The 288,358-nt window shown below is 41.1% G+C and overlaps 1 protein-coding gene across 4 annotated transcripts; it reads left to right on the top strand.

The window, feature by feature from the left end:
- The first annotated feature begins 66,884 nt into the window (after positions 1 to 66,884).
- On the top strand, positions 66,885 to 184,743 carry TOX3 (TOX high mobility group box family member 3). Of its 4 annotated transcripts, none has more exons than XM_043898452.1 (8): positions 66,885 to 67,486; positions 152,357 to 152,422; positions 156,603 to 156,854; positions 172,288 to 172,557; positions 176,657 to 176,884; positions 178,494 to 178,574; positions 182,970 to 183,560; positions 183,835 to 184,743. In XM_043898452.1, the coding sequence occupies exons 1-8, from the start codon at positions 67,400 to 67,402 to the stop codon at positions 183,886 to 183,888; spliced, it is 1,629 nt and encodes a 542-aa protein (XP_043754387.1). In that variant the 5' UTR covers positions 66,885 to 67,399; the 3' UTR covers positions 183,889 to 184,743. The 4 variants fall into 4 exon arrangements, with proteins under 4 accessions (XP_043754387.1, XP_043754386.1, XP_043754390.1 ...); XM_043898451.1 differs by having other exon boundaries at positions 66,886 to 67,486; positions 156,600 to 156,854; XM_043898455.1 differs by having other exon boundaries at positions 66,886 to 67,486; positions 182,970 to 184,743.
- The last annotated feature ends 103,615 nt before the right edge of the window (positions 184,744 to 288,358 follow it).

The raw sequence follows: 288,358 nt of genomic DNA, 5'->3' as shown, positions 1-288,358 counted from the left end.
GCTGTGTAATACAGGGAGCTCAGCTTGGTGCTCTGTTGCTGACCGAGACAGGTGGGATGGCAGGGAGAGGGGACGGGGGCCCGAGAGGGAGGGGATATATGTATACATATAGCTGATTTCGCTTCATTGTACAGCAGAAACTAACGCAGCATAATAAAGCAATTACACTCCAATTAAAAATATATAAGTCCTTTCATGCATAATTATCTAAATATGTGCAAATGAGAATAGTTACAAGTGGTTGCAAAGACTGAATCTCTTCGTTCTTCCATAATTTTTCTCCCCAAACCTCCCCTTGATCATAATCAGACTATATTAGTTTCCCAGGCTGCTAGAACAAAATACCACAAACTTGGATGACTTCAAACAAGAAAAATGTATTCTCTCCACAGTTCTAGGGGCCAAAGTCTGAAAACAAGGTGTTGGCAGGGCCATGATCTCACTGAAGAATCTAAGTGGAAATATGCCTGAGTCTTTTTCTTAACTTCGGATATTTGCCTGCAGTCCTTGGCATTCCTTGGTTTGAAGATACACCACTCTGCTCTCTGCCTCCATGAGCAGACGACATTTTCCCAGAGTGTTTGTGTCTTTTTTCTTCCTATAAGGACACAAGTTATATTGGATGAGGGGCCAAGTTCAGTACGACCTCATCCTAACCTGATTATATGTACCCCATTTCCAAATAAGGTCATAGTCACAGGTACTGAGGGTAAGGATTTCAATGTCTCTTTTGGGGGGACACATTTCAACTCATAGCAGAGACACTGATGGCAATTCTCGGAAAAATTTCTTAATGAAGATCTAATGCCGCTTTGATAACATGGAGGTCAAACTATCCTACCCCCAGATAGGTCTCCCATATTTTGCCTACAAAGGGCAGAAACCTTGACTCCACCTTTAGGATGTAAGACTCCAAGGCCTGGCTTCCCTATGGACCTTTACTTATTTGTCTTTTAACCCAAGTGATTTTGAAACTTTATTTTGGTGGAAGCAGCTTACCGTCATCCACACCTCTAAATTGAATCATTGATTTAAAATTAACGTTACCACCATTGGAGGGTGTGAATGGCAGAAACAGCAAATTGAGAAGTTTCAAATAACTTAGTGACTGGTTGTCATCAGTCATTTTGGCATAAAAATAGGTAGTTAATTCCTCAGTCTATTCCCTTTACTATCCATTGCCACCTTTGAAAGTCATCATAAAATAAGAACAGTGAACATTTACTGAGTGCGTACCATGTGTTAGGTATTATGCCACTCGGTTTAAGTGGACTGGGAGCCCATTTAATTCTTGCAGTAACCCCAGGAGGGAGGTACTGTTATCCTACCTTTACTTCGGGGAACATGAAGCTTATGAGAACGTATGTGTCTCATACAGGGTCACGAGACTGGTGAGCCCCAGAGACGAGATTGTCACTTAGAAGCCCTGCCTCTAAGGCCCATGGATGCAAACACTCCACTTCTTCTCTTCAACAGGCAGCCCCCTCATCTCACAGCAGAAAGGAGAAGTATCATTCCCAATGTCACACAACTAAGAGATACCAGAATGGGGAGAAGAGCTAGTGCTTGCTCTTCTGCCCCTTGCTTTCTCAACACTGTGTCAACATCCAGAGCCCAGGGGGACTTCCCTGGCTGTCTAGTGGTTAAGACTCCAATGGGAGCTTCCAACGCAAAGGGCGTGGGTGTGATCCCTAGTCAACGAGCTACAATCCCACACGCTGCACAGTTCAAACCAAACCAAACCATAACAACCAAAAACCCCAAAGCCCAGTGCAATGTTCCAGCTGGGCATCTGACCCTCATCCCCGAGAGAAGGACGCAGATAGTCCATGAGACGATCTAGTCGGCAAAGACTCGCCCAGCGGTATTGTTCCTGCTCAATGGCTCTCAGCTTCTGGGAAGCCCAGACTCTCTCCTCAGGGTGCTGTGGGCGCAGAGATGCCCATCTAAAACTGTTATCATGAATCTAATCTAATCAGAGCCAGGTCTTTCCTGTCCCAGATGACCACTGGGTGACAGAGACTAGAACTAGAAAAATGTAGCTGGGCCACTTTTCTGAGATTGAAAGACTAGATTTTAAATGGGAAATCAGTTTCATCTCCTGGTCCCCATCCTTTCAAAACTATTGGTTGCCTTGAATATAGTCTCATAAAAGATTCTGAGTCTGAGCAGGGAACTGGGTGGTTGGGGACCAGGGGTGGGAGGAACATTTCTCAAGTCTATACTTCTGTAATTTTCCCCTGTGAATGTACTAGAGAATACATTTTAAAAGATCTGAAGCCCTACCTTGGGATCATGAGAAAATATTAAATACATTGTAATCAATTCATGGGGTCTCCCATGGACACAAGATAAGGCAATGTCTGTATCTGAGTGGTATATTTCTTATCTGTGGACCCTAGTCATGATTTCCATAATTTATACCTTGTGAAGTTAGAGCTTCTTACTTCCCAGGGAGAAGATTCTAGGGCAGTTGCCAATGTTTTACACATTTCTCATTCTTCCTCCAAGCTCATCATGACTACCTGAGTGGCAAAAACGGGTTTCGCAAATTCTCAGCTATAAGAATGGATATGTAGACAAATCCCTGGGGGGTCTTCTTTGTGTCAGACCTCGCTCCCTCCTGTTGCCTTCATTGGGAATACGAGTTGGCATCGTTTTAACCCCTGGGGGCATCCTTCCCTCATGCTCCTGGGAGCCACTCCTTCCTCATGCCTGCAGGAATTAGATAGCAGTCCCTGCTGTTTGGGTCATCAGCCTCTATCAGATTTTTAAACAGAAGAGGAGCCCAGGTGTGGAGACTCAGGATGAGCCTGTTTCGATGCTCCTGCCTGGGGAAACTGCCCTTGACAAACACATTTGTTGCTCATACATTATCTGTTGGCTGTCTCCCCTCGTGTCTATCTGTTGAAAAGGCAGCGTGCCTGAACCCAGGTCCCAAAGCCAGTTCCCTGAAACCTAGGTGCTCATTACACATGATCCGGGTGCAGGAGACAGATCACCCTCTGGGGACCCTTCTCCTCACCTCCCCTTAAGAATACTGAGAGCACCCCCCCCCCCCAGCATATTTCCTACTTCCTCACCTGTGCCTGGCTGAAGGTATAGCCCCCTTTGGAAAGCCCAGCTCAGGATGAGAAATGTTTGTTCTCTGGAGTACAAGGTTCCGTGTAAGCTGAGACCCTGTGTTGGGGAAGGTGGAGAGATGGTGACATTGAGACTTATTAAAAGTTGGATGGGATCCTGCCTGTCTGCCTGCCTTGGAACACATAGGAACATACATGTAGAGTAGTTAAAACCACATGCCTAAAAAAAAACCACATGCCTTCCACTAAATCTCATTTGTGTGAGTGTGTGTAGGTTTTGCCTGCCTGCCTCTCAGTCTCTAAGATGTATCTGACTCTTGCAACTCCGTGGGCTGTAGCCCACCAGGCTCCTCTGTCCATGGGCTTTTCCAGGCAACAATACTGGAGTGGGTTGCCATTTCCCTACTCCAGGGGATCTTCCCAATCAAGGGAACGAACCTGTGTCTCCTGCATTGGCAAGTAGATTCTTTACCACTGAGACACCTGGGAAGGCATGTATGTTTGGGGAGGACCAAATTCATCTACATCATCAGTAATACACCAAAGTAATACACCAAATGAAGAGAAAATGTCTTCATTCCTCTCCCTTGTTCCAAAATGGATTTGAAAGGACAGAAAACATGCCAACGATCTGTGCAACCTGCTAACAAGGGCTAATTCTCATCTCCTGTGAACATGTTTAAGCCCCAGGAGGGTACCTGGCAGGGAAGAAAAAGCTGATGAACTATGGCTTGTGTCTGGCATGATGTCAGGCACAGTGTAGACACTCAAGCAAAACTGTTGAACAACTGAATGGATAACAGAAATTTTCTCATAGTGTGGTTGTGTGAATGAAATGTGATGATGCATTTGTTTACATTGACTTTTGAGAACCTTCTATATGCTGAGCACCATTCTAGGCGATTGGGAGTAGTGGCACACAGGATAGACAAGATCCCTGCTCCCATCAAGCTTATCTTCCATCAGGGAACAGACCAAAATGAACAAATAAATGCACAATGAAAGCTGAGAAACTCGATTAACTTGAGATCTCTTTCTTTTGCTCCTGTGGAAAGAAGTGAAAAGGAGGAGACTTGTAAGCACATATACGGTCAGGCCCATTCATCTGTGTTTGTTGGGTGGTTTTCAGAGAACATCCCCCTCCACGGGACACATGCTAATATGTATAAACATACACATGCACACTGACACACACCAACTTCTTGGACTTGTAATGCTCTGGAAATACACATGATAGTCTTCTGAAAAAAATCTGCAAGAGACAGACATATGTAACCTTCCTGAGAATCTAGTCAAGGACCCAGCGAGACCCTGGTTTGTTTGGAGCTGTGGTCAGATGGCTCAGTTGCTCAGTTGTGTCCGACTCTCTGTGACTCCATGGACTATGGCCAGCCAGGCTCTTCTGTCCACGGAATTCTCTAGGCAAAAATGCTGGAGTGGGTGCCATTCCCTTCTCCAGGGAATCTTCCCGACCCAGGGGATCAGACCCAGGTCTCCTGCATTGCAGGCAGATTCTTTACTGTCTGAGCTACCAGGGAAGCCCATATTCTCAGATCACCGTCCTTCAAATCAAAATGTTTAGACAAATATTTTTTTGTTTTCTTGGCCATGCAGCAGGGTATGTGGGATCTTAGTTCCTTGACCAAGGATGGAACCTGTGCCCCTTGCATTGGAAGCATGGAGTTTTAACCACTGGACCACCAGGGAAGTCCCCATTTCTCTCTCTTTTTTTAAGTTTTAAAAACTTTTATACAATTTTTAAAGGTTTCTTTCCATTTTCAGTCATTACAAAATGTTCCATGTGTTGTGCCATACATCCTTAAGCCTATCTTGCACCTAATAGCTTGTGTCTCCCACTCTTCTCTCACCAACACTGGGACCCCCTAGCTTGTTCCTTATATCTATGAGTCTGTTTCTTTTTTGTTGTTTTATCCACTACTTTGTTGTATTTTTTAGATTCCACATATAAGTGTTATCAGACAGTATTTGACTTTCTCTGACAGAATTTTTTAAGATTTTTTTTTGAAGTGGATCATTTTTAAAGTCTTTATTGAATTTGTTATAATATTGCTGCTTCTTTTTTTTTTTTAGGCTTCTCTGGTAGCTCAGAAGGTAAAGCGTCTGCCTACAATGTGGGAGACCCAGGTTCAATCCCTGGGTCGGGAAGATCCCCTGGAGAAGGAAATGACAGCCCACTCCAGTATTCATGCCTGGAAAATCCCATGGACCAAGGAGCCTGGTGGGCTATGGTCCATGGGATCACAAAGAGTCGGACACAACTGAGTGACTTCACGTTTTGTTTTTGGCTTTTTTTTTTTTTTTTTCATGTTTGTGGAATCTTAACTTCCTAACCAGGGACTGAACCCACAACCCTTGCACTGGAAGGTGAAGTCTTAACCACTGAACCACTGTAGCTTGTTTCACTTAGTATATTTCTTTGAAGTCCGCAAACCTGTGTCTGACTCTGGCTGTATCTGGGAAAGGGTCACGGCTCCTTGGTCCTGTACCCTATATGTCTATCCTAGAAAGCTGAGGAGCTAGAAGATGAAGGAATGTGAAAGGTGGAGAGATTCCTAAATAGGTGGCGGGGTGTGCTTCCCTTTGGAAGCAGGTTTGGAATTCCTAAAGATTTGGAATTCCAGTGATTCCTGGAATATTCCAAAGCATTGACCTCTTTGGGCTGCTTAGATGCTCCGGAATTGCAAGGTGGTGGGATCTATGGTTTTTTCATGTGGTTGAACTCAGTTGGATGTCATAGAGAATACCACCCACATTTGAGAGACCGCACTCAGGAAAACAACCTTTTAAGAGATCAAGGTTGAGTTTCCTCTTCAGCATATCTGGACCACTCTGATGTGTCTAATATGTGAATTACTCACGAGTTGCCCATTATAGTGTTGTCATGGTTACGGTCTCCAATTATGACCAGCAGGATTAAGAAGATGAGAAGATGTCTGTGAAGCTCTCCAAGGCTGATGAGTGAGTACCATGGGAGAGAGAGAGAGGAGGATTGGGGATGATGGGTCCTGCTTCCGGTGTGCTGAGATGGGAACAGATTGTGAGCCCCCGGGCAGTCTGCTATGTTGGTAGCAGGGGCCATCTGCTCCCTGAAGATAGGCATCTTGTCAGTCTCGTTCATCACTATATCGTCAGCACCTACCACAATGCTGGTACAATCCACGTACTCAGTTATGTTCAATGAAGGAATAAATGGTTACAAATTTTTTCTTTCCCCAAATCAAGTAAACATGGTAGAAGTATAACTGATGCAGGTACCCCAAGTGCAAAGAAACGAGTAGTGTTGTTGGTGGTGATAGAGAGGAGAAAGCTACTATTAGACCAAGAGATGATGCACGACCCTGACTCTGGCTGCAAGAGCCCAGAGTAAATCAAATGGTCAATGAAATAAAAAAGAGGGACGTCCCTGGTGATCCAGTGGTTAAGACTTCACCTTTCAATGCAAGGGGTGCAGGTCCGATCCCTGGTTGAGGAGCTAAGACCTCACATGGCCCATGACCAGAAAAACCCAAAACATAAAACAGAAGCAATATGATAACAAATTCAATAGAAATTTAAAAATTCATTTAAAAAATATGATCCACACTCAAAAATCTAAAAAAAAAAAAGATAAAAATTAATAATCATCAGTGTGTTGAGTCAATAAACAGACAACTTCTTGCAACTTTTGTAGAAGCATAATTTGATATCATCTCTCTGGAGAAGAATGTTGGCAATAAGCTTCAAAATTTTTAAATATGTTCAATAGCTTGTACCTATTGTATCCAGGTACAAAACTGGCTACAAAAATAGTACTCAGATAAGCTGGTGTACATAAACTTACTCAGGAGTTTACCCTTAGGAGAGATTTGAGGATATGTCATGGATGTTTAACTACTAGGATGTTCACTGATGCTTCATTTAAAATAGAAAAATATCGGAAATAGCTTAAACATTCCATGATAGTAAATTGTGGTCTTTCCTGGGATACCATGCTGCCATTTATTTTTTTCCCTTTTTTAGTTTTTTAAATTATGTAAGTATGATAGCACATTTATAGGAGACCTGGAAAATACAGAACAAAGTTACATATGGCTCCACTATATACTACAATTATTTTTTAAGTAGATAAATTAGGATTTTTAGTTGGAGTTTCAAAATCAAGCTCTCAAAAATTAATAGAATGAATATACAGAAAATTAGGAGGTACAGTAGGCCTAAAAAGCACCAGGAGCCAATTAAACATAATTAAGATTTATAAAATTTTCACACAACAGTCCATGCGGCCATTTAAATGATGCTGTAGACATATATTTGTCAGCACAGAACTTTGTGTGTTCATGAGGATCAGGTCAGGCTCAGGTAAAAGAGAAGAAAAAACGTGTTTTTTTAGTGTCTTCTGTGAAAATTTAAGGCTTTGATGGGACTCCCCAGACTTCTAGAATTGAGCTTCCAGAAGGTTGTTCTGTTAGGAATGGTCAAAACCCTAAGCGCCGGGTAACCATCGAAGAGTTGTAAGAAGCACGTGGCTTTCCCTTGCACTGTTCCTTCTTTGTAAAGAGGTCCTTATTCTTCTCAATGAAGTTTGGAGCTGTTTCTGTTTGCATGACTTGTGCAAACTTAGGCAGGGCTTACGAAGACTCTATAAATGACAGGGTTGGAAACATGGGACTCCAGATGGTCATGACTCTGTCTCCCTGATTAAGCTGCTTTTAATTTTTGTTGGCTCTTTCACTTCCATTATATTCTAAATTAATAAACAAAGTTTGGAGAAACACATTTTTTTTCAAATATGATGCTACAATAATAAAAGGCGAATGTGGAGGGTAAATTAGGTTTCGTTTAGTCTTTCCCAGTGTAGCCCCATGTGTAATTGTGTTGGGTGATCCCTGAGACACCAAGAAGCATTTATAAAGATTTTCTTTACAAGCCCCACATTTGCAGCCTTCTATGAAAAGGAGGCAGCATTTGTTCATTAGGATGGACCCTGAAGCAAGGAAAACATCACTAGTCTTACTGGAACACTCGATTCAATCAAATTAGAGAGGAGATCATCACCTCATTTCCAGCACTGCAAGGCTGTGGCCCCAAGCCAAAATAACTGACACCCAGTGTTGACTATGATTACTTCTGAGAGGCAATAGAGTTCTGGGAATCTGGATGAGGTCTGAGAATGAGGGGGTTTCAGAGGACTAAAGTCAGCAGTGAAATGTCAGTGGTGACATGTTCATGGCAGGAAGAGCTCTGATTTCCCTGGTGGAAAAGAAACGCAACATGGGTCCTGATTGTGGAACAGTGCTTCAGTTTATACATTTACCCCAGTTTCATTGAGATACAATTAACATAATAGAATTGAATTCATTTAAGGTCTATAATGGCTTCCCTGGTGGCTCAGACTATAAAGAATCTGTCTGAAATGCAGAAGACCCCAGTTCGATCCCTGGGTTGGGAAGATCCTCTGGAGAAGGGAATGGCTACTCACTCCAGTATTTTTGCCTGGAGAATTCCATGGACAGAGGAGCCTGGCAGGCTATAGCCAATGGGGTCTCAAAGAGTCAGACACGAGTGAGGAACTAACACACACACACACACACACACACACACACACAAGGTGTATAACATAATGATTCAATATGTGTATATATATATATGTTGCAAAATGATTACTGTGGTGTGCTTACTTAACATCCATCACCTCACAGAGTTACAATTTTTTTTCTTGGGATGTGAATTTTTAAGATCTACTCTCTTATTTCAAATATTCAATACAGTGTCGTTAACTATAGTCATCATGCTGTACATTATATCCTTAGAACATTATCTCCTTATCTTATACCTGGAACTTTCTTTTTGACTACCTTCACCCATTTCTCCTACCCCCACCTCTGGCCTCTGCACTGATCTGTTCTCAGTTTATACATTATTGATGCAACTTCCATTTTACTGATGGTTTGTGGTTCATTAAATGTGCCTTTTCAGTAGAGGCATTTAACAATAAAATGGAGAGAAGTCCATGGTAGAAGTGCTCTATGAGGGGCTCATTGGGTTGCAAAAAATGGCAACCAGTTTGAGTGCGCTTATGTACAAGAAAACTTTTGTAAAAGAACTGGAGGTATCCTGTAAGTTCCTGAGTAAGAAGCATGGCTGGGAGTGGGGGTGGGGGTGGGGTGGAAATTTAGAACCAGGAATTGTAAAGCTTTAAGGGGTCTGGTAAGCTTAACTGACCAGCTCTTTCTAATTGTTAGTGGGAGTACAAGGTTCAAAATGGCTGCTTCAGATACAAACTAATATATATAAAATAGACAAACAGCAACAAGGTTCTACTTTATAGCACAGGGAATTATATTCAATATTCTACAATAAACCATAATGGAAAAAAATATGAAAAAGAATATGTACATAACTGAATCACTTTGTTGTATACCGGAAACTAACACAACATTGTAAATCAATGATGTGTGCATGCTAAGTCACTTCAGTCATGTCCAACTCTTTGTGACCCTATGGACTGTAGCCTGCCAGGCTCCTCTGTCCATTGGATTCTCTAGGCAAGGATTCTGGAGTGAGTAGCCATGCCCTCCTCCAGGGGATCTTCCTGACTCAGGGATCAAACTCGAATCTCTTATGTCTTCTGCATTGGCAGGTGGGTTCTTTACCACTAATGCCACCTGGGAAGCCCAGATCAACTATATTTCAATTAAAAAAAAAAAAAAAAAAGATGGCTGCTACAAAAAAAATGGCTGCCCTGGCCACCCTCCAAGTCTACATAATCCTACAGTTTCAACACCCAAAATTACCTGACACTGTTTCTTCATGTTACAAAAATCTGAAAAAATAGAACATGATTGGTTCACCTTAGGTTATATGTTTATCCATTGTCCAACCAGCTGTGATTGAGGGGTAGGACCATGTTTGCACATGGAAGCAGAATCTTTGAGAAAATACCAATAAAAGGGCAGATCTTCTAAGGACTATGGAGCAAGTTGAAATTATCAGCCTAGAAATAATTTGCATCTGTAATGTATTAGTCCAGAAGGAGAAGCAAAAGCATTGAGCTCAAAGACCAGAGGGTAGATTCCTGGGAGACAGGAATGCATGCTCTGTTTTTCCTTTTTGTGGATTCTCCATTTACATCTCAACCACTTTTCTAATTACTACCAGCAGAGCAATCAATACAAGGTTATCAACAATAGGGACAAGTTAATTAAGATGAGCAAATTAATCAGATAATTAAGTGGCCTTCCCTAAGAAGGTGAGCCTGTTGAAGTGCTAGTGATATTAGGTCACATCAAATTTGTCTTTATGGAGGCTCTTAGGAATCATGGTAACTATGGATCTTGTCAGCTGGATCTAGAAGTTTATCCTCCTCATTAATGGGCACACGATTTCTCTTGATCTTATCTATAATAAGTCCATATTCCAATACACTTCCAGAGCATTGATCTCATCTCCCTGTATAAGCCCTTTGTTTCAATGGCAGATATGGTTAGTTAATATCCCAATACTTACTCTTTGCTTTTACCCAGTAAACAAAACTCTATCTCTGGTAGTCCAGCTGAAAGACTACATCTCCCAACCTCCCTTGTAGCTAGAAAGTAGCCAATGAGATTAAGTGGTAATCCTTGAGTTGTTCTTCTGGGTTTCCTTGAAGAGGCTGACCCAGCTGGAAGATATACTCTTTCTGTTATTATATTTTTCAGTCTATAATTTCCATTTGGTTCTTTAAAAAAACAAACAAAGACAAACTTCTATCTCTGCTGAGATTTTCCACTTTTTTCACTTGTTTCAGAGGAACTGTGTTGATGGTTAGGACATTTTTGTGATGGCTGCTGCAAAGTCCTTGTCAGATGACCCCACGTGTGATTCATTTCAGTCCTGGTATCAGCTGATTGTCTCTCATTCATTTTCTTGTGTGATTTCCCTGGTTCTTGACATGATGGTTTTCAACTGTATCCTGGACATTTGGGCTATTATTTTGAGGAGACGCTGGGTCCTATTTAAATCTCTTATTTCAGCAAGCAAATGAGGCTCAGTACCCAGTCCCTGACATGCTTTTGTGGGCTGGCGAGAGATAAAGCTGAGTTACATCTCATAAGATGAGAACTCGTAGGATGAGTTCATAGAACAAACATATCCAATGACCATTTAATTTTCAGAGCTATTCCAGTACAATTTTGGTCAGCTGGTACCACTGAGGCTCCCACCAGTCTCTAGTCAAGCCACCTGAGGGGACAGAGGGGTCTCCCCCAGCCAGCAGGATGCACTCGGTGGGGCAGGAGAGATTCAAATCCCCAAGACATAGAGGGTTTCTGGGCTGGTCTGCTTCTTGGGGCTGGAATTCTCTCAGTGGAGTCGAGGAGTTTCTGAACGTATGAGGAGTTATGAGGAAGGGGGCACTTCTTTCAGCTGCTTCTTTTGTGGGGCAGAAAGGTAGAAGAACCCTGGTTCTGCTGATTGAAACCCACCATATAAGCTTTAGAGAAAATATCCCTGTCCTTTTCTTACATAAGAGAAAACAATGCTATCATATTTTAGCCACTGTTATCCATATTGTCTATAATATGCTATAGAACTTAATCTTAATTGACATGGTATCTAAAGGAGGGAAGGATAGAACTTCAAAGCTGGCTGTCTCCTGCTCTTCTGAACTGAGTGGTCAAACAACCGCATGTCTATAACTCAATCTCTCCTCCTTGGCTACAAGTATATCCTCTCTTCTGCATCAGAGAACACCTTCTTATATGAAGGGACGGAGTGATTGTTTTCAAAGAGTCTGATAAGCTTGAATCTGAATTCCAGTTTCATCACTGACTACCTTTGTGACCTTGTGCAGTTATTTCAGTGATAGCCATTAATATAAAACAGCGATGAGGGACTTCTCTGGTGCTCCAGTGGTTAAGAATCCGCCTTGCAAGGGACTTGGGTTTGATCCCTGGTTGGGGAACTAAGATACCACATGCCATGGGGCAATTAATCCCATGGGTTACAACTAGAGAGCCCAAGCATTGCAACAAAAGATCCCATGTGATGCAACTAAGTGATGCAAATAAATTAAAATTAATTAATTAAAAAATAAAACAGTGATGAAATAACTGTGATTCAAATCTGTGTTGTAAAGATGAAAAAATACAATGCATATAAGGCACCTGGTCTGATAGTTATTTTGTCATTATCACCATTACCATCATCTTCTACTCATAGAAAACAGTAAGAGTAATTTTATAAGAAATGACTCACATAAAATACTGCATATAAATAATCACTTTAAAAGCACTTACTATGAGCCAGGCACTGAGTTACACAACTTGTGTATAGTTATTTAATTCATACAGGACTAATGAGGTGGTTTATGCAATAACCATCATTCTCCTTAGGTAAGTTGAAGAGACTGAGGCTCAAAGACTGAGAACGTTGACTCAAGGATAAGAGTTGGAGCTGAGGCATGATTCTGGGTCAGTCCACCTCTAGAACCAGAGCTTTTAGCAAGTAGAATATAGATCAGGAAGAGGTCTCTCAGAGGTTTGGACAGTATCTGCCAAACTCTTATTCTGTGCCAGGTCACACATACAAAGATGGACAAATCATGGCCATGCCGACAAGAGGCTTCCTGTGTGATCAAAGGAGATAAGACACCTAAAGAAATGTGCACCCTAAAAACCTTGCCTTTTGTGAGATATGTGAGCATGGGCTTCATTTGGGGCAGGCAGCAGAAAGCAGGCAATTCTAGGGAACTGGAGAAATGAGTTAACCCTACCAGTCAGAGAGCCTGATTCTACATCTCCTGAAAGGTCTATTTTCTAATAGAATTTTGAAGGGTCTCTGTTTTCTTGTTCTGCTTTTAGCAGAACAGCGTGGCAGCACTAACCAAATCATACCTTTAAAAAAATTGTATAATCGTGAATGAAGGAAATGTTGGCTGTCAGTTTAAAGCCAGGAAATACTAGAAGACTTCAGCAAGCATGGCACCTTCCTTCCCAGCAGTCCGAGGAAGCACCAGGGCGGGTTACGCTTTGCTCCTGTTTTTGTTATGCCTTCCCTGACATGTCTTGTACCTTTGTTGCTTGCAGCTTCCACCAATATGGGGCTTCCCTAGTGGCTCAGCTGGTGAAGAATCTGCCTGCAAAGTGGGAGACCTGGGTTCGTTCTCTGGGTTGGGAAGATCCTCTGGAGAAGGGAAAGGCTCCACACGCCAGTATTCTGGCCTGGACAATTCCCATGGACTAGTTCATGGGGTTGCAAAGAGTCAGACACAACCGAGTGAGTAGGTGCCAGTTGGTTGGATTAACAAGGCAAAGCCCATGCGGCAAGGGAGACAGAAGTCAAGTAGGAAACCAGAGGCTCAGCTGAGACAGAAAAGCAGGTGCTCTTGAATTCACATGAGGCACCACTGGTCATTTCTTTTTCTCAAAAGCAAAATAAATTAAAAACTTCTGATTTTTGAAAAAATATCATGATTAAAATATAAAGAGAAGCCACACAGAAGAACTGAATAGACATTTTTCCAAGGAGGAAATGCAGATGGCCAACAGGCACATGGAAAGATGCTCAATGTTGCTAATCTTTGGGGAAGTACAAATCAAAACCACAATGAGATATCACCACACACCTGTCAGGATGGTAATCATCAGTAAGAACACAAATAACAAATGTTGGCAAGGATGTGGAGAAAAGGGAACCCTCATACATTTTTGGCACCACTGTAAATTGGTACAGCCACTGTGGAAAACAGAATGGAGATTTCTAAAAAAACAAACAAACAAACAAAGATAGAACCACCCTATGATCCAGAAATTCCACTCCTGAATAGATAACCCCCCAAAACCAAAAACATTAATGCAAAAAGACACATGCACCCCAATGTTCATAGAAGCATTGTTTATAATTGCCAAGATATGGAAGCAACCTATGTATCAACAGATGAATGGATAAAGATGTGGCATACATATACATACAATGGAATATTACTCAACCTTAAAAGAGTGAAATTTTGCCATTTGCAGCAACATGGATAGACTTGGAAGACATTACACAAAGTGAAAGAAGAAAGAAAAAGGCAAATACTGTATAATATCACTTTTATGTGGAATCTAAAAATTACAATAAACTAGTAAATATAACAAAAAAAGAAGCAGACTCTCAGGTATAGAGAACAAGCCCGTAGATAGCAGTGGCGGGGGCGGGGAGAGGCAATACATGAGTGAAGAAGTGGAAGGTTCAAACCACTGAGTATAAGATAGGCTACAAGGATGTATTGTACATCATGGGAATGTAGTTAATATTTTGTAGTAACTGGAAATATAATGTAACCTTTAAAATTGTATAAAAAAATAAAAAATGTGAAAAGGGAGAAAAAAAGAAAAGTCACAGCCTAGGAGAAAATGTTGTGATACATGTAACTCACAAAGACTTGTGTCTAGAATATATAAAGAACTCCTAGTAAAAGACAAATTGCCCCCCCCACAAATGGACAAAAAGTTTGAACAGACAGCTTACAAAATAAAATATACAAATGACCAATAGGCACATGAAAAGATGCTCATATTCTTAGTCATTAGGGAAATGCAAATTAATGTTAAAGTGATATACCACTACATGTCCACTAGAATCGCTATAGTACTGCGAAACCAAGTTTGGGGAAGGATGTGGAATAACCAGGATTTTCATACATTGCTGGCAGGGCTGTAAAATGGTATAACCATTTTGGAAACCAGTTTGGCAGTTTCTTAAAGTTAATCATTCACTTTCCTGATGATCCAGCTATTCCACTTATGAATATTTAGCCAAGACAAATGAAAATACTTGTCTGCAAAAAAACTTGTCCAAGAATTTCACAGTAGCTTTATTCATAATAGTCCAAAACTAGAGACAGCCTAAATATCCATTATCTCGTGAATGAATAAACAAAAATGTGGTACAGCCAAACAATGAAATACTACACAGCAACAAAAAGGAATCATCAACTGATTGAATAACCTACTGAGCTACAGGTAACACACAAGGGGGATGAATCTCAAAAACACCCAGGCTGTGTTTGGCAGAAGCCAATACAATATTGTAAAGCAATTATCCTTCAATTAAAAATAAATAAATTTAATTATTAAAAAGAAACACAAAACATCCAAGCTGAACCTGAGCCACAGAAATCTGACACATATACTATACAGTTCCATCATATGAAACTTTAAAAAGAAATCATAGTGACCATATTCATTTTCTACAGTGGCTGTGGAGATGGGTGGCTTAAAAAACTGAAATTTATTTTCTCACGATTCTAGAAACTAGAAGTCCAAGTTCAAGGTGCCAGCAGGGTTGGTATCTTCTGAGGCCTCTCTCTTTTTTTTTTGGTGTGCTGGGTCTTCACTGTGGTGCACATGTTTCTCTAGTCGGCGTGCACAGGCTCAGTCTTTGTGGCACATAGGTTTAGTTCCCTTAAGGCTTGTGGGATCTTAGTTCCCCGACCAGGAATTGAACCTGCATTGGAAGGCAGATTCATTACCACTGGACTACCGGGGAAGTCCTTGACGCCTCTCTCCTTGGCTTATCATTGGCTGTCTTCTCCGTGTCCTCACGCTCTTCCCTCTGTGCATGTCTGGGTCCTGATCCCCTCTTCTCATGATAACAACAGTCATACTGAAGTACAGTCCACTCATATGACCTCACAACACCTTAATTGCCTCTTCAAAGGCTCTATGTCCACATACAGTCACATTCTTAGATACTGAAGCGTAGGACTTCAGCATGTACATTTTGTGTGCGCATGCTCAGTTGCTCGGTTATGTCTGACTCTTTATGATGCTATGGACTGTAGCCTGCCAGGCTCCTCTGTCCATGGGATTTCTCAGGCAAGAATATTGGAGTCGAGCTCCCCCATTTCCTCCTCCAGAGGATCTTCCTGACCCAGGGATTGAACCCATGTCTCCTGCAGCTCCTGCCTTGGCAGGTGGGTTCTTTACTACCACGCCACCCAGGAAGCAGGGAAGGACACATTTCAGCCCATAACAGTGACAGAGAGTTGCTTTGAAGCCAGAGGTGGAAAAGGAGTTGGCTACAAAGGGGCATGAAGAAATTTTTTAGGGTAGTAGAAGAATACTGGAGTGGGTTACCACTCCTTTCTTCAGAGGTCTTCCCTATCCAGAGATCGAACCCAGGCCTTCCACACTGCAAGCAGATTCTTTACCATCTTAGCAAACAGGGAAGTCCAGAAGTTAAATTATAATTCTGTAATTTAATTTTTCTGTATCTTAATTAGTTGGTGATAATGCAGCATATACATTTGTCAAAACTCACTGAAATGAATATGTAAATGAGTACATCTTATTATATGTAAATTATACCCTTATATAATTGAGTTAAAATCAAAACCTTCACAAAATGTTCAGAATTTTTGGTAATAAAAGTAATACTATTGATCACTTATATTATAAAAATTGGCAAAAACAAGCTGTAACTATGCATGATTGTACCACTGTTATAATTTTGTTCTGTGTCATTAAGACATATTCATATTACATATTTGTACATGCATAACTTGTAATGGCAAGAGGCAATACATATTTTTATTTTTAGCAATGTCTTTTCCCCCACTCAGTAATAGAGTGCAAGCATCATTCATCGTCATTAAATTTTATTCCATTACTTCAATTTTGAATAATTTCATAAATTGTGCATCATCCTTTAATTAGCTTGTCTCAATTGTTTAACATTTAGGTCATTCGTAATATTTTTTTTCCTTATCATAAGCAAAGTCGTACATTCTCGTAGTTAAATCTGTGTACAAATCCCTAATTATTTTCTTAAGATGTGTTCTAGAAGTAGAATTTCTGGGTCAAAGATTAGACTAATTTTAAGACTTTTGATATCTATATTTCATACATAGGTAATTCATCTACATATCACCTCTATTTGGGAAAATCTGAGCTATGACAGTGGAGTGTTTATGAATGTATTTGCCAGTAGAGGGAAAGAATATGGTATATCATTACTGTTTTAGTTTCCTTTTCTTTGGTCACTTTCACCAACCTAGTCTTCCTGGTTTGGCTGTGATGAGATTGGACCGGAGTTTTAACACAACTTGGTCCAGAGAATGGAGGGGCAGCAAAGATGGATGGCTTCTGACTGTCTAAGTTCCTCCACACCAGGGTCAAGCAGCTGATATTGGCCCTGACGCTGAACAGACCCCTAGGCAAAGTGAATTTCTGAAGCCGATCCCTAGTTCAATTATAGCCCTGGCCTGTGGGTTGTATGCAAAAAAGCTTCTCTGCCCAACAATTCTGTTTCAGTTTTAGGCAGTTAGTATGGAGGGTGAACTATTTCACATTTACAGAACAAGAACGATCAGGGCCAACACCCATTCTGTTATCTCCCTCACAGGCTCAGAGATCTATTAACACTTTGACCTATTAACACTTTGTTCAGTTACTGAGCTCGCCTTTGGGGAATCATCATCATCAACAACAACAAAAATGAAAATGTTGGTATGCAAAGAGGATCACTATTCCTACCACCTCCTTCTGAAAGGAAGGGAGAGTGAGATGCCAAGTAAATGCTCCTTAGTGACTATGGAAAAACAAAGAATTTCCTGGTTGGTAGAGGGGCACGTTTTTCTTTTCTACAACATTCTGAGCTCTCGCTCCTGCCCCTGACTTTTGCTCGACTTTCCTGATGAGGGAGAAAGTCTGTTCGTCCTTGAGACTGGAATGTTCCATAAAGGCAGAGTTGTTGATGCCAGTAAAAGAACAATGTTGTGTATTGTGAACAGGGGAATTGATGAGGTCAGAACCACCCCAGGGACATGAAAATATATATTTATATAAGAGGCAGTAAAATTTGTCTGCAATTAAGTTTTACCCAAACCCTCAAATCTGTTGTTTGGTTTTAAGCAGATGTTGAAAAGGTTTATCCTGGATTCTGTCTTTATTGATAGGATGTCTTTTGATCTGCAGCCAAATAAGAAATCTGGATGTTATTTTGGATTTGGAAATTTCCTTTAAATAAACATATTAGTTAAGTATGTAAATCTGCTTATCATCACTTTGGGCATATTGCCAGAGTGGGAAACATCTGGGACCTAGTGTCAGCCGACTTATTAATTCACACTTAGAGTATGTTTCACCCAGGTTATTGCTGAATAATATTATCTTGATTGCCTAAGTCAGCTGTGTCTCAACAACAGTTCATTATGAGTTTGAGGTTTAAATTTTGACTCATGAGAAATCCAGTGAGCAAGGCCTGTCTGGGTCTAGGGATTTGGGCTTCCAGTCCTCTTCAGGATTGATTTCGGAAATTAATTGTTAACATTTTGGATTATGAATGGTGGAGATCTGTGTTATTTATCTGAACTGGCCAGCATGTAATTCCGGGAAGGGATTATATGACCTCCTCCTGATAAGCACTGAAGTGGGGTCATTAATACAACTTTCTGCCATAAAGCTCTCTCCACTTGATGGAAGTGCCTCTCCCTCCAGTTAAGATGATACCTAATTGACTTCAACCTCTAAGTCTATAGTGAATCACTGTGTCTGGTGGGCTGGCCAATGATGAATGGCTGCAGCCTGGGGTTCTCACTAATAAAGGTAATAGAGCATATAAATCCAGGGAGCTTCTGTCCCTCACTTGCTTGTAGGCCAGGAAAGCAGTAGCAGGGGATGAATGTGTTTGGAGGCACCCAGTGAAAGAAGACTTTATGCTCAACAGAGAAAACAGCTCTAGTCATTGGTTGATGGAGCAGCCAGAATCCGTATTGCAAAGCCCAGGAGACTTGAATCATGGGAAAGAGGAACTTCAGAGAAGCTGTGTTTATGTGGGTCTTCTTACAACACGTCTGCAGGACTTTGTTGGTGGAACAGCTAGTGTAAGAAGCACTAGCTGCTGTAACAAAGATCCCTAATTTCCACAACAGAAGAGAATGAGAGTGTATTCCTAATTCACATACCTGTGCAATGTGGGTCAGCAGGAGTGGAAATGGGAACTCTGTCCCACAAGTCATTTCTGGATCAGGTGCTTTCCATCCAGTGGCCTGTCACCCCTAGGACTTTGGCATTCCCCATAAGGCTGGAAGATGAGAGAGATGAGAGGGTGGGGAGAGATTTTTTAAACCAGGCTGGGAAGTGGTCCTTGTCCAGAAACCAGTTGCATGGTTATATCTACTGGGTTGGTACAAAAATGGTTACATCTATGATAACTTTCAGGTAAGCTAAAAATGTCATGCCCTGAGGCCAGAGGGAAAATATTTAATACACACTTCATCTTGCAATGGGGCCTCCCAGGTGGTACAGTGGTAAAGAATCTGCCTGCCAGTGCAGGAGACACAAGAGGCGCAGGCTCAATCCCTGGGTCAGAAAGATCCCCTGAAGTAGAAAATGGCAACCACTCCTATATTCTTGCCTGGAAAATCCCATGGACAGAGGAGCCTTGCAGGCTACAGCCCTTGGGGTTGCAAAGATTGGACACAACTGAGAGACTAACTCTTTAAAGTGGGATAGAGAAGAAGAGAGATCAAGAATGGAATTAAGGAGGAGATAGCACCTAGAGTAGGTCTTTGTTGTGACCAAGACACCCTACTGGGGTTGGGGCATAAAGTGTCCAATGGCAAGAAGGTAAGATAGTAGGTCATTCCGTTCAACACTAGTCCTGATGGCCATACTTTGCTGAATGTGGAAAGGGCTAGAAGAGAGATGAGAAGTAAGTATCACTAAACTTAGGTCTCTTGTCATGGTTTTCCTATTCCCAGGATAGACCAGCTCTCCTTTTCCCCACACCTGACCCCATCTGCATCTTTGTCTATGTAGCCCTAATGGAGAAGAAGAGGCCATGAATCATTGGTTAGCATGGCTCATGGACTTGGTTAAATAGAGCTCTTCCTGTCCTCCAGAGTGGGGCTGGAATGAGAGATTGAGTTTCTGCCTGGGCAGGAGGAGATAGAGTTAGCAGGCAAAAAATCTATTATCTAGAGGTTTTAGTGGCCTGAGAGCAAGGATGCCCAGTAGCCAGGGTAAAGATTCTAATCTTTACCATGTTCACTTACATGTGTGTTTGTGAAGACATGGGTGTTATCATGGAACAAGCTCTCCAGGCTGACTTCAAGGACAACTGCTCTCTCTGTAAACATGCTCAGACAAGAACAGAGGAAAAAAAAACAAGTGATGTGCCAAGGTAAGGATGGGGTGAAGTTGGGAGCAGTGCACCCAGGGTTCGGGAAAGTTTAAAAAATTAAATTTAAAGTATTTAATTCTGTCAAGAATTAGAAACAATGATAAAATTGACTTAAATTTTTTTACTTTTAATTGTCAACATTGAAAGTGTTAGTTGCTCAGTCATGTCCAACTCTTTGCAACCCCATGGACTATAGCCCACCAGGCTCCTCTGTCCGTGGGATTCTCCAGGCAAGAATACTGTAGTGGGTAGCCATTCCCTTCTCCAGGGCATCATCCTGACCCAGGGATCGATCCCGGGTCTCCTGTATTGCAGGCAGATTCTTTACCATCTGACCTATCATCTGAGGGTATCATGATACTCCAGCAATTCTAAATGGTTTTCCCCGCCCTTCATGCTATGCCCTGAACAGCATATTTGAAGCCTGCAGGGAATATTGGGGAAGTTAACTCCCATGGTTAGGGTTGGTTTCCTGTCCCATTTTTTCACACTGCCCCCTCCTGTCCTCACCCATCCGTAGCCCTGTGGGATGTGAAGATTCAACTGGCACAAACTCCAAAGACTGAGTAAGGACACATCTGGGTTTTTTTTTTTTAATATTTTATTGGACTATATATATTCTAAAAATATATGTTGAACATGAGTTTGAGCAAGCTCCAGGAGTTGGTGATGGACAGGGAAGCCTGGCATGCTGCTGTCCATGGGGTTGGAAAGAATGGGACACGACTGAGTGACTGAACTGATGGACTGATAGTTTCTTTACAATGTTACGTTAGTTGCTACTATACGGCAAAGTGAATCCGCTCTATGTACACATACATTCACTCGTTTTTGGATTTCCTTCCCATTTAGATCACCACAGAGCCCTGAGCAGAGTTCCCTGTGTTATGTAGTAGGTTCTCATTTGTTGTTAGTCACTCAGTCATGTCTGACTCTTTGTGACCCCATGGGCTGTAGCCTGCCAGGCTCCTATGTCCATGGGCTTTTTCAGGCAAGAATACTGGAGTGGGTTACCATTTCCTTCTCCAAGGGAACTTCCCAACCAAGGGACTGAACCCACATCTCCTGCATTGGCAGATGGATTCTTTACAGCTGAGCCGCCTGGGAAGACCAGGTTCTCATTAGTTATCTATTGGCTTTCCTGGCGGCTCAGACAGTAATAGTATCAATATTGTATGTATGTTAATCCCTATCTCCCAGTTCATCCCATCCTCCCTTCCCCCCTTGGTAACCACACGTTCGTTCTCTACCTCAGGACACATTTGTTTTAAAAATGGCATTTTGGAGAAAGCATCTGTCTTGCCTCGGCTGCACTGAACTACTCTGAGCCTCTGATTCCTAGTTTCACATCCTCCAAACCATTCAGAAACAGCAGCTTGAAAAAGTCACAAGACTTAGACTGGTTCAACAACTATTTTATAGCCTTCAGAGTTTGTATTGGCCCAGTCATGCCCAGTGAGCACCATGGGAAGAGGCTGAATGAGTCTGGATCCAGGACGAGTGAAAAGAACGTGATCATCAGAAAGAGGATTGGTCTATCTTGGACACCAATAAATGAAGATCTAGGTCTGAATGAGACCAAGGACTCTGAACACTCAATCTTGATGGCTCATATATCCTTGAGAAGTGAAGAACTGCTTGCTGGTGTGCTGGACTCGAGGACTGTTTGGAGGTATGCTCTACCTGGCTGGAGGAAACAAAAAGTGCACATTCTTCCCAGCTCCATGTTTCATAACAACCTGTTGGTAGCATGAAATAGGTCAGGATTGCGATGGAGCTGGCATGATAATATGATCAGCACAACCCAAGAAAATTGACTCCAGTTAAACCAGCACAGCTGGACAGAGGCTACTGGTTTCCCAGAGGCCTCAAAGATTTGAGGAAACCTGGGTTCAATCCCTGGGTTGGGAAGATCATCTGGAGAAGGGCATGGTGGCCCACATCAGTATTCTTGCCTGGATAATCCCGCGGACAGAGGAGCCTGGGAGGCTACAGTATATGGGGCTGCAAAGAGACAGACACAACTGAGTGACTAATAATATAATACAATACAATATAGTTTCTCTAAAAGTTACCAGACTCACACCAGATTTTCCAACCTGGGGATCTGGCAAAGGGACTGAGAATCCCCAGGGAATTTGACTTTAGAGGCCAGTGGGATTTGATTACAGAACTTCCATAGGACTGGGGAAACAGACTCTTGGAGGGCACAAACAAAGCCTTGTGTGCACAAGGACCCAGGAGAAAGGAGCAGTGACCCCACAAGAGACCGACCCAGACTTGTTTGTGAGTATCCAGGAGTCTCCAGTGGAGGTCATCAGTGGACTTCAGTAGGGTCTCTGGCACTGATGCGGCAGTGCCTGCATGGGACTTTCTGAAGGAGGTGGCAATTATCTTCATTACCCCCTCCACAGTTTGGTCTCAGGTCAAATAACAGGGAGGGAAAACAGGCCCAATTTCCTATCATAGGAAACTGGATTAAAATTTTGCTGACCATGCCCCACCCATCAGAACAAGACCCTTGAATGTTCGGTCCATGAATCAAGAAGATGGCAAGAGTGAACATGGACATTTTAGGAATCAGGGAGATAAAATGGACTGGAATGGGCAAATTTAATTGAGATGATCATTCTATCTACTAGTTAATCAACATTAAAAAAAAAATGGCATTTTGTTTTGTTCAATACTTACTGAATGATTGTGTTCTTGGAACAAGGGGAAGCCTTATTAGGGAAGAGGCTGATGAGATGGGGGAGGGTCAATCATGTAGGGTCATAAGACTATGATATGGAATTTGTACTTTATAATACAAGAAAGGGGGTGAGTGATGAGAATTAAATTAAAGCTCTTTCCTGCTTCCCCTCTTGTCTACTGCTGTTACTCTGTTGCTCTTCTGTTTACTAGTTTCAACAGAGTGTTCTCTGTCACATGCCAGCTTCCCTGTCTCCTCGGAGTTTCCCTACCCCACCTCTACCCTGTTCATTTATTTATCTTCTGAATATCTTCTCACTGAGATCCAATTTCTCAATCTGGTGTTTTTGCTAGCCTGCAGACTTGCAATCTGATGAGGAAGGAAAGTTTGAATGGTTCTGGACCACATTACGATCACTGGCAATTGTCAGACCTCACATCAGTTATCTAGGTTGGAAGAGATCAGCCAGATGAAGCCATATCTTCCTTTTCTCATGAATGGCATTTATTACCTTGGACTTTTCTTTGAGTCTTTTGGGGAAAAGAGATGAGCCTATAAGTATGGAGGATTGAGAAGGAAGGAAAGAAAGATTAGGAGCTGTTGAAGCCTGGGAGAGTTTTAAGAGAAGGGTGAATGTCAGTCAGTGATTCCCTCACCTGACCTCTGGACTGAGAGACGTTATCTTCATGAATAGAGTACATTTCTCTTTTCAGTTTTCAACAAGGCCTTCTTTCTCCTGAACACTGGCTGTGAACTTGAGAAAAAAACAACCATTTAAGAACCTAAAATGTAAACTTACTGGTTATCCTCTGATTAAAGAATAAAAATAACAGTGTTTTTTTTCCTCCCCTTCTCTTTACACACACATACACACAAACACACACACACGAATGCTCACAATTTGTCAACTGTTGGTGAGAATTTGTTGCTGGATTCCTCTCTGACATAGATCAAATGGATTTATCTTTTACTGGGGTGGAGTATGATTTCTATGGAGTCCCTGCTTTAGTTTCTTTCTTTAAAAAAAAAAAAAGGAAAAGAAAAGAAATTATAGGAATAATGTGGCAAGTTATAGCAATGAATGGATGAAGGCCTAGAGGAGAGGAAGGGCAGGTGGATCTGGGCTTCTTGCCTAAAAACAGTACATGCCTTTTATTTTACAAAAAGAAAAAGGTGATACTTAATTTCAGGTTTCTATAGCAAGGAGAGTGGAACTGAGCCCTGGACTTATCTGGATTCCCTTGAGGAAGATGACTCAGTGTGGTTCCTTAAACCCTTGAGCTTACCTGTTTTCACCTATTGTAATGGTTGAAAAAAACCATTATATCTTCCAAATTCCTGTAGAGGAGTTAGGCTGAGTAAACTCTGACCCCTGTAGAGATTATTTTGGAGATTCAAGAGCAAATATATCCAAATGTGATTTGAGAACCTGCCAAATATTACGCAACCATTAAAATCTATTGATTACTCACTCACCCTTGGATCCCAATCAGACAAACAAAATCAGATAGGATCTCTATTTGGCTGGAGAATGAAGGCACCCATTCTTTCCATTTCAAGGGACAGAAAACCCAATCCTTAACTGACTCAAACAAAAGGATAAACTATTGGTTCATATAAGTGAAAAATTGAGGGGTGTAGCTCTGTGTGAGTTAGTTATTGATGAGCAATATATAATGAGATTCCCTCAATATACAGTAGCTAAAACAACTACTTTCAGACTTCTTTGGTGATCCAGTGGTTTAAGATTCCACGATCCCACTGCAAGGAGTGTGGTTTCGATCCCTGGTCAGGAACTAAGATCCTGCATGCCATGCAGTGTGGCCAAAAATTTAAAAAAACAACAATAACAAAACCCAGCTCCTTACTTAGTTCAAATCCTGTGTGTCAGCAGCATAAGCTGGGCTCAGCTGGATGGTTCTGGTCTCCACTGACTTCCCTCATTCATCTGTAATTGCTGTGGATGGGGTAGGTAGCACTGCTGCTGCCAGTTGACTGGAATGTTTGGCTCACCCTACCTCCTCTCTCCTCCTGCAGTAGGCTAGCCCAAGCTGCGCTGCATCCTGGGCAGATTCTGAGGGAAAGAGAAAGTGCACACCACCACCTCCACTGACACTACATTGGCCAAAAAAGTCACAGGACCAGTCCATATTTATGGGGTAGAAAAGTTCCCATCTCTCAAGGATCCCAGTGAGAGAATCTATAGACTCATTCCAAAGGGTTTGGATGCAGTAAAGGGTAAAAACTTGCTTACGTTTTTCTCCAGTTGATTTCCTTAAGATTAGCTTTAGGCAAAGCTGTAACGGGGACTTGAACAGTGTCATCATTCTATTCAGTTGACTTCAGCCTCCAGCTCCACATGTTGGCACAATGGCTGCAGCAGTTCCAGCCCTCATGTTCAAGTCTAGTGGGAAAGAACAGCCCATCAGATCACTTACTGCTTTCAGTCTCATTGGTTAACCGGGTCATGTGTGCCCATAACTAAGTCAGTCTTTGTGACCAGAGGATGCAGCACACTGATCAGCCCAGGTCTGACTACGTGCTCCACCCATGCACCACAGACGAAACCCCAGTAGAAATCTGAAGGCTTTGAGTAAGGGAGTGGTTGAATCTCAAGTAAAAATTGTTGGCTCTTGCCAAGAGGAGTGATGGATGCTGCTGGTGACAGTGCAGAATGTTGGTGACAGACAACCATAAGGTACTCATAATAGAATGCAGCACATTTGCTGAGTCTCAGTTTGTTGGGTTTGTAGACCAACACAGAAGGTTAGGAGAAGAGCCATGCATCCAAGATTTGAGCTCAGATCTTCAGATCCCAAATTCTACACTTTAGTTTGAATTATTTTTTTCTCCTTACGACTGAGCATAACTCTACATGATATGAGGAATATATGTCCTGCCTGCAGGGACTTTTACTTTGTAATAGAAATATCACCCTGATGGCAGCTTCAGTTTTTCACGATCATCTTCTCCGTGTTGTGGGATCAATACACTTTCAAATACTTTTCCATTCACCAAGGCATTATCTCCCCAAACTTCTTTGTCCCTGCTTATATTTGTCAACTTTACAATCCTTTTATTACCAGAAAAAGCTTTGGGAAGCAACAAATAAAAGCAGGGATTATAAAAGGATTCTTATTAAAGCACGCTTTCTTTGAGCACAGAGTACAATGCCCTCCGTTCTCCCCTTGTGAAAAGATGTGTTTTCTTGTTTAATTAGAACAGACCTCCATTCCATTAGAAGAGGACAAGCAGGGCAGCCGGATTGAGACTCCAAGCCCCAAGGAAAAAAAAATTATTTATTTAAGCTCCAGCCAACTTTAAGAGCATATTGCAACTTTGTGAAATGTTCGATCATATTCTGAGATGGATGAATGCATGTAAAGCATTGTGTCCCCACTGTATGGTAACTGGTCATAGTCTCCATTTTTGTTGTTTATTTTGTTGTTGTTGTTACTTTGCAATTAAAGCCTGTGTTGGAGAAACGCAAAGCCAAGTGCATCAATTAGGGTCCTAGCAGGAAACAGATGGCACACTCAATTTGGATAATTCGAGGGAAGCTTAGTAAAGGATTGTTTGCAAAGATGTGAGCAGGGTTAAAGGAAACCATAAGGGACAGTGTTGTACACTAGAGTTAGTAGACATGGGAACTATCTCACGTAGAGCAGGGGTTGGCTCTATGTGAGACATGGTCCGTGGTCCAGATCTGACTTGCTGCCTGTTTATGAAACTAAAGTTTTATTTAACCAAACTTGAGCCCATTTGTTTTGGGCTTCCCTGGTGGCTCAGCAGTAAAGAATCCACCTGCAATGCAGGAGACACAAGAGATGCGAGTTTGATCCCTGGGTCTGGAAGATCCCCTGGAGAAGGAAATGGCAACCCACTCCAGTATTCTTGCCTGGAAAATTCCATGGACAGAGGAGCCTGGTGGGCTACAGTCCTTGAGGTCTCGAAGAGTCAGACACGGCTGAGCACACACGCAGGAGCCGGTTTGTTTACTGTTGTCTGTGGCTGTCACATTTCAAAGGCAGAGTTCAGTAGCTGCATCAGAGACTGGATGGTCTGCAGTACCTAAAGTATTTACTCTCTGGCGCTTGACAGAAAAAAACGTACATCAGTGCCAGGACAAGGCAAGGGTCTTAAGAGTCAGTACTTCCTTAAATTTTGCACCCTCGCCACCACACTTGGCTAGCCTAGTCTCAGCTTGATTTGCTGATTTCAGCCTCCTGACAGGAGCTGTGACTTTCTGAGCAGAGATTCAATCAGGGCATGGCAACCCTGCAGATGGGCATGGGGCACATGCACCACCATCTCCTCCTGCCTTCCAAACCCTCATATGGCCCTATCCACTTGGAAGGTGCAGAGTCAGGGGGCTGGTGTACAGGGTTCATAAAAATTAGCCTCCTGGGGAACAGAGTTGGGTGAAGATGGGTGTAGAGAGAGTCTACAGGGCAAACCAGAGGACACGATAGTTGTTACGAGAGATTTGCTCCTCTCTCCAGGAAAGGCACCGTGGTATCCAGCAGTACCTGCCAGCACTTCTCACAATTTTCTGTGTATCTGAATCACCAGGGGATCTTGTAAGACGTAGATTCTGATTCTTTAGGTCTAAGGTGGGGCCCAAGATTCTGTACTTCTGACAAGCTCTGAGATGATGCCAAAGATACTGGTCCCTGAACCAGACTGAAGTCCCAGGGTAAAGAAATGAAGATTTAGGGGTGGTTATTCTAACTTAGGATCCTGGATCTGCTGTGGGTGAACGTCAAGGTTTGGGCAAAACATTTTCTTATTTAAAAACTCATGTCCCGGGGACTTCTCTGATGGTTCAGTGGATAAGAGTCCTCTTGCTAATGGAGGGGCCACGGGTTTGATCCCCGGTCTGGGAAGATTCCACATGCTGCAGAGTAACTAAACCGGTGCACCACAGCTACTAAAGCCCACATGCCCTGGAGCCTGGGCTCTGCAACAAGAGAAATCACTGCAATGAGAAGAAGCCCGTGCAATGCAATGAAGACTATCCCCTGCTTGCCACAACTAGAGAAAGCCTGCTTGCAGCAATGAAGACCCAGAGCAGCCAACAAATTTTATTTTATTTTTTAAAAAAGCATGAAAGGGTACAAAACTCCAGGGCTTGTCGACAAAGCAGGCAATAATAATCATACCACCTCAAGGTGTGGCTGTGAGGCTTACATGAGATCATACACATGAAAACCATTGTCTCCCGGAAAGTGCTGTGAAGTGTGAACTCTCAGTTTCTTCTCAGGCTGAAAGGACCAGGCTGTCTCTCAACCTGAGGGATCCTGTCCTCTCTCTGGCTCTGCAATGCCTTACACAGCAGATATGTAAGAAGCCTCTTCCTTGTGCTGTGGTAAGCACATCTCAGCTTCTAGAGAAATTTACCTTGGGCAACTGACAAGTGTCAGGAAAATGCGGATGGGGAGGGTTCGATCTAAGCCACATACATGTCCCTGTGGGTGGGGAGCTTGATGGGAGGATTGAGGGGTGGCCCCCAAGCTAAGGAAAGTTGGTCTGAATTGTCCACGCAAAGGCATCTTTGGCAAATAGAACCTGTTAACCAGGCCACAAGCAGTGAGACCCTACTTTTTCTTATGGGATGCGGTGATAAAGAAATTACATAGTTATTTGAGAGGAACATAAATAAAGATTAATAGGTTAATGAGTTATTTTCCTTTCATTACTACACTATTGTACTTTATTATAATTGCTTTGCACTCATTTAATTAAATTTGAACTGGGGCCAACACAAGATAATTTGTTTTCCCTGTACTGAACAATGAGTATGCAGATTGGATGTACTGAAGCAGTAATCAGCCCTCTGTTTGCAACACTTTTCTACTCTGAGTAGACATTATAATTGATAATTTGATTGTTGCAGCACTCTGCGCAATATATTTTAAAGCAACATTAACATAATGGAAATTATGTTGTGAGCTTAATCTCAGCTTTTCACTGAGAGGCTATCTGGCTCCTCGGTGTAAACCAGTGAGGATCTGACAGCCGCAGAGCTAGTCCTGTCTCTCTCTGCTTCTCTATCTCTTTGTCTATCTCTCTGTCTCTCTCTCAAGCTTTCCTCTCTCTCTCCCTCTCTCCCTCCTTCCTCTCTTCATTCCCTTCCTTCCTGTTCCTTTCTCCATCCCTCTCCAACCTTTTCTGTAATTTTTCCTCCCTCCTTCTCTCCCTTTCTTCTCCTATCTTCCGTCTCTGTCTCACCCTCCCATCTTCCCTCTTTTTCTCTTTCCTTTCTCCCCTCCTTCCACAACCACATTCGCTTTCTTGTCTTGCCTGGTTCTCCAGAACCATCGAAGAAGGAAAAGGAGAAATGGAGAGTGTGGACAGCAGCCCGCCCGGGCTGCATCTCTTTATTTTGAGACCCATTCACGTCCCTGGGACGTTCGGGAAAAGCAAGCGAAGGCCTTTCCCGCAAACAACCAAATGAGATATTATTCAAGGTGGTTAGAGCGACAGCCAGCTCCACACTTTGTGTTCTTGCTGATCTGATGATCATAATGGATTGATTTGCAAAGCGGTCATGAACTCTTTGAGGGCAGAATCTGCCAAGGTTGGCAGATGAGGAAAAAGCCCCTGGCATCACTTTGTCTAAAATCCTTTCTTCTCTTGGAACTGCAAACACTTTCTTGAAAAGATGCAGCCCTTATCCTTATGAATACACTCTCAGAACCAATTCTTTTCGACCCAAGGATTTCCTTGTCCCATAGTAGAAACTCACGAGGTTCTGCTTAATGATTCCAGGCCCGAGATCTTGGGCACAAGTAGGGGAACCTCATGCCCAGGTGACTTGTGTTGAATTTTCACAACTCTGTAAATATTTGCTTTGGGAGGAAAACCACCTGTGAGTGACTGAAAATGACTGTTTTGGAAGAGCCTGCGGAGGGGTTCGAGTGTTCTTTGTCCTCCTCTACATTGTCTGGGCCCTGATTTTTTTTTTGCAAAAATCTAATTTCTTTGAAGAAAAGCCTGTCCTTTCATCTCTGCTCTTTCTGAGGCCTGGGCACCCACATTCTAGTCTCCTGTAAGATTTTCAAATGATCTGTCAGTGTGGTGAAGCATGTTCCTACAAACTCCATGTGCCTTTGGATCAGGCAGGAGGAAAAGGGGGCGATAGAGTATGAGATGGTTGGATAGCATCATCAACTCAATGGACATGAGTTTGAGCAAACTCCAGGAGATGGTAAGGATGGGGAAGCCTGGCGTGCTGCAGTCCATGGGGTTGCAAAGGGTCAGACACGACTCAGTGACTAAACAACTTGAATCAGGCAACTTTGAACAGAAGGTAGATTTGTCTCATAAATTTATCAATTTTCTCCAGTGAACACTTTAGTGTCAGAGCTGGTTCTGAGTATCTTGTTTTGTTTTTCTCTTCTGTGTTTTTATTTTTCACAGAAAATTGAGCTAGAACTTGACTTGCTTACACACCAGTTACCCAGTGGAGAAGTAGCTCTAACTGAGTTTTACTTTTTCTCTCACTGTCTCCTTTTTTTTAAAAAAAATCTTTTGGCCATGCCACACGGCATGTGGGATCTTACCCCTGACCAGGGATGGAACCCATGCCCTCTGCATCGGCAGCATGGAGTCTTAACTACTGGGCCACCAGGGAAGTCCTCACTGTCTCCCTTTTTGTTTAGGGAATGCATCTTTCAATCTCATTGTCATGAGATAGATCCTTCTCAGCTGGGTTTCCTGTTCTAATTCTTTTTTTTTTTAATAGAAAGAGGGCCCAGAGACATAACTATTTTTATATTTTACCCTGTTTTTGTTTTTCTTTTTTTTTTTTTAAGAAAAAGAATGAAGAGAGAACTCCAATTTGTCTGGCTGGACTGTGCTTCCTCTTGTCCACAGAGGCTGTGTTTGAGTTGAGAAGCCCACAGCTGGGATGTGATCCCAGCCTAGTGACACAATCCCAGCTTCTTGCATCAGCCCACCCATGGCTCCCTGCCTCCGGGGACATCTCTAAGGAAGCCTGCTCCCAAACAGGGACCTGAGGGTAGATTTGCGGAGCTCAGGTACCAGGTCTTCAGGCCTACAGCAGTTTCAGACCAACGGAAAACCACAGCAAAGATCATCTCTCCAGGTCCCATCTGTGGAATCCTGCCACCTGTGGCTTATACAAACATCATAGCACTTTGAGATATTCAGTGAGACTCCTCAGTTTGTATGTGCCATAATATGGTTCCTAAGACAAAGATTCAAGTGCACATAACTTATTTGGAGATGATCTCAGTAAACACCAGGAGAGGAAGGAGGGAATGGGGCAAGGTAGGAAGATAGCCAATAAATGTCATCAAGCCAGTGGGCAACGGGGGCTCAATCCTGCCGTGGGAACTTGGGGATCCAACACAGAACATGCACACAGAACTGTCTCACTGAGGCATGAGAAAGCTGGGGAGGGGGGTGTCTATACCAGCTGTCCCCAAACTTTTTGGCATCAGGGATTGGTTTCGTAGAAGACAATTTTTCCATGGATCCCAGGGGGTGAGAGTGGGTGAAGCAGAGGGTTGGTTTCAGGATGATTCTCCTAAAGGAGTGCAATATAGATCCCTTACACGCGTAGTTCACAGTAGGGCTTGTGCTCCTATGAGACTCTAATGCTGATCTGACAGGAGGCTGAGCTCAGGCAGTAATGCAAGCAGTGGGGAGCAACTGAAAATACAGATGAAGCTTCGCTCGTACACCCAGTGCTCACCTCCTGTGGTGTGGCCTGGTTCCCAACAGGCCGTGGGCTGGTACCAGTTTGCGGCCTGGGGACCGGGGACTCCTAATTGATACAGCCGTTCCCATTAATCATTTCTTGAGGATGGCTCCCTGCAGTGCAGGGTGAATTTGGCGGCATTAATTCTCAGGGATTTTGGCTCTGCTGAACATGTGAACAGAGCAGGCTCTGTATGCCAGAGAAGGATCTCAGGTGAGATGCCAAGGCTGGCGATTGGAAGGTGGGCCCCTGCAATGCACGTGATGTAATATAATGCATGCATGCTCCGTCATGACCCACTCTTTGCAACCCCATGGACTGTAGCCCCCGAGGCTCCTCTGTCCATGGGATTCTCCAGGCAAGAATACTGGCGTGGTTGCCATTTCGTACTCCAGGGGAGCTTCCTGATCCAGGGATCGAACCTGGGCCTCTTGTGTCTCCTACGTTGGCAGGCAGATTCTTTACCACTGTCACCTGGGAAGCAATGCACGTGACGCTTGTGTATTTAGTCACTCAGTCATGTCTGACTTTCTGCGACCTTTCAGACTGTGGCCCGCCAGGCTCCTCTGTCCGTGGGATTCCACAAAGAATTCCTGAGAGGACGTGAATGGACAGCAGGAGACATATTCTGTCTTTCCCTAGATGATAAGCTCTGTAATAACATGGGTGAACTCATGCACTGTTCTGTGTTCCATAATGCTCGCCTGGGTAATCATATTTCTCATCCATTTGGCACTCACGATAGGTGTACTGCTAAGCGCATCCCAGGATGGCGTTACCAAGCCTAAAAAGAGCCCCCTAAGGTAGGTCATTATTAGCTCCATCTCAGGTGAGGCTACGGAAGCGCAGTGAGTTAAAGTTGTCAGGGTTTCCCCGTTGGCTCAACAGTAAAGAACCCACCTGCCAATGCAGGAGTCACAGGAGACGTGGGTTTGATCCCAGGGTTAGGAAGATCCCCTGGAGAAGGGAATGGTAACCCACTCCAGTATTCTTGCCTAAAGAATCCCGTGGACAGAGGAGCCTGGCTGACTACAGTCCATGGAGTCATAAAAAGTCAGAAACAACTGAAGCAATTTGGCACACACAGACATACAAAGTGCTGTCAGGTGGTCAAACACTCTGGGATACTCTGCTGGATTGCTTCTCCAGCTTTCTAGCTGGACTCTGAGTCTAGAAGTTGCAGAGATCACCACTTCTCCAGCTATGAAAGTGAAAATATTAATCATTCAGTCGTGTCCAGCTCTTTGTGATCCCACGGACTGTAGCCCACCAGGCTCCTCTGTCCATGGGATTCTCCAGGCAAGAATACTGAAGTGGGTTGCTATTTTCTTCTTCAGGGGATCTTTCCAACCTAGGGATTGAACCCTGGTCTCCTGCATTGCAGGCAGATTCTTTACTGTCTGAGCCCTCAGGGAAGGTCCTCCCCAGCTCTAGCTGTCACTTGATAACGGCTCACGTGTCTCATCCTAAGGGAACTGCTTTACATTCGTTGCTTTGTTTGAATTTTCTCATTCCCATTTTGGAGCTAAGGGTGGCAAGGTTCCGAGAGATTAATTCATGCACCTGTGAGTGAAAGACTCAGGCTTCAGACAGAAAGACCTGCACGCCAGACACCAAAGCTCCTGATTTCAAGACACTGACTTTCCTACCTGGCCCACCAACCCCCAACCCCCCACTCCCCACCGTAGGGAGCGGGCCAGGGATGAAGGAGAGGAAGAAAGCAAGTTACCTCCCCTGGTTTGACCCAGAGAAAGCAGGTGGGTCAAAGGTCAGGCCAGAAAAGAGGGTCATTAAGAACATCAAAGACCCCCCTCCCCCGCTCTGCTTCCTATCAGGAACGTGGCACAATCAGCTCTGGTGGTTGCTGTTTCTTTTGAATAACCTGTGATAATGCCCAGAGTGTTTTATGATCTGCTTCCCCTTCACCTGGCGCAGTGGCAGGCTTCCCAGAATGGAGCCAACCCCCAAGTCTGTCAGCAGCCACGCCTACACCACTTGGGAAAACTCTTGGTCAGACCTTAAGACCAAGCACCCCACACAGCAGCAGGTCCCACAAGGCGGACGTGAGTGCTTTCTGCTCCGTGCATGGGGACAACAGCCAAACCTGCCCAGGGTGCACGGCCATTCTGGGGGGCTAGAGCATGCGGGAAGAAGGGGGACCCGTCTCGGCTCCTCTGCAGGGCATGCTGGACCCTCGCTAGGGGGCGCCAGGCAGGGCCTTCCTCTCTCTCTTCTTCACTGGCTCCTTCTACCCTTTCTCTTTCGCGTGTCTCTCGCTCCTGCAGAATCCTTTCCAGAAAACTAAGCCCGTGTGGTCGAGCAAGCCCTACCCAGGAAATCAGGAGACCTGGTTCTAACTAGCAAAAAACGAAGGATGCTGATCACAGGTACGAGGTCCCAGCTCATTGCTTCCATTGCCCGCCAGCCAAACATCCCTCCTCTGCTCTGGATTGCAGCTCACAATCTGCAGCACGGGCTAGGTGAACTACTTTATGGTTTTTCAGCTCTTTTTGAAAAGACAAGAAAATTTTTCTTATGCCACTTACAGTTATTTTTGAGCCTTAAAAAAAAAAAAAAAGAGTCAGTTACCTATGTTTCCCCTGGAGAAAGGGAATGGCTCCCCACTCCAGTATTCTGGCCTGGAGAATTCCATGGACTGCGTAGTCCATGGGGTCGCAAAGAGTCAGACTTTCACTCACCCAGTCACACCTATGCTTAGTTTTATTTTTTAAATGTTTTTATTTTTATACAGTTTATTTTTAAATGGTAGATTTCATACTTAAGAAAATTCAAGATCATGGTCATTCCTTGAAAAGTCAGATCTGGCCACCCTGGACCTCTGCTCGTCTGTGCCAACTGTTTGCTGGGGCTGAGTTCTGCCGTCTCTTCTAGGTGGGGCACGCACAGCCCAGCAGAGCCCCTGCTCACTCTGTTTTATGCCGCCCTCCTTCTGCCTTTCCTCCTTCCGGGCTTCCCTGGTGGCTCAGTGGTAAAGAACCCACCTGCCAATGCACCAGATGCATGCAGGAGACCGGGGTTCGAACCCTGGGTTGGGAAGTTCCCCTAGAGGAGGAAATGGCAACCTGCTCCAGTATTCTTGCCTAGAGAATCTTGTGGACAGAGGAACCTAGTGGGCTATAGTCCACAGAGTTGCAGAGAGTCAGACACGACTAAGCAACTAAACAACCACCACCACCTTCTGGGTTTATATGAGTCTGTGGAAAGATAGAACCCCAAAGGGACCTCAGATGCAACAAAAAATGCACACAGATAAGGAGTTTACATGTCTGTGGTTTTACTGTGTGAGGGAAGATTGAAGACAAAGGCCAGCAACAACCTGAGATGGATCTTAGATCAGGCAGAAATGAAGTGCCCTGAATGCACCATTTTCAAGGTATCCTGACACGTAGGGGATCATAGATTCTCCAGGCCAGAGAGACATGGCCACCAGGTTCTGCTCTGCTCATCGAGAGATAAGTAAGCCGAAGCCCAGAGTGGGGAAGTGACTTGCCCAGTCACAAAGCTGCTGATTGTCAACACCCAAGTTCTAACTCAGGTTTGCTCACTCCTGGCCCAGTGCTCCTTCTCCACCAGGAGGTCTCTCCACCTTGATTTGAATACTGCCTAATGTTTCCCCATCACTTGCTTCATTAGGCTCCTGTGATGATGTGGCTGGTGTGCAGGGCAGCTCCCACTAAACACATTTCAGTAAATGAGGAAACTGAGGCAGTGAGCTCAGCTGGCATAAAAGCAGAGTAGGTAGCTTTCTGGTGACGTAATGTCAAGGATAACTAGAAGCGTGTAAGTGTGTGTGTGTGCGTCAGTGCTTCTGTCTCTCTTGGTGTGTGTGTGTTTGTGTGTGCTCAGTCACTCAGCCGTGTCCAACTCTTTGCAACCCCACAGGCTGTAGCCCACCAGGCTCCTCTGTCCAGAGAATTTTCCAGGCAAGAATACTGGAGTGGGTTGCCATTTCCTCCTCCATGGGATCTTCCCAACACAGGGATCAAACCTGTGTCTCCTGCATTGGCAGGCAGATTTTTTACCACTGAGTCGCCTAAAAAGCCCCCTGTCTCTGGATGGGGGAAGTCCTAATACATTCCTCCAGCCCTTTTATAAGAGAGGTCAAAAGGGACAGGGAAACAAGAGATCAAAAACTACCAAACACCAATCTTGCTCCCTTTGCAAATCTGGAAACATTGGTTTTGGATTTTTCCTCCTTTTTGCCTCTCTCTTTCTTCCTTTCTTTTTACTAGGCAAACAAAAGAATGGAGATTTCTTAAAAAACAAGAATGACCTAACAGTATTTTAAATTTTCAAATTGCTCCACGGACTTCTCAAATCCTTTCAAAATCCATAAAGGTAGAGTGGATGATGAGATCTATTTTTTGAGCAGGATACTGAGTCAGCAATGGGATGAACAACCCCAGGTTCATTCAGTGGCTTAGAGACAAGGTTTAGTTTGAACCCAGGATCACTTGGGACTTCAGCGTGAGCGAAGCTGAGTCTCTCAGAAGAATTGTTGTTTAGTCGCTAAGTTGGGTCCAACTCTTGGTGACCCCATGGACTGTAGCTCACCAGACTCCTCTGTCCGTGGGATTCTCCAGACAAGAATACTGGAGTGGGTTGCCATTTCCTTCTCCACTCAGAAGAATTATCACTTCGGTTTTGGGAGCATCTGCAATGTGCCGGGTATGTGCTGGGTACTTTATAGACAAAATCTCATAAATCCACAAGATGCTTCGAGGCAAGCATATGGCCGGCTCCATTTTACCACTAAGGAAGCCGAGGCGGGCCCCAAAATGCTCAGAATAGTGCCCAAGATCATCCCGCAGGCCTGGAACTGATCCCAAAGCCCACATTCCCTCCACCACACTGATTCTGCAATAGAAAATAAAAACTGTCCACAACGCTCTCCTCTCCACCAATAATCTTGTGTTGGGGTCTTCCTTAATCTCTGCCTTCCCAGTAACTTCTCCTGGGTGTTTTGGGGGTGTCCTCCAGGTCCTCTTGGGTTGTCTGAAGGCAAGATAATGTTTGGGTCATGTTGCCACTAAAGAAAAATAAATCCTACATGATAGCTCATGGTGCACTGATTCTCCATTCAGCTTAGGGCTGTCACTTTTAATGTTTCTTTGGAAGGGAGTAGCGCTGGTTTAAGCTGAGTAACGAACATTTATTCAGGAAGCAGAAAGGCCATGCCACACCCTTGACATGGTATACTAGAAAAGCGAGACTAAACATTAACCAGAAGGCAAATACGGAAACACAGGAGAGTTGGTGCACAGGGTGAAAAGCAAGGGATGCTCGATAGCAGGAGCTAAGTCGTGGCCCCAGAAATCAGGCAAGACCTGCGTTCAGATCCCTCTTCTGATGCTCACTAGCTGCATGTGTGTGTGTATTAGTCGCTTGGTCATGTCTGACTCCTTGTGACGCTATGGACTGTAGCCCACCAGGCTCCTCTGTCCACAGGAGTCTCCAGGCAAGAATACTGGAGTAGGTTGCCATTCTCTTCTCCAGGGGTCTTGGGCAAATGACTGAACCCTTTTTAACCTTCATTCTCTCTGTGAATCTGGGGGTGCTAATAACATATTCCTCTGAGACTTATGATATAGATTAAATGATACGATGTACGGAACATATTTGGAGACTGCCCGGCATTCTTATGGGCTCCATCCATGAGAGCTCTTGTTAGATACAGTCAAACTGCAATTAACCTATTTTCAGGCTGTCTTCTCTCAAGTTTTTGTGCTTTGCTCATATTTCAAGAAAAAGGTCATATCGGGTTTTTTTTTTTTTAAAATTATATTATCCTTTTAAATTTTCAAAAGCATGTTCTGTGGCCACGACAGATTCAGGCTAAATTGCCTACAATGGGACTCAGTCCTTGCAATAAGAATGGCTCTTTTATGGTGACAGGTGAGGCTACACAGGCAGCCAAGAGAGTGGTGTGTCCACTCTATTTACGGAGGAAAGATGGTAGACAGGAAAGCAGCAGGTTATTTGAAATCTATGCAGAGCAGCCCTTGGGGAGAACGCCAAGTGTTGATTAACCCAAGTTCCAGTCCTGGGTAGGGGCACCCTGGTCCACTGATGTCATGCAGAAATGAAAACTGGCAGAGGGTGGAAAACAGCAGCTATGAGACTTAGGGGAAAAGAAGCTCCCAGTTTGCAAGAGGCAGAATGAAAGCCGACACCAGTCCTTCCTGAAAGAAGAAAAGGAGCGTATTCGATAGAACAGGGCGCAGTATCTGTGATGAATGCGGCGACTCTGGCCCCATACAAAAGTCTACTGTGCCATTTTGGATACCGTCTGATGAAAAGGATATGGTGCCATTAGTGAGGTCCAGTGCAACACAGGTGAGGTGATCCGGGGCACACAGAGCCGTGGGTATTTTCAGAGGGAAGTGAAACCAGACTGGCATCCTCCAGGAAAAGGGTGAGCGAGAGGAGGGCATCACGGAAGGACACAGCATTCTGAAGTGAAAACAGCAAATAAAAGCTACAAGGGCTATTGGAGTTCATAGGTCTTTCTCTTTGCCTCCGCATCCACTCCCCCTCTAATTCAAACAAGGCAGGTAGTTTAAAAGAATTGTATGTTAACAAGGTGTTTAATATACAGGCATTTAAAAAAAATGCTAAATATTTACCTGAGAACCAAGCAGAGACAAAAAGAGAATGATGCATTACAGAATTAAGGCAAGGATCTTCCCAGGTGGCACTAGTGGTAAAGAACCCGCCTGCCAATGCAGGAGACAGACATGAATTGGATCCCTGTGGCGGGAAGATCCCCGGGAGGAGGGCGCGGCAACCCACCGCAGTATTCTCGCCTGGAGAATCCCATGGACAGAGGAGCCTGGTGGGCTATGGTCCACAGTGTCATAGAGTCGGACATGACCGAAGAGACTTAGCGCAGCATAGCACTTCAAATAATTGGAGAAAAGGGGGAAAGGAAATCAAGAAATACTGAGCAGTTGATACGTTCTAGAACTGCCTTTGAAGTCCAACATCTGAGTTCAACCCTCATCCTTGAACTGTGTAACTTTGGGTAAGTTCCTTAACTTCTCTGAGCCACAGGAGCAATACAAGCCCCTACCTCATTGTGCTTCAGTGACGATTAAAAATAATAGTGTATGTAAAATACCTAGAAGAGGGCCAGCCATGGAATGGGCATGCATAGTGATAGTTACTATTATTGCAGATTTTGTCAGTGTTGCTCCGCTGAGCATCCCTGGAAGAGCGTTCATGTTTTACATGCAAGGACACTGAGGCTCAGAGAGGTTAAATCTTTTGCCCAAGGTCACATAGGCAGTAAATGTAGCTTGTATTTGGCTCCAGGTTTGCCTGACACATTCACTCCCCGTCCTGCCTCATGGCAGGGAGGTGATAAGTGGACACACAAAATCCTACAGCCTTGTTATGCTTAATCCATGCTTCCTTCATAGATACGCTTTGTCTAGGAACCTAAATCATTAGCACATATATATGCTTTCTATACCTACGAGGGCTCTGCAGCCTTCAGTGAAAACCTGACTTATATTTGGAGATCCTAGGGAAATGAACATTCTCAGAAGTCAAAATAAGTGGGGCACACGACTGCCTGCCTTACAATCAGGTAAAAATAGCATTCAAGACAATGGCTTGGGGAGAGAGGGTTCAGTTTTGTAGTAAGTGAGTATGGAGCATCTCTGATGATTCCTAAAGCTTCTGCTTGCATGAACATAGTCCTGCCCTCAGCAAGCTTACTGTCCCAGAGAGGCATCTGTGGATAGAAGCAGCTCTTCTTACTTGCCATTATCCCTTTGTAACTTTCAGATCAGAGGTCGGATTTTTCTCAGGACTGTCTAACCACAATGATGGATTGTGCTTAACCTAATTTGTACAACATATTCTCTTTTCCCAGTAATAGGTCCAGTATAGGTATGTGGCCCAGTTCTAGGCAATGAGATGTAAGGAAATGTCTGCAGGAAACTTCTGGGCTCTCTTTCTCTGGTAAAAGAGATGTGAGAAGAACACTTTTTCTCCTGCTTGCTTTGTTCCTGCTTGGTATGCTGGTGTGAGGATGTGATGCCTGGAGCCACAGCAGCTGTCTTGCAACCATGAGGGAAGACATTACTGATTCATTGAATGGTAAATCAGAGAGGCAGAAAGAGTTTAAGTTCTTGGTGACATTATTAAAGTACTGGGCTAATACTGAAACCACTTACTTCCCCTACCCTTGCTGTGTCAGTTAACTATTTTTATGAATGTTTTACTGAAACCACTATTACTTGGAGTTTCTCTTAACAGGTAAATAATATGAGATGACTTTGGGATGGGACCTGGATATGAATGTTTCAAATACTCTCAAACCACACTAATATGGTTAGAGCTGAGAACCACTTTTCTACCCCATGAAAATCTATAAAGTTTCACAGAAAAGGTTAGGGTGTTCAAAATAGTAAGAAACTTCTTTATGGATGGAGTATCAGTGGGAAAATATCTTGGAGAACATAGTGTATGATTTTCCCTGGGTGAGATGGTAGGATCTGGGCCTGTGAGGATAAGAGAGAATGGTGTTTGAGTGAGCAAAATCCCGAGAAGCAGAGGCTATGTACGAGGAAGGGCAAGTAGTTCAAGTTGGATGGAGCACAGTGTGTGGAAAGTAGGAGATGAAGCTGGAAAGATGGCCTGGGGCCAGGCTGGCTGTTGGATAGTTGTTCAATGCCATGCTAAGAACCTGATGCCTGACACTGAGAAAGTTCCTATAGACAGTGGAAGAGAAGTTTAAGACCCAGTCCGTGCCACTGAAATGCTTCCACAGCAATTGGAAAGACAAGGGATGCTCATGTGAAACTCTCAGGGACACAAAAAAGCCATATATAAACTTCCCAGCAGATGGCTTGGGGGAGAAATAGCCTCAGGACAGCAGAGTCTGGAAAGAAGGGTGTGGGGTAGAATAGGATCAAGAATAGTAGGATGTTAGAGGTGGAAAGATACCAGTTGCCTCAGTGTCTGAATTCCTAAATGATGCTGGAGTTCCATTTATGATGCTCTCAGAAAATGAATAATCAGACTCTAACCTCATCTGGGACAAGGGTTTTGCTAGTTTACACCTATCACTGGACAATTTCAATGATCATTCAGTTTTTATTACATTATAGCAGAATCAGTGTTCTTTAGCCCACTGAACTTAGTTTTGCCCTATTAGTCTGGGGGGTGGGTTGTGTTGAATTATTGGTTTTACTACTCCATAACACTGGTACATCCAGTTTCCTTCCCATGGCCTCAGAGTAATTTCTTGACCCTTGACTTTGAGATGGCTTGATTTGGGCAATTGGAGTATTGGTGGATGTGATACCAGAGGAGGCTTTGATTTTTGTGTCCCTTTTTGTGCTTCTTCCATCACTATGAAAAAATTATTCCCCAGGGCACCTACTCATTCTCAAAGAAAAAGGAACATAGAGAACAAAACTGAACCCAGACCATGACCTGAAGCCAAGCCCAGGCAAGCCTGTATCAGATCAGACAAACTCCAGTTCTCCTGCAGATACCTAAGAGGTAAATAAATGTAGTAATAAGCCGTAGCATTAATGTGGCAATAGCAGACTAAAACATAGAGCAACAAAGATTAGGTTTACTCCCTTTTACACCTGAACGCTCTTCAAATAGATCGAGGTCATTATTATTCCCTGAAAATATTATCATTTTGTTCTCATTTGTCCCCAGCACTGATAACCATTTCTTGTGTGACATGCATTGCAAATCCCTGCTGTATATAATTGCTCACTCTTTCACCCAGAACTGAGCAAACAATACTCCAGATGTAATATGCCCCTCACAGATTCTATTAGGATCATCATTGCCCTTCAACTGAAAATAATACTTTGTTACTGCTTAAAATTGCATTAAATGAAAAAGCAGTTCTGTTGTTGGATCGTATTGAGCTTTGGGTTAATTAAAACCCTCCGATCTTTTCTTACTCAATTGCTGTCAATCTAGCTCTCTGACCCTGTATTTACATCGTTGACTTCTTGGATGTTAAAAACAAGATTCTATTACATTTAAATTGTATATAGTTGGTTTTGACCTAACAACCTGAACTGCCAATACAATTTAAATCCTTATTCTGTCATCCAACACACCAACTACTCCTCCTTTATATATGCCATCCGTAAATTGGGTGAGTATGCCTGCTATGTCTTTATCTGAATCACTGAAGAAAGAATATTGAACATAAAAGGTGTAAAGACAATAACCTTATGGCATATCTCTAGAGAGAATGTCTTCCAGGTTGAAGATATTCTTCCAGAGCATATCTTCCAAGTTAAATATAAATATGGTTAGTTGACTGATTTCAAGAAATCAGCCCTAAATATTTATTGGAAGGACTGATGCTGAAGGACTGATACTTTGGCTACCTGATGCAAAGAACTGATTCATTGGAAAAGACTCTGATGGTGGGAAAGTTGAAGGCAGGAGGAGAAGGGGATGTCAGAAGATGAGATGGTTGAATGGCATCACCAACTCGATGGACATGAATTTGAGCAAGCTCTGGGAGTTGGTGATGGACACGGAAGCCTGGCAGGCTGCAGTCCATGGGGTCACAAAGAGTTGGACACAACTGAGCAACTGAACTGAACTGATGGTTGGGTGAAATCAGCAACAAATTCCCTTTTAACCTCACAGTCATCCTACCTGTGTTTTGGCATATCCACGAGTATTGCGAGTGACATGATCAGAAGCCTTGCTTGGAACAATGTTTAGCAGTGGAGACATTTTATAAAGAATCGAAATTGGTGGGTACACTATGATCTGCTCTTGGAGAACTGATGTTGAGTCTTAATAATGATTCTTTCCTATGTGTGATATTGTTTAGGAATCTCTCCCATATAACTGTCAGGAAACCACACTGAAATAATGTTTCTAGTCTTGAGGATCTACCTTTACAACTTTTAAGGAAATTTCTCATTGATATAGTAGCATAATTTGGTACAATGCGCTCTAAGATGATGTGTCTTAGGACATACCCCCCTGCACTTGGCCCAGTTTCCCACATGGCCTCCTGGACCAGAGGCATTTGTGCACCATCCCAAATCCATCCTGGCCCCAGCATGGGCATACATTTCTCCCACAGTCATGAAGCTGGATTACCACAGCATCTGCCCATGTTACAGATGGAATGGCCCGCTAAGGACCCACACTTCTCATGTCCTGCCCCAGGGGTTGCCTACGCCCCTGAGGTGCAAGGTGCTATCGGACATCTACTAGGCACCTCCATGCCTCTGATCCAGAAGTGCAGAGAAACTGAAGTCCCTTGGACATCCTTCTTCCTTCCTCCTCGCAGATGGATGAGACTGAGATGAGGCAGTTTCCTATGGTCTTCAAGAAGACATCTGTTTTTATTTTTAAATAAAAATAAAATGAATAGCACAAAAATATTTTCTCACTATAATTTACATTATTAATAACATTCTAGGTCCTTAGTTGCTGACAGTGATGCTTCTGAACATTATTCATTAATATCCTAAGTCATTTTATGTTTTTAGTACAACTTTCAATTTTAACAAGAGTGCTCTGAAGTTGTGGTTTCAAATACTGTCTAAAAATCCCAAGAAACTTCTGGAGATATATGTGTGTATATATATATATACACACATGCTAAGTCACTTCAGTCATGTCTGACTCTGTGCGACCCCATGGACTGTAGCCTGCCAGGTTCCTCTGTCCATGGGATTCTCCAGGCAAGAATACTGGAGTGGGTTGCCATGCCTTCCTCCAGGGGATCTTCCCGACCCCAGGGACTGAACCCACGTCTCAGGTCTTCTGCACTGGCAGGCAGGTTCTTTACCACTAGCGCCACTTGGAAGGCCCATATATGTGTGTGTGTGTGTGTGTGTGTGTGTGTGTGTACATGCACACACATATATAAAATAAAATTCTAAAAAAGAAGACATCCAGTAAAACTAAGCAATCAGCATGTTATCAAGCAACACACTTCCCTGTGTGGCTCCGTCTCCTTCCCTGCTTCCTACGTACAAAAGTTCTTACCACAAGCTTTCCCTCCAAGTTTGCCAATGCCCACAGTGCGCTTCCCTCTAACCCCTTGGCACTCATGTCCTCTGCTCATGGATGACTTCCTGTCACCAGCACCCTCTCTGGCATCTCAGCCTGCAGTGGGGAGAATTGATGCCACCAGGCGCAGAGGACCAATAACTCATATTCCTTCTTTTTTGGGTGGGACAACTCAGCAAGTTCTACTCTGTCTCTCAGAGGTCCCCCGGGGGACTGAACCCCAGCTACCCACAATGCCAACCATTGACACGTTCCTTATTGACTTTTTTCCTTTCTTGTTTCATATCCCTACTCCTATTTTGGTGCTTCTCAGGATCACCTCCTGAATAAATGACTTCTAAAATCCTTGATTCTGCATCTGTTTCTTGGAAAACTGACCCTAAGGCACTAGAGAACTTGAGACTTTTCCCATGATAAGAGCCCCCTCCTCGTGAGCGGCTCCCAATCTGATGGAAAGAGTGACAAGGGAATCTGTTGACCAGATGAGCTTTTAATTATTTCCTCTATTTCTGTATACCGTTTCTGGGTAACATTTACTCAAAGACCTGAATCATCAAGGTTAGTGTAATAGCCTGTTCCCATAGTGTTGTAGCTTGTCATCTGCAACATTATGTTAGTCGAGTTTGCTTTTTCTGCTTCGTTTTTGTCAAAATGTTATTTCTGTCATTTGAATGGGTAATAAATGGGGACATGGTAAAAAAAAAATATGTGCAAAATGATAGATAATGAAAGTAAGCCCCCTCCCCAACCTAAGTCTATCATTCCGTTACAAATATCTTTCCAGAAATACTGTATGCCTTAATAGTCACACATACACACTATACATACAACACACACGTCCTTGCACAGACACACATGCTTATGTCCCTAGAGGACTGGTGGAACCCTGCCCTGTACTCTTCAGACTCTTCTGAATACTGCTGTCTCATGTGAGAGTAGATCATTTTTTAAAAAACTTTTTATTTTATACTGGAGTGCAATTGATTAGCAATGTTGTGTTAGTTCCGGTAGTACAACAAAGTGATTCAGTTGTACATATACATGTATCTATTCTTTTTCCAAATTCTTTCCCCAATCAGGTTGTTATATAATATGGAGCAGAGTTCCCTGTGCTATACAGTAGGTCTTTGTTGGTAATTCATTTTAAACAGCAGTGTGTACATGTCAACCCCAAACTCAAGTGAGAGTAAATCTTGGTGATCGTTTCACGCCAATAAACCTATACCTGCCTTCTCCTTTTAATAACTGTGAAGTTCTCCATGATATGGATCAATTTTGCATTGATGGCTGTTGAGGTAATCATGGGTCTTTAACATAATCTAAACTATAACAATACAACCTTAAAACAATAGCTGTTTTCTTTGTGATCTGAACTGGGCTTGGTTGGGCAATTCTGCTGGTGCTGTCTACGGTCATGCACAGAAATGTGTTCCATTGGCAGGTGGACTTGGGGTTGGCACACGGGGATGGCTGGGTCTCTTGCTGTCACTCCATTAAGTCTCAAGGCCTCTCTCTTTCCCCATGAGCCCTCCATGGCCTCTCTATGTGGGCTCCCCAGCAGGGTATCTGGACCTGTTATGTAGTGGTTCAGGGTTCTGGCCTGGTTTGATTCCTGGGTTGGGAAGATCCCCTGGAGAAGGGATAGGCTACCAACTACAGTATCCTTGGGCTTTCCTGGTGGCTCAGATGGTAAAGAATCTGCCTAGAATGCAGAAGACCTGGGTTCGATCCCTGGGTTTGGAAGATCCCCTGGAGAAGGGCATGGCAACACACTCCAGTATTCTTGCCTGGAGAATCCCCATGGACAGAGGAACCTGGCAGCTACAGTCCATGAGGTTGCACAGAGTCAAACATGACTGAAGCAACAAAGCCACAGGGTTCTGGAATCTTCCAGGCCTTCTTAGAGTTAGGCCAGAAACTGGCTTATCTTTACCTCTCTGTCTTCTATAGGGCTTCCCAGGTGGCTCAGTGGTAAAGAATCCACCTGCCAAAGCAGGACCCGTAGGAGACACAGCTTTGATCCCTGGTTTGGGAAAGTTCCCTGGAGGAGGCAATGGCAACACACTCCAGTATTCTTGCCTGGAGAATCCCATGGAGAGAGGAGCCTGGCAGTCCATGGGGTTGCAAAGAGTTGGACATGACTGAGATTGAGGCACACTATCTTCTATTGGTTGGACCAGGTCATGGGCTCCACACGGATTCAAGGAGAACAGACATCATGGGGGTGTGGATACAGGGAGCTAGGGTTCATTGGAGGTCACCAATCTGCTAGACCAATATGGGACACTTCAGGGGAAACTAACTAGTTAGAGGATCAGGGCTCCCAGCAGATGTATAGCTCTTTTTTTTTTTTTTTTAATCAGATTTGTGATATTTTATTTGAAAAGATAATTATGCTTTTTAATAATGGCTGAAAATCACTAATTTACATCATGGAGTTTTAAGAGGATTTAGGGAGATCATCCAACTCTTCCCCTTCATTTGCCTGATGAGAGATCTGAAAATCTCCAAGGTTAATTAATGGTCAAAAGAATGACAACATGCTCCTGACTCATGGTCCTAGGGTCAGCACCCCAAGTCTTTATCCCCCCTTCTTGATACCTAGTTCCCACTGATCTTCCATCTATGATCTTCAACCTATTCAGTTGCTGGTTTAACAAACATTTATTGAGCCCCCGTTATGCGCACGAGCTTCTAGAGCACTGCTCTAGAAGGTCAGTATTTCGGTAATTCTAGCCTCACAGGCAGGAGTGGCGTGGTTGGGCCATCTCAATGCTCATGTTCAAATTCACATTGAGTGACACCCTGTCAGTGGCTTGAAATCAGCCATGGTGGAAATATTCAGAGCACAAAACCTGGCAAACATTACAAATCATTGCTCTTTTATTTTTCCCAAAGAGTTGGTTGTTACTCATTTACCCGCATACCCTGGACTGATTCTTAAATCACATTCTCCCTTGGGCTGAGAGAGAGGGATTCCTTTACCACAGGCCCCGGTGACCTATGTGTCTCTCTATTTTCATTCGTTTATTCACTCACTCAGTAAATGTTTATTGATCAACTGCCATGTGATAGGCCCTGTCTGAAGAAGACGGCCTCTATTCTTTTCCTGACAATTGTTTTCAGGCAAGAATGTGGGCCTAGTTTTGCTAGATCTGATTTTTTTAAATGAGACTGCTCATTCAGATTTTTGTGTAGAATGACCTGATTTTTCAACGGGAGCCACAAAATTTTTAAAGGTTTACGCTACTGCCTGAGCCAAAGTAAACACATCCTTACGTTGTGTTTGTCATGAAGGCCACCAGTTTGTAACTAGTGCTTTGACCCTAACAGAAGTGCATGACATCAAAGCCCTGGCCTCTCCGATGTTCTATTCCCACCAGTCACGCTGCAGTTAAACCATCTGGAAAACCAGGGGCACACACAGAGTGCTCCATCTTCTACACTGTGTCTCCCATGATAAGTTTGAGATGCATATTCAAAATAATTCTGTGCTTAAAGACCCTTGTGGCCTCCCCGGCCACACCTACTTCTCCAGTCTGACATTCCACTCTTCACTAAGCCACCTTCTTCCGGTTTCTTGAACAGCTTATACTTTCTGCCACAGGGCCCTTGCACTTGCTGTTCCTTCTTCCTGCAACACTGAACTTTCACCTCATTGACTCAACACAAAGATAATTTGCTCAGGGAATCCCCATCCTCCTAGACCAGATCAAGTTCCTCTAATGTAGCCTCTGTTATGACCATATTTCCCTCCTTTGTAGCATTTTGGTGGCCACAAAAATGCACTTCTTATATCTCTCTTACTGTTGTCATGGCTCAGGCGCTCAATCTTATCTGACTGTTTGTGATCCCATGGACTGCAGCATGCCAGGCCTCCCTACCCCTCACCATTTCCCAAAGTTTGCCCAAGTTCATGTCCACTTCATTGGTGGTGTCATCCAGTCATCTCATCCTCTAATGCCCTCTTCTCCTTCTGCCCTCAATCTTTCCCAGCATCAGGGACTTTTCCAGTGAGTCAGCTGTTCACATCCTCTCTTACTAAAAGTGAAAGGGCAGGTTGCTCAGTCGTGTCCGACTCTTTGCAACCCCATGGACTATACAGTCCATGGAATTCTCCAGGCCAGAATACTGGAGTGGGTAGCCTTTCCCTTCTCCAGGGGATTGTAACTGACTGACATCTCAAACTTCTGACTCTGAATCTCCCACCACCACCTCTCTGCTGAGGCTGCCCTTCCCACGGGCCACTCCCAGCCAATGACTAAGCACAACAAAAATACGAAGCCAGGTCCACTCTTGAGAACTTGAGACTCTGAGTGGGCCACTTGGCCTTGCCTAAACTCTGGGAGATAGTGAAGGACAGGAAAGCCTGACGTGCTGCAGTCCATGGGGTGGCAAAGAGTTGGACATGACTGAGCAACTGAACAACAAAGTCTTCCTTAGAACAACTCTGCAGCCTGGGACTACCCCTCTCTCCTTCCCAGAGCTGCTTTACTGCCTAATGGCCCTCCCGGGCTTCTCCATCCCCCTCTCTAGCCTTACTCACAAATAAATCTTTTTCATGTTCAGTCCTGTCTTAGCATCTGCTTCTTGGAGGCCATGAAATAACACAAGCATCTATTACAGTGGAAGATTTATATTTATATGTGTAATTATTTAACAAATATTTACCTCCTAGACTAGACTACAAGGGTCACATCAGTGCAGGTATATCTTTGGCTTATGTTGGGGCTTATCCACTGGCTCAGCTATAAAGAATCCGCCTGCAATGTAGGAGACGTGGGTTCGATCCCTAGGTCAGGAAGGTCCCCTGGAGGAGGAAATAGCTACCCACTCCAATATTCTTGCCTGGAGCATCCCATGGACAGAGGAGCCTGGCAGGCTACAATCCACGTGGCCGCAAAGAGTTGGACACGACTGAGCACATTATCTATCTTGGCTTATGCCTGACACACAGTGAGTATTCAGTAAACACCTGCTGATTTGACATATGAAGGAAACAGTGGAAAATAAACAGCATTGTGGAAATGGAAGTTATAGTTCAATGTAACTTAGGCTTGTCCTAACTACAGTCTGTGCTAATTTCAACATGGGAAACTGAAATTGGTGCACATCCCCTGGAGAAAAGGTATATAAACATAAGACAAATTCAGCCAGTCCAGGCAGCCCAGGTGGTAACTTAGGGACTTAGAGCTGGATTGCATTCCAGTGCACTTGGAGGCATCACTTGTTTCTACTTTCCCTACGTCATGAGAGTTTGGTAGAGGAGTAGCACTGATCTAACAGGAAGAGTCTGTTCAGATATACGAAATAACCTCAGAAGGAGTTGGCAACGCAAACAGACTTGACAAAAGAGTTTTAGACTGGACTAACCTGAAACTTACAAAGACTCAACTCAGCATCTTGGACAAGTCATTTCTCCTCTTCGGATTTTTTTTTTTTTTAAGGTTTGTTTATTTATTTTTGGCTGTGCTGGCTGTTGCCACACTCGGGCTTTCTCTAGCTGCAGTGAGCAGGGGCTACTCTCTAGTTGTGGTGGGTTCCTTCTCACCGCAGTGGCTTCTCTTGTGGAGCACAGGCTCCGTGGTGCATGGACTTCAGTACTTGCAACACACAGACTTATTTGCCCTGAGACGTGTGGGATCTTCCCAGACCAGGGATCGAACCTGGGTCCCTGGCATTGGCAGGCGAATTCTTAGCCCCGAAGGGAAGCCCTTTTCTTCAGATTTTTATGTTATCATCTGTACCATAAGAGAGATGGCCTGGGGACTCTGAGGCACTTCTAGATGGAACAAGTCTGGATTCTAAGTGCAGTGGACAGAGATCAGGAGAGCCATGTCGTCTCTCTTGCTCCTGACTATCTGCCAGGTATCCACCATGGAACCTGGTTCTTAGGAGGCTTTTGATAAATCTTGCTTGAATGAATTAACAAAAACATGATTGGAGGATACCTCCTCGTTCCCCCGGGTACACGGTGTTCCAGGGCCCCAATCTGTGCTAGCAAGGAAGGCAGGAAGCTGCTGTTTACCTTCCAGGGAGCGGCTGGGTGATGTGCCTGTGTAAACAGCCATTTACCCAGGTGTCAAGAGGAGCCACTGAGAGGGAACACACATTTATTCCTTTCCTCGTGGTAATGACCCAGAAATCCCGGCTTGCCTTTCTGCATTTTTCCAGGCACTACTGGAGTGGGAGCCTGGCGTTTTTCTGCTTCAGCCTGAATAAGACTCCCACCTTCACTCCGCCACCCTTTCCCCCGGTCACTCCTCTAGTGACCCTCCAGGGCAAATATCAGCATCTGAAGTTATCTTATTATTGGACGTTTTTGCCCGCTTGCTGTGTCCTTCCCCTGGAATGGAAACACCTTAAGATTCACCTGTTTTGTTCATTGCCATATTTCCACACCTGGAGGAGTGTCCTATACTGGGTGGGACTGCCCAGTCAATAGATACTGACCAACTGATGAATGAGTAAGGCTAGCTCCAAGCCTGGTCTAGTGTAGTCACTAGCCTCAAGTGGGGCCTGAAATTTCCACCGCTAAACCTACCTCTCTGGGGTAAGTCAGCATTCTTCACTCAATTATGACACAGCATTGTTGAAGTTTGGGTCATATCTCTTACTCTAATTTTACTTAATATATTTCTCTAATTCATCTCTCCTCTTTTCATAAATTTATTTCAAACACATTCTGTATGTCATGACTGTAAATGGAAACCATTAATCACTCTCCATACAGAGAAAGTGACTATAAAAATAAACACCATGATCCTTCCATGGTGGATAGAACTCTACTTCAATATTTTTTTTTCTTTTAATACCAGGCATTTTGTTGTAGGCATTTACAGATGTTATTTTGATATAAATAATAAATAATAGGGTCCATAGGGTTTACCAGACTTCCATAGGAGCCATGGCATAGTTTCAAAGAACCCCAAGAAGAGATACGAGGATATAGTCCGCAATGGTCCAAGCTTGAGGACTCTTCTTTCTTTGTTAAAAAGGAAAATCAGGGACTTCCTAGGTGGTCCATCTGTTAAGACTCTGCACTTCCTATGTGGGGGATGTGGGTTCAATCCCTGGTCAAGAAACTAAGATCCCACATGCCACACGGTGTGACAAAAATATTTTTAAAAAAAATTATTTTTTAAGAAAAATCAAATAGTATTAAGACAGTATGTAAGACATGCTAATACCAGCCTGGATATACTTTCTGGTGCACATATGTATTCATTTATGTTGGGCATATATCTTTGAATGGAAATTTTGGACCATAGGGTGTCTGCATGTTCAGTTTTATATACACAGTCAAAGAGTTTTAAAAGTGGTTTTTTTTAACCAGTTTATAATACCCACCAGAAGTATGAGAATTCCAGTTATTCCATTTCCTTACCTCGTTTACTACTAACAGTCTTTTTCATTTCAGCCATTCCAGTGACTATGCAGTGCTAAATCCGTGTTGCTTTACTTTACACTCTCCCTGTGACTAATAAGGTTAAACACCTTTCCATGTGTTTATTGGCCACTTGGATACCCCTTTGAAAGATGATTGTTTAAATCTTGTGCCTGTTTCTTTCTTTTTTTTTTCTCTCCTGTATTTTTCTTATCTACTTGAAGGAGTTTTTTAAAAAAAAACATTTTCTGGATATGTTTCTTTCAGTATTCCAGTTTTTTTCTCACTCTATAGTTCCACTCTCTTAATAATGCCTTTTCCTGAAGAGAAATTCTTAATTTTAAAGAAGCCCAAACATCTGATCATTCCCTTTATAGGGTTTATGTTCTGTTAAGAAATCTTAGCTGGGACTTCCCTGGTAGTCCAGTGGTTAAGAATCTGCCTTGCAATGCAGAGGACTTGGGTTCAATCCTTGGTCAGGGAACTAAGATCCCACATGCCACAGAGAAACTAAGCCCAAGCATCACAATGCCTGAGCCTGTGTGCTCCGGAGCCCATGTGTCACGACTAGAGAGTCTGTGCACCACAAAGAAAGATCCCGCATGCTTCAACTGAGACCCGATGCAGTCAAATAAATAAATAATTTTTTAAAAAAGAAAGCTTATCTCAAGATCATGAAGATATTCTTCTATACTGTATTCTAGAAACTCTATTGCTTTAGCTTTCACATGTACATCTATAAATCACTTTGGGTGCATGGGGTGAATTATGAATAAACACTCTTCTGTGTTCATTTCATATGGATTTTTCATAGGAATTCAAAACCATTTTCTGAAAAATCTATCCTTTCTCACTGTTCTGCAGTGTTGCCTTTTTCACAAAACTAGTGTCCATATATGCATGGGTCTTCTCCTGGACCCCCTGTTATCACCTTTAGTCGATTTGTGTATTCTTACACTGATACCAGGCTTCCTCGGTGGCTCAGGGGTAAGGAATCCACCTGCCATGCAGGAGACGCGGGTTTGATCCCTGGGTTGGGAAGCTCCCCTGGAGAAGCAAATGGCAACCCACTCCAGTATTTTTACTGGGAAAATCCTAAGGACAGAGGAGCCTGGAGGGCTACGGTCCGTGGTGTCGCGAAGAGTTGGACACGACTGAAGAGACTGAACGCGCATGCACACAACCATTTACGTTGGTTGCTCATTATGCACTAATTCATTTTGTATCCCACATATTTTGTAAAGTGTGGACTTCATTGTTTGATGAGGATATATTCATATGTAAGGGGAAATAATATGGTCATTTTAAAAATTAAAGAAATTAAAAAGTAGCTAGAAAGCAAGCTTGTCTTTATCTGTTTCTTGGGAAAGCCAAGCTTACGGAATATCAAGCTGTACGTGAAGAGACGGTATTATGGTTAGACTCACGCTGTATTACAATAGCTTCTCCTTACTAAGCTGCATTAGAGAGGCACTTCTCAGTTCAGCGATTTCCCAGGTTGGTGAGTTACCTATCGGAACATAAACCTACTTACTTGCTTTGTTACCTGCTAGATAAAAAAGGACCAAAAGTTATAGGAATCTTCCAATTCTGGGAAAACATTAACTTTCTCAAACTAACTTTAGCATGCAACTAAATTAAAAAAAGAAAAAAAATTCTTTCTTAGAAAGAGAGATATAGAGCTATAGAGTCCTACAATTTATATAAAGGCTCAATTTGTAAACTCCATTCCACAGCTTTTCCAGATTTGAAATCCAAATTAGGAAGTGAATATTAGTCTGAGATGACTTTCATCTTATTTATTCTACCCAGGTCTTTTATGATCATTTGAGTCTGAATTTTGTCTCCAACTCTATTAACTAATGTTTCCATCATTTCATCAACTAAAAATTTAGTAGCTGTGTCTATGTCCTAATTTATTTATGAAAATGTTGGAAAATTTTTCCAAAAAATTCAGAATCAGGGACAGAATAAAATGAGACTTTGCTAATGGGTTTCTGTAGGTTGTCAATAACAAATCAACACCCTTTGTGTATGATATTCTATTTCAAATCCACCTGACTACAGTATGAACCCATTCACATTTCTGTTGTTCCACTAGAGCTACCAAATATTTTATTCCCATTCAAATCTTCTCTTTGGTGAACTAACTTAGTCATAGACCATAAGACCCAACCCTCAGGTACCTGGCCACATTAGATTAAACCAGGGATGAACAAACTGGGCCAGATTTTCCATCTCAAGAGCCTGGTAAAGAATTGATAAGACAGTAGATCTTGAAAGTTCTCATTACATGAAAAAAATTATAACTCTGTAAGGTGAATGATGCTAACTAAACATACTGTGGTAATCATTTCACAATATGTTTTCAGCTGACCCTTGAACAGCATGGGTTTGAATTGCTGTTCACTTATACACAGTGAACAAATGGGTCCACTTATACACAGATTGTTTTCAACAAATACAGCACTTGTAATTTCATTTTTCAGATCTTTACGTAAACTAAGTGTGGGGAAAAGTGTGCATTTGATTAGAGATCGCAATAGAGGGCACCCAAAGAGCTAGGGTTTGAGTCCTGATTCTATGCAGGTGCGTCATTTATCATTTATCACCCTTAGGCAGGTGCATCATTTATCATTTACCAATTCCTTCGCATTTGAAGCAGAGATAGCAGTATGCAGAGTTTTCACTGAAGGAGGGGTACAGGCAGTGGAATCTGTAGTACCCATAGTGTTTAAGGGTCAACAATATTATTCTCACACTCACACACACACACACACATATATAATCATTACGTTGTACGCCTTAAACTTACACAATGCTCAGTCTCTAAGTCATGTCCAACTCTTTGCCACCCTATCGACAGTAGCCTGCCTGGCTCCTCTGTCCCTGGGATTCTCCAGGCAAGAATACTGGAGTGGGTTGCCATGCCCTCCTCTGGAGGATCTTCCCGACCCAGGAATCAAACCCATTCTCCTGTATCTCCTACACTGCAGCCAGATTCTTTACCCACTGAGCCACCTGGGAAGCCCAAACTTATACAATGTTGCATGTCAACTGTATCTCAATAAGACTGGGAAAAAAAATTTCAAAAAATGCATGGGGCTTGAGTCAGCTCTAAGAAGCCGAACAGGAGGGTCCTGTGACTTGGGACCTGAGACCACCATCACATGGCACCTATGGTGGGCCTTGTACAAGAAGAGCGAGGGTGTGATCGGGAGAGAGAGAGAAAAGAACCAAAGCGTACAACCTAAGAAAAACAGAAGTTTGAGACCAGAAAGAGGAGAAAAGATGAAAAGAAGAGCTCCCTGTTGGCTTTCCAGTTCCCATGAGGTCTGACTTTATAACCTGTACTTTGATTCTGTGAATTTTTCTATAGTTTTAAAATAAGCTTCCTTTTGGCTTGGGCGAATCTCATAACTGTACTCTCTGCAAAGTTCGTATGTTGAAACCCCAAATCTCAAAACCTCAGGATGTGATTGTTTCTGGAGACAGGGCCTTTGAAGAGGTGATCAAGTTCAAACGAAGCATTTAGGGTGTGTCCATAACACAACCTGCCTGGTGTCCTTGTAAGAAGAGATTAGGACATGCAGCGAGACCGCGTGGAGACTCTAGCACAGAGAGATGACCACGAGAAGAGGCAGCTCGAGGGTGACCATCCACAAGCTAAGGCCAGAGGTCTCAGCGCAAACCAGTCCTGCCGACGCCTTGATCTGGTGCTTCCAGCCTCTGTGGTGTAAGCCACCCAGTACATGGTATTTCATATGGCAGCCCTGACAAACCAATATAGCAAATTAAGTGAGTTTCGCTGCTCTCAGTTTCAAGTAACAGAAGACTTCAACTTAATTGACTCAGAAGATAGAATATGTATTATTTCACATAGCTAGAAATCAGGAGGAAAAGAGCTCCGGGGCTGGTTAATTCAGTGACTCATGACATTGTCAAGGATCTATGTTCTTTGCATGTTTCTGCTTTACCATTCTTATCCCAGTATGTCAGCTCTGACCTCAGGCTAGACTCCCTTCACGTTGACAACATTTCCAGACATGACACTGTCCAGAAGAAGAAATTATTATGTCTTCTTGTTTCCTTTTAAGAGCAAAGAAACTCTTCTTAACAAGCCCTCCTGCACTCTTTTGCACGTCTCATCAAACAGAAATACATCATAGCCAAAGACTAAACTTATCACTGGCAGTGAAAATTGGGGACATCATGATAGAATCTACTCTGAATGAATACAATCCAGTGGAGGAAAATGGGCCTACATATAATAAAGGCGGGGTTAAGCAGTAAGAGGAAATGAATTTGGGCCAGGAAAACAACTGTGTCTTTCTGGTTCCTTTTACCATGTTTCCTAGGCCACAAGGAGAAGGAATTGGCACCCTACTCCAGTATTCTTGCCTGGGAAATCCCACCGACAGAGGAGCCTGGCAGGCTACAGTCCACGGGGTCTCAAAGAGACACGACTCAGTGACTGAGCACGTATGCTAGACCACAATTGTATGGACAAGAAATTTGACAAATGCATTGTGGAATTTGAAACACTTCTTTAATATCACTCCTCTAATCTGTTGATCTTGTTAATATTTACAAGCAGAAGCAAATAAGTTTGGATGTTGATATTTTCATAATCTTGCATAATTTAAAAAATCTGTATGCATGCTACAGATCCCTTTTAGAAGAATGAGGCTCAGAAACTTAAAATGATTTCCTCAAGAACATACATTATTTACTCCTGGAAGAATGGGAAAATGACTAGGGGGGCACATGTCAGTGAGTCATGATAGAATAGATTAGAGATATAAAATTAGAGATGTAAAATCATAGGAATCTAGGCCACTCTATGAGGGCCTTGCACGTTAGGGGAAGGAGGTTTAAAGCTGATTAACTTAATATTGTAAGATCTTAATCTGAGGAGTGACAAGATGCAATGGTATTTCAGGAAGACTGATCAACAAGTCATTTCCAAAAACAGTTCGTAGGTGTCTTAACTAAATAGCACATAAGGACCATATTCAATTCTGGATTCATTCATTGTCCTTCAGTCAGTGTTTATTGAGCACACACCACATGGGAGACCCTGTATTTAGCATAGGGACCAGGAAATGATCAAGACAGATACAGTGCCTTTCCTTGTGTCACTTTTCATTGTATTTATTTATTTTTTGGCTGCACTGGGGTCTTCACTGCTGCATGCAGGCTTTCTTTAGTTGTGGCCAGTGGGGGCTACTCTCTAGCTGTGGTTCATGGGCTTCTCATTAAGATGGCTCCTCCTGTTATAAAGTAGGGGCTCTAGAGCTTGGGCTTCAGTAGTTACAGCCCATGGGTTTACTTGCTCTACCTCATGTGGAATCTTCCCAGACCAGGGATCAAACCCAGGTCCCTTGCATTGGCAGGCAGATGCTTAACCACTGAACTACCAGGGAAGTCCTCCTAAGTCAGGGGAGTCTGTATTGATCAGGATAGGCTAGACTATGCAACAGTAACAAACACTCCTATGGCTCAAAACCCTAAAGATATGTTTTTGCTCATGTAAATTCCGAGGTGTGAATGACCTTCCTCTATTTTCTATCTATGGCATTTGAAACACCTGGCCCCCAAGGACAGCACAGTAGGGCAAGAGAGATACGGAGGATGCAAGCATGCATGCGTGCGAAGTTGCTCAGTCGTGTCTGACTCTTTGCGACCCTATGGACCGAAGCCCCCAGGCTCCTCTGTCCATGGGATTCTCCAGGCAAGAATACTGGAGTGGGTTGCTATGCGCTTCTGCAGGGGATCTTCCCGACCCAGGGATCGAACCCGTGTCTCTTATGTCTACTTGCACTGACAGGCAGGTTCTTTACCACTTGCGCCCCCTGGGAAGCCCACAGAGGATGCCTATCAGATCTTAATTTTCTCAGCCTGAAAATGACACATTTGCTCACAGTCCATTGGTCAGAACTGGTCACATGACCCCTTGTCTAATGACAGAAAAGGTTGGGAAATACACAATGCGGGGAGGGGGCAGCACATGAACCCTTTGAAAATGGCAACTGTCTCTGCCATAGGATTTTATAATAAATAAACTCAAGTAAAGATTTGTTTCTTCTTAATTCACTTATAAAGTTGTCCTACTCAAGGAGTAGTTATATAAACAGCATTTTAAGGACAACTTCTGCTTGAGGAGAAAAGTATCATGTTAACCTTGCTTTCAGACTCTGGGTATAAGGAGAAGATAAAGAATAACAAGTCAATACTAAAGAAAGGTGGCATTTTTATTTCTTTGCCCTGCAGTGATGCAGTAGAAAGAAAAGACCTCAATTTGCATCATGGCTCTCCTATGTGCTCCTTCTGTATCCTTAAGCAAGTCATTTAACCTCCGTGAGCTTACTTCTTCAACTTAAAAAAAAATAGGGAATAATACTATCTACTTCAGAGAGATGTCATGAGGATTAAAATTTTAAATATACATATGCAAATGTCTACATTGCACCACAACTGGCACACAGGATAAACTCATTAAATGTTAAATGAGTCTGCTGAATATGAGTCAAAGCAAATTTTAGATCAGAGAACCCAGCCATGTTTTCATGTCATCCTCCATGTAGACTTTTGCATCAAATCTAACTCAGCTGCAGGAACTTCAAAACTTCATTACCTTTAACTTCTCAGCCTGCCTCTCCCCTCCACAACTTACCGGCATCTTATCTCACCAAGCTCTTCAAGACTCACTCACTGCTCCAGCTAAACAATTTTACTTGTTGCCTGAAATGTTTGATAAGTCTCTTTAAAAAACTCTTCCTTCATCACTGATTTCATTTTTTCAAAATATTGTGAGCCCCTCCATATCAGACCATTTCCTATGGAGGACTGTACTTTCTGCCCCATTGACATCAGGCATGGCTACCTGATTATCTGACTCACTTTGACTAGTGAAAAGTGAGTGGAAGTGATGTGAGCAGAGGCTTCAAGAGCCATAGCATGTTTTCTCTACCTCTTTTTTCGTTTCCAGAAGACCAGATAGAAGCTTCTGCTTCAACTTTGGTCCTGAAATGAAAATGTGACTGGTGGTAGACAAAAATGTGAGTGAGAAATAGTTCTTTGTAGTGGTAATCCACTAAGATATTACAGGTTGTCACTGTAGCATAATCTGTCAGGGATGACTGACAGGACTCCATATTCCAGTCATACATATGAGCTCTTCTCCTTAATGACTGTGCTCAAAAGCTCCTTCCTTTAGGACACTTATTCCTCCCTCTTGCCTCCCCCAAATACTTTCTGCTTTCAAATGCCTTCTCCATGAAGCTTTCCCTGATAATCTTGATCCTAAACCATCTCTCCATTCTCTAAGTAATACCCTAACATATTATCTGCAAACATATCTGTGAATAAAATTTGTTGACTACATTAGGGAGGAAATGCTTCTCCTAAGACACTAATGATGGGCTTCCCTGGTGGCTCAGGTGGGTAAAGAATCCACCTGCAATGCAGGTTTGATCCCTGGGTTGGGAAGATCCCCTGGAGAAGGGAATGGCAACCCACTCCATTATTCTTGCCTGGAGAATCCCATGGACAGAGGAGCCTGGCCTGCTACAGTCCCTGGGGTTGCAAAAAGTCAGGCACAACTGAAGTGACCAAGCAGTCATGCAAGACACTAATGATAATATTTCAGCATTATAATACTTTCCCAGTGTCTTATAATCTTCACTGTGAACAGGGATCATACTTGTTTCCATTTCTGGAAACAGCATCGGGTACCGAGAAAGGCACAGAAAAAAAAAGAACAATAAATGACATGAGTTTCAGTTCTGACTAAGATGGAGTAATCACATTCTACCCTATCTATTCCACTAAGCATAGCTACTTGGTACTTTCAAGTACACAGTGGGGACTCATTTGGTGATGTTTCTAGATTAAGAGAGTCTTTCGGTAAAATCATTGCTGATGATATGTGGCTCTGGGCAGCAGAATAGTTTTCTTCTTTAGACCAGTTTAAGGGCTTCCCAGGTGGCACTAGCAGTGAAGAATCTGCTTGCTAATGCAGGAGATGTGGATTCAATCCCTGGGTTGGGAAGATCCCCTGGAGAAGGAAATGGCAACCCACTCCAGTATTCTTGCCTGGGAAATCCCATGGACAAAGGAGCCTGGTGGGCTACAGTCCATGGGGATTACAAAGAGCTGGATATGAATGAACAAAACAACAACACAACAGTTAAATGAGAAAACTTCTGGAAACTCCTATCTTTGGGACTGAAATTAGACTCACAGATGTTCACAAGAAAGCTAGACCTTTTATGGCTATAATTTTGTTATTGTTGTTAAGGGAATGTGACAGATCAAGAAGGGTTTGTGGGGATCTCTCCAGATTTACAACTGCAACATCCCCAGTGAAAGATGGGGAGAAGCACATGATGAACCAAACCATGGGGTCAAAAGGGAAAGAAAAGTTGGGGCAGGATGGCCTATAATACCAGGGTAGTGTTTGTATGATGACCTGCATAGCCTGTGAAACGGGCTTCATTTTGCAGTGAAAAAGAAATTTTGAGGCATAATAGAGAGTTCTTTAAAAACCAGTTATTTACACCTGTGGAAGAATAAAATGGTCACAGACATAGTGGCATTGGACAGATAGGGCAACAGATAAGCAACGTGAGGGGAAAAATTAAATTTTGATTTTGTGACTTAAGGTCTAGAAGAATCCAAGACTCTCATGGGAGGTGTTGAGGGTGAACAAGGGAGGAAAACAGAAGTAGGAAGGAAGGCAGTAGGTGGTGGCAGAGGCCAGCCTTAGGACCAACCACAGAAGTTAGGAGGCTGTCATTGTTTTTAAATTTTATTTTTAATTGGAGGATAACTGCTTGACAATGCTATGTTGGTTTCTGCTATACAACAACGTGGATCCACTACAAAGGTACATTTATCCCCTCCTTCCTGAACCTCCTTCCCACTCCTCTAGGTCATTGCAGAGCACCAGCTGAGTTCCCTGTGTTATAGAGCAGCTTCTCACCAGCGATACAAATCAAATCTACAACGAGGTATCTCTTCATACCAGTCAAAACGGCCATCGTCCAAAAACCCACAAACGATAAATGCTGGAGAGGATGTAGTGAAAAGGGAACTCTCTGGCACTGTTGGTGGAAGTGTAAATTGATATAGGCACTATGGAGAACAGTATATGGAGAGTCCTTAAAAAACTAAGAATAAAACTGCCATATGAGCCAGCAATCCCACTACTGGGCATACACTCTAAGAAAACCATTAAAAAGACACAGGTACCCCAATGTTCGTTGCAGCACTATTTATAATAAAGGGTGTTATTTTTACTGGAAAGTCTATCTCAAGAGGTTTCAAGCAGGCATCAGTTCTGAAGAGCCTTCTATGATCTTCATTTCCTGCCTGTCCTGGGTTTCTGGGTTGTGGCTTGGGGTAAGTGGAAGAAGGAAAAAGAGGTGCTGTTTCATTGAACAACTCTAGGGGGCAGCATCCACACTGCATGTAGGTAAGGGAAGGAAGTTGTCTTCGCCTTCCCCAAGGATAGCCATAAAAGAAGGAAACAAGATGTTTTCTCTGAAACACTTGCCATGACCCTTTTTCTATTTAATTTCTGTTATATATGTAACCAGTTTTCAATTCTCAGAGTCCTGGTTGGAAATTTTTGACATTTTCCTTTTCTTCAACATGTTGTTGATCCAGGGCATACTGAATAGATAAAATGAAATGGTTTTACCTGCTCACCTTTAACAGAAAAGCTCTTCTGTGAACTAGCTTCACTTCTTTAAACATGTTTTCTTAAAAAAAAAAAAAAAAGCAAATCCTCTAATCTAACTTGTAAAACATTTAATATTTTGGATATACGGCTTTCATGACCATCCAGAAGTCAGGCTGACTGGACAATGGGAGCTGCCGGGACTATTGTTCATTGGCCACAAAGCCATGAGGTGGCTCTTTCTCCCAGGTCAAGAGGTCAAGCTCCACAGCATTAATTTTGCTGAGTTTCTTTGTTATAAATAACAAACAAGGTCATTTATTTTCATTTTCTTGTTTCTAACTGCATGCATCTACTCCCGAGGATGAACTCCATAAACAGGTGGCTGGAATGCTGGGGGAGAAAGCTTGAAACTGTTCCAGGAAAGAGGGCATGTCCCACTCCGGCGAAAACAGTTTGATGAGTTAGAGATTTCGATACTGCACCTGCATTATTACTCGAAAAGCAAACACTCGTGTGTTTGGCACGCACGGATCTATGTAAATTAGGGGGGATTATTTTGCTGCTAGTCCTTGGCTGTTCGGTGATCAAAATGTAATTGTTTCCTAATTCTTAAGAAACAGAATCTCTACTGGACTCAGTTCTTTTCTCGGTGTGTTTTTTTTTTGTTTTGTTTTGTTTTTTTACAATTTTATTGTTCTATGGTTATTAAAAATAACATGCCTTATAAATTCAACCTAGAGACTTGGGTGCTTATCAAAGAAAGGATATCATCAGAGGCTCCAACTATGGGAAGTATTTATGTGCATTGGTATATAGATCTGTCGTGGAAGGACTTAATATCTGTGTAATGATTTTTTTTTGCCTTAATGCCCCTATAGCTGTCCTTTGGTGAAGAATAAAAAATGGACTGACTGCCACCCATCGCTAAGAGAGTCCTGGGTCCTCAGCTTTCATTGTTTAGTCAGTAGGCTTTGTGGGCGACCCTGCAGGGCCCCTCTTGCTGGAAACCCTCCGAGCTTCCTGATTTCCAATCCTGTAAAAACCTCCTCCCCCATCGCTACCTTTGTCTCTTTGTGGGGTGGGGAGTGGGGAAAAACCTTTTTCACTTGAGCAAAATAAAAACTACCCAGTATTTGTTTCTGGAGTGTAATTATAAACTTCATTGTACATTCTTCCTGGCTTTGATGCTTATCTTGAAGAGTTCAGTGAAAATAAATTGTTTTTATGAAAGCAGAGAAACCATTTGATAAACACGCTCTGAAAATTGTTCCTGCAAAAGAGGTCATTCTTTCACTTTAAAAGAAATAGAATATATTTCAGAAAACAGGCAAGGCAACAGTTTAGGATTTCTGTGAACACAGGATATATTTTTTTAAAACAGGGTGTAAACACATTGAAAATTGCACACCTCCTGGTTGTATGGAGTGTATTGGTTTTTAAAACAGCTTTATTGAAGAGCTACTTAGGTCACAAGCAAATACTGGCTATATTTCATATTTCTGGGAATGAATTCTCAACTCAGTACTTTTTTTTTGCTACTAAGGTTTTGGGGGTTACTGTTTCATAATTACTATATATCTGTTGGAACCTATGGGTGTATCTATTCTTATTAAAAGTCAAACTTAGCTGGGAAAATGATTCATTTTCTAGAGCTCTTCTTGTGCCTGGTAGCACAGAGACCCATGTGGCCAAAATTGGTTGTAGTAATATGAGACACAACCTCATGTACATAACAATATACATTCATTATTTTTTTCCCACTGTCTCATGTGTTTGTACATCTTGACCTAAGTAAAACTATAAAAATAGTTCACATTTCCAGACCAGAAAAGTTCGGATTTACTGAAAACTGAAACTAACCATGACAGTGCTTGGGATTTTTTTTTCACACTGTAATTCCTAGGTTGAACTCTTTCCTGGTGATTAGTTTTTGAGCCTGAGCTAGAGATGGGTAATGAGGGCCCCGAGGTCAGAATGCTTCCTCTATGCCATGAGTACATCCACTATTGTGAGAGCCTTGGTTGGTCTTGACTTGATTTTATCTGCATGTGATTTAGACTATGAAAGTGAAGTGTTGATTCTTGACAGGAAACTCTCTTAAATTTCACGGAGATGAGTTATACAGACACTAAGAATCCATGCTAGATAGAAATGCTATGCTTTATGACGTGAAGACAAATTCAGATATAAAGCCAAGTATAAGACGTTTGACCAATATAATACTTTAGCTGTTACTATGGGAATAGAAAAGAAACTTCAGTAGCTCTGGCCTTGTTAATTTCCATTTGGAGCCGCTGTTAATTTGGCTATATTACATATTGCAAACAAGGATCATAATGTTTGGATAGAACTTTTTATGCCCCAAACTCAAGAAAATTAAACTGTATATAATGTTTAGTACAATCCTCATGTGAGGAAGCCCAATACAGGTTAAATTACCATTCATAGATACCTAAAAGTGGGGAGGGGGGTCTCATTAAGATCTTTGGTTATAAAACTCAGCAGGCTTAATGCATCCTCATGGGACTCTCTTGCTTAATTTGGAGCCAGATAAGGCAGAGAAATAAGGTTTTTGAGTTCTATCAAGATATAAAAATGGTGTTTCTATTATGTAAAGTTTGTGTGTTTTACCCCCATTTTTAAAAGATTCTTGGATGACACCAACTATCCATTTATAAACATCAAGCTAATAAGACTGACATTTTGGACCCAAATCATATTAAAAACCCTATAGGAATTTTCTTATGCCCCAAAGTTGTATTTTGGCTTCATAACTGATTCTTGTGCTGCCTTCTTCTAAATCAATGACTGTTAGCACCGTGCAGCATAAATTCAAAGCATGTTTAAGATATGCTCTTGGAGAAGTTTCTTCAAATTCAAGGCTAATGTAGTACAAAGAAAGTCTTTGTCTGTGGCATAAAATGCTGATAGCCTGAAAAAGGTGACACCCTTACAATGACAAATAGCATGACAGTTACAATTGCATTAAATTTTTAAAAGAATCATTCTAAAATTTTTAACCAATGGGCTTCAGATCCACTGGAACCCTTAAAACTGGGGCAGCATTCTGAATACAAAGAATCATCAGAACAGCACTAAATGCAACAACATATAATTCTAGTCTTAATGTGGATAAAGGCTCCAAAACTGCAGGGTACGAAAGACCCCAAGTTTGTTCTTCTCCAAATCAGAACTGCTGGGTTTACTCTTTCCAAATCTTACCTCAACCAGGTTCCCTGGGAAGGATATTCCACTATGAATACATCTGTCTCTCTTCCCTCTCTCTCTTTCCCTTTCTCCCCCAACTCCTTCTTTCCCTTCTTCCTTCTCACTTTCCTTTCTTAAATGCATATTTACTTATTGCAAACCACCCAAGTACCAAAGGTGGTCCCAGGTTCTTGGGAAACAGCAGTGATCCTGCCTGGGCTCTTGAGCAGTGGTTTTGCCCCCTCCCTGGAACTTTCTTTTACTGTGGATAAAATACTATGGATGCAAATTTGCATATCAGATGGCTTCTCCCCATAGCAGCAGCAGGTATGTCATCACGGGATCTCCAGGTAACTAGATGAGAATATATGTGTGTATGTAACATGTGCAGGAGTGTGACTGGTCCACTTCTTTGAGGGCTTTCACATGTATCATTTTGGGCTCCTCCTTCTCATTCACAAGTGCCCAAACAGTGTCCAGCACAGGGGAAGTCATGCAAAAGTAGCTGCTGAATGCACAGATTATGGACAGTAGCCAAAGTCAGGGGTTGGCATACAGCCTTCCCAGATGACTATTTCTGGTCTAGGGATTTTTTTTTTTTTTTTATTCATAGTGTCTCAACATATGTATCTTCAGACTCATCAGACAGTTTCTTTTTTCCTCTCTTCTTAATCAAGATCTACACTCAGAACTTTCGCTTACATTACTTCCTAAATGATCATCATCTTAAAATATCGACTGACGAAATATTGTTTCCCTCTCCAAAACATCTGCATTGTAACGGGGAGGGGGATATTAAGAGCAAGCCTTTCTCACAACAATGGCCTGGAGGTGGTACCCCTAGCGCCTGGCATTCCTGCCTCCTGGGAGGCTCCTGGGAGAAGGTTGTCCTGAGTTTCCAGTCTCTACAGCGCTATGCTCAATGCCACGCATGCGCTCACATGCAATTCCCAGTCTTGCAGCTAGTGGGGTTTCCAGTGCGAATATTTGTATTCCTGATCCTCGAAGTCTGATTACAGCTTCAGGTTTTGTCTCTCTGTAACTTTGATTATACTTTGCTTCATCCTCTGTAATCAAGCTCAGATTGCTTCGGATGTGTGACAGAACGAGCAGAAGGTGAGGGCTGTGAGTGCGCGAAGAAAAACTCCCCTTCCCAGCCTTTGGGGGCTTCTTTAACAACTATCTGGAAGAAAAAAAAAGAGAGATTTCTTTTTTGGTACCTCAGCTCAGCAGGCTGCTCCTCTCCTGTGGCCAGATGCTGCACTCTCCGCCATTGTTAAATACTAATAGTGAAACTTAAAAGATGTACTCTTGCGAGACAACAGGTGGCCACTGCAACCTCGGGCTCTGATTGGTGGAAAAGGCCACAGGCGCCCAGTGGCCCGGAGAAAGGGCCTCCACTTCTGCGTTTCAAGAACCTGCTCAATGGGGTGTTGTCCTGATAATATCTCAGCTCACTGCCAATTTGTGCAACCCGCTGGGCCATTAGGGAGCGCCGCTGGGTTGTCAACGTTAAATGGAGACTCGGGAGAGGAGACCAAAGCTTTTTCAGGAGGGGGGATTGGAGTCAACCCAGCGACAATGTAAGCAGTTGTTCCTTTCCTGAATACACACCGCTCTCTCACGCAGTCTCCAAACACCTGACTCTGCTAAGAGAAGGGCAAATACACAAACTTTCGCCTAATTGAAGTTTATTTTTTCCTGCTTGGTTTCAGAAAGATAACATTGGGCAAAGGTACAGACATAAGGTGTCACCAAGCCAGGGAGAATAGACGAAACGGAGAGAAAGTCCTGTGATGCTTGTCCGAAAAACTTCAGGCTGTGGGCCAGCAAAGTGTGATCAGGGATGAAAGTGTGAGTGAGCGTCAGCTCAAATATTCCTAAATTTCTCCCTTCCGGTTAGTTTCTAGATAACCAAATTGGGGAGGGGGGCAAATCTCACAGCCTCTCCCTAACGTTCTCGGCTGGTATAAAATCCTTTCCCTTCTGCCAAGGCTGAGGGCCAAACTCTCAAATGAACCCGAAGCAAAGTGGAGGGTAGGGACGTGGGGGTGGGGGGTAAGATGCAGCTTAAAGAAAGAGAAAGAAATGAAGAGGGGCTGGGAGAGTGCAGTGTGAGGAAGTTAATCACCCAGAACCTTTTAGGAAAATAGGGACATTTTCTCTCCGAGAGCAGTGAGTGATCCGCCTAGATCCAGTTACTCAAATACCTTTCGAATACAAACAAGAGCAAAGAAAACACGAAGAGAAGCGCCAAGAGCCTGAACCCCGGAGCTTCAGGTCTGCCTACCTGTGAAAGGGCAGGCCCCCACCCCTCCCCACAGGTGTACCCTGGCTCCCGGCTCTCGGGAGGCAATTGGGCAGGTGACCTGCTGGGTTAGGTACCTCCGAGAGGAAGGGAGCACTCGCAGGGGAAGGTGCAGGGCCGTAGAGGGACCGGGGGACCCACGAGAACGGAATGGGGCGAGGAGTGGAAACGAGGGAAAGAGCGGTGGTGGGAAGGGAGTGGACGGCGCGTGGCCGCTGCTGACCGCAGCCGGGGGGCCCCGGGCAGGGGTGGTGGGAAAGGGGGCTGGAGGGCCACGCCGGGCACGGGGCTGGCCGAAGTGGCCGAGGGAAGGAGGGGAGCGAGGAGCGCTCCGAGGCAGCGGGGACAAAGAGGACCGGAGAGGGAAGGGGGGCGCGGTGGGAAGAAGAGGGGCCCGGGAGAGGGGGAGGCCGCCGGGCGGGCGACGGGGCGGGTGAGCGCTGCGCGAGGCGCGGGGTGAGCGGCGAGGGGCCGCGCGGGGCAGGGGCCGGCGGGGCGGGGTCCGCGCGCCCGGAGGCGGTCCGGGCCGAGAGCGCACCGGCGGGGCGGGCGGCGCGCCAGCTGCCCGCGGTGGGAGGGGCGGAGCGGCGGCCGCGCGGGGAGGGGACCGGCGGCGGAGGGAGGCAGGAGAGGGAGAAGGAGGGGAGGGGCCGGGCCCCTTGTCTCCGCGGCTCGTCTCCTCAGTCCGCCCGGGGAGGAGGAGGAGGAGCGCGGCCAGCCGCCGCCGCCGCCGCCGCCGTCCCAGTCCCAGCCTCGCCCCGCGCACCTGAACTCGCCGCGCCGTCCCGGGCCCCCGCGCCGCGCCCCGCGTCCCGGGCGCCCGGCCCGCGCGCAGTGCTGCCTCGGTGCCCCGGCGGGGCGCGTCCCCCGGGCCGCCTCCCGCTCTCCCGCGGTTCGCGTGGCCGCGCCTTTGTGTGCGGCGGCCGCGGCTCCCGGGCTCCTTCGGCTCCAGGTCGCTGCGCCCCTCCGGCCCCGCGTCCCGCGCGCCGCCCCCGGGACAACCCCGGCCCGGCGCCCCCCGACGGTGGATCTAGCGGCTTCGAGGAGGCGGGCACCGGCCCCGGCGAGCCCCAGTCTCGGCCCCGCGGCCCCGGGCCCGGCTCAGGCATGGATGTGAGGTTCTACCCCGCGGCGGCCGGGGACCCCGCCGGCCTGGACTTCGCGCAGTGCCTGGGGTACTACGGCTACAGCAAGGTGACCGGGCCGGGCGGGGGCCGGGGGCGGCGGGGCGGGGGCCATCTCTCCATTCCGGGCGCGCCCAGCTCTGCCTGCTGCACTTTTCTGTCCCCTCTCCACTCCCTGCCCATTGCGCCTTCGTCTCTGTCCAACTCTCTCGCTCTACTCTTTCTGCCCCCTTCCCACCCCCCTTTTTGTCCCTCAGCCTGCGCTCCCCTCTCCCCTCCGCCTCTCCTCCCACTGTCTCTCTCCCCCACCCCCCACTCCGCCGACTCTCTTTGGCTGCCCCCAAAGAAGCAAGGAGCAGCCCAAGAACTGCTAGGGGGGACTCGCTTTGTTGTTGTTATTAGTAAACCCGATCGCAGGCTCCCTGAGTTTGGGGTAGAGGGGGGCAACGCAGGAGTCCCCGATTTCGTGGTCTGATGACCTCGCCGCCCCCCTCCCAGTCCATCTCACCTCCCCCACGCGCCCTAGAGCTGGACTCCGGGCCGCTTAGCGAAGGAAAGGAACTAACTTTTGAGCGTGCCCTGGATGGGGGAAGAAGGGGGCCGGGAAGTGTTGGGACCCCCGCAGGTGGCCTTTGTTGCCCTCTCGCTGGGTCACTTTGGACCAGGCAACGGAGGGGCCCGCTCTTGCCGGGTTAGCGCCAGTGGCTTCTCATCTCTCATTTTCTGGGGAGGGGTAAATTTGGCATTTCGGGGAGATCAGGGTTGGAGACCTCCACACCACGCCCTGGATCACCCCACCTCCTTCACCTCCCCCTGCGCCAACTTTGAGGACCGAGCATTTCAGGTGGCCGAAGGTGGATCTCTCGGAAGGGCAGCTGGTGCCGCGCGCAGCGGCGAGTCCGTGCGAGAGCCGGAGTCCTTGGCCCAGGGCAGCGCGGACTCGCGTTCTCCATCCTTCCTGAAGCCCCCAAGGCCAAGCTTTGGAGGAAACATCACCCCGAGGGCGATATTCAGAGAAAGAGCTGTGCCTTTTGAATGTGGTTTTTCTTTCTCCTTCCCCACCCCTGCTCCTCCCTCCCCCCTCCCCTTTTTTCTTTCAAATCGCAGTTTGTTTATGATTGCTTGGATAACAGAGGAGGAAATAAAGAGCCTGCAGAAAGAAAGGTGCTATACAAAACTAATGAGCATAGCAGGAAGAAGGGGAATTGTATCTAGAGGGAGGAACGGTTGCAGTGCCCCGTGGCTGATGGAAGCTTCTGTTCTTTTCTATTTGTTTATACTCCCATCCGATCGCAACTCCAGTGCTGAAGTTTGTGAAAGACCATCAAGGTTTCTCTCCCTCACCCTTGTCCCTGTGGCATCGTCGTCCAGCTCTGCTCCTGGCACTGAGGGGCCTCCCAGCAAGTATAGAAGGAAGGGACATTATTCAGTGTTTTTTACCCTTTGGTGATGGGAGGGCGAGGAGAGGGGCATTAATGCTCTCCAAATTCCTGAGCTTTGAAAGAGAAGCAACAAAAAGCCCACCGAGGTAGCCAGAGTTACCGTTTAGTTTCTGTCCTCTGATTTTGGATTTACTCAGGTTATTAAATGCTTTAAAAAGTCCCCCATGTATGCTCAGTTAGGGACTCAGGCAGCCTAATTAAGTATGTAGTGTATCTGAGAATCCACCTAATTATTCCAGTGGGGTATTATTTGTCTCCTTACAACTTAGCCTTGTGTATGCAAGCCTTGTCTAACTGGGCAGGCTCTTATTTTTGGAAGCCATTACCTTTCCTAATGTAACTACTTCTTTCTCTGATTTAAGATCAGCAACCCTCCAATGACACCAAAATAGAAACCTTTTGTACTAATCCAGTCACTGCAATGCGTGGCAAATCTCTGTTCACTAGGATCCCAAGGGTACTTCAAGGGACCAGAGGAAATTGTGGGTGTTTTGTGTGTGTCTCTTTTTATTTTTTGAGAAAGGCTATTTGGAGTCAATTTAAACTCAGAACATTATTTATTTCAGGGAGGGTCTAGAAAGCTTAAAAACAGACAATATTTATTGAAATGCTAGTTCAACTTCAGGAGTAGGGACACAAGGTGGATTGCTGTCATATTTTCTTAATGCAGCTATTTGCCTGAAATAACTCAGTTTCATAGTAATTCTGCAATCTGTCATCTTAAGTGCACTGTGTACCCAACTTATGAAAGTTAGCACTTAATATTGGTACAAATCAGATTGTACTTATTTTAAGGGATGTTTGCATTTCATTCCTTGCAGATAAAAATACAAAAGTCTTTAAATTGAGCCATGATACTATATTTTCCTACTCTTCATTTCATAAGTGAACAACTCAACTCTCTTCCCTGTAATTTTTCTTTATGGAGAGAATGAAGTAGATGAGGAAGTATTAACTTCATGGGTATAAAACAGCAAGTGCTAATTAAAGGTTTATAGCACTTTGTTTCATAGCTAACTTGTGTGTCTGAAGTGGCGTTGTTCAGTACAGATTTATATTGAAAATGTAAAAACTAGCAGACAAAGACATGCATTTATTTTATTTGAAAACACCTGTAATTATTAATCTCCAAAGACTTTAACTTTTAATCATATATATTATCTTTCTGGATGGGAAACGATGGCTTTCTAAGAAAGTCTGTTTCTGCCCTTTCTTGTTTTAACGACCATCTGGGAAACTTTAGAAGAAATACAGAGCCCTCTGCTCCAGGCTTAACAAGTGCAAAGTTAGCGCTTATCTTTAAATTTATTTACAAACCGTGAATAATAGGGTTTCATTCATTTCTCTCTTTAACAAATGACCAGAGTCCTTTGTATAAATTATATCATGTGCATTATCTTTACATTCTGTGAGTATATGGATCCTTTTTAAATGTCAGCGATCATGAGAGTGTGTAATTTTGTCTATGGAGAATGGATGAAAGAGTTTTGAGGGTTCAAAAGTCATCGCAAGTAGGAGAATAACTTCAAATAAAATATAGCCAGGATCATTAAAATCAGTTAATAATTCATGAACCAGCCACTGATGTATAAACTTAAAGTCATCTCTATTTCCTCAGGGCTAATTTCCATTTTAATTTCAAGTGGAAAATCTACTGTTTGAGCATTTCTTTTTCTGATGCAGCTAACAAATTTAACACCTATATATATGTTTTTGAAAAAGGCCTTATCTTACTCAAGTGAGTTAATGACCCATTGTCTATATACCTGGATTTTTTCTTTCCCCGGGTTCAATTTGTCTTTACCAGTAAGAAGATAATATGCAACATATCCATCAGCATGTAGTGCTCAGAAGTCTGTTCCCCCTAAATAAACTATTTTATTTTATGTGGGTGTAAGCAAGATAAAATCACACTGTGGGTTAATAATGAACTTGAACTCAACTCTAGTTACTTTTCTGCATGTTCTTAGGGCTTCCTCACCCCCTTTCAAAATACCGCTATTGACTTCTTACCCTATATAGAATGGTCCTAACTGTTGTAACTCTATCAGTCCCAAACATTCCTTTCTAATTACTATATGTGTTATTGATCACTCTGCTTAATTAAGACGCTCTGATGTGAACTCTTTTCCTCCACCTCATGGGCCTCTACCTTAACTAGCTTGAAGAGCAGGAGGACCTGAAGGGTGATTTGTCATTGGTCTATATCAGTGGAGACCATGGTTTAAATTGGGAACATATTGAGCGGGGAGGGGCGTGTGACTGAAACTCTTTTTAAGTTAATATCTTGCACGAGCATAAAAACTCATGATTTCATTTGTAGGTTCTAGAGTATGGGAGTGTTGAACTTTGAGAGCAGATTGAGAGATTTTTCATGTCAGGTATTTAAATAAGATGTGGAAACCACATTGAAAGAAATAAAATGTTTCTAAGGACCTTAAAGCAGGGGTCATAAACAAAATGTCTATAGGGACATCTGGTTAACCTTCATGAAGCCAGGTGTTGTGGTTAAGTGGAGAACATGCCCCATTGAAAGGGGGTGCCTTGCTCAGCATTATTAGATTTTTGTCATGCCAACATTTGACCCAGTATCTCCATATTCTGCATTTCATTTTTTTTTTCAAGAGAATGATAATCTGGGTTTTTATGGGAAATAGCCTGAATTTTAAATATAGCAAATTAACAAACAATTGAAATCATTATGTAGTACTCTCAACACATGCTCAGCTTTTGTGTTGACAAACTCATAGGCAGATGAGAATTCAAAAAATCATTTTTTTAATAAGTCATTTCTAGTTTATGTTCAACTATGTGGGCAGTTCTACTGCAGTGTTCACCTACATGGATTGTTCATTTGAGTGAGTGGAACTACACTTTCAGTGTAGTTCTAATCTAATCATTTGGATTCTATCATTTGTTACTTTTATCATCTCAAACCAATGGAATAGTTGTTATAGACCAGGATTTGGCAAACAGCATCCTGCAGGTTACATCTGGCCCCCTGACTGTTCTGGTATGGTCTGCAAGTTAAGGTTGGTCTTTGCATTTTTAAATGGTTGAAAGAATTTGAAAGAAGTATAATATTGGGTTGGCCAAAAGTTCATTCGGGTTTTAAGTAAGTTGGCACAGAAAGTCCCAAGTGGACTTTTTGGCCAACCCAATATTTTGTGACTGTTAAAACTACATGAAATTGACTTTTGTGTTCCATAAATAAAGTTTTATTGGAACACAGCCCCACTCATTTGTTTACATCTTGTCTGGGAGGCGGGCTGCCTTCATGCCACGGTGGCAGATTTGAGTCATGGTGACAAAGACTGCATGGCTTGCAAAGCCTGAAACATTTGCTGTTTGCCACTTTATAGAGAAAGGTTGCCAACCCCTGTTCTAGATAATTAGTCCACTGATGGTGCCATAATCTTCCTGTGTTCCAAGCCAAGGCAGTAGAAAGAAAATCAAGCTGGTCTAACTGGAAAGATGTGTATCTCAGAGAATGTTTCTGGAAATGTTTCTAGAACAGTGGAGTCTCAGCCCTGGCTTCAGTCATGGTTATGTAGGAGGAGGCTTGTAGAAGATACTGAAACTCAGCCTTACCCTAGACTAGGTCAATAAGAATCTCTGGGGATGGGATCTAGGCAGCAGTGTTTAAAAGCTCCTCAGGTGATTCTAATGTGCAGCCATGGTTAAAAACTTTGTTTTAGGCTGAGGATCCTGGAGTGAGTAGTGTCAAGGGGCAGTAAAACTGAGTATGAAGTTTGTGATTGCTATAAGGAAGATAAGACCTAGGGCAGAATGGTTGGTTCCAGGTTGGCACTCAGGTCTTTTGAGGACCTTGGCAATGCCTCAGTCCTATTGATCTGGGCTCCCCTCTACATCCTCCATTTAATATAATATGATGTGATACCATATCTGAGTTGCTGTTGGTGAGGTGGCTTGTGTTTGTATTTTGTAGGCATTTAATTAAGCATCTATTTGTTTTAATTTTGTACTGTGTGTCTGTGTGCACATGTGCACACATGTGCCTGTGTGTGCTGTGTGGCCAATTATTTTTTTCTCATATTTTGAACATTTTTATAGGCCCCCAAGAGGCTTGGAGTTCTAGGTGTCCAGTCTGGTGACTAATGGATAAAGTGATCTTGCTGACAGTAACTAGATGTCCATAACCCTCCCCCTGCCCCCGCATTTTGCCATCCCAAACAGTGGAGTGTTGATGAGAACCTTGTGCTCGGTGGAGTCTAACATAGTTAGCCAAAGAGTATTAATTTCAGTCATTTCAGGTGAAGTCAGTGGTTGTCTGTGGCCACAGCATTCAAAGTGTGTGTGGATATTGCAAAAACTTTCTACTCCAGGTCACAAACTGTCAGGGGAATGCTGAATCGCCTTGAGGACTTGTTTTGTTTACTTTGCACCAGTGTTTTTTTTTTTTTTTTTAAATAAATGAGTTGTATGCTTCTAAAAATCTTTGCATGTAAATCTGGATTTCCAGCTTTGCCCTCCTCATAAATTTGGCAGTACTAGACCTGTACCCTCTTGTGGCATCATCTCCTGTTGCCCTGATTCAGACGACCGTGCATTCCACCATTCACCATGGTCCTCTCCTGTCTCTCTCCCTCATAGTTCGACCTCAGTAAACCTCTGAGGTCCCAGGAGGCTTCAAGTTTGAAAACTTTGATTAGAAAGAGATGAAATTAAGCGAGCATCAAATGATGCCCAGACCTAGTGAAATGAGGTCACTGTCATTAGAGAAGTGTTCCTTATGGTATGTAGGAGAGTAGATTAAATGGAAAAGAGTAATTTGTGATCATATTATAGAGCAGTGTTTCTCAAACTTTAGCATATACAGTGATCACCTAGAATGCTTTTTATAACACAGACTGTTGGACTTTACCCCTAGAGATTCTGAATCATCGGTTTGGGGTGGGGCTCCCAGGTGATGATGTCATGCTGTAAGTAGCATGGCATGGAGGGTGTTAAGTGGTAAGGGAAAGAGTTTGTTCTGTGGACATTTATCGGTTAGAATGCTTCGGGCTCCAGGGAGCAAATGCCCAGCAAACAGTGGCATAAACCATAAGGACACTGGTTTACTTGTAAGTCTTTAGTGGGCCATCTCTGGCTGTTTTGGATGGTTCAGTCATGTCTTCCCTGGTGGCTCAGATGGTAAAGAATCCACCTGCAGTGTGGGAGACCTGGGTTCTATCCCTGGGTTGGGAAGATCCCCTGGAGAAGGGCATGGCAACCCACTGCAGTATTCTTGCCTGGAGAGTTCCCATGGACAGAGAAGCCTGGTGGACTGCAGCCCTCGGGGTCACAAAGAGTTGGACACAACTGAGTGACGAAGCACAGCACAGTCATGTCTTCAAGAAACCTGTTTGTTTTTCTTTTTATTCTGTCATCCTTGGGAGTTTCAACAGTCTCCTCATGGTCACAGGGTGGCTGCTGTAGCTCTTGGCATCACATCCTCACATCATATCCTCACATGATATCATGCAAAATGAGAAACAGGATAGCAGTGTGGTGGGGGTGGTAGCAAAGGAGCACTTTCTCCTTCTACACGTCTCTTATGAACACAAAGGGGGAAAGATAGGGTGGGAGATTGGGATTGCTATGTACACACTAGTATGTGTAAAATAGGTAGCTAATGAGAACCTGTATAGCACAGGGACCTCTACTCAGCGCTCTGCGGTGACCTCAATGGGAAGGAAATTCGCAAAAGAGGGAATATGTGTATACATATGGCTTCCCAGGTGGCTCAGTGGGAAAGAATCTGCCTGCCCATGCAGTAGATGCAAGAGTTGCAGGTTCGATCCCTGGGTGGGGAAGATCCCCTGGAGGAGGAAATGGCAACCCACTTCAGTGTTCTTGCCTGAAAAATTCCATGGACAGAGGAACCTGGGGGGTAGGCTCCAGTCCATGGGGTCACAAAGAATCAGACATAATTGAAGCATGCATGCACATACTATGGCTGATTCACTTTGCTGCTCAGAGAAACTAATACAACATTGTAAAGCAACTATACTCCAATACATTTTTTTTTTAAAAAAGAAAGCTTTCTTGATAACAGTTCCACTAGACTCTTTTGACTTATTGATCAGAAATGGATCACATGTCCACCCTAGACCCATCATTGACAAAGAGATTGCTGTGATCAGCTTCAACCAATCCCATGTCATCCATCCCCTGGGGCTGGGCACTTGTCACATGAGCATAATGAATGCTTTGCTCTGTTAGCAAGGAGGAAGCCTATTGGAAAGACACCCTCATCTACTATGGGGCACATCTGAACAATTTTGAGAGGCTGGCGGTGTGGGTGGGGTTGCCCTGTGTGAAGATGGCTCCGACTTTTTCGCGTGGGACCTGACAAGAGGTTGTGAGGGTGGGGGCAGAGAGGAAAGATTTGAACTAAGGAGAGGTGGGAATGGATGTGAAGGAGAGGAGGGCAGGGAACAGAGCATCTCTGTAGCTTAGGAAGGGGAAAAGGAGGCAGAGTGTTTGAACTTGGGACCTGCGTGACCGTTGACCTCAAACAGAGGCAGAGAGGCCAAAGGAGAAGCTGGTGTTGAAGGACAGATAAAGCTGATTGAGGATGTTTTGCTGGAACATTCCCACAGAGATATCAAGTAGGTGCCCTGGAACCTACCAGTGCCCTGGAACTCAAGAGAGAGAAATCGGGGCTGAAGGACCAAAGTCGGGGTCTTCCTCTACATGATAAAGTGCTAGAAACAGAAGTGACTCCTCTAAATGTAAGGAGACAGGGGTGGCAAGGATATATACTTAATCAAGAGGGTTGGCTGATGTGGTATTTGTTAACCCAGCTTCCCAGTTAGGGAGGTAGTATTTTAGGACATGACATGTGAAACTCAGAAAACTTGGAAATCCTACTGTACCATTACAACTATGATACAAAAAAGGAGTGTGTGGGTGTGTGGGTGTGTGGGTGTGTGACAGTATATCTTTTCTATCTTAACAGTCATTTGGAAAAAAGCATTCTTAAATAGTGGTCATCAACTGGGAATGATGCAAAATTTGTAACACTTCATGTTACAACCACGTCAGCCAACTTTCAAATTAAAATATTTCATGTGTTTTTCTTGATGTAAGAGGTACAGGTTCAAATTGGATTTTGTGACGTGTTAATGATGGCATTAGTATCTTAGGGAATCTGTTTTGAGTGTGGTTAATGAGGAAAGACAGGATTTCAGCTAAGTATGCTTATAAATTCAATATGTTTTACAGGTGGATTCAGCACTCTTTAAAAAACTTAAAATATAAGAAATAGAGGCTTTTATTCAAGGTCTGCATGAGCTTCTGACAGGTTTTATTTTCTCTCTCTGTAGTAGATCATTTTATGTTCTTTGTTTCCTAGGTTTGTCTCTTAATCCGTTCCTTTGGGAGGCCATGTTCTTTTAAATATGTTCCATGCTTGTGTAAAACACATGAGCCGTTGGAAAATGGCCCTTCTTGTAGGACTAACATTCTGTCTTTAATCTTAATTTAATTGTACTTTGTTTATAAAAGAATACTTTTCATGTCTTCATAATCCTGAAGTTAAACAAATTGGCCAATATCAAGAAGTGTTTGGATTTCACTCTAAATACTATCTGAATGATGTAGACTCATTCTTTTGGAGGAACTAGATTTTAAGGTGGGCCCTTCTATTTCAGAGCTTGCAAGTTGAATGTGGCCTTTGCTACACTGACTATAAATTGTTTATATAAAAGAATTATGTTAAATATTGTAACGGAAGTGAGTTCTCAACATATGTTAAATTGATATAGTAGAACTATACCACATTATGAGATTTTCCAGCAGTTTCTACAGCTAATTTGTAATGAGCAAGGGATTTTGATGTGTCATAGAATAACAAAAGTTTTCCACTTTCTTTTAAAAATCTTCTAGATATAGGAAGTAGAAGTCCCAAATGCTGACCTGCTACAAAACTTTTATTAAATATGTATGTTTGACTTGAAACTTTCTTTTTTTTTGGAAAAAGGATGAGTTAAATTTAGAACTATTGAGTGCTCATAAAGAATACTAGTAGATCTCTTTTCTAATCTTTTATGCTTGTCTTCGGGCTTCCCAGATAGTGCTTGTGGTAAAGAATCTGCCTGCCATTGCTGGAGATGTAAAAGACACAGGTTCAATCCCTGGGTCAGGAAGATTCTCTGGAGGAGGGCATGGCAACCCACTCCAGTATTCTTTCCTGGAGAATCCCATGAGGAGCCTGGTGGGCTATTGTCCATACGGTTGCAAAGAGTCAGACATGACTGAAGCAGCTTAGCACTCGCGCATTCCTGTCTTCAGGGAAAAACTCAACTCTTATTATTTGGCTTACTCAAAAAATTCTAACAGTGTTTAATGGAGACGCCATTAAAACTGTTGTACAGGTAAAACTTATTTTGAACCCAAATAGGGAAAATCCTCAAACTGTTTTAAATAGAAAAAGGGTTGTAAGTTTTGCTTCAGGCACAGCTGGATCCAGGTGTCACAAAGCGATGCTGTCAAGACTCTTCTATTAGTTGTGTGTTCATCTGTTTGGCTTCTTTCTCAGTCAGGTTATACTCAGATGGTGGGAAGATGTCCAGTAACAGCTGCAAGTCCCATCTGCACAGCCTTCCCAAAAGGGAACGATTCTCTTCCTCACTTATCTTAGTACCTCGGGTGCATCAAGTCTCATTGGATGGAATTGGGTCATGTGCCCAGGCCCAGTGTCACATACGCATCTTAGAATGAGAGGTTCATACTGGCAGCCCCCCTAGAAACCAGATGAGCCAAGAGTCGGGAGCAATGGTATCTCAGAGGGGCAGCAAAACCCTGACATCACAGCAAAAGGAAGTGGATGTATGGTATTAAAAAAAAGGGGAAAAAATCCATTTAAACTGCTAAATGAAGTGAAACTTGATGGTTTTGAAGATTTTTAAAGATTTGAGTTGTTCATATTTCTTGTTCTTTGTGGAAACCAGAAATAGCCTGTGCCTATTTAATGCAGGTATCATCATTGTTACTTATTACTCATTTATTAGGAATGCACTTCTTATGAGGGCCTATTAGATGTGGTCTGCCTTTGAGAAACCTCTGGTTTGGTGGGAGAGGGTGTTTATATGTGAGTGTTCAGGAAATATGGGTGTTTGTGTGGTTGTGTCAATATGGGTACATGGGGAGATGTTCTAGACAGAGGCCAATGGTTGGTTTGGTAAAAGTGTTCCAGAAATGGTCAAGGAAGGGGAAACTTTGATTCAGGTAAAGAAGAACCTGTGAGTTAGGGTTTGCTTGCAAGTAAAAGGAAAAAAAATCTTGGGGTCACTCCTCCCTGGTAATTAAAAGACACTTGCTCCTTGGAAGAAAAGTTATGACAAAGCTAGACAGACAGCATATAAAAAACAGAGACATTACTTTGCTGACAAAGGTCCATATAGTCAAAGCTATGGTGTTTCCAGTAGTCATGTACAGATGTGAGAGTTGGACCATAAAGAAGGCTGAGCACTGGAGAACTGATGCTTTTGAACTGTGGTGTTGGAGAAGACTCTTGAGAGTCCCTTGGACTGCAAGGAGATCAAACCAGTCCATCCTAAAGGGAATCAGTCCTGAATATTCATTGATAGGCCTGATGCTGAAGCTGAAGCTCCAATACTTTGGCTACCTGATGCGAAGAGCCGACTCGTTAGAAAAGACCAGAATGATGGGAAAGATTGAAGTCAGGAGGAGAAGGGGACGACAGAGGATGAGATGCTTGGATGGCATCACTGACTCAACGGACATGAGTTTGAACAAGCTCTGGGAGATGGTGAAGGACAGGGAAGCCTGGCGTGCACAGTTCATGGGGTTGCAAAGAGTCAGACACGACTGAACGCCTGAACAACGACGACTGTGGTTAGCGGTCTCTGCTCTCACTGCTGGGGGCCTGGATTTGACCCCTGGTCAAGGAAATAAAATCTCCACAAGCAGTGAGGTATGGCCAAAATATAAAACAAAACAAGCAAAACACAGAACCTCAAAAAACCACTTGAGAAGCAGTGGCTTGAATGAGGTAGATTTTCTCTTGTCTCTAATGAAGACCAGAGGTAAGTAATACAGGGCTGCTCTGGGGGCTTCCTAAACATCTGGGACCCAAGCTTACCTCCAACTTTCACATGCCCCTTGTCCTTACGGTTCCAGGTACAGGGCCAGTCATCTTCATGGTCCAACCAGCAGGAAGGAAATGCGGTCAAGGGAGGTTTCCAGAGTCTGCCGCAGGACCCTTGCTTATTCCTCACTGGCCAGAGCTGAGACACAAGGCCACACCTATCAGTGCAAGTTTGTGGCTGGCCGTGTGCCCAGGCAGACACACAGCTACTGAGGAAGCAGGCCTGAGTGCCTGGGAGTGTGGTCTGAGGAACCCTTTCCGGTTATCTCCAAGTACAAACGGTGATGCTGTATTTTACTTCATTCAATATTTTAGCTTTTATTTGCCCCTTAGAGGGTCCTCTTTTAGTGAAAGAGATACACCATGCTATCTTTTCAATCCTTTCTTCAGCTTTGGGGTTTTATTTTGGATCAGCTTAAAATACGTGATGATTGATCTTCTTTGCAGGAGCTGCAAATTCAATGTCCTGACGTTAATTGATTACCTATATTTTAGATCCAAATTTCTTTCCATTTTGAACTACCTCTTGAATTTTTACACTGTCATTTCTCAAGTCCAAACTCTTGGTAACAGAGTTTTATGCAGAAGTCAATGTTTAGTTGTGTTTTTAAATGAGATTGTTTTTCAGTGGACATGTTTCCTCTTCGATCAAACCCAGCTTACTTCTGACTCATCATATCCATATGTCCACCGAATCTTCTTCCCCAGAAACCTATGGTTCTCTTTGCGCTTTCTCCTCACTTAACCCCCTGGTCCCTTTAATTAACCTTTGACCACTGCAAAGCCAAGGCATCCTTCCCCACCATGCCTCCTCAGCCCCCTCCCCTTTTGCTGTATAGGCTTTGTCAGCCTTTGGTCAACCCCATTTCTCAACTTTAGGGTAATTGAGAACTGTGGCCATTTATCCTACTAAAAATTAAAACTGTCTGAGTGTACCTGAGTCCTTTTGTTCATCTGTTTATTCTCTTGGACATTTTCCAAATGCAGAGCCCAAGGGCTCCCCACTCTTTTCAAGTCAGAGTCAATCTTAGAAGTGAACTCTCAGCTTTCACCTCACAGGATTGTTGATATTATCTGCTGGGAATCGCTCTATTGCCATCCTCACTTGTCTAGGGACCACGTCTCTCTTTCATCCAGACCCAGAGGAGAGCAGTTTCTACTCTTTGGGAGAAATCCCCACCACCCCACCCCACCCCCGTAACAATGTCACTCCTTTTCTGACTGTTAAATATTCTTGATTCTGCAGACAACTCCTGTCTTTCCTGTCTGGTTCCTTTCTACTTTCAAATGTGCCCAGATGTCCTCTGACCTCCACTACATGCATTTCAGATTTTTTCCATCTTCAGTTTGTTGAGGGCCACCTCACTGGTCACAATTTTGGCTGTCTCCTCATGGGCTTCCCTGGTGGCTCAGATGGTAAAGAATCTGCCTGCAGTGCAGGAGACCTGGGTTCGATCCCTGGGTGGGGAAGATCTCCTGGAGCAGGGAATGACTACCCACTCCAGTATTCTGGCCCAGAAAATTCCATGGACGGAGAAGACTGGAGGGCTACAATCCATGGGGTTGCAAAGAGTCAGACACGACTGAACGACTAACACACACACATTATAATATGTGTCACAGTTTCTTTCAACTCACTTTTCTCCCTTACATAAATTAATGGTAAATGAAGACTATCACCAGTGGAAAACCCTATCACTTCCCAGACTTGGAGGAAAATCCTAAAGATAAACACCAGGGGAGTAAACAGTATTCTGGAAAGCTCACTGGAGACCTTGCTGGCCTCAGGCTCTGCTGTCTGTTTGTTGAAAAGGGGGATTTGCAAGTGTTAGGGAGGTGTGGAATCTGTGTCAGCACTGAACTGAGATGCTGCCTTTGATTTTATCTGGGGTCTTGAAAGGGAGTTCAAAACAGAAGGACTTTCTCAAGATGTAATTAAACATTCTTTCTTCCTTGTCTATGGATCTCGAAGAGCAGTGCTTCTCAAACTGAGATGTGCATGCAGGTCAGCTGGGGGTGGGGATAAAAGGCAGATCAGTGGGTTGGGGGGTGCTGGAGGGTTGGCATTGCTAATCTGTTGCTGCTGGGTCCCTGCCACTCTGGTAGTTATAAGTCGAGAAAGGACCATCTTTGTTGACACTTAATCTGACTCTGTGAACCCCTGTTTTTTAATCATCTCTCTACACCATTGCTCAAACAGGAAATCTCTACCTACAGTTATATGTCTTTCCTACTCCCAGGCCCTCCTCAACTCACTGCAGTTTGCTTTTGTTCCTCCTTTTATTTATTGACACTGTCTTTTCCCTCTTCTCCTGTGAGCTCTGCCTTGCCCAAGGAGACTTCATTCGTTCTTGCAAGAATATGGAGTGCCAACTTTAGGTTAGATCCTACTTTAAGCCCTGGGGCTATGATTTTCTGATGACTCCTTGAGATCTCCTATCTCTACCCCTACCCTTCTGTCTCCTGTGACCTTGCTTGTCTCTGGTTCCCAAATATGGTACCTTTGGGTACTTCTGCTCTTTTGTCTGCTTTCTCTCCTCTTCCCAGACAGTGGAAATGTCCTCCCCAAACTTGTCTCCTTGCTGTTTTGCCCCTGTATTTTTTTTTTTTTTCTTCCCACTTCATGTGTAGGTCTTGCTGTCTGCCTTTCACTGTTCTCTCTCTGATATTGTTTGTATCAGATATCTATTGCTGTGTAACAAATTAAACCTTGTGGCTTAAAACAAAAAACAGGTTTCCCTTGGGATTCTGCAAATCAGCAGCTTAGGCTGGGTCCAGGGGCACAGTTATTCTACTTTTAAATTTATTTATTCTGATTGGAGGATAATTGCTGTACAGTATGGCACAGTTATTCTTATCTTAGCTGGGTTAAGAATGTGTTTGTGATCGATGGCAGGTCGGCTAGGAGGCTCTGCTTCTGGAGGTTGGCTGACTGTCTGCTGGGGGTCCTCACTTCTCCAGTGAGTACATGTAGTCTCTACCCTCTGGCAAGCCAAATTGTACACAGGAGTCTGGATGGCAGCATTTTAAGAAGTTCAAAAAACCCTTGAGTTCAGGCTCAGAAACTCTTCCTTCTTGCACATACTACTGCTCAAGGCCAGCTTCAAGGGGAGAAGTAGATCCCATTTCTTGAAAGGAACTATTGCAAAGTCACATGACAAAGGCGTGTGGATACCGGGAGATGTGGGGCACTGTTTTTTTTTTTGCAGTCTACCCCCCAAGGCCTCAAATCTTCATCTTTGGCTTCATATGCATTTCTCATCTCCTACATGGCAGCTCTCTCTAGAGAGAGCTTCTAAGATATTACCACTTCCCTGTCTGCCATCTATTCAAATCCAACATAAGCCATATGGCCACCAGCATCCCTCTTCCCCCAAAGCTCCCCTTCACGTTTTCACCATTTCTCTCAGTACCCTCGCCATTTTCAGATACAAAAAGTTAATCATGATTACTGGGCCTCTTTCATTCCCTTAGGGCAATAACTCTTCATGTTGTCTTCATCTTTCTTCTCATGCGCTCTTTTGCATCTATCTTCTTTCTTTCCACTGCCAGCATCCTAGCCCAGGCCTCTGTCATAACCACAGGCTCCTCACCAGCTCTGTATTCTCTAAATCTCTCCCACCTGCAGTTGAGTCTGTGTTCCACTTTGGTTTGATCCTCAAAAGGATATTAGTCTAAGCATCATTCTCCTTCTAAAAGCACTTCCAATGGCTCATCTTTGTGTATACCAGTGCTTTCTCAGCCTTGCCACCTCTTTTTGGCCATATCTACATACCACTGATATTATTTATTAAATATTTTGTGGACTTCACTAGCAGTCCAGTGGTTAAGACTTTACCTTCCGGTGCAGGGGGTGTGGGTTTGATCCCTGGTCAGGGAATTAACATCCCACATGCCTTGAGGCCAAAAAAACCAAAACATAAGCAATAAAAGCAATATTGTAACATATTCAATAAAGACTTTAAAAATAGCTCACATCAAAAAATTAAAAAAAATTTTTTTTTACATTGGCTCACTTTTTATTTTCTGTCACTATTGCATAAGGTAATCTTGTATTGCTTGCAATATGTAAAAATTAGCCATACAATAAATGCAAAACTGTTAATATTTTTTAAATGTTTATTTATATATCAGTTAAATTAATCCACCTATGCATAATAGATATTGGGATTATTGGCCTACTGGCTAAATTGCTTTGTCCTCAACTTGACTTTGAAGACCCTTCATATCTAGTACCAAAGTTAACCACATTAAGGAAAAATAAAATTCCTTAGAAAAGATTATTGAATTATATTAAGGGTCATTACAGTGGCTATAGATCAACACCACAAAGTAGGATTGCCTGTCTTAATATTTTTGTGCATTGCTTAGATATATCAGTTGTTTTGAGCATATTAATTTGAATTAGCTATTTTTCCTGGACCTCAAAGCTCTGTTGTTCATACTTATGTTCTTGGTGGCATAATAGCCTTGTTCTGTCTGCATTAATAATTTTTCAAATATTATCTCCAGTTCTGACTTTGGCTTGACAGGTTTCTGCTGCCAGTGGGCTAAAATTTTGTACTACATATTCCCTTATTTATGGCTTGTCTTAATCCTAGATTCCTAGGAAATACTTTTAGTTGTGATGTATACCATTGTGATCATCTGAAAAACCACCTCATTGTTAGACACTTTGAAAACACTCATGCTTGAGCTTCCATCTGCTCAAGCATAGATGGGGGTTGTAGTTGGCACTCACCTGCCTTCCCCATGATTTTTGAACCTGTGTGTTTATTAGGGTAAAACTGGTAGAAGTTCAGGGCAGAAATCAAGTGAAGGAAAACCAAGTCAGTTTAAAGGAATTCTGATAGACTTATACGAAAAGTAAGAAGAGTGACAACAGAAGACAAGAGTCTCAACCACAAACCACAAGAGTGGTTGAGACTGATCCAGAAGAGTCGTATCTAGAGAGACAAAAAAAAAAAAAAACGATGTCCAGATGTGGGGATAAAAAAGAAAAGGGTCGTTGCTCTCGGTGTGTGGGGGTCAGTTCAAACGTCATCCTCTTTTGAATAAATATGTGTATCATAACATGCTCATCTTAAAAAAGAGAAACCAGCAAAAAGAAAAGGGTATTTTTTTTTTTTTAGAGAGGCCAATTCAACCTTAACTGATAACTTTTGGACTATAGTCAACACCTTATTGCTTGACTACTAAAATTTCCCAGTGAAATGTAACCCACATGTGAGAATTCAACTTTGGGGGAAATGTTTTTCTGATGATAAATTTGGCCATTATACTTAATGGTTGACACAGAATTCTTGTCCTTTAGTTTCCTATCAGAAATGATGCTCTTGAAGTCTGCTGCTCAATCCTTAGTAAAAACTGTTGTAAGAGATAATATATTTATGGCAAATGGCCTGAAGAAGATGCAGTGCAGCCATTCAACCAGATAACCTAATTTAATGTGAGGCTTCTGCCAGCCTGAAAGCTGCCTGCTCAGGATGGTACCCTGTTGTGCACCCCACTCCACAGTTGCCTTCACTGGGTCCTTCTCATGCATTGATTACACACTCCTAGGGCTTCACTTTGCACAAATAGTAGTTTCATGAATATCCTCTTTTCAGTTCTGTTTAGGCTGTCTCCCATTACATATCCCAGTGTCCTCTTTTATAATGTCTTACCAGAGAATCTTCTTAGGTTACTGTACAGGAAAAGCTGGGGAAAAAAATCACTTAGCTTTAGCTAATAGGTATTATTAATCTTGTTATTCTCATTTCTTTGCATTGGCTGCCAAGAAGCTTGGAGTCCAGCATGAAACTTACTCAGTAACTCTCCAGGAGAGTAGAATGTACATTCTGGTCATCTTGGCTTTATTATTTTCTTAATTTTTTTGCCTTGATTCTTAGAAATATAAACTCTCTCTTAGAATCAATTGTACTTTTAAAAGTCACCCAGCTCTTTTGTGGAGAAAGACAGGTTATGAATAAATACTTAAAATGCTCCTAAGTATAATGAGTATGTTTATATAGTGTCAAGGATACATTGCATATCTTTCTACAAGAGAAATTTCCACTTAGGAAATTAAAGTCTACTGGTTATGTCAATATTGTGCAACTGAAAAAAAAAAAAAAATCACCAAGCACATCCCTTCCCCTTTTGGTCTTTTTATAAGGACGAGTCTAGTTCTCAACTTAAAACGCTTGCTAGAATTCATCTCTTTTAGAATATTTCCCCCAGAGTTAGGAAATTTATTGAAATGATGAGAACAGAGAAATTGGGATAGTGCCCGAGCATTCAAATCAGTGCTCTGCTATCAGTCAAAAATTTCCTCTAATTCCTATATGTTTACATTATGCCATCATCAGCATTTATCTTGGGCTTCCCTGGTAGCTCAGCTGGTAAAGCATCTGCCTGTAATTGAGTAGATGTGGTTTTGATTTTACCTGAAGACCGTGCTAAGATTACACCAGCGCTGGGAGTCCATTGGACCAGTTGTCAAGTGGTGACTGGTCCACACATACATTCCAGGACCCACGAGTTGGCTCTCTCATAGTTGGAAAACATTTCTGCACACACCCAGGGCATTTGATCTTTGAGAAAGTGCTGCTGTCTTGGTTCTGGGAAGCCTGCCCGGTGCCACGTGAGCTCTGCCCAAATTAAGAGAAGCAGTTAACCTCTTGTAAAACCAGCCACCCTCTTAGATTGCTTTAAAGTGACTCATGGCAATGCAGATGTACTTTACCATTGTCTTGGGGGCCACTGTTTTGTTTAATCAGCTTCCTGAAAAGTGGAAAACTTTATTTTGCTAACTTTGGAAAGCAGCCTGACTCACTCCTCCTTCAGTTGTTTATCTAAGGTTGGCCCAAGAGGTCTAATGGATTTTAATGACTCTGAATATCGAGCAGTTGGCAGGCTGGCAGGGTGTGGGGGCAGAGGCCCAGTTGGAGCTACTCTCCACTATGTATGGGCTCTATGATCTCCCGCACATTTGTGAGCTTCATCTCTAAAATGGTAATTCTGCTCTGTTGGGTGGTAGACAGACACTGGTGAACAAAACGGAGAAATCCTGCTCATAGGACTTCCATTTTAGAAACTTCTAGACCCACCTGCTACATGGGATTGTTGTGTGTAATAAATAAGCTTCTTGTTGTTGTTCAGTTGCTTAAATCATGTCCAATTCTTTTGTGACCCTGTGGACTACAGCCCGCCAGACTCCTCTGTCCATGGGATTTTCCAGGCAAGAATACTGGAGTGAGCTGCCATTTCCTTCTCCCGGGGATCTTTCCAACCCAGGGATCGAACCCTGTCTCCTGCAATGGTGGGCAGATTCTTTATCACTGAGCCACCTGGGAAGCCCATAAATAAATATACTTTGTAGAAATTAATGACAGCATTTATAACATAGGGTTGTTGTAAATATTGACTGTAGCTCTTTGTATACCAAGGGCTTCATTATTGTTAGCTATTATCATCATTAGGGCTTCCCAGGTGGCACAGTGGTAAAGAATCTGCCTGCCAATACAGGAGACACAGGTTCAATCCCTGGGTTGGGAAGATCCCCTGGAGGAGGAAATGGCAACCCACTCCAGTATTCTTGTCTGGAAAAGTCCGTGGACAGAGGAGCCTGGCAGGCTGTGGTCCATGGGGTCACAAAGAGTTGGACACAGCTAAGCCCCATGCATGGTACAGTAATTATCATCATTATTATTCTATGGTATTATTTTTCACCTGAGATCAGGTGAATTTCTTCAGCTGCGGAGAGATTGCTGAACAAAGACTGTGGCAGAAGGATCTTGCCCCGGAATATCAAATATATGAATGGAACTGTTTGGAGGACTTTACACCTTAAACATTGATAGATGGATCCTGTTTTCTTTGCTTAATGTATAACTAGGTCAGGGTTTCTCAACCTCAGCACTATTGATGTTTGGGGCCAGATAATTCTTTGTTCTGGAGCTTTTTCATATATTATTGGGTGTTAGCAGTAACCCTGGCCTATAGCCACTAGATGCCTATAGTACCTCCAGTAAAAGAACCAGAAATGTCTCTCAACTTGGCCGAATGTTCTTTGGGGGGCAGAATTGCCCCTGGTTGGGAACCGCTGAGCTAGAGAAGTATTTTGGAAAACTTTCTGGTTTTATCATTTAGAAAGTGCTAACTGGGATGAATTACTCTTTCGTTACAAAGGGCATTTATCTAAATATAGGGCAGATTTTTCTCTAGGGCCTAATGGAGCTAAAAGGAGGCTCCATTACTGTGTGCGCCTCAGAATAGCTAAGAAGGCCAGTGTCAGTTTTGGGGAGTCACCGGGGAAGGAAGTCCCTGGACCAGGTAAGAGAATCAACAGCTGCCTTCCCATCTGGCAACTGTTTTCTTTTTCTTCCTCTCTCTGTTTGGGGATCTCTCTGGGTTAATGGAAAAAACTTTTGAATTTGCAAAGCTATGTAATAGAGTAGATTGAGAAGAGAAGGTCTGTGTTCACTAGACGGGATAATTGTTCATGAACTTGGGACTTGGCTCAGTTAGGGTCCACCTGTGTCTCTAGATACTTGAATTAAGTCAGTCACAAAGCTATTTGGAGTGAATTGTTAAAATACCACCAATGACTGGTTCTATGCAATGATTACATTAAATAACAGATATGATCTGGATATCAAGGATTTCTGCTTCTCATCCCATTTCTTCTAATTTGAGGGACACATTCAAGTTGATTATTTCCTGTGTTTGGTCATTTCCAGTTTATCTGCTAGTTGTTATTATTCTTTTTAGGTTTGAGTCACATGAATCCCAAACTCAGAAATCTTTTCTTCATTCATCCCTCAAATATTTGGCAGTGACTATGCCATATAGCAGCAGTCCCCAACATTTTTGGCATCAGGGATCAGTTTTTTGGAAGACAATTTTTCCGCAGACTGGGGGGATTTGAGTGATGGGGAGTGGCTGTAAATACAGATGAAGCTTCACTCACTCGCCCACTGCTCACCTCCTGCTGTGAGGCCCAGGTCCTAACAGGCAATGGACCAGTACCCATCAGGTTTTGGGGCCCCTGCTGTATGGTGCATAGAAGCTGAAGAAATAGTTTCAACTTTCTACACGGTGACCTTCATGTCTGTCAGTCTTGATTGTCTGTGCTCAGAACTCATCCCTGTGTCTGGCGCGCAAGAAAATCTCAATTTATAACTAGTTGAAATGTTTTATGCTAATAGTCAAGGTCCCTTGTTTAAAGATTCTGTAGACTGATTATGCATTCCTTGAACAATTGATAGGATGTCTTAAGGAACCTGTAGCAATGTGTTCAAACAAACAAATTCCAAGAACATGTACTGTGGTAGTCCAGCATTTTCCAAGCAATAAATTGCAAAGCCTACCTGGCTGATCCTTCCCAGAGCAGTCGTCGCCACGACCCTTCCCTCTCTACCATGCTTGGAATTTCCAAAGGGAAGGGGGGAGTGCTGCAGACAACAATGTGCCCTCTTGGGCTCTGATCAGGGTTTTATTGTCAGGAAATCCCCCTTTTCAGGGACTTCATTGTCTGCATCCTCTAACCAGCCCTCCTCTAAACCGTCTCCCCATCCCCTACCAGCCAACAGATTTCAAGGCTTTATGGAAATGAAAAGTTGCTCTTCTTCACAAAGAAAGATTGGGGGAGATAAAGTGATTAACACTTATTTTGTTCAGGAATCCATCCGAGCCACCATCCTTGAACACTCATTTGGCTTGTTGGAAGGGTAATCTCTTTCAGAAACATTGGACAGAATTGACCAATTCATTATGTATGTAAGTCTGCTTAAGAATGTTTAATTCAGTGAGTCCTCATCTCCAGGCTTCGTAATCTCCTGCCTTGGCTATTCTGTTTTCTTTGAGTTTATGCAACTCATTTCTCTCTTGGTTATTGAATCTTTCCCTGGACATTCCAGACATGGTAGAATCTCAATGAATAGATGGATGGGGGTGGGGAATTCCACACTCTTTTAGTTAGTTGTCGATGACGGAATTGTTCTGGGGTAATTAAACTTGGACAACTACAAACTTGAAAAAAGTATGAGAATACTTAAGCCAGTGGAAATGTTGGAGCATGCCTTAGAGGCAGCAGTAGCTTATAAAATGTAGCTACTTTGGCCAATATGGGAGAAGTTCCTGGAGAGCCAATTCTGGAAGATCTAAAGAAAAACAAGTGAACATTTAGTTCTTTATGGGCAGACCAGTGTTTTTGCTATTTAAAGAGAGGAACAATTCAATTGTGGGTATCTTTCAGTGGGATATATATATATATATATATATATATATATATATATATATTTTAACTCATTTACTCTTCCTTTTGGGTTTACCTAGCAGGTTTGTGTTATAAATTAATGCAGTACTAATACTTATAACAGGGAAGGGAGGGAGTGGGGAAAATAAAAAAATCGGGCAACGTTGAAAGGGCGTGTGTGTGTGTATGTGTGTGTGCAGGCACGTGTACGACACTCAGTGGGACTCAGATGGATGTCCCAGTGGTAGAAAGTAGCAGAGGCGTGAGAAGAGACCCTCCCTTTAGCTACTGCCTTTGTAGTTCAGGCCTCCACTATCTCTGATTGCAAAGAAGCGATGAAATACATTCTTACGTGCTTGACAGTAGCCACTGGTTTGAAATTGATGTTTTTCCCTTTAGGTGTGGCGGTTAAAGTTGCTGATGGCAGGCTGCACGCTTCTTAACAAGTGGCCAGATGTCCGAAGTAGAATTTGATTTGTTATTTTATTTTGTTTTACTTATATGTCTAAGTAATTTAGGGAAGTGCTCTGGACTCCAGAAAATGTTTTTCTTTTTTCCCCCATTTCCTTTGCAGTAGGAGGGCTTCCGGGAAAATGGCAGAAGAAAAAAAGAAAACAACCCCACTAACTTCTTCGAGTGGATCATTACATTTTAATAAATACATGGGTAGCCCTCCTCCCCCAATCATCAACCTTTGTATTCATCCAAAATGTTCTTCAGTCATTTTATTTACTGTAGCTGATTAGTTGCAGTGAGTTCAACACACACGGTGGGAGTCAAGTCCTGCATGTTTACTTTCCAAAACTCAACCCCCAAACTCATGACCTAAGAGGGGTGGGATTGGGGCATGGGAGGGAGGCTCAAAAGGAAGGGGACGTATGTGTACTTAGAGCGGGTTCACTTTGTTGTACGGCAGAAAGGAACACAACTCTGTAAAGCAATTACGCTCCAGTTTAAAAAAAATAGTCAAACTTCAACCCTCCTTTTTTCCCCCCGAAAGAGCATGCCTTTTAGACTTTTGTGGAGGGGGGAATGGCAATCCACTTCAGTATTCTTGCCTGGAGAATCCCATGGACAGAGGAGACTGGCAGGCTACAGTTCGTGGGATCGCAAAGAGTCGACACGACTGAGCGACTAACACACTGCTTAGACTTTTGAAACCGGAATAGAGCAGAGCAGAATTTTTTTTTTTTTTAATTATGATCATTCCAGCTAAAGAAACTGATAGAGGAATTTTACTTTAGCAGAACTTGGGGGGGTAGGTATGCGGAGGAGGAAAGTCATAGAGCCATGACCAGGCAGCAAATGGGGGTTCTCAGCAGAAACCCAGAGGGGAGGACAGAGGCTGCATTTGGAAAGGTCTCTCCAGGCACACTGCAGAGGTTGGGCTTTATCTTTCAGGCACTTTGCTCCAAGGGTCATGCTTATACTTCTGTTCTGGAGGTTGGGTAGACCTGGCGTGAGGTGCTGAGGGGCGGCCTGGGGATGGGAGGTTAATGGGTCCTGGGTGGGGGGAGTGGGGTAGCTGTGTTCTTCTCACAAGACTTGGGTCCCTTTTAGCATCTCTGAGAAGAGGTAGGGCCTGGGGATGTTCATTTCCTTTATGTCTGGTTCAGAAATGCCGAAGTCTTCCAACATCTCATTAAGGGCCCGTTGTCCTTCAGTACACGTCCCCATGGTGATTTGACATCATTTGCATTTTCTGGCCCATCATGTAAATCATAGTCATTTTTAGGAAGAAAGAATCACAAACATCTAAAAAAACTGACTTACATTCATTTCTCAAATTCTGCCTCTAATATATCCTTTTCTTTCAGGCGATCAAACGTCTTATCAGAATTATTTTTAAAAACTGAAATAGGCCCCTTTTAGGGCCTATTGGATTCAGTGAGTTATTAAATTTCACATCTTCCAGGGTATATTTTTTCCTGATGCCATAGTTCAAGATAATGTTTTTTTAATACTACATGCAGAATTCCAGAGATTCGTAATAGCTTATGACATCTTAATGTCCATAGTGACATTCCACTGGTCATATCCAGCTGTGATAAACAGCTCTGTACTCTATAAAGACGACAGTCACTAAGTAAAATGCAGCAAGATGCAAACAGTCCCTGGGTCTTATGAATAATGCTACAGAACCTGAATGTTAATTTTGAAGAAAACACATACTTAAATTTCAAGTTTATGCCTTCAATTCGTAGTCCTTTTATTCTTCCAAGAAAAAAAAAATATCAAGCAGCTATACTTTAAATGAATTTAATGAACTGCAAAGACTGACATTTTCACTATAAAAGTCACACTTCATTTAATGAGTAGTTAAATATTGATGCTATATTAAAATACAGGCAGAATAAAAATGGCACAATGGATTTCAAAATAGGAATTCAGGGTTCTTTTATGTTGAAAATTTCATGAACGGAAAAAAAGTATCATTCATCAGAATGTCTTCATAAACACAAATATTCCTGAACAAAAAAAGCGTATTAGCCTCCAGTACATAAATCCCAGTAGAGGAACTGAGGTAAGTCTCTCTTTCACTGTTTGATTCTCTATCAGTCTTTGTTGCCTAAGGACCCCATGGTGTGAAACAAGGTTCTTACCTTCAATGAGAAGGATGCTGAAATTATAGGAGCGGAACCTAGTTTGCTTGAACTGACTTGCTTAGGTATGAAGAAAAAACCACTGTATGTTGATGACTATTCTAGAAAAATAATTGAGTTAGGTCCTATTAGTCCTATTATTCCCTGCTCAGAGCTCTCCAGTGACTCTCTGACTCACTCAGTCAAAGCCAAAGTTCACATAAAGGCCTGTAAGGTCTCAACTGGGTGGCTGCCATGATCTTCTTGATCTCATCTCTTAGGCGAGGCTCACTCTGCTCCTGCCGCCCTCAGAAACTCCAGGCACACTAGTGTCTTCAGTTTACTCCCTGTAGTCTGGCCCCAAACCCCTTTCAGCAGGTGTTTTCACGTTTCCCTCCCTCATCTTCCTAAAGTCTTTTTTTTCCAAATGTCCTTTTCTCAGGGAACCCTTTAATGACCAACCCTTTAATGATCAACCTAACCAACCTATTAGGACCTTTTATGAACCCTCTTCCCTTTCCATGATATTTTTCTGTCCCCCCTCCTCGTCTCCATTTTCCTCCACTCATTTGGTCTTACAATAGACACTGTATTTATTTCACTGACTGCCTGTCTCCCTTGTGCTAGGACATAACGTTTTAAGGGCAGAGAGTTCTATCTCTTTTCTTCATTGCTTAATCCCCATTGCCCAGACCAGTGCCTGCTTTAGAGGAAATATTCAATAAGTATTTGCAAAATGCACAAACAAACAAAGTGTTTGGGTTTTTTTTTTTTTTTTTTTTGAGGTAAAGGTGGGAAACATTCCACATAGTAGTTGGACCTGAGGACCAGAATATCAGGAGAGACCCCTCGGGTATAGATTTTGGAGTGATCTGCATGGGTAAGGTGTCCAACTCATCTTGGGTTTCCTTGGACTCTCCTACTCTTCGCAGGAAAAGAGCCATGTCCTAGGAAACCTGTCCGTCTCGGGTAGACTGGGATGGTTGGCCACGCTGTGCACAGAGAATGTGCTGAAAGCTCTTCGAGTTTGCAGGAGGAACGGGCTTGCAAAGCCACCTGTCATAGGCACCGGGAAGGTGACATGTGACTGCAGCTGACTTGCCTGTGTATATGGTTGCAGGCTGAGAGCGGGACATGGACCCCATCTAAGGGCATGGTGGCAACTCTACTCTGACCAACCGTAGCTCCAGGGAATTAGAGGAGCTAATTCCTCTAATTAGCTAAGCTAATTGTTTAGTGTTTTCTAAACTCCAGAGTTTCCAAGGGGTTCCAGAAATTTTGATCCCATGCTATTTCTCAATTTTTAAATCTTGGCAACTAGTTTGAAACCATTCAGGGATTGCATATAGCCTGTGGGCTGTCATTTACCTACTTCTGCTGCAGTAGACTTAGTCTCCCAATTCTTTAGGAGACAAGTCTTCTGAACCTTAATTTTAATCCTTAAATGAAAACAGTCATTCAATGTCTTTGTTGTTTGGAGAAAACAAATCCCATTGTTAGTTGTAAGTAAAGGTTTTATGTGGAAATTTGTAGTATAAATATTTGTGGAGTATTTCCAAAAACTAGTCTAAGCATGTGACCTCTATTAGTAAATTTAATCCTCAACTCATAAGGTAAATCCTGGTAAGGTCCCAGTTTACAGGTGAGGAAACAGAGGCGTGACTAGATTAAATAACTTATTCATGGTCACAGGCTCAGAGGGGATAGATATGAGATTCAAACTCAGCAGGCTGGTTCAGAGCCTGTGCTCCATACTCTCATGCTTCTTAAAATTTAATGAGCATCAGAATCACCTAGAGGGCCTGTTAGAACCGAAATTGCCAGATCTCACATCCAGAGTTTCTGACTTGGTCTGTGGTGGGGCCAAAGAATTTGCGTGTCTAACAGGCTCCCAGGTGATGCTGTTGCTGCAGCCTCAGGATCTCAGTCTGAGTGAGCATCACTGCTCTGAACCATCCCGAGGCCTCTGAAGGGACCAGAGACCACCGGAGAGAATATACTCCCATCCACCAGAGTTGTGTAGATTCAGTCCATCTCTGCAAAATGCATACTCTGGTGATCACAGTGTCTTCCACAAAGGCAGCCATAGACAAAGGCAGAACACATTTAACAAATATAAAGTGGGTTTCATGTAGAGTGAAGTGCTTCCTGGACCCTTGTGGTCTTACACAACTTAAGTTTCTTAGCAGCTGCATACTGAAGACCTCTGTGTGTATTTCCAAACAGCTGACAGAGAAGGTAGGCCAGCCAGGGATGGGAGCAGACAGCTGGGATGAGTTTGTGTAAGACTGGAGGGAGGGAGGTGATGGTGAGCTTCAGCCATCAGTGGGATGTGATTTGATTCCTAGCTATGAGGATATGTCATTAAACCATACTGAGTGATATAGAAAGGGTTTCTTTTCCATTTCCTTTTCAGTCTTTTTACAGCAATGAGAAAAATCTCAGTTTGGTGCCACTATGTCATTAACACCTAATACTTGCTAATCTCTCTTTTTTAACAGAGCTTGAAAGAAGAGAGGCAAAAGCAGAGGGTGGAGAGAAGGAAGGAATCAGGAGGGAGACATAGGCAGAGAGAAAGAGGAGGAAGAGGGGAAAACAGGACTTGGTCACAAACTTTCTGTAGCTAGTAGCTTGCTAGAATGAAATTGATCATTTTTCTTTTATTGTATTACTTTTGATGGTTATGTTCTATTTATGGCAAAGAATACTGGTTTTCTACTTATGATATAAATTTTCCTTTTGTTAATAAAAAAGCATAATTTTTCTTATTCAAATGGTGGAATTAAAGAGAAGTAAAGGCTCACAATGCTTTAGCCACAATTCCCGAATTCTGAAAGCTCTGAAAAACAAAGTTTTTCTTATTAAAAAGTTTACGATAATACATTTGCAACAAAACCTGAACCGAACTTAGGTAAGACTGTTTTTATTTTCTACTTATCCCCCTTCGTGTGAATATTCAGACATTTTGCTGCAGAAATATTTGTGTATTTGATTATAGGATGCTGCCCAGGCCACTAGAGGTGTCATGTCATAGATGAATTGTATTACTTTTCTAAATCTTAAAAACACTCAGCTGTAAAGCCCATCTGTCCCCAAGATTATGGAGAAGGAAGAATGTGGACCTGCTTTAAATGGCAAAATTCATAGGGGTGGTATACAAATAATTGAAATTTGGCAGACACTGATCTAGGGTGAAGAGCTATCCCCTGGAGAAGGTCACGGCAATGTGCTCCAGTATCCTTGCCGGGAGAATCCCATGAACAGAGGAGCCTGGGGGTACAGTCCATGGGGTCACAAAGAGTTGGACAGGACTGAAGCGATTTAATACGCACACATTCAAGTGAGCAAAGCAAGCATACGATTTAATAGTTTCTCAGCTTTAGCTTGTTATGAACAGTTGCTAGTGGTTGTATCTCTATTTGTTGTATTTTGCATCAGATAAGGTGCTTGTCCTGCTGCTAAGCCTGATCTTTTGAAATAAAGGCTTTTCAGGGAAGTTATAATGAATGACAGTATTTTCACTGGTAAACTGAAGATATTCAACCAAGAGCTAGTTTTTTTAATATAATTTTATTTATTTAGTTAGTTATTTTTGACTGTGCTGGGCCTTGGTTGCTGCATGAGAGCTTTCTCTAGTTGCAGTGAGCAGGCTCTAGAGTTGTGACTCAGTAGTTGGGGCACATGGGCTTAGTTCTGCGGGCATCCCAGATGAGGGATCGAGCTGGTGTCTCCTGCATTGCAAGGCAGAGATATGTTCTCAGGATTTTTTAAATTACTCCTATGGATTCACTTTTTATATTTAGATCTTATATACCATTGCTTCAGAAAATTGGGCATATCTGACATGTGATATCTGCACCCATAATCCAGTTTCCATGAGGCATGGTATTTGTAGGTTGTTTTACTACTACTTTTACATAAGAGGTGATGTCTGGTGTTTAAACACATCTTCTCAGTGTGAAATGGCTGATTGCCCAACCATCATATCCCTTTATTTTGCTCAGCTAGGATTCACTTCTTTCATCCAACCCAGTCCAGCAAAGAGACAGAAGAGACAGGAGCAGTAGAGAAGCAGGACTCAGGTGCTCACAGAAGACAGTGAGAAGTGATGAGGGGATCCTGCCTCAGGAGCATGGCACATTGCCTTGGTTGCCTGACAACCACCTATCCCATAGAAAGACCTAATCTTCTGGTACGGTTGGCTAATGGATCTTGGTGGGCCAGCTGACTGTATATTTTATCACTTTGTGTGATGAGTGAACTGGTCCTTGTATTTCCAGTTTAAATACGAAGAAAGCATTTGGGAATAAGGAGGTATAGATTTCAATATAACATGCGTGAGCTAGTGTAGATTTCATGGGTTTTAAACAATTTGTAGTCTCCAAAATGTTTGTAGATAACTCAAGACAGTTTAGCCCCTCCATCTGCCAAGGACAGTTAGTGTGAGAAAAGGTTGGGTTTATGTGCCTTGAGTAATACTCTTTTTCCTTTAATCTTGGCAATAGTTGTCTCTTAATTGTCCTTACCACGAGGAAGGATTTCCTGATAACTGACATTTAGCCTTTCTGTAACTTCTTCCAGTTACTAAAGTCAGTCTCATTGCTTATTGTCCTTGGTGTTTACACTCAAGTGCAAATTTTGGTAGAAAAAAGAATTGAAGTGATTTGCTTCACCACAGAATATTAATTGATCATTGAAATATGATTCAGATCAGAAACATCCCATCCTACCATAGAGGAGAATGTTTGGAAAAGCATGCATTGTTCCTCATGCTTGAAATCTGTGAGAAATCGATCAGGTAAAGCAGTTGTTCTTTTTATTTATATTTTTCAGATGGACATTAAGCCCCTGATTCTAAGTTACTGTAAGATGCTTTTCTCCCCTGTGCCACACACATAGTATTGCATTTTACAAAGGTAAATGTAGATATTTGAGAAATACATAGCTGGCAATTCTTGTAAATATTAAAATTCTGTACAGGAATATTGATATTAAAGCTGTATTAGGACTGATACCATTAGCAGCAATATAGAGAAGATGTTTTATTAAATACTAATTTCATATGTTATTTAACAAGTAGCTGGCTTTGAGCACATTAATCTCTCTTTTTAATTCAAGGTTGATGGTCTGGGTCTTACATAGTGTATCCCTGAATAGGCCATTCAATAACTATGCAAAATATCTATTTCTCCCATGGGTATTTGTGCTTTGATATATTCTGATCCTTATTAAATTTAAACAGGATCAAATTTATACAGCTCTGGCAGAGATTTATTAAAATACACTGAATGGACAGCTTGTGGGAGTGTAGTGTACTGTAATAACATATGCCTTTTACCAGAGAATAGTAATTATTGAGAATCAAATAAATCTGTAGGAGGTTAAATATATATGGAAAAGATATCAATTGCAGTTCTTCAAAACAAGACTGAAATAGTATTTGAAGATGTGTTACTGGGCAGAATAACAAACCTCATCCTTTTAGACTCTAAATATTTGGTAATATTTGACATGCAGGTTTTTAGAGATGCTTTAAATTCCAAAGGAGGGGAGGGTGGAATTCAGCATTATCAGAAGTGTTACATGTGTTTCGCATACTCCATCTGCAGAGGCACCTGTTTTTTACTTTGCCCTACTTTTTATTAAATAAAATTGAAAGCATATGTATTATATGGTTTGCAAGAAATCATTTTTTGGAAGCAGAAATCTGTGTCTCCTTTGCTTGGGGGTTTGGGAGAAGGTGCACAGATGGACTCAATAGAAACTTTTTTCATACTTTTCACTGCCTATATTTTTTAAATATTATTTTTGTTCTTAATTGTGTGTTTCCTTATATATTTTCTTTTATTTTTCTTATGTAACCTTTTTTAAAAGAATTTCAAATTTATTTTTTAATTGAGAGAAAATAATTTTACAACGTTGTGTTGGTTTCAGCCATGCAGCAGCACAAATCAGCCATAATTTTACATGTATCACCTCCCTTCCCTATATATTTTCAAAATGGTCTTGGTGTGTTTAATCTGATGGAAAAGTTAGTGGTATTCCCAATTTACTAGGTTTTTTCCTTTGGTATGATGGCAGAGGACAGTTAGTACTTACTTAACTTGCAGGTAAGATACAGGTAGCCCATCGGTTCCCATGGCTCCAATATTATATCCTTCATAAATTGTTTAATTATGTTACATTCATCATTATTAGTTCTTTTCTCTCCTGTATATTTATAGACACTCTTGGGAGCTGATTAGGGCATCATCAAGGTGAAGGGAGCTCTCAGCGAGGCAGGGGGAGATCTTCCCGTAGCAAACCATCCTGGCTTGCCACTACATCCTCCACCCAGGATCTGAGTTTCTTTTTCTGTCCAGTTCTTTCTAGTGTAGAGGCAGAGGCATAGGTGGAGTTAGCCACTCATCTTTTCTGGTCAGAATAATGACAGGTGTCAAGTTAGAGTAGATCAAAATGTCCAAGGGAAGCTTTGAGTGGTGGTGTCTAGGGGGAGTGAGTTAAGACACTCCCAGCAGTTCCCCCAACTCTGTCCTAAATTAGACCAAGTGCTGGTAAGGAATTATTGGGCTTCTCCGGTAGCCCAGTGGTAAAGAATCCACCTGCAATGCAGGAACCCCAGGAAACATGGGTTCAATCCCCGGGTCGGGAAGATCCCCTGGAGGCAGGCATGGCAACCCGCTTGCCTTTCTTGCCTGGAGAATCCCATGGACAGAGGAGCCTGGTGGGCTACAGTCCATGGGGTCGCAAAGAGTTGGCCACTGAGTGAAGTGACTGAACGCAACACACACACAAGGGATAGTTAGGGTCGGGAGTAGGAAATCTATTTTCTACTCTGTATTAATCGTATCTAACCTAATTTTTGTACTTAATATTCGTTAAACATATCATCCTTCTCTGTGTGTTTTATTAGAGAGTCGCTGTTTGCTTAATGCATTCATTGTAGTATTTTTTAAAAATAATTACTTATTTATGTGACTGCACTGGATCTTAGTCGCAGCACACGGGATCCTTGTTGGATCTTGGTATGGGCTCAGTAGTTGTGATGTGAAGTCCTTTTTTGTAGTATTAGGCTGGGTCGTAATTAATGTTTGTGTGTCTATGGCAGGTACTCTATAGAAATGATTCTTTAGGTTCATGGTACGTTAGGGTTTGGGGTTTTATTTTGTCAGATTTATTGAGATATAATTTACATGCAAGTGCAACTTTCCAGTCTTAAGTGTACTGTTTAAATTTTGATGAATTGGTACTGAATTTGTACCGTTGTTAATAACCATCTCAGTGATTACAGAGCATTTCCATCTTAAGAAAGGTTTCTTCATGCCCTTTAGCACAACTTACTCCCAATCACTGATCTCTCTACAAGATGTTTATAATATGCATTTATGTTTAAGAGAACTAGGTTAAATCAATAAATGGGTAAATGTTTAGCTATGTCCACATTAGTAAACCATTATGGTTAGCATAAACATTAGTTTTTTCAGTCTTTTGCTACATTTTGGTAATACTGAGTCATAATCAAGAAGAGGAAATATCAGAAATTTGAGTAAAAAGTTTATATCAATTATGGTAAAAACTATTTTTAAATGCTCTGAATTATTTTTTTATTGACTCTGTTGCCAACATTTCTCCCTCATTATTGCTGATGAACAAGACAGATTTTTCTAAGTGCACAAAAGTGATGCAATTAAATTGGAGGAGAAGGTCCCTTTCTCCTGCAATTATTATTATTATTTTTTTTACTTGTGTGTCTGTTTCTGTGTGGGGAAAATATCATATTTTTTCTTTGATAGTATTAGATCTGCAGGGCCGCATAGACCTCTTTTCTGAAATTTGAAATTTGATTTAAAAAAATTAAATGAGATGATTTTTTAATCTAAATGCTTTCATGTTCATCTTTGGTTGGTTTTCTCAGACATTATGTTTGTGACTATATTGGAAATCTGTGTGGAATTTGAAAGTTATTTTACATTCAAGGTCATCTACAATGCCATGGCTTTGAACTGTATCAGCTCAAAGCTCTTTTCAGTTCTGAAGTAGATAATTCTTTGAGGTTTTTTTTTTTGCAATTATATGTGTGCATGTTTGATTTGTGTGTGTGTATAGGTGTGTACTTATAGGTCTGTGTATACAGATTCACACACACAAAGAGAAAAACCCCAAATGATTGTGCTATAGATATTTTAGAGCTATCATGTTCAGAGGATTGATTGTAAAGATCATTAAAATAAACATTCTATGTGTTGATTATATCAGTGTGAACAGTGATGAAGACAGAAAGCTATTTGCTGTGAAATTTTGCTGTGAAAGTGTTAGTCCCGCAGTTGTGTCTGACTCTTTGCAACCCCATGAACTATAGCCCACCAGGCTCCTCTGTCCATGGAATTTTCCAGGCAAGGATACTGGAGTGGGTAACCATTCCCTTCTTCAGGCGAACTTCCTGACCCAGGGATCAAACCTGGATCTGTTGCATTGCAGGGTGATTCTTTAACATCAGAGCCACCAGGGAAGGAAGTTAAAGGGCAAGAAGAAAAAAAAAATCAGCTTATTCTGTCCTTCCATTTCATCTCCTTCACATTTAGAGTAACCTGATCACTAACTTCATAAATGCCAGGCTCTTAAATCCTGCAGTAACAAGGGCATGTTTTAATGTTGTCAGAACTTTTGTTTGCACCTGGTGCTACACTTGATCACTGAATAATTGAGTGATAATGACTGTTATTTTTAAACTAAAGTATAACATCAGAGGAGGATAAGAAACACATAATGATTAACTTCCCAAGGGGAGTAGGGAAAATATTTATGTGTCAAGCATGGTAGAACTGTTGAAAGTACATGCAATCAGCTATGCCAACTCTGAACAGAAGTCATGAAATGATTTGTTCTGCAGCTCAAAAAATCAGACTCTTTTTAAAATTTCATAAAGATGAAAATTCAAGCAAAGGAAAATGAGTAGAATTTGGACACCAGTGAACAAGAATTAGGAAACTATCATAACAAGCCAAACACAACTGTTCAGGACCAAGGACAGGGGCACAGGCAAGCCTCTTCCCACTTAAAACATTCCTTTTTCTTCTTTTTTGGTAAACTCTTCATAGTTACGCCTTAAGTTATCCATTTGTTTCATTTACTCATTCAGCAATTATCTATTGAGTATCTATCTTGTGACAAAACAAGACAAATCAGAGCTCTGCCCTCATGGGACTTGTTTTCTCTTGGGTCCTTTTCTAAAGTTAGCTCTTCTATAAAGTTATATGCTCTTTCTCATCTTCTGGGGCGTGGCTCCTCCTCCAGGGTAATTCCTATCTTCTGCATAAATACCTCCTGTTAGATTCTCAACCTACTGGTCTTCTCTTATATTCACCCTCCCCTAGTTTTCACGAGCTTTCTGTTTCTAGAGCTATTGAAGTTGTAAGTACTGTTCTTATCTTAGCTTTTATAACCATATTGAGAAAATAATTACTGTTTTCCTTATTTTTAAATGACTGTTCTAAAGATGAATGAAGGGTGCTCTGAGTAGTTTAGTGGTTAAGTATCAGTTGGGTTCTTGCTCAAAACCAGTTATTTGGGGCTTTCCTGGTGGCTCAGTGGTAAAGAATCCATGTGTCAATGCAGGAGACATGAGTTTGGTCCCTGATCCGGGAAGATCCCACATGCCATGGAGCAGCTAAGCCCATGTGCCGCAACTACTGAGCTAGGGCTCTGGAGCCCCAGAGTAACTACCGAAGCCAGCGTACTCTATAGCCCGTTTCCACAACAAGATAAGCCACCTCAATGAGAAGCCCGCACTCGCTGAAACTAGAGAAAAGCCTGATCAGCAATGAAGATCCATCACAGCCAGAAATAAGTAAATAAATAAAATCTTAAAAAGAAAAAAAAGCAATCATACAGAGTTAAGTTTGTAAGCATTGGCTCTTGAGTTATGACTGAAATGATACCCAGAAACAGAAGACATACAATGTCTAATTTAAAGAAGGTATCTATTTAGCCTCTAATAATTTGGAATTTGCTAAACTTGCCAAAGAATTGATGCTTTTGAACTGTGATGTTGGAGAAGAGTCTTGAGAGTCCCTTGGACTGCGAGGAGATCAAACCAGTCAATCCTAAAGGAAATAGCCCTGAATATTCATTGGAAGGCCTGATGCTGAAGCTGAAGCTCCAATACTTTGGCCACCTGATGCGAAGGACTAACTCATTGGAAAAGACCCTGATGCTGGAAAAGATTGAAGTCAGGAGAGGGGACAACAGAGGATGGGATGGTTGGATGGCATTGTTGGTGATGGACAGGCAAGCCTGGCATGCTGCAGTCCATGGGTCGCAAAGAGTTAGACATGACTAAGCGACTGAACAGAACTGGACTGCAACTTGTATTATATTTAAGAAGTCTGATATAGTGGAAAAACATAGATCTGGAGCTTAATAACCCTCTGTTTGACTCCCACAATTAACCCTTTATTAGCTTGGTTCCTTTGTATATGTTATTTAATGATCTCTGAACCATCATTTATTTATAAATAAGGGAATAATAATACCTACCTCAAGACATTGTAAGTCTCAATGAATGTAAAGCGTGTAGAAAAATATATGTAAATTCCCTTCCCTCCTTTGTATTTTTGTAAGTAGTGAATTTCCCCTTATTGTAAAATTCTACGTTTAAGATTTTTCAATTTTAGATTAGTCTTTCTATTCCAAATTCTAGGTCACTCTGCTTTTACTCAGTAGAGCTTTAGTTTTAGAACTAGAATAGAAGCAACACAGAAAAATCATGTCAGTTTTATTTTGGAGAAGAAACCAACATTTTCTGAGCCCTTTTAGGACCCCAGGTACTCTGCTAGGATCTTGGTATTTCATATCCCATTTTAACCATGAGAGAAATTGTTTTCAGTATGTTTTCAATTTCTCCCTCATCTAGTCTTCTGTAATTTTTACTCATGCCTTTACCCTTGTAATGATCCTAATTATATGAATGTTTGTGAAGTATGGGGCTGGTCCTCAGTATTTCTATACATTGAATATACAAAGAGGAAATGGTTGTTTATCATCTTTGTGATGAATATGCCATACATCTCCAGGTATCGTAACACAAAATGTTTCTGGAACACAGGTAACACTGTATTTCTGGTTGTTTGGAAAATGGTGCTGCCGGTAGTGATGACTATCAGAGGGCAGGAGTGAAAATGGAGAGCCAGTTGGCCTTTTGTGCAGTATACATCCTTATTACTGTGCTTGGGGGAAGGCTGTGAGTATTCAGTCTTTGTGTTGGAGTCTCCACCTCTTTTTTGTTAAGCCCCGCCCCCCAAATTAGTTGCAGTCTGTTTGCATTATAGCCATTCTTCCCTTGTGATCCACTACTATGGTGCCTGATATGGTATGTGCATATATAGTTTTTAGAATTGCCAAAAGAAAATTGATCTACTATTGACTGTTATGAGGAGTACTATTTATTCTTTTTGCTTACTTTGCTTGCACCATGTTTTTTTTTTTTTTTTGGTCTCTTGCGTCCTGTCCAAGCTTGTGTTGAAATCCTCCCTGGCATTCTCTTTGCTTAAGCCATCTTTCTTTTTTTTTCTCTTTCTCTTCTTCCTTCCATCCTCATGCCAGGCATGTTCCTTACTCAGGGCTTTCCTACTTGTTCTTCCTCAAGGGATCTTCTTCCAGCCCTTAATAAGGCTGGCTTCTTCTCATTGTTGATGCCTTAGCAGAGACTGTGCCTCCTCCCAGAAGCCTTTCCTGTTCCCCCTCTTAAAAGCATCCTTCCCACAAGGCCTTTTTAGTAACATAGCCTTATTTTCTTCATCTGAAATTCTTGTGTAATGTCATCTCTCTTTGTGTGTCCCCTACCTCGTCTGGGGCAGAGACCTTGGTCTATTTTGTTGCTAGCTACATCTTAAGCATATAGTGTAGTACCTGGCATGTGATGATGAATATAGCATTTGATTCATAAATGGCTGTATCGAGCAGTAGCTGTGCTTTGATAAAAAGGAAACAGAAGCTATGTTGACTGAAATATTCCTGGAGTAAAGTTCAGAGTTATAGAGTATTTAGGTTTGGGATCGTTTTTGAAGGAGTTGAACACAATCCATCAGTTTGTAGTTTTTTCTTCAAAAATCATCCTGGCATTTTGGCAACTATATCTGAGGCAAATTTTTATTCTCTTGATTCAGTTGAAAGAAAATAAATTGGAACCCATATCTCTGTGTCTTTTCCAGAATATGTCCTGATTTGGGGGGTATAGTAATAAAAAACATACTATTCCTTTCATGGTCAAACTGTCTTAAAGATGAACTACCAAATATCTGTACAATCAAACAAATGCTATAGAGATGGTCACTTTGCATAGATTATCTCACATTTGATCGTCATATTTACTACAGAGAGAGATCTGATGGGTCTTAACATTTTAAAAACTGGGAAATAGGCAAAGTGTAATTGAACTTGAACTCTCTGATTCCAAGTTCACTTCTCCATTGTGTTCTGTTTCCTCCCTCAGAAGTTCTGAATTTATCCAGTTAGGCAATAAATATCTTGTTTGGTTTTAGCTGCTGCTGCTGCTAAGTCGCTTCAGCTGTGTCCGACTCTGTGCGACCCCATAGACAGCAGCCCACGAGGCTCCGCCGTCCCTGGGATTCTCCAGGCAAGAACACTGGAGTGGGTTGAAGTCGCTCAGTCGTGTCCGACTCCTCGCGACCCCATGGACTGCAGCCTACCAGGCTCCTCGGTCCATGGGATTTTCCAGGCAAGAGTACTGGAGTGGGTTGCCATTGCCTTCTCCAGAGCTTGGTTTTAAGCCTTCTTTGAAATTATACAGTCAAACACAATTTTGCACTGAAGAGTTTTTTTTTTATTTTTTCAAGTACACTCAGTTTTTGAGTCATTCAGGTGTGGGCTAATAGTTCTCAAACTTCTTGAGACCTGAAGACTCACTCTCACAGAGGTTGCTGGGATTCTTCATGTTTTCTTGGAATAGTTCTTACTTTTCTGGGACTGTTTGGGTTACTCAGAGTTCATTAACACACATAATGAAAAAGGCAGATCTGTATTTTATAAAGAAGCACATGCCTAATAGGAGAAACAGAATATTCAAACCTGCGAGCACTTTACCACTTATTAAAATTGTTTTTAAGGGAATTCTCCTGCAGACCAGTGGTTAGGAGTCTGCACTTCCACTGCCAGACTTCAGGGGGCACAGGTTCAATCCCTGGTTGGGGAACTAAGATCCCACATGCTGAGTGGTGGAGGGAAAAAAAATCAGTTTTAAGGTTTTTTTCACATAATCACTCCTCTTTTGTATTACAAATACCTTTCTTTGGGGTATACTCCACATTAACTTTTCTATTTTAGCATCCTGAACTCAGAGCTTTTTATAGTATGTACTTGTTCTAATTAATTATGATGCATATTCTCAGGTTGGTGCTCAGATGGTCACAGCTTGACCTGAGGGAATCTTCTTAAGCTTTCTCCTTGGTCCTCTCAGCATCTCTCCCGGCATTCCTGAAAGCACTTTTATTTTCTGAGAACCAAAACAATTTCCAGTTGACCTTGATTTTTTTTTCCTGTTCCCAACACGTGGCATCAGCTATTCTCCAAGGAACTCTGATTCTTTAGTAGAGAATAGTATTGGAGTCTAAAATTTGGATGCTGGGCCATTCACGTGCCTCTGAAAAGAAGAAGTGATTCCCCTGTTAGGTCATTTTAGGGTGAGATCTGTAAAGGTTAAGGTCATGAGTTCAAATACCTATTTCCAGTTTAAATCCAGTATTACTAAATCCATTTTTATTTTGTTCTAAATATAAATTTTTATATATATTTCTGCTCAACAGACCTACTCCTAGATTTTTAAGACCCTTGTCCTCTTAAGTATTTTATTTTATTCCTTTCTCTTCTATAATATTTAATGTCTCATTCATCATTTTATTGTAATCACTTTATTGACAAAATAATTTTGAGTTTATTTATGCTTGTCATAGGAGAAAAGGGAAAGACACATGAAAATGAGCCTTGCATTTCATCTTTTAAGTGGCATCATTTTGACCAAGGTTTATGTCTTTGCTCTTTTTCTTGGAAATGCAACAGATATTTTTTTGATGTATGAGGGGAGGTGGTGAATTACTAGAGACTAGAGGAATATAGCTGATTTTGTACTTGGATGCGCCCTCCAAACCATTATCAGTGGGAAATAGCTTTGGTTTCTGGGGATGGGGGTGGGACATGGGGTCCTTTTAGATTCATCTCACAAATATCATGACTGGCCATTATTTTTGCACCAGCTTAGTGTTTAGACTTGCCATTTCCTATTTAAAAGTTAGTTATATTAGTAGCATTGCTAATATCAGCATTATGTCTAATATATAATAAGATGATATGCTAAAATCTATTTTAATCAACACCCAGCATTTAATGTGTTTATACATATTTAAGTATTATGTGTGCTTGTGTGTGTACATGTAAACACACATATGCATACATGTTAGACTCCAGTGCATTATCTCGAGGAATTATGAGTGGGTGTGTGTGATTGGCAAGTGTGAAATTAAATTTAATATGAGATTCTCTGTCTTAGGTAAAATATTTGAAAGGATGCTGGTAGTGAAAAGCTGTCTAGCTTTGGAAAAAATGGCTTATATGTTTTGGGAGCAAGAGGTCTGAATGTTAAAATTTCATTTAAATGGCAAAACATTTTTAGAACTACACTGAAGAATTTGGCTTTAGTGGGAAAAACGTTAATTTGCCTATAACATGAAGTACAAGTTATTAATTGCACCAAAGATAACATACTAATTAAAAGGTTCATGTATAGTTGTCAGAGGTTAACAGTGCACACTGACAGACTTGGAATAGAAACTAATTATGTTATGTTCTCTAAAAGGAGTATTTTTACCCACGAATGTACCATACCTTATTATAGTACTGTTTTTTTCTTAGCTTGGAAAGAAGTCTATTAGATGTACTTTATAATAAAACTGCAGTGATAAGCATTCAGACCAATGATGAGGCTATATAAATAGCTTTACTTGCAACATTAGCTTCAAACATGGTTACAGAGATAATTCCAAAGAAACATTTATTCATATTTTCAGCTTATAAGAAAGATACACAGAGTGGAACTTTCCTAAACTTATTATCTTGGGTTGAAAGAACATCACAAGAGCCAGGATTTCTAGAAATACTCTAATGCTTCTTTCACAATTACTTTCTCAGTAACAATCATCTTTTGATTGTTAGTATGCTAGAGAGTTGTGCTTATTCAGTCCTTTATTGCACTTTAAGTCTCTTAATTGTTACATATATGTATATATATATATATCCTATATATATGTGTGTATATATATACTCTCTCTCTATATATATAATAGAACTATATATAGGGGCTTCACCAGAGGCTCTGTGATAAAGAATCCTCCTGCAGTGTAGGAGATGCAGGACATGTGGGTTTGTTCCCTGGGCTGGGAAGATCCCCTGGAGGAGGGCATGGCAACCCACTCCAGTATTCTTGCTGGAAAAATCCTGTGGACTGGAGACCAGTGGGCTACGGTCCATGGGGTTGCAGAGTCAGACATGACTGAAGTGACTGAGCATGCACACATAATTATATATGTGGATTTAGATTGGAAAATATATTTCATGTGCACAAATATAATTAATGTTTCAAGAATAATAATAAAGCCATCACTATCTAGCCAACACCCAGCTTAACTGAAAGTTATTAATAACGTTGACACCGCCTCCGTGTCCTCAATTGCGACTCTTTCCATCCCACCCCCAGAGGCAGTCACTTTCCTGAAGTTTACATTTACCACTCCCTTGTTTTTCTCTATAGTTTGACTATACATCTAGTTGTCCCTCAACAACATGTTGTTTGGTTTTACATATTTCTAACCTGTTTAATAAGTAGAAATCTACCGTACATTTTCTTTTCTGCTTGCTTTTTCCCCCTCAGTGTTATTTTTGTGACATTCATCCAAGTTTATGCATCTGGCTGCACTTTCTGGGTATACAGGCTGTACACTACACTTTTCTGGTATACACTACACTATTCCACTGTATGGATTGAATTAAATTCATCACCAACATTTTGCTATTATGAACAGAACCCCTGCACACATCCTGTATCTGTATCCCAGTGGTCTCCTGTGTTTCTCTCCTGTGTTTGCTTAGGAGTGCAACTCATGAGTTTTAGGCAGAATATGTGCTTGACTATATGATGCTGAACTGTTTTCCAGAGTGATTGTGCGAATTTACACTCCCACCCAGATGTATCTGTTTTAGACCTCTCCTTCAAAACAGTCTTTGTATTAATGCCTCCAGACACGTGTATGATTAGTTAATTCTCTAATTACATCAAAGGAATTTTTTTCCCTATATAATGGAAACTTATAGGGGTTCTGCTCTGTTCGCTTATTTCTTTGATTACAATGCTTAGTCAAAAGTGCTCAGTATTGTTGATCAAATATTAAATGTGTCCAGAAATAAGCCTAAAGCTCATTCATAATACTGTTATAGCTACCCACTCCAGTATTCTTGCTTGGAGAATTCCATGGACAGAGGAACTTGGCAGGCCCCAGCCTATGGGGTCATAAAAGAGTTGGACACGACTGAGCAACTAACACCTATGCAAACTCCATAGCTTAGTTGTGACAGAATTGAGTCCTCTGATACACCTTCACTCTTTCCTGAGTTTTCTTCTGTCACCTAACATACCAAAAGTCACTGTTTTCAAATAGTATAATCTAGACACCAAAAAAGAAAGTAAAAAGATAGTATTAGGCCTGTATGTGTGCTTAGTCGCTCAGTCATGTCCGACTCTTTGTGAGCCTCTGGACTGCAGCCCGCCACGCTCCTCTGTCCATGGGGATTTTCCAGTCAAGAATATTGGAGTGGGTTGCCAACCCTCCTCCAAGGGATCTTCCTGACCCAGGGATCAAACCCAGGTCTCCTGCACTGCAGGTGGATTCTTCACTGTTTGAGCCACCCAGGAAGCCTACGTATTAGCCCTAATAAAATGTAATTAAAATCATATAATATCCAAACTGTAAAAATGATCTCATGTATAAATGAAATCCTCAGTATGTAACTTCTGGACTTTAGTACCAGTTCTGAACGAACTGATACTTTGGGTAACCTATGGCATTTCTTTGCTCTGTTAATAGGAAAATAATCATATGCATCATTTTCTATTTTTGACATAATGTTTTCCTAAATACTTCTCTTCTTGTTTGTGGCTTACTTTGCTTACTGAACTGTGTGCAAACAATTAAGCATAAATGTTGAAATGAAAACTTCATAACTCTTTTGAGGTGCACCTTCTTACACTTTATCACAGAAGCCCCCCTGATGGTAAAGAAGGCAGAGAACTCACATTCTTCAAGGTCTTTTTGCTGCCATCAATTCTCTAAAGTCTCTTGTTTTATTTTTTTAATACAGTTTTGCTTTTTAACCATTGTTCCTCCATGTTTACTATAATACAAATCACAGCTTTCTCCCCCCACCCCCTTTCTTTGAGTAAAATTTGTATGGAAGATTATCAGCTTCATTCTGTGACTTGGAAAATATTTTTATGTGTACCCAATGTGTCCATGTACCCTAGTTAAATAGTGATGTTCCATCTATTTTAGCATTAAATAAGAACTATGTGAGCTTCATCACCTTGACAACCAGTGACCACTTTGTTGGAAGCCTTAGAACAGTGTGAGCAGAATTAAGATCTCCATGGGGGACTCTAATCAGAGTTTCCTGCCACTTAAATTCATTAGTCTCCATGATGACCTCAGTGAGTACTTGGCACAAGCATTTGTTGTTCAGTCACTCAGTTGTGTCTGACTTTTTGAGACCCCATGGATCTCAAAAGCCAAGCATGCCAGGCTTCCCTGTCCTTCACCAACTCCCAGAGCTTGCTCAAACTCATGTCCATTGAGTTGGTAATGCCATCCAAGCGTCTCATCCTCTGTCATCCCCTTCTCCTCCTGACTTCAATCTTTCCCAGTATCAGGGTCTTTTCTAATGAGTCAGTTCTTCACATCAGGTGGCCAAAGTATTGGAGCTTCAGCTTCAGCATCAGTCCTTCCAGTGAATATTCAGGACTGATTTCCTTTAGGATTGACTGGTTTAATCTCCTTGCTGTCCAAGGGACTCTCAAGAGTCTTCTCCAACACCACAGTTCAAAAGCATCAATTCTTCGATGCTCAGCCTTCTTTATGGTCCAAATCTCACATCCATACTTGACTACTGGAAGAACCTTAGCTTACAAACAATACTATGTTATAAATGGAAAAACCATAGCTTACAAACAATACTATGTTATAAATGGTAGTACTTCTTAGATGAAGTAGATTTAGAAGGATATTCTAAGGGAAATCAGAATTCTATGGAGGAGAATGTTAATGTATGATTTAATCACGTTTTTGAATTTTTTTAATGACCATAAGTGGTATCCCATTGTTGGAGGCCTCCACAATAATTCCATCCTCCTTACTCCCCCGTAAAAATTCTCTTACCTTGAACCTTGCCTTCAGCTTCTGATTACTTTGTGAACCTGAATAATATGCTTGTAATAAGCAACTTATGGTAGGAGGCTGGCTGCCATGACCCTGTGAACTTTAAGAGAAAGGTCAAGAATCCATAAGACCCTTGAGTCATGTACTGCAGCTCGTTCATAATGACTATGGTCTACCATTCTGTGTGATGCATCACTTGGTGAGTTGGGTTGATATGAAGGTTCTGATGACTATGTGTTTTGAATTCTTACCTATGGGAAGCTGTTCACCTTCTTGTTCTTTCCTCTTTTCTGTTGGACCTGGCTTCTAGTAGTTAGAAAAAAAACACTCCTCTCTAACTGTTGTATTTGTTCATGTCTTTTGGTAGTTAGACTTTTGGGCATATGAGTAATGAAGCTTGAGCATTTTGTGTGTGTCAGGTATGTACCTGCTAAGACTTGAAACCAAGAGGCACTCAGTGCATTGTTTTTAGCATGAGAAGAGTTTCCTTTGCACTGCTCCCCAAATTCTTCGACGTAGATAAAATAGCCTTGGAATTGAATATTGAGACCCCTCTCTGGTGATTGTAATTTTGTGTGTCCACTCAGGGCTAAGTTAATAATATTCATCATTGAGGTTTCAAATACATTTAGATAAAAATTGAGATTCTCCTAGAGATTCTTCATTCTTCTTGTGATTTATAATGATTAACTAGCTGATTGTGATCCTGACTGTTTTGTATTCACCAGAAGGAACTTGGGGCTTATCCATGAGGTCAAAGCAGTTGATGATTTTTGTGGCAAAATCCAATTGTCAGCTCCATGAAAACTCAATTTAGTTACATTGTCTAGTATAATCTGTAATTATTCCTATGCTTCCAAATTGTCAATCAGCATGCTTAATGCTTAGTTTGGAGACCCTGACATTCAGAGTTTATTATAGCTAAAGAAACAAGCAAACAAGTCATCCCTCTGGAAAAAAGTGGATAAGCCAGTTATTATTGTTATTCAAATGAGAAGTTAATAAAGTCAGGACTATTGGTAGCAGAAATGAATCATTACATCTGAACTGCATTGATGACTAAATAAGAATAGCCAAAGAGATTCAGAGATTCTTAGCCAGGCTTTTTCTTTCCCGTGTATTGGTCTCCTTAACTGATCTGCATTTTCTTAGTTCTTTAAAAGCTTCTCTGTCTTTAATATATCACTGCTGCTCTATCCATCTCAATAGGTCTTTAAGAGGCTTCTTTATGCCAACAGTGAAACGCACATCTCTTCCATCCTTTGAGTCTCACCTATGCTTTTCAGTGCTGTCGTGCCCTGACTACGCTCTCCACCAAGTGTGTGTGTGTGTGTGTGTGTGTGTAGAGTCCTGTGTGCACACAGACATTTCTCATTCTCTTCATCTGAGAATGTGAGCATCTTAAGGGAGTAAGCCAGGCCTTTTGGTTCTTTCCCAACCACCAAAATTGTTGCACAACAGGAATGATTGGCATATGTTGCCCTTATGTTCAATTTTGCTAAAAGAAACTACTTAATCCCTGGACTTTCAAGACCTACTCTTTATTGAGTATCTCATGCTGTCCTGAATAGGAAATTGTTGATTCTACTGGAGAACAAATATCAGAATATGTCTACTTGATTTCAAAAACAACAATAAATCAAACTTTGGAGTGGTGTGTTATTATCTCACATTTTTGTTCTAAAAGAGTGTCTTTTCGTAGTATTGAAACCAGTTAATTTACAATGTGTGTGTTGTTACCATAAATGCATCCTCTGGTTCAAGTAAGGTTATAAAATAACAGCTTTCATTTACTATTTATTTCTTATTCTTTGAAAGTTGGAGAGAAGCACATTATATACAATTTTCTCTAGAAAACTTGTTGATACAGTTTCAGTATTAACTATTACTTTCTGTTGCCTTTCTCTCTTGTAAAACATTGGAAGATCCAGTTTATGCTTTGACTTGGAAGCTAAAGTAACATTTTGCCTTCTCCCACTCTTTCATTTGTTTCACTTGCTTATTCATTCAACATAGGTTCATTGTGCTGGATTTTCTTTTTTTAATATCATTAGAGATAAACTGGAAGAAAGCTGATAGCAATAATTTTTATAGGTCGTGTAGTAGAAATGTGCTTTATAGTCACTGTCTGGTCCTCACAGGGAATGGCACTGTGGCGTTAGGACTGTCATCATCTCCGTTTTACTAGGGACAAAACTGACATCTTGTGATGGAAAGTCACTTGGCCTGAGTCCCACGGCTGTCCTAGAACCCATCCCTGTTTGACTTCATAGTCCAAGGCTCTTTCTTCATTCTGTATTTTTATGAGCAAACATAACTTTTAATGAGCAAACATAATTTTTATTGTGGAATGATCCCAATGAACAGCAGGCTGAAAAAAAAATTAAGTAGATACAAGTAATCATTCAAACCAGGGGATGGAGAACTATGGCTTGAGGGCCAGCTGTAAGTTTTTGTAAATAAAGTTTTATTGAAACACTGCCACGCTCATTCAGTTTTGTATGTCTGTCTTCTGTGACTGCTTTCATGCTGCCTCAAGCAGACCTGAGTAGTTGCAATACAGACCAGATGGCTCATAGAGCCCAAAATACTGAATTGGCCAATATTCTGTGAGAGTGTATAGAAACCCAAACAAACTGTTGGCCAACCCAGTAATTACTATCTGGTCCTTTAAGAAAAAGTTTGCTGAACTCTCTGAAATGTAAAAATGCATTGTTATTATTATTATCCACATTAATATTATACCAGCAAGCTGAAGTTATACTTAGAACAAGAAGCAATATTGTTTGATTATGTTTTGGAATTCCCAGAAACTGAATTACCAAGGTTTAGTCTTCATCAGGGTATTATGGAATTCTTATGTTATGTTATAACTAACTCTTATGTTAGTCTCTCAAAAAGAGTTGGTAATAATTGTAAAATACTTTCTCTTCTTTTCTTTGTTAAAAAGTTATATTTAGAGCTCATTCTGGCATTCTTCATTTTGACTACAATATAATCCATTTATTTGGTCGAAGTTCACCGCTAAAGATTATCCTTAAAAACCTTAGTGCTTTTCATTAGACATGGCAGCCAGGATCAATGGTAATTTTCCTTCTTTGCTACTGAACTATTTTCTCAATGTGTCCTTTTTGTTGAGAATAGACTTTTACATTTTAACTGAAAATTGTTTCCTTTTCTTGAAGACCCCATTCTTGTAGGTTTGATCTGCATGGTATTGACTACTGCTTATCTTGTTAGAAACTGGCTTTCTGGCTAATATACAAGAGAAGATATTTTAGAAATGAGAGTTAAACTTAAAGCATGGAAGAGTGTAGCTTTTTCTAGGCATGTTAGATTTTCTTCCTGTTTTTTATGGTTGCAGCTTTTGTGTGTGTTCCTGGTAACGTGCATGGGCTGGCAAACAGTAGGCACTCAGGAAATGCTTGAGTATTTGCCTTATTGTAGGGTTGGAAGGGACTGTCAGGAAAAAATGTAGTTGCAGTGTTCCAGAAAACCATGCATTGATAAGCCACCTGGGAAGGTGTGGCCACTTTGACAAGACTCATTGACGTGCCCATGTTTTGTTTGGTGGGTATTCAACTTGCAGGAAACTGATTCTTTCCTTCCTTTTTCTGTTGCTTCCTTTCCTCAAGTAATTGCAGGATGGTGAGACAAGTCTGTACCACCCCAGGAAGGAAGGCAGAGGGAGCCTAGTTGGTGGTGTGGTTGTCTCTCATAGATCATTCTAGATAAGAAAGTTGTCACAAGTAATCTGTTTAGCAGGGGTTTCCCCATTATGGCCTCACATAGCTCAGGGAGTGACTTTAGGATCAGAGAAGAAAATATTAGTAATTATCTCTATGTTTCTCATCCTTTTCATTACAATTTTTGGTATGTTTTAAAGTATGTATACCATGTCAGAATGGTGGTAATTAGCTATATAAATTAAACCAGATAAACCTGCATATGTTGGCAGTGGATGTCAGTGATTTTAGGGAGACACTTCAGTCGAGTGTGGAGTCTGCTTATCTGCATCACCTGGTTGCCTTGGTCAAGGTCCTTAGTTTGTCCCTCTGTAGAATGGGTATAGTCATGGTACCTGTCTCAGATTTTTGTGAGGAAGTAATGAATTAACATATGGAAAGGGCTCTGAAGTGTGCCTGGTGCAATGGTAAATAATATGAAAATGTTAGCTATTATTATTTATGAGAAGGTTTTAGTAGAGATGTACAATAAAAAAAATTGTAGACTACTTAATTAGAATATAAGATTTCAGAATCAGACCATTCTTAGTTTGAGTCCACGTTTTCTTGCTGTGCAATTGTGGACAAGTTACTGAAACTCTCTGAGCTTTGTCTCCTTAGTTGTAAATGGGGATAGCCATAATAAAAATACCATATTTCATTGATCAAGGCACACATTTACTCACATTTTAACATTCTGTAGTTGGATTTTATCTTACAATCGGTGGTGTCCTAGATTTTATAAAATATGATAGTTTCTTTTTTACCTCATATAGATGTTGTGAAGGATAAATTAGGTAATTAACAGGATGTGATTAGCAGAATGCCTAGCATACAGAAGGTACTCAATAAATGTTAACTGTTGTTATTATTACTAAGACACATTGGCATATGAATTATTCTAAAGGGAGGTAAGAAAGCAAAATGCAGTGACTTTCACTGGAAGGTTTTAGAGATCTGCTCTTGATAACCTGTAAGAGTGTAGATTCAGCCTTCACAACTCTTGGAAATTCTTCTATGGTACCAGCTTGAGAAATGTGGCGGCACTTAAACCTTCTCCAGAAATCTCTGTGAAACATCCAGTGTGATGCTATTGGTTCATGTGATCAAATGCTGATGAGATGGTACCAGTAGTGGTCAGTTAGAGGGCATCTGTTCACTATAAGGCTATGTCCTTGGCCAATGCTGAGGAGCTAATATCCATGGGGTGTACACGTTTTGTTTACATACTCTTTGATATTTGTTTGAGTCATAGTGCCATTCCTCCAATGAAGGAGATGTTTAAACACAAGAAGGCCTTGTGCATTTACAGGGTAAAATTTGATGTGATGTGACTTCCTTTGCCAACTAAATGTTAGTGTGTTATTTCTTTTAAATCTCTTAAATATAGCATTAATTTCTTTTATCTGGAGAGGGAAACCATAGTCAGCGATCCCTTTTCCAGTTCTAGAATTCTCTGTCTTTGTAAAGATGGAAAACTTCTGGCTTGCATAATAGTATCCATTCTTACATGGAGCCAGAAGCAGAAATTCATAGTTGTCACTTTGAAGTCAGTGACTTTTTTTGTGTTTAAACCAAAGATTGATGCTTGCTATGGTTGTGTTTGTCTCAGACATCTTGTATGCTCTCAGAAACTGGCAGAACTGACTTGGAAAAAGCTTTTATGAAGGGTCATGCGTCTATACCTTGTACCTAAGATGATGCAAGAGTTGCTGTTTGGTACTTCTCTGCTCACCATCTACCTGTCCAGGAAGATATATTTTTGAGACCCTAGTGAAAGCATATTTTCATCTTGCTAGAACCATGAGTCCAGGTGTGCACTCTCTGCTAGCTGAGAATATCCTGAGGTGGATCTTAGATCCTTCAAGACTGCTGGAGAGGAGACTGGTTTAGAAATAAAATAATTGAAATGAAATTTACATCCTTTTTACTTGGGCTAGGAGACAGGGATGAAAGAGGGCCTTGGACCAAAATCCTTCAGGCAGTTTTGCGTCATCATTTTGTTTATTCTGGACTTTTAGAATCACTGTGATCTTTAAAAATCTGATTCCAAAAGTGATGAATTCTTCATACTTTGTCTAGAATCCTCTGTTTTATGTTTTTTTTTTCAATTTTTAAAAATTTTGCTGAAGTATAGTTGATTTACAAAGTCGTGTTTGTTTCAGGTGTATAGCACAGTGATTCAGTTATACATATACACATGTATTCTTTTTTTCAGCTTCTCTTCCCTTATAGGTTATACAAAATATTGAGTCTAGTTCCCTGTGCTATACAGTAGGTCCTTGTTGGTTATCTTATGTCTTTTTTAAAATCAGAAACCTTCTACGAATGATATATGTGAACACAGCTTTAGTTAATATTATGAGTATTTGGAACATAGGCCATGAAGAAAAAGAAGATAATTCATGAGGACAGGGTGTTTGCGTTGTCCCCAAGTAAATGCTGCCTGGCTTCCTCCAAGCAGCTGTCTGCCTCGCTAAGACTGGTGTGGGAGCACCCAATTCCCTTCTTGCCTACTGGCTTTCTAATTTTTCCCCTGTGATCATAGTTATAAAACGTAATTTCCAGGGGGGTCTTGTGAATCATATTAGTAGCTTTCTGTTATAATAGCAATTTTATATTGCATCGGTATTCATTTTCACTATTACGGAATAATCAAATCAGCACCTCTCTTGTTATGCCGTTGAAATAGAAAATAATGGACTGTAATGTAAAACTGCTAATGTGATGAAACTCGCTCATTGTGTGAGGGTAAGAATGTCCTCCTTTCTTGTTCCAGCTCACTTGAAACTGTGATTGAGGAAGGAAATGGAAAGCATTTCTACATCTGTGATAAGGGCCCGCGTATATCCTTCATTTGAATATGTAATTGTCTTTTTATGGCTCAGGCAGTGACGGTCGGTCCACACGCTCCGAGACCTTCCCTGCCACTGGGGCGATGCTCAGGCTGACAAGCGGGAGGTCGTGTGGGCTAGTTTCATACCGCCGTCTCCCTTTTAACCATGAGTAACATTTGATGTCTCTTTGCTTCCAGAATTGTTTGCACTTGCTTTCGAGCTCATCCAGGCCTTCTCCTCACTTAAAAAAAAACAAAAACAAAAAAAACACAAAAAACCCAACTTGAAGAACACGTTTAGGCTATATTGTTAGAAAGTACAACAACCCCCCCCCCCAAAGGTTCTGATTTGACAGGGATCTTGGGAGGGCGGTCAAGCAACTGCCTAATGAAGATGAATGAAGAAAATTGCTGGTACCAGGATCATGCCGGGGCTCCCAGCCCAGGTTGTTGAAAGTGTGATGGAATCTCATCGCTTCATTTATCAGTGTCATATTTGGGCTAAAAGTGAGCAGTATTGTTCTCATTTCTCCCAGATGGATAGGTCAACGTTAATATTTATTGCTCTTGTAGAACATTTGTTTGATGTATTTCCATTAGCTAGGCAATAATAGGAAAGCAGTGGAGAGAAACATAAAACAGTTCTCTTCCTATTCAATTGAAATACAGCATACACTAATGTAGAACTACAGCTTGAAGTGCCACGATTTTCCCCCCGTTTGGTTGATGACATGACTGTATATATTAGAGAGTCCCATGAAAATAATGGGGAAGTGGCATGAATATAATGTATATTGAGAGCAGCTGGTGGGGTATAAATTGTGCTGTCTTTTGATTTTCATGATTTGGTCATGTAATTGGTGGATTCCTCTTGGCTATATATTAAATTCTTAGCCCAATATCATATTTTGGAGTTGGGAATAATGTGCGGTAGATCACGTCATCCTCTGTGTTCTATGGCGAATCTCAATAAAGCTAGCATTTTCTTCACATCATAGAGCAAATTGTTTTCAGTCGCTGAATAATGTTGATTTTTTTTTCCCCTTTCTGTCTTTGTGGGAGAAAAATACTGTGTTCCACAAAGTATTTTCCCATATGTTTTGAATATATGAAAAGATAAGACCCTAAACACTCGAAGAGATTGGCTCTGCAAGGACATCCCAATTTATTAGCTGATACTCACATTTTGCAGGAATCTCAATGTTGGGATATTATTTTCTGCCGTGGCACAAACCTAGCTCTTTGTGAGCTAGGTGTTGTCTTAAGTGCAAAGCAAACATCCTAGCCATATGTTTCTATAATTTAAATTAATTTGGTACAGTCATACTGTTAATCTTTAGTGACTTGTTGATTGGCATTTTGCAGACATATTTCTGGAAGGCTCCCAATACCATTTTCTGCAGCCTTTCTGGCAGTAGCAAAGAGCAACATTTCCACAAATTGGAATCTTGTACAGCACTGGGAAGCGAGCCAAGATTTAAATTAGACAATAACCTCTGCTCTGTATATAGCTTCTATTCTTCAGCTGTAGGCAGAATGATTTGTTTAAAACAGTCAGCCCTGTAGCATATAATAGACTGATATATGAGTCACTCCTTGGCAATGTGTGTTTCTTAAATTTATATAGATTGAACAACTGGTTGGTAATGTACTTAGTTACAGTTGTACAAACAATAACTATTAGCAGGGCTGAAACAGGCCTGGAAAAGCTACACTGGGCCGGTGTTTGCAAGGATCCTGAAGTATTGCCGAATTTCAGAATAATTCCCCTTTGGAGGCTGAGGGAGACTCTATTTCATAAACATGAGTGTGCTTTTTTAGCAAAGTAGCAATAAAAGTTTGATGTTATAGTTTTCTGTTTCTCATTTTCTATTTGTTTAAAATTGAATTGGGGAACCTAATTTGCTTCAAAAATTAAACTTAACATCAGTCTACCTTTGGGGCAGGATCATTTGGTTTCAGGGTCTTTGTGTGTGGGTTGTGTGCGTGTATAAACGTTTCAAAGAACATGAGTATAAATACGTATTTTCCATTTTTTTTCCCCAGGTTAGATTTGTCACTGGCATTAACCGTTCATAGGTTGAAAGAGATCTTTCTGGACAACAAAGATCTTTTCTTAAGGGAAAAGCCTGTGCTCCAAGTTCAGTTCATGTTTATTTAAAAGATTAAAATCATTAGACCAGATCTCACTTTTTTTTTTGGTCCAAAAGAAAATTGATTTTGCTTTCCATAAAAGTGGGATCTGAAAGAGGATATTCAGGAATACGCAAATAGAGGCGATGGCGGAATCTGTTTGTGCAGCTGAACAAAGCAATTGTGTTTTTACCGCTGAACATTTACTTAGCCTTGGTGTGAAAATTTCTGAACAGAATTGTCACCTGTCTTTAGAAAGTACTTCTTTTGTAAGGCAAAGGGGATCATTTTGATCTGAAATGTTTTAATGCCTTTTTTTTTTTTTTTGCTTATGCCAACTCGAGCATTTATAAAATAACACACCCTGTAAATATTGAACAATACAAAGACATCTTTCATAACAGTTTATAGTATGTTGCCTGTGCTCTGTGGAAGCCAAGCAGTAGTTAGTGGCAAATGATATGCCAATCAAAAATTATTATTGCAAGTATAACCTGGTATAATGCAGTATCTTATCTGGAAGTGTCAACTTGATATAAGCCAAGTCTTTGTCTTTTAAAGTTAAGCTCCTGTTTGCCCTCAGTTAATTCTGTCTCCCCAAGGCTCATTTGAATTGCATAAAGGATAATCTACTTGACAGTTTTATACATTTAAACAATCTTGATTATATGGTATTTTACAGGTTTTTTTTTTTTTAAAGCTCCCAGTTACTATTTTGTGCAGGCGTTTACGTCTTCAGTTTAGAAAAGAATGAGAAAAACTCATGGGTAGAATTCGATCCTCTTTTGTGAACAGCATTTAGTAAAATTGGATACACAGCACCTCTTTTCACTGGCCCCATAGTTCTTAGTGATGATGTTTGATCGTTGTTGATGGTGTAGAGTTTGCTTTCAAAGTTTCTCAGACTAAAATTCTAAGTGAGAATAACTGGAAGAAAATGTAATACTCAAGTTTCACTCTTCTGAAGTAGACATTTATAGATTGTTTTTTACTCTCCCTCCATGGTCATTTCGAGAATTTCTAGATTGATCTGGAGTGGAGGATTTCAGGATCAAGTGCCTTGCTGCAAGAATTTGGAGACTGTCAATGGGCCAGCTGCCCTCTGGAAGGGCAGGGGGGGGGTATCAACACTGCTGTGGTCATTGAGAGCACATCTGGCGTGATCCAGCTTGACTTGGAGCCCTGTGTCCACCACACGTGCATGCACTGTGGTTTCTGAACAAGTTGCTAAAGTTCTCTGAGAATCAGCTTCTGCACTGACAACCAGAGGAGACAGCAGTATGCCCCTCAGTCAGGGTGTGATCCAGGTGAAATGTACTGAAATGCCAGTAAATGTTACTCCAGTGTGGTCCATCCTAAAGGAAATCAACCCTGAATATTCATTGGAAGGACTGATGCTAAAGCTGACCCTCCAGTACTTTGACCAGCTGATGTGAAAAGCTGACTCATTGGAAAAGACCCTGATGCTGGGAGAGATTGAAGGCAAAGGAGAAGAGGGTGGCCAAAGATGAGATGGTTAGATAGCATCACTGACTCGATGGACATGAACTAGAGCAAACTCCAGGATAGTGGAGGACGGGGAAGCCTGGCGGCTGCAGTCCATAGTGTTACAAAGAGTCAGACAGGACTTAGTGACTGAACAACAAGTGTGGTCTATTCGTTCAATGTCTTAGAACTAGTGAGATTTGGGAATATGGATCCAGAGTGGTTAATACTTAAATTTCCTTTCACCAGCCAAGTATTTAATAATTATTTGATCATTATGAGGAAGGTCACATGGTGATTCTCCATATCTTCTGAAGAAATGTGTTTTAAAGACAAAAATAAGGCATTGGGGAATTGCATTTTGAGGAGGTAGGAGGATCTCTGTTTCCAAAGTACCTTTTGAACCCCTGACTTCTTTGAAGGTAATGTAGAGGTAAAGATATCTTAAAGGTAAAAGGGGTTTTCTTCATGTCTCTTATTGGTGGGCGCAATAAAAACAATCCTGCAAGGTCTAGGTCAGTATTATCTCTGTTCTCTGGATGAGGAAATGGGAGCTTAGAGGGTTTAAGAAACTTATAAAGAGCTTACATAACCTCAGCCTGTGGGTGGGATTTGAACACATGTGCTGTGAACTGCAAATCCGTGCCCTCTTCAGTATCAGCAGACAGTGATCCTATTTTTAGGAGAAAAATTTCTCCTATGGAAGATCTGAGACCCACCCCTCCCTGTATGGTGCTGAGGTGGATATTGTCATCAATGAGCTAATGACACCCTGTTGGCCATTTGACAGAAACTCTTGTACCTGCAGTATATAACACAGGTGAATGGTTTGCCATAGGAAAGCAAGCAAGCTGAAAAAACTTACTCTCTCCTCCAATATATCATCAGGTTGCCAAATAACATTGCATCTGATGTAAGAGTACTGAATAAATATTTGTCAATGGAGGGATTAAAGAATCATGTGACCAGATGCAAATGAGTGTAATACAAGCAATACATAAGGGCTGAGAATATGGTTTTTGGTGGAAGTTTTGATTAGAGAAGTAAATTTGATTAGAGCTTTGAAGGTCAGTGTGGACACTGAATGAGTCATTTAGTGATGGCCTCAAAACCTGTGAGACTAGAAATGGTCAGATGACAGATGAATAGACCAAATAGAAGATGCAACAGAGCAAATAGAAGATGGTGATCTGGTCAAAATAGCCCAACAGCTGTATAGCCTAACAGTTGTAACACCAGGGGCTTCTCTGGTTCCCTGGTGGCTCAGATGGTAAAGAATCTGCCTGCAATGTGGGAGACCTGGGTTCGCTCCCTGGGTCAGGAAGATCCCCTGGAAATGGGCACAGCAACCCACTCCAGTATTCTTGCCTGGAGAATCCCGATGACAGAGGAGCCTGGTGGGCTACAGTCCATGGGATTGCAGAGAGTTGGACACGACTGAGCAACTACACTTTTCTATAACAAATAGACCTCGAATGTGTAATGAAATACACATAATAGAGATGTAGTTCTTGTTCGCCCATACCGATCAAGATTCCTCTAGTCGAGAAACTAGGCTGGTGGAGATTCTGCCATCTTCTTTTGAGTGCCAGCAACCAGCTGTGATAGAAGGGGAAGTAGAAGATGGAGAAGTCACACTTACTTCTCAACTGTTTCCTTCCAAATGACACACATTCTTTCTGCAGTGATGAGAACTAGTTGCCTAGCCTGGCCAAAGGGGTTTAAAAACAGCCAGTAATTCTATACCATGAAGAGAGGAGCCTGACTTTTAGAAAATAATTAGCTGGAGCTGCCACATGTGACAGGAAGATTTGTTTGCTAGTATTAGAGGATTCTTTGGGGAGCTGGAAGAAGAGATTATAAAATTATTCTTAGAAGTGCGGCTGGAAAGATTGTAAAGGAGTTTTGGATGATCAGTTGGAAAATATCTGCTTTTCTAAGATATAAAATTCAAACCTTTCAATGTTAGGGAAGATAAATGTTTAAGGAGCACGTGCCCACAGGGAGAGTTATAAACACTGAGAGAGCATCTAAAATATTGACACTGAATCTAGAGAATGTGGCTGTGACCAAGGGTTGTCTGGCTGGTTGTGGGCTTTAATGCTAGGACTTTGGGAAATGATTACCATCTTTCTTCCAAATAAACGGGGAGACTTTATAGGTAAGGTGGGGCTTCAAGAGATAGAAGCAAAGGTACTGAGTATTTGGATGAAAAGACACCTTCTCTAAATTAGACATAGTCTTTAGGAAGGTTCTGAGATGGACAGGGGTGAAAATAAAGAAACTGAGGAAATTTTCCTGTGAGTAAAAGAGAGGTTGGGAAGGACAAAAAAGGACTGTTTAGGGTGGTCAAATATTTATAACCAATTGTCTCTCTTCTTGCCGGTAATTCTCTTCAGGTGATATTTGGTGTAAAGTGGACTTTTTGGTTTCTCATCACCCTGCAGTTTATTGGTGCATTTATTTTTTAAGCTCTCCTGGGAATTCACCATTACTTTTATGTTATGGTCCAATTTATGGAGATGCTGAACTTGAATAAAGATTTTAGCTTTCACTTTTCCAAAGAACTGGTTTCTGAGAGGGAGAGGGTAGATATGCACGTGTTCATGTGAATATGTGTGTGTGTGTGGGGGGGGGGTAGTGTATGGTTGTGTGTTCAAGGTTAAATATTTCTTGACATCATCTTACATTTATTTCTCCCCTGTACATCCCTCTGCACATGTTGTCTGGAATACTGAATTGAGAGTCTCTTTCCTTTGCCCCAGTTTTAAGTCACTATTTTCAGATACTTCTGCCTTTTGCAGGCAAGAAGTCCTTTGCAGGTGTGAGTATTAACGAAGCGAAGGGAAACTTGCTTCTGTCCACTTGTTCTGTGTTCAGTGAAAGTACAAAGTACATGTTTGTTTCACTTGTAAGTATAAAGGGGAAAAACCCACCTGTTTTGCCTTCAGAAAAATTCTTTTGATCTGACTGTTCTCAGAACGAAAGCTGGGGTGAACTTTTTTTTTTAGTTGGATTGTCTGATCTACCGTGTGCCTCGCATGAAAACAAAATTGGGAGTTGAAAGAGTCTACTCTTGAGGAAAAAGAAAATAAAGACACTTTTCATAATTCTGCAAATCAGAAGCAAAGATACGGCCTTTCATTTTTCTCGTCATATCCGATAACACCTGGTAATGTTTGGAGCCCTGACTCAATTGGGAAGGGGAAGAGTGACTTAATTTTGATCAGCCATCTGTCTTAGATCCCAGATACAGTGTGTGAAAATTCAGTTGTTCATGAGTGTTCTACATAAAAAGGAAAATTAAGGAATTTTTGTATAATTTTAGAAATGATTGATAACAATAGTGCCATTAAAAAGTTTATAAAAATGGCCAAAGTAATTTGATACCCAGATTCATTGCACACATCCATTTTGAGAAACTGATCTAATTTATAAATCCTGGAACAACTGAAGGAATAATATTTCAAAGCCAACCCTTGTTGTGTCAAGGGGGCCCAGCAAATTCAAGTCCTTCAGAAGCCAGCCTTCCTCTTGCTACCAGCCCCAGGGCACGTGGCCCTGAAAGCAGCTTGGCCTGTGTTTCATGAGAAACAAGAAATCTTCTGAAAAAATGATTATGGGATGCTGAAACATACGAATGTGTCATCTTCTGATTCTTGATATGAAACCTGATATGATGAAACCTGTGCTTCAGTTTCTGCTCTCTAAGGATGGAGATCATGCTGTCAGTGACATCATAGAGTCACGTATTCCTTCTTGCAGGCAGTATTTATTTAGCACCTGTCTAGTCCCACAGTGTGTTTGATACTCAGAATAAAATAGGAAAAAGGGATGCGGCTGCTATGCGACATTGACAGTCAATGGGCGGGTCAAGCATGTTCATCAAATAATTACCAATACTTTGTCCACCTGATACAAAGAGCCGATTCACTGGAAAGGACCACAATGCTGGGGAAGATTGAGGGCAGGAGATGGGAGCGACAGAGGAGGAGGTATTTGGATGGCATCACCGACTCAATGGACATGAGTTTGAGTAGATTCAGGGAGATAGTGAAGGACAGGGAAGCCTGGCATGCTGCAGTCCATGGGGTCACAAAGGGTTAGACATGACTAAGCAAGTGAACAAAAAAATATACAATTGCTACTCCAAAGCTCAAAGAAGATCAGACATGGCACATACTTAGCATTCAGAAAATTGAACTCTTACTATAAATATTGCATAATAAATCCTATACTGGTAACATACCCCGGTGAAAAACCTTTGTCCCCATGTATTTAACACAAATATTAGAGGTTGCTATGAGTCTTTGTGAGTCTTTATCATATGCAGTAAGACAATATGTCTTCTGGAGGGTCTTAAAGTCAAATTAGGGAGAAGGATGAAAGAAGCAATGATACTTGGCGTGAAAGACAGCCTGGGGCTCTTGGCAGCAAGGCTTGACATCATTGGATGATAAGAGGAAAGGAAATTTCTAGGAGACTGGCAGATCCAAGAAGTGGAAGATCATAGACGTAAAGAGGGTGAAGTTGCCAGTGGGGAAAAGCGGAGGGGAATGAGGCTGCATAGATAAGGCAGTGTAGACTTGTGAATGGCCTTTTCCTCCTACCGATGAAAGGAGTTTGTAATCAGTGAGCTGTGGGCAGCCTTTGAAGGATTTTCAGCCCCATAGGGACATGCTTGATCAGAGTTCCATTTTGGATGGCTAACCCCATTGAGAACCAATGAAGTAAATGATGCTAAAGCCAGCCTTGGTATACAGCATGCCTGTTAAAAACCCCATCTTAGATGGTAATGGCAAGGAAAATGGTTGTGGAATATCTTAAAGTTTTAAAAGTGCATTATATATACAACTAGATCTCGATTTTGTTTTAAAGATTATATATATACAGAGAGGAAAACCAAAAAGATTGGGAAAATATTATGGCAAAAGATTGAATGATCATGTCATTATGGGGTGAGAAGGACTTTTTCTGTTTGTCCTGCTTTTCGGTATCTTAAAGTGTAATAAAAATTGCTATTTAGAGGATAAACTGAGAGAAAGGTAACACTGGATGCCATGTGGAGAGTAGATCAGAAAGAGAGAAACGAGTCTGAGGGCTCGTTACGATCAGCAGGGCCATTAGAAGAGAACACGTGAAAGACGTTGGCAGAGCTGCAGGCATTGTGTGGAAAATGAGAGAGAGGGTCAACAGTGATGCCTGGGATGGTTACTTGAGAGAAATATGGCTGCGATTGGTCCAGATTAGTTCTTCACTGGATGTGTTGAATTTGAGTTGTTGGTAAGACATCCATTGCAACATGCAGGAGGAGCTGGAAAACTGAAACTCAGTATAATGACAGATATTTAGCCTGGAGAGTGTTGGTCGTGACTGGTGCATTGGACATGATGAATTATCAGACTATGTATTAAGAAGAAACTGAGAACTCTTCAGGGGAATAAGAAAACTGGCAGAGAGTCTTTCCAAATGAAAAATACTCCTTCAAAAAGGGGATGGTTGAAAGTGTCAGAGGAAGGAAAGTGACCATTTGAGGCAGAGCAGGGAAGTGTCGGTGGATCTTGGTAATTAGGAGTCCAAGAACAGTGGTGGGCTTCCCTGGTGGTCCAGTGGACCAGGATTAAGAATCCACCTGCTGCTGCAGGAGACAGGGGTTGAATACCTGGCCTGGGAAGATCCCACATGCCGAGGAGCAGCTATGCCCGTGTGCCGCAACTACCGAGCCTGTGCTCTAGAGCCCAGGAGCCGCAACTACTGAAGCCCGTGTGCCCTGGAGTCTGTGCTCCAAAACAAGAGAGTAGCCTGCATTTGCAGCAACTAGAGAAAAGTCTTCATTCAGCAACAAAGACGACCCAGCACAGTCATAAAAACAACAAGAACGACAAAAACCCCAGCAGTTCGTTACATAGGGGAAGACACTTGCAGCCTTAGGAATGAATGAAAGATCAAGGTGTGGAGGTGGAATCAGGATGAGTAGGTATGGGGTGGGAAAGAGGAGAGATTTATTTTAAGAGGGGCTCTGGTCTCAGTGGTCTTTGGTTCCCCTTCCCCTAAAGGATTTAAATGTTTTTATAAGTCTAGGGAGGAAGCTGTGAAGTGAGAAAAGCTGAAGGATCAATTGAGAGGTAAATGAATAGAGGCAAGTCTACATGGGAGTGGGATGTGCAGAAGAACACGTTTTCCTTGGCCAAGAAAGGAGAAGGATGATTGGAAGGAATGGTTTGGGGGTGATAGTTGAAGAACTCAATTGATGGCCTCTGCTTTTTTTTTTTTTATAAGGGACAAAGTTCTCTTGTGGAGGAGTAGGTGAAGATTGGCAAAGAGCTGGAGGGGAAGGGAGAGGTTTGGCAGAACCACTCTGGGAAATGGATCTGCAGTTGCAGGGGAATGCTGAGTATTTTCAGGGCTCTGCTGAGATCAGAAACTTAATAAGGCAGAGATCATGCCTATTGGGAGATACATATTTTTGGTGCTGTGTTTCCATAGTCTCTTGTCTGTGTGTGTATGGGTGTATGTGTATTCTAGGCTCCGCACGTGTTTGTTGAACAAAAGAGTCAGTCATAGGTTGGCAGACAATTTGGGGTTAGACACTTTTTCCTAGAACCCAAGTAATATGTCAAGATTTGAATCCCTTTTCCTCGTTATACTTTACTTTTGTGACCTTGGTTTCCTTTCTCTTCAGTTGATATTTTCTCTTCCACTAAAATAAAAAGTTCATGTCAGAATGAAAAACTAAATCCAAACACTTACTGTGTCTCTTCTATGGATAAAGCATTGTATGTAGCTAGCCTTGCAGAAGAGTCAGAGGGGACAAGATGGTCCTTGCCCTTAAAGAGCTTCCAGTATGGTGGGAGAGGTGGGATAAAGCATAGGAAGAATTCATCATTTTCAGCACATGCTGGGCATTGTAAGACATGGGGAGGAAGGGCTTTGAAGATTTCAAAGGAGGAGAAGCAGCTCTGCTGGCCTGGGCCAAGAAGGATCCTGCAGAAGCGGAGGTGTTCCCGGTACATCTTGATGAATGCATAGAGTTTCAACAGGAGGCCACTAGCTGGGCGCAGGAGTGTGTTGGAATGGGGTTGGAGAGAAGCACCATTTCAGATGGAAAAGATGGCCTGGAGCTGGGAAAGGCTGGGATGTGTTCAAGAAGGAACATACATATGTAGTCCAGGAGACTACATATGGAGGAAGTACAGTCAGTTAGTTATTCATTTTCAAGTTTAGGGACCCAAAAGTTTATCTTTCGCTTACTTAATAAAGCTGACAGGACCTCAGATTCAAGGTAGACAAAGTTCATTTTTTATTTATTGGAGTATAGTTTTGACTTACAATATTCTGTTAGTTTTAGGTGTACAGTAAAGTGATTCAGTTACACATATATATGTATATTGTCAATATTATTCTTTTGATTGTTTTCCACTATAGGCTACTACTATGAGATACTGAATATAGCTCCCTGTGCTATACAGTAAATTCTTGTTGGTTATCTATTTTATATATAATAGTATGCATCTGTTAATCTCATACTCCCAATTTATCTCTCCCCTACCCCTTCCCCTTTGGTAACCATAACTTAGTTTGTTTTCTATGTTTGTGAGTCTGTTTGTGTTTTGTAAATAAGTTCATTCAAGCTATATTTTAGATTCCACATATAAGTGATATCATATCTTTCTTTGTCTGAGTTAGTATGACAATCTCTAGATCCATCCATGGTGCTGCAAATGCTATTATTTCTGAATTACATTCTTTATACATATCAGAATCAGGAGGAAAATTTTGCTTTTCCCTATTGGTCACTAGATTTTTGATCCCAAAATTTATAGACTTGTAGAATTCATATTGTTGGCTTCATAGACAACCTGTCAGTTTTCAAAGGCCCCAACAGCAACCTTTATCACAACCAAATTGCTTTGTGAGAAACAGTTCCAAATTTATTAGAAATTTCCTCCAATTTTCAGTTAAAATTTCATGCATTAACTTTAACCACAACATCTAGTCTGATTCTCCTGTTTTTAAAACAATATTGAGAAAATAATGTGACAATAGCAGTTGCCAGCTTACAAATTTGTTGTCCTAGAAACAGAAGCAATCATTTTAACCCTGTTTCTTCTAGATGTTATTTCCTTCTGAACATATCTGGATGACTCCTTATGTTTAAATGATGTGTGTGTTGGGGGGGCACTTCCCTGGTGGTCCGGTGGTTAAGACTTTGCCTCCCAATGCAGAGGGTGGGGGCTCGATTCCTGATTGGGGAGCTAAGATTTCACATGCCTCGTGGTCAAAAAAAAACAAAGCAGAAGCACTATTGTAATAAATTCAATAAAGACTTTAAAAAAAAAGTGGTCCATATTAAAAAAAAAAAAATCTTTAAAGGGTGTGGGTGAATAAAAGTGGAGAGAGGAAGTGTTTCTTGCTCCATTACATGTATGTTTAATTTTGCACTACCCCTATTTTAGAATTAAATATTGTCCTAAAATCAATCTATAATACCTACTGTCTTATTTAATTTATTTATTATTTTTAATTAGAGGATAATTGCTTTACAATGTTGTGTTGGTCTCTGCCACACATCAACATGAATCAGCCATAGGTATACATATGTCCCCTCCCTCTTGACCCCCGCTTCCACCTCCCAGCCCACCCCACCCCTCTAGGTTGTTGCAGAGCACTGGATTGAGCTCCCTGTGTCATACAGCAAATGCCTGCAGGCTATCTGTTTTACGTAGCTTAGTGCATATGTTTCAGTTCTGTTCTCTCATTGCATCCCACCCTCTCCCTCCCCGGCTGTGTCCACAAGTGTGTGCTCTATGGCTGCGTCCATCGCTGCCCTGCACGTAGGTTCATCCGTACCATCTCTCTCACAGGACCTTTTAATGTATGACATTTCTCAGCCATGAAAGAATATTGAGGAAGCTCACTCGTCTCCCTCCTGCCCCCACTCATGATGAAGTGGGTGTCTTCATCTATGACTCAGCTGCTCTGGTCAGGAGGGATGTGAGGTAGAGAGCTGACCGTGGCATTGCCGCGTGCTCATCACCGCCTGAAAACAACAGTTTCTGGGCCATCCAGCTCTTTGTGCTCATCAGCAAACAAGGCCTTTTCACCAGTCCCAGAAAATGCACCTTCTGCTTTATTATAAGAGAATCTTGTTTGTCCATTTGTGCTAAGGGCTTTTCCTTTGCAGATGTTTTGGGACTCTTGTTTATCTATTCAGGGATGACTTATATGCGAAGACGATAATGCTTATTATTTCTTCTCCCATAATAAATGAAAATTGTAGGGTAGCTGTCCATCACATTTATTTACTTATTTGTTCATTTATTTACATTGATTCATAACTCTACATAAATTTCATCCATTTTTATTTTTTTTTTATTTTATTTATTTATTTGTGGCTGTGCTGGGGCTTCATTGGTGCTGCCCATGGACTTTCTCTAGCTGCACAGACTGGGGGCTAACTCTCCATTGCGATGGGCAGGCTTCTTATTGTGGTGGCCTCTCTTGTTTGCGGGCCATGGGCTCTAGGGCACACGGGCTCAGTAGCTGTGACTCACGGGCTTAGCTGCCCTGTGGCATGTGGGACCTTCCCAGACCAGGGATTGAACCCATGTCCCTTGTGTTGGCAGGTGGATTCTTAACCACTGGACCCCAGGGAAGTCCCATATATATATATAAAATATATATATATGTATGTATAAATTTTTTTTTTTTACATAACTGAAATCTTCCTTACCTCAGGCTTGTCCCTTGCTTCTCCCATTTTCTCTTCTCCCACCCAAACTGGAGTTGAGTCCTGGAGCTTCTGTGGGAGGTGGTTTCGTGCTGTTGCCTGTGTGTCAGCATCGTCTTCACAATGCCCCGAGGGCAGCTGGTACTATCCCTCCCTCATCTTTCTGCTCAGCGCCTTCCGTGAACAGCAAAGTATCTTGTGCCACTAAATCCAGCAGATGTATCTCAGCTTCATCCTCCTTTTCATTTTTGCGGTGTTTAGCAGGACCCGCTCCTCTCTTTCTGCAGCTTCTCTTGGTCGAGAATGCCACTCTGTCTAAACTGCACCATGCTTTCTCAGGCTGCTTTGCTGAGTCAGCGTCCTGGACTTGCTCACTGTTCTGTTCTAGGCTTCTCCTCCCCCCAGTCTCATTCCTGTTCATGGTTGTGCTAAACATCTGCATCCATGGGTCTTAACAAAGATTCTCACCCAAAAAATTCTCACTGTTTCAGACCTTTCCCAAAAACTACAGATGTTTCCTGGGTCTCTTAATCCCGGTTGTTGGCCAAACACAACTTCGTGTGTCTAGTGAGGCCAAACAATACCTAAACATCAGAGTTTAGAGGAGGGAAAAGTTTATTGCAGGGCCATGCAAGGAGACAGGTGACTTGTGCCTCCAAAACTTCCATACCTGAAGGATTTCAGCAAAGCATTTTTAAAGGCAAGGTGAAGGAGGGGGCGTGATTAATTGTTAGAAACTTCTTGGTGTCTGAATCCTTTGTTCTTGTAGCTACCCACATAGATCACAATGTTCCTATGCACCTCCAACAAAACAAATGCCATTCTTTGTTCTGAAACTTTTTATCTCTATATGAATGGACTCTTAAAGGTCAGAGCCCTGAGAATAGGCTATCCTGTTTATTTCAGGCTATAAGCAACTTTTTTTTTTTTTTTTTTACAAAAATATAGAACCAACTTGACTAAGCACAGGCAGTAGAACAGATCTAATATGGAGTCAGATTTATTCTTCTTTATTGCAAAACTCTGGGTTTTTCTTGGTTCCTCCATCTCAACACAATTAAAATGCACCCATGATTCAGCCCACCCCCCAAACCTAAGTCTGATTCTGTTCCGCATCCCCTGCTTAGACGAATGGCACTGCCACTCATCCAGGCTCATGAGCCTTGCCATCTTCCTTGACCACAGCCCTCTCCCTCACTCCTCTCAAGTCATCATGAAGTCCAGGGAGAAATAAATTCCTGGATGCCATCCACTCCTCGACTTTCCCCATCTTCCCTCCCTTACCCCCACCATTCCCACCTTAGTTCATGCTACTATCACCTCTCATCTGGCCTGTTGTAATATTTTCTTCTGATCTACCAGCGTTTATTCTAATCCATTTTACAGCCTATGTCCTTCTTCATGGCATACTTCACAGGTGAAGTCTCTTCAAATATTTCTATAATCATTTAATTGCTCTCTTATCTCTCTGTTCTCAGCTATGTGCTCCATGGAGTCAGGAACCATCTTTTTTGGCTCACATTGTATTCTCAGTATTTAAGCAAACTCCCTGGCACATAGATTTTATCAGAATATATTTACTGTCAGAATGAGTAAATAAATGAACAGTAAAAATTGATTATTGCTGTTTCTTATTTTCAGTATTTTATTTATTAATTATGCATTTTATGCTGATAGACATTGAGGAAATCCTTCTTGGGAGCAGTTCCATTATAAATAATGTAATTTTTCTGATTACCAAACTAGTAGGTGCTAATTTTAGAAAGTATAAAAGGAGAAGAAAAAATTATTTCACACTGTATATGGTTTTGAATCATGGTTTTCTAACAAATCATGACCATTTCCCCACAACATTAAAGCCACCTTAGAATTGTTTAAAATAAAATTCACAAACGTGAGACATATAGCCTTTCTAGAATGTTTATATTTGATGCATATCATCCTTGGGAAGACCTTGTTTAGTTGATGGAGTTAGGAGCTGTTGGAGTTCGTAAGGTTTGATGACTCTTAGGCTCCATTTAAAATATACGACACTGTTTATTGTCAAAGATATGTTTTCTGCTTCAGGATGACTGCTACTTTGTAAAACCCTTTACTGTTACCTGGGCCTCCCCTTATTCAGATTTTTCAAGAGCAGGGTGAGGATTCCTTGATTAATATCTGTCACAAAGCAACACTTGATATAGTTCCAGATGACCACCTACAACATCCACTTCAGGTTCTACCATTAGAAATGAAATCTTGTGTCTTTGGTAAAGTTACTTTCCTTGTATTAAAAACTGCCCTGACCAGTAGGGGAAGCAACTTGAAAAACTTTTGCCCAGCAGTGGAGAGAAAGCAGGTGAGGCTTTCCTTGTAGCTCTTGTTTTCCAAAGGCACGTGCAGGGAGTTGATCGGTGTTCAGTGCTAGAATGAGATGAACACTGAACACTTGGTGTTGTCTTAGCCCTTCTTTTCTGGTCAATGCAAGGATCAAGGACTTTGACTTAATAGAATACATTTCCTGTTAACTCTGGAGGGTTTATTTTTCCACGGAGATGTGTGATCTTTTATGTCGAGAGTTTCCCTATTATATGTTTCTCCCCCCAACACCCCAATGGTGCATTAGGATATGAAGTGTCACCTCTTTATAATCTGATGAAAGTCATTAAAACATGACGAGAGTAAACAGTTTGGGCGATAGTTGTGGTTTTTAAGGGCGTGGTCTTCCTGTGAGCATTTATTTTGGGTATGGAGCGTTTAGACAGCACGGTTAAGGGAGCAGCAGCCAGTGCCAGATGGAATCCAGGGCATCCCTCATGGAATCTGTTCCTGATCCCAGGGGCCCTATTAGACAGGGTTCATTTTCAATATTAATCTTGATATGAAGGCAGCTGTGGTTCTTTAAGAAATCATGCCCTAGGACTTCCCGGGTGGGACAGTGGATAAGAATCCTCCTGTCAATGCAGGGGACGCGGGTTCAATCCCTACTCCGGGAAGATCCCACACGCCATGGAGCAACTAAGCCCGTGTGCCACAGCTACTGAGTCTGTGCTCTGGAGCCCGAGAGCCGCAACTACTGAAACCCAGATGCTAGAGCCGGCGCTACCAGAGAAGCCACTGCAATGAGAAGCCCCCACCCGCCTCAACTAGAGAAAGCCCTTGCAAAGTAACGAAGGCCCATAGGACCATAGGAGGCAAAAAAAAAAAAAAAAAAAAAGAAAGAAAAAACAACCTGTTAAAATAGCAATCATACCCTCAATTCTTTTTATTATGGCCAAAGAAATTTATAGATAGGCTTTATAGATGGATCTGACTTTCCCCCTCCATTATTAACCAGCACTATAGAACGTGTAGTAATTTTTCCTTTGTGCCATGTATATTCTTCCACTAGTAGCAATGAGAAAGAAATGCTCTTCCTAGGAATAAATGGAGTCAGTATAGGTTGATAAATACGTACATTTAAAAAATAAGAGTCACTATAAAAAGGTGCTAACATTTTACTTTAAAGCCAAGTAGTTTGCCTTTTCTAAGAAGTTTCCAAGCAAAAATTTCCTCCCCTAATAGGTGGCATTTTAACTGTGGCCTATTAAGAGGGTTGGGGCCTCCCAGGTGGAACTTGTGGTAAAGAATCCACCTGCCAATGCAGGAGATGTAAGAGACACGGGCTTCGATCCCTGGGTTGGGAAGGTCCCCTGGAGGAGGGCACGGCAACCCACTCCAGTGTTTTTGCCTGGAGAATCCCCATGGACAGAGGAGCCTGGCGGGCTGCATTCTGTGGGGTTGCAAAGAGTCAGACACGACTGAGTGACTAAGCACTCAGGAGGATTGGTTCATGTTTAAATAGGAGGCACATACTCCAGCCTAGCTACTAGCCCTTTGTGATTGTTTTAAGATTTTCACCTGTTTTACCTCATTTGGGGTCACTTTTGCATTTACAACCTGATACAGTTTGCCTTCATAGAGTTGAGTCACTCTTCTAGAATCGAATGTGGATTTTGCTGAAGAGTAAAATTTGATATATGATTTAAGAAGAGCTGCTTACAAATTGCTGTATAATCACATCTTTTTAAATTCATGCAAAGAAATGTTAAGGTAATCTTGAATGTACTGGCATACAACGACTGTTTGGGATTCTAAGAATAAAATGCCTCCCTTATTTAAGAATGCTTAAACTCATGGTTATTTTATGGAAAGTGCTAAAATAAGTTTGAGCTCTACACCAGATTAACACTGACATCTTGACTGAATTCCATTATTTGTTTTTAAGATGAAAGCCAACAGTTCCTACTTTGAAGGGATTTTATTTTATGGTTATGTTTAAAAAACCATTAGCCTCTTACTCAAACTAATTAAAATATAGGTCTAGAGGCGGGGGGGAACCTCCTTTAAAAATAAATATAAGATATAAAATCTTAAGTTACAGATTTCAGAGTAGTTATTTGGGAGGCATGTAATTTCCCTCCCTCCTGCCCTGAGACCTTATCAGAAGTGGGATTTAGAGTCTCGTGTGAGTCCTTTCCTAGTAAAAGATTTTAGCTAAATAAACAAACATAACTGGTAGGATACAGAGAACTAATGAAAGCTATATGATCGCCCATCTGGTAAAAAGTTGTCCCTGCAGAATTCAGGCAATCATAAAATCACAGAAAAAATGTATGTAATCAAGATATTCTTGCAGTGTGAGCAAAAACTCCCTGCCCTACCCTGTAAAACGCTAGTCCTGACATGTTTCCATAGCCAGCACAGAACCAGGGGTCTTGTACATTCTTACAATTTCTTATCAGGTATCTGAGACATGTTCTTAAGCTTTTGGAAATGATAGATGTGAATTAATAGGCATTCATAGACATATGTAATCCTGTTTGATTTAAACGATTATGTATTTGCTGACAAAATCTTATCATTGATAACTTTTGAGTTAAATGGGCTTCAAGTATTTGGTGCATCAAATATGTCTGAGACTGGAAAGTACACACAATAAGTCACTTATCATTCTTTGGGAAGAATTTATAGGTTTATTTCTCTTTTTAAAACAGCCTTAGAATAACAGCTAAAACTATTTTTGTTTCTTGACTTATTCAAAACAGGGAAAAAACATGCAACTAAGTATTTATATAAGTGGAAAGCTTCAGAGCTGACAACCAACTAGTTGATACATATTTGAAACCCATTTAAGATAATCCTTAATTGCAGTCAATAATCTTATAAGTAGGTAACACCCAAAGTCAGCATAATGCCCACTTGAAGAAAGAACACTGATTGTGTTTGGATACTGTAGCAGCAAGAATCCTGTAGTATGTCTTTTAAAATACTTTAACTTTTGTTTATGCTTAATGTATGAATTGATCTATATCAGGATTTCTCAGTCTCAGCACTACTAGCATTTTGGTTTGGTTTTGTTCTTTTAGCAGCCAGTATTTTATTTTATTTTTTTGTCCTCATTGTCATTTGTTTTTTAATTAAACCTGTTTTGTATTGGAGTGTAGCTGATTAACAATGTTGGATAGATTCAGGTGGGCACCAAAGGGACTCAGCCATGCATTGACATGTGTCTGTTCTCCCCTAAATTCCCCTCCCACCCAGGATATGGCACTAATAGCACTTTGGAAAAGATACTTTTTTCATGTGGGAGCTGCTCTGTGCATTGCAGGATATTTAGCAACATCCTTGGCTTCTACCCACTAGATGCCAGAAGCACTCTATAGTCATGACAATAAAAACTCTCTCCAGACAGCATCAAATATCCCCTGGGGGGCAAAATTACCCCTCATTGGGAATCACTGGTCTCTATACCTGTGTATTTATATCTGTAAATCTATAGCTTTACCTGCATCTCTGTATGAGCATAGTTGTTTTAGGCACCCCACTCGACGTGATACAGTTTAGGAGCATTAAACTTTATACTTTAGCAATCAAAGAGTGGAAGACAATACAGAAAGTCATTTTTGGTGGAATCCATACTAACTTATAATTAGAGAGATTGAAACTAGAGAACACATGTTTTACCTTTGGTTGGGAGAGTTTGGTGACTGAACTAAAAAAATACTGTAATTAGATAAAATGTTTTCATTTAAAAATAGTGAAGAACATTTTGCTTAATGCATGGTTCCTTTGTTACATTTGAAATTTCATAGGGTTGTGCAAGAAGTAAGACCCAAGAGACTTATTGAAGGTATTTAGAATAAATATGTCCCGTCATTGGAGACCTTAAAGTTTGTTTTCAGTGGAAAGTTTCTGAGGTCCTGGGTCATTTGATTGCAGTATGAACTACAAAGTCTGGCAGGACAAGGAAAAGAACTCAGATTTTATCTTAGATGACTTTCCATTTCTATTTTAAGACCTGGCAGTGCTTTGGCAAACCCTCCCAGTGGTTCACCTGAATTTGAAGTGGACTGAATCATGTGCACAAAAATAAATGGCTTAGGAAAAAATAAATAAATAAATGGCTTAGCTACACACTAGAGCTGCTAATGGCAAGGACCCCTGGGCTGATTCTGAGACCACTGCCTCAGTAGTTGAGTACTTCCTGTGTGCCAGGCCATGGGGCTGTGACGGCCAATGGGCCACATACAGCCTCTGCCCTCGAGGGAGACAGACGGGGAAATGGATCATTTTAGCACAGCGTAGTGATGTCTTGTGGCTCAGCTGGTAAAGAATCTGCCTGCAATGTGGGAGACCTGGGTTCGATCCCTGGGTTGGGAAGATCCCCTGGAGAAGGGAAAGGCTACCCACTTCAGTATTCTGGGCTGGACAATTCTATGGACCGTATAGTCCATGGGGTTGCAAAGAGTCAGACACAACTGAGCGACTTTCACTTCACACTTCCCTTTAGAATGATGTACAGGTTGCTTCAGAGCTTGAAAGAGGAGAATCTAGCAAAGCACAGGGGTGCATAAGGTGCTGCCAAGGAAGACCTTTCGAAGGTGTTGTTTTCTGGGTTTTTTTCTTTCAGTTTTATTGAGATATAATTGCATATGGCATGGTATAAGTTTAAGGTATGCAGAATAATAATTTGACTTACATGCATTATGAAATGATTATCCTAGTAAGTATCAGGAACATCCATCATCTCATACAGATAACAAAATTAAAGAAATAGAAAAAGTGTTTTTTTTTTTCCTAGTGATGGAGAACTCCTAGGATTTATTCTTTTGTCGATTCTCATATATAACATGTAGCAGGGTTAATTATATTTATTGTGTTGGGCATTACATCCCTAGTACATATTTATCTTATACTGAAAGTTTGTACCTTTTGATCACCTCCTCTGACCCTCCCTGCCCAAGTAACCACAAATTTGACCTATTTTCCTATGAATTTGTTTGTTTTTGAAGTATAATTGACCTACAACATTATATTAGTTCCTGTTATACAACATAATGAATGGATAGTTCTATACATTTCAAAATGATCACTGTGATATATCACATGCAAAGGCATTACATAATTATTGGCTGTATTCCTTACAGTGTATATTTCATACCTGTGACTCATATACTTTGCAACTGGAAGTTTGTAACTTTCACTCTCCTGCACCTATTATATTTCTATCCTCCCACCACCACCTCCCCTCTGGCAGCTGTCTGTTTGTTCTCTGTGTCTATGTGTCTGTTTCTGTTTTGTTATATTTGTTCTTTTTTTGTTTGCTTGTTTTATAGATTCACATATACATGAAATAATATGAATTTGTCTTTCCCTTTTTGACTTAACTGCACTTATCACAATACCCTCTAGGTCAATCCATGCTGTCACAAAAGGCAAGATTTCTCCCTTTTTATGGCTGAGTAGTATTCCATTGTATATATGTACCATATCTTCCTTACCCATTCATCTACTGATGGGCACTTAAGTTGCTTCCATATCTTGGCTATTGTGAATACTGCTGCAGTGAACCTCAGGATGCATATATCTTTTCAAATTAATGTTTTTTTCCTTCATATAAATACCCAGGAGTGGAATTGCTGGATCTTATGGTAGTTCTGTTTTTCGTTTTTTGAGGAATCTCCATGCTGTTTTCCATAGTGGCTGCACCAATTTACATTCCCACCAATAGTGCACAAGGGTTCCCTCCCTTTTCTCTGCATTCCATGAAATTGTTTTCTGAGCATCCCTGAAGATGATACCTACTGTGTGCATCAGTGGGTCTATTTATTATAAATTAAAGTGAAGTGAAAGTTGCTCAGTTGTGTCCAACTCTGCGACTCCATGTCCATGGAATTCCCCAGGGCAGAATACTGGAGTGGGTAGCCTTTCCCTTCTCCAGGGGATCTTCCCAACCCAGGGATTGAACCCAGATCTCCTGCATTGCAGGTGGATTCTTTACCAACTGAGCTATCAGGGAAGCCCCATTATAAATGAACCCACACTAAAGTGCCCATGAGAGATGAGAACAAAGTAGTTGTTTCTTTCAGGAATGTTAGAACTTATCTTGAGACACAGCCCTTTCTAAGCCCAAGTAACCGCTAGTGACAGAAATTTGCATGTGAATGTCAGATCTTTGGGGGCAGGCAGAGATCTTTCTGGGTTTTACAGTGACATCAAAGAAAGTAGCTGTTTTTTCCATCCACATTAATGGCTACTCTTCTGTCTCATTTCAGTCCTTTTCAAGAAACCAAAAGAAACCAAGCACATCTAATGTACAAGTTGCTATTGTTATACAAAAGATGCCCACAATTTGCCAAATACAAGGGAAAACCCTGTAAGAAAAGACATGATTCTTACCTTCTGGAAGTTATACTCTGGACTTTATCTTCTGCTTAATGTTGGCTGGTACTTCTCTTCCGTCTTTAGTCTTTCCTCTGCTTGCAAACCTCCGTACAGCATGTCTGAGCTAAAGCTCTCCAAAGTGTAGTCTGTACTTGCTGGCTCCCATATGAACACTCTCTGTTCACTGCCAAGAATGCACATCCCCGTTTCTTTGTCTGCCAGGCCCGCTGATGACAAGTAATTTTCTCTACCAGAGTGCTCTTGTCTCATAGACAAACTCCTGTACATCCTTCAAGACCCCATTTAAGTGGCCTCTGTTATTTGAAAACTTCTGCTGACTTTCCATGGGGAGTGTTTTGCTTATCTCTAGTGTATAGTGTGGTCACGTGGAGTCCTACCTGTCCTTAACATTAGAGCACTTCTAGGGTAGAAACTGCATCTTATTCACATGTATTTTTACCGAATGTGTACCACTGTGTCTTTTATATTATGTGTGTGTGCTCAATAGCTCAGTCACGTTTGATTCCTTGCAACCCCATGGATTGTAGCCCCACCAGGCTCCTCTGTCCATGGGATTCTCCAGGGAAGAATACTGGAGTGGGTTTCCATTTCCTTCTCCCAAGGAATCTTCCTGACCCAGGGATTGAATCTGTGTCTCCTGCATTGGCAGGCAGATTCTTTACCACTGAACCACCTGGAAAGCCCCTTTTATATTGTGAAAGTGAAAGTGTTAGTTGCTCAGTCGTGTCCGACTCTTTGCAACCCCATGGTCTGTACCCCACCAGGCTCCTCTGTCTATGGGATTTTCCAGGCAAGAATACTAGAGTGTGTTTCCATTCACTTCTACAGGGGATCTTCCAACTCAGGAACTGGACTCGGGTCTCCTACATTGCAGGCAGATCCTTTACCGTCTGAGCCACAAATAAATATTACATGAAATGTTTCAATGATCCATTTATTTTTCCCAGATTACCAAACACCAAGTTCTTTACTCTCAACTTTCTTTTTTGTTTAATCATGTGCCTCTTGCATATAAAACACTTTGCTGGGGGCTTTGTCTTGTCTTACTTCTCCTTACATAGCCCAGTCCCACAAAGTTCTATCCTTTCCTTCTTAGAAACAAGGAAACAGAAACTCAGAGAGGGAACGTGAAGCATGGTACCTAATGATAACCCAGTATGTAAGTGGTAAAGCTTGGATTTGAACTTAGATCTTTCTGGTTCATTTGTCCACTCATGCATTCAACTGATAATACTGATAAATACTTACTGTGAGTAACCATACTTACACTGGGGCCAGAGGAAACCACGTGGAAGCAGATAAATTCCTTGTCACCATGGATTCTCCATTCTAGTGAGGCCAGAGACAGACAATTAAATACAATAAAGGAACTTCCCTGGTGGTCCAGGAGCTAAGACTCTGAGCTCCCAATGCAGAGGGCCCAGATCCCATCCCTAGTTGGGGAGCTAGATTCCACGTGCTGCAACTAAGAGTTTGTATGCTCCAACTAAGACCCAGTGCAGCAAAATAAATAAGGATGGGGTGTGTGTGCCTCTATAGCTAAGCTGATCTGGGGAGGGACCTTAAGCAGAAACTGACATGAATTAATGGTGGAGGGGATAGTGGTCCAGGCAGGGAGGAGATCGGGGCACTGGCCTGGGGAAGGGAGCGAGGAACAGCTGGGGCAGAGTGCCTGGATCTGAGCGGCTCTCCTAGGAGGTCTTTTGGAAGAGGAATCAGCAGCCAGGTCCTGTGGGTATGTGTGGCCCGTGGACAGGGATAAAGCTTTTACTCTGTGTATCAAAGGGAAGCTACTCGAGTTCTTTAGGTAGTAAAATTCTCTTGTGCAATCTTATAAGCCTTCGCAGTTTGTAAAACAACCATGCGTGGTCTGCTTTGGTTTCTGCAAGACTCTGAAATGTCACCTTCATCATGAGTACAGAGAGAAAAAGTAGCTTTCTGTGCACAACCCATTTTGTTCGCAAAACCCCCAGGATGAGGCAAATGCTGTTCTTATGTCCACGATAGAAACAGGAAAAGTAAAAGCCATGGTGTCTAATCAGCTTGTGCAGTTACATGACTAGCAAGTAGTCAATAACTGTTGGAGTTTAAACTTGTCCTGAAAGTGAGTTAGGTAACTTACCTACCTTCCCATAACTAGCCCCGTGGGATTGGAGTGCAAAGCCAATTAGTCTGACTTGTAATGAAATGCTGTCTGTATTGCATTCTTCCTGCTCTTGGCCCTGCCTGGTCTCGGCCTCTGCAACTTGGTGCCAACCTTGCCATGTGAACTGGTTTCTCAGCTTCCGTCTATCCTGATACCAATCTTGTACACCTCCTACAGGCCATGTGCTCGGGGGAGAGGGGCTTCACATCTCTCTTACTAAATCTTCCCTTCAACAAAATCCTTCCTGGACCTTCCTATTTAGTGCATTTCAAAATATTGGGTTGGTCAAGAAGTTTGTTTGGGTCCTTCCATAACATCTATGGAAAACCCCAAACGAACTTCTTGGCCCATGCAATAAATACTTAGACTGGCCTTCAAGGCCCCCCCAGAGCCTGGCTGCCGACCATCTCTCCATAGTGACCTTGCCTTTCCTCAATACCTGCCCTTTGCCTGCAGCCAGATCGGTCTGTTTGTTCCTGGAAGGAAGCCTGTGCTTGCTAAGGTCTGCAGCTTTGCTCATCCCATTCTCTCTGCCTGGGCCATTCCCCACCCCCACCTTCTTACTTCATCCAAGATATGTTTTTTGAAAAAGGCCATTCCCTTTTGATTCCATCTGCTAAGCTTGCAGACCATTTGTCAGTGTCACTCACCAACCAACCTGGGCCTTGATAAATGTTTTTGTGCTATCACTCAAACTGAGTTGTCATCTCTTAAAACCAACAATCACATCTCCTACTTCAACTTCTTGACATCTGCAGATAGAGCCCCAACCACATCCTTTTAATTAGCCTCTAATATGCCCTCAGTGAAGTGTTGGTAAGGCTTTGAGGAGGAGGAAGTGAGATAAATTATAATTACACAAAAGGTGTGGTCACTTCATAGCAGATGCCTTACCATTGGCCCCTTTGGGTGTGTATTTAAGGAAAATCTGGCCTTGTTCCCTGAATATCGGTGATGCTCGGTAGCTAGACCAATCCCAAGAACTGCTCCATTTTTGCTAAAAGGAAAACTTTATTTGAGAAATTTAATATCCTCTCCTCTACTTATATTTGTTCTTTTTTATATTAAACAAGTGCAGTTGGGTTTGAGAGGGTGTTGGTTTTTTTTCATTATTTTTCTTGCTACTTTTAACTAGTCCAGATGGCTATGCCATTCACAGACTCAAATGTGTCCAGATCATGAAACTCCAAAGGCCTCCCTGTTTGCGTAGAGTCCATATGTTTAGGCATTGTTGTTCCTTGTGTGGGTCCACAGAACGTGTTGAAAAATCTAACAGGGGAACTTGCATTTCCTACTTGGTCCAAGTTAGGATGTTTCTGTCCTTCCTCCTGGTCATGAGGGGAGGGGAGGGGGATCATGGTCACCTTTCAGATGATTACTTTCTCCTCTAAGCGAGGAAGGTGAGAAGAGATGATAAATAATTGAACGAAGCCTTTATTACTCTAAACAGTACAGTCTGTGCTATGTCAGCATTTTGGCAAGATCAGTGTCAGATGTATGGAAAGGTTTTTTTTTAAAAAAGAAATTTCCACCCATTAGCCTAAAATTAATCAGGCTCATCATTTGCAAATAGGAGTCTATTTTTGAGTTCCTGAGAAACTGGTTCAAAATATAGATTTTTTTTTTTTTAAATAATAATTTTCTTTTTTTTTTTTTTTTTTGGTCGATACCCAGGGATGGAAACAGTGCCCCCTAGAGTGGAAGCGTGGCACCCTAACCACTGGCCCACCAGGAAAGTCCCAAAATACAGATTTTTTTAGGTCCCCACTGCCTCAAGATTCTGATACGTTAATTCCTAGTTGGGTATCAGGTCATCTGCCTTTAATACCAGGCATCTGATTACTCCTTGGTTCCTAGCACCAGACTTTGAGAAATTCTAATCTAGACTTGAAAGCTAAAATTTCAAAAAACCGGATATTTCAATGAGAAAAAAAGTCAACTAACAAATTTAAAGCTCAAATATTTGCCCTATTAGATTGTTGGCTTTCTCTTCTTTTCTTGCCTACCAGCCAGAATCTCCGTTATTCATTGCAGCTTGTTTTTAGCCACTGAAGGCATCATCCTTAACACTCCAACCCTACCTACCTATAGGCCTCTTTATCCCTCCTAGAAAAGGGTTAGTGCATTTTCTAGAATAAAGCATTTTTCTTCCAAGCTAAGTAGCTCTAAGCTGTCTCTTCAGTTGTGTCCGACTCTGTGTGACCCCATAGACGGCAGCCCACCAGGCTCCCCCGTCCCTGGGATTCTCCAGGCAAGAACACTGGAGTGGGTTGCCATTGCCTTCTCCAATGCATGAAAATGAAAAGTGAAAGTGAAGTCGCTCAATCGTGTCCGACTGTTAGCGACCCCATGGACTGCAGCCCACCAGGCTCCTCCGTCCATGGGATTTTCCAGGCAAGAGTACTGGAGTGGGGTGCCATTGCCTTCTCCTAGTGTTTAAAATATTCATTTTATTAGAGTATATAGGCAACAGAGGATGAGATGGCTGGATGGCATCATCGACTCAATGGACATGAGTTTGAGCAAATTCCAGGAGATGGTAAATGACAGGGAAGCCTGGTGTGCTGCGGTCTATGGGGTCGCAAAGAGTCAGACACGACTAAGCAACCGAACAATAACAGCAAGTTCTTTTTCCACTTTTCCCACTTTCCCCCATAGGTGTGGTTTTTTAAGGGACCTCTTGTAATGTGCTTACTCAGTTGCTTCAGTCATGTCTGATTCTTCGTGACCCCAGAGGAGCCTGCCAGGCTCCTCTGTCTGTGGGATTCTACAGACAAGAATACTAGAGTGGGTTGCCATCCCCTCCTCTAGGGGATCTTACCAACCCAGGGATCGAACCCCTGTCTCCTGCGTCTCCTACATTGTAGGCATATTCTTTACCACTGAGCCACTTGGGAAGCCCAGTAGTGATGGATGCGTGGTTTCTCCTTCTTATTTGAATTTCATGTGCTGACTCTGTGCTCTGCTTAGCTTGGAGGACAATGCCACGTACCATCATTTCATATCTAGAAATGAATTTATCTATTTGTTTGTTCAGTTGAGATCTATTGAACACCTGCTATTTATCAAACACTCACCTTGGCCCTGGGACATCAGTGTAAACAAGAGATAACACATGCTTATTCTCACTAACTTTACAATCTAGTGGAGGAGAAAGATAAGACCTAGGTTACGTTATGATAAGACCTGATTTAAAGACCTGACTCATTGGAAAAGACCCTGATGCTGGGAAAGATTGAAGGCGGAGGAGAAGGGGATGACAGAGGATGAGGTGGTTGGATGGTGTCACCGACTCGATGGACAGGAGTTTGAGCAAGCTTTGGGAGTTGGTGATGGACAGGGAAGCCTGGCGTGCTGCAGTCCATGGGGTTGCAAAGAGTCGGACACGACTGAGCAACTGACCTGAACTGACTGAGGTTACATTGAAAAGTGTTATGGAAAAAATAAAGTAGGGGAAGAAGGGTAGAGTTCTCTAGAGGTGGAGGAGGGCTGCAAAGATATGTTATTCGGTGATCAGAGAGAAGGTGACATTTGAGAAAAGTTTCAAAAGGAGAGGAGTGAGCAAGCCATCAGGCTTTCCAGGTGGTGCAGTGGTAAAGAATATGCCTGCCAATGCAGGAGACACAGGAGACTCCGGTTTGATCCCTGAGTCGGAAGGATTCCCCTACAGGAGGGCATGGCAACCCACTCTAGTATTCTTGTCTGGAGAATCCCACGGACAGAGGAGCCTGAAAGGCTATCATCCATGGGATCGCAAAGAGTCAGACACAACTGAGCGTGCACAGGAATGCACATGAGCGCACCGGGGACACTTGGAGCGACAACAGTCTGGGCAGGGGAAACAGTCAGTGCAAAGACCCTGAGATGGCCATGTGTCAGGCATCTTACAGGAACAGCAAGGAGAGGCTGGCAGGGATAGGGTGGGATAAGCAAGCGGGAAGAACAGTGACAAAGTGCGGAGAAGACATGGGCCATTGTGCAGATTTGGGCTTCTTCCCTTGCGTGAATGGGCAGCCACGGCAAAGTTTTGAGCAGAGGAGGGAGGTGATCTGACTTGGATTTTCAAAGGGTCTCTTTGGCTCTGTGCTGGGAACAGACTGTATGGTAGGGGGTTGGCAGAGCTAGTGGGACCTGCCAGGAGGCTGCAGCAGGGATCCAGGAGGGCATGGATGCTGGGGCCTGCCTGAATCCTGCAGAGGCGGTGGCAAGCGTCAGTTTGGGGTATAATTAGAAAGATGAGCCAACAGAATCTTTTGATGATTTGATGGGGGAAGGGAGAGAGAAAGACTGGATTCAAGGATGATTTTTGGCCTGAGTCACCGGAACTGAGTCACTTTCCTTTCAAAAGAGACGAGGAAAGGCTGAGGGTGATGTGGTTGGGGGAGAAGATGAGGAATTCAGTTTTGCTCTCATGACTGAGATGCCTATTGATATCCAAGAAGAAGTGCTGTGGGTGACTGTATATATGAGTCTGGTGCTTTGCAGGTAATTATCTAGAAGTTTTTAGCATATGCACAGGCAAATAATAATTTTGAAAGTGTATTTCCTTAAAAAAATCTTGCTTTGTACTTGAGCCTATTTATGTGTGCTTATGTATGTGTATGTGTGCTAAGTCGCTTCAGTTGTGTCTGACTCTTTGCGATCCTATGGACTATAGCCCACCTGGCTTCACCGTCCATGGGATTCTCCAGTTAAGAATACTGGAGTGGCTTGTCATGCCCTCCTCCAGGGCATCTCCCCCACCCAGGGATGGAACTCATGTCTCTTATGTCTTCTGCAATGGCAGGCAGGATCTTTACCTCTAACTCAACTTAGGAAGTGCATGTCTGTGTATGTGATTGTATATATGTGTGTACATAATTCTCTCTGGTTATAATTGTATAAAGAGCAGAATTGTGTTTGTATGCAATTAGTATGCTACCACTACGCTACCACTTGTTGGGGGGGAGGGGCTTCCCCGGTGGCTCAGTGGTAAAGAACCTGCCTGCCAATGCAGGAGATGTGGGTTCAATCCTTGGGTCTGGAAGATCCCCTGGAGTAGGAAATGGCAACCCTCTCCAGTATTCTTGCCTGGAACATTCCATGGACAGAGGAGCCTGGTGGACTACAGTCCATGGAGTTGCAGAGTTGGACAGGACTGAGCGACTCCACACACACACGTGTGTGCTCTTCCACTTAGCATACCTCAGAGTCCATTATTTGCAGTTTTTTTTGTGTCCAGCCTATTGTTGACCCCCTAACCTTTGGTACAAACTGGCTTTTTTTGACAAGGCCACTCTTTGTTTCCTGGTGTGATGCTCCAGATTTACCCCTGATCACCATTAGTATTATCATTTGCCATATTGGGCTTTCTAAAGACAGATTACCACTGCTGAAAAGGGTTAAATCTTGATGATCCCTGGCAAGTTCTTTTCCACGGGGTAGTTAACAGAGCCTTCGAGAGTGAACTTAGCAGTGCAGTCTTCTCCATCATGTGACCGTGCTTGGCACACTTGGTCCATGATGGCACAGTTCATTTGTGTAAGCAACTTGACAGATGTCCTTACTGAGGCATCAAATTGGATGGTGTCTGCTAACAAATCTAATGGGAAAAAAGAAAAGAGAATTCAATGGATTATCTTTTTTTTTTTTTTTTTTAGGATTAAATTTGTGCCATTTAGCTGTTTGATACCCTGTAGTTAATGCTGCTTTATTAGAAGCCTATACAATTCTTCACATGGGTGTCAAAATAATTTCAGTGAGAATGATGTTGTGTGGACTCATCAGGCTGAAGTCTTCGTCTTGTGACTACAGATGGGTTATTGTCTGCTGTTCCACTGTCTTCCAAGCCTTTTGCTGGATGAGCGAGACTTAACAATCTCCATTAATTTGCTTTGGCACTTCACATGGTTAGTCAGGCCACGAACACGATGGTCTTTAATAATTTTTTTTTTTAAATACTGCAATGCTCCTTTTCAGTTGCTGTCCTTCATAAATTGTATTTGCTGAAGCTATAATTACTCATCAAGCAGCAAAAGCAAATCTACCTCCAAGTACAATGAAGATGTTCTTTTGTGAAATTATTAAGATAGAGAAGTTCGACATGCAGAGTAATTTAGTTCTGCTTTTTAATTATATCTTTGGGGATCCCATCTATTAGAGCCTATCAAATTGGAAAGGACTGATCATCACCAGCACACCTCATAAATGCCCCTGTCTCACAGTGACCATTTCCCCACATAGATGAGGTCTTTAAAACAGTTGAATTAGCCTGTTTCTTTCATAACATGTTTAAATGCTCTTTAGAGTAGTTAACTCTGTTTCACCTACAGGTTCATATAATTTATTTGACATATTTTGTTTTGACTCTTGAAATCACATAGAAGAACTTTGTTTCATTGAGTAGAGGATCTTGGAAGGAACATTAGTGAAGAGTTGCCACTGAGAAATTTTGGAAATTGACCAAATTAAGGTGACTTGTTTTTGCTCTTCTTGTTTACTTGCTAAGTTGTGTCCAACTTTGTGACCCCATGGGCTGCAGCATGCCAGACTCCTCGGTGCTCCACTGTCTCCTGGAGTTTGCTCAAATTCATATCCATTGAGTCAGTGTTGCCTAGCCATCTTGACTTAGAATGTCTAATTCAGAAATTCATATTTAGTTGATTAATAAAATACATAAACTTTACCATGGTGCAAAGTTAGGATATTAGTTATTATAAGAAGGATTCAGGGAAAATAAAACAGTATTATCAATAAAGGATTTGGAACAAGGTGTCCCAGAATGTGTTCCCACAGGGTGTTGTGGGGGGAAAAATGAATTGTTCCACAGCCAGTTTATGTGGGGCTGGGTTTATTAGTTCTCAATTAAAGAAAAATGTCAGCTCCGTCCAGATAGGAACCTTGTCATCTTTTTCATCATTTTGTCTCAGGTCTTGCACATTGTAAACACTGCAGGACTTCTCACAATCTTTAATGTTACAGGGAGCCCTGTGACTCATCCAAGAGAGGGCAGTGATCCGCAGCCTTTCCCAAATTTACTGGTTTTTGAAATACTTTATTGAAGTGCATTTTACTAGACTTAGTAAATGAGCTACCCTCTGGGAAATTTAAGCTTTGAGTAAGATCATTAAACATGAAGTTCTGAAATTGATCACTAAGTGAAATATTCAAGTTTTTGCTGCGACTGGAATGTAATTGATACAGATTATGAGGCAGGAGGGGCTTCCCCAACGGCTCAGCGATAAAGAATCTGCCTGCCCATGCAGGAGATGCAAGACATGCAAGTTTGATCCCTGGGTTGGGAAGATCCCCCTGGAGAAGGAAATGGCAACCCACTCCAGTATTCTTGCCTGGGAAATCTCACGAACAGAGGAGCCTATAGTCCATGGGGTTGCAAAGAGTCGGACACGACTGAGCAACTGAGTGAACAAGCATGAGGCAGGAGGGATGTCAGGCTTGACTGCTTGTGTCTGTGTTTGGGGCAAGTTTCCTGACTCCCTAGAAGCCTCAGTGTGTTCGTCTGTAAAGTAGGGGTAGTCATTTTATTTCTCTGTTTGTTGGGAAAATAAATTACATTTGGCCCCACTCTGGAAAGTTAAATGAAATATTAATTATGTATGCAGAGGACTTCCCTGGGTAAACCTTTATTATCATTATCATAAAAAACTAAGGGGTAAAATTGTTCCACTTCAGATGAGTGATTATGTATGATACACTGAAATTAAAATATGAACACCCTCCCTTCCACAAATATCGGAGGGCTTATAACATGCCAGGCATTGTTGTTAGTTCAGGCAGGGCGTGGTGAACACAGTCAAGGCCCCTTCCCTCGTGGACCTAGAGTTTTTGTACTATAATGTGTTTATGGATGTCACTGTCTCTTAGAACGTAAATCTAATTGTACACAATTCAGTTAAAGTTAATTGTTCTGGGGTCATTATATTAGCGATCTGCCCCAAATGATCGCTTTTTCCTCTCAGAATCAGATCGGTTCTTACACAAAAGAAGCGCAACAAAATCAGAGGTCATGTTTTAAAAGAAAATAAAATTAAGCTAGCATTACTTGATAAGGTAAAGCTAGTGAACATGGGATCCAGTTCTTCCTTGTGAGGTCCATCAGCACACAAGGGTAGCCAGATTTAGCAAATAAACATACACAACCTGCAGTTCAATTCGAATCCCCCGTAAATAAATACTTTTTTAGTATAAGTATACCCCAAATACTGCACGAAACGTAATTATACGAAAATAAAGTGGTGTTTTTTTTTAATTTTTTATTTTATATTTGAGTTGCTATTTAGTCACGTCCTACTTTTTGTGACCTGTAGCCCACCAGGCCCCTTTGTCCATAGCATTTCCCAGGCAAGAATTCTGGAGTGGGTTGCCATTTCCTTCTCTAGGGGATCTTTCCCACCCAGAGATCGAACCCACATCTCTTGCGTTGACAGGTAGATTCTTCACTACTGAGCCACCAGGGAAGCCCAAATTGAAGTATGGCTGACTAGCAGTGTTGTGATAGTTTCAGGTGAAGAGCAAAGAGACTGAGCCTTATGTAAGCATGGATCCATTCTACCCCAGGTCCCCCTTCCATCCAAGCTGCCCCATGACATTGGGCAGAGTTCCCTGTGCTATACAGTAGGTCTTTGTTGGTTATCCATTTTAAATACAGTGGTATATTTGAAAGGGAAATTTAGCTGGGCATCCTGTTTTTGTTTTTGTTTTTTTCTTCTGAGTACCCTCCAGTTCCAACCCAGAGGAGATATTTTTACCCCAAACAGAATAGAAACCTTTGCTTCCATTTCAGATGATTTATAACTCTTCCTGCCTGATCACGAAGTGTTTCCAAATTAAAAGCCATTCATTAAGGCCTTATATAGATACAAAGGATATGCAAGGAGTGCTTTGTAATGCCAGCTCAGTACTTCAGGTGAGAGCTTTTCAAATTACGTGGGCCACTGGAGCCACCTGCTTGAGTAACCACGGAGGGGGCCGTCCCGTGGCTCATCAACGCACCACCGTGCCCGCGTTGTTACTGATTTTTCTCATTTCTCCAGGGCAAATACTAATTAATGGATACAATTCACAGCTGATTAGCTGTAGTTTCTTCAGTAATTACATTCGCATGCTAACTGTTCAGAAGAGGATTTCTAACCCAGTTCTTATTTCACTCTAAGCTTAATTTGTTTTTTGAATTGTTTAAGCCCTTCGTTTAATAGCCATTTTATTTTTCTTTGTTGTTTTAGGTGCTATTAGATAATAAGTGAGTTTAATCTTAAAAAAAAAAAAAAAACCTCTCTGATAATGAGCTGTTTGCTTTAAATGGATTTCTAATTCCCCAACAAAACCTACATTTAAGTAACAGTAAAGCTGTGATACAGGCTGTCGTCAGTAGCTTGGGAGCCAGGGTTGGTACACGGAATATACATCGTGATCCAAGCTCTCATAAATACCCTAAAAAGAACATTTGAGATGGAGGCCTGAGATCTTAATTCTAAACTCCTTTATTCAACAGAAATTCCTGTCCTTTCTCTCGCATGTATTTAACACTGTGGAAAAATGGGCCGGGGGCCAGTGGGGTGGGGTGGAATATATGTGTATGTGCATGCACCTGCTCATGTGTTTTTTTTTTATATATATTTTAAAATTATTTTTGAAACACTTTATTGAGGTATCATAGACATACAAAAAAACCTGTACATATTTAATGTATACAACTTGATGAGTTCAGAGATAAGTAGACATCTGTGAACCCATCACCACGTGTTTTCGATATCACATGCCTTCAGAAAAGCTAGATAAAGGGCTTTCTTAAGCGCTAACAAGTACATCTTTCAGAAATCCTCATAAAGATACTTATCCAAATGAATCTGAGGGCTCCTTGTGTGAGGATGTATTTAGGTGTCGGTTTACGGGGTGGGATTTTGCTTCTGTAGACCGTAACAGCGTTCTGGAACCATTAGAGCCTTCTGTATAAATCCTGCTTAGTTCTTGGATCCCTGACATGATAAAGTAGAGCATGTCAATCCCACTTCTGTGCGCGAATCCTACAGGTTCAGAGTTGGAGGATGAGAGCCCCTCGGAAATAAGTGTGTGGGGGCGTATTGAGAGGAGGATGTGTGGGTTTATTGTGGGTCTTTCATATCTGTATGTCTGTATTTATATTTATTCTCTGTGTTTATCAATCTGTGTATTTGTATCTGTCTGTCTACCTCCTTGGGAAAATCGTGCCTTTTACTTTAAATAATTACTGGCTGTATTTATAATAGAGAATGGATATACATTTCACCTGTTGGAGACCAAATCTATGTGTTATTTGATGCATGAAAGGGAGGAAATAATACACTTTATAAAAAGAAGGGCATTCTTTTACCATTTAAAAATCGTGAAAATAATATAGTTCCAGATAATTATGTTCCCAGAGCCTCTCTACATTGCCAGACTGATAACAGAAATGTTTAAAGCAACAAAAATGTGCCTTCTTAGACCATCTGAACCTGAAAATGCATTTCTGCCAAAATCCAAGTTTTACATTTTGATAACAGGTCTCTGGAAGGAAAGAGCTTATGTCTGAAATGCTGATACAGTCTTACTTGTGATGGTCTGAATGGGCTATTGTGTTAGGGAATTAAATAAAAATTGCTGTGTTCATGGGATCCTGCTTATTTTTTAAACCTCTTTGCACTTAATGTTACATTGAGAGATTAAATACCACTATTTTCAACAGCTCTGATGGATATAGATATCATTTTAAACTCTATTTGAAGGTTTAAAAAATATTCTTTAGTCTTATTATTTATTTATATTCATGCCACACCCTATTCAGGGGAAAATAGAATTTGAGTCCTGGGAACTGAATTCTATTCAATTTAATTCACATTTTAGTCTAGGTACACTTGTGACATTTGTTCTTGAAAAGTAAGCTATGAAGTCCCAACATGCTTTAAAAATGTGTCAAGGTGATTTTCTTGGAAACTCTTTTCCTTCTAACCTCTGACAAATGCCAGTTCGATAAACAACACCCACTAGTGACCAGTTGGGCAAATGTTTACAGTTGTCTCCTTTCACTGTTAGTCTTGATGAGAAACAACACTATTTTCTAGAATTATCGCGTAAGCTTAACTCGATGCTTTATTTTCTGAGGGAGTCAGCCGACAGAATATAGCATGGTGCTCTGAAACCTGTCACAGTTCAGATTTCGTCTGAGGCAGACCACCCTTTTATCTCATCACACCAACGTTCTTTCCAGATCCCATCTGAGCGCTAAGTAAATCCCCAGAATTCTTTATGACACGGCATATTAACATAAAACAATGTGTTTTCTTTCAGTTTGGAAATAACAATAACTACATGAATATGGCTGAGGCAAACAACGCTTTCTTTGCCGCCAGCGAGGTAGGTGTCTGTCTTAATGTGCCTGTTCATGTTTTGTCTGTTATTTAGATCATTTAAAAGGCTTGAAGGGAAAAGCCAAGTATTGAATTTATCTCACTCTGGCTCTTACATGGCACGAGGTAACAACTTTGGAGGAGAAATGAGAAAAACCTATTGGAAGAGAAAATAACCTGACAAGTCTTTATCACTCGTCCGTAGGCTGTTACAAGTGTTAGTAACTCACACACACACACACCTCTTAGTGAAAAAAAAATATAGGTGCAAACAGCAGTAAATATATAAGAAGAGACTATCTATCCAAACTATATTGGTGTCTAAGCAGATAAGGGTTATTTTGGAAACTAGGATGGAAGGGATTTCTAATAGAAAATATTTAAGCATCACACCGCTCTGGAAATCATTTCATTAAGTTGCCATGGTTTTGGAATGATGTGGCAGAATGGCATCATGATTTGTCGGGTCTTCAGTGGATGTGATGTAAAATGAGTGTTTTTTGTCAGATTCCCACAGCTGAGTATAGTGGTGTGCACACAGCGCCTGCTAAGTTGCTTCAGTCACGTCTGACTCTGCGACCCCGTGGACTGTAGCCTGCCAGGCTTCCCTGTCCATGGGATTCTCCAGGCAAGAATGCTGGAGTGGGTTGCCGTTTCCTTCTCCAGGGGATCTTCCCGACCCCGGGATCAAACCCGCGTCTCTTATGTCTCTTGCATTAGCAGGCAGGTTCTTTACCTCTAGCACCACCTCTGCTCAGTAAATATGTATTGAATGAATGAATGAATGAATGAATGAGCATGCTCCAAGACTGTCAGGGCTAGGAAAATAGAGGGATGGAATCAAAAGGCAGCACCATGCTGGGAAACCATGAGAGTATGTGAAGGTTATCAGTGGAATGAACATATTCTTGTTGCTGTTTTCACTGCACTCCTTACTCAGTGACAGGGCTGCTCCCCTGGTCTCACTGGCCTGCCTTCCAGAAAAACCTCCATCTTGATTAGATCAAGAAATGGTTTCCTGAAAATGGTACCCTGTGTGAGATTTAAGGAAACAAAAACAAGCAGAAGTGAAAATGGAACATTTCCTCTTGCAGTGCCCATAATACAAAACTCTTCATTTTCCAAATACATTCAAATATAGGAAAGTGAACCAGCTTGACCCCAGAGAATGAAAATCATAACGTAAATTTTCTCCGTTACAGGAAGGCAAGTGGTATGGAAGAAATGAACTTGGCAAAATGAGTAGAAAAAGTGGGGAATCAAGAATTAAGGGTATCCATAAATTAATCATTTTTGTAGTGACCGTCATCTCTCTAACCAAGAAGACTGCCTAGATAAGGGAATATTGTTTGGCACTGGCTGCTGTGTTGTTTGTGATAATGAGCACAAACCCCATCTGTAAGGACAACATGATGTTTCATTCTGTAGGATTTTTTTCCCTACATTTGAATCAAACATTGATGAAAGCTCTAGTGCCAGCAGCTGTTCAGAGACAATTTAATTCCAGCTGTGATAATTCACCGTGTCAGACATTGGCTGTTATATGTTGATACAACAGTTCTCCAGATTTGCATTTTTATCAAAAGGAACAAATGTTTTGAACATTTCAGTACAGATGGTATTTAACCATGTACATACTACTTTAACATGTACAAGGTAAACACTGGAAAGTCAATATCTGTAAAAAGTAATTATATAAACTAACTGATTAATCTGATATTGGTCATATGGTGTGGTTGCAGAAGTCAATGTCTTTTTTTTGGTTGCTGCCATACTTGGTTATTTTTATTATCTCAGATAACCATTGCTTTGATTACTCGTTTCTCTAAGGAATGTTTAACTTTATATTTCATGGATTACCTCTCTTTAAAAGTCATTTAAGGTTTTAGCATTTTCTTAGTTATATAATATAATGTTATGGTATTGTTTTATTAGATTATGAAATAGTAATATATTGAATTCTATGTAAAAATTAATTTCTTTAAAAAATATACTGGAGGGACATATATGTAAGATCTCTTTATACCTTAACAAAAATAAAAATGAAAATCTCTTTAATTTTAACTGCCTAGCAAAAGACATACTTTATGTTCAAGTTTAAAAAATAATCCTATGTAATGATTTCACTGTACATGTTTGCTTGAGCAAAAAATAAAGCCCAAGTTAATGTTAATACACTACATTATAGTATGTGCCTAATTTCCCAATCACTTCATTAAAAGCATTAAAAGTAAATTTGTTTAGTTTTTTAACATTTTAATGAGTGCAAACTCATTCAGGAAGACTTTAGGTTTGATGCTGTGAAGTCAAAATTGTGCCTGAAACTGATTCCCTTCCCATAGATATCTCCCAGTAGATAACACTATGGGGACCAGGATGCTCTGAGTTTGAAATTCACACATTTGCTTTATGTTTTCTGTCTGTGTCATGATTACCCTGACCATTTTTAAAGTACTTTAAATATTTATTGAAATAATATTTCAAGTGTTAATTACAGTGGTAATGAAAACAGCCAAATGCCACATATCAAGAATGAGTGTTTATCCGTATTGTTAATGTGATATGTTAGATTTCATTAAGCAGTAATGGGGTAGCAAATGAGTCACAAATTACAGTTGCATCTGTTACTAGACCACATTAGTGCCAAAATAACAGCAAATGCAGCCATAGGGTTACATTCATTAGCCAGCCACGCTTGTGGCCAATTCATCCTTTGTGTTTGAGAACTCGGGGTACCGCAGTTGGAAACTGACATTTTTGGGGAGCCGTTCTTGGAATCAATATGTCAGATAATCTAATATTTCACTCCAGCTTTCAAATGTGCTATTGTACTCTCATGTTTTGCATCTACTGAATCTACTGAGAAACTCAAGATGTTCAGTTGCCCAGCCATGGACACCCATAGCTTGTGACTTCTTTATTTCTGGTGAGATACGAATAGCAGTTGACAGGTTCTATAGACAAGAAAGGGTGTGTGTGTGTTTTCTCCCCTTGGGTTTGTTTCTATTTTCTTTCAAATGGTTATTAAGTTACATCATCATTGATAGCTTGAAGAAGGATGATTTTCAGCTCTTAATTAGTTTTCTTAACCAATTATAGTAGATTCAAATTATCTTGCACCAATTCATTCTTCAAAAATTACTATTAATAATAAATGAACTATAATATTGACCCTCTGAGCTGGAAATAAAAAGTATCTGAGTAACTGCTTCACCCTACCAAAAAGAATATTCTAGACATTGACCCCTCTTCCCACAAAATTGAAGTTCTATTTTAAGAAAGATAGTTCATGGGGTTTGGCAGGCAGCTCTAATTTGCACCCCAAGGGCCTATGTGAAAATATTATCTTTAAGGGTCTAAGTAGCACTGAAAAAAGTATGCATTATTTACTTTGGTCTTAAGAAATAACATTAAGTACTTGAGAAACATCCATGGAATTAGTACATTTCTATCAATATATCTCTATGCTCCTTCTATGGCCTTTAAAAACTGAAGACTGGAAGAGAAGTGTTCTGATAAATACAAATCAAAAATCTTCCTATAAAAGAAAATTCTCCTTTTTGTTTAAATAAAAGCCCTGGATAAATATGCTCTGATGATCCTTATATAAAATGCTTTATTACAAACAGTAGCAACTTCCATGGAAGCAGGCATTGCACTTGAGACTATACCAATAAGGAAATTAAAAAAGCAAACCATACATTCGGCATCACTTGTTTTATATGTTGTGGCAGAAAGTAAATATGTGTAATGTTCACTTCCGGATTAATGTTGTGTGTGCACTCCACAAAATCGTCAACATTTGATGAAGCATGTGGATAATGTAAGCGTTTGAGCTGTTTCACTAACATATCAATAAAGTGGCAATTTGTTATATAGCCAAATCTAATGTCGCTGGTGCTCCAACTAACAACAAAGACAGATGTTGCTAATTAAGTACGCATTAAAAAACTGTTAATACTGATACTCCATTAAAACCATATGATAATGAGACTTAAATCTTTAATCAGAATGATCAGCAAAACTTTATATATGGAAATCTGTGTTTAAGATGTTTTCATTTGAGAAATAAATATTTGGTCTAGCTGTGTAGTGTTTTCATGTGACATCGTTCTTTTTCCCTCCGAGGAGAAATAAGATCTAGGAACAGAATATGAAGATATCTATATTTTGTTTCCTTTTAGCAGACATTCCATACACCAAGCCTTGGGGATGAGGAGTTTGAAATACCCCCCATCACGCCGCCTCCAGAGTCAGATCCCGCCCTGGGCATGCCTGATGTCCTTCTGCCTTTTCAAGGCCTCAGCGATCCGCTGCCTTCCCAGGGAAGTGAATTCACACCCCAGTTTCCCCCTCAAAGCCTGGATCTTCCTTCCATAACAATCTCAAGAAATCTCGTGGAACAAGATGGCGTGCTTCATAGCAGTGCGTTGCATATGGTAGGCATCAAATTTACTGCTTGAAAGTGTTTTACTTATCGTTTGACCTTTGCGGGGTAAAGATCTGAGAGCCCATGTCCTGAAACATGCCCATGCCCGTGTGGGACTGGTGGACATGTAGATTGTTCCTCCTGGTGCCATTTAAAGGCACATAGTGGAGCAGTCCCTGGTGTTGGTCAAGATGGCATTGGGTTGGTTGACTTGAAAAAGGAGGACCCCATAAGATCCTCTGGTTTGAATTGATTTTTTAAAGTAGTCTGACTCATTGGTTTGAAAGCAGCCAATCTTCCCTTGCTTTTGGTTTAACAAAGATATGTCCTTGAGTTGAAAGTTTGCCCAGGAGAGTTTTTTTTAAAAAGAGAGCCCTTACCAGGGCCCAGGTCTTTTTGCATTTGTTGGATTAAAGCATCATGTTTATGATATGTGATTTGCTCCTACCTGAAATGAAATTTCAAACTGTGATACAGAGAAAGGGAAAAAGAATAATTGTTCATAACCAACAGAGGAAAGTATAGAGCAGGTTATTTTGTGAAATATAGCTAATTGTGTTATTTATTGTTGTAAACATCAAATAAGGCACTCCAGAGAGCCAAAATTACTAATGCAATAATTTTGGTTCTGTTTTTCTTGGTGTGCAATTATAGTTAGCAATCACCAGAGTAAATCTACTTAAGTATTTTAAACTCTTCTGCTGGGGCTGTTTTTTCCCTACCATAGTATATAAGGCATTGGGTGTCTATCTAGGTGAAGTATGAAACAGACATTTTAAAACAAGATTAATAGTTTATAGGGCTTTTTTTTTTCTTAAACCCTGATAAGATGAAACAGATGTGTTGGTATAACAAAAAACAAATCCTATTGCTTGTTTACATATTTCTCTGCACATTATGACCATGCCAGTGATGTTTATTGGTTTCATTGTTAATTCCCCAGATAACAGCAGATGATTGCAAAATATGTAGTGGATTAGCAGTGCAAAGATTCAGTGTGCGCTCTGAAATATAAGATTACTTTCCCAAATAGGATTGCAGCAACATAATTTTCTTTGCCTGTGATCTTTTGTGTTTGAGCTGAACATCAGGGTTTTTATTTTTACTTTTTTGTCAGAAAAGAGTGTAAGGAACAGTCGGGAAATGGTCATTAAGTATTCATAAATGTTCCTCGCCATCTCAAATAATTGTTTCCTGTGGACTTTCTTGCATTTTTGTCCCTTTGACACTGGAAGGGAGGGTTCTGTCCTCTGTTTCTCTACAATCAGCCTTGCAATGTTGTGCCTGGAAAATAATAAAAATAAAAAGGGTGTTTAGTTGCCAAGGGAGTTTGCCCAGGGTTCACCATTATTCATAGATGCTCAGTGAGGCTCATTTAAGTTAGGGAAATAGTTAAAAGACCATATAATGCATGCTAAAATGTGTGCTTTATTAAATTGGTAAATATTTATTAATAATATAAGAATCTGCCTTTAAATTAAACATCTGATGAATTACCTTGCCTTAAAGCTATAAAACTGTTATTGCTGCTATAAAAAAGTGTAAAGGAGGCATTTTGACTATGAAATTTCATTTCATGGTCAATTGAATTTACTATATTGGAAAGAACTAAAGATGGAATCATAAAATAATTATGATATTCACATACACTTAAAGAACAATGCTTTCACGGAGTGGCGTTGGGAGAGAGGACTCAATTTTTAATGCTTCTTTTGTAATGTATTGCTAATCACTCATGCAGTTGAATTATTTCATTGATTTTTAAAAGTAGAAGTCCTTTAGCTAAGTACAAACTGTTGTCATGGTGTTTATGTGGACCTCATCGCATTTATTGGTGCCTTTCTGAAGTTTTGCTGAACCTGAATGATATTTATTTTGGCTGGAAACAAACTAATCTTGTTGAAAATTCGAGTAGAATTTCACCTTGAAGAAATGTCATGGGATTTTAAATCACAAATGTTGGAAAAAATAAAACGTACCAGGACAGAATTACGATGAATACAATGTGTCGTTGGCTTTGTTCTGTGTACTACCTGACATGTTCACCTATAAACTTGAATTCAGAATCGCCAGAGGCATGGTTAAAAATAGGTTATGTCAAGGTTCTTCTATATTTCCCTCCGGGTACCGAGGTGGCTGGCGACATCGTAATGCTCCACAGCAGCTCCTCGGAGATTTCCCTCAGGAAGGTCACCAGAAAAATAATAAATAATACTTTATACATCATGCATTCAGTTTCCCAGTGTGCACTGGCTATTTGGTACCTTATGCAACTAAGAAGTTTTATTATCCAAATGAATATGGCTGTCGGTTAAGAATTGCTATAGTAAATTAAGACTATCATGTAAGAAGAAAAGCCAGCTTGTTTATGTAGTTTTGAACCAGCTTTTCTTCAGAGCCTCTTTGGTTTTCCTTTAGAGAGTGACAGTTTGTCACATTACTGATTAACTTTATTTTGTTGGCAACATGTTTATCTTCTTTAAATTTCTGCCATTATATTTAAAAAACAGAAAGCAGGAACAAAAAAGAAAAGGGGGGAGATTGAAAAGAGTCTAATGATTAGCAATCCAATATGCAAATAATGCCCTGGTTATTCAAAAGCGAATTGTTGAAAAAATTGAAATCTGATGCATTTGTGGCTTCAAAGAACAACCTTGATTTGCTTGTTGTGGATATGTGTATTTTCAAACAGGATGTGGTTGGCAAGTCAAAATCAACAGTCATAGTTTGGTTAAAAATTCTTTTTACCTCTAAGCATTATTGTCAGTTCAGATGATCATCTGGAAATTATTTTAATCTACAAAAGATGGCAATCCTAAAAATCTACAACATGCGCTCTAAAGGGTTTCTTTTTTTTTTTTTTAACACCTCTCTATAATCTGCCCAGCCTGCTGAGTAGCATTGACATCAGTAGTACATCAATTTCAGAAAGTGGATTATTTTTACTAGACAGCTATTGTGACATATTGGGTCAGTCATAAATGAAAGATATTCATGCAAGCATGCAATACTTGTAATGAAGTCTCACTCTGACCTTCTGTATGATTGATTCTGTAATTTAGTTTTCTCAGGCAGTGCCTGAAATGAAATGAAATCATGTTGAACAAGTTTTGAATACCCACAGTGCACCAGGAGAAGAAAAATCTGCAGCCCTAGAGGCTTGAGAGAGAGCAGCTGAACGATTTATCTCTATGCTATTATAGCCTTTGCCAGCATTCAACATTTCTTTCTTTCTTTTTTTTTTTTTCTTATTTGGCTTAAGTACTTAATTCTGCAGGTAGCTGTAAATGGGAAAATAAAATGCTGTTCAGATTTAAAATGACAGGACAGGAGTATGTGCAGGGGACTGATAAAATATCTTGAATAGAACTGACCTTTCATGTAGCTGAAAGTTACTGGGGGATTCATCCTCATAATTACCATATAGATTATTTTTATTTCTTTCCTGCAATGAAACATTTCAGAGAGCAGTAGTGCTGATTGAATGAAAATTGAACTTGTTAACATTCTTTTCAGCTTAGCCTGTTGTACATAACAGAAGGTTAGCTTTGATGAATTTCAAAATTCTCTTTGATATCCAAGAAACAGACAGTAAAATAATTGTCTCTAGTCTGATATTTTAGATGCCCCCCCCAAAGAGAATTTATAAAACACACTGATAATTCACACACTTTTTCTTTGTGCATTATATTTCATGTTTGAAGGACCAACGTTTTCTGTTTGATATTTGCTTTGGACTTAATTGTGATAGCATATATTTATAGAAAGTACTCCTGGTGCTTTGGTAATATCAAACATAGTATTAGAAAATTGAAAATGATGGCAGTAAGGGAAGTAAATTTGAGTATGGTAGTCTCTGTACCTGTTAAAGAAAGAGAATAAGAGAGAAAAAAAGTCTTATAGAAGATAAGCACACAGAGAAGAAAAAGAAGAAGCTTTTAAAATATTCATAAAGCTCTTAAGACATAATCCAGACAGATATCATTTTTGATCAGAAAAATGGAAGTGTATCAAAATAATTCTAAAATTGCCAGGCTTGTTTTAGAAATTTTTATTTTTCATACAGTCATTTAGTATGGGTCTAATTCTGGATTATTTTTATTTTCACAAAATAACTTCCATGCCATTTTTGTATTTCAAAATCTTCAGAGAAATATCCGACTTTCAATTAATACATTGTTTTAGCAATGTTGCTTAATGTGTTACAGATAAAACAGTTATTTCATGGGTCATTAATGTGTTTAATGCGTGGAACGTTCTATTAAAACAAGCCCTTATTATTGTTATGGACATGTTCATTGCTATTGTCAATAGAAGCGGCAAAGCTAAATTCCGCTGGACGATTACCATTTAGCCATTGGAGGGGACCAACAATTTCTCATACAAATTGAACGATTACTTCAATAATGTTTATTTTTGGTCAAGTATGGTCAAAACATTTTCTTATTGTAAGTTAACAGTAGAAAAGGCATGTCTTACATAAGCAAAATGACTCACTTTGAATGCAGTGGGACCCATCTCTTCAAAGTCCAAATTATAAAATTGAAACCATATTAACTCTAGCACACATTTACTGAGCACCTACTAAATGCTATATATTCTTAATCATTAGAGACTGATCACTTATAAATTGAGTTTTTGGTTAGCAGTGTCTCTTCCATGTAATACCAAAACACAGAGTCTGATGACTGCTTCATAGAGGCATGTTGTCCGGAGTCAACTTTAGTTTAGCTGTTACTACACCTTGACAATTGTCTGCTCAAAATACCAAGGCCACAGACATTATACAAGCTGCCTTTCTTGGTAGAGCAAATAGCCTTGTACCATGCATAGCTCTATGTACCTACTAACCCTGAACATTGGAGTGTTCTCTTTAAGGCTGAGTTAACTTTAGGATCATGTTTTTGCTTTTAAAAAGATCATGTATTGAAGGAGGGGAATGTTCCAAATTTCTACTAAACCCAATTAGCTGTTGTGAAGGGCAACCTGTGATGACTTGGCTGGTTTATTACATTCAAGGAAACAAAAACATGTTATTAAAAAGTTAGCCTATGATTTATTTCCCTGTGTCTCATTTTGAACATATAATCTACAGTTATAATCTTTTATAGCATTGGCAGTACTTCCCTGTGGGTTAGGGACAGTAGACAGACCATTTAACAAATTTTTATTTATGTATTTATTTTAGTTTTGGTCGCACTGAGTCATTGTCGCTGCCCATGGGCTTTCTCTAGTCTTGCAGTGAGCAGGGTCTACTCTCTAGTTGCCGTGTGCAGGCTTCTCATCGCAGTGGCTTCACTTGTTGAGGAGCATGGGCTCTAGGGTACGTGGACTTCAGTAGTTTCAGCGCTTGGGCTTAGTTGCCCCGTGGCACGTGGGATCTTCCTGCACCTGGGATTGAACTGGACTTGCTTGCATTGCAACCTGGATTCTTAACCACTGAACCACCAGGGTGTGTGTGTGCTCAGTTGAGTCCGACTGTGAGGCCATGGACTGGAGCCCACCAGGCTCCTCTCTCCATGAGATTTCCCAGGCAAGAATACTGGAGTGGGTTTCTATTTCCTCCTCCAGGGGATCTTCCTGACCCAGGGATCGAACTCACGACGTCTGCATCTCCTGCACTGGCAGGCGGATTCTTTACCACTTTACCAGCTGGGAGGCCCCCTGGACCACCAGGAAAGCTCTCAAACAATTTTTAGAGGGATGATAGTTACTCCTGTACTGTTGTCTCACTTTCTTTTATTCACAGCCCTGTTGCCCTTAGAGACAGTTTTTCTTTGCTTGTTTAAGGCCTGTCCTCCCCTCCTTGCCTGTCTTGTCTGCTACTAGTTCATCCTGAGACCTAGAAGTGTCTGGGCTGAAACACACAAAGCTCTCAATAAATATTTTGTTGAATATATGAATGAATGAAAGGATCATGAGAGAATATTTATTGGTTATTAAGAGAGTACTTTGACTACTAAATAAAAATGGAGGGGAAGGGGATTTAAAACATCAACAGCTGTAAAAATAGAATTAATCTTTAAAATTTTAATTTAGGATCAAATAAAATCAATATAGAGCTGACTGCTTGGTAAAACAAAGGAGTTAGAGGGTGTATGAGAAAATACCATTGTTTTATCATAAACTCTTGAAATTTTTATTTTGCTGAGAAACTATTAATTAACTTTGGGGAAGACTGTTTTTCACAAAACTTTCATGTGTAGGTATGTTTGATTATAACCCTGAGAGTAGTTATTAAGTAAAAATTATCTATTTCAGTGTAGATATTTTGATGAATATGGTATGTAGGTCTGTAATTATCATTGGTATGCATCTGGCACAACTTTATTTGTTTGAGGTTCTACTTGGGTTAGGAATACATTAGTTATGCCTAAGTATTGATTAATTGCTTATCTGCAAATAAAATTTTAACATTGCTATAGAATATAACTAAATAATTGAGCTTAAAATTATTGGATTTCCTATTTGTAGTTCTCTGATATTTATAAATACAAAGCACTTTTTATTACTGATAATTGTTTAATTACTCCATTTCTTAAGAAATATTGATTAAAATAACACATTGTGAAAATTTATTTAGTCACACTCTCTAGTATGTTTGGGCTGTTTGCTTCTTAATTAGTTGTTCTCCTTTATTATGAAAACCTGAGGTTGAATTGTTACAGAGAATATTTGTAAATGCAGATGGAAGATGCATAAAATACATTTGCATCTTAGATTTTTAAAATTCCTTTTGAGCCAAAATCCTTTGGCTTACTTTCAAAGATGGAAGTAAGCACCATTGTAGTGAGTCACAATCGATAGAATAATGTGTGATATTTAAAATTATAAAATCTATTTGAATATATTTTACTTTGTAAAAGAAACAAGAAAGCAATACAGGAGGATGTATGATTATGTATCACCAAGTGTATATCACAAAGATAAATGTCAGGCATGGGAAGGAAAGAGAAATTTACTCTGAGAGGACTTCGTGGAAGGACTGGTCCTTGTGGGCCTGAAAGTAGGAGTGGAAAAAATTTGAATATGTAAAGGAAGTAGAGCTTTCTTGGCTAAGGTAGTAAGAGCAACCTGTTTCCATTCCCTCCCCATCCCCTCAAACCCCATATATCTTATAGGAAGTATGAACATGGTAATATGCCATCATGATTTACACAGTAGGGACATTTTTCAACTTTTCATTCTCTTTCAGTCTTGATTAAATCAAGGAGGCAGTCTCAGTTTGAGGCTAATTAGTCTTTCACATCTCTCTTTCATCCTTTTTCAAAAGGAGAAAGCAGAACTCTGGCCCCAAATCTTAGGCAGATCCCCATATTTAGATGGACTGTGTTGTTATTTGCTTTACTTGGTATTTACCTGGCATTCCAATGATCATGGTTTTTAATTTATGATTCCAGTTTTTAATTTATGCTAGTGAGCAAAAGCTTCCTTTTTAATATAAAATTATTCAGATTTTTACCATTCACTCCAATGATTAATGTTCATTAATAGACTGGATTTCAGGCAATTGAAGAAAACAAGGGACCACTACCCAAAACATCCATTCCTTGGTTTCCTTTTTAAAAAAACAAACGACAAAGAGGCTTTTTTATCAGGTGGAGAGAGGAGCAAGTCTCAGCTAAGCACTCTGCCCATGAAGACATGGACAAACCATCAAGACATCATTGCCCAAAGACTTTGTTGAATTGTATTTAGAGGCAACTAGAAGGCAGTGTGCTTTCTGTTAGAAGTCTGTGATCTGCCCATTCAGAATAATTTTCTCTGGTTGCAAAAATAAATCCTTGAGTACTCTTCAAATCATACTACCATATGACTCAGCAGTCCCACTCCTGGGCATATACCTGGAGAAAACCATAATTCAAAAAGATACATGCACCCCATGTTCATTGCAGCACTATTTAACAATAGCTAGGACATGAGAGCATGTCCAACAACAGAGGAATGGGTGAAGAAGTGATACATGTACACAATGAAATACTACTCAGCCATAAAAAGGAATGAAATAGTGACATTTGTAGAGATGTGGATGGACCTAGAAACTGTCATACAGAGTGAAGTCAGAAAGAGAAAAACAAATATATTAACACATATGTGTGGAATCTAGAAAAATGGTATAGATGAGCTTATTTGCAAAGCAGAAATAGAAGCACAGACATAGAGAACGAATGTATGGATACCAAGCAGGGGGGAGGGAGTGTGTGGGATGGATTGGGATTGACATATATATACTACTATATACAAAATAGATAATTAATGAAAATCAAAAAGCATAAAATAAAGGAGCCTGGGCTTTTAGGAGCTATCATATATATTTTACTGATTTACACTTTAATTTTTATTAGAAAATTAAAATTTATGGCTTCCCTGATAGCTCAGTTGGTAAAAAGTCCACCTGCAATGCAGGAGACCCTGGTTTAATTTCTGGGCTGGGAAGATCCCCTGGAGAAGGGATAGGCTACCCACTCCAGTATTCTTGGGCTTCCCTTGTGGCTTATCTGGTAAAGAATCTGCCTGGATGCGGGAGACCTGGATTTGATCCCTGGGTTGGGAAGATCCCCTAGAGAAGAGAAAGTCTACCCACTCCCGTATTCTGACCTGGAGAATTCCATGGACTGTATAGTCCATGGGGTAGCAAAGAGTTGGACACGAGTGGGAGACTTTCACGTCACTAGAAAGTAAATTAAAAATTGCTTCATTCTACAAAAAATAAAAAAAGTTCATACCAATTTAAAAAATAAGTTGAGGTGTTAGGCTCTTTATACTATTTATAATTAAATCCAAGTTGTCCACAATTGATGGGTTGCCCTTGAAATACCATCAGTTAATATTTATTGGGATGAATGACATCAATAAATAGGTACCAAGCTTTTAAACTTTCAATGGCTTCCTTATCCATTGTGAATAAAATCCAGAATGGATTATAGACCCATTACTTATGGCCATTACTCGTTCTCCAGCCTCACAGCGAGCCTTGCTTTTCCTGGGCAGTGACACGGACCTCTTCTTTACTTATCCGGCATGTGCTTCCTTAGGGTTTCCTAAGTGGCGCTAGTGGTAAAGAACCTGCCTGCCAATGCAGGAGATTTAAGAGACGTGGGTTTGATCCCTGAGTCGGGAAGATCCCCTGGAAGAGGGCATGGAAACCCACTCCAGCATTCTCACCTGGAGAATCCTTTGGACAGAGGAGCCTGGTGGGCTGTAGTCCATAGGGTCGCAGAGTCGGATGCGACTTAGCGAGCACACACGCATGTGCTTCCTTATGCCACGGGACTTTGCGCATGTTCTTCTTCTCTGCATACAATGCTCTTTCCTCTTTTCTAGCTCTGTTAGCTTCCACTCATCCTTTACAACTCAGCACAGTGGGTCACCTCTGCAGGGGAGCATCCCCCAATTTTCCCACCTCACCTGATCTGGCTCATCCTCATCTCTCCCAAACCCATTGCATTTCGCTGTTCACCTTGCCTACCCGGCTCCTGCCTCTTCTGGCCTCCTCATTTCTCAAGCGTGACAAGCCTTCTCCCATCTCAGACTTTGCACATGCTCTTCCCTCTGGCTGGAACATACTTTCTCCTCATTTCCTAATGGACTTCTTACTTTTTAGGTATCGGCTCAAAAGTCACCTTGGAGAGGCCTTTCCTACTGTAGCTATCCTCTCCTGAATAATTTTTTTTTTTTTTTTCGCGTAGCCTCTTTATTTTTCCACAATATTTATCACAGTTCTATTTTCACATATGTTCTATTTTCACAGACAGAACCTAATTTTGGACCCCTCCTTCTCTTCCCCCACAAGAAGAAGATTTCTGTTGTATTTCTCTTAATAAAATCATTTTCAAATGGGGCATTGCAGATTTTGTCCATCAGGGAACTTTGCCAGTGTCTGGAGACATTTGGATGTCACAGCTCGGTAGGGAGGGGAGGTTACTGGCGCCCAGTGGATAGAGACCAGAGATGCTATTAAGCATTTACAATGCTCAAGATGCATTGCAAGCAAAGGATTTGATGCATCTGCCCAACAAAGAATTTTCCAGTCCAAAATGTCAATACTGCTGATGTTGACAAACTCTTATCTAATATTATCAGTTAGAAGACAGAGTGAGATAAGAAGAAAGAAGGAGTTGCTTTCCAATGATGAACAATTTAGGAAATGATACAAGTGAACTCTCCATATAAAACATAATTGTATGAAGAGTCAAAAAAGCCACCAGCATTCAGTCCTTCTTGTTGGATGTGATAATAGCATCTCTTATAACGCAGCAGTTGCTTTGCCTTTCAGAGATCATTGGGAAATCTTTCAATGCTTAATTTTAATAAGTAAGATTAATGATTTACAAAAGCACATTGAATTTCTTAGGGCTATGTCCATGATTTTACATTTCCATCTCATGTCACTGGTGGTGGTAGTGGTGGGTTAGTCGCTCAATCATGTCTGACTCTTTTGTGACCCCATGGACTGTAGCCCGCCAGGCTCCTCTGTCCATGGGATTTCCCAGGCAAAAATACTGGAGTGAGTTGCCATTTCCTTCTCCAGGGGATCTTCCCAACCCAGAAATCAAACCCACATCTCCTGCATTGCAGGCAGATTCTTTACTGACTAAACCATCAGGGAAGCCCTCTTGTGTCATTACTACTAGGAAAAATGGTGAGCTATTTTGAAGGAATATATATGAATTATTCTTGCCTATACTTTTTTATGGTATTAATAAATTCATTAGTCCATTCTAAATTTTGTCTAAATAGAGTCATGTTTAAAAGAATCACATGGTAACTTTCTAGTTTTGAAAGATATGAGCATTGGTATATTGGTGTCTCTGGCCTGGCACATAGTAAGTGCTCAATAAATACTTTTCCACTGAGCTGACATCTTTTTCTTCTTAAGTGGAAATCCTAAGATCACAGGAGGTTTTTTTTTAAGGTTACTTTTTGAAACAGAAAATGATTGGCGCTGTTAAGGATCACCAGGTTCCCCAAGGAGGTTGTTAATAATTGGTGACCCTAAAGGAACTTGAATCTCTAAAGAGATACTTTCACCATTAATCTTATACTATAATCCTCACACATAGGAAGTTATTACCAGATAACAATGGACCATGGTAGATGCTAGCACATTTTGTTGCACTGATTATGTGGTTCACAGGTTACCTGACAATATTTGAGAGGTCCTTGGTGTGTGGTCCTGTGGGAGATAAGAAAGGTGGGCCAGCATTTTTTGGATTTGAAGACCACGTGGATGGCTCTGAGTTTTGGCAAGATCTTGGCCCCACCACCACCAGCATGCTTCAGGAGTGGTTTTCACACTGTCCCCAATTCAGAAGCCACCCCCCCCCTTTCTTTTTTTTAGTGAAATGAGTCTCAATTTATATAAGACAAATAAAAATGGAGTTGCTTTTGTGAAAGGAGGGTGGGACGGTCAGAGTTCAGAGCCCACCCGTCTCTCACTCTGTCAGTACAAGCTTCCACCAGTGGTGGTCCACGGCTCCTTTGCTGTGTTGCTGTTCAGTTACTGAGTCAAGTCTGACTCTTTGCCACCCCATGGACTGTAGCCTGCCAGGCTCCTCTGTCCATGGGACTTAGAGAACAGTTTCTCCATCAGTCAATCACCCCAGCTACCTCTGTGGCTTAGGGGTTCCTTCTTATCCAAGAATAGGTACAATAGTATCTAATTCAGGAAGTTATTTAGAGGATTGAATTGGAAAGTGCATACATACTAAGCTTAGCACAGGTCCCAGATCCGAGGAAACACAATGCTCCTTGTCCATGAACCTTGGTTGTTTATCAACAGGAGCTCTTAGGCAACCAGGTCCATCATAAAGGTATAAATGGCAGGTGGAATTCAGGAAGAGTAGACAAAGTCAAAAAGTCTAACCCCGTGGCCCTCTGTGTGACCATGAGCTTCCTCTGAAATAGTGTACGTCTGGGATGCACCTGTCACTTATTGATGTTCATGGGCATGGGAGTAAAGAAAGCGAAGTGGCTTCTTGGTCAATGAGAAGGTTGTGTAAATTATATCCTGATATTTCATGGCCATGCCAGTTAACTGATGATTTTACCATTGGAATTAAAATGCTCTGGAGTTGCCTGCAGATATTTTTAAATAGTTAGATTTAAAGAAGTCTGAAAGGACCTTTGAAAAGCCTCTGAAAGATGTATTTGGAGGCTACAGTTAAGAAAAATATAGCATAATTCCCAGTTGTGGCGGGCTGGAAAACATCAGCAAGCAATGGTAGAACTTTAAAAGGACATGGAAGGGTGGACAGTCTGCTCAAATTTTTGAAGAGAAATAGCTAAGTGTGTGAAGAATGCCAATAAAAAGAAATTAAGACACACTGGTAACGTGAAATCCACTTTTCTGATATCAGACTGTAGAAGGACTCCTACAAGGAGAATGTAGTATTTTAGGAGCGTATTGTTAGTGAGACAAAAAGAGTTAGGGTTGCTTGGAAATGTGGAGCACCTTTTCCCAGGATTCCATAGGAATTTGATAACTCAAGAATTATTAATGGAAAATATGTACATTTTCTATTAAACCCTGGCAGTTAGCCACAGACTCTTTTAACTGTTTCTGTCTCTTGTTTTTAGATTTTCCTAACTATAGTGTTTTAGTTTCTGTTTGTTTTGTTTTGTGTTTTTGTGAATGGGAAAAGTTAAGGTGCTTCCCTCTTTACCCCTCCAATCCAATCCAGTATAATGTAAGTACTGTTTACACTTTTAAAAAATATTTATTTATTTGGTTGCATCCAGGTTTAGTCACAGTATGTGGGACCTTCCCTTGCAGCAGGCGGGCTTCTCTCTAGTTGTGATGCAACTATGTGGAATCTTAGTTCCCCGACTAGGGATCAAATCTGCATCCCCTGCATTGGAAGGTGGATTCTTATCCACTGGATCACCACGGAAGTCCCTAAACTTTTTTTTTTTTTTAAACAAAGAGGGGGCTGTACTCTATAACTGTTTTGCAACCTGGTTTTTCACTTGCTATGTCTTGCACATCACTCTAGATTAGTGGCTCTCTCCCCACTCCAGTGTTCTTGCCTGGAGAATCCCAGGGACGGGGGAGCCTGGTGGGCTGCCATCTATGGGGTCGCACAGAGTCGGCCACGACTGGAGCGACATAGCAGCAGCAGCAGCAGAACTGGAGCAAGCTTGCCCTCCATGGGGCAATGTCCAGAGACATTTTTGATTGTCATGACTGGTGAAAGGAAGGAGGTTGCTATTGGCATCTCCAAGTTTGATTGCTGGGTTAGGAATGGCAACCCATTCCAGTACTCTTGCCTGGAGAATTCCATGGACAGAGGAGCCTGGTAGGCTGCAGTTCAAGTGGCCACAAAGAGTTGGATGTGACTGAATGACTAACACACACACACAGGGAGAGACCGGAGTTACTGTAAACATCCTACAATGCAAAGCACAGCCCCCACAGCAAAGAATTATCTGGTCCAAAATGTCATTAGAGCCAAAATGAAGAAACTCTTCTCTAGGTCAATACACATAAATCTAATTCATTATTTTAAAAAGCTTCATAATACTTTGTAGCATGATCGATCATAATTTATTCAACAAGTTTCCTATTGATAGCTCTTGGCTTCTGAATTAGTGACATTACAATATTTACAATTCATTTGTTTCTTTAAAGAGCAAAATAAGCTTTATCAGAAATATTGAAAAGAAGAATTCATAGGGTTATGTATAAAATTAGATTCTGGGTCACTGTGAGTCAAGAGAATCAAGAAAATCGGTTTCAAGAAAATCGCAGGCTCACTCTAAATGACAAGTCTTAAATGTAGTCATTTGAAAAGCATGTCTTCATTTTTGTATTGTTTGGAATGAGAAGAAGCAAATATAAATCCTTTTCTATGCCTCCTCAAAACAGAGACTACTTTTGAAGTGTTGGCAGTAATTTTCAGAGGAGCTAATTCTGATGGTCTCTACCTCCTCCTTATACATATTTTTTACCAATTCATTAATGCATTAAGTCAAGATGGGTTAAGGAAAAGAAAACAAAGCAGGTTTAAGATGAAAAAAGTGATATTCAATCCTAAAGACATGGAATGACTTCCAGATGCCATTGACAATGTAATTCAGAATTGGAATGATCCTCTGGTTAACCACAGAGGTTTTCACAGAGAGGGTGCCCCGAAGCAAACAGATGCTTGCTCCGTGTTTCTCTAGCCCATCCTTTCTACATGGTGTATGCCTGCCTGGGAGGATAAAATAGAGAACAGCTCCTCCCCATTTTGCAGAGCTGGAGAAAGGATAATTGAACCAGTACCATGTGGAAGAAGGATGGCCAATGAGTTGGTGAGTCTGAAAGGCTTGGACCTTAGCATCACCCCTTTTCTTGTCATCAGTTTCCTCAGTAAGGAGCAAGAGCTGGATATTTCTCTTCCCTTTGCTAATAGTCCTTTATTTTCACTTAATGAAGTCATCCAGTGATAGTTCTAGGCTTCCCTGGTAGCCCAGTGGTAGAGAAATCTGCCTGCCATTGCAGGAGATCCCTGGGCAGGAAGATCCCTTGGAGGGGGAAATGGCAACCTACTCCAGTATTCTTGCCTGAAAAATCCCATGGACAGAGTAGCCTGGTGGGCTAGTCCATGAGGTTGCCAAGAGTCAGACACGACAGCATGCATGCACACTCGAAGAAGACAATTCTACAGTGTCATAGTTGAGGCTGGATAATTTGGGCTTCGTGATTTTGACCTTTCAACTTTCTAGCATGAGTCCTTCTAGTTAATAAATTAATAGAGACCATTATCCTGCAATAAATCAGATCTAACAAAATTGGAACAAGTCAAACTTATCTAAGGAGCTGCTGAAGTTATAAGTTCATTGATCTTTTTAATTGAGGTATTAATTGACATATTAGTTTTAGGTATAGAACATAATGATTGGATATTTGTATATATTCCAGAAATATCACCACAGTAATTGCAGTTAACATTTGTCATCATACAGTTACAAAAAAAAAAAAAAAAAAAACAGTTTTTCTTTTTCTTGTGATGAAGACTTTATAATCTATTGTCTTAGCAACTTTCAAACATGTCATAGAGTATTATTACCTACAGCCCCCAGGCTGTGTATTCCATCCCTATGATGTATATAGGGTTTCCCTGGTTGCTCAGCAGTGAAGAATCTGCCTACAATGCAGGAGACACTTGTAGGAGATGCAAAGTTTGATCCCTGGGTCAAGAAGATTCCCTGGAGCAGGAAATGGTAACACACTCTAGTATTCTTGCCTGGGAAATCCCATGGACAGAGGAGCCCAGCAGGCTAAAGTCTGTGGGGTTGCAAAGAGTCGGAAAGGACTTAACAGCTCAACAACAATGCAATGCAATGATCTATTTATTTTGTAACTGAAAGTTGGTACCTTTTGACCCCCTTCCCAAACCCCTGCAAGCTCACTGATGTTTGGGAAAACTAAGAGTGTCCCATTTCTGTTGCCCCTTTAGGATCAGAGCCACACACAAGTTTCACAATACCGCCAGGATCCCTCTGTGATCATGAGGTCCATCGTCCACATGACGGACGCTGCTCGCTCTGGGATCATGCCTCCTGCCCAGCTCACCACCATCAACCAGTCTCAGCTCAGCGCCCAGTTGGGGTTGAATTTGGGAGGTGCCAGTGTGCCCCACACGTCTCCTTCACCTCCTGCGAGCAAATCTGCGACTCCCTCCCCTTCCAGCTCCATAAACGAGGAGGATGCTGACGAATCCAACAGAGTAAGTTAACTGCCTTTAGTATATAGGGATCAACCCCATGTTCTTGTGTTTAAACTCCATTCACAATATTACCTTCCTTTTCTTCATGGATGTGGAGTAGCACTTAAATTTATGACGGTTTAATTTTTTCTTAACTCTTTTATATCTGTTTATTTCTGTGGAAAGTATATTCAACTGAAACTTGGGAGATCTGACTTTTACTAATTGTAAAGCATTGAGCAAGTCACTTAATAGGCTGAATTTTACTTAAATCGGCAAAGGAGAAGGCTTGTGCTAGGCTTTTCAGAAATTCTGAACTGCTCAGGTTCTAAGTTAATGTCCAGGTGGGCAAGTTTCATCTGGTCAGTTGGCTGACCTGCTGCCCCATTGGATAGTCAGTCTTGCACTTGGGTGATGTTTACCGCATAGTATGTTCCAGGGGTTTTGCCCCTTTGCTTTTGTCAGGGAAATGATACATGATTCAAATATACCCAATTTGAAACAAAAACTTAGTTGCCAGTTTGACTTTTTTGAATGCCTAGAAAAAAACATTGTTTCATTGAAGTTACTTACTCTAGGTACACAATTACTCATTCCTCATTTATTAATTATGGGTGGCACACCTACTCTGCGCTTGGCATCTTACTTGGTTCTGGTGATACAAAGACTTATGAGGGAATTGCTGCCCCTGGGACTTCCCACTGAGAACAAATAAGAGTGTTTAAAACTAGCTCCAGATGTGATTAGTGGCATAACTGATGTATCTGGTATACTGAGATTGTCATCGATTCTGCTTTGGAGAGTGATTTGAGGAAGACTTTATTGAGAAGGTGATGTTTGAATTAGGTCTAAGAGGATACATAAAAGTTTGTGAGGCAGAAGAGAGAGGGCCACATAGTGGTAGAAAGAGCAAAGGAATTATATGTCCATTTATGGGTACCATGAATGGTGTGACGTGGAGGAGGAAAGAAATAGGACTTGAAAGAAATTGCTGGAATGTGGCAGCCTTTTCCTGCTGGTACTTGAGAGCTGATTAATTCTTTGCATCGAGGAATAGCATAAACAGATTTTTTTGCTTTAGAAAGATAGCTTAGGCTGTATATAGAACGTGTTACAAAGAGAGGGACCAGAGAGAAGGAAACCAATTAAAACATCCTTTTGTTATGATTTGTTTCCTTTAATTTTAGCAAAGGAAGGCATACAAGAGGTACCAGATTAGTGAGACATTCAAGAGAGAGAGAATCATCCATTAAGGTTTGATGATTGCTTGGAATTTGAAGGAGTAAAAGGTATGTTGGGTTTTAGTTTGAGAACCAGCATGGATATCAGTAAATGGAGAGGATTAACCCAGGAAGTGAGGAGTGTTCTTTTATTCCCCCCATGGGGAAGCTGAGAGTTTGGCATGGTAGGGGTTGAATTTGAGACGCTTCCATTTGAGTCTAGAACTCAGTCCATTGGAGAGAGTCTAGAATTCAGTCTGTTAGAGGTGGAAGTATAGACTTTTGAACCATCGGCACATAGATAGGAGCACATAGAAGTAACCAGAATTTCTCAGAGTGGGTAAGGAACAAGTCAAGGCCAGAATATTAAGCATCATTTATTTTCACCTTTAGCATCATTTATGTTTAAATAGAAATGGAAGAAAAGGTGCTTAGAGAAGATTGCAGGTGATGAAAAGAGGAGGGAGTTTAGCTGAAAAGAGGAGAAACGTGGCAGGGATTTTAAGGAGGGTTTGGTCTGTCCAGATATGTTAACTCCCCACTAGACACAGAGTGGGGAGATTTGCTTAGCAGTCTCTACTCACACTCACAAGGACTTCAGCAGGGTGAAGTGGGAAATAATAAACCCAAGGGATGTGTATAAGATATTGCTGGGTTACAGCTGGCTATTACACAATTCAAATGGATTCCTTTCATTTCGTTCGCATTCCCACTGATCTTAATACTTACCTCTGATCAATCTGAAATTGTCATCTCTGTAAAGATAATTTTATGTGACTCTTAGCTTGTTCCATTTTTAGACAGGATCCAGGTTTTGAGTAAAGACAAGGAATCCAGTTTATCTTTTAAGTAACTTAGCTGAAAAAAAGGAAGATTAACGTTATTGTTGATTATGTCTTTGGGATAAAGCTATTTCTCCACTTTCTCACAGCCCTTTGAGTCAACTATGCAAAGTTTCTTTAGGAGAATTAATTGTGAGCTTTTATTTAAACTGTGAGATTCTTCATTTTGGATTTATTCTTAAAAGGTAATGATGACTAGGGCAAGTCATGGTTGTCCAAGAAAGATGACAAAGGTTGTCAACATTTGAATGTTGTTTTGCAAAGAAAGGAACTGAACTCTCATTTGGAAAATCTACACTGGAAATAGCTTTCATCTTGTCATTGGTCAGGGTATTGTTGGTGCAAACAGTGCCAAATTCTCTTCCAAGAAAAGAATAGAGTTTGACTCAATTAGAAAAATCTGTGTATATATTTTTGCCTTGTGGTTAAAGTAATATTTTTCATTGAAGGAAAATTTGGCTCAAGTTGAAACTCCAGCTAGAAGACATCTGACTCGTTTGCAAGTTCAGATTCATTAACTAGAATACACGTTTCACTTATTCTGAAGATTTAGAAAAAAGACTGTGGGGTCTATGGAATTTTATTTAATGCAGTGTGTGAGTTATGAAAGGTGGCATTTTGGAGGAGAGGTGAAGTCTAGCTTAATACCTACTGACATCTGTAAGCTACTTGTGTAAAGTATGGGTGTGGTTGTTACTCAAATAGTGCAAACAACAGGCCCACCAAGAAGGAGGTTACTGGCTTCCTAGGGTTCAGAGCTCTCAAAGAAAAGTTACTTATCAGTTTCTTCCCTATGAATTCTATTCATTGAATTAAGTTCCAAACAACCCTCTTTCAGAATGCAATGATACTCTTGGAAAATTTGAGTTAAGATTCAAGACTCAAGGCCATTAAAAGCCAATCTGCTAGTAACTTGAATCTGTCTCCGTTGATCTTGCCCAGAGCTGGCTTTTAAAACATATTTTGTCAAACACTTCAGGATTCTTGATAAAGTTAACTGCAAAATTATCTCCAATATAGTCATCATATTATAATCTAGGGGATGAAGAGGGGGATAAAACAAGGTTGATGAATCATTTCCCCTGCTTCTCTGATGAGTCTGTTATATGATTTTTGAAATTAGATGATGGTAGCAGGTGAGTATTAGAGCTCAGTGGTATATAAATTTGGTAAACTATATCATTCCTATGGTTTTGATTTCAGAGTTCATTGGGAATGTGTGTGAATATCACTGGGCCAGTATTCTTGTGGCAGCCTTACTTACTTTAGATAATAATAAGCATCTTATTAGTCTTCTTTTTAGCCTTGGTGATTCTAGCCTAAATATCTACTGATGCTGCTGTTTTACAGGTTTTTTATTTTATGAAGAGTATCAATTTCCTTTCTAGCCCTAGTTAGAAGTTGGACACGTTTGCATTCCTTATTACCCTATTCTTTAGCAAGTTTTTATTATTTTAGAAAATAAAAGTGGCCTTTCCCTTTTTGTGCAAACTTAGGGATTGGAGCTAATTTCCATTTGAGTTTCTGGAGACCATTAGCAAAGTAAAATTCCAGTTAAAAAAAAAAGAAACCAAACTTCGAAAAATCAATTCAGACCAATCATACATACGATGGTATGAGTCTTTGGCTAAGGGACCTCATTTAAAGTATCTGAGTATGATCAACATCCTGAATATTATTTAGGTTTACTTCTAAAACCTCTGAAAATGTAAGATATTTTGTTTATGGGTACATATGTAACACACACACATACACATGCACACATGCATACGTGTTTGGTACAAAGCATCCTGTTTTTCATTATTCATAATTGCTATTTAAAGCACATGTTGCAAATGTATTGAAGATACTTCTGGGTCTCATTAATCAATGTTCTAAATGCTAATCTCTGCCGTCCAGTTAACACTAAGCAAATTTACCCCTCCCCCTCTTTTGGTGGTGATTCATCTGTTGATGATGTTTAACAAAACCTTAAAAGAACAACCACGGACCTGAGTAAGTCTTTCTGCATTCTCTTCAAGTACATTCTAGGCAGTGAATTTTCATCTTGCTTTGCAGGCCATTGGAGAGAAAAGAGCTGCTCCAGATTCTGGCAAGAAGCCCAAGACTCCAAAGAAAAAGAAAAAGAAAGATCCCAATGAGCCACAGAAGCCAGTGTCAGCATATGCCCTGTTTTTCAGAGACACACAGGCTGCAATTAAAGGTCAGAACCCCAATGCGACCTTTGGAGAGGTCTCAAAAATCGTAGCATCAATGTGGGACAGCCTCGGGGAAGAACAAAAGCAGGTAAGTTCAGGCAAAGACCCATCACAGCCATATAATTCAATGTTCCAAGAATATTCCTGACACCTTTTCTGGGTGAATACATCACCTTAATATGATTGCTTCTCATGAAAGCCTTTTTCTAAGCTATGGAATTAAAAAAACACTAACATATAACTCCAAAGTACTTTCCAGTTATCTGGATTTCTCAGTTCCCTTAAGGGGTGTGTGTTCAGAACCCATTCAGAAGAGAGTTGGAGGAGATCCAGGCAGTATCCTGCAAGCATAAACTTTTGATGATAATCTTTTCATTTTAAATAATGTAGAATTTCCCCAACCCCCCCCCCCCCCCCACCCACCTTGGTCACAAAGGGCACTATGGAGGGATTAGGTCCATCCTGCTTGCCTTTTTTTTGATCATCTTTCTGAACCCTAGTGCTCTCCTGGTAGGTTTCCAAACTTTGAAGCCGCCTCTGTGTGTTTTATTATTGTCAATGGGCATTTGAAATTTTATTCCATGTTCATTTGAAAGTGTGGCCATATGAGAGGCCTTGAGAGATTAGCCATGCTGGTGGGAGACACTTCCTTAGGGTCTAGCATCCTGTCTTTCCCCATGCAAGTCCTCCACACAAATGCAGAGAAGAATGGCTTCCTTGGGGCTCAGTTCTCCTCTGTCTTTTCCGTGAAATTCCAATGACCATTCATAGGCGTTAATTTCACATATCCTCACAAGAATAGACCCCTGTTAGTAGTAAACCAGAATAATTGTTTCATGAATAGAATGGAAAACCCTTGATTTTCATTCTTTCTCTCTTCCTTCTTTCCTTTAATCATGAACTCATTCCTACTAGCTGGTTACCTTGGGCTGATGCTACTGGAGAATCTGCCTGCTTGTTTGCACTGAGCTCCATGCTCTAGGCAGCAGCCCCATCTTCTACCCTAGAAATGTAATCCTAAGGGGCTGGCAAACTGCTGCATCTAACTTTTAAATTCTGGAGAAAAAAAGATAGTTGCATTTTGGTGTAACAGCTAGCCATCAGACCATTGTTTAAGAAAAGGAAGCCCAAATCAGGTTTCGTATACTGGGATTTATTTATATAAATCACTAGTCTCACTAATGGAAATCTTTTATCTTTCACTATTTCTGATTTTTTTTTTTTTCTTGAAAAGAAAGGTCTCCATCTTTTCTCTTCTGTCTTCACTCGCTCTCCCTGTTGTTGCTGGGTTTTCATCCTCTGATTTGTTTCAGTTTAGAAATGGGTGTGAGGGAAAGAAGACAGGATGGAGAAATTGTTAATATTCTATCATTTAAACTGTTTGCCACAAATTTCATTCTCGTTACCTTATTTACTGCCTGAACAGGAGGCCCTCAGCTGTTATTCTCATGAATTCTCTGCTGCTAGCCGAGAAATCTTTTTCTGTTTGTAATAGTAAACATTAAAACTGTGCCCCAGTGAAGGTGGCAGGGTTTGGTTTTGTTTTAATACCTGTGTGTGTGTTTTCACATTTAAAAATCAAAGCCAGAGAGACCAACTTTTTATGTGAGTTCTGTTGCAACCTAATTTGCACAGCAGTTATTTTATGGCTGAGAATGTGTATGCTGAATGTGGTGCTAATTGTGGTCTTTTAATAGGTATATAAAAGGAAAACGGAAGCTGCCAAAAAAGAATACCTGAAAGCCCTGGCTGCATACAGGGCCAGCCTCGTTTCTAAGGTAAGAGAGCGACCAGTCTCTGCATTACAAAGTTGAAAACAGCCCTGGAGCACTGAAAACATAAATCCAACTCCTCAAACAGATAGCACCTCAAATAACTCATAAACTTATTTGTTCTCATTAGAGATAACTCAAATGACGGCATGAAAAATAAAGAGTTCATTCAAGCTAATGAATCCAAATTGTTTCCAAAAGATTCACTGATCTCTGCATATGTTGGCTGAAGCTATTCAGACAAATCTTAAACAGCCCTTTTCTTCCTGTCAGGGGCTGAGATCTGTGTTAATGTCCTCTATTTAAATTGAGAAGTATGTTTCTCAGGCATTTTTGGACATCAGATCATAAATTCTCCAGTGGTTGCATTATTGTAATAGAGGATGTTGTATTTTTGACAAACTGTTCCACATCATATAAATAAATAAACCTCATGATTATTTAAAATAAAATTATGCTCCAAGTACTTAAAAAAAGAGACATGTATACATGTATTATACATAGAGTATACAATGGGCCCTGATGTATTATAAAATGCACTGGTATTCTAAAGCAAATGTCACTCTGGATTATTATTACCTTGATCCAAAAGGAGCATGAGCTGTTACCTTCTATTTTAACATTTAATTAACTTTGTCTTTAGCCTTCCTAGAATTTAGAAAGGCTTTGGGGAGGATAATGTGAACTAATGTTTTGCTCTTGATGTATTTCCTCTGGCAAGCAGAGATTCCATTTCATTGTCTTTGTCGTGGCCTCAAAGTACCACGTTGGGCCTCAGGGCATGGTCAGTGTTGCTGGCAAAGCCATTTAAAAAGAATTTAGCCCTTTTTTCTCCTTTTCACCTGAGTTGTTTCTTCTTTGTATTAAGATCTACCATTGGCAGCTGCTCAGAACCAGATCAAGAGAGGTTGTCTTTGACAGTTCTTAGGACACTGCCTGTTTCATTAGAAAGAGAAAATATTCATCAGGTCCATAGCAAAGCCTTTTTCTGGGACTCTGGAAGATGCACATTGAGAGATATACTGATTCTGGATGCAGACTTGCACATTGGTAGAAAACCACTGAATGTGTGGGCTATAGATGTTAAGAATTGAGGTGTACTTGATGGCTAATTAGATGGAGTGACGTGACTAGAGTAACAATGTGCATGTACTCAAGTGGACCATTTATTCATTCACTTAGCCAGAAGCAGGTATAGATGATCTTTGTGCATTAGAGTGTGAATAATTGACCATACATGGATTTAAGCCAAGAGCCAGTAACTCAAAGTGCACTCTGGAAATAGCATCGGTGATTGGGCTGATCAGGTCTATGACTGACTTAGAAGGGATAACGTACAAGTTTTACTTTTGGATACTAAAAACTGATTCAGAAATGTTTCCCAATGGATAGATTGAGTCTATGGATACTGGAAAAACTATTCAATAGGATGGGATTTAAAAAGAATAAATCTAAAATTCTTTAGGGGTAGGTTTGCTTTGTTTTTGGTTTTTCAATAGGTAAGTACTGTTGTTGTTTAGTTGCTGAGTCGTGTTGTGCTCTAGCAACCCCATGGACTGTAGCCCATCGGGCTCCTCTGTCCATGGAATTTTCCAGGCAAGAATACTGGAGTGGGTCACCATTTCCTTCTCCAGGGGATCTTCCCAACCCAGGGGGCCAAACCCGTGTCTCCTGCTTGGCAGGCAGATTCTTTATGTGAGCCTCCTGGGAAGCCCCAGGGCAGTTGAGAACACCCCAAATTTATAGTCAGAGACATAGCAGGCAACTAAAATGGCCCTTGGGGTATAAGTTTAGAATAACTTCAACCTGACCCTAAAGTGTGAAATAGCTGCTAATATGGTGATCTCACAGGAAGCAGCATCTAACTGTATAGTTTGATGAGTAGACCACATCTGAAGAATTGGTTCTCTCTTTTTTGGTCCCCATGATATAAAGAGAAATGGTGACTAACTGAAGGCCTTCTAGTGGGTTGTCTCCATGATGGTAAGGACTGAAAATCAAATCCTATTTAAATAATTAAAAGAATCATGGGAGCAAGGGTTTGGGGGCATTTGATTTGGTCCTCAAGTATAACAGCCATCATGGAAGGAAAGCTTAAGTTTGATCTCTGTGTCCTGGATGGAACTCATTCAAGGAGTGGGATTACAGGGAGCAAGATTTCAGCCCCAGCATTAGAAATAATAAACAAGGGTGCATCACATGTGCTTTATAACTTAAGCCTCTACATTCAGAGGGCTTCTCCGGTGGCTCAGCGGTAAAGAATCCACTTGCAATGCAGGAAACACAGGAGATTCAGGCTCATTCCCTGAGTAGAGAAGATCCCCTGGAGGCGGGCATGGCAACCCACTCCAGTATTCTTGCCTGGAGAATCCCATGGACAGAGGAACCTGACGGGCTACAGTCCATAGAGTTGCAAAGAGTCAGACACAGCTAAAGCAACTGAGCATGCACTACATTCAGAGCCTGGAACTCCTTCCCTTAAGGTGTGACTCAGCTATCACTTTTAGTCTTCAGAATAACCAACAAAATTAATAGAAGCTTAATATTAAACTGTAAAGGAGTAGAACCGGCAGGTGAGCAGGAGTCCTTCATAGCCATCCACTTTTCCATTCTCCACTAGGGGAGCATCTTAAAGGTGCAATGGCGTGATTGCCCAGGTGTCTAAGTATAGACTTTTCTTGTAGTTTCTTCCTTAAGACTGTCTTGGCCATTTTTAAATATTTGAGTATTTAAAAATAATGTGTCATTTACATGGAGAAAACTGCATATTCTACTTTGTGGGTGAAGTAATGGTTTTTAAAGATCATTATGAACATTTGTAGGTTTCTTCTTAACCAAAGACTTTAGAACATGACCCTCCACCCTCAAGTCATGTGCAGCCCCCAGCCCCACCCCATCCCCTGAGCTTTTGTACAAAATCATAAAACTGTCCATGAATGGATGGAGTCTTACACTGATAAGGTCTTCAAATGGAAGCCATCAGACATGGCTTTTTCTACCTCCAGTGATTCTCCATGTAAAGTCATTCCTCAAGTGTCTTCTAATAGTAGATTTTATAAATGTAAGTAATAAAAATCTAGAAATAAACATTCAAAATCATTAAAGAGAATAGATAGCTTGATGCCTCCAAGTTCCCCTGTCCCTACTCCCCTCCAAAAAACCCTAATTTTATGAAGCATAAGAAGAAAAAATAATCTTTAAAAGAAATCATTCCAATCACAGTTGCATTAGTATAATATTTTTGTGGAGGTAATTAGGTGTTTTTAGTACAAAATATATGAGGCAGTTTCTCTGCATGTTGAGGTCCAGATTGTTTGTTTATAACAGGTTGTTCAGTCACATGAGAGTTGAACACTCACCACTTATCCATGACGTCTTTGATCAATTTTGGAAAACTTTGAAAATATTTGGTAAACCAAAATATTTCTAAAGTTGTAAAGTTCTTCAATTAAGTGTTTCTAAAGAATTCAATTATGTTTTTCTCATACTCAAGTAAGCACTGTTATAAATAATCATGGCTCTGATTATTGTATACAGGGCTTTGAAGTTTTCTAGTAATAGTCATTTTCTGGCAGTAGAGCTCCTTAATGAGTGAAAATAGCTAACATTTACCAAGTGCTCTCTGTAGGCCAGGCACTTTTGTAAATGCTTAACAAATATACGAGTACCTTTAATTCTCACAACCCCTACACAAGGTGAATACCATTAAACCCCATTTAATGGATAAGGAAACTGAGGAACAGATGGGTGAATTAACTTGCCTCAAGTCACAGAATTGTTGAGTAGTGCAGCTAGACTTGGACTCCGGCAGTCTACTGTCATTGTCTTTCAAAATGGTTCTTGGTGATGATCTTAGTTCAGGTTTCAATGCTGAACAACTGTTACTCAAACGTGTATCAGTCATCTTTCAGTACAGTAGTGCTGTGGAACAGTTGTATCGACCCAAAGCCCAATGACTTACAAAGATAAGCATGTATCTCAGAGAGTGCCAGGTAACTAGCTGGGTCTTCAGATCTAGGCCAAGCCAAGGCAGCATCACCAAATCCTTCTCATCTGTGTGCAATTGGCACACACATACCCGTACATGGCAGTGGGCTGGCTGGCAGTGAGCTAGTAATTGAGTCTGGTACCAGGGCCACATGTCTGTCATCACCTAGTGGTAGGTTCTGAAAGAGACAGACAGTCTTTGAAGCCTCATTTCCATCACTTTCTGTTGACCAGAGCAAAGGTGCCAAGCCAGCTCAGATTCAAAACGTGGGGAGCTGGACTCCACCTCCGGGAGGAGCTGCCTGGTCCTCCCCCAAAGCTTGGGCTCAGGGAAGCAAGAGTAATGCTGACCATTTTGATCATCCTTTCACAGTCCTTATAAAAACACTCCAACCGGTCTCCCCTCCAATGCAGGCTGCGGCGGAATCAGCAGAAGCCCAGACCATTCGTTCGGTTCAGCAGACCCTGGCGTCCACCAATCTGACCTCCTCCCTCCTCCTCAGCCCTCCGCTGTCTCAGCACGGAGCCGTGTCAGCCTCCCCGCAGACTCTCCAGCCGTCGCTCCCTCGCTCGATTGCTCCCAAGCCCTTGGCCATGAGACTCCCCGTGAGCCCGATGGTCACGTCGGTCACCATGGCCGCCAGCATGCCGTCGAACCTCGGGGCCCCGCTGATGAGCCCCGTGGTGGGCTCGGCGTCGTCGGCCCCGGTCAGCCCGCCCGTGCAGCCGCAGCCGCAGCAGCAGATGCAGCAGATGCAGCTCCAGCAGCAGCTGCAGCAGCAGCGTTTTCAGCAGCACGTGCAGCTGCAGCAGCATCTCAGCCAGCAGCAGCTGCAGCAGCGTCTCCAGCTGCAGCAGCTGCAGCACATGCAGCATCAGTCCCAGCCCTCTCCCCGGCAGCACTCGCCGGCCGCCTCCCAGATCACGTCCCCCATCCCCACCCTCGGGAGCCCCCAGCCGGCCTCGCAGATACAGCCTCAGACACAGACTCAAGTGTTATCGCAGGTCAGTATTTTCTAAAGACGAACGCGCGCGCGGGGCAGGCGGTTCGTGCCGCGTCTGGAAGAGAGTGGCCGTCGGAGGGTACACCCCGGGCGGCTGCAACTCGCGGAGTCGGGGTGTGGTGATGCAGAAAGGTGTAACGATCGCGGCGGTCCTTCCGGTGTCTATTAGATAGGCAAGAAGAACGAAACAGTGGAGCTGAAAGATCTCGAAACGACTCTGTTTTTAAACAAGAAAAGCTGTGCTCTTCTATGTGATGGCTTTTTTATTTATTCAGGCTCTACCTACAATATGTGAATCAAACCGTGTCATGAATCCTAGGACAGACTGATGACTATAAGAAACTGGCCTCTCTGAGTCATAGCAAATGGCCTTATTTCTCCCGAAGTGAAGAATCCCCACTTCAAGGCGACTGGAACTTCCGAAGCCCTAAAAATAAAAAGCACAGTCAGTAACTACCTGAAATCTGAAGGTCCAGTTTCATACAAACATTTGTATGACGTCAATCGTTGATGGCATTTTTTTGTCATGAAAAAAAAAAATAATGTAAATCACAGACTTTTGCCAAAGCTCTTATTTTTTTCCTTAAATCTCTCCAGAAAAAAAAAAGAAAAAAAAAAAATGCAAGTGATTAGATTCAATTATTGACTCCTTTTCACTTTTTATCCATGACTTCTCCAGACCAAACCACAGTATATGTTGTAACACTATGACCACTGTTAGCCCATTCTATTCATTCCAATTAGAAGAAAAGAATGTGAATACTATATTCTGTGTTTTGAGTGACAAGTTTCGAAAATTAAAAACACTGTATTTTTAAAAGGGAAATGCACTTAAATGAAGACAGTTATTACAAAAGTTAAGATTTAAAAAAAAGCAAGAGTTTTTATTATGATGTAATACCGGTAGAATATTTAAAAGGCGCACCACATCTGAATAATCAATGTAAATATTTTCCTTCAAAGTTGTAAGTTTTCATATCATGTGTTGTAAAGTTTTCATAAACGAGGCTTTAACGTAAACACTGGTGACATAAACCATTCATTGCTACGTTGCTTATTGTGTTTTTATGCTGTTTTATACTTTTTTATGAGTTATGATAGCAGCAATTAAGTTGTTTGTATTTTGCTTAACTAAAACAAAAATGCTTTTATCTTGCTATAGAATAAACACATTTCAGTAAAAACTGTGGACTGTATTTTGATGCAACAACCAGGCAACTGTTCACTTTTCAAATAAAATGATATGTCAAATTTCACTTGTGGTTCCTTGAATATGTAGAAAATGGGGGAAATAGATCCCATACCAACCTGTTTTTAAGCCCAGGTATCTTCAATTTTTAGCTGAAAATGCAAGATTTACAGCTAAGAATGTGGATTGCATGGCCCCAAACTAGGGCCTGTTAAAAAGAAGCTAAACCATTAGAAATAGAACCATTAATGGAATTCCCTGGCGGCCCAGTGGTTTAAGACTCTGAGCTTTCAGTGATGAGGGCACAAGTTCGATCACCGGTTGGGGAACTAAGATCCTACAAACTGTGCGGTGGGGCCAAAAAATAACAAAATAAATAGAACCATTAGTAATTATTTATAATTATCATTTTATTAAGATGCAAGGGCAAGGTAAGTCTAGAGGAAAAAGCAATTGTCTTCTATTTGGGGCTCGAACTAGCTGGCATTGTGTCTTTATTGCTATTAAAATGGATGGTGAATGCTAATTCTTAAGCCAAAATAATTATTTCAGTGCCCATTTCTTCCCCCCTTTTCTTGCTCTGTGGTGACTCCTCTTTGAGAACACTGTGACCACTATCCCCAGTTGTCCTGCATGATTAATTACAGCATCTGTCCTGTCAGAAGCTATAATGAAGAGGTCTTGATAAAAATTGCAAATTACCACTGGCAACAGTCTTCAACTGCTTATGATAAAATGAAAATTAAAAACAGCAAGTGTCATCCCTGACCAGAATCCTAATCTGGAAAAAAAAAAAGAGGGTGTGAGTGGTGGTATCCATGGCTACTGTGTATAAGACATTCAAAAAAATAATGGAATATGGATTCCTCAAAGTTGTTGTTGTATTTCAAAGAATATTTACTGTATGTTGTGGGCTATGAATAATGAATTCAGCTTTCAATATTTCATAATCCTCTCGTCCTCTGTATTATGTACAAATATTGAACAGCAAGAGATTCTAATTATAAATTTATAGATTTCTGGCTGTAGAAAAATTTATGTCTAAATTGAAGCTTTTCATGAGATGTTTTAGTTGACAGGTATCAGTGTTCAAACAGTCTAAGAATGATGCCTAATCACATCTACAAGGGGGCAATTGTATTCCACAAAGAAATGAGATGCTTACACCAGACCCATCAGAGGCAGAGCTGATGGTAAAAGATTTTCTGTGAATTGAAACTAACATTACATAACAATAAGAACCATTTTATATTCTGTTGTGAAACCTTTAGACAAATGTCTTCAAAATTAATTGCTAAACTACATGTGACAGTAATTGTGTATTAGTTCTGTAATTGTCATTTTGAAAACCCATGAAGTATTGCTTGGAAAAAAAATGTCACTAGTGATAAGACTTAATTGCAAATGAAGTCTGTTTTCAACTGTTTGCAGTTAGAAGCAGGTGTTGTATCATCTATTAAATGATTTTTATAAATCTTGGGTTTTATCACATCTGATTAAATGTTGCTAAGCCACTGACGGTCCATTTCAAGAAAAAAATAGCTTAATTACTGCAGTTTAAAAAATTAATCACCAGGCAAAACTGTGTCTTGAAAATGTCAAAAAGCTTGAATCATGAAACAAATTCCCCGACCTTGTTACCATATTATTCTCAGGATCTGCTAAAAGCATATTATGAGTCAACTTGTATTTCATTTTGTACATAGGATTGATTCCTGTTTCTGAGACATAAGTAAGTACATGGTGTATTTGGTGTGTGGTTTTTTTTTTGGTTACAAGTCAGAAATGAATCAGGGTAATGAAAAATAGGCATGAACATTATAGAAGCTGATTAGTGGGACACCTCTATACTTTCCCACTTCAGTGGTCCACGGACATTAACGAGGCGCCCCTCATACCCTCCTTCACGACACATACACCTTTTCTCTCCCCTGCCGTGTGCACATTATTTTATTACTCTGGCTAAACAGGCTCTCTATTTTTTGCATTAACCTGTCCTGCTCTATGATGAAAGAACATAAGGAGTTTTCGTTTTCTAGCTGACATGGGGTCGTTAGCTCCCAGCTCACAGAACAGAAGCTTAAATGCCTTCGTGCAGCATAATTTCTGCAATACATTACCACCGGACGGAGGTTTGAAGGCTTTCTAGACAGATGGATGAATATCTCAGGTTTAAGTAGAAGTCCTCTGCTGTGTCCATTCAGACATCTGAATGGTTTCTCTCCCATTTCTCACTTCGCAGAGCATTTTTCAGCACTGGACTTCCATCTAACCTTTCCTTCCCCCCCCTTCCCCACCCCCTTTGTTTGGCTTTTGTTTTGCAACAGCTGTTATTATCGTTTTTGGTCAGCTGTGATTGCTGGAGGCAAAATAGGACCAGATGGTGTTTTGCTATGCATGAATGGCAAGTTAGAGGAGTTGGGATTGAATAGGCCAAGTTTGAATGGTGTCTCCGCACCACCTGCCTGCCTGAGCTGTGGCACACACATCACAGGAGCATGATCCGCCTCAGACCCACTAGGCTCGGATGGGAAAGTGGGGAGCTGGGCTGGATTTTCCCCATATTTATTGATCTGCCATGCACTCACAGAATAACGTGGTGTACAGTCAATTTGAGTTAATTGGAAGTGACACAGCATGGGCGTGTAATCTATCATTCAAGAATTCTGGTTTGCTTTAAAGATTTCGTTGCTCTCCCAAACACACACACACACACACACATACACACAAAACACAGTAATAGCAAAAATTAATGGGCATGGTGAGCACAAAATTTTTTGAAATATCTGTCTGAAGTGCTAGAATTAAGGGTCTGGCATGAGGTTTTCATAAAGGGAGGATTCTTCAAAATGATATTTGTATCAGTTAATAATGCAAGGTGAAAAAAAAAAAGCTATGATGCTAATGGATGTAAAGAGCCCTTGTACTTGAAGATTATCCATCAAATATTTCATGTTTAAAAGAAATGTGCCTTACTGGAAAGACCACATAAATAACAACCAGATTAAAATTTTCTTAGAAAATATTCTTATCTAGATTTTGTTCTCCTTATCCTCTCAAATATGATTCTTTTTGCTGACTGTCTGATGTAACTTGGAGGATTAGCTTTCCCTAAATCTGAAAGTTGGTGAACAGGTTTAACCCGTGTTGACTGCGATCCCACAGGTGTGTGGGTTGTGCGTGCTGGGGTGTTACCAAGGAAAAGCGTAACCACCCAGCAAACGTGGAGTCAGAGATGCCGACCGACAGCTCTATTTGCCTAAGGCCCTAATTACTTAAATTTACTTCTGGTACATGCAAAACACTATGATAGCTCCCGAAGGAGATGCAAAAATAAACAGGGCCTTCTGCTGATGACTTTGTATATGTTTGAGATTTTCCATAATACAAGTTAAAAAAAAATAAAATAAAAGCCATCCTTAACTTTGGGAGTTTTTAATTTTTTTTTTTTCAATTGTGGTAGGGAAAGCACATGATAATTGATATGCTGACAAGAGACACAGAATACACATGGGTGGTTGTAAGGTTTTGTTGTTGTAGTAATTGGAGAAAATTACAATTTATTTGGAAAGGGAAGGGATTGCAATTGATCAGGGGTATTAGGGAAAGCTCCTTAGGATTATTGGCATTTAAGATGTGCCTTAAAGTTTGGGCAGAAGTTCACTAGGCCAGAGATGGAAGCCCCATCCTGGTAGAAGGAGGCATCTCCAGACAAGCAGAAGCAGGAGAAAAGTCACCTGGTTGAAAGCACAGACACCATCAGAACAGCAACCGAGGACTTCCTGGTGGTCCAGTGGTTGAGAACACGCCTGCCAATGCAGGGGCTATGGGTTCAATCCCTGGTCCGGGAAGATCCCACATGCCACGGGGCAGCCAAGCCCATGCATCGTAACTACTGAAGCCCTCTCGCCTACAGCCCATGCTCTAGAGAAACCGCAGCAATGAGAAGCCTGCACACCTCAACTAGAAAGTAGCCCCCACTTGCCTCAACTAGAGAAAGCTGGTGCACAGCAACCAAGATGCAGCAGGGCCAGAAATAAATAAACAAACAAATTAAAAAAAAAAACAGTGTAGAGAATATAGCAAACTGGACACACAGTGCTTTGGGTGGTGTTGGGGTGGGGGAGGGAAGATTGAGCAGGAGAAAGGGCTAGAAAGGAAATTTGGGATTAGATTTGTAGAAGTTCTTGTACGCCCAGCTGAGGACTTACATTGAAAAGCACTAGGTGTCTGAGTAAGGAACGTATGATATCAGGGCTGATTGAATGCGTAAGGGATTTTATCTTAACTTACTTTTGCAAATGGGAGTATCCAATTGGCCCTCAAAGCCAAAGGAGAAAAGGAACAAGATTCCCACTTGAAAATGTATCCCAATATTTTAATTCTTCACATAAATAATAAGGCAATGGCTTCAGACTCACTCTCTTACCACTCCCAACTTCCTGGTACAGAAATATGCCACTGACAAAGCTGAATTGAGGCATTTTGGGAGACGACCGCAGACTAAGCCTCATCGTCACATTAGCATCCAGAGGGAGGTCATTTTCTGTGTTTCTGCTGTGAAAAGAAAGCTATTTTCTCCACTGGTAAAAAGTACCTCTCGGCGCTTGAACTCAAATGCGATGAATGATAAAAAGAAGGCCTTGCTTTGTTGCTTGAGTAAAACCTCAGGCAGCACTGGGAGGGATGTTGGCTATGGTCTCAATTTAATTTCAAAGAAGAACCTTCACAGACAGAAAACGCGAATGTGGATGTACACTTCTTAGCAGAGAAATAATGTTCTTTTGTAAAACATCTCATTATATCCCCAGCATTTGTGTAGCACTCTGTACTTTTCAAAGCAGTTTGCTATGGATTTGCTCATTCAGTTCCTTCTCTAGATAGTACAGGAGTGAACCCCACATCACAAATTGGGAAACTGAGGCACGGTGAGGGTGTTCACTTGTTCCAGTATCTCTTTGCTTGTAAGAGACATAGTCAGAAATGGAAGGGAAATCTTCTCCTTCTAGACCTGTTATTTCATTTATCTTCTAATATTTGTATAGGTATGACATATATATTTGATATGTACTTATATCTGTCATATGTTTTTATGTAGGATGTATAAATAAATAAGTGTGTGAATAGATGTGTGATATATATAGATATTAGGTAGATATTAATAGATAGATAGATGACAGAAATCCATCACAGTAGCAAAGAGAATAATTAATCCATGTTTTCCTCATGGCTAGTCAAGCAATAAACCAAAGCAAATGCCCCCTAACCTGTGTTCTCAATGGGGCATAATGCCACATGGCAGTTTTTGCAGTGTGAATATCTTCCAGTCTGATTGTTTTCTCTACTGAGATCTCTCTGTAATTATTTTCTATTCAGGTAAACAACTTTGACCTGTGGGCTTTGAATATTGGGGTTGGAGGTGCTGCAAAACTGGGAAAGCATGATATTTCTCTATGTGTTTATGAAGGGAAAAAAAACAGGCTTTAGGGAAAATTGGGAGGGATAAACACTACATAGGTGTGCACTGTTATACATAATTTAAGGAATCCTGTGAATCAATATTGAGCATGGGAAATCTATGACAGGATAGGGAATGTGTTTCCCTAGGGATTATGGGTAGGGACACTGATTCATAAGTTACCTGTCCATTTCCTCCTCATTAAGTGGGCAGTGTTCTGCCAGAGGCTGCCACTTGTTAAAGGAAATACAGAAGTTAAGTATGTCTGCTGTCCATAAGATTCTATTATTGTCTTAACTTTACATAAACCCTACTAAAGATACCTTGAAAATAGTCGCTTGTTAAGGTTGAATAGAAATGAATACCATTCTAACAGATTCGTAATACCAGACACCAGCATTCTGGGAGCTTTCATTCATAATGTATTCGAGTGACATTCAAAGTCAACAGGATCGTGGTTATTTTGAGATCCAGGTCTTATGTTTATTTTCAGATTTTTGCCTGCTTTTTCTTTCTGGTTAGTCTGCCTTGCTTCCAAGGATCTACTGTTATCAAGTAAGATCCTCTTGATAATATTCCTTGTTAAGTGACATCCCTCTGACATGCAGTGGGAGCCTTAATTTCCAATTTGTCACAATGAGTGAAGATGATGCTATGTTCTAAACCCGCCTTAATTGGTAATTTGCAAATTTGATACAAGATCTCAGCCCAAATCATTCAGACCTGCTGTTCCACCCTCACCCTTTCTGCCCATTCTTAATCCTCTCCTCCATAATTGGTATTGAGTATGTGGGTTCCCAGGGGACAAATAATAGCATCTGAGGAAATTACCTACATACAGTCTGACCTCTCCTGTGCTTTTTTGGATGTCAAATTAAGATATCCATCTTTGGCTGTTTGGATGGTTACCTGGAAGGACTAGCACCATTTTCTTCATAATAACATTTTTATAGATTGTATCCAAAGGCTGGCATACCTAGCATGGAACTTTTTAATGATGTTCAGAACATTTTGCCTGACTAATGTAAGTAGAGTTATAGCTCTTTCCAAAGCAGAACCTAATTCCACAAGGGAAATGCACTTTTCTTTCCCCCGTAATTGATCCATTGCTAAGTTGCTTCAGTCGTGTCTGATTCATTGCGACCCTATGGACCAGAGCCCACCAGGCTACTCTATCCATAGGGATTTCCAGGCAAGAATACTGAGCGTGTTGTCAGGTCCTCCTCCAGGGGATCTTCCTGGCCCAGGTACTGAACCCACATCTCTTACTGTCTCCTGCATTCTTTATTACTAGTGATACCTGGGAAGCCCAGAAATGCACTATTTTTCCACATGTAGAAAATAAAGTCATCATTGTTTGTGCTATTTGGAGAAAATGTCTTACAAATAAATATCATTTTTTTCTTGCAGCATAAATTCTAAAATCTTAGCAAGAAGAGCAGGACTTTCTAGCACAGAAAATTTGCAAGATGTAAGTATGTTAAAAGGGTGGCAATAACATTTACGTATAGATTTTTAAGAGCCCAGAAATGGGAAATGGGCCTCTGGGGTTCATTCAACTGTTGGACACAAGTTACCAGTTGTCAGTTACGTCTGAAGTTTGTTTATTGCCAAATAACAACTTACTTGTCTGTTGGGGACAAAATATATATGTCGTTCATTTTTTGGATAAAATGTGAAGGTCAGATTCTTGAGATAGGTAATTGTCTATAGAGGTTTAAATTATTTTTTCTTTAATTTTTATTTTATGTTAAAATATAGTTGATTTACAATTTTATTTTTTTAATTTATTATTTTATGTATTTATCTTTTAACTGGAATATAGTTGAATTACAGTGTTGTTAGTTTCAGGTATACAGCATATTGAATCAGTTAGACGTTACATATACTCACTTTTATTTTAGATTCTTTTTCCCACATAGGTCATTACAGAGTATTGAGTAGTGTTCCGTGTGCTATACATCAGGGCCTTATTAGTTATGCATTTCATATATAGTAATGTGTATATGTCAATCCCAGCCTCCCAATTTATCTCCCCCTCCCCACCCTGGTAACCATAGGTTTATTTTCCACATCTGTGATTCTATTTCTGTTTTATAACTAAGTTCATTTGTACCATTTTTTAGATTCCACTCATAAGTGATATCATATGATATTTGTCTTTGTCTGATTTTACTTCACTTAGTATGATAATCTTTAGGTTCATCTATATTGCTACAAATTGCATTATTTCATTCTTTTCTATGGCTAAGTAATATTTCATAGTGTACGCACCACATTTTCTTTATCCATCCCTCTGTCAACGGAGATTTATACGGCTTCCATGTCCTGGCTCTTGTAAATAGCACTGCAATAAACATTGGGGTGCATATGTCATTTCAAATTACTGTTTTCTCTGGGTATATGCCCAGGAATGGGATTGCTGACTCTTAGGGTTTAAGTTCTTGAACCAAAAACTGTTCAGAGCCCAGAGTCATGTTTTTTTCAAGTTGTTCTTCCCTTTCATTGTTAAAACCTTTTGATAGAGACAAGCATCTTCAGGGGAAAGCTTCATTTGGAGATTTCCGGGGGAATGGTCTGGCACCCAAAGACCTTGATAGCATTTAGCTAAGGGAAATTCAGGAAGCGGTGCTCTTGGCCAACTTCAAGGGCTTAAATCACCACTACACATAAAGAAAATGAACAGAACTCTGCAGGGCACATTCAGTGCTAAGCAAAATCTCTGCAGAAGCGTATCACTGGTCTGAGCACCTAGCATCATTCCCGCAAGGACGCTGAGCAAACAGGTAACTAGGCTGTGTGTCAAAGAAACAGGATGGAGCCCAAGAAGAAGGAGATCATTGGATTCTTGTGGTTTGTGGGCACCCGGGCAATAGCCATGAAACTACTTGGCTCCAGAACTAATCAGCTACGTTTTGTAAGCCTGTGTTCTTAGAGCAACTAAGAGTTTTATGTTTGATACAGATGGTGTTTATATAGAGTATACGAGCTCAGCGTGAGAAGTAGTCGTAAAACAGACTGGGGTTTGGTATAATTATTCACAATTACTATTGTATAATTGGATGCCATAACTATTATATAAAAAATATTTTAAGAAGTAGACTCTGCTTCTCCTTTCACAATAGTTCTTAACAATAAGAGACATATGCTGCAAAAGTTGTAACATATTTTATGGTGTTTACAAACTCATACCAGGTTTGGCAAAATGGCAAATATAAAAGGCCAGGTTCTCTTTCTTGCATCCTTGGGAGACTCACTTGCGCTAACTTACCTCCAACAGTAAGGTCACTTTCTAGTACCCACAGGGCTTCAGAAGCTTACTGCATTCAGTCACCCAAATGAATGAGTGGCTGTGAATAACAATATTTTAGAAGTCAAAAAAACAAAAAAACAAAACCAGGTCTATTCTGTGGAAAATACTCATTTCTTCATCTTTCTCCAAACCAGCAAAAGAAAATTCTGTTGGGCCAAATTACGGCCATGGCACATCAATTCAGTCCTTATTTTAATGCTTCTAAATGGAATTAGTGCATCTACAGACATCCAATCATTATGTACATGAACATCCATGTCTTCTAAAAGGAAAAAAAAAAAAAATGAGCCTAGTCCTAATTGCCCTCAAGGAAAGCAAGCAAAAAGCAAATTCATTAGAGTTTCAAGAGAAACTTTGTTTCCTCTTAATTGCATTTACAAAGTGGGTCTGTGTTCATGAGTTCGATGGCGTTTCTGTGAGACAACAGTAAAGCACGGGAAGTAAATTTCAGAGCGACTGACTTTGGTGAGAGACTTCTTTCCAAACACATGTGTAATGGGCATGGAAATCAAAAGAGCTCTCCCATCACCCCTTGTGCAAACTCACGGGTGGGCAGCCATTGTTAAACTTTTGCCTGCGAATCTCAAAAGTAATTGCTATGTTTTAATGACTGGAGTCTTTATTACAGTAAGATCTGGGGTTTCCAAGGTGCATCGTGTTATCATCGAGAAGTAAAAAGCTTCTTTCCCGTCTGGACACTGGGTGCCAGGATGGAGATCATTGTTTGTGCAAGTCCACCACCTGTTGCTCTAATGATGGTGTCCTTGAATATTTATCTACCAGGTAAATACAAGCATGATGTATGTGCCTCAGGAGCCAGGGAGAGTGAGGGTTATGTCTTTGTTATAGCAACAGCCAATACTTAATGTTCCAAGCCTGGATTGAAACAACCTGTTTTAAGTATGGTTTCCAAAGGGACTGCTTCCAGGAATCCTCTTTGGCCCTAGAAGAGGAAGTAGTGAAGTATAGCTTTAGTACTGTATTATGCCAGAGTGAGCAGACCCAGCCTTTCCGAAATTCTCAGCCATCAAGCTATTTCCTATGGCCAGGAATGCTCCATGAGTGCAGTAGCCTGCACAATAAGCCCTGAGATCAGGTTCTCTTACAAAAGAGAACATGAATGAATGCTTAGTGTGCAAGGATGCTGGGGTTTTGTCTTCTTGGACCTGTCCTTGCACACTTTATTTGTTCTATGTAGAATGTATAACACATGTATATGTATTTATGTACTGCTAAGTTTGATCAATATATTGCAACTGTTTTGTTTTTTATTTTTGGCCACGCTGCATGGCATGTAGGATCTTAGTTCCCCATCCATGGATCGAACCCATGCCCCCTGTAGTTGAAGCATGGAGTCTTAACCACTAGAACACTGGGAAGTCCCAACAGTTTCTTTATGACTATATTGTATGGTTTGCCTTTTTAACAACCAGGGTTAATTCTCTGGTATAAGCAGCCCAAGGGAATGTTAATAAAAGAGAACAGTTGTCCTTTCTGATGTTAACCTCAGAGCTTCGGATTTTATTTCCAACACCGTGCTTTCCATTAATAGCTCTCTGTGAATATGTTACCTATTAATTAGTCTTACCTTTTCATGTTTACAAATTTTATGGGTTCTCTCTAAGCTTTATGATATAGAGTATCTATTTATTCTACTTCTTACCCTTTATCCCACCATCTCATTGGTTCACTGGTAGGCCTAATATTACCCAATTGAGTCATTGACTCGTGCATTTGTTCAGCAAATATTTTCATGGTGCCTTCTCTCATGGAATTATAATGTGAAGGGGGATATGGTTTTATTAGTTCAATAAGAATTTGGGTACCAAATGCAGTGGATAAAAAGAAGCAAGAAAGGGGGATGGGGAGGGTATCAAGGGATGGGGAGAGGATGAACTGCTTTTACGAATAGTCAAAGAAAGCCTAACAGAGAGAGTGATGATGGGCAAAGTGAAAAGGCATTTGTCCACCTGGGGGAAGAGCATCCAAGCGGGGAGAACGGCAAGTGCAAGGGCTCAAGACTGTGTCTGAGACACTGCAAGAGAGCAGTGTGACTGGAGGAAAGGGGGGAGATGGGTACGGGAGAAAGTAGATGAAGTTCAAGGGGAAACAGGGAGTTAGGCCTTGTAGGGTGTGGCTCTCAGTCCTCAGTGAATCACAATCACTGTTCCCTTAGCTGTGATTATGATATTGTGGTTATGCTCGAAAAAAATGAGTCCTTAACTTTTCAAGCTACTGAAATATGTGTGGATAGAAAGAGATGATGTCTAGGATTTGCTCCATAATCATGCAAGATAGGGGAAGTGGATGGGGATGTGAGAGGCCATCCCCTTTGGCCATGGATTTGAGAAATGTGGGGACTGGAGTATGGATATATGTGTGTCAGTGTACTTTTTTAATTTCTTGTCTGATTTTGTGTATGTTCAAAATTCACCATAATAATAACATAAAGAAGAAACCACCTGGGGAACCTTTACAAATAAACAGTGGCCCCAGTGAGTGGCATAGTTGGTTTGGGGAGCGGCATAGACGTTGTTTTTGTTTAAGTTGTCGTTTTTGGTCAGTCGCGCATTCATGTCTGACTCTTTGCAACCCCATGGACTGCAGCACGCCAGGCCTCTCTGTCCCTCACCATCTCCCGAAGTTTGCCCAAGTTCATGTGCATCGCATTGGTGATGCCACCCTGCCATCTCATCCTCTGATGCCCTCTTCTCTGTCTGCCCTCAGTCTTTCCCAGCACCAGGGACTTTTCCAATGTGTCAGCTGTTCACATCAAATGACCAAAATACTGGAGCTTCAACTTCAGCATCAGTGCCTCCAAAGAGTATTCGGGGTTAATTTCCCTTAAGGTGGACTGGTTTGATCTCATTGCTGTCCAGGGAACTCTCAGGAGTCTTCTCCAGCACCATAGTTCAAAGGCATCGATTCTTTCGTGCTCTGTCTTCTTTACGGCCCAGCTCTCACAACTGTACATGACCACTGGGAAGACCATAGCCTTGACGATACAGACCTTTGTTGGCAGAGTAATGTTTCTGCTTTTCAACACATTGTCTAGGTTCGTCATTGCTTTCTGGCCAAGAAGCAAACATCTTCTGATTTCATGGCTGCAGTCACCATCGGCAGTGATTTTAGAACCCAAAAGAGGAAATCTGTCACTACTTCCACCTTTTCCCCCTCTATTCATCATGAAGTAATGGGGCCAAATGCCATGATCTTAGTTTTTTTAATATTTAGTTTTAAGCTGGCTGTTTCACTCTCTTCCTTCACCCTCATCAAGAGGCTCTTCAGTTGCTCTTCACTTTCTGCTATTAGAGTGAATTCATTCACATGTTTGAGGTTGTTGATGTTTCTCCTGCATATCTTGATTACAGCTTGTAACTCATCCAGTCCGGCATTTCTCATGATGTGCTCAGAGTATAGATTAAACAAACAGGGTGGCAACAGACAGCCCTGTCATGCTCCCTTCTCAATCATGAACCAATCAGTTGTTCCACACAGGGTTCCAGCTGTTGCTTCTTGACCCGTATGCAGGCTGCTCAGGAGATAGGTAAGATTGTCTGTATTCCCATCTCTTTAAGAGCTTTCTACAGTTTATTATGATCCACACAGTCAAAGGCCTTGACGTAATCAATGAAACAAAGGTATATGTTTTTTTTTTTTTGAATTCTCTAGCTTTCTCCATGGACTGTAGCTCACCAGGCTCCTCTGTCCATGGAATTCTCCAGGCAGGAATACTGGAGTGGGAAGCCATTTCCTTCTCCAGGGGATCTTCCCAACCCAGGAATCAAACCTAGTCCCCTGCATGCATGGCAGGCAGATTCTTTACCATCTGAGCCATCAGGGAAGTGTCCCTGGGTTTTGTTAATTTCCTGTTCCCTGAGAATAACTCATACAGGATCTTTTAGGCCATTATCAGGACTTGGGTTTTTACTCTGAAAAGGGGGTGAGAATTCTGAGCAGCAGAGGGATGCAAACCGGCTTACGTTTGAAGCAGATCATTCTGGGTTCAGAATAAACCACGGGGCAGCAAGGGCAGAAACAAGGTGATCTAGGCAATTATAGATGAAAGTCATCATAAAACAGTTTGATAGGCTGAATGAAAGATAGGCTGAACATGTATATTCTCCCTCTACCCAACTACTGCTGGACCATGAGGGACATCCCAAAATATGCTAGATGATTTACAGGAAAAGGGTAATGGTAGTGGACAGGTGCTGGACAGAATATAGTTAGTATGTGACCGTACAATAACCCAGGGAAATTCCCACAGCAGAATAAAGTCACTTGCCCTTTAAGACTTCTGACTTTCTTTACCTGCAGCAATTATGTCCTAGTTACTTGTCCAATCTTTTTCCTGATTTCTGATCTTTAATAAAGAGGGCAAAGTGAAAGATTATCAAGAAGAAATGCTTTTTGAGTCCAACATGCAGGAACTTAGCATCTCATAAAACCATCTTTCACTGATTTGTGAATGTACAAAATGCTTTGGAAGTTCAGCCAAACTAATCAATCAGTTTTTCAATGACAGTTCAGCATATTTTCTCATATGATGGAAACTTACAAGTAGAAATGGAGTATTTCTCATCTTTCCGACTTGTATCTTTCAAATATTACTCTCAGCAAACCTTCAGTGCTGTGTTGTGCTTGCTTAGTCATTCAGTCTTGTCTGACTCTTTGAGACCCCATGGGTGGTGGTCTGCCAGGCTCCTCTGTCCACTGGGATTCTCCAGGCAAGAATACTGGAGTGGGTTGCCATGCCTCCTCCCGGGGATCTTCCTGACCCAGGGATAGAACCCAGGTCTCTTGTGTCTCCTGCATTTCAGGGAGATTCTTTACCCCTGAGCCACTGAGGAAGCCCAAATTTCAGTATACCTTGTTTAATCCACATCTATCCCCTGAGTGTGACTTCGGTAAGGTCATGAATTGGACTTAGTGAGAATGAGTAGCCTAAGATGCAAACCCTTACATTTTGACCTTCCTCTTCTTGAATCAACCACTGTGCTTTAGTTAAAACCAAATAAGTACCTAAAAACGGTTTTAATTTTTTGTATACGTCACTACTGATTTTAAATCAGATGGATACGGAGATCACGGTTTGCATGTGGTCATTTGTATTTCTTCACCACCATGGAAAGTGCTGGTCCTACAAAAGATGCTTAAAAATATTGGCTGACTGATTTCTAGATAATTTTCATGAGAAATCAATAGTAAGACATTTAAGAATAGTGCATTCCCTAACAGTAATTGCAGAGGGATGACAAGATAAGTTCAGCTGACCTAAATTAGCCTCTGGAGCATTGGGATGGTTCTCAAAAATGCAACTGACCAAAGAGCACATGAGAAAGGAAAGCTAAATTCATTAGGTTTCCTGGTGGAACCAAAGAGGATTATGGAGTTGTGCAAGACCCTTAACACTAGTCAACCTGAAGCTCTTTCCCCCAGGCCCATAAGGGGAAAGAAACCCAGCTTATCTTCCCTCCTTGAAAACCTCCCTTTACCTTCCTTACCTCCCTTTACCTACCTTAATCTTCCTCTTTGTATCACCCCAACTCTTTCAGATATCATTAGGTATAATAACTCTTTTCATTGCTTTAAGTAGGAGAGTGAGTCCATACCTTGTGCAGATTGGAGCAGTATGAGCATTGTCTTTTCCTTCAGCAAGGAAGCAAATTTTGGAAGAAGGATAATGCCTTCTACTTCTTTAGAAGCCCACAGCAGGTGCTCAATAGGTAAGTATTTTTTAAAGAAACAGAATTACCAAAATGCATTATTCTGTTCAATCCTGTTTTAATTAGGGCTTTCAATTGCAAGAGATAAAAACCCAAATCAAATTGGCTGAGGGAAAATAAAGAAATTGATTTGCTCCAGTAACTGAAAGTCCAGGGACAGGACTGGTTTCAGGCTCAGCTGGTACCAAGAGCACAAGCAAGTCATCAATAACCCAGGGCTCATTTTCTCTGTGTCTTTGCTCTGCCATCTACAGAACCATCTGCATCCTCAGGTTCCACTTATTGACTCTTGGAAGTACCAGCTCAGGATATCCTTTCTGCTGGCATTCTCAACAGAAAAGAGGATGTACTCCGCTGACCATCCCAGGAAAATTTCATTGTGTTAAGTTGGTTCTGATTGGGTCTTGTGCCTGAGCATAAACCAATCACTGTGGACTACTGTAATGTCCTGCTCTGATTGGTTAAGCTCATCACCTATTCTACCTTGGAGAGAATGGATGCAGCTTGTTTAGAAGTACATGGACTGAAAACAGGGAGAGGAGGTTTCCTTATGAAAACAAGAATACTGTTACCAGAGGAAAGAGTGCAAACTGGGTAGCATGAACAGTGCTCATCAAACTCTTTAAAGGAAATTCTTCTTAGTGAGTTGGCTGATACAAAGCATCTAGCAGGAGTCTGGGAAAAGGGTACACTTGATTTGGGTGTGTGCCAAAATTAGTTTTGTGGCTTTGGAAATGTGTTCTCTCTTGCCCTCAGCCGGCCTTTTGAAGTGAGGACATTGCCTGGAGTCTATTCCAGTTGTCTGTCCCTCAGGGTTTGACAATATTAACTGCTTATTGTTCAGATTCCTTGAACAATATAGAAAATAAATTCCTTGAACAATATATAAAATGAGTAGAGACATTCTTCCCCGAAACATCCAGTAAAGCACCCAGACTTCACTTTTCTCCTCCAGTTAGGTTCCCTGTGTGGCTGTTGAATAAATGATTGAACATGGGACAGCACTTAATCTTCTGAACAATGGCCCTCCAAACATCCAACACTGTCAGATGCTTTTCTGGCATGTGAAAATACGCCTGCAGCAAAGCCATCTATTGAATGTTCACTGTGACTAAGACCTCGTGGACAAAGAAGACTGTAAAGCTTCCATTATTGGCAAAATCAGTCGCTGTGGGGCCTCCTAGGGAAAGAGGAGAAGACATGGAAGATGACCTCCTGAAAGCCAGCTAAGAGTGTGGTGTTGGGGTTGTCTCAAGCTTGTCTACCAACTTGATGCTTTCCATACAGCACAGTAGGGATGCACCCCTATTTGGGAACATTTCAGGGTGTGGGTCTGGGGGTTGGGGAGAAGGGTTGTCCCTACATGAGTGTTGTCTCTGATGTTTCATTTGTCACTGGAAGGCTCTATATTTTGATTTCTTTCCACTTGCTCCATCCAAACTCCTAATCCAGATTGGATTTGCAAATAGGACATTTCCTTCAACTTTCCAGCACAATTATGTTTCATAGTTAAAAAAATTATTGATACAGTCTTTCAGAACTCTAAATGAATTGTAAAGGCCTGATAATGAATTTCTACATGACTTGGCTTATTTTATTGGTGATAGAATGACTTAGTGGTGATTTCCAAGCTATTTGTGATTTCTCCTTCTTTGGAACTGCATCTTGATGCATGGGATAGTGTTCCCTGATGCAGCCCTTCTGGTCATAACTGATGGATCAGAGATACCTTTTGAAATCCAGGTGAGCCAATCAGATTATCTCTTTCTGGAATTGCCAATCGTATTGGAGCCAGATGACCAATGGAGCAGAATTCATATTACTACTTCTCAGTGTTTCTTGGTCTTTTCTGTTAAGTATGCTGATTCTAGGCTACTGCCTGGAAATTGAGTTGTTTTTGTTGTTGTTGTTATTTTTTAAAATTTACTTATTTTTAAAATTGAAGGATAATTCCTTTACAGAATTTTTTGGTTTTCCGTCAAATGTCAATGTGAATCAGTTATCGGTATATATATGTCCCCTCCCTCTTGAGTCTCCCTTCTTTAACAAGCTCTCCTAGGTGAGTCCTATCAACCCATTGATGTGGAAGATACTAGTTAAGAAAGAGTTTAGGAACTTCTCTATGGGATCTCCATAGTAGGCTGGGTTCTTCCTTCCCAAATTCTTGTGAGTACTCAACTCTTCACTCCATCAGTAAGCTTAATGCATTCTATTTTGTCTTTAAATTGATCAGAGATAGTTTTTGTTACTTACAATGAAAGACTACTAATATGGAAATACACCGTGGCTTGAGGCACCAACCAGAGGGTCTGACTTGAAGTCAGAGTTACCGATGAGCTAATGGAATAAACCTGCTAGCTGGTTGAAGAAGATTCTATTCTGTAGTATACCCTTCATTCATTTGCCCCGGAAAGAAGAAAAACATGATAAATGAGGGACTTTGACCCTTTAAGCAAATGAACAAACTGTAGCTATTGTTTTGCAGACCTACGTGACCTACTATTATGTGTCTGCTGCCTTATTTTGCTTCCTATCATTTTATTTTCAGAAAGTAGCCAATGCCCTGGGCTCTCTTGGTCAATATCCCCTTTGTGTGAGAATGAATGGTCATCTTTGGATGTAACATTGATGTATGAGATAAACATGTGGCGGGAAAAAAAAGAACCATGATCCCCTGTTTGACAGCTGAGTCAAGAAAGGCCAACAGGCCGAATGCTTTGACATGAGCACATAGTCAGTGAGTTCTATTTTCATTCAAAGTTTCTTAATTCCCAGGCACTGGGAGGTAGCTTCTGCCTTCTTAAGTGAGGTGAGTCTGCTAAATGGACATGGATGTGCTTCCCAAAAGGCCAAACTCTAGGGGTCATATCACTTGCCTAGTTTTTTTTTTTTTTTACTTAACCAGAAATCTCTAGCTAAACTACAGTCTTAAACACTAGAAGATTTGCAACTCTGTGATCTTCAAATTAATACAATGCAATAGGCAGAGGTCTCCCAAATGGACAGTCTTTGTAAGAAGGAATCTCTTTATACTAGGAATATAATGTATGTATATTTTAAACTCCCAGAGAAAGGAATATCTGCAAAAAGATATGTTTCTTGAATTGAGTTCTATACTACTAGTATACTTTCTTTTATTTCTGTTCCTGAAAGTCAAACCTTAAAATAGCTTCCAGTGTCCCCTCTCCAATATTTGGTTTATGGATGGGATTCTAAGTCACTCTAGATTTCCCTAAAAAATCCTAGCTTGGACTTGCCTGACAGTGTGACTCTTGGCAAACCAAGATAATTTGATCTAGAGTAACAGTGTCCACTGTAATATATCAACCCTTTCTTCTTATTCCTCAACCCTGAGCTGCCTTTTGTCCCCTCTCACACTGACAGCCTGCTATCAATTTCCAGCCAGGAGAACACAGCCTGGCTATGTGGCAGGTAATTAGTTGGCTCTATATCAGCAAGAGCTGGTCATTTTATTAAGCATGTTCACATCTTGTTAGCAGTTCCTCACCAGGCCCCATCAACATTGTGGCAGCTTTAGTTTGTTAATCTAATATTAAGTCTCCCGGCTAATGAGGAATTGAGAAAGAACATTCAAATGGGGCAATATTTGCTGTCCTTATTTTTGTATTGCACCTGAATATCTAACATCAGCTTTAGGAACCCACTGTCAGGAAGCAGTATCATCTTGTCCTACTTTTAGTCCTTATTCTCCTCCCCACAAAAATGTCATCAGTCAACTTTGCTCAAAAAATACCAGAATGGAATTAACCCCATGAGTTCTGAAAAGTTTCAAATCTCACTCTCTTCTGCTGTCATGAAATTGTCTTTATATCTAAGTTTATGGACTCCCCCCACCCCTCCCACCTAGCTTTCTTGCTAGTTTGAGAAGGCTGATGTTTGCCATAGAGTGAGTTGTGACTTTTCTATTTTTCACGTCCTACTGACTTCATGTATGGACAAGACTCACCTGAATTTTGGGGTTGTCAGTTTCAGTATCAAATTTAGCATTATTTCATCTTCTATTCTTTCCTATATTCATAGTTAAGTAGAAGTTACAAGATTTTTTTGCTTGCCTAATAACTATTCTGGGTTTCCTTGGTAGCTCAGTGGTAAAGAATCTACTTACCAATGCAGGAGATTTGGGTTCGATCCCTGGGTTGGGAAGATCCCCTGGAGAAGGAAATGGCAACCCACTCTAGTATTCTTGCCTGGAGAATCCCATGGACAAGAGCAGCCTGGTGGACTACAGTCCATGGGGTCCCAGAAAAGTAGGACACAACTTAGTGACTAAACAACAGCAGTAGCTATTCCTCTTCTTTTTGTAACTAAATTCTGGTTCTCCCTTGTCTATATGGTATAGGTATTGCTGAATCCATTCCTGAGCCAAAGACAGATGTTTGAACCAGGCACGGCCCATCAGAAAATCACAACTTACTGGTAAACAGGGATAGATTTAGGGGTGAGCAGGTGACTCAGTCACAGTCAAGGTCTCTAAGGATGGAAAAGTCTCTTGGTTAACTCAGGTTGCTCAGGAACAAGCATTAAGTTTATCACAGTCAACTCTAGGAGAAACACACTAGGGTGAAAATGATGTCCAAGGAGGGAAAATGAAGCCAAGAGGTGCAAGAGTCGACCTGAGTCTGGTGACATGATGTAAGTCTCTGGTTCCAGGTGTCTGCAGCAGAGATTAGACTTCTCAAATTTTCACACCAATACATTCCCTTTTCTACTGAAGCCACTGGGCTGGTTTTTGTCATTTGTAGTCAGGTTTTGTCATTTGTAGCATATGAGTCTTGACTAGTGCTCATACCTCTTTTCATCCTGTTTCACATGACTGCTTTTCTTTCCTTTCCCAATCTATTGTACGTATCTCTGTCAAAATCTGCTCATCCTCTAAGATTGAATACACATGTCCCTGTTTCCAAAAAGCATGTTTTCCTGGTATTTCCTCCAGTCAAGATAAATTGCTCACTCATCTATCTACCAAAAAATTCTCAATAGCAATTTTCACATTCACGTTTCCATGTATTGTTAAGCTTTCTATTTCATGAACGTTTTAGATATTCGGTAATGTATTAAATTGAAATTAGGACCTTTGGAGGCTGTGAGCGCTTTTACCTTCTTAGGAAACATTAATTAGATTAGTGATGAGTCCCCAAAGCAGCATTTCTGAAACTGAACTGTGGAATCCTGTGCACTTGAAAGTACTTGAGTAATAGATATTCAGCTCTTCAGAAGGTCTCATGGTCAAATAAACCTGGGAAACTTAGTTAAACAAAATTGAACTGGTGCTTTTTAGAACCTTTATGACACCAGTGAACAATATGACACTGCAGGATATGGGTGGTGTGGCTATGAATGGTATGGGTATTCGTTGGGGGTCTAGTCGGGAAATAGAAGCTACACAGTAATTTGAACTGGGAAGATTTAATAAATTACTATATATATATAATTAAAATAATTATTAACTAGGTTCAAGGGATAAAGAGAGCTCTATCCACTATCAATAAACATTCTTATATATTCATTAAGGGCAGAGATATGGAATATGTGTGCGTTAGTTCCTTAATATTTCTGTGAAAATAAAATACAGATGATGGTGTAATGGGCACCGTTTGACTTTGAAACTAGATGGACTGAGAGTTTCCCTGGTGGCTCAGACAGTAAAGAATCTGCCTGCAATATAGGAGACCTGGGTTTGATCCCTGGGTTGGGAAGATCCCCTGGAGAAGGAAATGGCTACCCAATCCAGTATTCTTGCCTGGAGAATCCCATGGACAGACTACAGTCTATGGGGTCGCAAACAGTTGGACATGACTGAGAGCAACTAACACTCTCACCCTTTTCACTCACTAGATGGACTGAAGCTTGAATATGAATTTGCTTTCATTACTTACTAGCTCCGTGATCTTACTCAGAGCTTATTACCTTATCTTTCAAAAGCAATGATAACCCTTTTTTGCAAGGAGGTAGTACAATAATGAAAACGTAGTGTTATCTGCCACAGTGCCTTGCTCATAATGGTTAATGGATTGTAGATATTATTTTAATAGGATTGAGTCTTCCTTCCACTTTATTAAAATCTCATACAGCCTAACACCTCAAATCCTTATAATGACCTAAAAGGCTTTATATAATTTGAACGCTGACTACTTCTCCATCCTGAGTTACTACCATTCTCATCTTAGTAAAGGAGCTGTGCTGGCCTCCTTTCTAGTCTTCTCAGGCACTAAGCTTATCCCTGCCTCAGGGCCTTTGCACTTGCTACTCCCTCTGCATAATATGCTCTTTGAAAAACTGGCTCTTATTTAGCTAAAATGTCATCTCCTCATCCCACATCACTTTCTGTTAAGTCACTCTATTTTGTTTTCTTTATGCAACTTAGCACACTAAAATGATCTTACTTTTTTATTCATTTTTTTACTTAGATATTGCCTGTCTTTTGCCACTAAAATGTGAGCTCCCAAAGAACCAAAACTATACCTGTCTCAGTTTCTGCTGAAGCCTTAGTATGTAGAATAGTCCCAGGAAATATCTGTTGAGTGGAGGAATTTTTATTAGTCACTAGCTTCTTTTCCTATCTGAACAAACACAGCTACATCAGTCACAGTATTTCATTGAGGTTTGAGTTGTAATACAGATTGTTTGTCATTGCACAAATGAGGAAACTGAAAATTAAGAGGTAGAGATGTTAAGAAAGAGGAAAAGTTGTGAAGAAAATCCTCAAACTTTTTTTTCCCCCACAAAGTAGTATGACTGATTTTCAATGTTTATTTCAGCATTTGTTTTTTTCCTCTATCATCAATCACTGTCAATTTGAAAAAGTACAATACTTAGGGTCATTTATCTAGACCTATTGGAGTCTGAAATTATGCAGCTTCAGTCAAATATATGTGAATAAAGACTGTCATTTTTGATTAATGACATGTGACTTGAATGTCTCACAAAATCACGTGTGCCATCCAGGCTTTACAGAAAGGTTATTATGTAAGGTCTTCGACTAATGTTTCTGCTTTTCTCCCTAAGAATCCTAGAGGATCTGATTTCTCCACAGGGGGAGAAAAAAAGCGATGCTTAATGATTTCAGTTGTAATTGTTACTCAGATCTTTGATTTGCTGGACCAAGAGTGTTTTTCAAGTTGAAAATTCTCTTCCACTGGATGGTTAGGCAAGCTTATGATGTTGCTGTTTTGCAATTTTTGTTGCCAACATAGCCTTCCCTATTATTGAAAAAATAATCCATGTAAGACACTAATCTTATTCAGCTGATGCAGAGAAAAAGAAGAGTGAAAAACATGCCAATTCTTTGTCAATTACACTTTCCATGATTCATCAACTCTCTTCTTGAAGCATAAAATTCCACTTCAGCATAGTCCCAAAAACCTGGAAAAGAAAGACTTTAGAAAGCAAAACCCGAAGGAGGAAAAACCAGGGCTGAAATCATGAAAGAAGAGAAATTTTTCATGTGAAGTGACATTGTGTCTACTTCTCCTCAGTGGTATCACAAAGTCTCTTAGATTATCTCCATATAATCACTCTGAGAACCTTTTTCTATCCCTAGGAGTGTTTTGTTTGTTTGTTTTGGTTGAGCTACATGTGGGATCTTAGTTCCTTGACCCAGAATTGAATTGTGCCCCCTGCATTAGAAGTGCAGAGTCTTCAGCAGTAGACCACTAGGGGAGTCCTCTATCACTAGGAGTTTAAGAGAGACCATTAGCAACTGTAAGTCACAAGCCCCTAAGGTTTGATCAAGGTAAGTAGCTAGACGCACATGTAGGGGGAATACTTCTTTTCTGTCCTTGATGTTTCCTTCAGGGTGAAAGGACCATCTCAGATGTGACACCTCTGATTTTCTCCTCTTCATCCCTTCCTCGGAGCAGGAAAGTGATATATTTGATTGTAAACATGAAGGGATTAACTGGCTATGGTAGGTTCGAATCCGACTTTATTCCTCTTGGGAGTGAGCTGTCTGTTGGCAATAAAAATCAGAGTATGATTTCTCTGCTTCTCCTGTCACCCCAAAGGAAGCTTTCCTGGTTCAGTGCTGCCAAGACCAGATAGCTTCCTGACGTGGGCTTTAAAGTTAGTAAACTCATGAGACTATCATTCCTGATGGCTCATCTTCCATCTTTGTTGCTGTCGTTTAATTGCTAAGTCGTGTCTACCTCTTTGCAATCCCATGGACTGTAGCCCACCAGGCTCCTCTATCCATGGGATCTCCTAGGCAAGAACATTGGAGTGGGTTGCTATTCCCTTCTCCAGAGGAACTTTCCAACACAGGGATCAAAACCAAATCTCCTATATTGGCAGGTGGATTCTTTACACTGACCCACCATGGAATCCCCGTCTTCCACCCTGGTCTCTGTTAATTTAATAGGGATGACATTTTGGCCTTCATCTTTTTTTTTCTTTGTTTCTTCAACTTACACAGATGCCAGGGTGGTTGGGGACTCTAATTTTCAAGGACCTCCCTCAGAGATTGAGATAGTTGTGTCCTCTTGGGTCATAGCAGGAAACTCACATTATATCTGAAAAGTCCGCCAGCATCTTGGTCCCTTCTCAAGTACCCTGTGCATAGTAAGTATCTTTAGCTCATTTTTAAAAAGTCTCTACTATGTGCTAAGTGGCTCAGACAGTAAAGCGTCTGTCTGCAATACTGGAGACCCGGGTTCGATCCCTGGGTTGGGAAGATCCCCTGGAGAAGGAAATGGCAACCCACTCCAGTACTCTTGCCTGGAAAATCCCATGGACAGAGGAGCCTGGTAGGCTGCAGTCCATGGGGTCACAAAGAGTCAGACACAACTGAGAGACTTTACTTACTTTATTTTACTATGTGCTAAGCTCTATTTTAAGTTTTGATATGACTACAAAATATCTGTGAAACATGGCCTTTTCCTGCAATATTTTACTTAGGGTTAAAACCCATTTTTTTTGTTGTTTTTAAAAAAGGCACAATAGGCCATAAATAGCTGAAACTGTTTATAGGTTGGGTGCTATGTGTTCAGAAAAGAGAGGGATAGTGAAGCTTAGGATTGATGAAGGAGAATTCTTAGAGGAGGAGGCACTGTACTTGAACTAAACCTTTACAGATGAACAGAATTAGAATGATGAAAGGACCATATTAACCATGGTTGTCTTGGTTGCAAGTGATGGAATGACATTCAAACTGGTGCAAGTGAAAGAGGGGATGCTTTGGTTCACAGCTGAAAACCCAGAGGTAGTATCGTGTTAGGCATAGCTGGATCCTTGGTGGTCAGTGGTACTCTCCAAGTTTGGTTTCATCTTCTTCATTTCTCTCTCTTTTATTTTCTAGCCAAGCCACATGCAGGATCTTAGTTCCCCAACCAGAGTAGAACCTGTAACCCCTGCATTGGAAGTGTAAAGTTTTAACCACTGGACCACCAGGAAAGTCCCTCATCTTCTCCATCTCTTGATTTATATCTCCTTTGCCTTATGTTGGCTTTATTCCCAGACAGGTCATCTCTTTGGTAACAAGATACCTGCCAGGATTTCCAGACGTAAATCTCATCAGCAATCTCAACAAAAAGCAAACTCTCTTCTTAAAGTTCTAGGTTTCAGCCTCATGGACTCTGATTGGGTCATGTGTCCCCCTTTAAAATAGTCACTGTGGCTGCCTGGTCGTTCTTCTCTGTTGAGTGTCACATGGATTGACATAGGGGAAGGGATATTTCTTAGGAGATTTAGAATGCCATCAGCAAGACCCATCGGAGAGTAGATATTGGGTAGACAAATGTAAAACATGGCTGTAGGAGGAGGTAAGTCAACAAATATATGAGGGGGTGATGCTGTTTAAGAGATGTTCTATAAATATAAGTAAGTATAAGGGGTTGGCTATGGAGTGGCAGTTGATGTAAAACTTGATTAGGACATCATCCGGTAAGAAAATGCTGTGTCCAAGGAACAAGGGAGAATAAAAATTGATTAGAATGTAAAAATATCTTGAAAATGGTGAGCAAATAAAGCTAGAGAACAGAGTGGACCAAAGCATAGAGGAAGTTGTCTCGAGGCTAGTTAAATTTTATGCCCTTGGCAAAAGCAACTAGCCATTGAGAGAGTTTTAAATATCTCCGTTAAACATTGCACCACATTATTTGCAATGACAGTATACTAAAAAGATGTCCCTACCTGTTTTCATTTTTTTGAAGGGAATGGCAGAGGACTCACCCAAATGCATTCCTAGTGAGAAGCTTGGTGTGAGTCAATAGGGGTAGGCCCTTTTCCTCGACCGGGGAGGGACCGAGTCAGAAGTGGGTGTGAGATCCAACTCTGTCTCATGAGAGGTAAGAAGTCTGTTGGAGGAATTTCTGCAGAAAGTTTTATTTTTCCTAAGAAGGGTCTAAAGGGAGAGACTGTTTTCTTTTTCCATGGGAAGCTGGCCCTAATACCTAGAACTGTTGAACGTTTTTACTACAAGTCTGAGGATGGAGCCCCATGCTAGGAAGACATAAGAACCTAGATCCTTGGTGTCAGAGTACTGCAGTCTGATCTACTTTGGGCTTTCTGTTATGTGACTTGATAAATATCTTTATTGTTTCAGCCAGTTTGAGATAGGTTTTCTGTTATTTGTAGCCAAAAGCAACCTAAGCAATATACTTTGTGTATAGAATATATAGACATAGAAACCTTTATTGTAATATCATTTATTTATTCTTTTATTATTCACACAACAAAACTCACTAAAATAGAAAAGAAAAAGCTATGCTATCAGGTACAGAATTGTATATATATTGGTACTACAGTCTCATGGAAAAAAAAAAGACTAGAAGGAAATTGATCAAAATCTTAATACTTCACTTTAGGGACAGCTATACTTAATATAGAAGGGGCTTCCCAGTTGGCTCAGTGGTAAAGAATCCACCTGTCAATGCAAGAGGCAATGCAGGAGACATGAATTCGATCGCTGTGTAGGGAAGATCCCAGGAGGAAGAAATGGCAACCCACTCCAATATTCTTGCCTAGAAAACTCCATGGACAAAGGAGCCTGGTGGGCTAGAGTTCATGGAGTCTCCAAAGAGTTGGACATGACTGAGCACACATAGAGATGGTGTGGTTTTTTCTTCTGTCTGGTTCTTTTTTTTTTCCCCAAAATGCTATATTGAGAAACTTCTTGCTTTTATAAAAATTAGAAAATGGAAAATTTTTCAAGACCAAAACAATTCAATCAATCTAAATTTTGAGTGATTGGTTATTGTTGATATCTTAATTTTCTGGGTAATTTAGAACCCTTTTGATTCCAAATGTTGTGATTAGCAATTGTTCTGAAATACATGAGTCACTTTTATATCTTAGTAAATTGGGCAGTAACCAGAATGGAATTTTTCTTTGCTGATGGCAGATGTCTCCAGCTTTAGGTCATCTATCTGAAGGTCAAGGCCTGGAATTACAAGCTGAGCTGGTGTGGGAAATTAAGCTTACTCTCTACTGATGGAGTACTGTCCTGGAAATTGCCTGCCCTCCTTGTCCTATATGTGAGTTCCTGGGAGTCATTTGTACTCTATTATTTGAAGGATTTATTTAGAATTTCTTTTTAAATTAGTTTATTTTCCTTCCAGAAAAAGATTTAATTGAAAAGGAAAATTTTTATAACAATGAAAACTGGTATCCTTTGAGATTAATAGAACCTATAAGGATAACCCACATGAAATATAAAGATATTAATCACATTCTCTCTTGATACTATTGAATGTTAAAGGTTCTGAGCCAAGACCTGCTATGTTTTTATTTAAAAGAGAGATTACTAAGTGTTAGAGAGATATTAGAGAGCCTATTAGTACCAAACTGAGTCTTCTTGAGTAGCGGGGAGTGTTGAAAAGGATTAGCTTTCTTTCTAAGAGATTCAATATTATTTAAAATTGCATTCCAGTGTCATTTGAAATCATATCCTCCAGAACACCCAGGGTGACTTATCTTCCATTATTTTTGTGTCACCTGTGTTACCTGCTGCAGTCCACATTTTAGGAAACACTGAATACATCAGTGGGTGCACATTAAAAGCACCGGGAGCGTTAACACACACAAATTCTCAAGCAATAGTGTGTGTTGAAATCACTGGCAGTGCGTATTGAATTAGAGTTTCTGATTCAGTAGGTTTAACATAAGACCTCAAAATTTGAATTTCTGACAAGATTCCAGGTAACACTAACATTACCTCCCAAGAAACCACTTTGAGAATCACTTCGCAGAATAATGATAATAATATTTTTTTTTTTAAATCAGTGTAAGACTAAGCTCTAAAAAATGTTGTCTCCTCAGTTTCATTGAAGCCAGTCCAGGCTGGTCTTACATGGTAAGCCGAAGACTAGAGCAGGGTTGAAATCCAGATGAATTAAGATGCACATATTTCTTAACCTTTACTCCAGCTAGGAGTACATCACTTCCTACAAGTGGAGCTGTAGCACAAAGTAAATAGATCTGCTCTGAGAAAAGGTCAGTACACATGTTCTGCTACAATCTAATTTCAGTCTATTGCTCTATGCCCTATTACTCACTCTGGTGCAAGAGATCCAATGGTGAAAAGCTTGAATTTAATTGTCTCTGCTATACTAAAAGCTTCTCGGCCTACAGAATATGCATGAAACTAAAGAGAGCGACTGGAGAAGGCAGGCTTGTCCAGCCACAGTATCACACATATCCCTTCCACTCTGCCTCTGAGACTGCTGCTTCTCTGGTTTCCATCAGTGTTTGGGAGAAGGCTCCTTTTTAAATCTTCAAGCAGTCCTCAAGTCTATGTTTTCCTGCCTCTTCATTCACTGCATGTCATCATCGAGAACCAGATAGGAGGAGTTACCGGAGAAAGAAGCCCCGAACAATTCTTACTCTGGTGTGCTAGCTATTTTGCCAGCCCTGCTGCCGATTGTGAAATTGCATTTAGTTTCTATGACTTAATAATTACTTTAATTTCACTTCACACTGTTCTGAAGAACTCCTTTTGAATGAAGGGCACTTACCACACTCCTAGTGCTCGCCTGGCACCAACACAGCAAATCAGAATGTGTAGAATTAAATAAAAGAGTAATTATGGGAGACTGTGATGTGTTATAACAGATGTACCAAACAAGGCTGGATCAACTCATTGCTCGGAAGAAATATAATTTATTAAGGCAGTTTCAGCACAGATCTTACAAGCACAAGGGGAAGTATTTAACGGGGTAGAGGAGGAGAAAAAATGGAAATTTTTGAAGCATGGAATTTAATAAAAAGATTCAAATTACTTTATTTATTCTGTGCACTCTTCAGGTGCATCTTCAAATAGTTCTTGGTGCTCAAATCTGTTTGAATTTCCTGTCCCTGGGATATAGGTCCCTTTTTGGTTCAAATGACCATGAAGGAAAGGTCTCTAAGAGTAGGGTGGGGACACTGAGATATCTCCCCAGGATAAGTCTCCAGTCAACAAAGCTCCTCATCTCTCCCTTTCTTTTAAGGTGATCCATGGTATGCTAGGTGGAAAACTGAAGGTGAGAGAAAATGGGAGTCAGGCTACTGAAAGGAGCCGAATTGATGGTCTGCTTCTCATCTAGCTCTAAGCTATGCCAGCCTCTCAGGGAATGTTTTCCCTAAACACTGCATGGTTAAAGCAGCCATGTACTTAGAGCTCATTAGCTAAATTAGATTTATTTCAATACCAGTCTTACAGAATTTAGCTTTTGCTGTGGATACAGACTCTTGGTGAGGAGGGAAAGAAAAGGTAGAAAACAAGGTTTATTTCTTAACTTTAACAAGGCCTATGATTAACTAATAAAGCCAAGACAAGCCCATGCACTTCCAAATTTAAGAACAGTTCCAGTACTTCACTAGATCCTTGCTTAAAATATAATGTCTAATTGTTCAAAAACAGCCTAAGGGATAGGGTTTGCAACACTTTTAGGAGGACCCAAGTCTTAACCCTGAACTTCAAGCAATTTGCTGTCATTCAACAGATTTGATTTGGCAAGGATGGTCTTTAAAGGGTGCCTTTTTAAGATGCCATTTTTTCTTTGAACCTGATCTTCATTTGCCCTCTGTACAATTTGTATAGAATTTTTATTGTTGATTGTGTAGGGCATCTTTCGGAGAAGGCAATGGCAACCCACTCCAGTACTCTTGCCAGGAAAATCCCATGGATGGAGGAGTCTTGTAGGCTGTAGTCCACGGGGTCGCGAAGAGTCAGACACGACTGAAGCAACTTAGCAGCAGCAGGGACTTCTTTCCATTTATTTTGTCTCAAACTCTATCTATCATCTATCTATCTGTCTAAACTTTCATACAACTTACAAAAGCATATATAATTTTTTCTCAAATTTGTCTTGTGTTCACAACTAGGCATCAAGCTTTTTGAAGATTAGTGATATTTCTTATTCATCTGTGTATCTTTGTGTTTAGGACAGTGGCATTTTTTTCTACAAAAGCAATAAATTGCTGATTGATTGTACTGAAATAAAGTGATGATCTTGGCTGTCTAGGTCTGAAGTAGTACAAATCGCAAGTGTGGATAATGAGCAAGTGGTTCTTTGCTTTATTCCTTCTTTTTCATATTGTACCTATGATGAATGAGGCCAGAGGGTATGTGAGTAGAGTGGGGACCACTGAGATATCTCCCCAGGATAAGTTACAAGGCACAACAGAGTACACCAGAACAAACATGGTGTTCAGTCGGGAGACCTGGTGTCCAAGCACCATATGCCTGGCACCAAGTTGAGTTCTGGAAACCTTTCATCACTTGGGCTGCCAGAGTCCCCCTTGGTCAAGCGGGCCTGGCAATGGTACTTATCCACACATGGATTTGGTGCAGATCAAATGAAATAATATGTGAAAAACATAAAGAAAAGTTCTGGTCCTATGTAAATAAATAGAAATGGTTGTTTATGATAATAAAACAGAGAGAATGGAGCACATATTGAAACCAGCATAAACCAGTTTGATCAAGTCCAGACAGTTTGGCAGTTTCAATAAATCTCATGGCTTTATAAAGTTTCTACTGTTTACTTGAAAAATCATAACATTTTCCAAAAAAACAAATACAGGCCTCTTTAATTGGGGCTGCCTTGTGGAAAGAGAAGGGCAGATGGTTACCAAATGGGCTGGTGGATTAGAGCGAGGCAGCTGGATTAATCATCCTTTTCATCAGGTTGGGAGATCTTGGCTGGAAGAAAGCAGGGTGGTTCCATCCTGGCCCTGTACCTGCATGTGCCTGTCGGATGCCACAGGCCTGAGGCGATCGAGGGTCTGCCCTAGGATTCTCTCCTGCTCGAAACGGACTCTGAGGGAAGCTGGGGAAAGGGTGAAGCGTAGTTGTTGGTGCTTACACAGCCATCTCCTGATGTGTGCCTTCCTGCCACACTTTTCCAGGAAGGATAACTTGTTTACCTTGAGAAACTACCCTCCTCTCAGCCCCAGGAAAGGTTATGTGGCCCAAGTCTGTCCAATCAGGGTACTGTATTGCCCTCTTTTGGGCACATGACCCATACTAGGCCATCCAGGGCCAGAGACTCAATTCGAGAACTTGCCTTTAAACTGTCAGAAAAGAGAAGCCTTCTTTCTCTCTTTTTTTTTCCTTTTCTTTTTTTATTGAGGTAACTTCCCAGGTGGTGCTAGTGGTAAAGAACCTGCCTGCCAATGCAGGAGACATAAGAGACTCGAGTTCCATCCCTGGGTCAGGAAGATCCCCTGGAGGAGGGCATGGCAACCCACTCCAGTATTCTTGCCTAGAGAATCCCATGGACAGAGGAACCTGGTGGCCTAGAGTTCCTAGGGTCACAAAGAATTGGACATGACTGAAATGACTTAGCATCTCATAGTTGATTTACAACAGTGTGTTGATTTCAGGTGTATAGTATAGTGATTCGTTCTTTTGTTGTTGTTTCAAGATTATACTATAGAAATTCCATTATAAGATATTGGGTATAATTCCCTGTGCTACACAGTAAATCTTTGTTGCTTATCTATTTCATGTAAAGTAGTTTGTGTCTGTTAATCCCATACTTTTCATTTGTCCCTCTTCCTACCTTCTCCCCTTAACCATAAGTTTGTTTTCCATATTTATGAGTCTATATAGATTATATACTTTAATTTGTATATAGATTAATTTGCATTATTTTTTAGATTCCACATATAAGTGATATCATATATTATTTGTCTAACGTTTCACTAAGCATAATATTCTCTAGGTCCATGCACGTTGCTGCAAATGGCAATGTTTCATTCTTTTTCATAGCTGAAATATTCCATTATATATATGTATATATATATATATGAAATGAAGTGATGTCGCTCAGTTGTATCCTACTCATTGGGACCCCATGGACTATAGCCTGCCAGGCTCCTCTGTCCATGGGATTTCCAGGCAAGAATACTGGAGAGGGTTACTCATTCCTTCTCCAGGGAGTCTTCCTGACCCAGGGATCAAACCCACATCTCCTGCATCTCCTGCATTAGTACGTGGATTCTTTACAGCTGAGCCAACATATATGTATATTTATAAATACACCATACCACATTATGTATGCATGGGTATATACATATATACATATATATGTACATATGCTGCTGCTGCTGCTGGTAAGTCGCTTCAGTCGTGTCTGACTCTGTGAGACCCCATAGAGGTGCTCCTCTGTCCCTGGGACTCTCCAGGCAAGAAAACTGGAGTGGGTTGCCATTTCCTTCTCCAATGCATGAAAGTGAAAAGTGAAAGTGAAGTCGCTCAGGTGTGTCCAACTCTGTGTGACCCCATGGACTGCAGCCTACCAGGCTCTTCGGTCCATGGGATTTTTTAGGCAAGAGTACTGGAGTGGGTTGCCATTGCCTTCTCTGATATGTATATATAGTCACATCTTAAACCAATCTTCTGTTGATGGAAATTTGAGTTGCTTCAAAGTCTTCTTTCTCTTGATATTAGAAAGGTGTAAGTTTGGAATTCTTGGTAGCCAGTCCCGTGATAGTGCCTGCTTGAGAGTGGAGCTGGTGCTGAGAGAAGCAAAGCTGAGAGATGAGGACACCTCACTGACCATATTGTTTGAGTATCTGGACTTAGTGACCCATCAGCAAGTCCTTTCCTGGAATTTATAATGGGAATAAAACCAACACATTTCTCAGAAGTGAGTGGGACAAAAGTAAAATAAATGAGACTTATCAATAATAAGGTCTTACATACTGGGGAGTGCTGTGTCCTCCTCTGAGAAGACACCCGTCCCCACCCCTCACCATCTATCCTTCCTAATTGGAAACAAACAGTTACATATTGTTTACTATTTGCTCCTGAAGTTATGTCACGTCATGTTCCAGTTTAGACTCCCTAGTAGATTGACTTAACCTCGAGGGCAGGGTTTTATTTTGTTTCGGCTCCTACTTGGCATACAGAGCTACTTAGAGTGTACAAGCTCAAAAATCTATGCCTTGACTATCGGGAAAAGGAGGATGTTCGTTGAGTTCTCAGAGGACAGAGCTTCTCCATTGGGCCTGTGTGTAGCCAGAGTGGACAGGCTGTGGCCTTAGCTAATATTCATTTCGCTCACCAGCCACAGCAGGTATAATAAGGGAATTTGGCCTGAGCTTTCTAGGACAGTCCCAGATTTGGGGCGGGGACAGCTCTGCATACTGAAGAGCCAGTCTCCTCTTTGCCTTCTGCCTTTGCCGTCTTGTCAAGGCTTGCATCACCACCTGTGTTTCCTGAAATGCAACAGCATCCAACTACTGACACTGAGGATGTACACCCAGTGTATGTGGAGAGGTGGGTCAGAGGACTAGACCCCTCCACAGGTTTGTCATCCAGACCCTGGATCAGGACATTGGCATAGGTCCCACGCAGCTATGGCTAATTCAGTTTCTCTCATCCCTTTTACTGTGGGGCGCTTATTCAGATCATTCCAGCTGACAGAGGCTCTGTCAACACTCCTTTGCCAAGGCCTTCTTTCTTCCTTTCCTATCCCCCCACTGTAGCAGAATAACTTCCTCCTCTATAACCAAAAAGCAAGAGCTCTGTACATAGTCAATGATCCTTCATTAGAAGCAGCGAAGCCTTCTGTCCACCCCAGCCAAGGCATTGTTATCTCAACCATTGTAAAAGGGGCTCTGATTATGACTTATAAAGTGCTTTCACAGATGTACCTTGTTAATGCTCTATAACTCTGTGGTGAGTCAGGAACTCAGCCAGGGAATGGAGCCCATGATCACATAGTTTGAAAGGTGCAGGGCCAAGTTCCGAAAATGTGTCTCCTAACTTCTTATTTTTTATCAAATTATTTTTCTTCCATATAATCAGCTTTTGAGCCCAAAGACTGAGACCAAACCCATGCTTCCCCAGTCTCCTGCAAAGCTTTCTCCTTTAGCTTCTTTGGGTGAAGATAGAGCCCCCTCCTTTCTCCAGTCTATCTGTGAAACTTTGAACCAGTTGGGCTGGAAATTTAACACGACCTCGACAAGATACATGAACAGGGGCCCCTGGCATGTCTGTCAACGCTGAGCAACCCTGAGGGTTCCAGGAGAGGGTTAGGTTGGGATGGTATCCTAGACCCTTCGAACAGAATTCTTCCCTCATCAGATGAGTTGTGATTATTATGAATGATAAAGAGGTTCAGTACTTTATTATTCTCACTTTAAAAAATTCTGAAGCAAATGTTTTTCTCTCTGCACCCTAACTGATCATTTTAATTTCCTTGCTTTTGCTGTAATAAAAATTGACGTTAAAGGATGCCTGAGGCAGTGTAATGAGAAAATGAAATTAGTTTTTCAGTTGACTGATCAAAAGCATTTTATATGTGATAATAAACAGTTTATTTTACTCTTTTACTTATGACATAATTAATGGCAAAAATATTTTCCTGAAATTCATATTGTCTGCAGAACTCTCCTTCCAAGTTCTAGGAAAGTAATATTTTTGTAATTCCACAAACTGGACAAAAAAAATAAACTTTACTGTCCCCTGCAGAAGAGAATTCATAATCTTTGTTTAACCCTTCATGATTTGTGGCTACTATTAGACCAATCAGGTAGCAGAAAAATGTTTGTCTACATTTCCTTCCTAGGGGACAGCAATATTTCTCCGCTGAAACTGAAGCCAAACTTCCCAATGGTCTTTCTTGTGGGAACACACTTCCTAAAACCCTGACAAGCTCTGGTTTGTTGTCAGGATTAAGCAGCATATGTTTTTAAAACTGTAGACTCGTTGAAACCCAGCAAACTGAATTGGAACTTTTTTGATTTTTTACTTTGAAATTTGTGTTGCTTTTGCTCCACTTAGCAAAAGAAGACGATGGTGGATTTGAAAAAATGTTGAATTGAGTTTGAAGAACTGGCTACTCATCCCAAATATCTCCCTCCCCATGTGTGAGTTTGGAATTTCAGTTTAATTTAGCTCTATCTCAGGTTCTTCATCTGTGCAGTTTCCTGATTTATCTAAATAATAATAATAGTACCAATTACTAGGGGCTTGCTATGTGCCAGGTGCACTAAGATGTATATGCAAAGCCATTTCCTGATGCACTGCTGGTCAGGACAGAAAACTGCCGACCACCTGCAGCAGTTAGCTTTTACTGCCTAACAACTACTCTAAAGTATAATGGCTTAAAATAACAACCATTTTATTTAGCTTATGATTCTATGAGTTAGCTGGGTGGTTCTTCTAGTCTCAGCTGACTTGGCTTTTTGACTCTTTTTTTTTTTTCTTTACTTTTAAAAAAAATTCTCCTTTTATTTATTTATTTTTCTCTTTTAGCTGTGGCTCATAGCATGTGGGATCTTAGTTCCCTGACTAAGGATCAAACCTGTGCCCCCTCCAGGGGAAGCACAGTCTTAACCACCGGACTGCCAGGGAAGTCCCACTTTTTTGACTTTCTTATGTCTCTGATTAGCTGTCATTTTGCAGCTGGAAGGTCTTGGATGGTGTCTGGAGGTTGACAGGCTGGATAGTCAGTTGAGATAGCTGTTCTGTGCTCCACGTAGTCTCTTAACCTTGAGTAGGCTAACCTGAGCTTGTTCATGTGGTGGTCTCAGAGTTCTAAGTACAAAAGGAGAGAGGAAGCCCCAGCATACAACGTTTGCTAAAAGTCTCCACTTCCATCAATGTTTGCTATCTTTCCATTGGCCAAAGCAAGTCACATGGAGTAGCCCAGAGCCCATATAATAGGGTACTACCCAAGGGAAGGGAATCTTTGCAGCCTCTTTGGCAGGCAGTCTACCACATGACCTAAATAACCATCAATACCAAGAAAGTGTGAAAGTGAAAGTGTTAGTTGCTTAGTCTTGTCTGACTCCTTGTGACCCCATGGACTATGAGACTCCTCTGTCCATGGAATTCTTCAGGCAAGAGTTCTGGAGTTGGTTGCCATTCTCTTCTCCAGGGGATCTTCCTGACTCAGGAATCAAACCCGGATCTCCTGCATTACAGGCAGATTCTTTATCATCTGAGATACTGTAGCCCCCATACCAAGAATGGTTGATTCAATTACGGTTCATATTTGCTCTTTGCACAAAGGCTTTGCACATGCTATTGCTTTTGTTTGGAGTGTTCTTTTCTCTTCATTTATTTAACTGATTTTCTTCTTCAGTGCTCTGCTTGAGAACTCTTCCCTGGTTCTTTGATTGGGGCCGATCTCTAAAACTCTCAGAAACACTGTGTACCTTCCTCTGTAGCCCTTCCCAGGTTAGCAATATAACATTTAATTTGCATGGTTTTGGTTATTGATTATCCCACCAGACTGCAAGCTCAAGAGCATAAACAACTTGTATGCTCAGTCTATCAGGGTGTCTGGCATACAACATCAAAGTGCTCATTATTTATTGTTTTTAGATTATTTTTAATATTTCTCAATGTCATGTAGTTGTTATGGAAGTCTTACATATCTTTCATTAGATTTATTCTTAATGCTTTGATGTTTTCAGTCAGTTTTTAAAATTTTCTTTTCTTTTCCTTTGTTGCTGGTAGCTAACAATAAGTTGAATTTTGTGTATTAACTTTATGACCAGAGACTTTGCTAGATTCACTAATTTATTCTAATGTTTTGTAAATTTAAAAAAAAATTCTTATAAGAAACGAAGTCACCTGTAAATAGTGACTATTTTATTTCTTTCTTTTAAATTTCTGTCGTTTTATTTTCTTGCCTTATCATAGTACCCAGGAACCTCATTCCAATGTTTAATAGAAGTAGTGGTATCAGGCATCCTGTTTATTTGTGATCTCAGAGGGAAGCATTCTGTAAGTCAACATTCCTCTGAGGTTTGCTAAGGATTTCTTACATTTCTGGCTCATTTTCAAAATGACAAAGTACAGAAAAGTGACCACAGTGAAACTAGATGTGTTCTCAATGCCAGATGCAAGGTACTACCTTGTCTTTATCCATCTCAGTAAGTTATTTGGTATAATACACTGAAATAATAATTTAATATGAGGGGATATTGCAGGCAGGCAAATAGCATTAGGACTGCTAATCGTGGAGAGACCTCAATGAGCTGGTTTACTACCAACAAGAGATATTTCTAGAAGGAGAAGACTAAGTAGTGAGAGTTAATATATATTAGAACTGATCACGCTTTTTAATAAATAACATGTGTTATGTCACCTAATTCTGACATCAACCCTGTAATGTACCTATTATCCCATTTTACAGATGAGGAAATTGAGTCTTGGAGCAATTTAGTCACTCACTCAGAGACAACATTTTTACATGTGGAATGGTTGTCTGATTCCAACGGCTGGTTATGATACCATATTTGCCTCCAAAAGAAGGCAGAAACCTAGATGATTTTTAAGTCTCTTCAGATTTGAAAGTTGGTGTCTATATCTGCCATTCTAAATAAGTAACATTAAAGTCACTTGAGATTCATTCCTTCAGCCATTCAACGAATAGGTTTTGAGCACTTATTATGGGCAAAGATTTGAGAGCATTGAAGCAAAGTGGGTTCCTGCCCTCATGGAACATCTGTCACCAGGTCAGCTGGGGGCACTGTCCAGGGTGAATACAGCCAGAGGATGTCCCATGTTGTTGTCATTTAATTGCTAAGTTGTGTCTGACTCTTTTGTGATCCCATGGATTGTTGCCCGCCAGGCTCCTCTGTCTATGGGATTTCCCAGGGAAGAACTGGAGTGGATTGCTGTTTCCCACTCCAGGGGATCTTCCAGACCCAGGGATCAAACCTGTGTCTCTTGCATTGGCAGGCAGATTCTTTATCACTGAGCCACCAGAGAAACCTGGATGTCCCATGGGCTCTGTCTTTTATAGTCCTGCTTCTCATCCTGCAGGGACTACATTGCACAGTTCCTGAAAGCACAATTAATTTTTGCTCACTTCCTGACTGCCGTGTCATCTGTCATTGAGACCACCAGACCCCTCTGACGGGCTGCAGGAGTTCTGGGCAGCTGTGGGGAGGTCAAAGTTCCCTGTTAGGTCATAGCTTCTGCTTGCAGGCAAAGATAAAGCGATTTGTAACTCCCACAGGAACAAGTAAAATGGATAGGAACTAGTGGTCAGGGAAGAGGGATTGGCATTTAAGATCTTTGGAAATGTCAACAGATCCATTAAAGTTTCCTCGGCCCAGGTTTCTTGCAGACTCACCTGGAGGGAGAGAATCAATTTCAGAAACATCAGGGATCGCCAGGTACTCAACACAGATAAATACAGGTTAATGAGGCACATTTAGTTAGATGATTTTATAAGCCCTGCTATGCAGATCTTCCGATGGGGAAAAAAATGCATAGTTAAGCTTAGGTGGAAGAGAATTTGCCCTCAGCACGTGTACCCAAGCTTTATCCAGTAGTTTGGGGCTGGGGGTGTGGAATTCTGATGAAACCTAAGATCACTTTCTTTAATCTGAGTTTCTCATGCAGTGTGTGTTAATATTTGTCTTCTTTCTTAAGTGCCTCAATGGTTACATTTTCAATTGCATAACCACTGAATATGCAAGATATAAACCACAGGCAATTAAATGATAGCTAAGGTAGTAGGGCTGACTTGATTTAACTGGTGCCTTATTAAGATTATAAACACAGTCAGTTCGGCCACTGAGGAAAATATTATGTCTGGCTGAGGGTCCTTTTTCCAAGAGACAGTGAGTGTATGGAGGGAGTTTGAGAGGCAGGACCCCAGTATCTTCCTGCCATTTCTCCTTTGGTGCTTAATATTTTGTCTCTAGGGGACACCAATGAAAATATTTTGTTTTTTTAATTTTTTTAAATTTATTTGGCTGCACCAAGTCTTAGTTGCAGCCTGCAGGAGCTTCCATCTTTGCTGTGACATGAGGGGTCTTCAGTTGCAGCTTGTGGAATCTAGCTCCCGGGCTAGGATCGAACCCAGGCCGCCTGCATTGGGAAGATGGAGTCTTAGCCACTGGACCACCAGAGAAGTCCCCAAATACAGTTTTGTTATGAGGGAAAGAGAGAGAATCACAAGGACCACTGAGTTTCCTATTTTTCTTTCTGCCTCACTGATGGCTCCTTTTCTTCTGTCTGACCCTTGAATATTGGGGCTTCCCCATTTGGATTATTAATTCTTCCCTTCTTGCTCAGCAGTGGGAAACTGACACTTCAGTCTTACTCAGAAAATAGAACCAACACCAGATAGTCTCACAGAGGACAAGTTAATAAGGGCAACTAGTTATAAAATGGTGGAAAGTGAAAGGTTTAGTCCCTCAGCCCTGTCTGACTCTTTTCTATCCCTTGGACGTAGTCCGCCAGGCTCCTCTGTCCACAAAGAATTCTCCAGACAAGAATAGTGGAGTGGGTAGCCATTCCCTTCTCCAGGGGATCTTCCCAATCCAGGGATTAAACCTGGGTCTCTTGCATTGCAGGTGGATTCTTTCCTCTCTGAGCCACCAGGAAAACCAGGAAAAGGATGGGGGAAAGGGCAAAGCTGAATGCAGGAAGTTGAGACAACCTAGAGAGTAGCTACAAGGGGAAACCTCCGGTGCTCCTAGGCTTGGAGGTATAATGGGAGCAGGTGGCAGGATCTATGTCCCAGAGCCAGGGCTGGCCATGGAAGCTGGAGCCACAGCAGAGGCTACCTAGCCCGGAGCTGGGCCCTAGAGGAAGGGGCAACCAGTGTGGGAGAAGTGACTAGAAACAGAGACAGAGGAAGCAATACCCTGACTTTTCCCATCTCTGCCCTCCTGTCTCCTCCAGAGTCTCCCACTGGGTGAAGCCAGGCAGAAGCTAGTTGTCAATGACGCTCAGGAAATGTACTACAACTAGCAGGAAAGGGACAAAGAATGGACCTGAGTGAACAGGAGATAGCCAGACAATAGTCTATCTCACTCACTCACCCTTATGGGCTGTAAAGTTCCTATTTCCAGCCTGCAGTTCTTTCCTGAGCTTCAGACACACACGTCCACCACTTGTAGACATCTTCACCTGGATCTTCCTCAAGTACTTCAAAGTCAACATGTACTTTATGTATATGTATTTGTATTCTCCCCAGCCCATCTCTTCCCACCAGCCTTTTCATCATGATTAGATTATTGAGTGGTTTGTGTCTCTGTTGATTTTTTAAAAAGGAAATCATCCTTGATTTACTTCTTAGCTGTTTTCTGGATTTTATCTCATTAACTATGCTTTTATCTTTACTATTTCTATTCTGCTTCCTTTCACTTTTTTTTTTTACTATTTTGATATGGAGATTTGTTTTAATGGCTTTATTTTTATTGGCATAAATATTTAAATCTATAATTTTTCTCTGATTACCACATTATTAGTACCCCAGAGATTCTGGCAGGTAGCACATTCTATAATTTAATATTTTTAGACTTATGCCATCTTGGTTTATATTTCAACTTTTACCTGAGAATAGTAAATGGATTAATTTTTAATTTCAGAGAGGAGAACTTGTTCTTTCTTTTTATTGTCAATTTCTTATTTTATTGAAAAAAATCTGAGAATGTTATCTGTATCCTTTATATCTTTTGGAAACTATCATTTTTTTTTCTGTGAAATAGTGTTCACTTCTCATAAGCTATTTATTGTATGATGCTTTAGAGAAAAGAAAATTTTTCTGTTGTTGGGAAGGACATTTTAACATTTACCCTCAAGATCTGATCTTTCTTATACTTATGCTATTCAAGTCTTTTATATTATTATTTATTTTTGTTATACTTAGCCACTGTTAAAGTCTTATATTAGAAGTTTCTACCTGTTTCTACTTGCATTTCCAATGCTGAAAACTTGAAAATAAATACTTACTTAATGTTGAAGTACTAGGTTGAAAATAAATAATTAATATTGAAGTACTAGGTTAAATAAGTTACAACATCCATTTAGTAGAACATGGTACAGTCATTAAATGTTAACAGTGAAGAAAACTATTTATTATACAAGATATACTGTTGAGAGGGACAGATATACTACATGGCCTAAATTTTGTTAGAAAGCCTTCTTCCAGACAATCTAAAAATCTACATTGCTTAAAATTTCTGTAAGAAACATGTATTACATATTTAATTAAAGAAAAGGAAATCTTGACGCAAAGGGTGAGTTCAATTCCACAATATTTATTATGCATCTAGGAAAATGGGTCAGGTGTTATGCTGCAAAGGTGAATGAGACACAGTCTTTTCCCCTAAGAAAGTCATAATTTAATACAGAAGACAAATGTGTATTTTTAAATGACTATAGCATACAAGAGAATAAGTAAACAAGTTGTTATCCAGGAAACAGAGTGATTAATTCTTAATGGGTAATGAGAGGGCCCCTCGTACAGAAGACTCCTGGCTAGGCGAGCCAGAGTTGAGTAAATATGCACTTTTCTAGCTAAGCCTACAGATACATATTCTCATACAAAGAGAGCTGATTTGGGGATGATCCTTTAACTTCCTTAGGAGAAGATTTTTAAAGTTTCATAGCTAACTTAATTTATAAACTTTTAGAGATATTTAGAAACAATCAAATATTTTATTATGTTCCTTTGATGAGTTCAGACATACATATTAAAAATCATGAATTACATAACATACCTATTTATACATATTGTTTTGTGCTCATAATGAAAGAAATACTTATCATAACTCCTTAATTTTCAATGTCAATGTTTTATGATCTCAAGGACCACAGTTTGAGACATCCAAAATAATTTTTAGGTCATCATATTCATGCTTGTCTAAGTTGTCTTTGAGATATATCTCTCTCAGAGGTTGAATTATACCCCTGCGAAATTTGCAAGTTGAAGTCCTAACCCTTGATACCTCAGAATGTGAACTTATTTGGCAATGAAGTCTTCACTGGATGAACTCTTCACCAATATGATCAATGTCCTTATTAAAAGGGGGAAATCTGGAGACAGACAGGTTTACCTGGAAGAAATGTGAACTGTGTGAACATTCAGATAGCGACCACAAGCCTGAAATGGATCCTTCCCTCAAATCTCAGAGGGCACTCACCCTGCCTACACCCTGCTTCAGACTACTAGCCTCCAGAACTGTGAGATAACAAATTTCTGTTCTGTAAGCCACTCAGTTTGTGGTAGCTCATTATGACATCCCTGGCAAATTAATACAAGTGCTTTTTTACCTCCTGGAAAAAAAATTAGTGTTTATATATCAAGTGCAGAGATTTGGTCATTCTTATTCCTCAGGTCACAGCATACTATCATCTGAGTCTTTGAACCATTTTTATTTCATTTCTGATTGTGTTCTGCATCATTTTTCATCTCCAGTCCCATACCTATTTTCCCTATAGATGTCCTTGCTAATATCTTAAATGCACACACTCCTTCCAATCCACTTTATATATATTTATACATGTACGGAGAATGCAGCCTTGAAAAACACTAGTGTTGTCTTCCATGTGTCTGCTTTGAATTTGAATTATGATATCGTTTGATAAACCTTGCTCTACTTCTAACTTGGTTTACTCAATGCGATTCTGCTCTGTCACCAGAGTTCATTATTTTCGACTGCTGTGTAGTATTTCACTGTCATATACCACGTTTTACCCACCTCCACATCGAATTATGGATATCCAGTGACATCTAGCTCCTTGTTACCACTGACAATGTGATGCAGCACTTTTGAGCTGGTCCATGACCTTGTTGCTAAAAACGCTTTCTATTTAGGAATCCTCCCAAAGAAATTTTTAGTAAAATAATGTCTTTCACCAGATGAGATATTATTTCTGCTCAAATGTCTTTATATTCATTGTATTATTGAATGCAGTGAGCAATCTCGTAAAGTAAGGATGAAATTATCAATCCTATTCCACAGATGAATAAGCAGGGTCTTAGGGATCTGGAGATGTTTAAGGCTTACCTAACTGGTCAGTAGGAGATTTAAAATAGAATCCAGATCTCCTGTCTTCTAGATGGAGGTGATGATGAATGGGTCTACGGGAAGGGTGAGAGGATGGAGGTGAAAACTGCAGAGTGTGCATATTCTCACCATTTGGCTACAGTTTTTCAAGAATGGAGGAAAACAAACAAAAAGAATGAGTATATAAGAAGAATTTGTTTAGATCATTTTTTTGTGTATGTCTCTTAAAACATTTCCCATTTTGATCACCTCATACTCTTGTCATGGAAAACAAAGCATGAACATTTTGGCTGCAGACATCACTGTAATACCAGGTCTAGAGTGAGAACACTTATAGGTCGACAAGACCTGCAGGACTGATCCTCTTGTTTGCTGAAGGTAGAGACAGTGCTGTTTTTCAGGTCGTGTTACACCAGGAGAGTCGGCTGATACCTGTTGTGGAGATCATTACTTTTCGTGTTTTAGTTTTTTCAACCAATATACATTATGTAGTTTCTTTGTGCTCGGCTGCGTGCTCAGTTCTAGAGATATTAATCTGCTCAGTCACTTCAGGTGGGTCCAGCTCTTTGTGACCCTGTGACCTGGAGCCCACCAGGCTCCTCTGTCTGTGGGACTTTCCCAGGCAAGAATACTGGAGTGGGTCACTGTGCCCTCCTCCAGGGGATCTTCCCAACCCAGGGATCAAACCTGCATTTCCTGTGTCTCCTTGCATTTGCAGGTGAATTCTTTACCTGCTGAGCAATCAGGGAACCCCAGAGAAATATTAATAGTCTAGTGACAAAGAATTCCTCCCCTCAACATATTCCCTATCCAGAGGCTCTTCAGATAGAGTGGTGACTACTGGGACTGGAGCATAAAGTATGTGGTGGATACACAAATGTGGGACAATGATTTAGAGAGAGCCCTGTTCCCTATTCCTGTGTAATCCTACTTTCTTTTTCACCCTAATTTCTTGGAGTTTGAGATAGCATATGAAAATTAAGATCTGTCTGCCCTCAGCAACAGGGAAATCCATTTTGCTGTTTTGAATATTTTGTCTTTAGGATCCCCTGGAGGAGAGTATGGGAACCCACTCCAGTATTCTTACCTGGAGAATCACAGGCACAGGGGAGCCGGGTGAGCTACAGTCCACAGGGTTGTTGTAAGTCACTCAGACAGGACTGAGTGACTCAGCACGCAGGTCTTTAGGTTTAACAGATTAAAAAGTCTAAAAGGACAGAGAAATAGGGGAAAACAATAGAATAGGAAAGACTAGAGATCTCTTCAAGAAAATTAGAGATATCAAGGGAACATTTCGTACAAAGATGGGCTCAATAAAGGACAGAAATGGTATGGACCTAACGGAAGCAGAAAATATTAAGAAGAGGTGGCAAGAATACACAGAAGAACTATACAAAAAGATCTTCATGACCCAGAAAATCACAATGGTGTGATCACTCACCTAGAGCTAGACATCCTGGAATGTGAAGTCAAGTGGGCCTTAGGAAGCATTACTATGAACAAAGCTAATGGAAGTGATAGAATTCCAGTTGAGCTATTTCAAATCCTAAAAGATGATGCTGTGAAAGTGCTGTACTCAATATGTCAGCAAATTTGGAAAACTCAGCGGTGGCCACAGAACTGGAAAAGGTCAGTTTTCATTCCAATTCAAAGAAAGGTAATGCCAAAGAATGGTCAAATTACCGCACAATTGTACCCATCTCACATGCTAGTAAAGTAATGCTCAAACTTCCCCAAGCCAAGCTTCAGCAACACGTGAACCAAGAACTTCCAGATGTTCAAGCTGGATTTAGAAAAGGCAGAGGAACCAGAGATCAAGTGGCCAATATCATCAAAAAAGCAAGAGAGTTCCAGAAAAACATCTATTTCTGCTTTATTGACTATGCCAAAGCCTTTGACTGTGTGGATCACAAAAAACTGTGGAAAATTCTTCAAGAGATGGGAATACCAGATCACCTGACCTGCCTCTTGAGAAACCTGTATGCAGGTCAGGAAGCAACAGTTAGAACTGGACACTGAACAATAGACTGGTTCCAAATAGGAAAAGGAGTACGTCAAGGCTGTGTGTTGTCAGCCTGCTTATTTAACTTATATTCAGAGTACACCATGCGAAATGCTGGGCTGGATGAAGCACAAGTTGGAATTAAATTGCCTGGAGAGATATCAATAACCTCACATATGCAGATGACACCACTCTTATGGCAGAAAGTGAAAAGGAACTAAAAAGCCTCTTGATGAAAGTGAAAGAGGAGAGTGAAAAAGTTGGCTTAAAGCTCAACATTCAGAAAACTAAGATCATGGCATCTGGTCCCATCACTTCATGGCAAATAGATGGGGAAACAGTGGAAACAGTGGCTGACTTTATTTTGGGGGGCTCCAAAATCACTGCAGATGGTGACTGTAGCCATGAAATTAAAAGATGCTTACTCCTTGGAAGGAAAGTTATGACCAAACTAGACAGCATATTAAAAAGCAGAGACATTACTTTGTCAACAAAGATCCGTCTAGTCAAGGCTATGGTTTTTCCAGTAGTCATGTATGGATGTGAGAGTTGGACTATAAAGAAAGTTGACGCCAAAGAATTGATGCTTTTGAACTGTGGTGTTGGAGAAGACTCTTGAGAGTCCCTTGGACTGCAAGAAGATCCAACCAGTCCATCCTAAAGGAAATCAGTCCTGGATGTTCATTGGAGGACTGATGTTAAAGCTGAAACTCCAATATTTTGGCCATCTGATGGGAAGAGCTGACTCATTTGAAAAGACTCTGATGTTGGGAAAGACTGAAGGCAGGAGGAGAAGGGGACGACAGAGGATGAGATGGTTAGATGGCATCACCGACTCCATGGACATGAGTTTGGGTAAACTCCAGGAGCTGGTGATGGACAGGGAAGCCTGGCGTGCTGCGGTTCATGGGGTCGCAAAGAATCAGACACGACTGAGCGACTGAACTGAACTGAACTGAAAAGGACAAAAGGAAGGAATGTTTTGGGATGAATAGAAAACTACACAGGAAGGAGGGAGTGGAGATTCCCCTGGCTTTGGATAGAAGAGCCCTGTCGCTATAACTTGACTCAACCACTGCTTTGGGCCAGTTCCCTGAAGAACCGGCCTGGCCTAGAGGGTGTGAATGCATGGTCTATCTAGAGTAGAAAAGTTCAGAGGTACGGGAAAGCTCTCACAGACCTCTCCAGGCATGAAAGTGGGTAGCAGCAAGGCTCCAAGAGAGCATTGGAAAAGCAGACAAAGATTATTGTTAGAAGAATACAGTGGGAGGAGTCTAGAATTGTCCCCCTTTTTGTTCTGCATTCTGAATTTTAGTACAGCTTCATTAAAGACCGAGGAAGGATTTCTCACCAACCTCTTGGAATTGTGATTTCAAGAAAAAAAAAAATTAAATTGATTAATGAAAAATAAAGAATTGTGTTATTGCCTGTCTGAATCTTTCAACCAAGGTTCCTATCTGTGCTGGGTATATTCAGGTGAAGCTCAATAGAGGCAGGGCCGTGGCCTCTGGCCATATGCTCAACTATGCTGATTCTATAGCTCAACCTTGTTGAAAGATGCTGACTATTTACTTCACATGATAATTCCTGGCTCCTCTGCCACCTTTCTCCACAGTCTGTCCAGGAATTCCAGGTGCTCCTCAGTGGTGGTTTCCAAGGAGAAAGGCAAATTTTGGAGCCTTAGGGTCTCACCCAGGAAGCCTGTGCAGCCGAGTCTGACTCTGGCAGGAGTTACAATGTTACCATCCCATTAATGGGTAATATGCACAGGGATAGGTTAGATTGCTTCCATTATTCAAGGAGCTCCATGTGCCTGGTAGCAACAATTACCAAGACGCATAAATACAACAAAGTTAATTAAAATGTTAGCTGATATAAATAACCTAAGGTTATTGAACATTGTTCCATTTTAAATTAATAAATACGCAAAGGTAATGTTTATAATTAAAGCTATAATTTATCTTCATGCTCTGTTTGTTTAATAGCAGTGGTAATATAACGCTACATGCAGAAATGTAGTAATAGATTTGTTTAGCACTGACATTATAAACAAATGTCTCAGTCTATTTATTCTAAGTTATGATACAGATTCTTTTCACATGCATCTGATGGCCTTTAAACCATTTAAAATGAACTGCATTAACGTAATCTAATCTTGATACTGAACATAACATTTCAGTTTGAATTATCCTGAATCCATGATCCATTTTATTACTCACAAGGCACTTTATACATTTATGATAATGGCAAACCTTGCTCTGTTATTTAAATCCCATTTCAAAAGGGATGTTATTTTTTCTTAAAAAAATAAATAAACCCCACACATTTGGGGTAGTAAAGTACAAATAAGGAAAAGTCAATGCCCAGCAAGCCCTTTAACAAAGCAAACAATTCAGATTTTTATGACATTAGCAAATAATAAAGGGAAGAACTGACATTTACAGTTGATGAAATTTTATGTTATAACAGATGATGAAAATGGAATGAAAATCACATGGAAAAATTTGTCCAGGAGGTTCAGCCATTCTGAGGCAATCTCTACCTGTGGACTGTCTTTAGGGACTCTTTCCTAACTTCAACCTTTGTTCAACCCTCAGAAAGGTCTCAGGTCTACCCAGAGAGTAAGGCTTGTTCGGAAGAGAACAGGGCACAGAGCTTCAGTTGCCTTTAATTCTTCCTCCTTTTGGCTTCCTTCTCTGCCTCCCCACTTCCTCCTCCCTCCCAATCATTCACCTTCTTCTGCTCTCAAAGAAATACTTATTCTCCACCCTCTCATTTAAATTATAATAGCAAACTGGACTGTTTTCTCCTAAGGTTGCTTGAGGTGTGGCAGAAAGAGAAGACAGATTTTTTTTTTTTCTTTCTTGTGTATTTCTAGTTCTTTTCCTTAACACAGCTTCTCCTTTCTCTCCCTCCTTAATCCCTTTTAAAATAAATGTTTCTTCTGGATTCATTTGCAGTCACTGGAAAAAAAAAAAATCTCACTTTATTTTAGTAAGACTATTTCATTGGATGTCTTAGAAACAGTTGCCCCTGAAGTGAAATAAACAAGAAATTTAATTTTTTTTAAAGGCATTTCTTTCTTTCTTTTAAAGGAAGTTAAAAATGTAGCAAGCCTATTTTTGGAGAAAGAATGGGCCAGAGAGTTTTTTTTTTTTTTTTTAATTTCTAAACAGATTACACACTTTGAAAAATCCTAAAAGGATTTTTGATGCTGGAACGTCTGAAATTCAGGAAGGATTTAAATTTAGGATTATAAACTATCCCACCGCAAAATCCTCCTGTGATCAAATATCACATTTTAGGAGACGAGTGTCTTTGTAGCTGCCACTCAGGCTGGTTCTTCTCATTCTGTTCAGTATTAATAAAACAGGAGGACTGTGGCACTCAGGGCAAACTTTGCAGAGCTGGGCTGCCAGGCTGGCCTGCTGTCAAAGGTTCAGGCTTCAGAAATAAGTCAGAGGGCTCCAGTCAGTCCCCTGCAGAGGCTCAGAGGGGCTGGGCGAGGCTGAAGTGGTTGCCTGCACTGGTAGATCTGGGCTACACTCAAGCCCTGAGCACCGAGGCAAGGAGTTGGGCCAGAGAAGGTGATGGTTGAGGAGAGAAGAGATGATTAAACCCCAACTTCCCCCCACTCTTTTCCTTTGCTACCATCTCATATATCCTTTAACTTCAGACTCTTCTCAATGTACAGTAAGTCTCCTAGATACTAGCAAGTTCTGTTCCAAGAGTGTGTTCGTTAAGTCCAATTTATTAAGTCCAACAAAATTAGCCCAGGTACCCACCTGACACATTTGTCTATACAGTATTATACTATAATAGGTTTATAATTCTTTTCACACAAATAATACCTAAAATACGAAGAAACACATGGAAAAAAGAAAACATTTTTAGCCTTACTGTGTGAAAATAGTAGTGAAAAGTGTCAGTCATTCAGTCCTGTCCCACTCTTTGGGACCCCATGGACTGTAGCCCGCCAGGCTCCTCTGTCCATGGGATTCTCCAGGTAAGAATACTGGAGTGGGTAACCTGTTCCTTCTCCAGGGGATCTTCCTGACCCAGGGATCGAACCTGGGCCTCCTACAGTGCAGGCAGGTTCTTTACTGTCTAAGCTGGTGTACAGGGGCGGGCATTGAATGAACAGGCAAGAAGAGTTACTGACTGCAGCAGGGAGAAGGGGTGGGAGATGGTAGAGATGAAGGACCGTCAGCAATAGGAGACGAAGGGCAAGCTGCCCAACCATCTTAGAGGACGCATGGACGAGACAATGTATGCCAGACCGGTGAACTAACTTACATGGCTGCATATGTGAACGCTTGTGTGCGTCTGAAAGTTCGAGGCTTGACATTTGTGTGTAGAGGACTTGCTGCTGCTGCTGCTAAGTCGCTTCAGTCGTGTCCGACCCTGTGCGACCCCTTAGACAGCAGCCCACCAGGCTCCGCTGTCCCTGGGATTCTCCAGGCAAGAACACTGGAGTGGGCTGCCATTTCCTTCTCCAATGCATGAAAGTGAAAAGTGAAAGTGAAGTCGCTCAGTCGTGTCCGACTCTTTGCAACCGCATGGACTGCAGCCCACCAGGCTCCTCTGCCCACGGGATTTTCCAGGCAAGAGTACTGGAGGCGGGTGCAATTGCCTTCTCAGGTAGAGGACTTACTTGTATTCTATTTTTGGTCCTTTCCCATCGCAGTTATGCTGTATCAATGGAGTGAAGGAGGAATGGGTTGACAGGCTTCAGAACACTCTATGCCAAGATATGGTCCTGTGGCAAAACTAGTTATTTTAAGTTGAAGGAATTTGGGAAATGGGAGGGGCAGGAAGGATTTTCTGGCCTTCCCTGGAAGCAGACCCTAAGATCCTCAGGTGAGAGGAGTCCTCCCATCTCCCATAAGAGCACCTTTATCTCTGGAAGTGGAAGGACACCATCAGGAATTTGAATAAACAGGCCTTGATAAGTTTAAGCTTCCTCCATTTACCTAGACGACCTCCTATCCCATTTTGTCCTATCACTTTCCCCCACAACTGTTTCATTCTTTATCAAACCTGGTATAAAAATACTCCTTTGACACTTCTTTGGGTATTCATTTCCTTAGGAAAACTCCTGAGTTGCATAAAACTTACTTTAAGTAAATTTGTACATTTTTCTCTTGTTAATCTGTATTTTGTTACAGGGACTCCAGCTGAGAACTTAGAAAGGTAGAGAAAACCCCTACCCTTGCTCTCCCTCAAATTCTTGCTCTCTTCAAGTCTGGCTTCTAGTGGCTACTCAAGTATTTTTGTACACAAAATTATGTCCATATTAAGGGTTTTTCTAGAATCCTAGAACCGGAAGGGTTCGTTGATATTATCTAACCTAGAGATTTTAAAGCTTTGGTAACAGTTATGCCACCCTGCCTGTTAAGTTGCTTCAGTAGTTTCCGACACTTTGAGACCCCATGGACTAGCCTGCCAGGCTCCTCTGTCCATGGGATTCTCCAGGCAAGAATACTGGAGTGGGTTGCCATGCCCTTCTCCAGGGGATACTCCAGATCTAGGGATCAAACCCAAGTCTCTCATGTCTCCTGCATTGGCTGGTGGGTTCTTTACCACTAGTACCACCTGGGAAGCTTCAATAACACTTATACACACCGATAAAGATTCTTTGCTTGGCCAGACTTTAGTCAGGCTCCTGAGCCTTCTCCCAGGCCTATCTGTGCATTTTTGGGGGTAAAATCTAGTTTTAGCAAGAATACTGATAATGAAGTTTAACCAGAATCCCCCATTCTCAATATCTGATCACCTTTGATATCTGATCAGATTCCTCATTCTCTACCACCCACCTCCAGGTAATATCTGACCTCCCCGGCCAGTTTTCAGCAAGAGGTGTGTTAGTTGGATTTAGATGGAACCCCCCTGCTTTACCCCTATTATTTTCTCTTAGTAATTTTCCATCCACTGACCCCATGCACTTGCCCATAAATTTCCTCTTGCCCATGCTATATTCAGAGTTGAGTGTAATCTCTCTGCCCTCTGCAAAATCCCATGCCTGTGGTTATAACAACTGAGATAGCCTCCCCACCCTTCGACTGAAGTCTTCCTTACTGTGATTTAACAAGTGCCATCGAATTATTTCCTTTAAACACACACACACACGATGCTGAAACATTCTCTCAGGAAGGAAATTTAACCTAGAAGTCCAGTATGAAGAATAGATAAGAAGAAAGTTGATCTTATTGACTGAGCATTTGAGCGGCAGACTGGCACCCCTCATCTCACATTTTCTCCCAAGGGGGATCCTGCAATAATACCTTTATTAAACTTTAGAAATACACACAACAGTTTGAAGATCCTTAATTGGGTCCAAGCTCTTCTTTTTCTGCACTTCTACTGAAAGAAAGTCAAACAAGGCAGCCAAAGAAAGCAGGGGAGTTGCTCAGTGGCTCCCAGTTGACCTGGACCCCAAATCCACTTGCCCTAACTCTGAGCTTAGATCCCTTTCTTTAAGGATGTCATCAAGTGCTGGCCAGTTTTGTTCTATATACTTCAATAAGCAGAGAACCCCAACTTGGGCATAAGCATTATCTAACAAACCAATTAAATTTAGAGCCAGGAGATATGATGGGCTAATAGAAATGTACAGCTTCATGTTGACCCTCAGAAGACAGGTCAGTGATTTCGACGTGATATCATTGTGTCGGTTTGGTGGAGGGTGCCAAGGAGACTAGAGGTAGGAAAAGGCATGATGAGTAAGTGAACCTAAATTTAAATTCAACAGTTCACTTTGTCCTAGGTTATCACCTCTTCATGAACTTGTATTAAGGTTGGTCTTGTAATCTTGTGATGCATTAGAATGGTGGTTCTCAACTGGGGTGATTTTGCCATTCATGGGCTATTTGGCAATATCTGCAGACTTCTGATGCTCCTACACGTCCTACAAAGTATAGGACATTTCCCCCAAACAAACAGTTATCTGGTCCAAGATGTCAATAATGCCCAGGTTTAGTTAACCTGCTTGAGAATTTATCAATCACTTTCACATACACAGTCTCATAATTAGCCAACTAAATCCTTATCTGAACTTTGATTTACAACATAATTAAAACTCAGCACTAAATTGGACAATATACCACAGGTAGGTAGTGCAAATGTGTTGAAGAGTTCCAGCCTCTTGGAGGGCCTCTCATTCTGCTGGGAGAGGTGGGCACACTGGGTACAAATTACTGTGCGAGGGGAGAGAGGAGATTGGGGGTGGGTGTCTGGATCTTTGGCTTGTGTGGGAGAGGTATGGTGTGTGTTCCAAGTTTCTTTCTTGATTTTTTTTTGGGGGATCAGATGAGTCAGATAATCGCTCAGCAATGACGTGGGGGAAAGAGAGACGTAGGGAAGTAAAAGAGAAGGAGCAAACCTCTTTAGTTACTGAGGATCAGCCTGGAATAAGAATGCAGAATATCACGGAAAACCCATGGTGATAAGGATCAGGGTGAACATGATTTTGGGTGGCCTCGGCCTGCAGCAACTTGAAGCCGGGCTTTTGGTTCCCAGTCAGAGATTGAGGTTGGGTCGAGGAGGTGAAAGAGCAGAATCCTAGCCTCTAGACCACCAGGAACCAGTGGCCAGTGACAAGGCCCTGGCCTGTCAGCTGTGTAGATGTAAATTTCCACATGAATATGGAAAGTAGGGAAGCAGTAAAGCATTCATTAGGAGGAAAGTCAGTACAGTATATGTGGATAGACACACGGTGGGCTCGGAGAGAGATTTGTGCCCTCATGGTGGTTTGAGCCCCTTTTATGGGGCATTTCTCTCCAGTGTCCTTTGGCCAATCATCTTACTTTGCCTGGTTCTGAGTACATATTTGGCTTAGCTCAGGATCTTCCCGTGTGTGCAGATGCATCTTTTAACCAAGATGGATTCTACCGAAGAGGCCTATGGGTAGTTAACATCATTTACTATGGGGTGGCACACCCTCCTTTTTAAACCTCCAAGCTCCAAGGAGCTTTTCTGCCTGTGTGCAGTTGGGGAAGTCTCCTGCCTTGAGAATGAAGAATATGTGGTCTTTTATTTCATATCTGGGCAGGGCCTCACTTCCTCCCTTGATTGTCCTGCCATACTCTTATTGGAGTATCTGTCCACAGAGAATGCAGTCCAGCTCTTTGCCCTGGGGGCCCGTCTATCTCCTGCCTCAACTTGGCCAGAGGAAGCAAGTTACAAGCGTGGACAAGCTAGGTGCAGGCTCTCCTGTGGAACCATGGCTGCCTAAATGCAGGCGATTAAAGGAATTATAGAATCAGCTCCCACCTTGGATCCTATTTTCTAAAAGCACTGCCCATTGCCTTGAAAAAAGAGCTTTCTCCTCTGCCAGCCCAGGAGACAAAGAGCAATGCTTTGCAAAATCCATAAAACAAAAGGCTCCAACAGTGTCAAGCCTCTTTAAACAATCACTTGTGCTATGAGGCAAAACAACTGAGACATCCGGATAAGCACTGTGGTGGTATTTTTCATGTTGATTGCAATAACACCATCAAAGCCACGCACATTCTGTGTAAAATCAATGTCTGCTTGTTGGAGGAGGAGGGGGAGGGGTGAGGCCTGGGGATTTTATCTTGTAAGTCAGCTTTGCAGATAATCACATGCCTGGGGCTTGGAAAAAATTGATGGTGGATCAATGGTCAGGAACATGAACTGGATTCACATGTGACTGTGCAATGCCAAGTGTTAGCTGGGAGTCTTGCTCTGTATGAGAGAGATGGGGGACTGAGATGCTACTTTTGAATGGGCTGGTAAGGTCTTGGCATTATCTGCAAGGTAATGAGAATGATTACTCTGGGAGGGTTCAGATACTAGAAAAGATGAGCTATAGTGAGAGTGAATTTCCCGGGGCTGGGGATGCTCTTATCCAAGAAAGGAGGCATGTGTGTGTGTGTGTGTGTGTAGGTGCATATACACACATACATGCACAAACAGCCTTTATATTCATGGGGAAAGCACTTGAGTTTGTGTCAAGGAAATGTCTGTTACCCAACTACTTGGGTCCACTTCCCCACGAGCAGTAAAGCCAATCTACTGACACCAGGTTGTGGTGAAGGAAAGTGCAGCTTTACTGTAAGACAACAATACAAGGAGAATGGGGGTTTGTTACTCTGGAAGGGTGTCAGCAAAGCATTTCTTTAAAAAAAAAACTTTTATCTTATATTGGGGTATAGCTGATTAACAATGTTGTCATAGTTTCAGATGAACAGCCAAGAAACTCAGCCATATATATACAGGTATCCCTTCTCCCCCAGACTCCTCTCCCATCCAGGTAGCAAAGCATTTTGAAAGGCAAAGTGAAGGAAGGGTGGTCCAGGATATGTGGTCAGCTCATGCATAATTCTGACTGGTTTATGTTGAGATAACCAGGTGATGTCACAGGGGTTAACATCATCCCTCCTTAGGTCTGGGGGCTACTCTTCCCAATGTTCAAGTAGTACATTTCTTCCATTTGATGGTGGTTTTAGCATCCAAAAAAAATTGGGAAACCAGCATCATATACTATTAACTAGGTGCTTCAGAGAGGAGCTAAAGCGGAGGATATGGTGGAAGGGGTCTGTCTGGGAAGGCCCCATAGGGTCCTTCTCCTTTCTACTTTTACGAGTTATTTTTGTCCTGATCAAGGGTGTTTGCTGGTTCCTTTGCTTCATAAACCAGGGAAATATTGGGTTGGCCAAAATGTTTGTTGTTTGGGTTTTGTGTAAAGTATTTCGGAGAACCCAATACTTAGGCCCAGGGTGGAGCAGAGGGGTTGAATTGTGCGTCTAACTTGGTACCAGCCTCCTTATGTTTGACCCATGGTTTCACAGTTCTTCTTTACTGATGTGGATGCTTCGTGGTGGCGATAGGAAGGAATAAGGAAGAGAGGGCAATCACCTTATTGTTTTTTTATTTCCAAATGAGGTTCCTATAGGAGTGGACTCTTTCCCCCCATGTTTTACCCCAAAGTGGTCTCGATTCCCTTTCACTGACGAGGAAGAGGGAGTGAATTGCATCTTCCCTTTGATGATCCCTGTGAGGACTAAATGAGTTATTTCACGTAAAGCACTAACCTTACCCAATAAAGATTTGAGTTACTGTGGTCTCATCATTTTTAGAGACTTCCCTAGTGGCTCAGTGGTAAAGAATCCACCTGCAATGCAGGAGACCTTGGTTCAATCCCTGGGTCAGGAAGGGCTACCCACTCCAGAATTCTTGTAAGGTTATAGTGTATTGAAAATGAAAATTAAGGAGTAGTAGAGGAGTGCTAGAGGACTTTAAAAGAAATAAGAGAAAAAGAAAAATAGAAAATAGAAGAGAAAAAGGAAAGAAAAAAAAAGAAAAAAAAAAAAAAAGGAAAAAGAAAAAAAAAAGAAAAAAAGAAAGAAAAAAAAATTTTTTTTTTCCCCTAATTAAAAAAAATCGTAAAAATCTATGGAAATGAAAGTTAAGGAGTAATGGGGGAGTAATAGGGGATTTTAAAGGAAAATAAAAGAGAAAAAATAAAAAAGAAAAAATAAAAAAAGAAAAAATAATAAAAAAGAAAAAATAAAAAAAGAAAAAGAAAAAAAAGAGAAAAAAGTAAAATTATATCTAGGAGTTTCTCTGGAGCTGTTGCGGTCAGTGTGGGTTTGGCTCAGTTTCAGATAGCTCCTCGTTCCAGCTTACACTTCTCGATATCTACAGGGCCCTTCCGGTGAAGTCGGTGTTTTCTACAGGGATTTTAATCTGTTGCACCAGTCCCTTCTGAGGCGGTTCCCTTTGTTTATTTGGCTTCCGTTTGCCGGTCTCTTCAGAGCCTCATTTCCGCCCTGAGACTGGCGGGCGGAGGTGGACTCTTATTCAGGTAGCTAGTTCCGTCGCTCTGCGGGGCAGGGAGGGGCTTGCGCTGTGGGGACAGGCTTGCGCCGCGGGGATGGGCTGGCGCTGCTTTCTCCGTCTGCGCTGCTCAGGCTCCCGGCTGTTCTATATGGAGCGCGCCCCGCGCTGCGCGAGGTTCCAGCCCTCGGGTGTTCCACAAAAGCGCGGAAGGAAAAGCTGCGCCTGTTCTCTGTGCCTTCCCCGTCAGAGCGGTCCAGGCAGCCAGGGGCTTGGTGGGCGCACTCTCCCCAGGTGTGGCGCGCCCACTCCCTTCCACGGACCCAGTCTCAGTTTCCGCTGGCGCCAGTCGGGTGCGCGCGCCTTCTGCCCTCCGCGTCCCCAGCCCCAGTCCCCGCCCGCGCCGGTCGGGTGCCTGCGCCCTGTGTCTCGCCGCGGCCTTCCCCTCCCCCCTGCCTCCTGCCTCCGGCGGGGCTGGGCCGCTCTGCAGCCTGCGAGCTCTTCTCTGGACTTTCTCGGTCTCTTTGTTCTGCGAACGGCCGGCAGTGTGTTCGGGCCGGTTAATTTACTCTCTCTCCTTTGGTCTCCCACAGTTCAAGTTGGCAACTCACAGAAGCTCCCTCCGATTGCCCTCAGGGCACTCAGGCCCGGACCCTACCCCAAGCAATGCCGCCTAAGACTCCCTTCCTGGGACGGATGTCCGTCCTTAGCTCTTTTGTCTCACTTTTAATCTTTTATATTTTGTCCTACCTCCTTTCGAAGATAATGGGCTGCTTTTCTGGGCGCCTGATGACCTCAGCTAGCGATCAGAGGTTGTTTTGCGAAGTTTGCTCTGCGTTCAGTTATTCTTTTGATGAATTTGTAGGAGAGAAAGTGGTCTCCCCTTCCTACTCCTCCGCCATCCCACGCCAGTATTCTTGCCTGGAGAATTCCATGGACAGTGGAGCCTGGTGGGCTACAGAACATCGGGTAGTAGTAAAAGTTGGGTACAACTGGGCAACTAACATACTTCAAGCTTCTGGAGAGGGACAGTGTGATGTAAGACTTTCTCTTGGACCTTTGGCACCAATACCCGAATGTTGCTTTGATGGAGCCTCTTTGATTGTGATAAAAGTATAATTAACATGTTGTGTCTGGATCACTTGCTGTAAGACTTTACACCAAAAGTGACCTCAGCTGTCATAAGGCAGTGGTTCTGACTTTTGGGGGGATCAAATTCTTTTGAGAAGCTGATAACACCTATAGTTCCTCTGTCCAGAGCACACACGTATACACACACAAGTGTCATATGATTTTGAGGGAGTTTGTGGACACTGTAAACCCTGTTGACCCTTGTAGGCTCTTAGTTAAGAGTCCTTGCTCTCAGGGGAATAAGAAAGTGGGCTGCAAAGAATGTATCTGGAAGGGGGACCCCAGAGAGGGGCGCTTGTCTGACGCTTGGAAAGGGATTGTCTGAGGAGACACACATACTGACGAAAGCAGAAGACTGTTGAAAATGGGTGCTGGGGTGAAGAGCAGCAGGGTAAGACAACCCAGGGGAACCGCCCTGCCACATGGCTTGCAGTCTTAGGGTTTAAGGGAATGGGGTTAGCTTTCTGGTTGTCTTTGGCCAATCAGCTTGCTTGTGCTCATATCTGGTCTGACTCAAGATCTTTCCTGGTGGCACATGCATCTCTCAGCCAAGATGGATTCAAGAGTGAAGGTTTCTGGGAGGCTGACTGGCATCTCCTCTCTGCACTCAGCCCCTCCCGAATTCTCCTGGTTAGTTTTTGGCAGCAGCACCACGATTCCTTATTGGGACCTCCTCTTGCGTGACAACTCATGTAAGTGGTTATTATTGTGACTGGTCAAGGCAGGCAGGTTTCATTCAATGGTTCCCTAACAAGAAGTCCACTCTCCTTTCTGTTACAGTAAGTTGTTACTGCAGGTCTCTGCCTTTGAACTAGAACCCAATCTAACTCAGCTTCCTCATTCAGTGATATCGTGTAGGATGAGAGAAGAAGATAAAAGAAGTACAAAGCTTATTCTCCCTCTCAGTGAGCTTTCAAACCCATCCAGAATATAACTTGACCAAGTGACTGAGCCTTAGTTTTTCATCCCTAAAATGGAAATAACTGTATCTACCCCATAGGGTAATTGAGAATATTACAGAGTGGGATTAGAATGAGGAGCTGAAGCATTCTTCTAGGGTGCAGAACTTAAGAGAAAGCCAGAAAACCCAGTCATTGAGATAAATGTTTTCATGGAAGAGTTTAAAAAATTAAAATGAATATAAACAATCCATGATGAGCAAAAATATCATAATTTTAAAGAAAGACAGGATCAGTAGCACTGTTTTTGTCTTTGCCTCACGTCCCAATAGGAAGAGCATAGTACTCTTACTGATCCTAAAATCTTGGTACACGGTAAAAAAAAAAAAAAAATTGGCATAGCTTATCTAAACCCAATTTCTGTCTGGAACCGTAATCTTGCCTAAAGCAGGTCCTAGGACATGTGTCAAGCCAGGTTTGTAAATTTGGCTAGTCTTCACCCTAAAGGTGGACCCTACAACTTAGCCCACTTTTGGTGTGATCTGAGAAGGGCCAGGACAGATAATTGTGGGGGAACAAATAGCAAGATTTGTCTTTCTTTCCTAGCACATCTTAAAAAGGAAGCCAAGTCTCCAAGACAGTGTGGTTTATGATTTTTTTCCATGCTTCCTTCATGACATACCTAGACAGTCATATGTGGGTAATTATGATTTGAAGTGAATGTGAATTATGATTCTCAATGATACTTCCTTGTGATTTGTTGCAATATAAATAATGGTGATTTATTGCAGCTTCACCAACTGCTCTGTTGGTGATGGATCATAATAGTAGATCATGATAATTATGAAATCAGCACAGAGCTGTTTTCTCCTTGTAATTCAATTGTAACACAACCACCAAGGCTGCCGAACATCACAGCTTGTCTGCTGGATGCTGGATTGTGTTCAAGAGAGGTTTTTTGGTCTTTCATGTAATTCACAGCAGTTCATCTCTAATAATTATCCAGGTGGTTGTAGTATTATATAGGTTGATGGCATTTTACTTGTAGATTTTTATTCCAGATGCAAATTTAAATTCAAGAGTTTGTCGTTCCTAGACAAGAGGAATTAGGGAACTGCTGAAGGTCTGGGGAGGCCTGAGCAGGTGACAGAACCCAGACCCCTCTCCTCCACTCTCTCCTGGACAGACCCACCCCTCCCACCTCAGGCCTGGGCTGTGTCATGCAGCCTGTGTCAGAGTGTTTATTAATTTTTCTGATTTACACGGAAGAACCTTTTCTCCAAAGAACATGAGATACATGTCATTTTGGATTCTGCATTAGGCAACTCTAATCTATAAAAATCGACTTCATTTTTAGAACACTTATTTCCCAAACTGAATGCAAAGATGCTAGTTCCAGGAATTCTCTGAATAAAGAAAGTGCCTATGGTCAACTTACCTTGAAAGACACTTGGCTTAATATAAATGAAAAATGTGTATGGACGTAAATAAATAAAAGATACATTTTTTCTTAAATAGTAAGTGAAATCATGTTCTTTACCATGAGACTTCTTAGAGACTTTGCTTTGATGATGAGCTCAGTAAATGTTTGTGAAAAAAAAACATACACAGCAGTTCCTCAACTGTAGTCTGTTCCTATTTCTGCTCGGTGGACTGAACTGGGTGGTCAATTGTTCACCAATCCTCTCATCAAGAAGTAGAGCCAGAGAGTCAGGGACAGATTAGGAGTTTGGGATTAACAAATACATGCTCCTACCTACAAAAGAGGCAACCAGCGAGGACCTACTGTATAGCAAAGGAAACTCTACTCAATATTTTGTAGCAACCTATAAAGGGAAAGAACCTGGAAAAAAAAATATTTATATGGGGCTACCCAGGTGGCTCAGATGGTAAAGACTCTGCCTCCAATGCAGGAGACCTGGGTTTCATCCCTGGGTGGGAAGACCCCCTGGAGAAGGGAATAGTTATCCACTCCAGGATTCTTGCCTGGAGAATTCCATGGACAAGGGAGCATGGTGGGCTACGGTCCCTTGGGTTGCAAAGAGACCCACAGGACTCAGCCATTAACACTTTCACTTTGATAGAGGGAAATAACCTAAAAAAAAAAAAAAAAAGAAAAGAAAGAAAGAAAACAATGGAAACAAGATGGTGAGAGAGTAGGTGGACGTGGAGTACATCTCTCTCCATGGATATATCAGGAATATACCTCTAGCCACAGAAGTGCATGCAGAACACCAGCTGAGAGCAGGCAGGAGTATCTGACCAGTGAAAAGAATATATAGAACGACATAAAACTAGGTAGGATGAAGGAACTAGTGGGAAAAACAGGAGTGTTAATAGGATTGGACGTGACTTTGGCAGAAAGCAGGGGTCCAATCCCCACATCGGGGCAATTGTCTGAATCAGAGGAGAAACATTTAAGGCTGAGAGTGAAACACCTTATCTGTGGCAGCCTAAATGGAATGAGAATCAGACAGTCCTTGCCACAGCCATACACACCCTGGACAGGGACACAGGTCCCCTAGAAGTTGCAGCAGCAGGGAGCTGGAGTTTAGGGATTATGGAGCAATCCCAGGGTGTGGGCTGCTGTTAACTGCAGAGAGACAGATCGAGGGGATGTGAGGGAGGAGATTGTGGTGGGAAATGCCTGTGGAGGAAAGCCAGGCAGCCATGGAAGCAAGGCTATGCTGCTGAGTCATGCATAGGGGGTGGAGCCATCTCCATAGGCTCTCTCCCCCCATGTGCCAACATCAGCGGCTGAACAATAGATAGGCTGGCCTGTCAAACGCCTGCAAACTGAACTACAGAGTAGGACCCCACCTAAGGTGCTCCTTTAAGTGACTGATGCCCCGAACTTAGAGTAGGACACTACCTAGGGTGCCCCTTTAAGTGCCTGATGCACGGAACAACAGAGAAGGACCCCAGGCAAGGGAGCCCTTTAAGTGCCTGAACGAGCAGAGCTATGGAGAAAGACTGGCCAAAGAGGCTTTCTGATCGCCAGCTACAAGAGGCTTGAAAAAAGCCTCTGATATGGCCATAACTACCATGGCAGAGGCAGTCTGTGTCCCTACACACTTGGCACTGCCAGGGTCCCTGCAAGCCAAGCAGCTGCACCACCTCCATGCTCAACCCTCACTGGGGCAGAGCTGCCACAGGCAAAAAAAGTCTTGCGTCTGTGTGCAGGGTCACTTCGGTCGTGTCTGACTCTTTGCGACCCTGTGGACTGTGGCCTGCCAGGCTTCTCTGTCAGGGTGGTTCTCCAGGCAAGAATACTGGAGTGTACTGGCCAATGCTGGTTGCCATACCCTTCTAGAGCACTCTATTTCCTGCTGCCCTAGACACCAACTCCCCTGAGTGCCTGGTGCTGCCAGAACCCCTGTGACCCAAGCAGCTGCGCCACCTCCACACCTGGCTTTCATTGGGCAGACCCAAGTCCTCCAGGGAAGCCTCAGGAGCAAATCCCAGTGGACAACCCACATGCAGAGGTGGAAATAAAACCACAGTTGAAACCCAGGGGCAGTGTGGCTAAGGAAGAAGACCCAAAACCGTCTTACCAATTATACAAGCTACAGACTAAATCCACACAACCAACTAGGCAGACTCTGTGTCTATGGAATATACAAAATGACATTAAGAGCTCCCCCAAAAGAAAACGCATTAGTTCTGATAACTATGGACTTTGGAGGTGGGAACACACAGGAGTAGGAACAGATTAGAATCTGAGCTGCCCCCACAGCAGGTCCAGAAGCCAGCACAGTGTTGGAGGGCATCCTAGGGAGGTGAGGTAGAGTGTGACTTCCAGAGAACTGACTCTGACAGCAGTGACTCAAGAAAAGACATTTATTATTCTTATGTTTTGACTTGCTCTGTAGATTCTTTTGGATTTTTTTTTACTTTCTTCTCCCCCCACCCCCCTCCCATTGTAGTTGTTGATTTTATTGACACTATGAAATTTAATTAAGCTTTTGAGGTTTTTGTTCTGTTTTTCTTCTCAGTAACATTTTTTATTGTTGTTATAAACCTCTGCCTCTACATTGGGCTTTTGCAGTTCTGTGGAGTTTTCCTTTTTTTTTTTTAATTCTTCTTCCCCTTTTCTATCTTTTCTCTTTTTTTAATTGTAATTAAAATTTTAATATTATTTTTTCTACATTTATTCCTTTGTTTGCTTTTCCTACTGTTCTTTCCCCTGTGCAGTTAATCATTAATGTATATAAATCTTCTTTATCTACCTCTATTTAACTTTGCATATCTATTCTTTCTTTCTTTCCTTTCAACATATTTGTTAGTTTTGCTTTTATTGCTTTATTCCCCACTTGGCACTTTGCTTTAGTTTTGTTTTCCAGTTTGTGCTTTAGTTAGTTTTGTTCTTAACTGGTAGATATAATTTTTGGTTTCCTTTGTTCGCCGGGTCAAACTATTGTACTTTATTTTAGTTAGAGTATTTTGATTTTGCTCATGGGTGTATATGTATATGCGTATATTCAGTCACACTTTTTATTGTTGTTATAAACCTCTGCCTCCCTCTATGTTGGGCTTTTGCAGATCTGTGGAGTTTTCCTTTTTTTTTTTTAACTTTCAATTTTTAATCTTTTTAAACCTATTATATTTTTTCTACATTTATTCCTTTGTTTGCTTTTCCTGTTCTTTTCCCCTTGCAGTTAATCTTTAATGTATCTAAACCTTCTTAATCTACCTCTATATAACTTTGCATATCTATTCTTTCTTTCCTTTCCTCTCAACATATTTGTTAGTTTTGTTTTCATTGCTTTATTCCCCACTTGGCACCTTGATTTAGTTTTGTTTTAAAGCTTGTGCTTCAGTTAGGTTTGTTCTTAACTGGTAGATAAAATTTTTGATTTCCTTTGTTTGCCAGGTCAAACTATTGTACTTTATTTTAGTTGGAGTGTTTTGATTTTGCTTATGGGTGTATATGTATATGTGTAGACATTACTTTGCTAACAAAGGTCCGTCTAGTCAAGGCTATGGTTTTTCCAGTGGTCATGTATGGATGTGAGAGTTGGACTGTGAAGAAAGCTGAGTGCTGAAAAATTGATGCTTTTGAACTGCAGTGTTGGAGAAGACTTTTGAGAGTCCCTTGGACAGCAAGAAGATCCAACCAGTCCATCCTAAAGGAGATCAGTCCTGGGTGTTCATTGGAAGGACTGATGCTGAAGCTGAAACTCCAATACTTTGGCCACCTTATGTGAAGAGTTGACTCATTGGAAAAGACCCTGATGCTGGGAGGGATTGGGGGCAGGAGGAGAAGGGGACGACAGAGGATGAGATGGCTGGATGGCATCACCGACTCGATGGACATCGGTTTGGGTGGGCTCCAGGAGTTGGTGATGGACAGGGAGACCTGGCGTCCTGCACGATTCATGGGGTCGCAAAGAGTCGGACATGACTGAGCAACTGAACTGATAGTCTATTAATTTAAATATTATTTGCCTGATTTTGTAACTGGCATTTGTCTGGGGTTCATCTTTGGTTTCTCATTTTTGGGTATTTGTTTTAATCTCATTTAATGCCACAACAAACCACTTGTGGACTCTCTGTTCCAGACCAGGGGAGGGGGGGAAATTGCTGTATGGCTCAGGAAACTCAAACAGGGTCTCTGAATCAACCTAGAGGGGTGGGATGGGGAGGGAGATGGGAGGGAGTTTCACAAGAGAGGTGATATCTATCTATCTATCTATATCTATATATCTATATATCTATGGCTGATTCATGTTGAGGTTTGACAGAAAACAACAAAATTCTGTAAAGCAATTATCCTTCAATTAAAAAATAAATAAAATAAAAAATATAAAAAATAGATCTATGTATAACTGAATCACTTTGCTGAACAACTGAAACTAACACAACATTGTAAATCAACTATATTTTAATTTAAAAAAAATTAAAAATTTTTAAAAATTAAAAAAAAAAAAAGAAGAAGAAGAAATAGGGGCAGATGGATGTAATGATGTCCTTCTCGCTGGAGGCTTAAGTCCTTCAGGCTTAAGCCACACCAGACAAGGGATGGAAGATGATGGCAAACGCAGCTGCTCTTCTGGTTCCCTCTGCGAGACCCTCCCCTCCCCTCCCTGCCTATAGGTGGCCTGTAGTGTGTGGAAGGCTGGGGTGCAGCCTCAGGTCAGACCCCCGATGTCTCACCCACTACCTCTCAGCGCGGTAGGGTCCTGGTCCTCCGTGCAGCACAAGCTCTCGCGCGGGCCCCTTGCTGTCTCGCGAGAGGGCCTCTCGCTCGGCTGGGCGGGAATAGCGGTGGGGACTTCCTGCTTCAGCGCTGCGCGCGGCAAAGGCCCTGGACGAGGCTCCTGGAGCGCTCCGGGCAGTTCATCAGGTCCCCGCGGCCCGGTAGTGGCATCGTCTCCTGTGCCCAGTGAGGCCCTCGGGTCCCCACTGCGGAGGTGCTTCCGGTGAGCAGCTCTCCGTGGGTGGAGACGGTCAGGAAGGCACGCCTCTTGCCTTGTGGGATCCAGGGCCGCCCCCTCGCAGTTGTCCTCTCTGCGTACCTGGCGAGCACGCGCCTTGTGTTCCCACTTCTCCCAGGTCCCGCGTGGGGGCCCTGGGAGTGACGGTGATGGACCGGGGGCTGCGAGGGGGCCCTTACGGTTTTCAGAGGCGCCTGAAAGCAGCACAGGTTTTGCCTTGGCCCTGATTGCCAACACTCATGTTTTAAAATTTTTCTTAAAAAAAAAAAAAAAAAATTCAGTTCTTTTGGAAATAGAGTCAGATTTCTCTACTCTTGAATCTGGAATAATCTCATGACTTGTTTTGACCAACAGAATGGAGCAGAAGTGACCCTGTGTAATTTGGGGGCTGGGCCTTAAGATACCTGAAATTTTTGTTTTTTCTACTCAGAACACTGCTTGAAAGGCAGCCATCATGTGGATGAGGTTCTAGAAGGTTTGTGGAAAGGCTTGTGAGAACTCGGGCCCCAGTCACCAGTTGGGCTCCCAGCCAGCACCCCTACAGCCATGGGAATGAGGCCATTTTGGACGTTTCAGGCAGCTCTGCACCCCAGCCAATACCATGGGAAGCCGAAGAACCTTCTAATCAGTCAACAGAAGTGTGAGAAATGGTAAGTTGTTATTTTAAGACACTGAATTTTGGATTGGTTTTTACACCTCATAGATGACTGAAACACTCTGCCACTTATTCAGTATTTCTTATCGTAAGACACTGTTCATTTCTTACACAGAATTTAGCACTGTTCATTTCTTACACAGAATTTAGTTAGTTTACATCTTTAGTTTTTTTCCCATGCTGCAAACTCTCAGATTGCAGGATCCTTGTTTATTTTACTTAATTCTGTATACGCTTACCTAGCAACCTAGCACAGTGACTGGTGGAGAGATGACCTTAACTAATCTTTGTTAAATGAATGAGCATCTTTTAGAAAGCAGCTTCAAACCCTACCCTAGTTTATAGACAGAATTAGGCATTGACTACTTAACAGAAGAGTTCTTTGTTAAAGCAGGGATTATTCAAGGTTCCCTTAAATATTGAACCTCCATAGTATACCTAAAATAGGATGTAGTGTGGAAAGCCCCAAATTGCTGAATTTTTTCTAGAAACAGGAACTGGACCTAAAGGCAATCATGTAGTACTCATATCAGAAACAGAAGTTTCTACTCACAGGCTTTCCCTTCTTCCCTCTGTAGAGGAAACAATATCTGAGGTTGTTGAGTGTCGCTCCCAAGTATATTTTTACTTCTTAGTACATAGGCACACAAACATAAAAATATGGAATATACACTATATTTTGTATTACATACTTCCCAACCATTTGTGTTTTGCTTTACTCACTCTTAGGTTTTGAAATTTGTTCACCTTAATACAGGCATATCTAATTCATTCATTTTGACTGTGTAAAGTATTCCATTTTATGACTAAACATTAGTCTCTTTGTTTATTTTCCTAATGATGGATTATCATCAGTTCTTCCTATATTAACAATGATAAACCAGGCTGTGATGAACATCTTTGTACATGTCTCTGGGTAGGAATTTATTGTGGCCCTTTTTCAGATGAAAAGATTGAAGCTCAAAGCATTCTCAGAAACTTATCTAATGTCAGAAAGTTAATCAGGTTAGGGCTAGCCAGAATTCAAATTCAGCCCATGTTCTGTCCTTTGCTGCATTTAGCCTCCCCCAAAGGCTAGAAAGTCCTCAGACAAAGTTTTTACTGCTTGGAAGGGGTAAGCTCCCTGAGAAAGGGAGGTTCGTGAGTACCTCACTGAATTGGCCTGAGATTGGCCTCTCAGTTCTGAAGTTGATCACTAAGTAAAAACATGAGAGGGAACCAAGTGGTATTGAGATAGTACAGGATCGACGATCATAAGTCATGGGGTCAAAGTCTAGCTTTGCCACTTCCGGGCTGTAGAACTTGGGCTTGTGACTTGACTTCTCTGATGAGATAAATGTGGGTTCTTATTTTTTGGCCTTAAAAAGAGCGGCTTAAAGAAAGTGATCGCATTTGCTGAAAATGGACTAGGCCTTGAGCTCTGAAATATGTGAGAGGTGGGCTGGTGAGTTAAGACAGAGGAAGATGGGCTTCTAGGGGTGTTGAAGTACTGAAAGGAGCTTGGGGATCTTGATATCTCCACAGCTACAAGGTGGTTTTGATTCCTTTGAACTTAGGGGTAAGTTTTGCTTGGAGTTTGAACTATCAAATGCCAACATGGTGACTTTCACACTTGTTTTTCTCATATCATTTTCTTCTGTGTTCTTCAGTGTGATCCTGAAACCCATCTCTGCTCCTCTTATCTGAGTGCAGGAATGGTTTAGTGAATTGTTTTGGTGTCTTCATTTTTCTAATTGGTGAATAGACCTGACCATGGGAATCTTCATGTGTATCTAATACTCACAGCAGCATTGGAACATTAGGCATCCAGAGCTAGAAGGATCTCAGAAACCCTGTGCACCATCTTCATTTGGCAGATGAACATCTAAGGACCAGAGAGAAAGAGACTCACTAAGGATCTCACAGCCACTGAATGGAATACAAAGAATCAGAAGCAGGTACACCAAACCCTGCCAGTGTTCTGTTTTCTTTCTGTGATGAACTCCTTGCTCCTGCAGGAACTGTCTAACATGGCCCTTCATACAGAGCTGGCACTTTGTGACTTTGCCTGGGGGCAGTTCTTAGGTGTCTCCTTGGGCAGGTGGGGTCAGTTAGATTCAGATTGTGTCCTGAGTGCCCCTCTGAGGTCTTGCCAAGGAAGAAAGAGGTTTCTTGTCTATAGTTTCTTCCATCCCATTGTCCAATCCCACAGCATGGTTTGCCATGGAGAGTTGTTTTCATGAGTTGGGAATATCAAACCACTCAATTTGGCAAACCCTTTTGCTCCTACCAGGATATCAACAGTTGGCAATGCCTACCTGGATGAAAGTGAAAGAGGAGAGTGAAAAAGTTGGCTTAAAGCTCAACATTCAGAAAACTAAGATCATGGCATCTGGTCCCATCACTTCATGGGAAATAGATGGGGAGACAGTGGAAACAGTGTCAGACTGTATTTTTTTGGGCTCCAAAATCACTGCAGATGGTGACTGCAGCCATGAAATTAAAAGACGCTTACTCCTTGGAAGGAAAGTTATGATCAACCTAGATAGTGTATTGAAAAGCAGAGACATTATACTTTGCCAACAAAGGTCCATCTAGTCAAGGCTATGGTTTTTCCAGTGGTCATGTATGGATGTGAGAGTTGGACTGTGAAGAAAGCTGAGCGCTGAAAAATTGATGCTTTTCAACTGTGGTGTTGGAGAAGACTCTTGAGAGTCCCTTGGACTGCAAGGAGATCCAACCAGTCCATCCTAAAGGAGATCAGTCCTGGGTGTTCATTGGAAGGACTGATGCTGAAGCTGAAACTCCAATACTTTGGCCACCTTATGTGAAGAGTTGACTCATTGGAAAAGACCCTGATGCTGGGAGGGATTGGGGGCAGGAGGAGAAGGGGACGACAGAGGACGAGATAGCTGGATGGCATCACTGACTCGGTGGACATGAGTTTGAGTAAACTCCAGGAGTTGGTGATGGACAGGGAGGCCTGGCCTGCTGCGATTCATGGGGTTGCAAAGAGTTGGACACGACTGAGCGACTGGGCTGAACTGAACTGAACCTGGAAGACCATGTTGAAAAATTTTCAGAGGTTGAAGTAGGTCTGTGATCCATTTTTGCTATCTGCTGTGAGCATGGGCATAGAGAATGGTAGTGTTACCAATGATAAATACACGGCATGTGTTTACATTTCTGCTTTCCTCCTTGTATGATGTCAGCACTGCCCTCCAGGGCTCTCCTAAGAGTTTTGGAGGTGCAAAAATGGGCATATGAAACCTTGTGGTGGTTGTTGCAAGAGCTACCACTCATATAAGGAATGTCTTTATCAATTCCAGAGTGCATACTCAGCAGGCTCTGTAACCCTCCTGCCTTTTCCTCCCTCCAAGTAAAGCAGCTGACCCAGTTCCTGGCTACCCAGATCCTGACTAATTGTCCTCCCTTGCAAGCAGACCTTCACTGAACCTTAGAAGCAGAAAAATTCAGAAACAAAAGCAAGATATAAAAGAGCTGTCAGAAGGAATCTACATAGAACCCTGAAGTTGTGCTTTCATAACTGAATAAATAACTCCTTGAGCAATAATTTGTTTGCAAGCTGTTAATTAGCAGCATAATTAATTTCTGCAGATTATAAATAACAGAGCACAAAGTGGCATTCCCAGTAGAGCCAATGAAAAATTACCTAAACCATTTTAAGAACCAAAAATAGTCTACAGTGTAACAGATTTAAATGGGCTCTAGAATCTGAGTGGTGCCATTTTCTTTTTCCTTTGGGTTAAAAGGAAAGAAGGAAGAAAAGAAAAAAAAAAATCCCCAGAAAACTCAACAACTATGAGCTTGTATCTGAAGTCAGAAATTTATTGGCAAAAGGCAGAGTTTCATTAATCACCCTGTTCTCTCTTATGCCTGGCATGTCAAGAAGAAAAAAAAAAAAATCTCTGTTTATCTCTGCTTCAAACAAACAGCCGCATAAGTGGATTATTCCCAACAGAAAGATTTTCCCTATACTCTAATCTCAGAGCAATCATTCACTGCTCTAAATGAGCAGTTACTTAAAATGTTAAGAAGGGATGGTAATTAGCTCAAGGAAAACCCTGCCAAGTATTTAATTTTCAGAAAATAAAATGAAGATAAGAAAGGCCTCTCACCTTTGCAACCCGAAGCCATTGTTTTCTATCTCATCTCTTACTTCGAGTGCCTCCCTGTTTTAGGATGTGGACTCAGAGATGCTAGCTGAGTGGTACCAAGTAATCTCTAGTTTCAGAAAATCAAGGGTAAGAATATTCTTGAAACTTGAGGAGAAAGAGTCTTAGCTTTATTTATAACCTGGAATCTTTTCCAAGATTTAGCTAGTTTGCTAAAAGACAAAAAAAAATGAAAAAATGAGTCTGTTAAAGACCAAGTTGGATAAATGCTGGAAGGAAATAGACCTAGGAGAAATGAAATAGGCATTCCAATTATGCTGCAGTTTGGCACCACTTAACCCTGAGCTTCCCAGTAACCAGTGTAAGGAGAACAACATGGTGCTAAAGGGCTCATGTTATCTGAAAGGAAAACTGGTGAAGACAGGAATATGGGCTACAACCCTTAAGACCTGGGCTTTAGAACCAGAAGAACATGGGTTCAAATTGATCTCTTCATATACAAACTTTGTGATCTGGGCAAGCTGTATAATCACCCTGTGTCCCAGGATTATTCTTTATTTTAAAAAAGTGTTTTTGTTTTGAAATAATTTTACACCCATAAGAGGTTGTAAGAATAGTTCAAAATTCTTTTGCATTCTTCACCCAGCTTCTCCCGATGATATTATCTCAGATTCAAAAGAACATGATCAATACCAAGAAATTTGGTATTGATATCAGTGATATCATGATATATCAATGTCATTGTAATTGATACAATACTATGGACCAAACAACATGCCATATTCAGATTTCACCATTCCCAGGTTTAGTTTTTTTTAAAAAGGGAAACACCACCACCAACAATAATACTTAGGCATAGGGTTTTTATAACAACTACAGAGCGTGGCATATGTAACTCACTTAACATTTAATCAACCACATAATATGCATTCATTAGATGGTAGCCACTACCTTCCTCCTCAGAACAGATTAAGAAGAGGTGACAAGAATACACGAGAACTATACAAAATAGGTCACTAAGATAATGACCATGATGGTGTGGTCACTCACCTAGAGCCAGACATCCTGGAGTGTGAAGTCAAGTGGAGCTTAGGAAGCATTGCTGCAAACAAAGCTAGTAGAGGTGATAGAATTCCAGCTGAGCTATTTCCCATCCTAAAAGATGATGCTGTTAAAGTGCTGCACTCAATATATCAGCAAATTTGGAAACCTCAGCAGTGGCCACAGAACTGGAAGAGGTCAGTTTTCATTCCAATCCCAAAGAAAGGCAATGCCAAAGAATGTTCAAACTACTGTACAATTGCACTCATTTCACATGCTAGCAAAGTGATGCTCAAAATTCTTCAAGCTAGGCTTCAACAGTACGTGAACCAAGAACTTAACAGATGTTCAAGCTGAATTTAGAAAAGCCAGAGGAACCAGAGATCAAATTGCCAGCATCCACTGGATGGTAGAAAAAGCAATAGAATTCCAGGAAATCATCTACTTCTGCTTCATTGACTGTGCTAAAAAGCCTTGACTGTGTGGATTGTAACAAACTGTGGAAAATTCTTAGAGGTGGGACTACCAGACCACCTTACCTGTCTCCTGAGAAATCTTTCTGCAGGATAAGAAGCAACAGTTAGAACTGGACGTGGAGCAATGGACTGGTTCAAAGTTGGGAAAAGAGTACCTCAAGGCTGTATAGTGTCACCCTGCTTATTTACTTTATATGCAGAGCACATCATGCCAAATGCTGGGCTGGATGGCTCACAAGCTGGAATCATGACAGCTGGGAGCAATATCAACACCCTCAGATATGCACATGACAGCACTCTAATGGCAGAAAGTGAAGAGGAACTAAAGAGACTCTTTTTTTTTTTTTTTTGGTTTTTAATATTTTATTGAAGTATAGTTGATTTACAATGTTGTGTCAATTTCTGTTGTATGGCACAGTGATTCAGTTATGCATACATACATTCTTTTTCACATTCTTTTCCATTATGGTTTATCATAGGATCTTGAATATAGTGCTATACAGTAGGACCTTGTTTATCCATTTTCTATATAATAGTTTGCATCTGCTAATCCCAAACTCTCAATCGTTCCTTCCCCTAACTCCCTCTCACCCTTAGCAACCACAAGTTTGTTCTCTTATTTCTTTTTTTAAAAAAGTTTATTTTAATTGGAGGTTCATTACTTTACAATATTGTGGTGGTTTTTGCTGTACATTGACATGAATCAGCCACAGGTGTGCATGTGTCCCCCATTCCGAACCCCCCTCCCACCTCTCTCCCCATCCCATCCCTCTGGGTTGTCCCAGTGCACCGGGTTTGAGTGCCCTATTTCATGCATCAAACTTGGACTGGTCATCTATTTCACACATTGTAATATACATGTTTCAATACTATTCTCTCAAATCATCCCACCCTCCCCTTCTCCCACAGAGTCCAAAAGTCTGTTCTTTATATCTGTGTCTCTTTTGGTGTCTCATTACCATCTTTCTAAATTCCATATATATGTTTTAATATACTGTATTGGTTTTTCTTTCTGCCTTACTTCATTCCATATAATAGGCTCCAGTTTCATCCACCTCATTAGAACTGATTCAAATGCATTCTTTTTAATAGCTGAGTGATATTCCATTATGTATATGTACCACAACTTTCTTATCCATTCATCTGCCAGAGGACATCTAGGTTGCTTCCATGTCCTAGCTTTTGTAAACAGTGCTGCAATGAACACTGGGGTACATATGTCTCTTTCAATTCTGGTTTCCTTGGTGTGTATGCTCAGCAGTGGAATTGCTGGGTCAAATGACAGTTCTATTTTCAGTTTTTTAAAGAAATCCCCACACTGTTCTCCATAGTGGCTGTACTAGTTTGCATTCCCACCAACAGTGTAAGCGGGTTTCTTTTTCTCCACACCCTCTCCAGTATTTATTGTTTGTAAACTTTTTGATAGCAGCCATTCTGACTGGCATGAGATGGTACCTCATTGTGGTTTTGATTTGCATTTCTCTGATAATGAGTGATGTTGAGCATCTTTTCATGTGTTTGTTAGTCATCTGTATGTCTTTGGAGAAGTGTCTGTTTAGTTCTTTCGCCCATTTTTTGATTGGGTCATTTGTTTCTGGTATTGAGCTGCTTGTATATTTTTGAGATTAATTCTTTGTCAGTTGTTTCATCTGCTATTATTTTCTCCCATTCTGAAGGCTGTCTTTTCACCTTGCTTATAGTTTCCTTTGTTGTGCAAACACTTTTAAGTTTAACTAGGTCCCATTTTTTAATTTTTGTTTTTATTTCCATTATTTTAGGAGGTGGGTTATGGAGGATTTTGCTGTGGTTTATGTCAGAGTGTTTTGCCTATGTTTTCCTCTAGGAGTTTTATAGTTTCTGGTCTTATATTTAGATCTTTAATCCATTTTGAGTTTGTTTTTGTGTATGGTGTTAGGAAGTATTCTAGTTTCATTCTTTTACAGGTGGTTGATCAGTTTTCCCAATACCACTTGTTAAAGAGATTGTCTTTTCTCCATTGTATACTTCTGCCTCCTTTTTCAAAGATAAGGTGTCCATAGGTATGTGGATTTATCTCTGGGCTTTCTATTTTGTTCCATTGATCTATATTTCTGTCTGGGCTTTCTATTTTGTTCCATTGATCTATATTTCTGTCTTTGTGCCAGTACCATACTGTCTTGATGACTGTAGCTTTGTAGTGTAGTCTGAAGTCAGGTAGGTTGATTCCTCTAATTCCATTCTTCTTTCTCAAGATTGCTTTGGCTATTTGAGGTTTTTTGTATTTCCATACAAATTGTGAAATTATTTGTTCTAGTTCTGTGAAAAATACCATTGGTAGCTTAATAGGGATTGCATTGAATGTGTAGATTGCTTTGAGTAGTATACTCGTTTTCACTATATTGGTTCTTTGGATCCATGAACATGGTCTATTTCTCCATCTATTTGTGTCATCTTTGATTTCTTTCATCAGTGTTTTATAGTTTTATATATATAGGTCTTTTGTTTCTTTAGGTAGATTTACTCCTAAGTATTTTATTCTTTTAGTCACAATGGTGAATGGGATTGTTTCCTTAATTTCTCTTTCTGTTTTCTCATTGTTAGTGTATAAAATGCAAGTGATTTTCTGTGTATTAATTTTATATGCTGCAACTTTACTATATCCATTGATTAGCTCTAGTAATTTTCTGGTGGTGTCTTTAGGGTTTTCTATGTAGAGGATCATCTCATCTGCAAACAGTGAGAGTTCTACTTCTTTTATGATCTGGATTCCTTTTATTTCTTTTTCTTCTCTGATTGCTATGGCTAAAAGTTCCAAAACTATGTTGAATAGTAGTGGTGAGAATGGGAACCATTGTCTTGTTCCTGACTTTAGGGGAAATACTTTCAATTTTTCACCATTGAGGATAATGTTTGCTGTGGGTTTATCATATATGGCTTTTATTTTGTTGAGGTATGTTCCTTCTCTGCCTGCTTTCTGGAGAGATTTTATCAGAAATGGGTGCTGAATTTTGTCAAAGGCTTTCTCTGCATCTGTTGAGATAATCATATGGTTTTTATCTTTCAATTTGTTAATGTGGTGTATCGCATTGATTGATTTGTGAATATTGAAGAATCCTTGCATCCCTAGGATAAAGCACACTTGGTCATGATGTATGATCTTTTTAATATGTTGTTGGATTCTGTTTGCTAGAATTTTGTTGAGGATTTTTGCCTCTATGTTCATCAGTGATATTGGCCTGTAGCTTTCTTTTTTGTGTGACATCTTTGTCTGGTTTTGGTATTAGGGTGATGGTGGCCTTGTAGAATGAGTTTGGGAGTTTACCTTCCTCTGCAATTCTCTGGAAGAGTTTGAGTAGAGCCTCTTGATGAATGTGAAAGAGAAGAGTCAAAAAGCTGGTTTAAAACTCAACATTCAAAAAACTAAGATCATGGCATCTGGTTCCATCACTTCATGTCAAATAGATTGGGAAAAAGTGCAAACAGTGACAGATTTTATTTTTTTGGACTTCAGAATTACTGTGGATGGTGACTGCAGCCACGAAATTAAAAGAAGTTTGCTTCTTGAAAGAAAAGCTATAATAAGCCTAGACAGTATATTAAAAAGCAGACTCCAATACTGTGGCCACCTCCTGTTAAGAGCCAACTCGTTGGAAAAGACCCTGATGCCGGGAAAGACTGAATGTAGGAGAAGGGGCCCACAGAGAATGAGGTGGTTGAATGGTATCACTGACTAAACGAACATGAGTTTGAGCAAACTCTGAAAGACAGTGAAGAGTAGGGAAGCCTTGTATGCTGCAGTCCATGGGTTTGCAAAGAGTCAGACATGACTGAGACTGAACAGTCTTCCTCCTCATTAATATATAAGTTAATGGGAAGAAGATCATTAGCCATAGAACCTACATGATGTTTCCTAGACAGGAAATGTAACTAATATTTTGTTATCAGTCCAGACTTCCAGTGGGAAGAGATATATTTGGTCGGGTATGACAAGGCTGAGACTGGAAAGAGGGTCCACTTAAGAATGAGGAAATGCAGACTGGCACATTTAATCTGGGTTCTGGTGATAAAACACAAAAGAATCGAAGCATCTTCATTTCTGTTTGAGGCACTGGTTTATTTTCTGCTTCCCCAGCCACCCAGAAAGTAAGAGCTCCTTTCTCATCCCTCTGATATAAAAAGAACAAAATGCCTAATTATAGATAGTGATTTTCTAAGATCTGAGCCAGTGCTGCAGAGGAACTGGGTATGAGTTTGCAGTTTTATTGTTGCTGCTTGTATGTGTTTGAACATTTCTGCAGATGCTTGTGCTATTCTATTCAATTCCATTTGACACAGCTAAGCTGTTATTATATATGTGCATTTCATGGTGCTTGCTGGGCACTAAAGGAAGCACAGGATGAAAAAGAGATGATTTTTACCCCCAAGGAGCTTATAATCTAGTGGGTATGTGACAAGGATATATACTCTAATATTATTTCCCACTGAGTTTGTATATCATCAGTTATTTTATTCAATTCTTGAGTAATGCTGTCTCAGACACAGTAAAGTGATGGTGAATGGAATATCTGCTCTAGAAGGTATTGCCCTGAAGCTTCTCATATTATTGAAAGAATAAAGAAAAAAATACTGATTCACCTAGTAAATATTTATTGTGTATATACTATGTGCTCAGTAATTTTCTATGTGCTTGGTGTTCAGCAGTGAACACAATAGGTAAAATTCCTGTTTTAATGGATTATATCTTACAGCAGGGGAGGAATATGGAGAATTGTGTAAACGAATGAAGAAAACTGATGAAGAATAACTGGTGGGAGTAGGATGCAACTGGAAAACTGAAACATGTTCTGCAGAGGCAATATTTGATCTGACACTTGTAAAATCGGGAGGATCAAATTATGTGACGTTGCAGGGGAAATAGGAAAACATAGCAGATGATGGAGGGACCAGTCAATGCAAAGACTCAAATGCAATCCTATGTGATAGGAGACAGTGTGATGAAACAAATCTTAGTACAGTGTAGATGTTCTCTCAGTGTTGACTGAAAGAAGTGCCAGAGTGCATGGTTCAGAAGGTCAGAGACAAAGGACGGTGGTGAGACTGAGCTTCCCAGAAGGAGGCATTTAACTTGACTCTGAAGATGAAACCTTCTGGATAGATGGGGAAGGGTTGGCCTTTCCCTGGGAAAAGGAATGAACAAAAGTGCTCTGTAGGGTGGTCTCATTTAGGAGAATGTGAGAATGAGTTGAAAGAGTGGTGAGGATGACTGTGGGGACTGCAGAAATAGTAATCGTCTATTAATGAGACAGGCTGGGACCTGGAACCCTTTGCTGTGGCGCTGCAATGCTTTCACCTGGACAGATGTCTCCTTGAGCAAAAAAATACAAAGAAACTATAAAGGCATAGTGTGCATGCGCAATTGGGGCAAATTCTTGACAAAAGGTACAAAAAGACTAAAAACACAGAGGCTACTGTGAAGAGCTGGGAGCTGAAGCAGGGGTACTGTGCATGCTCCCTGCACACAGCATCACAGAGGGGTGGGCAGAACACCTGGGCCATCGCTTTGACATCACTCCTGGATGCACCGCTACCCTTACCCCACGTAAGGAACCAGTTCACCTGGACTCCAGGAGCAAGCAACAAGGAAACCTGTTACTTGTTTTCCCTGCTCCCTGGTGCAGCAGGGGCCCACATAAAGCCTTCCCTGTATTTCTTGTCTGGCCTCTAATCAATATCTATTAATTGAGGAAGACCAAGAGCCCTGGTTGGTATCATTATTATTATTACACTTATGGGCTTGTTATTAAAATATTTAATAACATTAAATATCAAAAGTTTATTGTGTGGTAAGGATTGTTATAAGTATTTTTCCTTTTATTCAAAGTGTTAGTCACTCAATTGTGTCTGACTCTTTGCGACCCCATGGACTGTAGCCCGCCAGGCTCCCTGTCCATGGGATTCTCCAGGCAAGAATACTGGAGTGGGTTGCTGTTTGCTTCTCCAGAGGATCCTCCTGACCTAGGGCTCAAACTCAGGTCTCCTGCATTGCAGATGGATTCTTTACCATCTGAGCTACCTGGGAAGCCCTTCTATTAGTTCATTATTATTCACCTTCAGTTTTACAGTTGAAGGAACTGAGGCTCAGAGAAGTAGCTTGCCCAGGGTCACATGATTGAGTGGCAGGGTCAGGACATGAACCCGTGTCTGTTAGACTGCAAGGTTCATGTTGTGTTATATGAAAATATAGTTCTTGAACATGTGCTGTTGAATTTGTTTCCCCAGGTCTTTTTCTCTGAGATCCCAGAGGAGTTTGGCAAATGCTGACTAAATTTTTTGAAACAGTGAAATCATGCAGTGTCTAATAGTTAGATAACTTTAACATCATCCTCAGTGGTGATGATGTCGTCCTATGTCTTTGCCATAATCTTGCCCAGTGTCAGCAGTGGTGATGGTGGTAATGTGCGTTTTGGGGAGGGATTGAGTTTTTCATTTTCTTACTTGGCTCTTTTTGTGATAAAGGGTAGCACTTGGCTGTGGTGAGAAAGCACAGTACTTCCTACTGATACAGCATGTGGTCCTGGAGTAGGAATTTTTCTGTGCCAAGCAAACTGGTTCTTGTACATATTAAGTACATGGCTGAGATTGTCACCTGATAAGGCACGGCAGCTGCCTTTAAGAGTGCCACGCTTTCTGGGCATAGGTCCAAAGTCATCATGCTAAAGTGAAAATGTCTGATTAGAGCCTAGGGGTGATGATAGCAAGGTCGTGCCTTTCATCACACTGCACCCATGACCTCGTTAGCATCACTCAGCCCATTGCCACAGTAGGAGCAATCATCTTAGCACTGTGTCTTGTATATCTGTGCTGTTGTCCATATAGGACACTGATCAAGAGAACAGCTGATACCGCACACTTGCAGGACCTGAGGTCTGTCCTAAGATGATATGTGCAAAGCAGCAAGCACAATGCCTCAGTTACATGGCAGAAACACACTCAGTAAATTGAATTTCTTTTCCTTTTCTGATTTTTTCCCAGCCTCATTCTCCCTTGCTCTGATACTTGTTCCTTTTATGCTACTGGATAACTCATTTTCCTCTTTCAACTTCTCCTTTATCATCTAAAGGTTGGTCAGGGATGGCAGGTTGTGTTAGTCTCATGTTCCAACGTGCATCCGTGTTTAAGGAGCACTGAATGAAGGAGAATTGTGGAGCTGTGTTCAGGCTCAAAATAAAAGGGTCTTGGATTGATTGGTGATGTCTGCCAAGTACATGAATGTGCTGTTTACTGACCTGGTTGGTTTCTATGTTTCTGCCATATTTAGTCTTCTCTGATTATGTTTCAACAACTCATCATATGTGCAGGAAACCAGTCTAAGCTGCCCTCTTGGGGTGGACCAGTAGGGTCACCTTTATACTTAACAGTAGCACGTTGTTATGGCAACTTGAACAATTCAAGAACAATTCAAGGCTTGGCAGCTGTACTTGAGAGTGGCCCTGGCTCTCACTGCAGACCGTTTTCTCCTGTGACTCCTGGTCTTCTTGCCAGCTCTGTGGACCACAAAGGCACTCTACCTTTTAGGTCTGCTTGGAAGAACAAATGAGCGAAGATCTGGGCCTCTGCATGGTATGGGTGATGAGACACCCCGGCTGTAGTTAAAAGTGGTGAACAGCATGGGAGGCACAGAAAAGGCGGGTTAAGGGTGACCTTTGTCAGGCTCTGATTCACTCCCACCTTTGACTCTTAAGTCTGAGCAGCACAGCCGTGCCTTGACTCATTTTATTTAAAGCTCCAGCCTCTTCTTTCCTCTTCATCATTTTCAGTTCATACTTTCCATTACTTTCTCCTATTTGGGATGAACAAAACTTGCTCTTCACCACAGGACTTTTTAGGGGTTCTGAATTCTTCTCAGGTATGCTATGGGGGGACATCTCTGAGCAAATCAACCATCTTTTTCATTGTTCTTATTGCCATATTTCATTGTCTGAGGGTGAAAGTTTGGAATCTTAGTATATTAGATCTATTAACTAGTTATTTGTCATATGTATATTTGTCTCATACATATATATATATATATATATATATATTACATATATGTTTTGCAGATTTTCCTAAAAGGGTAATTTTCTTGTGATTTTTATACATTGTATCCTGTGCATCATCAAATTGATAATAAAAAGACCAACTCAGAGTTCTTTAGAGAAGAGAGAATCCAAATGGACAGGAAGCATATGAAAAGATGCTTAACCTCACTGCTAGTCAGCAATATTTCTAATTAAAGATATAATGCAAACATTTCAAGTGCATTATCACCTCATGCTGGTGATATGCCAAGGAAAAGGAGGCGCTCACACATTGCTGATGGAGATGGAAACTGTTGCAGCCTGTTGGAAGGCAGTCTGGCAATATCCCTTCCCTGCAATACCATTCCTGGGAATCTGCTGCGAAAAAAAGAAAAGAAAAGACCAGTATATTATATTGTCTTTATTCTAGCATAGTTTATAGTGGGGTGGGGAAAAAAGAAAAATAAAATGAAACAAACTATCAAATAACAAAGAGATGGCTGAGTGAAATGTGGCTTATTCATCCACAATATATGAATTGTAATCAACAAAAATAGTAGCTTAACCCCCTTCCCATCTTCCTCCCCATCCCATCCCTCAGGGTTGTTCAGGATGGGGGACACATGTACACCCATGGCTGATTCAGGTCAATATATGACAAAAACCACTTCAATATTGTGAAGTAATTAGCCTCCAATTAAAATACATAAATTAATTTAAAAAAATAGCTTAAATCTGTATCATTTAACTTGGATGAATTTTCGTAATGTATTGTTAAGTGAGGAAAGTTATATGCAAAGACAGGTATACCATATAATACCATTTTTATAATAGCGAGAAACAACAATAACAATATAATTCTAAATACATATATTAATGCATATATGTATTTGATCAAGAAGAAATGTATGGGATAAAAACACTAGGCCTATAACAGTTGCTGGGAGGTGGGGCAGAGGAATAAAAAGTGAGAGAAGAAACAGGGAAAGGGGAACAAAATTAAATTGCAGAATAAAAAGAAAAATGTTTATAATAAAATAGTATATATTGGGTTGGCCAAAAATTTGTTCAAGTTTTTCCATAAGATGATCTCCTTTATGAAAAAAATTTATGAAATTATGTGTTTGTTCTTTCTTATTATATATATATAAAATAAAAATCTTAACTGAGACTATCTTTGAATGATGAGGTTTCAGATGGGGTTTGCATTTTCTTTGTACTTTTTGATTATTTTTTTCATGGTGGTCAAATAATGTCATCAGAACTGATCTCTCATCCTTTGTATCTGAATTCTGTGTTTTGTTGGTTTTATTCTGTTTCTTTTCAATTGATAAATAACTAACTAATATAGCAAGAAAGAACAGAATATATTATTACCTCAGGGGGCCCATAGCAAGAACATCTTGTTTGTAATAGTTCCAACAAAAAGTTCATACTCTGATTGATTCTACTTTGCATCACAATCTACTCCTGGAACAACCACTGTTGCCACAGTCAATGTTAATTGACCAGTTTGGGGTTACATTCCCAAATACCCTGAACTGACAGTGGGAGAAAGCAGTTTGCTAAAGGAAACCCCATGTGCTCTTATCAGAATATGGGTAAATTACAGGGAGTTAGTTTTTACCAGAATATATCCATTCTAAATTGGGGGGAGGGGAGGGAGGATCTAACACTGCCTTGAACAACAGTGTCAAATACTATGGTGAGGAAAATAAATAATGACTGGAGATTATAGCAAGATCACCTAGAATTTGCCTAAGTGCACAGGAGAAGAGGTAAGCTTTTCCAGAGAAAGAGACAATTAAGCTAAACTCTTCTATTTGAATGTTTATCTTTCTCCATATATTAATCAGAGATTTAGTTGCACATACCAGATCCATGCTGATATATGATACAAAGTAGTTCATTTAAGGTCTAGGGGAGTTGGGGAATCAAGCTTTGATGCTTCATACTGGGAAAGATGCTCTACCCTGCCAAGCTAGAACCATACTTCTGCCACTGGCCTAGGTCCACACTCATGAAACTAGGGAATGATCTTGAGAAACATGGACATAACTATCACAGAATAAAGAAACACTTGCATTATGTGTGCCATAAGAGTCATGTGGCCTCAGGCTTGTGATATTTGCTTCATCCTTTTAATCTCAAACAGATAGGTCTACTTGATGAGGGGAAGCTATTTGCAGAACCATAGCTGCAAGAGAGTCTGGGAAATGCTGTCTTTGGCTTTGTGACTTCTACTCTGAAAAAGAAATACAAGGAGTTTAGAATAGTAGTGGGTGAGCCATTCTGCATTTTCTGTCATATTCTGGTTCATTGTATATTCAGCAGCATACCTACTCTTTCTATTCCACTGAAGCTTCCAGAGAATAAGAATGTCAATAACATGCTCTTGCTTAATATAATGAAACCTACCTCTCAAACAAGCAAAGCGGCTCATCCTCATATCCAAAATGTAAGATCCAAATTCTTATCAGTCATTGCCTCCATCTCTTGATGTTACCTTATTTTTCTGGTCACAATCTATCTTGATACTTGCAAGCTATACTTTAATTTGTAAAGGTCATTACTGTGAACACTCATCATATGAAATAATAGGGAAAATAAAATTAGTTAATATAAATAAATATCTGTACAAGAACAAGGATAAGTATGGGTAACGTCTTTAGTCTTTGATTCTGCAGTGTGTCATGAGCTCATAGAATTAAAAATTTTTTTCCTCTGCATCCCTGTTCACGTTACCTTTTTGGGGTTTATCTACTGGATCATTAATTTCTAGGGGTACAAGCCTTGGTATTACTAAGTTGCTGTTTCTGTCATCTCTCATTAAGTTTTATCACTGAAAATGGTAGTAATAGGAAACTTTGGGTTCCTCTCTTAAATTCTCTTTCTCCTTCAGAGTAAGCCTTGATCATCTTATCTAGCACTTTCTTTTGAGGACCATAGCGTGGCCAACAGGGCCTCAACTTCATATTCAATGGAACACACATGTCCTTTATAGAAGAAGATATTTCTGCCTGAATTATCAAGACTGCTATGTCAGGATTGTGGAAATAAAAAAGAAATACCTTTTTAGGGGTTACTAGTTGTGGTGAAAGGAGCCATTCACCTTCCCATTTGTGTTTCTGTCTCTCGTCTCTTCGGTCTGTGAGAGAAATGGCACCACAATATTGGTCTCTTGTTTGTTCAATGCATGATGTTACATGCCATAGGACAGTTATCTGGTCTCTCAAGATATCTCCAACAGCTGATAAATCAGGAGATCACTCTATCATTCTGTAACACCAGCTCCAGTGGATAGTGGGATACATGGAAAGAAATACTGCCTTACTGCTTTTGCGGTAAAATAAAGAGACAGTGTTGTGTATGATACCATGATCACAAACAAAGCATTTAGTGATTCTGTGCCTGGTAGGACTGTGGGAGACATGGTGAACAAGGACTGCAAATCCATAGAATAAATATCTATTCCAGTAAGAGTGCATTTTTGTTCCTTCATAAAGGAAAAGTTCCAATGAAATCATTTGCCACCAGGTAGCAGTCTGGTCCTCAGAAAATGATGCAGTATTTAAAACCCTGGTGCACTGATTGATGATGATAGCCAGAATTACTTTTGTTATTAAGCCTGTGCGTTTCTTCTGTCTTTGCCTCTGTGACCACTTTGTCCATCAACCCATTCATTAGTGTCTGGAAAAAGGTTGACAGACATTCACGGGGATATGATTTACAGCACTATTTTTGAGAACTTATACAGTGGGGTTTTTTCTGAACACTCACATGGAACAAAAGTACTCTCATATTTTGAGCCCATTTAGAATCATCCGGCCTTCATTAAAACCTCCTTGTTACCAATCCCGGAATCTTATTCTTTCCAAATGCCTAGACCTTGCATCATGAGACGAAGCCCCTAAAATCCTACCTATAGGAAAACTCTCCCACTCTCCATTGTCCTTTAAGGTCATTCTTGAGTGGGTCTGAAATGGCACAGCTATCCATTTCTCACTGCCACCATTGATCAGGCCTGATTTCCTCCTCAGCCATCTGATCATAAGGACTCCTTGTGAGTCCTGGGACTGCAGTGTGGCAGGAATAATTATGCTGAGAGAGAAAATAACTTACACCTTAAATATCTGCTCAAGCCCAATGCTATATATATCACATCTCCTTGATGGACCACTGCAGGGCCTCTCTGACTTTATGGTTTGGTAAATCAGACAACATCCACTTCATGATAGCAAGCTCCGTTTTTATGACTTCATGGCATTTAGGTGCTTTGAGAAAGCTGTTTTCTTCAAAGGAGAAAAGAGTATGGTTCTGCTACCAACTCTAAAGCCTGCATCTCTGATTCTCCTAACATTTGTTGCCACAAGCCTTTAACAGTACCTGGACCATTCGCAAATCAAACATCACTGGATCTGAGGAATCATAAAGGCCAACTGACTGAGCTGGGCCAGCTGGAGAGTCTTCTCTTGCTCTGACTTTCCCTCTAAATTGGCAGCCTTATGGGTTACTTAATAGTTACTTTTGATATTTTCTGCTAATGGGGATAGAGAAAAATGCATTAGACAGATCAATATCTGCACACTAGGTGCCAGAGGCTGTATTGATTTACTCCGCTGAGAAGACTACATCTGGAATAGTAGCTGCAATTGAAGTCAACACCTAATTAAGCTTAGAATAAGCCATTGTAATTCTCCAAGATCCATCCATCTTCTGAGATTAAATAGACAAACTAAATGAGATTGTGATAGGGTTGATCTTCCAAGACTTGGTTGGTAGCACTAATCTCTATATTCCTATAGGGATTAGGATTGTTGTTGGTTTACTATTGTTTTGGTTTACTATTTACTATAGAGGAGAGCTAAGGAGCTTCCCTTCAATCCTTTTCCCATAAACCTCTCATTCGAACAGTGTTTTGAGAATATCTGTTCCTACTGTTAACTCAGAAACTAGTGAAATAACCAACATGGGTTCATGTATCCATTGAACCCATGGTTATGTGGCTTAGGCCTAAATTCTACTATCAACCCTGCTCTAACCCTTGGTCCATAATTGCATTGTGAGGTCCCAGATTAGTGATAATTCAGAAGAATTCAGTCCAATGATACTACAAAGTTCTGTGTATCTCCCCTTTCCCACTGCACAGTTATCAATAAAACGTAAATCAACTATGTGTTAGTCACTTAGTTGTGTTTGACTCTTTGTGACCCCATGGACTGTAGCCTGCCAGGCTTCTCTGTCCATGGGATTCTTCAGGCAAGAATATTGGAGTGGGTTGTCATTTCCTGCTCCAGTTACAATATTAGGTTATGTTATGTTGTATTATATTATATTACAAAGAGAGAATAAGTGTATTGGGAAAAATCTGCATCAAATATTGGAAAGACAGAAAATACTCCCTCCAGTGCTTTATTCTATTTTGGGTTATTTGAACCTAGAGATTTTCTGAAGGCAGAGACAATAATATACAAATGGAATGACAGTGTAAATATGTAAAATATTAAGCAAAAATAACTAAATCAAAACATAATTTGATTTAAATCTAATCTCATAATGGGAAAGTCCCCTATAAAAAATAAAGAACTCCTAAGTTATACGTACATACAAATATGACTACATTAGAATAAAAAATATAAAAATTGACAGAATAAGAGTTAAAATCTGAATAGGAGATTAAGATGAATTATGTGCAATAGAGAAAAAGTTACATGTACTGAAATAGAAGGTTTTTTATATTAAAATTATGCTTATTCATTTTCTAAAAAATTAGGTCATGAACAGGCCAATCACTAAAGAGACAAAAATTATCAATAAATACATAAAAATATTCAAACCTAACTAGGATTATAAAAATGCTAATTATAATAGTCATGACTATAAATTCAGTCTCTTTGTATTATATAATTGCTATAAAGGCAACCATATAAAAATTAGAAGACATAATTTAATGATAACATCTGAGGTTTGTTTAATGATTACATCTAAATCAACTATACTTCAATTTAAAAAAAAAACCTTCAAAAAAAGACCCCATAACAGAAACCCCTCTGGGTCATCCTTCTAGCTGTGCTGATCATCCTTCTGATCATCCTTCCGGCCATGCTGCCTGTTATGGCAATCATGCTAACTTTGCCTCTGGTGGTTGTGCCACCCCATCAACCCCACTGAAATTAGAGGGTGCTTTTCAATGACAGTGTCTTGAATCTTCACTTATAGCATGGAGTAAAAGCCACTACAGCCCTTTTCAACGATTCTGCTGTTTCTGTTGTCAGTGTATTTCTCACTGCTTTGGATAGGGGGTGTTTTTAAACGCTCTCAAAGGTGGGTGAGTGAACGGAATATAATGAATTTGCTCCAGCGTCCTTTCTCCCTGCATCTTTGTCATCTTCCTTCTACATTTTACCATGAATATTGACTTTATTTACAGTATGACACCACAGAGTCGAAATTTCTGTCCGTCTTCTGGAACCACTCCTAGCTGCTTGAATGAGCCTATTGATATTAGAATCTCTGATAGATAAACCCACATCACTAAATTCAGTCATATTCAGAGTTATGTTACTCCTTCTTTAATCTCACATGTTTCCTGGGCTGTGTTGACATGGTTTAGCAAAATCTTGCCGTTGTTTTAGTGTGGCCCTTATTTTCTGGTTTTACTCTAATAAAACGGACGACCCAGGGCAGATTGGGATCTTACTTTGGTTTTAAGCCTGAAGCCCCTGAGAGGTAGTATATTGAGTCAAAGAAAGAGTTGGATTTCTGTGATAGTAACTCTCCTCAATGAGGCCTTTATTGGTTGTTTCAGGAAGCAGAGCCCGCTTCATCAGACAGCTAAAGATGGGCTGCTTCTGTTGGCAATGGGAGGTCACATTTGGAAAGTTAGAGGTCTTCAGAAGCCTTCAAATCCTCTCCACTCTCATCATTCTTATTCTAAACGTCCTTTTCTTTCCAAATCATTTTCTGATTTGTACATAAGAAATCCAATGAGGCTGTTTAATCAATCTGTGTTGAGTGTTGAGCAACCCACAGGATTAGGCTTGGCATCTCTTATTTTTGTAGCCACCTCCTTTTAGGTTACTCATGGAAACCATGATTCTCTAATTATGCCTTAAATAGGGAATGAAGTCTTTAATTTGTCATTTTATTTTTTTAGACTTGCCAGTGCAGTTAGAATTAGCCAGCCATTTTGGTAATCTGCTGCTACGTAACAAACCGCTCCAAAGCTTGGTGGCTTCCAACAGTAACCAGTTGCTGTGTCTCACAGTTTTGTGGATTGACTGGATTTAGTGGCGACTGCTGGGACAACAGTCTGAGGGTCAGCATGGGCTGGAATATTCAAGACAGGTGACAAAAAAGAGGCTGGTAGTCGATTCTGGGTGCTGGTTGAAGATTTAGGCGGGGCTGTCAGCTAAGGACACCTTGGTCCTGCTCTCTCAAACCTTTCTTCCTGGTTGCTTGTGCTCCCCCACAGCATGGTGACCGGCTTCCAAGAGAGAATGTTCTGAGAGGGAAAGGCATTTACTGCAGACCTAAGGCTCCGCCTCCGTGGTTATACAGGACTAATTCTGTCATATTTGTATTCATTCAAATCAAGAGACAATTGCAGTTTGGGGGAAGGAGGGAACAGATGGATAAGTCACAGAATTTGTAACCATCTTTAATCTACTGTATCAGTCCACTCTATTTTTTCATTCTTTGTGCCTTGTAATGGTCTCTAGCATCATCCACTTAGTCCTCCAAAACCTTACAAGAGTTCCATTTTCTAATGCTAACTGAATCTGCATTGATTTCAGACTCAACCAGGTCCTAATCAATCTCATATTTCCCATTTCCTTGAAGATTGATTGCCTGTGATCATCTGCTGTATTACTTAGCTTCTTTAATTGCAGACAAAATAATGCACTCTAACTAGTTCAAGTAGGAAAGGATTTATGATAGGTCATTAAGTCACTTACAAGAATTTCTAGGAGAGCTAGTGGAAGAAAATTAAGCGCTACACAGCCTGGAGCAGAGAAGCCAAGAGAAAATCCAGTCACATGTAGCATACTTTCAGTGAAAACCTTGATGCTTCTAATACTTGACACTCAGGGAGTAGAGCTAGCACCACAACTTCGGCAGAGAAACTTCAAGTGAGCTTGCGGGAGGACTTTACAACTGTGGCCTCATGGATCTCACTTCTGCTTTCCAATTAAGTACATGTGGAACTCTAGCTGCAAGACATGTGTGTCTTGGGAAATAGCTTTGTTTTCCCGTCTCCAGGCAGATTTCACAGCTTTGATTTTTATTGATATTTTAGACTAGATACTTTGTTAGGGGATGGGGATCATCTTACATGTTGTAAGATATTTAGCAACATCCCTGGCCTCTATCCACTAGATGTTGATAGCGCTGGCCTGTATCTCTCCTCTCCTTTCCAGGTTGTGACAACCAGAAATGCTTCCAGTTATTGCCAAATATCCCCTGGGGGGAAAATTGCCTCCTGTTGGGAAGTGCTCCTCCAGAGTAATAAAGCATGGTGGAATGGAGTGGGAATGGGACTAAATAAACTGCCACACTCCACAAAATAGATTAACGGGAGGTTGTTGTTTGTTGTTGTTGTTGAGTTGCTAAGTCATGTCCAATTCTTTGAGACACCATGGACTGTAGCCCGTCAGGCTCCTCTGTCTGTGCGATTTTCCAGGCAAGAATACTGGAGTGGGTTGCCATTTCCTTCTCCAGAGAATCTTCCTGACCCAGGGATTGAACTCAAGTCTCCTGCATTGGCAGGTGGATTCTTTACCATTGAGGAGGTTAGTGTAGAAGAAAAAGAAATTCTTCAATAGCTCAAAGATCAGTGAAACAAAAATGTAATTTTAGATCTACTAATACTATTTAGATATTTAGGTATACTAATACTTATTTAGATATACTAATGGCAGTGGAATGAAAAGTCCAGCTAGATAGTGGAAGATGAGATAGAGGGGAATGCTTGACCATTTTTTCCAATGATGTTGACAATTAGGGTTTAGAATAAGAGAAGTTCTTCCAACACAGTTGCCCTCAGATAAACTCTCTTCAGACCCCCTCTTCACTTGAGGTTCTGTCAGCTTGGCAGGGGTGAGTCTTGCTATCTATGTGAGTGCAGAGTACCACCAGTCTGTCTGCATTTCTCTCAATTTAACTGTCTCAAAAAAACCTAATATGAGTCCATAAGTACAGTATTGCTATCAGTGTCATCTGACAATTTTCTGCCCTCCATTCCTCGTACTTTTATTACTTGAATCCAAGTTCTATTGGGGTTATTTTTTAAAAGTGGCAATAGGAAACTAGTGGACTAGAGGAGGGAGGGAAGCCTATCCGCATCATTGTGGATAAAGGATTTTTATTCTGTGCAGCTAAGGATGTCAGTCCCGTGGGAAATTGCTTTTGATACAGGAGTCCCTAGAGAGACAGATGTGGAAGAGACAGTAATGTTATGTTGTGTGACAGCAAATGGTGAGAATGCAGTGGGTCAGGGAGCTCTAATCTTCATATTAAAACAAGTGTCGTTGTGGGATAAGAAATTGAGTTAGGTTTAATCTGCTCCTTCCTGATACCTTGATTAGTGTGGTGTATTCACTAGGCACTTACCATGATCTCAGTCCTATGAAAGATAAAAGACAAGTAGAAGACATTGTCCTGCCGTTAGCAACCGTTATCAGTTATTCAATTGTATCAATTATGTCAGTTATTCTCTTCATTTAGTGAGAACTCACAACATGCTAAGCATTGGTTGAACTGCTTTGCATACATTACTTCATTAAATGCTTGAAATAACTCTTTAAGGGATATACTTTATTCCATTTTACTTAGCTGTCATACTACATTACAACAGGAGGACTTCCTACTTTAAAAAGTAGATTAAATAGAATCTAGAGTCTCATAATACAATATTCAAACTTCCCAGGATACAATAAAAAAAAATCACTGTTCATACCAAGAATGAGGAAAATCACATCTTGAATGAGAAAGGGCAATCAATAGATGCCAAGACTACAATAAAGCAGAATTATCTGACAAGGATTTTAAAGCAGCTGTCTTATAGCAGTTATGAATTCTCTTGACACAAATGAAAAAATATCAAATGTCAGCAAAAAATTGAAGTTAATAAAAAAAGAACAAAATGGAAATTGTAAAACTGAAAAATAAAATAACTGAAATAAAACATTCACTGGATGGGTGAATAGTAGAGTAGAGATGACACAGGATAAAATCTGTAAACTTGAGGACAGAGTAATAGACTTTGCTCAGTCTAAACAGGAGAGAAAATAAATTGAAAGAACAATGAACAAAGTCCTCAGGAACCTGTGGGACAACAAAAAGAGCTGACATATGTACTACTGGAGTTCCTGAAGGAAAGGAAAGATAGAGGAGTAGTGAAATATTTGAAGAAATAATGACCGAAACTTGGTAAATTTGGCAAAAACCATGAACCTACATGTTTACGAAGCTGAGTTAATCCCAAATGGGATAAACACAAAGAAATCTATGCCAAGACACACCATAATTGAAGTACTGAAAACTAAAGACAAAGTGAACATCTTGAAGGCTACTACAGAGAGACAAAGGATAGCTTAAGGAGAACATAGAATTCAAATGATTGTGGATTTGTCTCTTGAAACCATGGATGTAAGAAAAATGATGTTGACATTTTTCAAATATTGAAATAAAAGGTCTGTCAACCTTAAATCCTAAATTCAGAAAACTACATGGACTTGGGGAAAAGGAAGTTACACACAAAAGATTTGAACAGCAGAAGGGAATCTAGCTGTTGGGGAGACTGCAAGAATACATGTTGCCGCAAAATATAATGGGTAATTAAAGCCATTTCCCAAGTCAGCTAAATTTTTTTTTGCTTCTATGATTATGCCTATTTCTGTATTCTTTTAGAAAGTATATTGGATGTCTCCCACCGCTGACAAGTCTATCTATAAACATTTATTACTCTGTGCTTGTCTTCCCAGAGTGTTTAATTATCTTCTTGTTACTACTAGAGAGTAGTTTTTGAACAGACTGAGTAGGCAAGGCTGCTTTAGGATTAGTGTCTGTTTGAGGTACCAGATAAGGCATTTGTGGATGAAATCCATGTCCTATCTTTGCTTTGGCCACCAGGAATTGCATTGACAAACCAAGTTTCTCTGAAAAAGAGATTGGGTTGAATTGAATCATTTATAATGATGACATCAAATTCTTACCAATATTAGACCTTTGCCATTCAGTGGGAGTAGGTATTTGTTTATTGAAGACACATAAACAAAAAAGTTGGCTTTTACGACCTTCTCAATGCAAAAATCTTAACAGGTGGCCCTAAAGGGAGAAAGGCAGAGCCTCAGAAAACAGAGGTGATGAAGAAGGGTGGGAGCATTAATTACAAGGAAAGACAGGAAGTTCTGCCATTTGAGCTTAGACTAAAAGGCTCTATCAATGAATGGATTCTGTTCCTGGAAGTATCTAAGCACCTTTAACCATTCTAGGTTTTATTTAGTAAACTTTATCTTATGTAATGTCCTTCATATTGTGTAAATATATTGGCCATATGTGGTTGTACCCATTCCTTAGATGAGAAAATCACTGCACAGATTTTACATGGTATCTATAACTTGATGCTATTTAAGTATTCTACCTATTGTACCGTAGACTTTAGCTATAGACTTAAATTTCCATGTGACTTAAATAATCCCCTCCATTCTGGTTCCTCTCTGGCAAGTGGACTCCAAATAGACTTTGCCACTCTGATGAGGAGGTAATTCTGTCATGATTAAATGGATCTTGCAAAGAATCATTGAAGAGAGGCCCTTTTCACTTGGGAAACCACAGCTTGAAGGCTCAAAGCTGTGAAAGATAAATTAACCTTCCCTCGGACTTCGTCCAACCCGCCAAGCAAACTGGAAGTAATTATTTTATGTGGAATGCTTATTGCCATTACAGTGGCAGGGACTTGATTTCACCATTTAGCAGACCCATCTGTTCCTTCCTTGGCAGGCACTCTGATCGCATGTCACCTGGGGTGCTGGCACTGCTGGGCTTTGATTGCAGGATAGGTCCGAGGCTAAGATGTGGGTATATAGAGAGAGTGAGAAGATCTGACTTCCATCCCTAGTCTAGCTGGAGAGGTGGGACTAAGAGTGAAATGATATATACCCTTAGAGGCATATTAGTACCTCTAAGGGTTGATCAGACAGTACATATTCAAAAATTAGAAATGATGCACTGTGGTCACAGCCCAGGCCCCGGTTCTGTCACTTGTTAATTGTGAGATCTTGGGCAAGTTATGTAACCTCCACGTGCTTCAGCTTTTTCAGTTATAATATAGGCATGATACTGTTTATGTCATCAAACATCACGTGAAGGTGGTGTAAGGGGCTCGGCACATAGTAAGTATTCAGTACCTGTTAGATTTTATGGTAAAGAGTTAAGGAGGAACAGAACCCTGGGGGTGGTCAAAAGGGACTTTCTTTGGGTTGGAAACACTGCTTTGTCTTTTTGTTCCACTGTCGCCCCGTTTCATAGCCTGTCTGCCTCGTTGGTCACAGCTGGTTAGTCTAAGCATGGTCATCTGGTGGAGCAGGAGCCAATCAGAGTTCCTCCCCAGAAAATGTAGAGCTGGGAAAGCCATTATCCCCATGATGGCTGAGACTGTGAGAAGTAAAGCTTAGCAAGGTGATGGCTGGATTTCCTGCTGCGTGGACCAGAGAAGGTAGGATAGGGGAGGCTTTGAGACCCATCTAACATTGGTTTTTCATCTGATAAACAAGCAGGGCTTTCTGAACAGGGGCATGAAACCCAGAAGTGAGCATTTTAGGAAAGCCTTGACCTCCTTCTTCAGACCTGGGGAACCTGTTTCCTAGAAAATATCTGCTTTTTAATGATGCTGAAAGTTATCAGCCACTGTAGATGTTGCACTAAGTGTGAATTCAGGGTTGAGTAACATTAGTAGTCTCCAGCTTCTAGTGTGTTGACTGTATGTTTCCTTTATAGGGAAGTCTCTGCAGTCCTGGTTGTACCTTAACTACCTTTCTGATGGACGCAATCTAATTTTTCAGACTAGACAGTTACCTCTCATTTCCTCACGGGGAGAAGTTGCCAACAGTTTCTATTTAGATCAGGAGCCATTTTTGTACCACATGGCAGCAAGAAATGATGAGATCATATGAGCCATCACTTAAGTTCGTGCTGAGACGGTTTTGTTGTTGTGATGAGGAATACACATTAAAAAATACCCTTGTGTCTTCATCAGCAACAAACCAGTTGTTGTGAAAAATGGCATGCCAGTGTGTTTCTGGAACTCTGATTTCTGATAGAGACCCTACAAAGATGGAAACAGTTCTGTTCTTCTGGCTTTTACATGCAGGGTAGCCTGGCTGCTGGAGTCATTCCTGGCTTTGACACCATTTCTCTGACTCATAATATTGTTGGGAGGGTTAGGTGGTAGATAGCATCACTAAAGGACCTGGCAGGGTAAATGCTTAACAAATGACAGGAATTAATATTATGCTTAGTGATAGCTCCCCAGAATTTGCTCATTTTGTCTTTTTAGTTAGATCACAAACCACATTAAAAAGGGAGCGTACCATGTTGGCATCTTCTGAAGTGTTGGATTATTGATTCTTTATTTCCTCTATTTTGCATTTAAAATGTTATGTATGTGTGTCCATGTGTGGGTGTGTTGATTGAAGAATTTTTAACACATTCATGGAGTCACATAACCACCCTACCACCATCAGGATTGTATCACCCTCCCCAGTACCCCCTGCAATGCCCCTTTGTACCCAAATCCTCACTCCGCCCTCGGCAACCACAGTTCTGTTTGCTGTCAGGATACTTTTGCCTCTTTCAGAATGTCATGTCAATGGAAACATATAAATGTAATGCTTTGAGATTTGCTTTTCTGTCAGCATTAGGGTGGCTTCCCTGTGGCTCAGCAGTAAAATAATTCACACAATGCAGGAGACCTGGGTTTGATCCCTGGGTTGGAAAGATCTCCTGGAGAAGGAAATGATAACACACTCCAGTATTCTTGTCTGGCAAATCCAATGGATAGAGGAGCCTGGTGGGTTACAGTCCATGGGGTTGCAAAGGTGTTGGTCAGGACTTAGTGACTAAACAACAACAGTAGTTAAGTCCTTGTTTATTACATGTCTTTGTTTGATGTACGTTTAATGCATATTTATCAAGAAAGCATTCTTGTTTATGGCTGAGAAGTATTCCACTGTATGAATGTACCGCTGTTTATTTGCCCTTCCAAGGATATTTGTGTTACTTTCAGCTTTCAGCTCTTACAGATAAATTGGCTATAAACATTCACGTGATCAGTCAATCCTTACTTGGATAAATGCTTTCATTTTTCTTGGGTGAATACTTGGGGTAGAATAACTGGGTCACGTGAGAGGTGTCTGTTTAAATTTACAAGAAACCAGCAATAAGTTTTCCAGAGTGACTGTACTATGTTGCATTCTCACCCGTGATGTCTGAGAATTCTGGTTGCTTTCCATCCTCACCAGTACTTGGTATTGCCAGTTATAGTTTAGCTTTAGCTACTGTAATAGTTGAGGTTTTCACTTGCATTTCTTTACTTGTTAATGACATTGAGCATCTATTTGTTTGCCTGTTTCTGATCAGGATAGCCTGCTTACTAAGGTATCTGTTCATATATGCCCAGTTTTTTTTTTTAAATTGAGAAATAATCCACATATCATAAAATTCACCCTTTTAGTGTTTTACAACCTTCTTCTTCTTCTTTTTTATAAAGATTATTCACTGTCCTTTTTTGGAGCATGATTAAAACAGATACTTTATAGGTCTGATAATTCCAGTATCCATGTCATCTTCAGGTAGGTGTGTATTGATTGTCTTTTCCTTTTCCAGATATTGAGATTTTTCTCATTGTTTGTCTGTAGGATTAACTTGAAACTGTGTCTTGGACGGACTTTTCTAATGTTATGTTAGGACACTCTTGCTTTTATTAAATCACATGGAGAATGTTATTTATGTGTGTGTGTGTTTTACCAGGCAGGTTCTGTTGAGACTGCAAGTCTCCACCTGCCTCCTCTGAGCTGTTTGTAACAGTGTCAGGTCAGTGTCAGAGCCTCAGCGGTGAGTGCCATCTAGGTCCCTGCTTGGGAATGAGGCAGTTGACTACCCTGTAACTTAGTTCTGAAGCTTCTGGCATGTTATTTGGGATCGGATCCATACGTGCATAGCTCAGAGTGAGTATGAGAATTCATACAAAACATTTTGACCTCATTGTCTCTACCTCTCAACTCTCTGTGACTTCCCAGACACCAGTTGGCTTATAAAAATTTCCTTTCCTGGTTTTTTGACTAAAAGGCTGTGGCTTAATTTCTTCTCTCTGTCATGATCTTCCCACAATTTATCTGTGTATGGGGCTAAATGGTGGGAGGATATACAGAGAAAAAGAACAATGAACATTTTCCTCTTGCTTTTGGGAAAAGTTTCTCTGGTCAGAAAAAAAAAAAAAAATCCCCTCCTTGAGTTTTAGGCACCTGCTCATCTTCTGATGTCATTACTACCACCAACACTATGTGATTGCCTGCTACTGGAAAATGGGATTTTTCCAACTCTCTGTTATCCAGAGAGCCCCCTTTCCATTCTTTGGACCAGAAACAGAGCTCATTTGGAGGTCCCCCTGTCTGCTCTCCCTATGCAGTTCAGAGTTCTAAGATGCCTTTGAATTAGGTTGGAGGATTCCAGAAAGGGGCAAGTGGGAGCTTACTATAATAGTATTTAGAACTCTGGGTTCCATCCTGAATACCTGTTGCCATTTGCTTTTCAGAATCCTTGGCTAGCTGCTCCATCCTTTTTGTCCAGAATTTTTAGTTTCATTGAGTGCCTACTTCATTTTGAACCTGAATGCTCCTTTATTTTGGACAAAGGAAAGATGACCTTTTAAGGCAATAAGCAAGCTCCAGTTATTTTTTAAATCATGGAAATTACATAGAGTGATAGTCAAGCACATGGACTCTAGAGCCATCTGCTTGGATTCAATCTTGATTCTGTCACACTCTCACTGTACAGCATTTAGCAAGCTAGTTGATTGCTGTGATTCAAAGAGACATCTTTGATAATAACAAAATGCTTCATAGGGTTAATATGAGTCTATATTTATAAAGCATTAGAACTTTGCCTGACACATAGTAAATGATATCTAAGTGTTTTTTGTGTAAACTAGTATCTGTTGGCTCCATGGTTTATAAGAAATGAGTTTCACTTCTGCATTTCCCAATTCCCTTGGTGTTTAACTTACCATTTTTTGTAGAAGGATATAGAGTAGAGTTAAAAACACCATAGGCATTAGGATCAGGATGATCTGAATTGAAATCCAGTTTAAAATACCTAGCTCAATATCAGTCACTTGGGGGGAGCAATGTAAATATTCCTTCCCTCTTATTGTAAAAGAAAATGCACAATGCCCTTCTTTGTTCTTGATTATTGTCCTAGTGCTACTTTTTCATACATTTATCCATCAAATCATTTCTTTATAAATTAATTAATTTAAAATGTATTAAATACCTACTTTGTTCCTGGACATGTGCTAGGTGCCAGGGAAATATTGGTGAGCAAAATGTACATGATTCCTGCCAATATGGAGGTTACATTAATCAAAGAATTAATGTAACTAAGAATCTAACGATACAGTTACAAAGAACAATGGATACACTGAAGAAAAAGTACATAATATTTTCTGAACATATAACAGAGGAATCTAATCTAACTAGGGGAGGTGAAGGAAGAAGGTGGTAAATAATGAATTGAATAATGAGTGGGAGCTGAATTGGCCAACTAGTAAGGAAGGGTAGAGAGCGCAGCACTTTCAGTGACCCTTCAATGGAATGAGAGTGGCATATTCCGGAATAGATACGGTTGATGCTGTGGTTAGTGAGGGAGTTCTCAGGAGAATGGCACTTGAAGAGGGTGAAACAAGCTGGAGAATTATGTTGGGGCAGGCCTCTGAGCTTTGTGAAGGATCGTATTATAAGAAAAAGATGAGGAAATTGCAGATTTTTAAATGGGATAGGAGGGGACAATGATGTGACCAGATTTATTCTGGAAGATTACACCCATGACCACCTCCATGTGGATAGTTTGAGGCTTAGAGTCATTGATCCACGTCTAGGTTTGTTTGGAACCAGTGTCCTCCATGATTATTCCCTCTGGGCTCTTAAGGGGCATCACCAGTCTCTTCACAGTGAAAGTCAAAAAGCTTGGCATCAGCATTTAATGATATGGTTGATGATGACACCCACTGTCTAATGGTCTCCCCACACCTTTTGGATGTGTTTTCTTGGCTTAGGCAAATCATCTTCCTCTGGAAGCTGACATCAAAAACTGTAGGAATGAATTTTCTCTGTGGTGGGAAAGAATGAAACAGATTTTTCAAGCAAGGTATAGATGGGAGATGAGAGCCCCTGTGATATTTGAGTTTCTGTGGATCCAGTCAATCCTGAAACTGTTTCCATTCCTATTTTTTCTATAGTTTGTGTTTCATGGGCCAACAGATTTCTTTTTGTGCTCAAGGCGACTTATAACCAGAAAAGCCTTGTCCAATACATTTTTTCAGGGAACAAGTTTTGCTTTTTGTGCTAATTAGTTTAGCTCAAGATTTCGCTGGGGTCAGTCACTCTGTCCTTTGAATTTAAATAAATTTGGCACATACTTCCATCCCACACGCAGAGGGCAAGGGCTTTGTTTCTTGCCTGGGATTCTGTGTGTGTGTTTGTGTGTGTGTGTGTGTCAGAGAGAGAGAGAGAGAGAGAGAGCGACTAGGTGGGAGCAGGAAATAGGGGAAGGAGAAGAAGGGAGAATGTGGACATTCTCTGGTATCCTGCTGTGTCCTCAGTGAACTCTTAGCCATGTTCACTTCTCACATCTGGCAACTCTTCTTTCTCTGCCTTCCAGTTCAGGAAAATCGCCCTGTTACCACAGTTATCCCAAATCACTGTCACGAGGCATCGGTGCTGTACATCTTGCTTGAAGTCTGGGATGGCAGAGATGTTGACATTTCAAACTTGCAAACATCTTAAATTTAGACATCAAGTCTTCTTGAAACAATCTAGAATATCTCAGTGATCACTCTTCACTGTAGGTGTCTGCTTCCAGTCCTGTTGTTCTCACCTTACCCCTTGCTGAGTTTTCTAGTCCTGAATTCTTTGAAATTCCCATGCAGACAAGTTTTCATCTTTTGCTTTAACTGTCTCCATGTGGAACCTCCCACCTAGAGCAGCCTGGAGACATACATTGCTTATAAAGATAGGATCTCCTTTAGGATGGACTGGTTGATCGCTTCTCGGCCTTTTGGCTAAGATAAAGTGTAGGATGGACTGGTTGGATCTCCTTGCAGTTCACGGGACTCTCAAGAGTCTTCTCCAACACCACAGTTCAAAAGCATCAATTCTTCAGCGCTTCCTCCGTCCCTGCTGTTGTGTTTAGCTGCTCAGTCGTGTCTGACTCTGCTGCCCCATGGATTGTAGCCCACTAGGCTCCTCTGTCCATGGGATTCTCCAGGCAAGAATACTGGAGTGGGTTGCCATATCCTCCTCCAGGAGATCTGCCCGACTCAGGGTTCAAACCCCTCTCTCCTGCATTGGCAGGCGGATTCTTTACCACTGAGCCATCAGGGAAGCTGAGAAAACACACCAGCAGCTGGTTAAATGAAGGTTTTTCTTCTTTCACCCACTTCACTATCTATTAATATCTACACTCTCTGGTTTGCCTGTTTAGCATCTCCTTTTCTCCTTTAATTTCTATTGTTATTTTCACCTCCTTCCCTGAAATGCAACAAAAAACCAAAATAATCTTGGCATTGATTCTTAATGGTGTGCTTCACTCTCACTAAGCAAATGGCTTTGAAAGGATCATTTTCCCTCATCTACTGGGAACTGGGGAGAGGCCCCAGCCCTCTCCCCCCACCCCTGCAACTCAGTATTCTAAGGTACCAAGTTGGCATCAGGTCTGAACAGTATCTTTTGTGTCATGCAACCCTTTCCCTTTCCACCCTCCCCACCATGCCCCATAGGAGCTTTGGCAAAAGAAAGAAAAAACCTGACTGGGTTCCAGGTCTCAGGTTACTTGAATGAGGAGACTCTCTTGCCGATTGAACCTCCTGTGTTCAGCTTTTTGAGCGGACAGCTTCCCTTTCTTCTCCTGCCATGAGAAAGCTTTCCCGGGGCTCAAGAGTGTCCCCTCTCCCCTGGCATGGAGGTGCAACCTGCTCCAGCTAGCCAGCCACAGGGATATAGGATTGCTGAGCCCTTGGCCCCAGAGTAGCTGGCCTTGGCACCACTGTCCCTCTGCTGTCTGCTGAGGTACCTTGTTCCAGGGGGAGTGCTGACTTTGGTGGTTGACCTTTCATTCCAGGCATAGCTTTCTTCTCAAACTTGGGAGAAGGAAATGCAGAAAGGGGAGAGCAGAGAGGTGTGCCTTCTGTGGCACAAACATGTGGCCTGACCAGTGTGAGTAGTCAAGTGGATTTTCCTAATGATAGCCAGAAAGATTGCCCGTAGGAGAGAGAATAAGACTGTTAATGCCCCTTCACCTTTCCTTCTTTCTTGTAAGCTGTAAAATGCAAGTGTTATACATTATTTTTGCATACCATACAATTCCTAGCTCATACATTGTACGTGCCAGATCCTAAAAACTTTTGAAGGCATCACAAGCGGTGGAAAGATGTCAGGTGTCTGTAATAACATTAACCAGCAATCTGTCATTGTTGACACCATCACTGGTTGTGGAGCACTTAATTACACACTAGGTATCATGCAGAGTCCTTCAAATGGAATGTCTTTGAATACTCCCAATAATCCTATGACTTAGATTTGATCAAACTCTGTCTTATAAACAGAGGTAAAGAGGTTAAGCCACTTAAACCCAGCTAATTTTTGCTGGAGCTAGAATTTGAACCCAAGCTACCTGCACTCTGTATGTTGAATTGAATGCTGTATCCATGCATGTCATGGATGTATGGGGAAAGTGGTCTTGACTCTTGATGGATATAGTACATCCAATAAGGAAAAACCTCATATCTATGCAAGGAAAAGCAAAGGGGGTTTTTCTTCTTTGTTCTGTGTTTTCCTGTAAACATCAGTCATCTTTGAATGATTTCAACTCATGGCCCTCTGATGCCAGGTAGACTTAAAGAGTTCAGATTCCCTGAGAGGGATCTCTGGAGAAAAACTGAAAGTTTAGAGACTGCTTCTCTCATCCTAACACTGAATAAGTGTCTTAAAGGATGGAAAAGCCAGAGATTTGGTATGCACTGTAGAAAACAAAAGCAGGGAGATAGGGAAAGTTCCAGAGTTTGGAGGTTTGAAGGAAATAAAAGGCTTGGTAACTCTTCACTTTAGGAGGGAACTTGTAACTCTCTCATTTAACCAACATCATGCAACCATGAAGTAGGCCTTGGCTGTAGACCAACAGTATTGGGAGTGTAGCATGACACCTTGGTCCTTGTCCCCTGGGGCTTATGTTTTAATGGGGATAGATAGACTGAAACAAGCAAACAACTGTGTTGATTTCAAGTAGTGATAAATCAGTGCCATGCAGAGAGTAAAGCAGTATAGTAGGTTAGATAGAGACTGGCTAGACCAAAGCATCTGGGAAGACTTCTTTGAGGTGGGTGGGTGGCATTTGATCTAAGGCTGTCTATGCTTGGGTTTATTTCTGGGCTTTTTTATTCTGTTCCAATAAATTCTCTATGAAAATTCCAGGGGGAATTTTTCATAGAAATAGAAAAAAGTCTAAAATTCACAAGGAACAAGAAGACTCCAAATAGCCAACGCAATATTGAGCAAGAAGAGCAGAGTTGGAGGCATCACATTGCCTAATTTCAAATTATATTACAAAGCTGTAGTCATCAAAACGGTATAATGCCAGTTTAAAAACAGACACATAGACAAGTGGAACAGAATAAAAAGCCCAGAAATAAACCGAAGCGTGGTGATTTTTGACGAAGATGCCAAGAATGCGAGTAGGAAGAGGTTAGTCTTGTCAGTAAATGATGTGGGAGATCCACGTGCACAAGAGCGAAACCGGGCCTTCACTTCAAACTGCTTATACCAGTCTACTCTTAGCAGATTTTCACTCTAATACAATATGACGAACTATAGTCATCATGCTGAATATTCGATCTCCAGACTTACTCATCTTCAGTCCAATTCAGTTCAGTCACTTAGTCATGCCCTACTCTTTGCGACCCCATGGACTGCAGCATGAAAGGCTTCCCTGTCCATCACCAACTCCCAGAGCTTGCTCAGACTCAAGTCCATCGAGTCAGTGCTGCAGTCTGACCATCTCATCCTCTGTCTTCCCCTTCTCCTCCCACCTTCAGTTTTTCCCAGCATCAAGGTCTTTTCCAGTGAGTCAGTTCTTCACATCAGGTGGCTAAAGTATTGGAGTTTTGGCTTCAACATCAGTCCTTCCACTGAATATTCACGACTGATTTCCTTTAGGATGGATTGGTTGGATCTCCTTGCTGTCCAAGGGACTCTCAAGAGTCTTCCCCAACACTACAGTTCAAAAGCATCAATTCTTTGGCACTCAGCTTTCTTTATAGTCCAACTCTCACATCCATACATGACTACTAGAAAAACCATAGCTTTGACTAGATGGACCTTTGTTGGCAAAGGAATGTCTCTGCTTTTTAAAATGATGTCTAGGTTGGTCATAGGTTTTCTTCCAAGGAGCAAGTGTCTTTTAATTTCATGGCTGCAGTCACTATCTGCAGTTATTTTGGAGCCCCCCAAAATAAAGTCTTTCACTATTTCCATTGTTTCCCCATCTATTTGCCATGAAATGATGGGACCAGCTGCCATGATCTTAGTTTCTGAATGTTGAGTTCTAAGCCAACTTTTTCACTCTCCTCTTTCACTTTCATCAAGAGGCTCTTTAGTTCTTCCTCACTTTCTGCCATAAGGGTGGTGTCATCTGCATATCTGAGGTTATTGATATCTCTCCAGGCAATTTAATTCCAACTTGTGCTTCATCCAGCCCAGCATTTTGTGGTGTACTCTGCATATAAGTTAAATAAGCAGGGTGACAATATACAGCCTTGACGTACTCCTTTCCCTGTTTGGAACCAGTCTGTTGTTCTATGTCCAGTTCTAACTGTTGCTTCCTGACCTGCATATAGGTTTCTCAAGAGGCAGGTCAGGTGGTCTGGTATTCCCATCTCTTTCAGAATTTTCCACAGTTTATTGTGATCCACACAGTCAAAGGCTTTGGCATAGTCAATAAAGCAGAAATAGATGTTTTTCTGGAATTCTGTTGCTTTTTCATGATCCAGCGGATGTTGGCAATTTGATCTCTGGTTCCTCTGGCTTTTCTAAATGCATTTGAACATCTGGAAGTTCTTGGTTCATGTACTGTTGAAGCCTGGCTTGGAGAATTTTGAGCATTACTTTGCTAGTATGTGAGGAGAGTACAATTGTGTAATAGTTGGAGCATTCTTTGACATTGCCTTTCTTTGGGATTGGAATGAAAACATCATTTCCAGTCCCGTGGCCACTGCTGAGTTTTCCAAATTTACTGGCATATTGAGTGCAGCACTTTCACAGCATCATCTTTTAGGATTTGAAATAGCTCAACTGGAATTCCATCACCTTCACTAGCTTTGTTCGTAGTAATGCTTCCTAAGGCCCACTTGACTTCTCATTACAGGATATTTGGCTCTAGGTGAGTGATCACACCATCGTGGTTCTCTGGGTCATGAAGATTTTTTTGTATAGCTCTTCTGCGTATTCTTGCCACCTCTTCTTAGTATCTTCTGCCTCTGTTAGGTCCATACCATTTCTGTCCTTTATTGAGCCCATCTTTGCATGAAATGTTCCCTTGGTATATCTGATTTTCTTGAGGAGATCTCTAGTCTTTCCCATTCTGTTGTTTTCCTCTATCTGTTTGCATTAATCACTGAGGAAGTCTTTCTTATCTCTCCTTTCTGTTCTTTGGAACTCTGCATTCAAATGAGTATATCTTTCCTTTTCTCCTTTGCCTTTAGCTTCTCTTCTTTTCTCAGCTATTTGTAAGGCCTTCTCAGACAACCATTTTGCCTTTTTGCATTTCTTTTTCTTGGGCATGGTCTTGATCACTGCTTCCTGTACAATGTCTTATACCCCCATCATAGTTCTTCAGGCACTCTGTCTATCAGATCTAATCCCTTGAATCTATTTGTCACTTCCACTGTATAATCATAAAGGTTTTGGTTTAGGTCAGACCTGAATGGTGTAGTGGTTTTCCCTACTTTCTTCAATTTACATCTGAATTTTGTAATAAGAAGTTCATGATCTGAGCTACAGTCAGCTTCCAGTCTTGTTTTTGCTGACTGTTTAGAGCTTCTTCATCATTGACTGCAAAGAATATAATCAGTCTAATTTCGGTATTGACTATCTGGTGATGTTCATGTGTAGAGTCATCTCTTATATTGTTGGAAGAGGGTGTTTGCTATGACCAGTGCATTCTCTTGACAAAACTCTGTTTGCCTTGCCCAGTTTCATTTTGTACTCCAAGGCCAAAGTTGCCTGTTACTCCAGGTATCTCTTGACTTCTACCTTTGCATTCCAGTCCCCTATAATGAAGAAGACATCTTTTTTGGGTGTTAGTTCTAGTAGGTCTTGTAGGTCTTCATAGAACTGTTCAAGTTCAGCTTCTTCAGCACTACTGGTTGGGGCATAGACTTGGATTACTTTGTATATATATAATGGATTATTACTCAGCCACTAAAAAGGAATGAAATGCTGCCATTTGCAGCAGTATGGATGGACCTAAAGATTTACATCTTGAGTGAAGTAAGTCAGAGAAAGACAAGTACCATGTGGTATCTAATGATACCACTTATATGTGGAATCTAAAAAAATGATACAAATGAACTTATTTACAATATAAAGTAGACTCACATACACAGAAAACAAACTTATGATTACCAAAGGGGATAGCAGAGTTGGACGGAGAGATAAATTAGGATTTTGCAATTAACATATACACTCTATTATATACAAAATACATAACCAACAAAGACCTACTGGATGGCACAGGAAACTATACTCAGTATTCTGTAATAACCTATAATGAAAAAGAATCTGAAAAAGAATGTATATATATATATATATGCATGTATATATATATTTACATATGAATCAATTTCCTACATACCTATAAATTTACTATACTTCAGTTTTTTAAAAAATGGTTTTAAAAATGATTTTCTCTCTTTTTAAGTAATTTGATTATGCTGTTTATGTTGTAAACTTCATTTTTTCATCTTTCTTGTGCTTGGCATTTATAGACTGCCTTGGATTCTTGGGCTAATAGGTTATGTTAAATTGGGGAAAAAAAATCATTACTTCTTCAAGTATTTTTTTCTGTCCCTGTACTTTTTCAAGCACTCTAATGGCTACCTGATGTGAAGAGCTGAGGTCATTGGAAAAGACCCTGATGCTGGGAAAAATTGAGGGCAGGAGGAGAAGGGGACGACAGAGGATGAGATGGTTGGATGGCATCACCGACTTGATGGGCATGGGTTTGGGTGAACTCCGGGAGTTGGTGATGGACGGGGAGGCCTGGCGTGCTGTGGTTCATGGGGTCACAAAGAGTTGGACACAACTGAGCGACTGAACTAATGGACAGAGGAACCTAGCAGGCTACAGTCCATGGGGTCAGAAGAGTTGGCCATGATTTAGCAACTAAACCTACACCAGTGACAAAATAGGTTATACTGCTTGAAGTTGTGCCACAGCCCACTGATGCTCTATTCATTTTTCTTTTCTTTTTTCTTTCTCTTTTTCATGTTAATTTCATTTTTTTGTCATTAAATTCTCTAGTCTTTTCTTCTGTAGCATCTAATCTGTCATTAATCCCATCCAGTACATATCCTCTTACACACTGTAGTTCTTATTTGTCCAAGTTCAGTTTGGGTGTTTTGTGCATTGTCCATGTTTGTACTTAACAAGTACAGTCTTTCCTCTGTGTTTTTTAAAACATTATCTGGAGTGAATTATAATAATTTTAATACTTTCCTGTTAATTCTACTATCTGAGTAAATTCTGGGTTATTTTCAGTGGATTGATTTTTTTTCTCCCATGGCAGAAGGTAAAGAAGAACTAAAGAGCCTCTATCAAGAGTGAAAGTGAAAGAGGAGAGTGAAAAAGTTGGCTTAAAGCTCAACATTCAGAAAACTAAGATCATGGCATCTGGTCCCATCACTTCATGGCAAATAGATGGGGAAACAGTGGCTGAGTTTATTTTTCTGGGCTCCAAAATCACTGCAGATGGTGACTGCAGCCATGAAATTAAAAGGCACCTACTCCTTGGAAGGAAAGTTATGACCAAACTAGACAGCATGTTAAAAAGCAGAGACATTACTTTGCCAACAAAGGTCCGTCTAGTCAAGGCTATGGTTTTTCCAGTGGTCATGTATGGATGTGAGAGTTGGACTGTGAAGAAAGCTGAGTGCTGAAGAATTGATGCTTTTCAACTGTGGTGTTGGAGAAGACTCTTGAGAGTCCCTTGGACTGCAAGGAGATCCAACCAGTCCATCCTAAAGGAGATCAGTCCTGGGTGTTCATTGGAAGGACTGATGTTGAAGCTGAAACTCCAATACTTTGGCCACCTGATGCAAAGAGCTGACTCATTTGAAAAGACCCTGATGCTGGGAAAGATTGAAGGCAGGAGGAGAAGGGGATGACAGAGGATGAGATGGTTGAATGGCATCACTGACTCAGTGGACATGGGTTTGGGTGGACTCCGGGAGTTGGTGATGGTCAGGGAGGCCTGGCGTGCTGCGGTTCATGGGGTCACAAAGAGTCAGACACGACTGAGCAACTGAACTGAACATGATGGATTCTATTTTTTCCCATTTTTTAACATGCCTGGTAATTTTTGATTAGATACCAGATATTTACCCGTAGTACCACAATTTCTCCAGGTGGACACTCTGCAGATTTATAGGGTCTTTTTCTGTGTAACTCTTTCCTTTTGGTGTTCTGCCTGTGAACACTAGCTGGCATGCTCTCCTTGGACACTCATATTTGTGTCCCCAATCAGGGAATTTGCCTAGGACCACCAGAGCTTCCCTTGCCTGTGTTGTGGACAGGAAACTCTCTCAATGGAGTAAGCTTGGAAAACTGCAGGGCTCTCCTCATGTGTTTCCTGTATCTCAGGTTCCACTGTCCTTTGTTGACAATGCCTAATGTTTTGAAAACCATTATTTTATGCGTGTTGTCTGTGTTATAGTGATTTCAGGAGCAAAGGTTCCTGTTACTACATCATGGCTGAA

This window comes from Cervus elaphus, chromosome 4 (assembly GCF_910594005.1).
Source record: "Cervus elaphus chromosome 4, mCerEla1.1, whole genome shotgun sequence".
Lineage (NCBI taxonomy): Eukaryota > Metazoa > Chordata > Mammalia > Artiodactyla > Cervidae > Cervus > Cervus elaphus.
This window is presented reverse-complemented; position numbering and strand designations above follow the sequence as displayed.

Bases quoted from the DNA above. Each gene is read 5' to 3' on its own strand.
- TOX3 (XM_043898451.1), top strand. From the start codon at position 67,400: ATGGATGTGAGGTTCTACCCCGCGGCGGCCGGGGACCCCGCCGGCCTG. The intron at 156,855-172,287 runs GTAGGCATCAAA...TTGCCCCTTTAG, and splicing joins ATAGCAGTGCGTTGCATATG to GATCAGAGCCACACACAAGT. The intron at 183,561-183,834 runs GTCAGTATTTTC...TTATTTATTCAG, and splicing joins AGACTCAAGTGTTATCGCAG to GCTCTACCTACAATATGTGA.